Here is a 285,849-nt window from a genome sequence, read left to right as displayed (position 1 = left end):
GTGTGAGGAATTAGCTGTGGGGACTGATGCCGTGACAGGAACCGGCACAAAAGAAGGGGACAGAGTATAATGTTTATTATGTTTGAAGCAAAGCAAACACACGGCCTATTTATGTATCTATAGAGAATTAATTGGCGAGCGGCAGCAAGAAGCAGATTATAAATTAGAATCATTTTCTCCAACTGAAACCCATTCATCTTGCTTCAGAATGGGCCTGTCACCTCCTCCTGACTCATTCCTTTTAAAGTCGTTGCTTTTTCTCACCGGTCCCCTACAGCTCTCACCTTGAGATCCCCCCCAAACCCTGAGGGGGGGAACTCCCTGTTGAAGCTCCATGCTTCTGGGAGGCCTCCTGGAGGCGTCTCACTCCAGCCTCCTGGAGCCCACCCACGCCCTGCCTGTCCTGGGTCTGAGCCCCTGATGCCCTGACCTTACATTGTTTTCCCTTCTCCCCTGTGGCCCAGAGCCTCTCTCAGCCCATCTCCTGCTCTGGCTGGTCCCCAAGAATATGGCAGAAGGGGAGCCCTGGCAGCGGCCCAGGCCGAGCAGGTGGAAGGGAGCAGCCCACGGCTGCCATCCTGGGGACCCTGAGGCACTGGCCACTGCTGCCTGCTTTTGATTCTGGGCTTGGAGCAGGCGGCCTCCAGGGGAGTCAAAGGGAAACCACGCTGCTGGGTCCCTGGCGGACCTGGCTCCAGCTTCTCTAACCTGGAGCCCGTGAAGGTGAAAGACTCTGGGTAGGTGCCAGCGGCTGCCAGGCCTGAGGGTGATGCCATGACTGCCCCGGGGGTGTGGCCTAGTTAACCCTTCCCTTCCTCCCGCCTAAGCTGCCGCCCTTTGAGCTGGAGGCTGCAGCCCGGAGGCCTATGTCAAGGCTTTTTGGGCAAAGAGAAAGCAGCCAGGATGCTAAACCTAGGAGCCTCACGATAAAAGCTATGAGCCAGATCTACGTCTGAATCCAGGTAGCACCTCCTGACTAAAGCGGCAAGTCACTGCCTCTCCCCAAACCTGTTTTCTTGACTGTAAAGCGGAGATGATAATAATAGTACCCATAACCTGAAGTGATACTCAGCTCAGCGTGTTAAAATATTGCAGTACTTCCACACTGGTCTGTAAATAGCCAATGGACTCAGTGCTCATCCCTGCTACTACCCCAGTCCCACCTAGGATGCCTCTTCTGCCCACAATCCAAAAACTAAAAGTCAGCTCCTCTGGGCACCTCAAGGACTTGCTCCAGCGTCAGTGATGAATGTTCTGCTGGACCCACACATGCTGCACTGGGTAGGAAATATTTTGCCCTGCCTGCATCCCACAGATATCATGAAGGTTAAATAAAATGATGGGAGTACAGTACCTGGCCCCCGGAAGGTGTCCAATAGATACTGGTTGACACTATTATTAATCTGGACCTGGGATCCCAGGCCCCCACTCTTCCCTCTTCCTCGCTACCTTAAAAAAAGCCTGCTGAGGGCTTCCCTGGTGGCGCAGTGGTTGAGAGTCCGCCTGCCGATGAAGGGGACACAGGTTCGTGCCCCGGTCCGGGAAGATCCCACATGCTGCGGAGCGGCTGGGCCCATGAGCCATGGCCGCTGAGCCTGCGCGTCCAGAGCCTGTGCTCCACAACGGGAGAGGCCACAACAGTGAGAGGCCCACGTACCGCAAAAAAAAAAAGCCTGCCGATAACTTCCATTCTGCACCAGGAATCCCTCACCCTTGCCCCAACTGCTAGCTTCAGAGAATCACTGTGCTGACTCCCTACGGCCAGCCTGAGCACACACCTCCTGGGAATAGAGAGCCTTTGCCTTTGGGAACCTTGAGTTTCCGAGGCAGAACAGAGACCCCTTGAGGGCAGGACCCCAGGTTGACTGACCTCTGTGTCCCCCACCCGCCAGATCAGCTGAAGCCTGGATATCTACCAAGGGCCCATCACTGAGATGGAGGGACAGACTTGGGTCCAGTTGCTAGCAGGACTCAGTACCACATGTGATCATTCAGGCATTCAGAAGGGCCTTTGATCTTCTTGTCAAGGGCCTACAGAAAACTTAGAGATGTGAAAGGAAAAAAGGAGAAAAAAAGATTAGCTCCAAAATACAAAATGAAAACTGCAAAATCGAAATTAATGAGTGTTCAGTTAAATGTCTACAAAACCTAGCATTTTGGCAGCTCGTCAATAGCAATTCAGCTCACCTCTCCCATACTCGTGCATAAAAGATGCATGAGGTGGGTGTGGGTGCGTTTTACCGCGTGTGGTGTGGAGTAGAGACCCCTCAAAGCAGGAGTGCACTGGGTCTGTCTCCATCTTCAAACACTCTTGGGTCCCTGCTCTGCTCCTTACTCACTGTGTGACCTTGGGCAAGTCATTCCCACTTTCTGGGCCTCAGTTTCTTCATCTGTCAAATGGGGAGAACCACGCTCTAGCTCTCAGGGTGGCTGTGGGATTATGCAAGCATGTTTCTGGAGGGCATGGCAATCCCTAAAGTGCTGGTCTTGTGCTGTGGGAATCCAGTAAGGGGAGGCTGTGACCAGAAACTGGCTGGGGAGGACTTATCTTCAACCCCTGGGGCCCTTGTTAGGCTCTTTCTCCTACACAAGGTTATGTACAAGGATAATATTCAAAATATGTAATAGTGGGGAATGGACATTGGGAACCGGAGCAGGACCCTGGAGGCCCTTTCTGGGTGAGGTATAACCCATTACTTGCTAGATCCTGGGAAAAGCCAGGGGCTCCAAGAGGAGCTGGAAGTCAAGGAGGGGGGCTGAGCCCTTGGGAGACTCAGAAGACAGGGAAGTAGCTATTTAGCCACCAGAGCGGAAGGGTGTCAATATTTTAACACCTGTAATAGCCTTATTGGTGCATCCTGGCTCTACATGGCCTGTCGTCTCCCAAGATGGGATGGGACACCCTTGTGAGTGACGTGGGATTTAGAGATCGTTATTTATACGATGACCCTAGGACCCAGGGGTTCTGCTCCTGGATGTGTATCCCAGGGAAATTCTCAGCATGTCCACAAGGGACAAGTCTGGGGGTGCTCATGCCAACATTGTCTGTGGTGTGGGGAGCTGGAGGCAGCCCCAGTGCCATCCCCGGGGGAGTGGGCAGGAGGGCGCAGGGGCACACAGCATGGAGGTCTGGGCAGCTGTCAGTGCTAGAGACATGTACACAGTGACAGACATGGATGGGTCTTTAAAACACAAAATGAAAGGAGTAAGAAACCAATGGGGGGAATTCCCTGGCAGTCCAGTGGTTAGGACTCGGTGCTTTCACTGCTGGGGCCTGGGTTCGATCCCTGGTCACCAGGGAACTAAGATCCCGCTAGCCGCAAGGCTTGGCCAAAAAAAAAAAGAAAAAAGAAACCAGTGGGGGATCTGTGGCATAATACCATTTATGTGAATTCAAAGTGCATTCAGACAGTGGTTACATGAATCTACAAGTGTTGAAACGTATAAAGCTGAACACCAAAAAAGAGTCAATGTTACTGCAAGATAAATATAATAAGACAAGAGATCCCCTTCAGAGGGTTAGTTCTAGAAGGGGAGACACACTTAAAAAATTGCATTCATGCAAAATTGTCCTTATTTGCAAAAACACAAACAAAAAGATCCCTTGTCACCTCGCCCCTCCAGGAACTCCCAGGCTAATGCAGCGAACAGAGGCGGAAAAAAAAGCAACTCACTCTGACATCATCAGGGCTGTGCAAGCATACAAGGCACTCCGGCACCTCAGATGAGGGAAGAATTTATTCTGCCTGGGGGAACCCCAGAAAGCGGCCCCTGAAAACAGATGATATGTAATTTATCTACCACGCTGCGTAAGACGAGTTCAAGGCATAATACGATCTCCCCATCAGAGAGCAGGCAATGCTTTACCCAAGAGAGTCAAGCTGGAAAGGTGGGATTTAAGGCGCCAGAGGAGGAGATATAGTTGGCTGGGGGGTCTTTCAGGCTTGGGCACTTCTTGCCTTATCAGCTGCTGGTGGCTGGGCCCCCTACCAGCCAAGCTGGGCTTGAAGCGGCCTGCTGTGCCCCCCTCCCCAAGAGGCCTGGCAGGGCTCCCCTGTGCCTGGGGAGAAAGGCGGTCTCCTTCTGCCTGCCTGGAGCCTGCTGCTTCCGCCTCCTGGACTCTCCCTCTCTTTTATCCTCCCTCCGCTTGCAATCCATCACTCATTCTGCCCTCTTTTACCTCCAAATCGTTTATTGAATTTGCCTCCTCCTCTCCAATCCCTGGCCAGCCCTCTCCTGGCCCATCACCAGTCTCCCAGGTGTCTCTCCCTACAACGCCCCCCTTCATCCTAAAGTCAGCTCTTCTCCGCTGCTCTCCCTGCTCTGCATAGCATCCAGCACCTCCAGGGTCCACAGCTTGGCTTCTCACGGCTCCCCACCTCACTCCTTATCCTCAGACGTCACTAGACCACTTGAATTCTGCCCTTTCTTTTCTCCTTGCTTTCCTCACGATGCCCTCTCCTTTTGGAATTCCTTTCCACCTCCAGTTCCCCTAGTGAACTCCTATGTACCCCTCAAGGCTCTCTCAGACCTCACCTCCTCATGGAAGCCTTCGCTGATCACCCCAGACTGCATGGCGTGCCTCCTCTGTGCTCCTGCAGCCCCCAATGTACCCTATGGTTCCCCATGAACCAAAACTGTCTTTTTACTTCCCCGTTAGACGTTTTATGGTAAAAACAGGTGAGCTTTGGACCCAGGCTCCGAGTCCACTACTGGTTCTGCCTTATTGTGACAGTGGACAAATTACTTGATCGTTCTGTACCTCAGGTTTCTCATCTGTAAAATGGGGATAAAAAAGAGTACCTATCAAAAAATTTAAAAAATCAAACCCCAACCCAAAAAAGTACCTACTTCATGGGAATGTTGAGAGGAATCAATGGATCTGTGTAAGTTCTGAGCACATAGTAAGGTCTCCGTAAATGTTTGCTGTTATCCTCCATCTCCGCACGCCAAGCTAAGAGTTCCTGGAGATCATATGCCTCGCACCTCCCTGGGGTCTGCTTCTTGAGTGGTCATCTGCTGGAGACCCAGCTGCTTGTGTGTTAAGAGATGCCACACGGGTGCCCACCATCGGCCGATTCTGAGCCCCAGGTCTCAGAATTGATTCTTAAATGGATTCTTTTTAAAAAAATTTTAATTTAGTTTGGAGTACAATTGATTAACAACGTTGTGTTGGCTTCAGGGGTACAGCAAGGTGACTCAGTTATACATATACATGTATCTACTCTTTTTCAAGTTCTTTCCCCATTTAGGTTATCACAGAATATTGAGCAGAGTTCCCTGTGCTATACCGTAGGTCCTTGTTGGTTATCTATTTTAAATACAGCAGTGTGTACATGTCAATCCCAAACTCCCAATCTATCCGTTCCCCATCACCCATGCCGCCTGGTAATTAAATTCATTCTTAAATGCTTTTGACTCAGGGCCGTGAAGTGCCTATAGCTGTGGTGAAGGGGCCATCACTAGCCAGACCTCTTTTCCTGCCTCCTGGCCCGGTCCCAGGCCCCCCTCAAGCCATCTGACAGGAGCAGAGGAAGGAGTCCTTCATGGTAGGAGCTGTCTCTGGCCAGACCACCCTCGGTCCAGCAAGCTGACCCTCCTTGGTGCCCTACTCCATGCCCGGCTCCCCGGCATAGCTCCAGCGTTCCCCATGGCTACCCCAACGAGGCTCTCCTGCCTGGGTGGTCCTCAGCCTCTGTCACAAAGAAGCTTTTCTTGCCAGTGTTACTAATTAACAGAGAATGATGATGAGTGTCATTAACAGCCTCAAAACATTTGTATTATGAGCTCCTTGCTGGCTGCAAGGAGCTCATAATACAAATGAGCTCCTGTCCAGGGTTGCCCTGGATAGAGGTGGGGTGGGAGCCTTGGAGAAATCAAGCCTGAGAGGGAGCTGGCGGGAGAGGCAGGGAGGGGAGACACTGGTAAGAAGAAACGAAGTTTAAAGTGGATGAATTATTTACTGCAGGAAACAATCCCGAACTCACTTACTCTCACTAGGAACATCCCAAACTGTAATCCGTGGCATTTTTCACATCTCCCTAGCGTGCTGAGTGATTTTCTTTACGACTGGATATCAGAGGCCAGGATAATCTTGTAGTAGATTGGCTTAGTATTGATCATGTGTGTCTTCCTGCGCTCCACATTCTCATCCAGGCTTGACGCTGGCGTGCCCGGCTTGGATCACACCCCAACGCTGGACAGGGCTGGCGTCAGCCCCAGGTGGGAGCTGAGGAGGTGGTCATCTCCCTGGCGAGCATTCGGGGCCACCCTGATGGAGCCCCTTGTCCACGAGCTGAGCATCTCTGCCTGAGTCACCGCCGCCAGTTTTGGTCTCGCCCCAGGATGGTCCTAAATGAGCCCCTGATATTTTCCCATATGCTTTAGATCCATCGTGTCATTACCTCCTCTCAAGAACCCTCAGGTAGATGTTATTAATCCCATCTTTCAGATAACAATAGCAGCAACTTTTCATTGACCTCCCCCCATGTCCTAGGTACTGTGCTAATACCTTTCATTTATTCTCTACATGTTTCCTTATGACAGCTCCGTTTACTGAAGAACACAGAGAGGTTACGTGGCTTGCCCAGAGTCACACAGGAAGTGGCAGAATCTGGCCCCAAGTCCTGATCTCCTCACCGCCAGCACCGGGCGCACACTGACTCCTTTTGAGAGTGATGGAAGAGGAGTCATCAAGATGAAGGATATCAAGCCCACGACGAAACGGAGCAGGTGTTCGGTAGGACTTAGGTGCCGCTCCGGAGACTTCCTGAAGCTGGCAATGCTTAAGCTGAAGGGCCATGTGGCTAATAGCCACGGGCAGTGTAGGGCGCATCACTCCCTCAGGGCCAGGGCTTGTCTTCAGAGCAGAGAAAAGGGAGCCCGGCTGGCTGGGGGGACACTGCTGGCCTGACACCTGACAAGACTCTCCTGCTGCAAGGATGCTTATGGTCCTGGGGGAAGGATTTCCATGGAATCAGGGAGGAGGGGAAGGAGGCTGGGAGACGAGGTCAGGGAGGCAGGGAACTCCCGGTAGCCGCAGAACTCTACAGCTGTCTGTGGCCTCTGCTTCCCTTTCAGGCAGAAAGAGGAGGAATCCAGGGACTGGGGCTCTATTCCTGACTGGGGACCTGGGGAACTTTACGTGAGTCCCTGCTCTTCTCTGGGCCTCTGACTTTCCACCTGTAAAGTGGGATCTCTGTCCTAAGTCACGTAAAAGGACTCCTTGAGTTCCAGTTGATTAGGTCAGCATCTGCCCTTCTGCATAGAGGTGGGGGCAGGGAAGATGGTTGGTGCCAAATCTCCCTCGGCCACTCCCCCCTCCCCCCAAATGTTGGCTCTTCAGCGTTGGAGTGACCTCTGATATCATTGGTGCCAACCCACCCATTTTACAGACAGGAAAACTGACGTCCAGATCACACAGACAGGAGCAGGAGCAGGCGTCCTGACTCCCCAGCCATGTTCCTCCTGGGTGTGCCCCATCCAGGCTGCAGAGGCAACTTGACTCGAAGGTCACCTTGCTTGGGACTGAGGGACCACAGGCACAGGGCTGGGAGTGGGGGGGCAGGGAGTGGGTCCCAACACTGGGGCCATGGCTCTGGCATTTGGCCACCTTCTTCTGCGATTGTAACTGTAAATAAGGCAGCTGGGAGGACTCCCAGCATGTTAACAGGTTTAACAAGCAGTAATGTGCGACCCACACTACAAATGGATCTTTTAATAATGAATAAGCATTTATTTGACGAGTTATAACAGCTTTACCACTCTTGGGATCCTCAGAAGTCCAAAGCTCTGACATCGACTCCTTAGACTCGTGTCCCCTCCTCATATCTTTTGTCCATTATTTTTTCCGATTGCCTGTTTTTCCCCTATTGATTGGTAAAAGTTCTGTGTATATTAAGGTTATTAACCCTTAACCTGCTATATGCAAATATTTTCTCCTACATCTGTATATTTTTTTTCCTTAGGTTGTACAGAAATTTAAACATTTTATGTAGTAACACCTGTTGTTTTTTTTTTTTTAACGTTGAGACTTCTGAGTTTTGCGAATTGTTTATGATGGATCTTCTGTTGGGGAATTGCAGGGTAAGACCAAGACACAGGCTGGGCTGGGGGTCGGGGCTAGGGGGTGAGGCTCAGCAGAATTCAAATACAAGAGCCCTGGTCCTGGATGACAGCCTTGGGCGAGTCCCCATCTCTCTTGGGCTTCAGTTGCCCCGTCCATAAAATGAAAGTGCTGAAATACACAATCTCTCAGCTGCCTGCTACCACAAATATCCCAAGATTCTATAGGAAGAAGACCTTGTAGGGAAGATGTTGCAGTGCATTCTGTGAGGGGTCCCAGCCATATTGTCTTTCATGCGTCTATCTCCCCCACCAGATCTCCAGCCCCTGTGAGAGCAGGAACTGTGTCTTTTTATTGTGGTGTCCTTAGCGCCTTGCAGAAGGCTGCCTGCCCTGCCCTTGGGAGAAATTCTCCCAACTGAACTGTTGGTCATACCTGGAAGTGGATCCTGGCTTCATTTCACACCTCTGTCTAGTGGGTAAGAGAGTGGGCTGCCTGAGTTTAGACATTGACTCTCGTTTGCTGGCTGTGTGACCTTAGGCAAGTGACTTCACCTCTCTGAGCATCTGTTTCCTCATCTGTAAAACTGGGACAAAACGTTCCAGAGGCGTCATTCAGCTTGCATGAATAATTGATCCAGGAGAAAGAAACACACATGTGTTTCTTGTGTCCCTGAACGTAGTAGGCATTCAATAAATGTCAGACCTCTCCCGTATCTCCGTTGCTGACTACAGTGCATTACCTCTTGAGCTGCTAAAAAATGTTTGGTGAGTGTCTAAGTTTGGGTTCTTGCAGAAAGAGACCCAAAGGAAAGCATTCAAGGTCAAGTAGTTGATTGGGGAGGTCATCTCAGAAAACACGAGCAGGAGGGTGGGCAAGTGAGGGGGGAAGGGAGACAGCCAATGAGGTGGGATGGTCAAGCCCATTACCACTGCGGAGTGGAGCCTAACCCCACTGGGGAATTCTGGGAGCCAGCATAGAGCTCATACTTCAGAGTATCTAACCCCCAAAGAGTCAGTAGTTAAGAGCTACTCCGTGGACATTGTCCCATGGCTCTTCCAGTCTGCCATCTGGGCAGCAAACTGGCTCCGAAGGCCAGAGCAAATCTCAGGTAAAGAGGTTCAGGTGTTGGCAGTTGGAAGTCAGGCAGGTGTGCACGGAAATGCTGAGAGCCAGGGAATAGAAGTGGGGTCCCGGCACTTGTTCTGGAAGGGCAGGTGACCATGTCTCAAGTAGGCTGGCCCCACGGTGTTTAAGGGAAGGATGGAGGGCAGAAGAGTGTTTACCAGGACCTGGTTCTTCATCGCTCTCCCCTCCGGGTGCCACCTGCAATCGATAGCTGGTACCAAAGGGCAGAAGTGTCACCTCTCAATAAGATGAAATCTATGTCTCAGGCCGGGTGGAGGCCACAAGAAGATTTATCAAGGCCCTGGCAAAATTACATTTGGACGGGGACACAGCAAGAGCACCTCCAGAGGGCGGTCTCTTTGCATTTATTCGGGTAGGTTCCTGCCAGCGTGGCTGGACTAAAAAGGGCTCCCAGGGTCAGCCATCCAGCTGGCCTCCTGCAGGAGGGACGCCTGGATGGACAGATGCGGGCACACAGGGCAAAAGGAGAATGGAGAAAGAACCGTCCCCCTGGCTGGAGCAGGGAAGCCACCAGCAGCCCTAGGGTTGAGTCCTGGCCCTGCCACTCACTTGTTGCAACCCTGGGCCTTAGTTTCCCTATCTGACACATAGGGCCTAGAACTTGACGCTTCCAGCACTGACAATCTCTGAGACTGTGGAGCAGGCAAAGCTCTTTCCCACGTGCTTCTCAGTCTCGGGAGGCTGGTGTGAATTCATGATGGAAACGAATTCATGATGGAAGTGATGGCTAGCTTTGATCCTGCACCTACTACGGGTCAGGCACTGTGATAAGTGCTTTGTTTTTTTAACAGTCCCTGTGATACAAACACCCCATAAGGTAGGCACTATTATTATCTCCATTTTTGTCATTGAACTGAGAAGTAAAGTATCACACAGTGAGTCTGGGGCCAAGTAGAGATGTCAACCCAGGTCCCCTGGTTCCCAGCCCAGGGCTCCTTCCACTGGAGTCCTGTTCTCCGGCCCTGGTTGCTGGGCCTCCGTCGCTGGAATTTCCGAGTCCTGACTCCCCCTGCGTGGGGAAGCGTGCTGTGAAGAGCTCAGCTTCTGGATTCAGACAAACTTGGTCTGAATCCCAGCTCAACCAGGTCCTCACCATGAGACCTTGCACAGAGTACTTCACAAGAGCCTCTGGTTTTTTGTCTGTAAAATGGGTGAGTGAGTGGCATGGCTTATGGGACTGGCTTAAAGACGAGATGAGGTAACTCGTGTAAAGGACCTCATTCTAGGGTCACTAGGGACCAGGATCCAGTGGAGTTTGGCGCTCTCACCTCTTCATCCTTCCACTCTGGACCTGCAGAGGGGTGTGATTTGCCTCTGGGTTTCATCTGGGAATGAATTTGTGCTCAGGAGGTGAGGCCCTCCCTCCAACTCAGCTCTTGTGTGGGACAAGGGGCCTGAGCAGGCCTAGAGAATACTAGGATTGAGACCTGAGTCCAGGGAAGGAGAGAGGTAGGATGGATGGAGGGAGAGCAGGTGCTGGGCACATGGACCCCTGCCCTACCTCTGACACTGGCACTGAATATACCATGTGAAAACCCAGCCTTCTACCCTGGAAATGCCAGCCCTGAACCCTGGGAGGGAATGAAAGGGAGCCTTCATGAGAGTGACATAATCCTAAAGCTAAAAGCAGCTGTGGACCAGACCTCCATTTCCCCATCTGCAAAATGGGCACAGGGAGCACCCCCCCTCCCCAACCCCGGTTTATTTAGGTGTAACTGGGCTTTTAAACTTGGGACTCCAGGCATGTGACAAACATGAAATGTTCATTGTGGGTACTATCCAGATTCTGGGGAGGTTACTGAATGCCTCTGTTTATTCATCTGTACAATGGAACATACTTAGCGCACCGGGCTATTGTTGAGACTGGAGGCGTGCTGTCATACAGAGCACTTTGAACAGGGCCTGGTACCTAGGAAATGCTGTGTAAGTGATGGTTGTTGTTGCTGCGGTTGTTATTATTGTCATCATCATCATCATCATCTCAGATGAGGGGCAGAGGCTTGCTCAAGGCCACACAGCAGTCGGGATATAACCAGGGGTCTGGACTCCAGGATCGCAGCCACCCACGTTGAGTCCAGCTCCAGCAACCCTCCCCAAGTTGGAGCTGCCCCGTCCCCCTCCCACACCTTCCCTCGCCCAGGAGTGAGAGGAAGTCCAAATCCAATTAGTCTGGGAGCCTCCTGCAGAGCGTCACCCCTTTAATATAGCTGGAGAAGCTGCAGAGATAAATGGGAAATTAGAATTCTGTCGGGGTCTGTGAGACCGCCCAGCGGCCTGCCCTGAGCTGGGGCTGCAGCAATTCTCCTGGGGATGGAGGAGCTGCCTGAGCCTTAAAGGAGGGGCTGCCCCTGAGAGGTGCTGGTGTGGGCCCAGTTCACACTGGCCTCTCAGCTGGCCTGCCAGCATCTCCCACTCCCTCCCCTCCCCCACTGACAGAACTAACTGCTCCCCTCATGATTCCCCCTCCCCTCCTCCTTCTCGAGCCCCCTCCCTTCCCAGGGCCTAAGGGCAGTGTTTGGGGGGAGTGGGGCAGGGCATCAGGCCAGGGTCTGACCCTCAGTTCCTGGTGCACCCTTCCCCTTCTCCCACCTCCTCAGCCCTAAGGAAACCCCATCCTTCCCTGCTTTCCATGGTGTGGACCCTGGGAGGGAGAAGCTGGCGCCTGGGCCACAACTGCCTCTGGGGCTGAGGCCTCCGCTGGGCTGGGGGCTCAGCCATCTTTGGGGCTGGACCAGGCCTGGGGGGACCGCTCTAGTCACCCTCAAGAAAGGGTGGTCTGTAACAGGGGCTCCTCCCGAGGGTCCCACAATGCGGCATCTGCAGCCTCCTCTCTAGAGGGATGTGGGTTGTCACAGGAAGTCCCTGATCACCACCACTGTCTCCCCGTGGGCTTCTACAGCTCCCTGCCTCGTGCAGGCCTCAGTTTCCCCTTCTGTACAGTGGGGAAGGGGTTGACCTCCAGTGGAGACCTCAGATCGGGGCCTGGACACCTGAGGCCCAGATCCTGGGCAGCAATCAGGGGGGCCCCCCACCATCAACCCAGCTCCACCCCTGCCTCCCCAACTCCCTCCCTCGGGGGAGACACGTTTGCTGCTGGGAAAGTTAATCCATTACAATTTAAAGGCTCCGTTCCTCCCTGGCAGTAAATTACCTACTTTGCATTTTGTAGCAACAACTTAACGGTATTAATTTATTGTGCTCTGTCTTTAACAAACATCATTATCATATTGCCAGCCAGGATCATGTAAATGGGAGGGACAAGGGAGAAAGAGGCCGATTCTTGTCCCCAAAGTCACCTTGACTTATTAACTTTGGGGCCCTGCAATTGGCCAGGCCTGGGAGGCCCAGGTGAGCAGGGAAGCTAGGAGGACCGGGAAAGTCTGGGAAGCGAGTCTTGAGGCCTGTGGGGGCTTCTACGGGGGGACCTCCTGGGACAGAAGGACTGGCTGAGCACAGAGGGATTTCCTTGTCGTGTGACTTTGGACAAGTCCACTCCATCCCCGGGCCTTGGTTTCCCCACCTGTAAAATGGGGCTTGGATTAAGAGGTGTCTGGAGTTGATAAGGCATGAACTTGAGATTCAACAACACATTCTGAAAAAAAGATGTGTGTGTGTGGGGGGGGGGTGTGGGTGTGGGTGTGGGTGTTTGTGTGGAGGGGGAGTGGGCTGAGTGGGGGAAGGTCTGGGACCACATGATCCTGGGATGCAGTCCTCCCCCTGCTGGGTTCCCTGGCCCCTGTGACTGCCTACCGGCAGGCAGTCTGCACCAGACCAGTGATGGGTGGATACATGGGGGAGGGGGAGATGGGAGGGGGTGAGCAGGGGCTGAGGAGAGAGGGATGGATGTGAGAGAGGGGACCACAACCTGGCTGAAGGCCAAGGTGCCAGTGAAGGAGAGAGTCCTATACTTTCAGGCTCTAGATGGAGATGCTATCTTGGGAAGGGGGAGCCAGACCAGCTCAGCTGGGAGGCGGCAACATTTAGCTTCCGGCTTGCCATCAGGCCTGGGGGCTGGGCTGGTAGGTACCATGGGGGCTATAGAGGGTTATATACTGGGTCCCAGCCCCCTGCCCAGGCAGCACCTGGAGCCAGGCCCGCCCTCCGCTCGGCCCTACCCTGCTTACCTCGTGCCTGGGGCTGGCTGTGGTGAGCGCCAGCCTGATTGCACAGCTGACGGCCCCTGGCCACCCGCGGCCCGTTCCCCACCACCTGCAGCCGGGGATCTGCCAGGAACTCACTGGGGCTGCTTCCAAGCACCCATGGGCTCCAGCCCAGGGTTCTGCCCCGGTCACCAGAGCCCTGCCCCGGGCCAGCAGGAAGGAGAGGGCCCCGGCCCTCCAGCTGGGTGCAGGGGCAGGTGGAGAAGTGAGAAGGGAGGGGCGCACCCTCCTCTGTGCTGACGTCCCACGCTACCCTCTCTTCTCCCATCTCTTCCTTGTTTCGACCTCTGGCGCGTGGCCCCCCAGGGGCGTGGGGTCCCTGCCCACCCCACTTTCCCCTCTACCTTTGCTTCTCTCTCGTATCTCTGTCTCTGGGTCTCTACCGGCAGGGCCTCCAGAGGTGCGGGCTGGAGTGTGGAAAGAACCAGGAGCCCAGGGAAGGGGCGGGGACGGGCGGCGGGGGAGGGGGGAGGCAATTTCATTTCCAGAGTTGGTCCTGTCAATTCAGGTCGTGGCGTGATAAGAAAGTCATTTCTGTGATGGGTTTCTAATCCACACCCTCCTGCCTCTGCATCGCTGCATCCCGAGGCTCCCGGCTCCCTCTGCCCAGGACCAGAGGCTGGAAAGGACCCCTGTTCCCCAACACAGAGGGGCCGTGCTCACTGAACCAGGCTGAGGAGCATCCGCATGGCTGGGGCGAGGGCCTAGAGAGACTTTTGTGGGCAAAAGGAGCAAACCCAGAAGGCACGGGGATTCCCAGTCACCTAGGATGAAAAATCCCTCAGATGCCTCCACGATTCACATGGGCGTGCGCAGTTGTGATCTAACTTGGGCCCCACAGCAGCCCTTGAGATAGTAGGGGTCACCCCCATTCTGCAGATGGGGAGACTGAGGCTCGGAGAGGTTTGATGATTTGCACAGTGAGATGGGTAGAAATAAGTGCAAGTTGAAGTGTGCAGGGTGTGAGCTGGCTGCCCGATCTGCTGAGGGGGTGGGAAAAGTTGGGAAATGAGAGGGAGGGGGAGGGGCAGGGAGTCGGGGTGGGCGGGGGAGAGGTGTGTGCTGGGAACTGGATCCACCTGGGCCGGCTAGGTAGATGGGGGAGGCGGTAGGGACTTGCCATCCTCTGCAATCTCAGGTGCCAGTCTCAGACCTTAAGGGGAGCAGCGCAATGGGCCCCCAGCCAGGCAGGAAGCCCCAGGGTAGCTCAGGACCACCGGAGTGGACTCAGGAGCGGAGTGGACTCAGGAGCGGACCCAGGAGTGGGTTACTCCTGGCCGGGCAAGTAGCCTGTGAGATGGAGAACAGGGAGAGATGGGAAGAGGGAGGAAGATGGTTGCAGAGAGCCAGGTGAGCCTGGGCCATGGCCGGAGGCAGAGCAGGAGCCCTGGGCGGGGCCACCCCTGCCACGCCCTCAACCCTTCAAGAGACACCTCCACCCTGACATCACCCTGACATCAAGTCCTGACATCAAAGGCATCTCTCACCTCTCCCAGGGGGCCTGGTTGGGAACCCAGGCTTCCCCCAGTTTCCTTCACAGACCCCTGGAAGCTTCCTGGGGCCCAGGGGGCAGGGACTCCAGCTAGACTAGGGCTGAGTGGCTGAGCTGGGTCCTTCTTCCTTCCCTGGCCAGGAGAACGGTCAGGGAGGCCCAGGGCTGGGCCAGACTTTCACGCTTGATTCCCAGTGGCCCAGGGGAGCAGAGGTAGAGGGAGTGCAGCTGGAATGGACCCCTGCTCTGCTCGCTCCCCACTCCCGGCCGCTCCCACCCCCACTCGGGGCTTTAATGGGAGGAGATGTGGCTGGGATCTCCTATCCACTCCCCCCAGGAGGTCTGATGGAGAATTGGCCAGGGATACAAAGCAAGGAAGCATCCTTAATCCTGTTTGTCTCCCTCTGCCTGCCCCCCTCCCCCAGCTGACTCCAGAAGGGCTATTGAGAGAGAGGAAGCAGGGCTATAAAGTCGGGCAGGATCCTTCAGCCCCTTAGACCTGCCCCCGGCTGGCCCGAATTCCATGGGGCATGGGGTGGGGTGGGGGGCGAGGTGCCAGAGGCCAGGCTGGGCCCGCCAGGCCGTGGGAGGCTCAGCAGAACAGCTGGGGGTCGCGCAGGGCCGTGGGTGGCGCAAGAGGGGACTTGCTTTAGCTGGCAAGCTAATCTCATTTGGTCGCTGCAGCCTGCACGAGCCGGCCTGCATGCTAAGTGGCCGGCGGAGACAGCAGCCTCCGGCGTCAGGACAGGCCCGGGAGAGGGGGCCGGACACCGTGCGCAGCCAGGCGAACCCAGAGGCCAGCCCTGCCTTGGACGAGGAGCGACGCTGGCTCCCTAGGACAATGTGTCCTGTGCTGTCAGAAGTTCCTCCCTGTGGGGGGACCTGCCCGAAGCTTGGGAGCACCAGGGTCAGCCAGCTCCTCTCTCAATTCTCCGTCCTCACTCCACGTAGCCCTCCTCCTTTGGGGTCCCAGGCGTGGGGTTCCTGCAGATCCGTGAGCGTGTGCCCCTGGGCAGGAGACATCTGGAGAGCGAGCTGGTCCTGCTTTCCAGGGAATTGTGAGGGAGAGAGGAGTGGGGAGGGCTGGGGAGGCCCTGGAAGGGAGGAGGAGTGGGAGGGAGATTTGAGCCTCAGGGCCCTGCTCCGTCACCCCACTGATCTGCACCTCCAGCGGCTTATTTGGAGGGAGGACCAGTGAGTTTCAGAAAGGACACGGGCTGCTAAAAGATGACTGTGGCCAGAGCTCTTGTGAAATGCTCCGCATCCATCTTTAGCTCAGATGAAGAGGGAAAGAAGCCGCAGGGATGTGGGGCTTGGGTTGGCGTCAGACTGGGATTCAGGGTCTCCTGACTGCAACCCACACTCCTGGCCCTGGCTGCCACCCCTTAGGCTACCTGAGAGAATCCCGGAATTGCACAGGTAGCTCCAGCCTTTGGGCAAAGATCTGTGGCTCCTACACGGTGTACCGACTGCATCTCAGCAAGAGGTGGAGGGCTGTTGATGAACACAAACCCCAATGCTCACAGTCTTGGCATCAGGGGGCCCTTTATGGAGTGCTCTGTGACTCAGTTTCCCCATGTGCACCCAAGGGGCTGCTGATGAAACAAGATGATGCATGTCTTGTGTCCAGTGTAAAGGAAACCCTGTTATGACTTTTCAGCATCACACCCCGCACCCAGGAGACACCCCGCAAAATACTCAAAGCACCACAATGCTCCATCATTGGAGTTTGATGGACCTTAAGCAAATGGCTCTGCCCTTCCCTTGCTGTGTGGCTGTGGGCAAATATCTTTACCTCTCTGAACCTCAGATTCTGCATCTGTAAAGAGGGACAAGATTGCTTACTTGACAGGAATGTTGCAAGGAGCTAAATAAGAATATAAAGATAAACATGAATCAGCAATAAATATAAATACAGACAGTGTCCGGTATGCCATAGGTGCTCAAAATATCTGTTCCCTCCTGTAGAAGCTCTGTGTCCAACACTAACTCTCACGGGGTACACGGATTGGGGTAAAGGCTTACCCAGGACCCAGGGCTGGAACAAAGGTCTCTGACACTGTGGGGAGAACACGGGAGATGAAATCTCTGGCCCTCACATTTGCCACCTGTAAAAAGAGAGGGCTGGATTGATCTCTGGTTTCCAGCTTGGCTCTGTGCTCTCAGGGCCCACAGTTGGGGTCAATGTCAAGCCCATAGGTCTCCAGGCCCATCTTTTCTAATTCACCCAGACCACCTTCCTTTCAGTCATTGGGGGTCCACAGAAGACTCTCTTTGAAAGAGTTTCAGGGACTGCTAAGTCTCCGGTATGTGAAAGCCCCTGACTTGTTCATGTTCAAATGTCCTGGCAGCTCAGGACATCCGGGACGGAGATGCCTCGTCACACCCCTGCCCATGAAGACCCTCCTCATCCCTGCCTGGGTCACGGTTGGCTCACCTGCCCGGCAGGGGGTGACTGGACAGGAGAAGTGACCCCACCCCATCCCCAGCCAGCTGGAGCCCGAGGCCTTGGATGCCGGCTCCGTTGGCAGTTAAAGTCCCCTTGGTTGTCTAATTTAATCACAGCTGTGTGCACAGTGACTCTATAAATAATTTTTAGTGCGACGTAACCATTATTTCACTAATTGCTTCACGCGCACCCCTGGCCTGTGCAATAAATTAAAGTTTGCTGAGTCAGCATCTTTGGCCGACGCTACTTTGGAGCTTGGGAAGTGCAGCCCAACAACTGGGCTTTCCCACCCAGCCTCAACCCAGCACCCTAAGGGGAGGGTGCAGTTCCCACGAAGGGGACCAGGGTGGAAGGAGTGAAGAGGAATGAGGAGAAAGAGGCTAGTAAGCGTTGCCATGTACAGTTGCACAGGTTGTAACCTACACAAGGATAGTTGGCCAAGGAAGCAAGTTGCGGCTAAAATTCAGTCCATGCAATGCTTTATCCATCCATGTGCCCTCATGTGGAATTCTGTGGATCCAGGAGAAGGAGGCACCTTTCTGTAATCTGTACAAAGGCACTGCATGGACAAGTAGACCTAAATAACACCCACCCAGCAGGCTGTCAGGGCCGCCCCTGTCAGAGGGGAAGCAAAGTGGCACATGCCCTAAGGACGCCTCTCATATGCGTGGAGACCTGGATTGTAGGTCTGATGCTGAGTGACCTTGGGCAAGTCACGTCCCCTCTCCTGGGTTATAATGTTTCCACAGTTTACCAAGTGCTAATCGCATCTAAGGCTTGGCTTCAAACCCAAGTAACTGGCTCTAGACACTGTGCTCTTTCCGCTGCTCTGTTCCTAATTCCCAAGTTAGTAGGCGTGGCTTGAAAAAAAACTGTTCACGTGGTTAAGCACGTTTGGGAAGCATCGTGTTAAACAGGGTTCTTTTCTGCAGGACTTTCCAGGGTGTGCCAAAGCAGTGTGACTCTCAGAGAGGGTGGGAGATGTGTAGCTTTTCTGAACGCATCTGGCTATGGAAACCTTTATTTTAGGACTCTTGTTCAGGCTGGGATCCTGGTGCAAATCTCTGGACTTTTATTTATGTATTTATTTTTGGCTGTGCTGCACAGCTTGCAGGAGCTTAGTTCCCCGACCAAGGATCGAACCTGCCCTGGAAGCAGGACCACCAGGGAATTCCCAGTATCTGGGCTTATTAACGAGTGGATTTCATCCCTGAGGGCAGAGAAGTCTTCTATTCCTGGCCTGCTCACTGCCCAAGGTGGGCACACAAAGCCATGACTCTGAACCCAGGGTGCATCCCGATCTGCGTCTCTGAGCAGAACTGGGTCTTCCCTGTGATTGGTGCAGCCTCGGAAAAGGTCTCTGTGTCCTGAGCCACCAGGCTCCAAGTTCCTCGAGGGCGGAAGTCGTGTCTGCCCATTTACTGCCTTATTGCTGGAGCTTAGCTCAGGGACTGTCTGTTGAGTGGATGAATACCTAAGCGGCTGATCTGAAAAGAGACGGGAGTTGAGATGCCTGGCTTCGTGTCCATCCCGGAATCTCACCGGCTGTGTGACATTTGAGCAGATTGCTCCCCTGAGTGCAACGCCGCTTGAGCTCTTATGTCCCCGTTTGTCAAATGTGGATCAAACTCTCAGTCCTGTTCATCCTGAGGTGCTGAAGCGAGGCTCCAATGAAATGATGGATGGGAAAGAGTGCTTTCGAAAGTGTAGACCTCTTGACAAAAAAGCAGGGGACTATTACCATTGTCTGTCTCATCCTCACCCGGCACAGGGCTGGGGCTGTGATCACGTATTCCGCGGCCCTGCTGATTGAGCGCTTACCTCCACACAGCATCCGCGTCCGGTAATCCTCACCGCACCATGAGAGGAAGGTACCATCCTTGTTTTCTGAATGAGAAAACTGAGGTTCAGAGAGGTGATGCGCCTTACCCAAAGTCACACAGCTGGATTTGAACCCAGATCTGTTTGACTCCAGAACTTGCTTTTTCTCTCCACTACTGACTTGTTTCCTCTGGTAACCTTCCGCCATCCTCCCCCTCCCTTTATGGGCAGGGTGATAAAGTGGATTGTTAAGGAATACTAGCAGTAGAGGGGTTAACAGTGACAAAGGCAACCGTTGTGCACCTGGCATTGAGCTGGCTGCTTTAGATCCCTCACTTTCCCCATTGAATCCTCACCCCACCCCATTCCGAGATGTGGAGAGGGAGGTGTGGGGCATATATGAGACCTGTTCAACTGTGTGCAATTAAGGAACAAGTGGCCGAAGGCCGGCTGATTCCAGAAGTTTGGTCTTTCCCTGGATTTTCAGGTTGCTGTAAAATCCCTGGTTCTGAATAGCCAGCCACGGTCTGGGAGGGGTGACCCTTCAACAGCTTGACCCCAGGGTCTGACACACCAGGACCCGCGCCCCGCAGTGGCTGCCTTGGGACCTCTTCTCACCCGCCCACCCCTATGCCTGCCTCCTCAGCCCCGTGGGCCCTGTCCCGTTGTCTAGCACATCTTTATTGCCCGGGAAACACTGAGAAACCATGGCTTCTCCAGGGTTCCTGTTTAACATCCGGGGTGGGGGTGGGGGACGGCAGGAGGAGGCAGGAAGGCAGGGGGTGAAGTGGCTGCCGACATTCACGAATGATGCTAAGTGGTTGATGCCCAAGCCTCCCTCAGAAAGCTGCCTCTGGAAGGCGGCCTCGGCCATCTCTCACCTCCCCAGTCATCCCAACTGTCAGCCCAGCTGCCACGGGACAGTGATCTCTCCGAGGCCCAGCCTCCCTCCCAGGGTGAGTCCATCACTGCCGGTCACAGCCATGCTCCTGAGTGTGGCATTCAAGGCCCCCCAGATCTGCCTCCAGCCTCCCTGTCTCTCCAGCCTCATCCCTTGCTTGTTCATTTATTTAAAAATATATACTTATTGATTACTTACGTGCCTGGCAGTGTTCTAGGTTCTGAAGATACAGTAGAGAACAGAAGAGATAAAATCCCTGCTCTCCTGGGCGGGACTGACAGTAAGCAAGTTAACAGATAAATGTGTAATGTCAGGCAGAGAAAGGGGCTTTCAAGAAAACCAAAACCAAAACCAACCAGACTCCTCCGAGGGAGCTACAGACAGAATACGGCGGGGGGGGGGGGGGGGGGGGGGCGGGGGGGGCCGTCAGTGAAATCAAAGGGCGAAAATTTACATTTTTATTTCACTAAATTCACTGAAATATAGCATTTCTCCTCACTTGAAAGTGTTGGCAACACACTGTGTAGTATTGGCAATGCCTGTGACTGTCACCAGCAGAAATCAGATCTTTCCTATTACATTACAGTGGTTGCAGACGTTTCAAAATATCATTGACACTCATCACTGCCTCAAATTTGTGGGAGTTAATAGAGGTGCTGCTAGATCTTGTTATCTAATGCGTTAATACAGATGCACCTATAGTGCTGTATCACACATTTGTTTTGTAAATATTTTGAAAACAGCATTTCAATATAATCGGCTTCCTTTGTAATTCTACATATTTTCTATGTATTTAAAAACATTATTCTGGGAAGGGGTCCATAGGCTTCTCCAGAGGCCTAGGGGTCTGTGGCCCCAAATGGGTTAAGTCCTGGAGTAGAGAGTGATGGCGAGGAGAGGGGGGTAGGTAGAAGAGGGGTGGGGCTGGGGGGACGGTCTCTGGGGTAGTGATATATGAGTGGCAACCTGAAGGAGGCAGAGAAACTGCCACGGGAAGGTTCGGAGTGAAATTCACTCCGGGCCTCGGGGGCAAGAGAAGGGCTCCGCAGTGGGAGGGGGTGCGGATGGAGCAAAGTGACTGATGGTGGGAGAGGACGGGGAGGGCAGAGGCCATGTCAAGGAAGGCCGTGAGGGCCTGGGTGAGGACCTGGGGTTTCATTCCAAGTCAGGCTGCTGCTGGGAGTTAAGCAGGGAGCCATGCATTCTGATTTATGGATGCAGGGGTCACTGTGGATGCTGGGCAGGCAACGGAGCGCTGAGCATGGGGTCAGAGAGGGAGTGGGGAGACCAGGGGCCAGGCTGCTGCAGTCTCCCAGGTGATGACGGTGGCCAGGACCAGGGGCAGGAGAAGTGGGACTATTCGGAGATATTGGAGGCGAGAGTCCACAGGATGTAGGTCGAATGTGCCGTGAGCTTTCATGCCTCTGTGCTTTAGTTTATGCTCCTTTCTGGGATGCGCCTTCCTGCTGTGTCCATTCCCGGGGCCCAGAGTCTCCACCCTGGGCAGGGGTGGCAGGGGCTGTGAGTCGCCTACTCTATCCAGCTCCCTCTTCTTCCTTGCTAATAGATCCCCAGTATTATCTGGGGGAGTAACATGCCCATCTTAAAAGCCACACATCCCAGCCTCCTTTGCTGCTAAGGGTTGCTGTGGACATATGATTAGAAGTCATTTGGTGGGGCCTCCAGGAACAGGCTTCCTATAGGAGGTGGAAGCATCCTTTTGCCCCTCTTCTTCCTCCCTGTAACTTGGATATGATGGTTGGACCCCCTCCCCCAACAGTTTTGAGACCACGAGAGAAAGGTCAAGGACATCACAGTGACCTCAACTCTGGTATCCTTGAGGGCTGAACCCCTATAAACTGTTCATCACGAGGAAAAGAAAACCTTTATGGACTCAAACCATTGTAGTTGGCTCCCTGTTACTAGCAGTCGAATAAGACTCCTCCCTGATACAAGCACAATCCAACTGCCTATTAAATGTCTCCATCTGAAGAACACGGACCCTCAGACCGAACGTGTCTGATGCTGGGCCTCCATCTTTCTCTCAAGGAACTCCCTGTTGGGGAACCCAGACATCTGGGTGAAAAGGGAACTAACAGTACAAGAGCGGCACCCATCCATCCACGTAACCATCCATCTACCCACCCAACCATCCATGCATCACCTGTTTGTGTGTTCATCTATCAAACTTTTATCAAGCATCTACCATATACTGGGCCCTGTGCTAGACACAGGAGCTAGAGATGTGACTAATATATTTTATTTGATGCCCATCTGCTTCTATATGAGTGGAATATCTCTGGAAGGATACATCGGAAGCTGGAAACCATGGCTGACCCCATACAAGGAGACTGCGCAGCAGGAGACATGGGTATTCATTCCTTTTAAACTTTGAATTTTGCATCATGTGTATGTGTTCACTATGTAAACATGTTTTAATTAAAAATATATGTACATCTCATCTGGATTTTCAGAATTTGCCTTGCTCCTGAAAGGATTTGCGGCAGCTTACAAGAATACACAGAGATGAATAGATGCGGCTCTGCTGTCAGGGAGCTGACAGTCTCGTGGGGAAGAGAAGCGAGTAAACAATTCTGAAACAGTGTCGCGAGAGGGGTAGAGGGGCACGGGGTGCCACTTACACTGTCTCCAAGGATCCCGGCGGCTGCACTCAGCCATGGCCCCCCAGCAATGACCTGGCACAAGGTCACCTTTGTCTCGCCCCTGGTTGGGCTTGAGGACCAAGATGCCCACCTCTGGATTACATGGCCAGGACTCCCCCCACCCCCACCCCGATCAAGTTTAGGCACTTCTGTGAGCTGACCCCTAAGTCACGGAGCCACACTTGTGTCCATATCCCAGGTCGGGTGCTGGAAAGGCAGCCCATGGTGGGGCAGCAGGGATTCTCCTTGCCGGCCTGTTGCTTGTGCATTTATTCCACGAGCCCCCTGGGCCTGGGGGTGAACGCACAGAGTATGGAGGGAACTTGCCTCCAGGATCCTGATGTCCAGCATGGCCAGGACCCCTCCCACAGCCCCGGACCTGGAAGTGGGGCTGGGGGCTGAGGGAGGACAGGAGCTGGGATTGCACGGCCAGCCGGGCCAGGGGAGAGATTGAGAGACCAGTCTGGACGCTTGGAGAACTCGGGTCTTTTCAGAGCAACCCTCTGACATAGAGCAAGAATAACTTTCAACAATAAGATGCTTCTCTCTCCCCCCTCGGCTGTTGCCCAGGCAACGCCAGAGTGCTCAACAAGTGTTTAGTTTTTTAAGAAACCAAATCTCCCTCCCTTTGGTCAGCTACCGCCAGGAAGATGAAGAGGTGGCGAAGGCGCCCCTCGCGGCCCATTGTGTGGGAACCCGGGTCAGCCGCCTGCAGCAGTGACATTTAAATCTGATGCAACATATTATAGATGAACGTGGAGCCGTACTCCTCAATCCCCACCCCAGACTTTTTGCCCATGTGTGGCTCTAGCAGTTTGGGGGAGGGGGAGGTCACAGCAGAGAAGCCGACCTTCACCTGCAAGGCAGTTCAGAGCTGGCATGGGTTTTGGGAAGGCCATCTGTCCCCAACCCTCTGCATCACCTGTCCCAGGAAAACCCCCGTCAGGCCAGAGACCATCACATCCACGGGGGCAGTGTTTCACCCCCAGAGGCTCTCTGAAAATCCCTGCCTTTGAGTGGCCTTGGCGGAGCACCAGAAGCTCACCTGTTTCATATCTTCCTGCTTGACGGCAGATGGACGCCCATCATCTCCAGGGTTCCTCCAACAACCCGGGGCGGGGGACGTTTTTTGTTATCCCAGCTGCAGAGAGTTCTCAAAGAAGGCTACGAGGTGTCAGGCACTTTCAAACAGAAATCCTTACGACCATGCAAGGAGGTAGGTGCTACCAGGAGCCCATTTTGCCCGAAGTGGAAACTGAGGCTGCAGGGGCCGATGTGACAGCTAGCAGGTATGGCAGGGTTTGGACCCAGTGCTCCAGTGTCTCAGCCCAGACTGCCTTGGTGAGGCTCTGTATTGCACGCAGGGACAGAAGGGCACATCTTTCCTGGCTCCTGGGACTTGGCCATGTGCTTTTCTGCAGAAGAGATCGGCTCCCCATTTTGCCTCCATGGAAGGAAAGTGATGAGCTTTGGCAACGTGAAGTTCTGGGTCAAGAGTTGAACAAGCCAAAGCGTGGATTGAAAACCTCACTTTGCTCATCTGTGTAATGGCAGCGCAGTTGTGAAGAAGACAGTAATAGCAGCGACCCCTAGAGAGAACTTACTATGTGTTCAGCAGGGTTCTAAGTACTTCACATCTATTACTTCATTTAACCATCACAGTTACTCCAGACATAGGGAGTATTATATCTCCATTTTCACATGAAGAAATGGAGACCCAGGGAGGCGGAGTCACTGTCCCAAAGACAGAGCTGAACGTTAGAATGAGTCAACATAAACCAGGGGGACAGGCCCTGGCACACAGTAGGTTCAAAGCAGGTGCTGGCTTTCATTTCCCAGGAAGATAAAGAGGGGTTTCTGTCGCCAGGGAAACAAAACATGGGAGAAAGTTAAATTTAGAAAAGCCAAACCAGGTTAGAACAAGCCCCTTATGCAGCTCAGCTGCAAATTCAGGACGGGAAATTGGCTTCAGCCACAACAAAAACCTCGCCCAGGAAGCCTGACACTGGTGAAATGAGAAAGGCTGCGTGGGGGAGGGAGGCCTGCGGCTCAGAGACGGGAGTGTCTGAGACGGGCTCCTCTCCGCCTGGGAGTCCCACACCTGGGACAGGTGGCCCTGCCCTGGACGCGAGTCCCTGGGGGCCGCGCTGAGTCCCCAGCAGCGACAAGGAACGCAGGCCGATGACAACTGCCACGGTGCGGGATCACATCTCCCAGCTGGTCCTTCGCCACACCCTCCTTGAGCCCTTTCTCTCGGAGGAAACCAGAGGATGTTCATCTGCCCCTTCTCACCTCCACCGGAGAAGGTCCCTGTCCCCTACTCGCCCCCCCAGCCCCCCCATTATTTAGCATTGCTAAATGGAGAGCCAGGAGATGCAGCGACGGGAGTGGGTAACGAACTCCCGCTGGCTTCCTTCACGAGATCACTGCCTTAATTTACAAGGCCTGAGTGAGGCTCATTTCCCCAGTGTGCACTGAATAATTAACTATTAATCAAAGCATTACTGAGTTAACCACGGGGGCATGTTGATTCATGGAGTAGCCCTAGAACGGGATGGAGGCTCTGGCTCAGTGGGGATTCCTCCCAGAGCAAAACACGGCCAGGGGGATGCTGCACCCCCCTCCACCCCGCCATCCCCCGCCAGACCCTTGGTCCCCTGCCCCCACTAACCAGAGGGGCTGAATCCCAGGAGGCAGGTGAGACTGTGCGCATTCCAACGGAGGGCTGCAGAGCAGAGAAGTGGAAAACAGGGCACTGGGAGGCGTGAGTCTGCAGAGAGGGCTCCTGGCTGCGCTTGGGAGCCGGGGAGGTGAGTGACCTTGGGCAAGTCACCTGGCCCCTGGAGCCCATTTCTCCTCTGGAAAGTGGGGCGGCTGGCAACACTGACCTCTCAGGAATGGACTGCAGGAGCAAAGAAGGATGGGAAAGGAGGTGGTAGATAGCCAGATGCTTTTCACTTGTGTGGGATTATCTTTAGGACCTCCCCCTCCCCCCACCTGGAGACTGGGGCAATTGTTAAGTGTTAGTGGGGGGAGGGGAGATACCTGCTTGTTCAAGAAGCGATTCCCATCAGGATACCTCCTTGGAACCTGTGGGCTTTTCAAAGGAGAAAACGTCCACTACCCCTCCTCTTACCCAAGTGCACCTGTGGCCAGCCACGGTGAACTAATCCCTACGGTGCTGAAACACACCATCCCCATGTTCGCTCATACCTGGGTCTTTGCGTCTGCTCTTGCCCCTGTCTGGTATGCTTATCTCCTTTTGTCTGTCTGGCCAGTCCTATTCAGTCTTCAAGTCTCACTTCAAACGGGTCAGCTGCCCCTGGGAATCTTTGCTCTCCTGCCCCAGGCAGAACTGGTTGCTCCCTTCTCTCTGCCTCCCATGCATTCTTCTATGTGGCAACCATCCATCCACCCATCCATCCACCCACTCATATTCACTGAGCACCAATAGTGTGCATCTCTGATCATGTTTTGAAGTTTTGGACAAGTCTGGCTTTCCCTAGACTAGTGGTTCTTAATCTTTTGGGGGTCAAGGAACCCTCCCCCAGTAAAATGATATATTTTTGCAAGTGCCAGATGTGCCAGATGCTGCTTCCCTCTTCAGGGATCCCTGGTCGTCGCTGAAGCCAGACTGTGGACCCTATGTGTGCTGGATGCTGTGATGGGCTGTTCAGATCGCCCCATTGGGTATGAAAGACTTACTACCCCAGCGTGGCTGGAAGGCAGCCCTCAGCTGTCAGCCCTCTTTGGAGATTGTCTTGATTGGAAGAAAACATGCCTCCTTCCAGGGTAGGCCCAATTCCAAGACAGATCAATGTGGAAGTGCAAAGGCCTGAATTTCTCACCCCAACTTGGGACAACTCTGAAGGGTCATCCCAGCTCCAAAGTTCCCCACGGGGTTGACTGAGGCCTTTGTCGGAACTGCCTCGAAGCTCGACTTCTCCCTCTGCCGAGACCTGCCTCCTTTGCCTCCCTTCCACAGGTGTTTTTCCCAAGACCATATTCTAAACATCTTACACTTTAATCTTTACCTCTGAGTATGTTTCCCAGGGGACCCATTAGACTTAAAAGCCCTGCAGAAGTTCCTTGAGGACAGCAACAGCGTCTTCAGGCCTGCTGTACCTCCAGCAGCTCTCACCGGGCAGGGCGTGTTGTAGATGCTTCAGAAACGTTTACTGAATGCATTTGAATGCATTTGCTCCTGCTTCTCTGTTCTGTCCCTCTGTTGTCCCAGCAGGAGAGTTCTCATCAGACATCCAGGAGAAAAAGATGAACCCTTTGGCAGGAGGCCAGCAGGACCAGGGCTGTGGGCCCGCTTCTGGGTACCTAACCATGGGAACAGAGGTCAAGCTAACTGGTTACTACAGAGCAAGGTCAAAGGGGCCTGGCTGATGTCGGTGCTGTGTGGTTAGGGTGGAGGCTCAAGGGGATGGCTGGGAGGCTGGAGGTGGCAGGGATGGGTGGTGGTGAGGGACAGGCTTTTCTTGTAGAGCAAATCATTTAGAAGTTCGACTGGTCCCCAGAACCCAGGAAAACCCTCACTTTAGTTTCCACTATTGGAAACTCCTTCATGAAACAAAGATGTATGAAGTGTCCACCGTCCCAGGCATTGCAGCAGGGATGGTGACCTCAAAAGGCCAGGACCCCAATGCTTGCTCCTCTCACTTGCTTTGTCTCCCAGGCAAGTTACCTCACCTCCCCATTGCTGGCTGACATTTGCTGAATGGTTATTACTATGTGCCCGGTATGTGCTAACTGCTTTATAGACACGATTCCACTTCACCTTCTCAACGGCTTCGTTAGGAGATATATATATATATATATATATATATATATAGTCATTCCATCTTTATAAAAAAGGACACAGGTTCAGGCGGGTCAGCGACATGCCCAAGACGCACAGCTCACCTCCGGGCCAAGGGGAGATGTGAACCCAGGTCCAGTGGAGTGCTGAGGCTGTGTTCTTAGGCACTATTGTGCTTAACGTCTACAAGCTTCGTTTCCACAGCTATGAAATAGGTACAAGCAATTCCTACGGCACTGGGTTGTTAGCGATTACATAACCAATGTGAGAGGCCCAGGAGGTGCCCAGTGAACGTCCACTCTGTTCTCCTCCCCATTTCCTTCGTCCCCTGCGCCTCAACGCTTCCCTGGGCTGGAAGGAATGATGGCCCCATTTGCCGTCTCTCCAAGGACAAATGTCTCTATCCCAGGGCCGGTGGTGTCTGGCACACAGCCAGCGCTCACTGAATGCTGTCGACCCAAAAGGATGATCTGGGCTCTCTGGACTGCAAGGTGGGGATCCCACTCGGTCCGTCACTAGTGCCTGATGCAGCGGGCTGTGGCCGGTACCACGAAGGCAATTCTCTCGGTGCCACGTAACTGCTCTCAAGCCACTGGAATGCTGAGGTTTTTCTCAGCAGAACGGAGCAGAAACAGATGGAGGTGGTCCCCTGAGCCCTCCTGACAGAGGAGGTACCAGAATTAGGATGAAGGTATTCTAGGTCCAGCGTGATGTCTCAACTTTCTCCCACGGGCAAACCCCAGCTTGTTCTCACCCCCACCACGCCCCCCGACTGCAGACATGCTCATATACTGGGGGCATTAACCTTCCTTCCACTGGAGGCCCCTGGGAGAGGCGGTGGGCATGTAAGCACTTAAAACTCAAACCTGGAGGTCAGCACCTCCTCCCTGCCCCCCTCCTCAGCAGAAGCCCTGGAGCTGGAGGCTTCGTGGGGACAGATGCCACAGCCTTGGAGAGACAAGTCACATCCTCAGCTTCCTTCAACCTGTGCAAGCACTGAGTTGCCATGGCGACACTGCAGCCCTGAGACGCAATGGCTGCAGACAGCATGGGTGCTTCCAGGGCTCAAAGCTGGGGGTGACTCTGTCTGGCCCTGGAGGCCAGGCGATTGGGCAGGCTGGGTGGGGGAGGAGGAGAGGGAGCCCTCCTCCAGGCTTGACTGGTAATTGCTGCTAAGTGAGGGGCTGTCATTGAACCCAACATGCAGGTAGTGGGGCCCCTCCGCTCTGCACCCTATAATTACTGCACCAGACAACACCTTGCTCCCTGTGCGAGGAGAGGGAGATGGGGGGGAGAGCAGGCAGGAAGCTCTCATCCACCTGAGCCAGCGGGGCTCTGGCAGCCTCTCCCCACTGCCGGAGCATCCTGCACCCCAAGCAGCCTCTGGCAGGGGCAGGGAGGACCCCGGCTCCTTCCGCCTGCTGGCTCTCCCCAGGTCATCCGGTGTAGAACGCAAGCTTCCTTTAATCCTAGCCTCTGAGCTTGCAGCATCCAAGGGGGGCAGAGGTGCAGGAACCAGGTAAGACACCGCCTCAGGAGAGCCCTGGGTGTCACACCTCCATTTGCAGAAGTCTGCATTGTGAAGCTGAATTGGTAGCAGGAGACCTTGGTTCTAATTCCTCCTGAGCCAGAGGCTCTGGAGACCTCAGGCTAGTCACTGCGCCCTCCTGGGCCTCAGTTTCCCTAGCCGTAAGACGGAGAGTGGGACTCAGTCATTCTTAAGGACTCCTCCACAGCAGGGGCTGGCAAACTCCAGCCGACAAGCTGATCCCTGGTTTTATAAGCAGCTTCCACTGGAACGCAGCCATGCCCTTTCGCTTCTGTATCTCTGTCTGTGGCTGCTTTCCTGCTACAACAGCAGACCTGAACAGCTGCGACAGGGACCATATGGCCCCCAGATGGAAAATATTTACTATCTGGCCCTTTACAGAGAAAGTTTGCTGACCCACTTCTAAAGTATGAACGCTCTCCTAGGCTTGATGGACTGGGCTGGTGTGGCTCTGATCTGATTAGAACAATTCACAACAAGTCCCGTCCTAGTCTCTCTACCGGAAGACACCAGGGTGGGTCCTCCTCCCACGACCCCTGCCTGAGTTTGGATAGTGGCGGCAGGTCGGGCAGTTTCAGGAGCCGAAGCATGGTGCAATGGCGCCACCTGCTGTGAGTGCCTAAAAGCACTTGTGCCCGGAAGGACCACTGGCCAGCAGCTCTCACAAGGCAGGGGAACAGCTCACAGGAGCAGACCAGGCCTCAGAACCATCGCACATCAGAGCTGGCATCTCACCTCCTCCCTCTCCATTTTATAAAGAGGACTTCAGTCTAGAGGGGTGGTGCGACTTGCCCAAGGTAGGTGAGCAGAAGGCCCAGGTCCCAGAGGCCCATAACCCTTCTGTGTATGGTCCATGGACAAGCACGTAGGCATACAGTCCTGGCCATGAATCCTAGCACGGCCGCTCGTTTAGGGTCTCGGTCCTGTGGCTGTTAAAGAAATTTCAAAATACATACTTAAATGACATTTAATCTGTTACCAATATTGACTTGACCCTCAGAACAACTCTGAGATAATTATTATCCCCACTTCACAGATGAAAAAACCGTGGTACAGAGAGGTTAATAATTTGCTTAAGGTCACACAGCTAGTAAGTCACAGAGTCAACATTCAAATCAGGCTGTGAAAGCATTAAAGTCCCCAGGATATGAAACTCGGTACCTATTTTTTCCTGCCTGCAGGTGTGGTGGGGCCCTAAGAGAGGGCACTGGGGCTCAAACAGGAGCACGAGAGACATGGGAGGCCTGGAGTATGACCAGTCTCCCCAGGAAGGCCCAGGCAGGGAAAGGAGGGGAGAGGTCAGGCCCACGCCTCCCTGCCTGCCCCCATACCTCCAGGCAACACAAGGTGGCCGGAGGACCGTAAACCCTTTATTTCCAAACTATAAATAGATCTGCTCTCTGAGAAAAGACGCTCTCCAGGCGATGAGGCCCCATCTTCTCCATCTCCCGTTCCTAACTGGCCCACAGTCCAAACCCGTTATACCTCTGAAATCACCACCTTGGCTCTCAGAGCCTGGCAAGTGGCTGTGACGCCAGCACCGCTTGGGCCCCGCTCCGGCCAGGTCTGAGGCTGGCCTGGTGCTCACCCCTTTGACCAACTCCCTGCCCTGGCCCACCACGTGGTCACGTGCTCTCGAGGCCAGCCTGGGAGAGCCCGGCCTGCTGCTCCCCAGCAGCTGGGAGGGGCCGCCCGGGTCCCCGAGCTGCTGACAGGTGTGAAGGCTGGGGAGCGGCCTGCTTCCAACCTGTCCCACGGCTGATCACTGCTGCCCCTGGGCCACAAAGCGCCCCTCCTCCTCCTCGTTGTCCTCTTCCTCCGGCTGGCTGGTCCGGAGCAGCAGCTCCAGGTCGGGGCTGGAGCCCAGCCCCTTCACGGGCTTAGGGCCGCTGTCACCTGAGGACAGAGGCAGCCCAGTTACAGACCCAGTACCGTTTTTCTTGGTGTGGCCTGACATGAGCATGTGCAGAGGCCCCCAGGCCCCCCCCCCACCCCCTGGAGACGGTCCCTGTGACTTCTCGGAGGAGTGGCGGTGGCGAATCACCAGGCAAACTTCCTCAATGAGAGGGACAGCCGGTGCAGAGGCAGCTGAACTGTGCAGACCACACCGCAACTGCTTTGGGGAGTCAAGAGCCACCTGCCTCTTTCTGGCAGGGCTGGTGGAGGGGAGCCTGTGGGGCTAAGAGTCGCGGGGAGAACGTCATCAGGAGACGGGCTCTGGTTACCTCTGGAATGCAGGGCTTTGAGGGCGATGTGCAGGGATATTCCCGAGAGGCAGAGGGCGAAGCCCAGCCAGTTCAAGAGACTGATCTGATCGCCCAGCAGATGAGCTGCCAACAGCAAAGTGCAGACTTCCTGCAGGAAGGGGACGTGCTCAGGGGGAGGAGGTGGAGGGCAGGGGCCCCGGGCACACCCACAGGGTAGAGCCAGACCTGCCAAAACTCCCGGGGCCTGGGCAGGCTGGCCTGCAAGGCAAAGGCAGAAGCCTCCCCAAGCTCAGCGAACCAGCCTGTGACGCTTTTTCCCCCTTTGTGTTACTGAGATGCAGCAGGAGGAGGTGCTTTTCACAGGGCTGTCAGGACTAGCAAACAAATGCAGGCTGGGAGCACAGGGTAGCAAGCCCACAGCCATGCCCACAGGAGTGGAGGAAGCTGCCCTTCCAGAAGGCACCTGCGGATGGAGAGCCTCTGCTGCCACAGGGGAATGAAGTCACACTGGGCTCTATAGGACACACACTGGTCACGGGGTTTTTCGTACACACTGACTGCAAATGGGACCTGTCAGACGATGCATTCTGAGAAGCACAGCTTATGCCTCATCATTTGGTTGGCAAGACCCTCGGGGAACCCTATGCTTCTGGCTTTAGGCAACACTGCTCCAGTATCAGTGTCTGCCTGGTCCATGGCCCTGAGCAGGAAGGAGTGAGAGAGGGTGGGGGAAGGAAGGGGAGAAGTGATGAGAGGAGAGGGTAGGGGTGCTGCTGGACAGCAGTAAAGGCAGGATTGGCGAATGCAAGGCATGCGTGATAAAACCATCCCTTACTGTGCCCATGGCAGACATTACCAATCAATCACAGAACTCTACGCTAATGAGTCTGACTGGGGGCTTCTCAATCCTGGCTCCAGGTCACTGCCAAATGACCAGAGCTGGCATTCTTGGTAAACCGTAAATGCATCCCAGGACTAGTGGAGTCAGACCTGACTTTGAATCCCACTCGGCTACCTCCTAGCTGTATATCCTTGGGTACGAGCAGCTCTTCATGTCTGTTTCCCCATCTGTGAAGCAGGGATGTGCATCCCCACCTCACAGGGCCATGGTGATGGAAGGAGTGCAGGTGACAGCAGAGTGCGCAGCACCCTAACTAGGCACTTCCATCTCTTCTCTGCAGGGCTCTGGGATGTAGGAGCTGGGACAGCTCAGGGGTCTCCCCTCTAAGACAGGGCTTAAGACTGTACTCCCCTCCAAGACTGTACCTTAAAAATGCCAGCAATGGAAAGAGTGAGGCTGGAGGTTCTGGAGACCAGGAGGAACTCAGAGAAGCCCAAACCAAAGGCGAGAATCCCGCCAAGGAAGAGGCTCCCAAGTACCCGCAGGAGCAGCCCTGTGTCCTGGAAACGGAAGATTTTCTCAGATGTGGACAAATGGAGACCTGCAAGCAATGGGAGGAGAGAGCGGGAGGCCATGTCCTGGGTGTGCCTGCCTGGGCGGCCTCACCCTACCCAGCAGCCGGGTGAGCTTTGCCTCTGCTGCACTGCACACTCACTGCACCTGCTGCCTGTCTGAGGCCCTGAGCACAAGGACGGAAGGTGTCAGAGAATCCACGGAGGTGGCCTGAGACTTGGGGAAACCAGGGAAGCCCCGGGGCAACACAAGCCAGAGATCCTTATAGGGAGTGATGGGGAGGCTTCTGAGCCTCTGGGCTAGAGTAGAGGGGGCTGGCACTGCAGAGGAAATCGGGCAGAAGCGCCTTGCTCCTTCATACGTCATGTACCTACCCGTCTTTGGGGGAGGAGGGGTGGGGGAGGGTGACTTCATGTGGCCTTGGCAGCTGTGATACCCCGTGGGCCAAAGAGAGATGGGACAGCCCATCACATGAGGACTGTCAATGTCCTGGGCCACTGGAGGAGTACCTTAACTTCAGGTGGGTCACCTCTAAACAGGGATGAAACTCTATCTGTACAAACCTTCTCCATTTAGTTACAAAGCTGTGGGGTTTAGCCAAGACATGCCCCCTTTCTGGACCACAGTTCCCCCACTGATTAAATGAAAGGGTTGGGACTAGACCGGAGAATATAATTTGATGAACAGTTCTCAAAAAGTAAACACACACACGTACAAAGACCTGACAAAACCACGGCCCCTTGTTCCAGAGACACCCACACAGGCCTCCACGCACCAAGTTGCGCTTAGACTTTCAGAGGACCCTTGGCCCTCCGACACTGCCCATCTGAGAGAATGGTTCCTTTCCCTGCAGGAAAGGCCCCTGGTATAGAAGCAGGCGTGAAGCTGAACCCCCGACTCAGCAAATGGACGCCTGTGGGAGCAGGAGACTGGCCGAGTCCTGTGAGATTTGGGGGGCGGAAGCACCAAAGAAATGCAGAGTGACAGTCCCCCTGGGCAAACAGCCTCCCGAGGTAGGACATCTTGTCTGGTGCTGGGCTCAGCAGTACGGCAAAGGCGCTGGCAAATTGAAGGGAATTCGGGGAAGAGCAACATAAGTAATGAAGGCGCTTGGGGGATTAATTTACCAGAAAAGATTAAAGGAGCTAAATCCCTGCAGCTCTGCTAAGTGATGACCAGCAGGGGCTCTCGGGTGGGGGTTTGCAGAGACGGGGAATGGTGTGAACACCCAGGAAGGGAGGGAGAGTGTGGCGTTTGGTGAAGGGGGCATAAGGAAGGAATGGAGAGAGATTTTAAAAGGGAAGAGAAAAGGAGGCTGCAGAACAGAAGTTTCCTGGACGGCGGAGCTGCAGAATAATCTTCTCCGAGGGGTCTGAGACACTTCACTGCTTGGAACTTGAATGGACGTGGGACGGAATTCTCTGTAATGACCCCGAGGACAGAAGGCACTCAGAGAGGAAGGATAAACAGATAGGGGACGAAGACTCGTTCCAAAACACTGGGGAAAGGAAGGCGGTGGGCCCCCTGCCTCCCCTTCCCCCAGCCCCCCAGCCTAGACACATCATCCTGCCTCTGCCCTGGGAGACGCTGCTCACCTGCCTGGGCTCCTGTGTGCCGCCCTCTCCCCTCCCCCTCTCCCTTGCCCCAGAACTGTGCACTCGGCCAAGGCCAATCCCCGACACGTCTCCCCACGTCTGAACCTACTGTTCCCCCTTCCTGGGACGCCCGCCCCCATCAGGCTGTCAAAATCCCATTCATTCTCCAAAATGCACTGTCTGGGAAGCCTTGACCTGCCTTTCCACCCCACCATCCTGGAGCAATTCATGACCCTGTGCTCCTTCTAAAAGAAAGAACGCATCATGGTTAAGAGGAAGGACGCCGGAGCCAGCTGCTGGATCCAAATTCAGGTGTGGGTATGAGCCACGGGACCTTGGGCAAGGCCATCTCTACTTCTCTCCGCCTCAGCTTCTTTCATCTGCACGATGGGGCAGTAACAGCACTGGCACACAGGCTTCGGGGGAGTATTAAAGGAGTTCATACGCTTAACTGGATCAGAACAGCCCTGGCATACCTTTAGGGCTGTCTGCATTCACCGTCATCACCGCCTGGTGTATTTATTCTACACGCGCTTTCTACGTAGCATTTATGTGCTGGATTCCAGCCATTTGGTTTAAGTGTCTGTCCAGCCCCCAAACCGGGCACTGCTAGGGAAGGGACCACCATCTCTGATCTCCGTAACCTCTGCAGCTACCACAGTGACAGGCTTGAGGTGGGGATGGGAGCTTTGCTGCACTGAGGTGCCCCCGAGGTGGACGACCCCACGTACCTTCAAATACGGCAAAGAGAGGGAAGAGCCCCAGAAACATGAGCGGCTGCAGGTGGAACATGGTGTCGATGGGGTTCTGGAGCCCTGCAGAAAGGGACACGGGCGAGCCATCAGGCCTGGCCCGCCTCCACCCCGCCTGGTGCCTAGGCCCCGCACTCACCAAGTTCCGCCTTCTGCAGGAGCATCTGCGTGAGTGTCCAGCGAATACCCCCGATGAACGAGGCACCCAGCACCAAGGCAAAGCCCTCAGCGTTGAACTGTGTGGACTTGTAGGTGAACATGAAGAGGCCCCCGGCGATGAGAAGAACCACCAGGACCAGCGCCGCACGCTGAAAGGATGGGGAGCAGTTGCAACCACCTTGGGGGTCTCAAGTTCACACCCAGAGTTTGGGGGCCAGCAGCCACCTTGGCTGCCCCTGGGGCGAGACACCCTTCTACCTGCCCCACCCTGGGGTCCTGGCCAGCCCCTGCCCGTCGGTGTAGCAGGGCTGACATCCAGCCAGCATGTACCGAGATCCTGAAATACGGTAGTGCTTCCCTACAGCTGTCCTAGGTCCCCACGTGGCCCCAGTGGCCCCCCCGGACCCAGGAAGCAAAGGGCTCTTGCTGTACAGCGGGAAGCCCGCAGGACCCGCTGCCCCCTGAACCCTGTCTCCTTTGGTCACTGCTCCTGCCATACCGGTTTCTAAATATTCTCAGTAGCGCCCTGTGTCCAGGTCTTTCCTCAGCGAGTTAGCGCCACCTGGGCTGGGCTTATCTCCTCGGTCACACGCAGTGACAAGCCACTGCTCAGGTTCCCCTTGCTATTCTTAGCATCTGTGGGGGTAGGAGGAACACAAGAAAAGCTGGGGCCTCACCAGCTCCTCCAGCTTGAAGATCAGAGAGAAGATCAGGATGAAGAGGACAGCCGAGGATTTGGTCATCGTGTACCTGCGAGGGGAAGTCACCCATGACACACCGCTGCAGCTGGGGGCGCGGACCCACAGCACAATCAGTGGGCTGCAAAGGGTCGGGGGGAGACCCCTGACTTCCCTGAGGGCAGCAGGGCAATCTGGATACAAAGACCAAAGTAAGGCGGCCTGAGTCATCTGGGCTGATACCTGACCTTCAATCGGAAGAAATCTATGCCTAAGAGGCCTCTGCTTATCACCAGGGAGAAACTGAGCTTCCTGAGTCCTGTTATTTACCGACCCCTCAGTGCAGACCAGGATGAGGCGGGAAGAAGGAGAGAAGGGGAGAAAGAGAGAAGGCAGAGGCTGTGCTCGCTGAAGCGCAAAATCTGAGATAAGAAAATAACTGTTCCGCCTGCCCCTCTGTGCCCCCTTCTCCGCTGCCCTGTCACCATTCCGTCTGAACCCCCGGCTTCCCCAGGCCACCTGGCAGGGAGGCACGACACCCCCTCCATGCCTGGCTCACTGCAGAGGCTGGCGACTTCCAGGTGAGCTGCTGGGTGCCAGGGAGGCACGGAGAGAGCGAGGGGGTTGGGTCCCAGAGGGCAGTGTGATGGCTGGCCCGTCGGCCGGGCACACAGACACGGTGCTGGACAGAGAGCCCCCAGGGCGGTGCTGGGCGTGGCCGGTACTCACAGTGAGACGGTGATGTAGAGGAAGCTCCAGTTGGACAAGCCCACGTCAAGCGCCGTTGCCAGTGCTGCAGAGACACGGGCCCCACCGGACACGCAGCCAGGGCAGGCCCGTACGGGTGTGCCCGCAGTGAGCACACTTCTCCGTGAGGCGCCCGAATGCCCCCTGCCTTGGCCTGTAGGCCTGCCTTTCTCTGGGGTCCTCCCCGCCTTCCCTTCTACCCAGCAATTGAAGGGTTAACTCCTGGCCCCCCCCAAAAGAGGAGGGGGCGGCAATCCTCCACCTGACTGGCTGCGGCCACTGCGGCTCCCACTTGTTGAACACTTGGAACATCCCCCTGAGGAGGGAGGGGTGTTAGTCGGACCCTGACGCTCCCCGACTGGAAACTCTGCAGAGTGGCTCCCACCTCCCTCAGGATGAAACACACACTCCTCTCGGAGGACCTGGCCCTCCAGCATCTGGCCCGGCCACCTTCTCGGTTCGCCTTTCTCCCCCTTCCTCTTACCAACGCTGAGTCCTCAGCCTCTCGAGACACTTTCAGTTCCCTCTCAGACCTACCCACACAGCAACCCCACCCAGGCACACGAGTGCCTCCCGTCAACTCCCCCTCCGGGTCTCAGCCCACTCAGCCCCTGCTCCGGAAATCCTCCCCTGTGCCCCGTGGCCCCCAGGCGCCCCCCTCTGCCGCCCGAGGGCAGGCACCCTGTGCCCTGCTCACTACTGTGTCCAGGCCTTGGGACCTGCTCGGTGTGTGTGTTCAAGGGCGCAGTGCGGCCGGGAGAGCCTAAGCTTCAAGCCACAGAGGCTTCCTTCCTTCTGGTCCGGGCCTCTGGCTTCCCGAGCTCCCTCCTGCCTCCAGGGCCCTCCCGGACCAGCCCGCGGGCACGTACCTGTGGGAGCCACTCTTCTGAGGTAGTCGGTCCAGCTCAGCACCACGCGGGCCCTGTGGCTGGAGCACTGAACCAGGGCCCTGGACAGGGCAGAGAACAGGAAGATCACAGCCAGGTGCAGCATGGTCATGAAGAGGGGGAAGTGGAAGCTCTGTATGGAGCCCAAGCACAGAGCACAGACGGCGGTGCTGTTACTGCCTGCTGCCAGCCCCTGGCTCCCGCCTCCCGCCTCCCTCCTCGCCTCTACCTGGTGGCGGGGTGCTGCTTCAGCAGCTCACGAGGGCGCCGCAGTGTACAAGGGGCCTTAGGAACCCCACGGCTCCCCAGCTCATCCTGCGTGTCTCCCCCTCTCCTGATTTCCCCTCCATCCCAATATTTAAGGGGAATCCCTGGTATGGCCCTGTCGCGTCACTGGTGTGAGTGGCTTCCAGTGTGACTAGGTGAAGCCCGTGCCTCCCTGCTGTTAATACTGGGGGGCGCTGTAGCCCTGGCCACAGCCATCTCCCACCCGGCCGGGCGGGCGAGGCCCCCGCGTTACCTTGGTCAGCCACTTGTTGTAGAAGGTGATGCCGATGGAGAAGCAGTAGTAGAGAAGGACCAGCCCCAGAGTCAACACCGCCCTCCACACAAAGGCCACGTCGAGGGCCCACCTCCCCATCCGTGGAAGCTGCAGCTCCCCGGCTCTGGTCAGTGGGGGCGGACCTCTCCTGAAGATGCCCGCAGGGCCCGCAGGAAGGGCCAGTCGAGCTGGACCCACGACTTTCAACAAGCGTGTCTCCTGGCTGGCGCTCTCGCTGCCTCCATGATCGGGAAGCGTCCCCTGAGCCCTAGACTCTGTTCTCACCTAAGGGGCTGGTGGCCCGAGCCGACCCTCTCCATGATCAACTGCGTACACGACTCGCCGGACCCCAGGGCTGAGGCTAGAAAGAGGAAAAGGCCGTTCCGGTGGCTCTGGCAGGGGGAGGGCTACCCCACGTGTCCTCCCCAGCCCTGGCCTGCGGGGAGTGGCGCGAAGTGGACAGGACTGCAGGACGCACAGCTCCCTGTCACGTCCACTCTCCTGTCACTTCAAGTGGTTCTCCATGGATTTCCACCAAAGTGACCTTTTAAAAATGTAAATCTGATCATGTCAGAGAAGACTGCATCCCTTCAGTAGCTCCCAGCCTCCTACGATAAAGACCAAAACCCTTCCCTGGCTACGAAGGCCTGCTCCGCCCTGCCGGACTCTTGGTGTCCTCGTCCTGCCACAGGGCTTTCCTTTTCCCAAACCCATCGGGCTCTTTCCTGCTGCCCCAGGGAGCTGAACGCTCTGCCCACCCTTCATTCCTTCCTCAGCAGATCCTACTTATCTTCAGCTCAAATGGCATTTCCTCAGGGAGCACCGCCCCCCCCCCGCCATGGGCCCCCCTGAGATACAGGCTGCTCCCACAGCTCCCCTACTTTTCCTTCATCGTGTTTGTGTGAGGCTGTGTCCCCCAAGGGGCTGTGCACTCCGAGCACACCGGAGCCACAGTGCCCATGTCAGCTTACACCCACCTGGCACACTGTGCGTTCCCTGTATGGTTTGATGGCTCGATGCAAGAAAGGGCTTGTGATTTTCAGAAGATGGATCTGGGCTTTAAGGCGTTGAAAACGAACTGGTCAGTACTAGGGCGTGGACTACCAGTCAGTCAGAATTTGAGCTAAGTCTATATGCCATAGTTTACATCCTTTACCAGAAAAATAAATTCATGACAAAAAAAAAAAAAAAACCAAACCAAAACAAAAACCAAACCGGAAAAGCCACATCTCCCATGCCCTAGCCTCTAACAACCACTCCCATGGAGGCAGTGCCTGCCTGAGGGTCTTGCCAGAGGGAACCACTCCCTGCCTCCCTAGCAATCCAGCCAAGCCTAATGAGTGTCCAGAGCACGCAGGCTCGTGGGCTCAGGGAGACCAGGCGTGCCCGGGACCAGTGTGACCCACCTGCTGCCTCATCTCCTCCTCTGAGACACTCGCCCCCTGCTGAAATGCCACCTCCTTCTGGAAGCCTTCCTAGAACCATCCGATCAGACATACCTTACCTCCCCCACCCCTGGTCCTTTCTAAAAGGAGAAATCACATTCAGTTCTATACTCTGGAACCTGGCTTACCGTGTCTCCTCCCCCAAGGCAAACTGGGAGCTGGCACAAGGTTTTGCCCAGAGGACACCCTAGGCTGTGGCTCTCTTCAGGAAACTCTGGAAACCTGTGCTGTTTTGGGGAGACTCTCCTAGCTTTTAGTGAGTCGGGAATATGGGAGGACAGTCCACATAACTAAGAACTGTTAGGCACCCTGCATGACTTCAACATCCACAGAGGTGAAAGATCTATTTATAATTCCCTGAACTTACAACCCAACTCTGTTTCACATGTAACACAAAGTAAATTTTCCATGGGTCTCCTAGGCACTAAAATGTCCAATAATACCTATGCCATGTACACCGAGGGGAGACTGAACTGTTTTTGATAAAACGGTACCACGAGTTCCCAGTTTGGAAAAACGACCTCATCTGCAGACACAGCAGGCATGGTTTTCAAGCTGCCAACGCGACATGGCTGCAGCCACCTGCACTGTGGCTTTCATACCCCCAGAGGCTCTACCAGAGGTGAAAGCGCCCACTGCTTCTTCGTGGTTTCTAGTACCGCAGGGCCCAGGAACTCACATATTGAAACATTTTATCATCAATTATTTTCCTTTTATTTATTTCCCTTTTATATTATGGTTAGGGGATCGTCAATTTTTTTAAAAAAAATTATGTGTAGGCCATTTTCATTAACCATAAATTTCCTTTGCGGATAATAAGGGGGGTTGTTACCAAAATATCTGTCGTTCAAAAGAAGGTGTTGTATCCAGTGGGTTGAGAACCGCTGTGCTAGGTGATCTCCTGTGGTCCCATTCCTTGACATGTGAGCTTACATCTCCCCAGTGTGGATCCCTCTCTCCAACCTCCTCAACTCCACAAGAACATCCCACTGCCTCCTTGTCCTTTTCGGTTGAATATCTAACATCAGGTGTCTCACACATAGCCTGTCCAGGGCTGCCTCCTGTTTTCCAGGAGTAATCCACCCTCCGTCCAAACCTCCTCTTCCCACCTCAGCCAGGGGCACCATCACCTGGTAACTCAGGCCAGAAATCTTGTTCTCACCCTTGACTCCTCTCTTTCCCTCGGTCCACATTCAATCAGCAAATACTGTCTCCTCTATCTTGAAAAAATATCCCCAATAAGGTCCCATCTCCTGACTTCCACCACTACATCCGAGTCACCATGCTCCCTGCCCTACACAATGCACTGGCCTCCTATACGGTCCTCTCTGCTTCTGCCTGCAGCCCTCACAGACTCCTCTCCCCCAGCCAGAGAGTGCAGCACGGGGGCACCAAACCTACATCTAACAGAACTTCAGGCCTATGCTCTTTCCTCTATACCAATGTTTCCCAACTTTGGCATTATTGATATCTGGGGCCAGAAAATTCTTTGTTGGGAGAAGGTCTGTCCTGTGCACTGGATCCCTGGTCTCTGCGCACTAGGTGCCTGTAGCATCCCTTCCCCCTCATCCCAAGCTGTGACAACCAAAAATGTCTCCAGGTGTCGCCAACTGTTACCTGGGGGCAAAACTGCTCCCTGTTGAGATCGACTGCTGATGTCCCACAGGCAACCACGGGGCGTGTTGGCACTAAGGGAGCTTTCTCCTGGCACTCCCTCCCTGTGGTTCCCCCAGGGCTCCCATGCCAGGGCAGTCTGCACCCTCCTGTGAATCGACTTCTTGAACCTTCTGGCTTCCAGTGGGGTTCCTGCTCCAACACTGCCATGCCTTCCCTCCACCGTTCAAATCCTACCCTTCCTTCAACGAGCCAGTCCAGGTCCCCCACCTGCAGAAAGTCCCCATGCCCACCCCAGCCCACGCGGAGCACCTTCTCAAAGTCAAGGAGGCTCCTAACTGGCGTCCCTGCTTCCTCTCCCCCGCTACAGCCTGGAGTCCACCAATCAGCCCCAGAGGTGGTCTGAGCACAGAAAGCAGACCAGGCCCTCTGGGGCTAACCCTGACTCCTCAGCAGGCCCAAGAGGAAGGCCTTCCACCCTCTGGCCTCTGCCCATATCTGCAACCTCATCTTCCCTCCCGCCCACCCGCCACGCTGGCCCCTCGTTTGTCCAACACATCAAGCCTGTGTCTTTCTCTGCATTTGCTGTTCCTTCTGCCCGGTACACTCCTCCACAGACCTGTGCCTGGCTGAACATCCTGGGCGAGGGGGAGCCCTCCTAAGCCTCCTGGCACCTCCCACTACCTGACGTTTCCTTGTTTGTCCACGTGCTCACTGCCCATCCCCGACTCCCACCCCACCGCGGGACGCGGCCTCTCCAAGGGCAGGGCCGGGGCCGCGTGATGCCAGCCTGGACCACGTCGCGGGCGCTCGGAGGCCCGGACCCCTCTACGACCGGTACACTGAGGCCCGGGATAACGAGCTCCCCGGGGGGCCCCGAGCCGCGGCGCGCGTTGCCAAGCCGGGATCCCGCTCCCAGTCCCGCCCGGGTCCACCTCCCGACCCCGGGAGGGCGCAGAAGGGCCGCCGCGCGGCCACTCACCTCGGCCGCGGAAGCTCCAGGCCCGGATCCTCCTGCCGGAAGTGCGAGGCCAAGCGTCGCCACGGGGGGGCAGTTCTGCCGGAAGCCGCTGAGGGCCGAGAGGGGCGGTGTCGGGGGCGGGGAGGCGGTCGGGGGCCGGTCCTCCTGTGCCGTCTGCGGGGCCCATCGCTGTGCGCTTCCGCTGCTCGGGAGACCCTTGGGGCCCGACGCCGAGACTCCCCTCGTTCGGTGTTGTGTCTCCTGCGCTCAACCAGGGTCTCGGTCTGGAGCCTCGGTGCCTGTTGCGGAGCCCTGCGCATCGCGGGCAGCCAGAAAACAATCACCTACTCACAAATTAAGTATTTACCGTATTCCAACACAGGGCTGGGCAACCATGGAAACACCGAGCTGGATCTCTCCTGGGCTTTTTCTTCTGGGAGCTCAAGCCAGCTGGGGAGTGATGTCAGAGGCATTAAGTTTTAGGACTTACAAGATCCGTGGGAGGGAATAAATAATAAACATTTGTGAAACATCTTCCGTTGGCCTGAAAACTTTATGAGAATGATCTCAATTTCATTAAGTTGAGTAAGGGGAGAGCATCCCACACAAGAGGAAATAAGGAGGCGAGGAGAAGGCTGGAGCCCGGCTTGGAGTCCACTTGTTTATAAGGAGAGTTAACAAAAACCATGGTTGGAAAAGTAGCCAAGGGCCAAGTTGCAGTAGTCCCCAAAATGCCAGCTAGGGAGTTGAGGTCTTACTCATCTTTCTGAATGGATTAAAAGGGTCAGAGCAGGTCGAGAGAGAGAGAACCATTTAGGCCAGGGCAGGCTAGGGTTGCAGAGTGAAGCCCAGTTTGGGACTTTTTGCCCCTCCTGGACTGTGGCTCTAAGGCTGGCTGCAAACAGGAGTCCTTGCAAGTGACTCAGCTGGGCTCCCTGGCCTCTCTGAACAGAAGGCCCAAGGCCAGAGTGTAAGTAGTTCTTTATGTAAACCGCTGCTGCCCTGCCCCCACCAGCTGGCATCACCAGGCCTTCGTTCATTCAGCACTTACCAACACCTACAATGGCACCCAAGCTCTTGGCTTTATTGAGTCCTCAAGGCTGCACGTACTTTCTATGCCTTTTGAAAGCGCTTGTCCTCGCCCCCTTCTCCTTCAGAGGCAAGATAAAGTATCTACTTCAACACCGCCCTCATTCAAGCTTCCCAGCTACCAAAGCTGAGGTTTGAGCGACAGAGACAGTGTAGAGCACCAGCGACACACAGGGTGAAGAACATGTCTTCTTTGTCAGGCACTAGTACTCGAGCTGTTCCCTGGCTGTGTCCCTGGCAGGGAGGAGAGGGAGGCCATGTCCTCGGGGGTGTACAGTATGCCTTTCCCTGCTATACCTGGCGGGCCTGAGTGGAAAGCACTTTGTCCTGGTGTGACAATCTGTGAGCATCCTTAACCAGCAGGGGTGTGTGTGTGTGTACATGTGTGTGCAGGCATGTGCGTGGTGGGGCAGAGTCGCTGAAGAGGAGGAAGGGGCTCTGGGAAGGCGGCTGAGGGCTCTAGCTGGAGCTCTCCAACGTCTCCCAGACACAGTGAAATGAACGCTTGTCAAGGTGAAAGCTCCCTTGGGCAGGGAGCAAGTACAGAGAAACAGCTGTTAATGGGAACCAGTTTGTACATGAAAGAGTATTTATTGAAAACATGGTTACTGACAGGAAGCTCCTGGCCACTCTCAGGTTACAATCTTGGCTCACAACTGGAAGTGTTTACCTTTTATTTTTTTTGGCCTCCCATTTTATTTTCCCTCAAATGTTCCATACTAGGATAGGTAGATCTTATATAAATATATATACATGTCTGTATAAGTATGGCCTATAGTAAAGAAAATATATAGTACACTCTTCATTGGGCAGTACCCACCATGCTAGGCTACCAATACTGAATGCCACCGTGTCCATGCGTGTCCAAGGAGACGGGCTGTGCGTGTGGTTTACAAGTGCTGCAGCACCAGGGAAGCCTCACTGGCACAGCTGTGGCCTCCGCTGGCCCCAGCCGGCTGAAATCATGGCCAATGGCAGAAATCACAGCGCTGGGGGAGGGAGGGAGGGAGGCTAACCTCCCGAGGGCTGGAAGGCCAAAGGAAAGCAGACCGGAGGGGCCGCAATTAGGTGAGGTGGGAGCTGTCTCCCCGAGGAAGGAGAAGATATAAATGTGGCGGGAGGGGAGTGGAATCTAGTGACCTCACCACAGTCTAGACCCAGGCTTCATCTGGGCTCTTCCTTGAGACTAAGAGGGTGAGACTTGGCCTGCATGTCTCTGACTTGCCAGGATGAGAGACAGAGCTTGTAGGGAGACACGTCCATCTGCCCAGACAACTGTGTGGGCAAGAGGATCCGGTGGCTCCAGAGACCAGAGATGTCAGAGATGAACCTCAGCAGCACGTCGGCCCTGGACGAGGCCAGGTGAGCCCTCACGAAGACGGCAAAAGCAAGGGCAAGGCTGCTACTGAGCAAAGGCCAAGGCTTCCACTTAGATCTGAGACACAGGCCCGGGTCACCCGAAGGCAGCCTCTCCAAGGCTCTCAATATGCCCAGCACGTCTGTCCTCTGGGGCGGCCTTTCCTGGGCCAGCTCTCGCCCGCTTGGGGATCCAGGCAACTGGCGAGCAGGGTCAGGAAGAAAAGGTGAGTGGCCGTTGTTAACTCCGGCTCAAGAAGCAGTTTCTTGGCCTGGAAGGCAAGGGCGTCTGCTGTTTATTCCTCACGGCCCGACCCCAGGCTCCCCGGTGATGGGGACGGCAGAGCACCCTGCCTTCACGGCTCAGAGTGCACAGGGACCAAGAGGAAGCTCTGGGTGGCCCGAGGTGGGTCTGAGGAGTGACTGGCATTGACTGGCCACCACGGTCACTATAGATTCTGTACAAGCAAAAGACAAGGCACCAGACTGTGAGTGTTCCTCCTGGGCCGCAAGTCCCTTGCTGGGTACCGTTGGCTCCGGCTCTGGGCTCAGCCGTAGTGATAGACAAAGTCGTAGCTGCTGGGCTCCTTGGGCACTGGCGGCGGGGCCTCAGGGATCTGGATGTTCTCTAGGTCCAGCAGCCGCAGCTTCATCTCCATGCTCAACAGGGTGTCCAGGTCACTCTTGGTCAGCTCGCTGGACATGTCCTTCCCCAGAAGGGCACTGAGGCCGTCGATCCAGATGCAGTACTGTGAGAAGTTGCAAAATGTCACTGGTGGACCCTGGTCAGCGGGAGGTCCTGCCAAAGTCCCTTTGCTGACAGGGCTCACACAGCCTCTTTGGGCCCTATTCAGTACAGGCAGGACTTATCTGGGATAAGAGCAAAGGTAAACTGGGAAGTGATTGTTCACTTTCCCAAAAGACCTTTTGATTTTTATAAGGGATTTACATTTAAACTCCCTAAAATAATATGAAGTGTGATTTTTAAAAATGCAATTAATAAATACAGCAAAAAAAGAACTAAGAACAGGGACACCAACTAGTTTCTCTTTAGAGAAACCTGAAATTGCCCCGGAAATTTGTAATGGTGGGGGGGAGCACATATTAGGTGAAAAGGCAGGAAACAAAAGGAATATCTGTAGAATCTCAATTTTGTTTCAAAAAAAAGTTAAAAAAAAAAAACAACCGTCAATAAATGTTAAGAATAAGTACTAGAAAAACTGAACTAGAGGGTCTCATGACAAGAGGGAATAACAAAGAATTCTCAGCCCATCCCTCCCTAACTCCTGTTCCATCTTTTTCCTGCCTTTGCTCACCTGTCTCCCACCTGCTAGTTCTTCACTTCTTCCCAATCAAACTCCACTGGCAGCTCAGGCCCTGCCTAAGGGTCTCCTCTTTCAGAAGCCCCACCTCCAGTTCCCTCCACTGGCTCTCAGAGCTCACGAGACATGTATGCTCTCAACCACAGCTGCTTTTCAATATCTAGCATCTTCTAGTGCTATAGCTGAAACTGTAGTCCCCGTGTAAAGAGGACCAGATCCACCCGGCTTCAAAGCCCAGGTCAGATCCACTACAACATATGCCCAGGGCCCTGGAGAGGGAGGATCTGTCAGGCTCACTTGGGTGGGTGGCCACGCGGAAACTGAAAAGAGGAGATTTTCCTAGTTCCAGGCAAATAAGTTATCCCTAGTTGATCCTGTCTTTCTAACGACAACCTACCACTGCTGCTAAGAGTGACCTGGAGAGCCCAGCTCAGGGGGAAGGACCCCCAGCATGGCAGATCCTTGGTGTCGGCAGCCTTCGTCACACTCTGGGGCCCCTGCCTTTAGGGGGATGTTTCTGTTCTGCCCACCCCTCCCCTCCAGCTGCAGGCACAGAGAAGGCCTGGCTGCCCAAGGCAGCGCCACGCTGCTCACCTCATACTTATTAGGTGCAATGAAGTTTAAGGTTTCGTCGGGGTCATACAGGATGGAGAAAGCCAATTCCAGCACCTCCTAAAGGAGAAAGGGCTTCAGTTATTTGGAGCAAGGGAATGGCCTGAGCCCTACATACCAAGAGCTTGGTCAAAGTCCTAGTGACTTGGCACCACCACTAAATATGCTGATTCAGATGTGATGTCATCAAGGTCCCAGGGCTCATGCACAAATGTGGCTGGAGATGAGAGCACCGGTAATCAACCCTCACTAACCCACCTAAGTCATGCCTAGGATGTGGTGATACTTTCTAAGATTGGAGAAAAATCATTTCTCAACACTCGGAACCTTTGAATGTCAGAGTCCACGACTGTATATTACCTTACATATATATCTGGGTAATTAAACTGAAAGTCTTAACAGTTTAAAAAAAACACCACAACAGAAACAAACTGTGGCCAAAAATGGGACGACCTGAGCATCAACAACATAACTGTAATGACTGAAACAAATATAATAGGCTTAAATCCATGAGTTCACAATACCACTAAAAAACCAAAGCAAAACACATGCACAAAATAGGTCACTGCTGGATGATACCAGGGAACTAAGTCCTTGTTTTAAAAGTAGGTACATAAGAGAAAAGAATCAAGCGTTTATCCTCCCTTCTTATAAACTGCACCACTGGGAAACCACCATAGATGATGGCAAGTTTCTCTTTAGAGAAGCAGTTCGACTAATAAACGAAAAGGGATGAGCGCACTAGAATATCACTAGTTTGCAAACCTTAATTTACTAATGAAACGAGGCACTGAGCATCCAGAGTCTGCTAACATCACAAAAAAGACAGACAACCAGACATTATGTGCCTCTTGATAGAACAGAATACCATCTAGGAAGGAGTCTGGCCAAAATAAAAAGGTCAAGCCTGAACTGGATCAAGCCTCTAGATCTCTCTACCAATTTACAGATCTGGGACAGAGGAATGCGCTCAACTACACCACAGGGACACAATCAGCAGATTTCAGACTCTGGGAAACTACCAAACAAGCAACCTGGTTTCTTCAACTAATAAACTGCAAAGAGAAGGGAAAAAAAAAAGAGCTGCAAAAGATGGAGGGGGGCTTCCCTGGTGGCGCAGTGGTTGAGAGTCCGCCTGCCGATGCAGGGGACACGGGTTTGTGCCCCGGTCCGGGAGGATCCCACATGCCGCGGAGTGGCTAGGCCCGTGAGCCATGGCTGCTGAGCCTGCGCGTCCGGAGCCTGTGCTCCGCAACGGGAGAGGCCACAGCGGTGAGAGGCCCGCATACCGCAAAAAAAAAAAAAAAAAAAAAAAAAAGATGGAGGGGGAACTTACGAATTAAGAAACTTAAAAGACTTATCACAGTGCAGAGACCCTATTTGGATTCTGATTTAGCAAACTAAGTGGGTATGAGTGTGTGTATGTGTGCATGCGAATACACATACACATATTTTTATAGAGAGAAACGATGACATTTTTAAGACAATTAGTGGAAAATCAAACATCAATGGCATACTTGATACTAAATAACAACTTTTTATTTCCTTTTAGGTGTGCAAATAGTACTGTGATTATGTTAAGAGAGTCCTTATAATTTAGAGATTCATTCTAAATATTTACAGAAGAAACGATATAATACTTGAGATTTTCTTCAAAGTAATAAGGGAAGAGGGACAAGTGGATGGGTAGACTTTGCCCTGGTTGATGAGGCTGGGTGAGGTGTCTATGGGGGTTCTATCTATCTTGGTGTCTGTTCAAACTGTTCTTAACAAAACATTCAGGATGAACTTAATGTGAGACAGCATGGGGGCAAGAGGTCACGCACCTAGAAAGCAACCACCACCGACTACGCTCCACGTATCACTGTGACAGCAGCTCAGACTCTGGGCTGCCTCTCCACTCACCTTGTTCTGTTTCAGAGCACTTTTCTCTTTCATGTGGGGACAATCTTTCCCAGTGACAATGGCCTTAATGTCTGCAACAGGAACTGATAAATGAGGGGAATTAGTTTCTGGAAGCTTTATGTTGCAAGTTGGTCCTTGCATCAGTGCTGGAAGGGACGGCCCAGCCCCCAGACCCACAGGGCTGTATGAGTTCAGGGAGGGTTCCCCGCTCCGTGGTCGCTTCGCCTGGACTCTCTGGCCTGCTGCGCTGTGTCAAGTCTAACTGGGGGTGGGTTCAGGGCTTCTGCACTGTCTGCCTAGGGAAGGGGGCCTTAGACACTCACCTCACTTCCACTTCGTGGCGATAAAGATGACAACGGCCACGAGAGCCAAGGCAGCTAATAATTACTCTTACCCCCTGCCAGCCATTGTTCTAAGTGCTTTACATATAGGACTCATTCAATCCTCTGATGAGGGAAATGTGGCTATTATTCCCATTTTACAGAAGAATCCAAGGCAGAGGGGAGAATTAACTTGTAATTAATTAGAATTAACAGCAAAGCCAGGATGTGAATCCAGGCAGTCAGGCTTCAGAGCTTCTGCTCTTAACCACCGCCTTTCAATTTAGTCTCGTATCACCCTTTACAATCCGCAAAACCCATACCTGTGATCTCACTGAATTCTCCAAACAGCCCCTTGACCCCTAGGCCAGGTGGAGATGACCTCTGACCAATGCGGAAATGGGTTCAGAGAAATAACTGGCCCAAGGCCAGATTACCAGTTTGAAGCAGCCAGGACTAGAACTCAGGTCTCCTGACAGCAAGTCCAGCTACCATGACACCCCAACAGAGAAATGAACTTACTTTTCTCCTGCAGGGATTCGAATGTCACCTCCCCTTGAGGGTTGTCGTCCAAGTCACCGTAGTGCAGGACCTTGTGGTTCAGGGCCAAGCGGCAGTACCAGAAACGCTCTGGAACACAAGGGAAGACAGGCAGGTGAGCAAGGACATTTCCGGGAGAGGCCTGGGCACACGAGGGGCAAAAAGACGACTCATTCCCTGCCTGCTCCCCGCAGGGACTGCCTGGGCAGGTGCCCCCCGCAGTGCGGCGGCTCCGGGCAGTAGGGACAGACGGCCCAGCGCCCAGGCCCTCAACTCACCTTGCCTCCGGCGATTCCCAATCTTTCGGAAGCTGCTCCCCTCACAGAGCCGGTTCAGGCGTTGCTGCTTGATCAGCTCAAGGATCTCGGGCTGGATCTTCTCCCTCAGCTCCCTGCGGTGGACATGCACCGGAGTAAGGAGAAGGTCACGGGGACAGCAGGCCTTCTGAAGGGAGGCAGAGCTGGCACACGCACCCCCACCCTCCCCCATCACGGCACTTACACAATCGGCGGGGACTGGAAGTCATCCTGACTCATCCTCTCGGACTGGCGTAGTCGCAGAATCTCAGAGTAGCTCAGGCTCCGCAGTTTGCTCTTGAACTGATCCAAAGAGTTGGGTTTGGAGGGCAAAGCCCGAGTGATCTGCTCCCGGACTACCTGCATAACCTGAGAGAGAGGAAGGCGGCCACCTCAGCCCTGGTCTGATAAACGGATGCCAGGCTCTGCCCTCTGCGGTCCTGAGCACGGTGGGTACCACAGGCATCCACTGGGCGAGTAAGAGCACTGATTCTCTACTATTATCTCTTCTCAGTTACGTAGGACAAATGATGGATGGTGACAAATGGATTTTTTTTTTTGGCTGCACCATGGGGCATACAGGATCTTAGTTCCCTGACCAGGGATCGAACCTGTGTCCCCTACAGTGGAAGCGTAGAGTCTTAACCACTGGACCGCCAGGGACATCCAGACAAGTGCTTTATTTCTCATACATTCTGGAGTCAGAGAGGAGTAGGTTCAGATCTCAACTCTGTGCTTCAATCTTCTCCTTGAGCAAGTCACTCAACATCCTCAGGGCCTCACCTACTCATCCTTAAAGCTAGAGAAAGGAAGACACATTTTCGATAGAGGTTGCCACAAGCATATGAGTGAGACGCCATCTGGATGCACAGTGCCTGGCACACTGTAGTGTGTTCAAAACATGTGATAGTTCCCTTAAAACAACAACAGCTAAGTAAAAAGCAGGACACCATCTGCACATCCAGTCGGCTCCCCACCAACGAAGGAAAAATCTACAGCAAAAAAAAGACCAGAGGGGCTTCTCTGGTGGTGCAGTGGATAAGACTCCGTGTTCCCAATGCAGGGGGCCCAGGTTCGATCCCTGGTCAGGGAGCTAGATCCCACATGCCTGCTGCAACCAAGAGTTCGCATGCCACAACTAAGGAGCCCTCCTGCTGCAACTAAGACCCGGCACAACCAAATAAATTTAAAAAAAAAAAAAAAAAGACTAGAGGGAAACATAAAAATGGTCATTGTCGCTGGATAGGGGAATTATAGATAACTTTTTCTTCTTTATATTTCACAAATTTTTTACAATGAGATGAGCAGCTTCAAAAGAGCCAACTCCTAGATAGTCAGCTTTTGAGGGTCTAGCAGTGCTGTCAGAGGGTGGACTCAAAACGCATCCAGAAATGGCTACTGGTAAGTACCCCTGACATGCACTTCACTGCGGATCCACCCCGATGTCTCCATAACATCTGCAGTTCACAAAACTGCCACAGTGCCTGCACAGAGTAAGTGCTCAGTAACCCACGCTATCACTGTTATGTTTATCCTCCTGCCCCCGAAGGAAGGCCGGAGGGGCCAGTACTGGTCCACCGGGCAAATGAGGGGCCCGGCAGGGAGACACCTGCTCAGGGTTACAGAGGGGACTGACGCTCTCAATGCCTCCGTCTTATGACTCAGTGCTGCAGACCACACTGTCCTCCGGCTCAGGTATTCCCCAGGCTCTGGCCAGCTGTCACAGACTGTCCTGGGATGGTCTCAGCCCACAGGCCTCAGAGCTCTGTGACACCGACCTTGTTGAAGTCCTCAGCTGTTGCCCTCATCTCCTTCCAGGTCTTGTTCAACAGCTGGATGCAGATTCCAAAGAGCTCTTCGAACGCTCGGTCATGGGTGAAGAACATCGGGTGGTAGTCGTTGCGCCCTTCATTTGCTGTGGAAGAGGAGAAACGGGGAAAGGGTGAAGCTGGGAGCCCATGTCCAGAAACCTGGGATCCTCCACACCAAAGTCTGGAGGAACAGAACCAGACTGAGGACCGAGAAGGGTAGTGGATGGGGGCGTAGCTACTGAACATGCCAAATCACCAGCTCAAACAAGCCACAGCCACGACTCCCATAGACAACAGTAGACGGATTGTAGCTCTCTTGGTAATTTTTAAAAAGTACAGTAAGGCTGTCCAGTCCCATGGACACCTAACTCTATACCGTCGAGTCTCACCAGGCTCCTGAGTACAAGCAATGGCTGAAGGAAGGGGGCAGCCACCCAGACTTACGCAGTTCCCCGACCTGTAGGATCTCACAGAGCATTCTGGTGAGCTCAATGGCACTGCGGCCAAAGGGGCACTCGTGCTTGTCTTCTCGGCTGCTGTTCTCCAGGACAATCTGTGGGCAGAAGAGGAACGGGAGGGTGAGGGAGGCAGGGAGGCAAGCGATGCGGCATCAACACAGAGAAAGCTGTTCCCCAGCCTTTACCCGGATGTAGGTGTCCTGATGGACTTTCGCCAAGTACAGCATGTTGTCCAAGGCCAGCATTCCAGGAGGAGTCTGGGTAAAGTCCATTGCTGGGTTGATATGGTTCTGTAGAGATAAACACACCTGATTTGAGACTCGGTAGACACTGCGTGCGAGCTCACCTGAGGGGGATCCCGATCACCCCTCCACCATATGCCGCCCGCACGTCACACCTGCCTCTGTTGTAGCTCTTGTCACGTGCCCATCTCTACTACGAGGCCGTGAGCTCAAGGCCACTGGACGGTGCCTGACTCGTCTTACATCCCCCCTGCCTAAATACTGCTGGGTGCCGAGCAGATGCCCAGTAGGTATTTAAATGAATTAGCTCCATTCTCAAGTTGTAGCCTATCACAACATATCCACTCCAGATTTTCAAAGAACCTAGCTGCTTTGATAAGAGGTCCCCTCTCCACTCATTCGGCTGACCTCCTGGGCCCTCCTACAGATGGGTTTGTTTCAAGGGGCCAAATGTGGCACACAAACTTGTGAACCTGCCACGGCCAAAGCAAAGCAAGTGTCAAGGCCCCTCCAGCTCCTTAGTGTCTTCTGTGCCAGGGCCACCATCATGTTATGAGAGAGGGTTGTCAGGGTTCTGTCTGGGTGGCCCTCTGACTCCCTGTCAGGGGAGAAGGTCTACCGGTGTCCATGCTCTGCGAAACTCACAGTAAATCCCAGCATCTTGTAGTCCTTGGTATACATGGCTTTGCGTTTTTCAGTCCCACTCCCGGGGACGTTGCTAGGGTCAGACTCTGCATCAAATGCAATCCTCCTCAGTTCAAATATAATGTCTCTTTGAGCCTGGGAGGTGAAATAGACAGTCAGCAGGTGAGTCGGCTAGTCAAGGGAAACAAGGAAAGGAAAGAGTGGGTAGAGCTTTTCCGGGCAGAACTCTGGCCCCGATCGATCTTTGAGGAGGCATCACCTCTAGCATCGCAGGACAGAGGTGGGCTTGGCCCAGTCACCCAGCAGAAAGGGATCATGGTGAGGCACAAAGCTGACACAACTAAGCACAGTTCCTGACACACAGCAGGTGCTCGATACACAGGGCGGAATGCACCACATCAAACAGCACACGATGCCAGCCAGGAAAGCTCTGTCCCACTTAGAACCGACCTGGTCATTGGGGTCCATCTTGGTCATCATCCTTTCTTCCAGAAGGTTAAAGGTCAGGACTTGCAGGACATACAGCTGATGGGCCATCTCAGTTTTGATGGGGCGGTTCCCTCGGATCACATGCTGGAGAGAGCAAAGGCAGGGAGCAGAGGGTTGGACTGATTTTTACTGAAGAGTCACATCCATGCTGGTGAAAAGACAGTATGCTGGGCAGGGGACAGGGCTTCCTCCCCCACACAGGGAGTTCCAGAAGGGGATGGAATATGAATGGGTCTGATTCAGGCAGAGATGATTCACTGCAGGCCTCAAGGGCACCATCTTTTTTTGTGCACGCCCCTGGCCGGGGAATTAACATTACGATGCGGGAGATCAGCCGCTGGACCTCATTCCAATCGATCCAGACAACAGAGTGTGCGTGAAGAGTCGCTTGCAGAACTGGACAGTACAATTCTTTTGTTTTCCCTTAGAAAAATAAAATGTTTTGGATGGCCTCACCGGGTAGAGAGGTTCCGAAAAGATCATTTTCTTTCAATCATCTCGAGACACCTACACAAAGAGGGGCATCTAACGCTCCTTGTCCGGCCCCCTTCTCTCCTACTGGTGTCCCTCCCCTTCCCTCTGCTCATTCTGGGTATGTCCCCCTCCCCATGTCCCCACACCACATCCCTCTCCTCTCCTCTAATTCTATCCTCCCCACCCACTCAGCTCACCACCTCCTCCCTGATGCCCACCAACCTTAGGTCCTTCTCCACCTCTCACGCTCCATCTCTGTCTTGTTCTACATGCCACAGCCCCCCTCTGTCCTCCGGGCTGACCAATGCTGGTTCCCGTCCTGTCCCTTGGTGTCCTGTTCCCTCGCCCGCAGTAGCCTCCTGCTCTTTCCTGCCTGCTCCCTTGCATTCCTCACTCCCTCTGTCTCACTCACCATCTAGAATCCTGTCGTTCTTGGTCTTTTCTTGCCCAAAGGAGACTCTTGCCCAGTTTCCCACACGTAACCGCCCTCTGTGCCCTTCGTGTTCTCTTACTCGGTCTAGCTCGCCTCTAGAGCCATGTTGTCCAGGATGGTAGCCACTAGCCATATGTGGCCACGTGCATCTAAGTCAGTTAAAATTGATTCAAGTTAAAAGTTCAGGTCCTCAGTCGCACTAGCCACATTTTAAGCTCAGGAGGCACAAGTGGCTAGTGGCTACATCCAATGACAGAGTAGAAGTGGAACGTATCAGAAAGTTCTGCTGTACTCTAAAATACTTAGCTTTCTAACTCTAGGTCAGCTCTCTCTAGAGCTTGCTCTGGTTCGGGATCAATCTCTTTAGATCTGTGCAGTCCAGTCTGGTAGCCACTAGCCACCTGTGGCTGGTGAACACTTGAAATGTGGCCAGTCCAAATTGAGATGTGCTGTAAATGTAAAATGTACACTGGATATCAGAGCCTTAGTATGAAAACAGAAAATGTAAAATATCTCATTAACAATTTTCCTATTGATTACATGTTGATATCATAGTATTTTAGATATGCCGGGATAAATGAATTATATCACTGAAATTCATTTCCCCTATTCCTTTTTTAGTCAACGCTGCTACTAGAACACTTAAATGAAACAAGTGGCTCGCATCATATTTCCACTGGACGGCGCTGCTCTAGACTTCCTCTCCCCACCGGTGCAACTCCATGAGAGCTCTTCCTTTCTGTCTTTCTTTCCCTAGATCTGCAAGGCCCAATACAGTAGCCACAAGCCACACGTGGGCATTTAAACTGAAACTTTAAAGAACTACAAATTCAGTTCCCCAGCCACGCTAGACACATTTCAAGTGTTCAACAGCCATACGTGGCTTGGGCCACCCTTTCTGCACACACCTCCCCAACTACAGCAGGTTCTAGGGGACAGCGCCGCTCTGCTCACCTCCTCCCTGAGCCCTCTCTGCGGCCTGACCTCTCTCATCAAGCCTCCTCGCCCCTCCCAAGCTTCCTTCTCAAGGTCTGCTCTGCCCCTCCTCCGCCTCCCGTCTCTTCCAGCCCAGGGTCTTCTCTCCGCTTCAGCTGCTTCTGCCCCTCCACCTCACTCTGAGCCTCTTCCCTTCTCTGCGTCCCTCCCTCTGTCACTCTGATTTCTCCCTACCCATCTACCCCTATTCCTCTCTCCTCACCTCTCTCCAGAATTCATAAAACCACTCTGAAGAGAGGTTAAAGTTAATGTGATACTGGTTTCCATTCACTTTAATCCCCGTTTCTCAATCTCAGAGATGTCAGAGTGGGAGGGTAATTCCTCGAGTCATCAATGGCTTAAAGAAGAACAGTGCCAGTCTGATGAAGTCTTATTTGACTGGCAAGTACCTTGAGGCCTCAGCTCCCTGGCTCAACTCCGTTCAATCCCGGGACTTAAGTGAACACGCGTTAACCTTCTCCTAGCAGACCGGTTCAGTCTGAGTCCTGACACCAAACTGTCTTCTATAGTGGATGGAATCTTTGCTTGTTCACCAGGTTTGTCCAGAAATGAGATGAACGTCTAATCTCGTTCTGGTAAATGATAAGCCTCGAAATTCATTAAAGTTCTCTGAGAAGGGCACCCACTCCCACACATGCAGAGGATGGCACCCAACACAACTGCTCGGACACGGGAGACAAGAATGTGGGGACCTGTGTGGCAGGCAGAGGGCGGAAGCGTCTGGCCAGGTCCTTCCTGCCGGGCTGGCAGCGGGGCTGTGTGACCAGGGAGGTGGCCCGCAGGCAGGAGCTCACTCTGCGAGATGAAGTCCGGTGGGCTCTGCCTGTTTAGAGCAGCTGATCGCTCCACCTCACAGGTGCCCACGGTTACTTCTTGAATTCTGTCACCTCTGTATCTTGTTTACGGTGAAGGAACTGCCCATGTGAGCAGAGCGCTCACCAAGTGCCAGGCCCCCTGCTAAGCCCTGTGTATATGTATCAGCTCATGTGGGCCTCACATCCGGATAAGCAAACTGAAGCCCACAGGAGTTAAGTGAACCGCTCAAGATGAGACTGGTTAAAGGCAGAGCGGGGGCTGCCGACTCCAAAGTTCATGCTCAGAATTAGGAAGCCTTTCACACCTGACTCTCGATTTCTCATTTTGTTCCCTACACTGTGGTCTCCCAGGTGCACCTGGTTTTGGACGACTGATAAAATGGCCTTTTAACCCAGCTCCTTGACTCTCCTTCCCGGCCCTCACCTCCCACCTCAGCTCTCTCCCCGCCCACATCCCCACTGCAGAACAGGGACTGAGACCTCCCTCCAGATGCCTCCCTCCCCCGCCAACTCCCGCTCTACCCTCCTCCCTCACACACCCCTCAGGAAACACGGATCCTGGAGTGTGACCTTTCTAAAACGCCAGCCTGGTTATTTCACGATCCTGATTAAAGCCTCTCAATTGCTTCTGGGAGAAAGACCTAGGCCCTACCTGATCTGGTCTTTGCTACCTCTCCAGCCTGTCACAAATTCTCACCCCAAGCTCCACCGGACCACACACCCGTCCTAGGTGCCCCCCTTCCCCATGCAGGAACTCCTTTTCTGACTGGTCATCTGGCTTACCCTCAGCCTTCCCTGAAGACCCGCCTCTAAGGGCTCCTGACAACTCTCCTTTGCGGCAGGACTGACAGCTCCTCCTCTGCAATCTCCCAGGCTGGGCATCCCTCCCAGTGCCCCGCACAACTCAGGGTTATGACTGGTGTTAGTTGAGTGAATTCCTCTTCTGTGCCTATTTGAACACATTCCCTCTGGATAAAAGTCTGTGGAGTTGTGAGGCAACAAACAGTATATCTGGCTAAGTACCTCCTTAGAGGCTCTGCAGTTCCTGGTGGGACAGCCTCCTAGAGACAACCCTGCTTACAGTGGGTCAGAAACCATAAGCTTTCCAGCTTAGGAAGTGTTTAGTACCTATCGGTAAGGTCCCTCAGAGTGCCCATCCCACTCCATAGTGATTTCAATAATAATAATACAGCTATAATAATAGTGATAGTTGTAGTTAATAGTAACAAAACAATAACAGTAACAAAATATAGCTTGTCTGGGAACTTACATTGAGGATTATGGACCGAAGGTGCTTCTGTGCGAATGCGTTGGCCATATCCTGTTAGGAAGAAGAGAACATAAGGTAAGGTGGCAGGCATGCAGCTGTGACAACTATCAAGAGGAAGGTGATGTCATAGCTCTGGGGCTTTTTCCCTTAATTTTTTTCCTTTAAAATGAAAAGTGGGCAAATGAAAAAAAATTCACAGACCTTCAAATACGTATTTTATACTCTGAAAAATTCCCATACATTTTCTTTCATGAGTACACATTAATGCAAACAGGGTTTCCTTTCCCAATGGTACAATCAACCGTGTCATCTTCAAAGAGGGACAAAGGCTGCTTCAGGACGAGACACTTGTGTTACAAGGATGCCAGGAGATGGACAACAAGCACAGGCCACAGAGCAGCACGATGGTTCCCAAGCCACATGCACCACCCCAGGCCAGAACCACTGCCAAGGCTGGGAGGGACTCTAATGGAACACTGACTCCAAACCGAGCAAGAGGGCTTGGGCTCCAGCATCCCCCTCCACTGCGCCCCCCTGGCCCCAGCACCACGCCAGCAGACGGAGCTGGGGTGGGATGCTCTGAACCAGCAGGTGGTCTATGATTCACTTCTGATCAGTTTAGAGAACAAGGTGTTGGGTGCTTTGGAGTGATTTTTCACAACAGGGTCACCTTTTTTATTTATTTGGTTCAGATTTTGCCAGTAACACTTTATTTATTTAGCTCACTCAGGAAATAAAGTATCCTACGTTAAGTCAATCTTCCAGGGAATGAAGCTTTAAGGGTCCTCTCAGAACTGTTATTTTGACCATTCTTATGCTAATCTTCTAAAAATATATACACTTCCTGTATTTCTGAAGAGACTACGATGATTATAATAATTTAATCACTGCCAAGGACTTGACTTCATCAGGAACAAAAAAACACATCAGTTACTATTCTGTGTTGTGACACTGTAATACCCTATGGGGCTTCTGAAATGTGGAGCTATTTTCCCCTAAACAAAATGGTCCCAGATTACTATGCTTTTAATTTTTCTGACAGCTTTTCATAATTCTTCTGTCTCTTCCTTCCAATGTCAGCCACCACTTCTTACAATGTTAATTAGTATGACTTCACTTCCTGAACTGCTGCCTTAATTTAATTTCATAGATAATTCTAAATCAACGGGCCTGAGGGAGCTGTCACACCTCTCCTAGGGGGCAATATCCGTGAGTGTTGTCATTTTTCTCAGAGCTGGAAGGCCTTTGTCTCTCGCTTCTAGATTTCTAGCCAAATTCCAATGGCTGACGCTGTCAGGAATATTAAGTTTTACTCTGCGTCCCCTGAGCGCACACTAACTGGCAAAGGAGGAAGGTGGACTAGAAACTTCTCTGGTAGCTATGGGGGGCCAACTCACGATTAAATCTTGCTGTCCACAACTCACAAAGTTGGTAACTGACAGTGGTCTGCTGCTGGAATATAAAGGCCTGCAACCAAAGGCTTCTCTGCGGTGCCGGGGGAAGCACTCATCCTTTTTCATATCCTCATAGAGCTGACCTCTTTGAGCTCCCTCTAATCCTCTAAGAAACCCTCCCTCTAAGAAACGAGTATCCAAATTCCCTTCTGTCAACTGTCTAAAGCTTTTCCAATTCCTAGGCTCTAGAAAGCGTCCAAAAGGGTGTGGATTTACCTTTACTCCTGGCTACAGCAAGCTGGAATGTGATGCATCTGGCATCGTCTAGATGAAAGCCACAGGCTATTTCTGAATCTGATCTTCCTGGCTGAACCACAGACCCATGTGAAGGCAGGTTACAAAGGAGAGACTGGGCCACATTCCCCAGGGCAGGCGTCCCCTTAATCCTTTATGCGACTCTGATCCGTGGTACTTCGCTAAGTGTCCTGACAAATGAGATTTACAGCACACAACCTTTTCCTGTGTCTTGCAGCTCCCTGAACAACTAGATCAGATCACGAGATTCTCACCCAGCTTCAACCTCCCCACCTGGAAAAGAGCGGGGGCCCTTTCCATATGGCAGCGCTACTTACAGTGACAGGGAGGTCTAGAGGATTAAGATGCTTGTCCTGCCGGCAGAAAGCAAAAAGCACAGAGAGAAGCAGATGGAAGAATGAGCTTTCAGCTTACGTTCAAAACAGGACTAGGGAGGAAGAGATGAACAGAGCCAGCCATCCAAGAAAGACAAGGACAGACAGAACCACAGACGCTCCTGGTCCTCCCACCAGAATCTTCCAGGAACTTGGTACATAATCCCACAGGATTTACAACTTACTGAGCCCACGGTATTGACCGAGAATTACAAAGTCTTGCTTTTGTACATCACTTGGGATTTGACCAGAGAAATCTAGAACGGTTGTGTTGGAAGGGCTCAGAGCGATCTTTAATCTGGCCCTTGCATTTTACAGAAAGGGAAACGGAGACCCAGGGGGGTTAGAGCACTTGCCCAGCAGTGGCAGGAAAAGTACTCAGCCTCGGACCCTGGCCTCCTAGGTCAGTCCTTGCTCCACTGCCCAGCTGATCCCTGGTTTCCTCACTTGTAAAATATGGCTTTTTCTCATGACATCCTTATGAAGTGAATGGGGCAGATGTTGTTACTCCCACGTTATAGGTGAGGAAACTGGGGTTTAGAGAAGCAGAGCGATTTGCATCATGTCACACAGCTGATTGATAGGGAAGAAAAAAGTTTAGAACCTGGATCAGAGGCTCTTTATACGTGAAACTTCAAGCTAAGTCCCTCCACTCTTGCTTCCTTAAGCAAGGATTGCGTTTGTTTCTGTCTCCTGGGACCCGGCAGGGAGGCCCAGCGGGTCTCCTCTCCCTGCTCCCTGCTCCTCTAACCCAGGGGTAGTCGCAGTAAGGCCAAATGAGGCCTGTTGCCTGTTTGTGTCTAGAAGGTCTTATGGAAAGACAGCCACACCCACCTGTCTGCCTACTGTTTGAGGCTGCTTTGGCTACAGCGGCAAGGTTGAATAGTTGCCACGTAGACCACAAGGGCCACCAGGCAAAAAAATATTTACTCGTCCTTGAGGGGAAAAAGTTTGCAGGCCCCTGCCCTGACCTAGGACCCAGCTGGTTTCCCTCCTAGTTCTTCCCCGGGTCTTCCTTAGCAAAGCTACTCAGACGGGCTCTGGCTGCAGAGGGGCAGGAGGAGGGACTCTTGGGAAAATGACTGGGTGGATAAGTCTTCTCTTGGGAGAGCCCAGATGAAAAGCTTGAAAAGGCCACCACAGACCTGTCGCTTGTCCTCAGGAGCCTTCAGAAAAAGTGCGTTAATCAGTGCAATGGCGTAGGTCTGAATCTCCTGGTTGGAGCTGTGTCAACGGAGAAAGAAGGCAGAGAGAGGTTAGGAGACTGACCAGCAAGACGATCCTTAGAGATGGTTTAAAACAATCACTTGCACACTGTAATCAAATAATAATCAGAGGCTTAGCCTCAAAAGCTTAAAAGTGGGCAGACTCCCTGACCCAGCAATTCCACTAACAGGAATTTACCCAAAGATAGTCATCAGAGAGCTGTGCATGAGTTACTGGCAAGGTGTTTCATCCAAGTACTATAAAAAAAATCAAGAACAGTAAATAATGCAAATGTCCACAGTAGCGACTCTGTTCATATATATTCAAATCCTAAGCGGTCATTAAAAATGCTGTTTTAGCATAAAGGTTCTTCGCCTGGGGTTAGGGATGGGCTTAGAGTGTCTGGGAACCCTAGAAATGGTGTAGCCATTATTCCTTGTAGCTGGCTGACTATGTGATACTTTTTTCCAGGGAGGTGAGAGTCTATAACTGTTACTGGATTTTCAAAGGCATATGGGGTGGAAAAAAAAAAAAAAAATATATATATATATATATATATATACATTTTTTTTTTTTTTTAATGTTTGGCCAGGCCTCACTGCTTGCGGGATCTTAATTCCCCGACCAGGGATCGAACCCGCACCCTCGGCAGTGGGAGCATTGGAGTCCTAACCACTAGACCGGCAAGGAATTCCTGCACAAGATTTAGAACTACCCTTTCAGAAGGTTCTTTGACATGGGAAATGTTCAGTAACTATTAGTCCATAAAAAAAGTCAAGGCACGCATAGCATGTACAGTAAGATTCCAACTTTCTTAAAAATATGCATAGAAAAAAAACCCAGCGGCACAGTCAATTTACTGTTAACAGTGGTTATGTCTGCAGGGGGGATAATGGGCAAATGATTTCCTTTTTGTGCTTTTCTGTATTTTCAAAATCTCTGACTATGAACTTATTTTATTTTAAACAAATAAAATAACTACAACGCTTCTCTGGAATCTTGTAATCCTGGCACTTGACAAGAGCTCTCCACCTGCCACGTCATAAGTGCATTCTGTGGCTCTCTCCAGAGGGGCTGCTGGTTGGTTGGCCGGGGGCATCTTGGAGGTCTGGTGGAGGCTACTAATTGTCCCTCAGCCCAGCAGCAGAGGACATGACTTCTGGGGACAGCAATGGGCTGAAAGTGTTCATAGACTGACCCCTAAGAAATGCCACGCTCCTCTATCATCTCTAAGGAGGTAACTGGTTCATTCCCAATTCAGAAACAAAGAAATAGAGGTAACTCTGAGGTCAGGAAAATCAGAACTCTCCACCTGGAGTTTACAATGTCCCCCTGACTTCAATCAACCTTTTTGGCTTTTGGGCATGAAAACAGAGGCTGAAGAATTCCTTAGAGAAGTGACAAGGAGAAGTCAGAGCTGTAAATCTCCTTGTGCTTCCTTTTTACTTGGACTAGTGGGAAGGTACAGGCTGAGAGCATAGCTGAGTGAAGACAAGGCTGCTATAATCAACCAAGTCTGGGAGCTCTGGCTTCCCCTGGAACTGGCAGGGCGTTCTGTCAATGTCCCATATGCTGGAAGGGAGCAAGGGTTAGGAAGGAATCAGCAGTGTCCCCATCCTTGTTTTGGGAAGTCCAGTCCCCTTAAATTGTGTGGAATGGTTGAAAGGGAAGTATAAAGAATGGGGAGGAGACAAACAGTGCTCCAAAGGCTTTATCTGTCTTTGGCTTTTGTTTACTATCTGTTAAATGTTTTAGGATGTGATAAGCTTCTTAAAAAACAAACAAAAGCAAAAAACAAAAAAACAAAAAAACCTCCTCAATTTATTGAATACCTATCCTGTGCTAGCCCCTATGCTGGACCTTTTATCTTCTTTGATCCTCACAAGTCTGAGAGGTGGGGATGATTAACCTCAGTCTAGAGGTGAGGAAACTTAGGCCAGAAGAGATTAGGTAATTTGCTGAGGGCAGAGACCTAGTTTGCAGTAGATCCTGGATTGGAATTCACATCCTATACAATACTTCTTGCTACCCCCAACAGCATACTGTTAGTTCGGCAAGAGTTCATTCAACAAATGCTAATTGATCTTCTACTTAAATCAAAACAAGGGATACAAAAATGATTGGCCCCTTTTCCCAGAGAGCTCAAAGTTTAAAATGGGAGGCAGATAATAAAAATACAGTATTTTATATAAATATGATTATCATAGGTACAAACAGAAACTATTTGGCCCACAGAGGAGAAAGCATCTAATTCTTTCTGGTACCATGGTGGTACAGGAAGATTGGGAAAAACTTCACATTATCCTGAGAGGCAAGGAGACTTACAGAGGATTTCAAGCGGGAGCATGACATGACCAGGTCTGAATTACGGGAGGAATTCTGGCAGTAGTGTGGAAGAGGTGATGAGTGAATGAACAAGCAGATCAGCATCTCAGAGTACAAGCAAAGCAGTAGGACTGGAAGATTTAAACAGAGTAAGAGGGGAGAAGATAACAGGCAGGGAAGGGAGGCTGGGGCAGGGTCTCTACTTACACCTGGAGGTGAGAGATGAGCTGTCCCACAGTGATTTCCTCTGCGATCTTCTGGTACAGACTCTGGCTGTTCAAGACCATGCTCTCCAGGATGGCCAGGGACCTCTGCAGGATTGACACGTCCACCATGGGCTGGCTCACGTACCCTGCGATCTAAAGCCAGAGAGGGCAAGTCAGTTAGGAAGCTCAGGGCCCGAGAGAGCTGAAGGCTTAGGTTTCGGACGGCCGCCGCCCCCAGACTCTCCTCTTAGGTGTGCTGCCCACGTTTGTACAGCTGTCCGCAGGTGGATGATGGTATCTGCTATGTTGGCCAATGTGCCAGGGAGTTTCTAGGCACGGATAACTCAATTTCAAATTACAGCATCCACTCAACTATGTTTCGTTAAACCTAAGGGCTTAATCTTTTGTTTTCAAAATAAGGGTTCAGGCATGAAAAAGCCGAGGGTAAAAAGCAGAGGGTTTTACTGATGCTGGGATCTCATTTGCTCTCCATGTACTGTACTCCGGACATACATTTTGTCCCTATACACACGCAGAACAGCAGACTCGGGGACATAGAAAGGACCTCAAAGTCTTATAATCTAATCCCTTTTCTCAATCCCCATTATAACATCTTTGACACATGGTCATTTCACTTGTGCCTAAGTATGTCCAGCATTGGGAAGTTCTCAATGTCCCAAGCCAATGACAGGTGTAATTCTAGGTCAGCAGATATAGCATTCATTGGTTTTAGTTCAGTTTTCTGAGGTGATACTGCCCCTTCTTCTAGAAGAAAGGATAAAACTAGAAGTAACTTCTCCCCCCTCACTGAGTTCATCTGACAATCAAACAGTCCACCTTGCAGATTTGTAAACAGAAGGCAGATTAATAAATAGAAGGCAAATGAAATGAACAGTTTTTTGTTTTTTTTAATCCAAAGAGGAGGCAGGGCTCAGGAAGCAGGTCAGAAGACTTAGGGATGGTATTGGCTGGCTGGCTGGCTGGCTGCACGCTATCCCGAGTCTCACTGACAATCCAATTCCACTTTGGCCATAATCAGTTCCGGGAGTCCAGTTCCATCTTCTCAGTGCAGGCCCTGCGAGTGTAACAAAGTACACCTTCCAGGAGCCACAGGAAGGCCGGAGCCTGAGGGTGAAACACCTGGCCTCGGGGATAGAACGCCGACCCTCGCTGGAGCAGCTGTGTTGCCCGCACCTCCCCTCAAGCCTAGAGAACTGGCGACGGAGGGAGGAAAGACGGAATGTTGGAGGCCTCACCTGCTTAATGAAGGTGATTGAAACCATGTCCCAGGAGACAATGCCATGGTCCATGAGCTCTAAGAAGGCAGTCAGGGTGAATGCCAGCATCTCACTGTAGCTGAGACATGTGCAAAACACACACAAAACAATACAAAGATTCAGAACTGGGGAGCACAGGTGTGAAGGCAGGCACAATAGGGACGGATTTCAACGTAAGCACCACCTGAGAAATCAGCAAACGCCACTGTGAGCCAGCGCCTGGCACACACCTAAGCTAGGTGTGGAGCAGATTCTTCCCTGGAATCACCAAAGGAAAGGCTTCTGGGTTTGGCCTTGTCAAATCCCAGCACTTGGTGGGGTACCCGAGGGAGCTTACGTCCCAGGTTCACTTTTAGGCTGGGAGGCGGCAGAGCACAGGAGAAAGAGGATGAACTCTGGCCATGGGTTCAACTACTTACTAACTGTGCAAATTTTATCTGTTCAAACTTCTATTTCTTTCTCTGTGAAACTGAGTTCCTCTCACAGCGTTAACCTCACGGCGTTGTGGTGAGGGCAGGGTGACAGTGCATGCGAAACCGTACCACAGAGCTGACAGAGAATGAGGGCTGAGATGTTTTCTCCCCTCTGTCTCTGCTTTGTATACACATCAACCTTTATACATCTGTACAGTGCTCTATAATTTACAAACTATATTTCCATTTGCAAAGCATGTTCTGACCCATTCTCATCCACAGTACTCCTCATGACAATATGGCAAGGGAGGTATCACCTCCACTTCAAAGAGGAGACGAAGGCCAGTCCAACCCCGCACTCCCGGGAGACTGCGGAACGTCTGGGTCAGTGCTGATGGCAGCCAAAGGCTTCGAGATTTCCGTGCAGCCGGAGAATCCAAGACTTAAAACAAATACCCAAAGACTAGCTGCTCGGTCTGGCTAAAAATTTCAGTAGCTGATCCATCAACTCAAAGGTTTCTGACTCCCTCTCTGCCAGCTTAGGTTCTGTGGGCTTAGAAGACAAACTAAACATCTGTTTGCTCACTGCTGATAATGGCATGGCAGTTTCCCGCCACGTTCACCTTGGCACTGGAGTACCACAAAGCCACTTGCAGTGCGTCGCAAAGTTCCGGACGCCCCCCCTGCCCCCGTGAAAATGGGTGACAGGGAGACAGCGGATGGGTGGGGATACGCCCCCGTAAACACAGAGGAGGGCCCATGCGCATCTCTGTATAAGGAGCCTGTGTGTGGAGTGGGGAGGTGACTGGAGAGGGAGGGACGCAGGGGTGTGGTTAAGAACAGACACACAGACACCTGTTCTACTTGCTAATTGGACAGCCTGCTAACTTCCATCAGGCCGGTCATTTTCCGGAAATGATTTCAGCCGTGAGCTGACCTCTCTCTTCTTGACTTCTAGAGCCCCGACTTTCACGTCACTCAGCATAGTACTGTTTTGTACCGTCACTGAATTTGTGAGAGCCCAACTAGACTACAAGATTCAGGACCACAATAGTGAATTATACCCCTCTGTGTGGACCCTGGTGCTGGGCACGCTGCTCTGTATGCAGAAGGAGCTCAATAAGCTCATTTGACTCAACGGAAATGAGCATAGGATGCCCTGCGCAGTGTCGTAAATCTCTCGAGAGCTCCCAAACGAGACCTCAGCAACACTCACTGGGATAAGAGCTTGGTTCCGCTTTCCACAAGCCGCGTCAGCACAACAATGCCATCCATGTTGATGAACTCGGTGGCGAAGGTCACATCCGCAGAGAGCTTGGCCAGCTCCTTCATGGCGTCCAGCCGGGTCTCCATGTTGGATGACTGGGTCCTCTCCATCAGCTGGCGTGCGGCCCGGGACTGCGGGACCAGGGACAAGACACATGCCATCTGCTCCCTGTGGCAGGTTACTGCTCTGTGAATAGCTCACAGGGGCCCTTCGGTGGACTCCCAAGCCCGAGACAGAAGTAGCTCTTCACACTGCTTCAGATTTGCTAAATAAATGTTTATTGGATCAATCAGGGAATCACCAGTACGATGAGACCGGTCTGCAGTTATGTGTATCCTTTCTGTACCACTCTGGTCTATGGAATAAAAAAATTCCCACCGAGGGAATACAAGAGAGATCTGGGAGATGACAACCCGCTAACTATGGCAAGTCACAAAGAAACAGATATTAGTTCAATATCAGAGTTTTTCTTTTTTTTTTTAATTGAAGTATAGTTGATTTACAATGTTTTGTTAGTTTCTGGTGTACAGCAGTGTTATACACATATATGCGTGTCTGTGTGTGTGTATGTATATTTTCTTCTTCATATTCTTTTCCATCACTGTTTATTACAGGATTATTGAATATAGTTCCCTGTGCTATACAGCAGGACCTTGTTGTTTGCCTATTTTATATATGGTAGTGTGTATCTGCTAATCTCACACTCCTAATTTATCCCTCCCCCACCCCCTTTTCCCTTTGGTAACCATAAGAGTTTTCTATTGATATTAACTAAAGCCGTCAGACAGTGGAAGAGGCTGTCTCTTGAATGCTGGGCTCTCGGTCACTGGAAGCAATCGAGGAAGACTGGACGGGCACCTGTGCAAAGTGCTGTGGAAGGGGCTCCTATGGTGGGTGGAGGATGAAATCTGATGACCTCTAAGGACCCTTGCAATCTGAAACTGTGATCAGCCTGACGCGTTTTTTTCACTTTCCCTCAGAGTCCGTATCATTGTTCCTCAAAGTGCTAGCCCTGGGAAAACTAAGAATACCAAGGGGCTAGAAGCAGCTAATTTCAAAACGGCTTTTTGAAAATGACGGCTGGTGACAGAGCCTCCCCCGAGCACGTGAACCTTTCCCATGGGAGCACCTGCATCCTTCCTGCAACTGCGGCTGACGCCCCTCCTCTCACGTTCACCGGTCTTTCCTGTTGCTGAACTTACTCACTCTATAGTCTGTGCCTCACAGCTTACCGTTCCATCATTCTCTATCTCTCGTGTGTTACTTTAATATTCTCGGCTGGAATGGAAGAATCTGGAGAGCACAAGCGCCCCGGGGGTTCTTCGTTTTTCTTCCAGTGCTAAGCAAGCGACGGAGCCCAGGTACTGCTGCTGCAGAGGAGTCGGGCCTACCCACGTCTCTCCCCTTTAACGGCACGCTGCTCGCGAGGACACAGAAACCCTCCCTCACCTCCACGGTGAGGGACGCGTGCGCTGCGAGAAAAGGTCACAGGACGGAACGATTTGAAGAGCGCTGGTCTGCATCACACTGAGAGCCTTCCAACTCCAAACGTCAGTTCTCCTCCCGGGACAGCATTTCCGGGCCACCTCCTGCGCCTCCTGCTTCTGGGGAAGTCAGCTACGCTGCGCGCGAGGCCCGTAAAATGCTTCGGCACTTCTGTAAGAGCGCGCAGCTCCCAGGCCATCTCGTTAAATTAGCCGAGCTTGGGGAGGAGAAATGAAGTCCTTAGGACGAGAAGAGCTGAGGAGGAGGGCAGGAGCAGGCAGTGCCAAGAACACTGGCCTGGGGTCGCCCAGACCTGGGTTTGAGAGGCAGCTGCGCCGCGTTCTGAGCTGTCGACAACTGGCAGGTTATTTAGTCTCTCTGAGTCTCGGTTTCCTGGTCTGAAAAATGGGGCTATCAAGAGTACTCATCTCATGGGATTTGTCGAGATTAAGTGATACCATATATGGAAAGTATTCTGCAAAATCCAGGCGCTCAGCCAATGTAGCTGCTATTACTCCACACCTCCCTTCCTTTCAGATGGACCAGCCTGTCACCTCACCAAGAGAACAGGGGCCAGCATGCCCTCCGTTTTCCGGCAGCCCTTCTACAAATCTACCTACGCTACCCCCGTATCACTGGTCCTGCTCCAGGCCGAGCCGTCAGGGCAAATCCCTCCCCTGGGCTGTGGGCTCCCCCTGTCCTGTGGGCAGCAAGGTCCTGCCCCCATCACTCACCCCCCCTTTCCCGCACTGGCAACCTTCCTCTCTTGCATCTTAACGTATTTTCAAGGACACATAAAAAATTGCAACAGAAGTTAACAATCGTGAAGGGTCAGAGGAGGTGGACAGCTGGGTAGGTGAGGGACAGGAGTGGGAGAAGACCTTTCACTGTATCTTTGTCAAACTCTTTTGATTTTAACACACGTGAATGTTCCACCTCTTTTTTTTTTTTTGCGGTACGCGGTCCTCTCACTGCCGTGGCCTCTCCCGTTGCAGAGCACAGGCTCTGGACGCGCAGGCTCAGCGGCCATGGCTCACGGGCCCAGCCGCTCCGCGGCATGTGGGATCTTCCCGGACCGGGGCACGAACCCGTGTCCCCTGCATCAGCAGGCGGACTCTCAACCACTGCGCCACCAGGGAACCCCTCCACCTCTTTTTAAAAGGCGTATCTTTTCAACTCCGTATCCCCGAGCTAGTACCTTCTCTATCCACTTCCTTTTAAACCAAGCTTCCTGATAACATGGCAAACACAAGGTCCTCGCTCTGTCACCTCTTAAACTCAACCCACTGCGATCTGGCTGCCACCCAGCTGCCCCAGCAACCGGCTGACCTCCCAGATCAACGGACCGCTCTTCTGTCCTCAGTTTACCTTCTCTCTGCTCACTGCAGACCAACCCGTCCTCCATCCGGACACTCTCCCTGCCCTCAGCTCCTAAGCCATTTCTAGCGCCTGTTTTCTTTCTACCCTTGTGGGTGCCTCCTTAGTCACCCGGAAGGGCTGCTCTTGCAGGAATCAGGGGGCCAGCTTGCATTCTCGCACTGCTTCCACAGCCAGTGTATTGCCTTCTTCGCCAAGTTCACCTGCAAATACTTTTCCTGCCCATCGTTTCATCGCCACGGCCACTGCCTTCACAGGCTGTTGACACTGCTCATCAGCTTCTTGAAGATTCCTCCTACCATCAACCTTCCTTTTTCAAGCCCATCTTCCACACTGTCACTAAAGTGATCTTCATAAAACATAAACCTAAGCATAATATAGCTTCCTACTTAAAATCTTTCAACGTCCCCACTATGATCTTTCCCTTCTGGATAAAGTCCGACCCATAAGCAGGCCGCCAAGGAACCCTTCACTGGCTTCTGGTTGATGGCTACAGGCCTTCGGCCACCCATCACTCCTGCCTCCCCTAAACAAAGCACATCTCTCTGCTTGGAATACATTTCCTTTTCTTCTTTCTTCAGCTGCTTCTTGCTTATCCTTCAACATCTGAGCCAAGTGTCCCCCTTCTCTGGAAGGGCTTTCTGGGAATTCTCAGTCTGAGTTAGGTGGACCCTTTTCTGAGTTCCCTAAGCAACCTTCTTTCAGGACCCTTGAGAGAGGCCTTATATTTGTTTGTTTATTCCCAACCAGGCTGTGAGAGCAAAGATTGACTTTTTAACCTCCAAGCCTTACTTTCTAGAACAGAGTCTGGCCCATGGTAGGTGCTCACAGACGCTTGTCAAATAGAGGAATTCCTAAGGAAAGCCGAATACCTACCGGGGAGATAGCCAGCTGTAAGATTGTCCCGTTCTTAATGTCACTGCGAGTCTGGGTAGCAAAGAGAAAAAAAAGAGTAGCTAAGATAAAATATTAAAATTGTGCAAGCAAGCTGAATCAACAAGAACTTTCTGTCATTTTTAAAGTAGCTGTAACTGAGACTCTTCAGTCAGGGCCTCCTCTCCTGCTTGTTTCTTGGCAAAGAATTTCTAAGATGCTTTTCAAGTGCCTCTCAGGAAGCAGAAGCCACATTTTTCCAGCCACCAGAGGAGGACAAGGGCTGATGCTCCCTGATCTGCCCAGGAAGCAGCTCTTGACCCAGGAAGTGGAAGCTCCCTGGATGTAGGGAGGGCAAACAGCGCTGGCCCCCGGGATGGCTCACTCCAGAGCGAGCCCTGTGTTGGTCTGGCTTCTCCCTGTACTAACCTGTTCGGTGATGTAGAGCTGGGGACCGTCTGCATAACGGAGGGTGTAATACTCCGGGTTTGGCAGTGACCACCTATGTAAGAGAAAAACAGTACAGCCTGTGTGGCCATGCCGGGGGGCCTGTCTAGAAGCTGCAAATAAATAATTTTCAACAGAGTTGACTGAGGGATTGGGCGGTCTGTTTGATGTACAGGGGAAGAAAACCCAAAGCTTTGGGTTGAGATGTTGAACAGGAAGCTCCTCAGCCCCTGTAAAGATTGGTACCACAAAAGGCGGCGCATATAATTCAGCGCAGGTCTCAGACCCCACCAGGACCTCAGGTGGGGCATTCCTGGGCTTAAAGGAAAAACTGAAGATTGACAGGTCTCAGGGACATCCCCACCGGCTACACTTTCTTTGTAAGACAACGATCCACAAAACCCCCGGACTGGGGACCCGACTAACTGCAGATCCTCGGGCAGAATTCCTTTCAAGGTCTGGCAATGCTCCTCTGTTTTTAGCCTGTCACCGTCCAAAACAGGGGCAGTTTCAACTTACCCATCACAAACTTCCTTGATGATGGACGCCAGGGGCCGTTTCTGAGAGAGAGAGAGAGAGAGAGAGAGAGAGAGAGAGAGAGATCCTTCACCAGGAGCCACAGCCTGCTAGTACCAAGGTCCTGATGAGAGGGTCGGCCAGGCAGGGTCGTCCTGGGGCCTGAGCACGGACTTCTTCTCTGAGAGCTTTTCTCGAAGAGGAAGTCTCTCCCAGGCCATGGTGACTAGCCTTCCACAGGGTGGGACAGGGCTTGGCTTTCCTGTTGCTGGTCTTACTCCTAATGCCAGTGGTCCCCGCCCCTAAAGACATCCCCACCACGCACTCCCTGGATCCTTCCCCTTGCATCGCCGCTGCTCCCTTCCAGAGCTTACCTGGTCGATTTCGAGGAGCTGAGCGTTAGCACCTGGCCACTCGATGGCCACTTTGACGATGTCTGATGGTGGTGGCATCGTTCCCAATGGGCCCTGCTTCTCCAAGACACACAGACACAGCTGCCTGGGGAAAAGAATCAGAAAAAAGGAAAAAGTCAGAGTTTGCCTTCATTTTTCACTCTTGTTATACATCTTGGAAAATCAGAAGACAGAGAGTGCCCAAAGAAACATGTAGAACTCCTCGGTTTGAATTCTTCTAGATCATGCCACAACCTTTCCTTGGACATTTTGTCTCTTTAGATTAAATCAGCAAGTAGAAAAGGGACAAACCTATCTACCAACTGCAGATAAGCCAGCCGCAAGATCTGCCAATGTGACACTTCAGGTGAAGGGCCAGGAGGACCCCGGAGTAGAGGAGAATATTTACTGCAAAGTCCTGTCCTGGGACCTTGAGAGGGAGAAGCTTATGCCCTGAGACTGATAAGGACAGACACAGCCTTTCCTTGGCGGAGCAGTTAGCTGAAGCAGCCAGCCTGCTCTGCTCTGCAGTCATCCCGGGAAGATTCCAGAGTCAGCAGGGCCTGGCCACATGCTCTGTTGCTTCCTCCCTACTTATTGCTGCCACTCCTCCCCCCGCAAAGGGACACAACACGGAGCCTCCACCGTGTGGGATGACACAGACTTCAGAAAATGGAGAAGAGAAGCGGGACAGGAAATGCTATTTTAGTCCCAATTGCCAAAGGCAAGGGCTGCTGAGAGCACAAGTATAGGGAGGTAAGGACCCTCATACAAAGGCCCAACTATCGGAGGACAAGGCTTCAGAAGTACTTCTGACCCACTGCTCTCCAAAATAAAGGAAAATAAATCATTTTGAACAAGTCTGGAAGATGGGCCCACGTGACTGGTATCCTAGGCAACTCTGTGAGCTTAGTGGTGTTCCAGGCAGTAGCTAAAGCATTCTCTCTCCAAGGTCTGATGAGGGGAAGCCACCCCACTGATGGATTATTTCAATGTGTGTTTACACTCCATGCCTGCAGCTTCAGGAGAGGCCTCTCTCTTCACGAAAGAGGCCTTTCTCCTGCACCCCCAGGTTTAGCCACTTGCCCACAATCCACGCCTCACTAATGGAGACCGCCCGCCTCTCCTGGAACATGCGGCATAGCTGTGCTGAGCTGGTATTTGTGGAGGCCATCAATTTTTCAGCCCAAACACAGCTGTTATTTCTCACAGCCTTGGAAGTACTAACCTCTTTGGTGACAGGGGTACAAGTCCCTTCCCCTACAAACCCACAGGTCTCAGAAAGAGGGAAGCTTTCCCGGCCATTTCCTGACCAGGATGGGGTGCTTCAGAAGTCGACTGTCAAAAATACCAGCACTTCCAGAACACGGCAGCACAGAAGAGATGGTTTTCAGTGTGCCATCACTTACTCTGTTGAGTCCCCTCAGCAGCCTTGTGAAGTAGGCAGCACAGGATTACCTCCATTTGAAGACAACAAAACTGAAACTCAGTGTGGTTAAGGTGCCCCATTCACCCAGCGTACAAGCAGTGAAGGTGACAGAACATGGAGTCGACTTTGGCCAGTGCTACCCACCCCCAACCCACCCCCACCTCCGGCTGAGCTAGCCTGAATTTCTGCTCCCTGCAACTAAATCAAGCCTAAAGGTGAAGTGGACCGGTCTCACGGCCCTGAGAGCTTCCACAGCTTCTGCAGCTCCAGGTAGAATTTCTCACATGTAATTTTTATGTGCCTAGACACACAACAAACCTCTGAAAAGAAACGGGCCCATCAGAAGAAGTCCTGGTTGAGATGCTCTGCTCCAGTGACACAGCAAAGCAGGGGTGGTACCGTGAATCTCAGGATGCCTAGGGCAGGAGTCCCTATCCTTATCTAAATCTGCCATAATTAGGAGGCATGACTGTACAGTTGTGAGATCGTTATTTTTGACTGAGATACAATCTACAAATAATAAAATGCAGAGCTTATGTGTATATATGTATGTGTATATATAAATATATATACAAAATAGAAATACACATACAAAATAGAAATACACATACCGTCCTGTAACCACCACCCAAAACAAGACACTGAATATTTTCACACCCCCAGAATTCCCTCCTACCTCCTTCCAGTCAACCCCGCACCTGCCAGCCCTCCCAGAGGCAACTTGTTTCTGATTTCCAACACCATGGATTTGTTCTGCCTGCTTTTGTACTTCATATATGTGGAAATGCACAATATGGCCTTTAAGACCATTTGTTATTTAGTTTAGTTTCTTCTTCTTCTTAAAATAAGTAGGCAGTGTAGGTGCGAGAGGAAGAGCGCTGGGCTGAGATGATTTTCCCTGCTGAAGCATCTGGACTCAGAGCCAGAGGACTCAGGACCTAGTCACAGCTCCAACACTGAGTGTCTGGGTGATGTACACATGTCCCTCTCCAAAAGAAGTTACACCCTTATTTCAGTGGTGCTGCTAAGAAACAAATCAGATTTTTTGGAACTCTTTTCTGTTTGTTTTTGTTTGTTTGTTTCTTTCTGCGCGTGGCATGTGGGATCTTAGTTCCCTGACCAGGGATTGAACCCGCGTCCCCTGCATTGGAAGAGCAGAGTGTTAACCACAGGACTGCCAGGGAAGTCCCTAGAACTCCTTTCTGGATACTGTCTTTGGAGATAAACAAAGCTAAAGTTCATTATTTTACAGTTCCACTTTACTGTGACACCACATGGCATTTCCTAGGTTGATTATCTCTCTTTTTTAAAATATTTATTTTCCTTATTTTTTTTTTTGGCTGTATCGGGTCTTAGTTGCAGCACACAGATCTTTTCGTTAGGGTGCGCAGTCTGCTCGGGTTTCTCTCCAGTTGTGACACACGGGCTCCAGGGCGTGTGGGCTCTGTAGTTTGCGGCATGCGGGCTCTCTCGTTGAGGCACATGAGCTCAGTAGTTGTGGCGCGCAGGCTTAGTTGCCCCACAGCATGTGGGATCTTAGTTCCCCAACCAGGGATGGAACCCACGTCCCCTGCATTGGAAGGCAGATTCTTTACCACTGGATCACCAGGGAAGTCCCTATCTCTTTCTTTATAAAAGTCAGCCCTGAGTGATTCTTGTATGTTCCAAAAATTCATATCCATTTTAAAGCACGGGGATTTGCAACCACCAGGACTATTCCAGAGATACTATAAGCCCCGATTCTCAGTGACTTTGCCCTTTCCCAATATGCCCAGGCAGCCCATGTGTCCTGGCACTCTCGCCACCCATGCCACAGCCAACAGGACCGAGGTGAACACTCAACCTTAGCTGGACTAATCCAATTCTCTCTCTTGAGCTTAAAGACACAGACTAAAGAAGATGGATGACAACGGGCCCTGGAGCAGAAAGGTCACAGTCAGCCTCAGAGCAGGTACCGCGGCAAGCCAAAGATACCAAGAAGCAGAAACCAAGAGCCTTGCAGAGGAAGCTATTCAGCAAGAAGAATCCAGAAATGTGTGGATGAGTGGAGGCCAGAAACCAGAAACCACAAAGTCCCAGAAAGAGGTGGAAAAAGCCTGTGTCTGAAGACTTTCCAGACTCCATGGCTACACCTCCTACAGTTGGGGTACCTGAAGTTCCCCTGTTTCCTGCCAATAAAACTCCTTTCAATTAAACTAGCCTGCGTTTCTACTCATTGCAACTAAAAAGCCTAAGCATAAGGGTGACCCCCCAGCTTTGAAGGAGCTCTACATGGAGGGCTGAAGAGACAGCAGCCTAACAGGCACAAGATGATAGCACTGAGCAGGCCCTTGCTTAACACTGGCTGAAATAATGAAGAGCAAAACCCACTTAGATAAGTGGTTTGTTTAAAACAGTTCAGTTTTGTGGTGACTTTATGGCAAGTCATCCTGTATGTAACAGCAATGTGCAGACAGCCTATTTACATTTGATCACACGTCTGTAGCATTATTACCGCTGATGCTCACCCGAACCCTGGAAGTCATCCCATTGTAGATGAGGCAACTGAAGTTCACATGGGATGAGAAACGTATCTTCCACATGTCTCCTTCCCACCTCTTCCCCACAAAAAAAGAAAGAAAGAAATCACATCAGAACTGGGTCTCAGGACTGTGCGTTAGGACTTCAAAGTGGGCTCTCTTCCCTCTACATAATACTTCCTTTGCTGAGGATGATGACATTAGCTAACATTTACACAGTGCTGGGACACTGTTCTAAGGGCTTTACACAGATTAATTCATTTAATCCACGCAGCAGCCCTGTGTGATGCATCATCCTGGTTTTATAGACAAGAAATAGAGGGACTTCCCTGGTGGCACAGTGGTTAAGAATCTGCCTGCCAATGCAGGGTACGTGGGTTCGATCCCTGGCCCAGGAAGATCCCACATGCTGCGGAGCAACTAAGCCCGTGCACCACAACTACTGAGCCTGTGCCCTAGAGCCCACGTGCCGCAACTACTAAGCCCGCGTGCCTAGAGCCTGTGCTCCGCAACAAGAGAAGCCACTGCAATAAGCCCGCGCACCGCAACGAAGAGTAGCCCCCGCTCGTCGCAACTAGAGAAAGCCCGCGCACAGCAACAAAGACCCAACACAGCCATAAATAAATAAATAAATAAAATTTTAAAAAGAAATAGAGGCGCAGAAAAATTAAGTACTGTGCTCAGTGTCACACAGCTAGTAAGCGGCACGGCCAGAATCTGACCCCAGCCAGTCTGGCTGTTTGAAAGCCACGTGAAAGCAGGTGGCACGGTTCCCACAGCAGGCGCTCAGTGGAGGATCTGGGTTCCCTGGACCTGAAGATGAAGCACACCGGGGCTCAGAGACCAACGACAAGAGCTCACCATTGTGACAGACAACGGAGCCCACTGTCTAAAGAAGGTGACCCCCACTCCCCTGTGTGGTGCTCAGCCCTTCACAGTCTAGCCAGACCTTCCTGGACTACTTGCTGTTTCTATAAGGCAGCCCATGTTCCTCCTCCTCCTCTGTATCTTTGCATGTTTTTCCTTCCTTCGACTGTCAGGAGAGCTCATATTCAAGCTTCAGAGCCCCACTCAGATGTCACTTCCTCTTTGTACCAGTCTTAGTTCCTCACGCCACCCCCGTTTCTCTAGCAAAGTGAAACAGGACGGGCCCGTGTTCTTGTGGCATTCTGTCCACAGCTCTGTGACGGCTCCTGTCCCACCCCATTATAGTTTTATATTCCCACAGCTCTCTCCTCCCCCGGGGCAAGGCCAACCCTGCAGCTTCATCGGCTGGCACAGCGCCTGGCACACGGATACGGTTCCATAAGCATCTGCTCAAATCCAACAGCTCTGACTTCCTCAACTCCTACAAACCAGGGCCGGCTCCACACGGCAGTGGACAGGCAGGAAGCACTCTGGTTGTGTGTTCCCTCCTCGACCCACCACCTTCCAACTCCACAGCATTTTCACTGTTTTCACATCTAACATTAGGACGTGTCTCACTGGAAAATCAGATTTAGCACCTCTGACTCTAGTTAAAAGATGGCGGAAAACATCCCTCCGCTTTTCTCCCTATGGAAACGTCGGGAGATAGGAGACTAGAAGAATACTATTCTCCAGGTAACGGTCCCCAGATAAAGGATCTCCTTGTGGGGAGCCCTTTCAGCTCTCATTTGCTCACTCTTTTCATTTTCACTTTAGAAAGGAAGTGGGAATTAGGTCGAAGCAATTCAGTAACATTGCAAAATTCTCAGGGTTATAAATAGCCTCTCGCTCTACCATTCAGCGTCACTATAGAGTTCAAGAGCAAACAGCCAAGATGAGGGAGCGGTGGTTCCACATCCAGGCCCAGGAGGCGAAGAAGTCATCAACCCCTTCTGATTAAACGACTCTGCATCCCACCCTCCCACCCCCTTCCAAGTATTACAGATATAAAGATGATTGGGAAAGCTCTAAATGCCACCAAACAGGAGAGAGGCACACACTGATCTGGCGAAGATAATCCTATACTCTAAGGCAGGAAGATGAAAGCCCAGGTTTTCAAAGGCAAAGTCAGGGAAACAAGAGAAAAACAGGACCTTCCGTGTCTCCAATGAGTGTTCTTTAAGTGGCTTCTGGAAGGTGTGCTTATAAAATCAGCACAGTTACAAAAGGCCCCACAGAGCTCCATCAATCAATCGCCCCTGCAGGGACGGCTCCAGGGAGATGGATTCTGAGCCCAGCGGAAAGGAAGTGGAAGACAATCCCTCCCCATTAGTAAGGAATTCAGATGGAGGAAGGCCAGAAGGCTCCAGCTCCGCACTCTTCCCCCCTCATTCCTTTAAGGATAAGGATTGACGGATGCTTTTGTTCGGCTCTTTTGCTTCTGATTCGGTGGGGGAGGCATGGGTGAGTTTGGTTTATGTTTCCTGCAAGAGAAAGCACCGTTCCAGGAAGGCAACCAGAGGTCAAACCCTCTTTCTAATCGAGAGCACAATCTCAACAGAGGCTTCTCCCTCTGAAATCTTCTGCAGTGAGAAGTGACTTAACTTCCCTTAGTTCGGACCCCTGAATGCGGGTTAGACTCTAAGGTACAGGGAGGGAAGCTGGGTTCGAAGATTCAGGTCCTGACGTTTACTGCTAGAAACACCGAGAAGGACCATCATACCAATGGCAGCTGAGATTTCTCCCTTCTGTTGAAATTTTTGGACACAAGACTCACCCGAACACGTAGTTAAAAGCTACTAACTTAGAGCCACAAGGGCAGTGAGGAAGGGCGTGGGAACAGGGTAACTGTTTGGGCTTCTTCTCACGTAACACCTACCCTAAGAAGCACTCAGCTCTCCTCTTCGGTTTAGAAACCTTCTGCAAGGTCCCTATCCTTGCACAACTGAGCTTAGACTCCGCAGGAGAGCACCAGCTCCTTCCAGGCCCACCATGGCCTTCAGACCGCCCTCGCAGATACTCCGAATGTCACTGCAGACCACCTTGTTCCCCCAAACATCAGGCTCTTCTAAGTCTTACTGGGGCCTCTGCCATTACTCCCTCCACCTGGTCCAGCTGCCAAACTTCTACTCGAGCTTCAAGGCCCAGCTCAGTCACTCTTCTGTGTGGCCTTCCTGGTCCTCTCCCCTCAGACAAAATGAACTGCGCCCTCATCTGCCCTCCCGTCTTTTACACACACTGTCACAATCCCACTGATTCATAACTGTCTATGTGCAGCCTTTCCTCGTGCTATTCAGAGTGTGATCCGCACTCCAGCACCACCGATGTTGCCTGGGAGCCTGTAACACAGAATCACCCACTCCAGCCCAGACCCCCTGAATCAGAACCTGCCTTCAAACAAGATCCCCAGGTGCAGACTCTACACCAGTGTGTCTCAGCTCTGGCTGTGCCTCATCCGTGCCCAACCCAGGTCACTGCAAACCACCCCCCTAGCCCCCCCACCCAGGTGAATCTAATGGGAAGCCAGGGCTGGGAGCCACAGCTCAGGGGCTGCTAGCTGAGGGCAGGGACTCATCAAGTCCGCATCTACTTCCCTGCCCACAGTGCCTGGCACACAGCTGTGCCCACAGAGTTCCACACCAAAAATACCCTCCAGGATGCCCCTAGACCTGACCGCCTCTAAAAGAGAACAGAAACTCTAATGACAGAGGACGAGCCATTGCCTAGAACTCCACACGGCCCTACAGTCATCGAGATGGACGTAGAAGGGGGTCTGTGTTTCCAGTCCACTTGCCTCAGTTTCTGGAACTGAAACAGAAACTGAAGTGGAAAACACAGATGAACCAGAAGTACTGTCTGCCTTCACGGGACCGCGGCTGCCGCGGGAAGGCAGAGCCTGTGTGGGGACGGGGTGCGCGGGGCTGAGAAGCCCTGGGTTATGACTGAAACCCCGGGCTGGGGGCCCGACTCCTTCAATACTGACCCCAACCACACAGCATTGTTCTCACTGCAAAACCAGGCCAAGCCTCTCATTTTACAAATAAGGGAACTGAGGTCCAGAGAAGCTGGCAAGGCCACACCAGCAGTCAGGAACCAAAGAAGGCCTCGGCGCTCCCTTCTGGGTTAGTCCTGCCCCTGCAGCACAGGAGACCTGACTGCCCAGCTCTGCCATGAGGACAAGCCTCTTTGGACTTCAGGTCCTGATATGCATGAGGAGGTCTCGTCCAACCTTGACCTTCTAGCGAGGCAGAGTAACTTAACGAGGTAAGGAGCTTGTGTTCTGGAGTGGAACAGACCTAGGTTTGGATCCCAGTTCTAAGAATTTCCTTATCTGTTAAATGGGGATTCGAATCAACCCTACTCCATAAAGTTGCTGTGAACATTGGGTGGGATAATATACGTAAATCATTTAAGCATAATACCTGACACAGAGTAAGCAGAATTCCAACAGTGTGAACTTGAAGAAGTTGCAAAAGAAGTTGCAAAAGCACCATGTTTCCCTGGCATAAAAGAGCCCTACCTGCCAGGCTTTAGTATACTGATGACAGAATGAGAGAACATATGTGAAGGCAATCGGGGAGGAAAATCAATATAAAATTCTTCTTCTTCTTATTATTATTTTTCTCCCAGCAGAAGAACCTTGGAGAGCTTCATAGTCAGTTCCAGAGCAGTGGCCTATACAATGCCTGGCACATAACAGGTGCTCAACAAATCTTTTCTAGTGACTCAATTAAAACCATTATGTCTAATGGGTTTACAAACTCTGGCTGCTTAAGCAGCCAGACAGGTAAGTAAATATGCCAAGCAGCATCTATGTGGGAACTGTAGCAAACTACGCAGTACCCCCCTACCCCTGCAGAGGAATCCAAATCCGCACTTGGAAACACATTACCCAGCGTGGCCTAGACAGCCACTGCAGCCTCTGCACACCACTGTTTCCGGTTCTTCATTACAGCGCCCGGTGTCCTGCACCTCATCTAATCATTCTGTGGTCTGGTCTGGTCTTTCCAAGTACCCAGTAGGCGTCCTGAAGATGAGGGCTGTGATCTATACTCCCCAGCCACCCTAAATGGCCTAGAACAGTGCTGGCCCCACGGGAGTGGGGACCTCAACTCAGTGAGCAACTGTTGAACTGAACAGCCAGACTGTTAACTCAGGCCCTGTACAAGATGCTGCGGCCTGGGTACATTTTTCTACCCAGGTCCTGGGACCAGGCTGAGTTGGTGCTGAATGTGCTGAGCTCCGGTGACTGGATCAAGAAGCACTGGCCTTGCAGGATTTTTCTTCAACTGCATCAAATCCACTTGTTCCTGAGCCACCTAGGCAGGTGGTACTGATGCACCCAGACACACTGTCTCTTCGTGGATGAAACCGAATATGCATATACCCACAGGTGCCATTGTTTTCTAGAAGTTTAGCCCCCACTTCCTGCACCCCCAGACTCCCCTGGCACCTCCTCGAGGGAGCATAGGGTACAGAAGGACCAAACTCCACATGAACAGATGGAGGGCCTGGTCCTCACCTTGCCTCCTCCCCTCACAAAGTTTAGGATGGTTGCTGGCAGGCAGCATAACTTCTAGGAGCTTCATCATGTTTACTAGTAAAATGCAGACAACAATAATTATCTCAAAAGGTTAAAGGCAATTAAATGCCACAGGTATGTAAAGCTTCTAGCACTGCTCGCCCTTACGTGTGGCTATCGAGCACCTGTAATGTGTTTACCATGAGCTGAGATGGGCTCTAAGTGTAGAACACAGGCCAGATTTCAAGGGCTTAGTACACACACAGAAATGTGAAATATTAATAATGTTTTTAACACTGAGTATATGTCAAAAGAATATCATTCTGGAATCTATTAGGTTAAGTAAAATATATTACAAAACGTAATGTCGCTTGTTTCTTTTTGCTTTTTTAATGTGGCTACTAAAAATTTTGTAACTACAGATATTGCATTATCTTTCCATCGGACAGCATTATTCTAGCACAGAGCCTGGCACAGTTTTTGTGTAGGACATCAGAGACGACTCACACCTTGTTCCTCCTACCAGAGCCAAGTCCTCCATTCATTTAGTACATATTTACAGTGCCTGGCTCTGGGCAAGATGCTGGAGATACAAGGAGCAAAAGCAGACACTATCTTTTTCCTTGTGGACCTTATTATCTGGTGGGAACAGACAGACATGAATATTTTCATAAATAAATGTAAAACTGCAGCTCTTCAAGTGTTGTGAAGGAGAAGTACAGAGGGTGATGAAAGTGGGGAATTCACTGGGTGGGGGAATCCAGGACCAGGGACTCCTCCTGGGGAAGTGATACTTGAGTGGAGATTTCAAAGATAAAGGGGAGTTGACAGGAATAAGCCAGGCGAGGAAGCCCAGGGAGCAGGAAGGCTGAGGGTGAAGACCCTGAGTTGGTCCAGGGCTTGGTATGTAGAAGGAACACGAAAAGACCAGTGTGACAAGAGAATTGGGCAAGAGGGGTTAGTAGACTGAGACTAGGGAGGAGAGGTCGGTGGGATTCCATCTCCAGGGCTTGGGTGAGGATCTGGGGCTGGCCCCTCAGGAGGTGGAAGCCAGCCAGTTACAAGCAACCGAGCGTCCGGATCTGATCTGTATTTTGAAAAGATCCCTCTGACCACGGTGCGAAGCCCGCTGGGGAGCGGCGCAAGTGCCTGTGTGCAGATCGGTTATGGACACTGCATCAATCCAGGGAAGAGGCGAGAGATGCCTTAACTGAGGGGGAAGCGGCGGAGATGCAAGTAGACGGTCTGGGGGGTCACTGAGCCGGCCGGATCGACGGGGCGGGGTGATGAGCAGTGTCTGTGTGTGTAGGAGGGGGTGGCGATGTCAAGGGAGACTCCGAGGCTTCGGATGGGTGCCACCCAGCCCCAAACACTCTTTGGGCTCCTATCGAGCCCTCTCCCATCTGGTCCCTCTCCCGTACCCTCCCTCCCCGCACCGTCTCGTCTCGCCCCCGGGTTTCATCCTCCCACCCTCCTTCTCCCCTACCCCGCGACCCCTACCCGGCCCAGCCCCCGCTCCTCTAGGCCTGGTCCGCCCTCTTCCCCACCCGTCGTCGACCCTTCTGGGTCGGGGACCCAGTGACCCTCTGGCCCGGCGGACCCACTTGGGCCGCAACCCCTCAGGGGCTTGTCGAACCTGCGCGGTGCATCCCAGGCCGGCCCTCTCCAGCCCCCCAGGCCCCTGGGCAGAAGCAGGCCGCAGCCCTCCGCCTACTTCCTGGCCCGGCCTCTCCGCCCCGCATCCCTCGGGCCAGGGCCATCCCTGCGGCCTGTCGCGCCCCGACCCGCGGTGCGTCCCACACTCACCAGGGAGCCGATTTAGGCCCAGCTCCCGCGCCCAGGTCTCCCAGCCGCCGCTCCACTAGCCTCCGCCGGCCCCGCCTTCTCGGGGCCCCGCCCCACGCAGGCCGACCCGGGCTCCTATTGCTCCATTTCACCGTCTCGCTGAACTCTCCTTCTTCAATTGGATTGGTTGCCTATCACTCAAAAGAGGGCGGGACCAGCTGCCGGGGCTGGGAGTGCGGAGCCGCCGGTCCCCGCCCTGCTAGCGGAGGCCTCTTAAAGACACAGGCTGTCTCCCCCGCCGCGGGCTATGGGTTTTGGAAGAATGGGATTTCTCAGCAAACGCAAGAGGCTGCATTTCTTTCCCCCCATCCCCCCATCGCTCCCCGAAACTTTTCTTTTGGCACAGCCCGTGTTCCTTGTGATAAATCAGAGGTTTTGAGGGCTCAGATGTCCTCTGGTGGCACTCAGCCCGGTGCCCAGCACGCATGTAACGCACTCAACAGTGGGATAACTGTGGTTTGGAGAACTGAGTGGGAGGTGACAGTCGTGTCAGAGGCTTTGAGCAGCCGCGGCTGCTCACCACAGAGCCGGAGCTAATTATACCGGCACCCAGGGCTGACCGTGGGCGCGGAGCAGAGGCAGAGGGGTACAGCTCAGCTGTACTGTTGGTAGGGACCCGTGGGAGGTGGTATTCGTCACTGCACCTGCAGATCGGAACAAGGCTGGGCACGGCGCCAGCGCCTCACTCGTGCCACGTCCCTTTACACTCACAGCCACTCTGATGTAGGTGTTATGTGGGTCCCCTGATCGTACAACTAGTGATGGGCAGAGCAAGAGGCCAGCCCGTGCTTGTTTGATTCTAAAGTCTATGTTCTAACCATTTTGTCTCACAGATCCTTACAACCACCCCGAGGGGTGGGTATTTTGTTGTCCGTTTTATAGATGCTCAACGGAGAGACTCAGTAATGAAACTGATACTCAGCAAAGACACTAAATAACGACTGCCATTTATATAGCACTTCACAGTATGCAAAGCATCTGAAAAGCAGTTTTACATATATTGTTTCATTTGATCCTCAAAACATCTTGGAACTGAGGATGGTATTTATTAGTCCTCTTTTACTGGTGAATACAACGATGCTCACGGAGGTTGAGGCTTAGTAATAGCTAACATCACTACAGCCCTTGCAGAAGTCACCAGCAAACTTTCCATAAATATCCAGATAGTGAATGCTTTTCGCTATACAGTCTCTGTCAAAACTGTTCAGCTGTGCTGTTGTAGTGTGAAAGCAGCCACAGACAATGTAAACCCATGAGGGTGACTGTGTTCCAATGCAGCTTTACTTACAAAATAAATAGGCGTTGGCCTGTGGCTGTAAGTTGCCCACCCCCAGTCTACAGTGCTTTGGTTACCAAAGCCTTTTACAGACCATTGCTTTGTGGAATCCTCACAGCAACATTGTTATTATTCATACTCTTCTTTTTAATTATTAATGAATTATTGTTGTTTTTTTAAAATAAATAAATTTATTTATTTATTTATTGGCTGCGATGGGTCTTTGTTGCTGCGTGCAGGCTTTCTCTAGTTGCGGCGAGCAGGGGCTACTCTTCGTTGTGGTGCACGGGCTTCTCATTGTGGTGGCTTCTCTTGCTGCGGAGCATGGGCTTCAGTAGTTGTGGCGCGCAGGCTTAGCTGCTCCATGGAATGTGGGATCTTCCTGGACCGGGGCTCGAACCTGTGTCCCCTGCATTAGCAGGCGGATTCTCCACTGTGCCACCAGGGAAGCCCGAATTATCATTGTTGATGATGTTATCATCCTCATCATTTTACAAAGGAAAACCAAAGGCTTCGCAAGGTTAAGGAGTATACCTGAGGTCAACTCAGGAACTAGAACTCAGGTCCAGCTTTCCTCATTCCCAATTTCATCTTCTGACTACAAAACTGGGTTGTGAGAAGGCATGAGAGTTCCACCTTCGTCTAGCAGATCTTTTTCCTGCCCCATTGCAAGATGACAGGCCAAGTTCATTTTACCTTTCCCAGGCTCCAGGGGTAACTCCTGTAATTCCTCTCTTCGGGAACATTCTCCCACTTCTTCATGCCTTCCCCATTTACTGCAGCCCATAAACACCTCTCCCTCCCTGAACCCCCAAGGGCTTATACCAAGCAACCTTTTATATTTTTATCACTTTTTAAAAACTTTTTATTTTACACTGGAGTATAGTTCATTAACAATGTTGTGTTAGTTTCAGGTGTACAGCAAAGTGATTCAGTTATACATATGCATGTGTCTATTCTTTTTCAAATTCTTTTCCCATTTAGGTTGTTACATAATATTGAGCAGAATTCCCTGTGCTATACAATAGGTCCTTGCTGGTTATCTATTTTAAATATAGCAGTGTGTACATGTCAATCCCAAACTCTCTAACTCTCCCCCCCACCTCCCCTGGTAACCATAAGTTCGTTCTCTAGTCTGTGAGTATGTTTCCCCAGCAGCCTTTTATTACTAAGAATAGAATCTGCTGGAAAATAGGCTCCACGTGGGCAATGACTTCCGTGGAGTCTGCTAGCTGTCCGCCAAAACCCCTTCTCCCAGCCTTGTGATGATGATAATGTGCTAGGGGATGATAGGATCACCAAATAGAAAGTACCAGTGTCCCTGAATGGAGCAGAATTGCTACCTGCTGACCTGGAACATTCTAGATCTCTTCATACTCTCATGTGAAAGAGAAGTAATCCTTGTTCTTTAAGCCACTGATATTTTGCGGGGAGAGGGGGTTGAGTGAAAGCTTCCTTAAATTTTGTGCCCTGGGTATCTCACTTGCTTCACCCTAGTCCTGGCCCTGCTCAGTACACATTTATCCAAGGAATAAATCATTCACTTTAGCTTTACAGTACTTTGTCTCTTCCCCCCCCTGATTTGCCAGTGCAGGTTCTTTAATTGCAAGTTTCAGGAACCAACTCTGGCTAATTTTAGCAGAAAAGGAGTATATTGGCAGGCTAGTAGCTAATTCACAGAGGTGACAGGAAGCTGGAGGACAAGGCTTAGAAAAGGCTGGAGATGCTTTGGGTGTTTAGGTAGGCAAAATGCATTAGTTCCATCCTTTTCTCCCCTTTCTTTTTTATTTTATTTTATTTTATTTTATTTTTTAACATCTTTATTGGAGTATAATTGCTTTACAATGGTGTGTTAGTTTCTGCTTTATAACAAAGTGAATCAGTTATACATATACATATGTCCCCATATCTCTTCCCTCTTGCGTCTCCCTCCCTCCCACCCTCCCTATCCCACCCCTCCAGGCGGTCACAAAGCACCGAGCTGATGTCCCTGTGCTATGCGGCTGCTTCCCACTAGCTATCTACCTTACGTTTGGTAGTGTATATATGTCCATGCCTCTCTCTTGCTTTGTCCCAGCTTACCCTTCCCCCTCCCCATATCCTCAAGTCCATTCTCTAGTAGGTCTGTGTCTTTATTCCTGTCTTACCCCTAGGTTCTTCATGACTTTTTTTTCCCTTAAATTCCATATATATGTGTTAGCATACGGTATTTGTCTTTCTCTTTCTGACTTACTTCACTCTGTATGACAGACTCTAGGTCCATCCACCTCATCACAAATAGCTCAATTTCATTTCTTTTTAAAGCTGAGTAATATTCCATTGTATATACGTGCCACACCATCTTTATCCATTCATCCGATGATGGACACTTAGGTTGTTTCCATCTCCGGGCTATTGTAAATAGAGCTGCAATGAACATTTTGGTACATGACTCTTTTTGAATAATGGTTTTCTCAGGGTATATGCCCAGTAGTGGGATTGCTGGGTCATATGGTAGTTCTATTTGTAGTTTTTTAAGGAACCTCCATACTGTTCCCCACAGTGGCTGTATCAATTTACATTCCCACCAACAGTGCAAGAGGGTTCCCTTTTCTCCACACCCTCTCCAGCATTTATTGTTTCTAGATTTTTTGTTGATGGCCATTCTGACTGGTGTGAGATGATATCTCATTGTAGTTTTGATTTGCATTTCTCTAATGATTAATGATGTTGAGCATTCTTTCATGTGTTTGTTGGCAGTCTGTATATCTTCTTTGGAGAAATGTCTATTTAGGTCTTCTGCCCATTTTTGGATTGGGTTTTTTCTCCCCTTTCTTGATCAGACCTTTTTTTTTTTTTTTTGCAGTACGCGGGCCTTTCACTGCTGTGGCCTCTCCCGTTGTGGAGCACAGGCTCCGGACACGCAGGCTCAGCAGCCATGACTCACGGGCACAGCCGCTCTGCGGCACGTGGGATCCTCCCGGACCGGGGCACGAACCCGTGTCCCCTGCATCGGCAGGCGGACTCTCAACCACTGCGCCACCAGGGAAGCCCATCAGATCAGACCTTTCTTTGATCAGAGTCAGGGTCCCTGGAGCAAGAGTCCAGTGGCTGAGCTCAGGTAACATGCCCTCCCCTTAGCTAAGGAAGGCAGGCGCCCAGACTGACAGCTCCACCAAGACTACTACACAAGACAAGAATTCCAGATCCCTCCACCTCCACTCCCAGCTGCCACCCCTGGGCAACTGAGGCCAGATGCCCTGTTTTCAGGCTGAGATCAGCTAAGAGATGTACCTGAAGCTGAATGTTATCATTATACGAATCCAGCACAGTGTATGGCAGCTGGAATGGCAAAATAGTTATGATCCCTCGGCCTTGTAAGTATACAGAGCCCTTTGTAACTGTTGGACTGCTCTTCCCAGGCCCCTAAGACCGAAGAAAGAGTCCGGAGACAGAGACAGAGACATCAGTGGCTTATTGGGCAGGGGTCTCTTACACAAAGGGTTCCAGAGTGACACCCCACTGTGTGTGGTAGATGGTGGGCAAGACATGGCAGCAGTCTCCCTTTGCAACCTGGGGGAGAAGGAGGGTACTGTTTATAGGGGGAATTGGCACATCAGTTACCAGGGACAAATTAAGCCCTATAATTAAGAGAATTGGATAGTCATGTGAGTGAAGCAGGACCTGGTTGAGCAGGGGATGTAGAGAGAGCAAGAAAACAGCCACCTTGAATGGCCTAACCATACAGTTACTTACCAGCTGTGCATTCTTGGGTAAGTTACTAGATCTCTCTGAGGCTCAGTCTCCTCATCTGTACAATGGGGATAATAACAGTACCAACCTTGATGGATTGTCATGAGAATTAAATGAGATACAGTAAATGTCCAATACTCAGCAGGGTGCCAGGCACATAATAAGTGCTCAATAAATTGTATGTCGTTTTAATGATTATAGCAGGCCTTCAATAACTATTCATTGTATTTTTTTAGTTCCTCTAAAACCACATCTGAAACTGGAGCATATCAAAATACTTCTCCCAGTTCTCCAATCCTTTGACTTCCACATTTGTGTAGTCTGCCCTTTGTGGCCTTACTTCCCCCCTTACCCAGCTCACCGCCTTACCCTGTTCTTCACTATCATCATGCCCTTGTGTTCACCCTCAACTCCCGTGCCCCCTTCTCTCTCCATCTACTCACCTGCAGAATCCCAACTCTGCTTAAACCTAAATCACCACATGTCACACCTGTGCCCAGCAATTAACTGGGGCCAGAGGAAAATACAGACCCTCAAATGGGTCCTCCCCATCATGGGGAAATCCCTGGCCAATTCACTCTCACTCACCCAGAGGCTATCTCGAATCTTCTCTCTTCTGCCCTCAACTCCTTACTCTTAACTGATGACCTTCTTATCTCGCTGACAAAAAAAAAAAAGAAAAAAGAAAAGAAGGAAAGAATAAAGAAGGGAAAAGAAACAATAAGAAGAAAACAATCTCATCTTCTCATTGCAAATCCACCAATCTACCTGCATCAGAGCCTGAGTGTTCTGCGTCTCCTCCTGTTACAAATGCACCTTCTCTGATCCTCCGTAAGGGCAATCCTATAGGTGCAGGTGTATTTCATCCCCTCTCCCCTACAAATCGATGCCTTGGTTATTCCTATCAGCATCCACCTATGCCGTACTGTGGTCCATCTTTAGAGTGCTGGGGGGCTTAGACAATATTGTCGCCATCATCTAAAAGACTTCAGATGGTCTGGCACTTGACTACTTTCCACGCTCCCGTAGCTCACTCTGCTTGAGTCTTACAGCTCTAATTTCCCATAGCTCACTCTGCTTGAGTCTTACAGCTCTAATTTCCCATAGCTCACTCTGCTTGAGTCTTACAGCTCTAATTTCCCATTCCCTGAACACAGTTTCTTCCCACCTCTGTGCCTTTGCACTTGCTGTTCCCTCTCCTGGAATGCTCTTTCCCCAATCATCACATGGCTTACTCTTCACTTTATTCAATAGGTCATGGTCTAATACCTCTTTAGGCAAGTCTTCCCTGACCACCCTATCTTCTCTGATCCAGCCCCTCCAACCCCACTCTGTTTCCTTATCCTGCTCCAGTCTCCTTTATTGCACTTGATGTCATATGACTACTTTGTTTTCTGACTTCCACGTTACTTATAGACTCCATGACAGCAGGGATGCTGATAGTCGTGTCCCTGGCTATATTCCCAGCACCTAGAGCGTATCTAGTACATAGTACATGGTCAATATCTTATGTATTGCACCATCAAATAAACAAAAAGACACCATGGATAACTGGTCTCTATGAACTTGACTCATGCTATGGTTGAATCTTCCTAAACACTCATAAGTTAAGCATGTCCCTTCTCACAAACAATTATTGTTGAAATACAATTCCTGCCACCATATCAGAAGGATTTCTGATATGGTGGCTCATAAAAATCAAAACCTACATTTATCTGCTAAAAGAAATAGAACCCATATTTATTGTGGGTCTACTATGTGCCAAGACTTATGTTGGGGACTGTTACATACATGATCTCATTTAAAACTGCGAAATTTAGGGACTTCCCTGGTGGCACAGTGGTTAAGAATCTGCCTGCCAATGCAGGGGACACAGGTTTGAGCCCTGGTGCAGGAAGATCCCACATGCCGCGGAGCAACTAAGCCCGTGAGCCACAACTACTGAAGCCCGTGTGCCTGGAGGCCGTGCTCCGCAACAAGAGAAGCCACCGCAATGAGAAGCCCATGCACCACAATGAAGAGTAGTCCACTTGCTGCAACTAGAGAAAGCCCGTGTGCAGCAGCAAAGACCCAATGCAGCCAAAAATAAATACATAAATAAATTTATTAAAAAAATACAAACTGCCAATTTTCAATGGAGCTCTAGGGTGTCCTTTTATTTATTATGATTTTTATTTCATTTTTGGCTGCATTGGGTCTTCGTTGCAGTGTGCAGGCTTTTCTCTTGTTGCGGCAAGCAGGGCCTACTCTTCGTTGCAGTGCACAGGCTTCTCATTGTGGTGGCTTCTCTTGTTGCGGAGCACGGGTTCCAGGCACACGGGCTTCCGTAGTTGTGGCACACAGCCTCAGTAGTTGTGGCTCGCAGGCTCTAGAGTGCAGGCTCAGTAGTTGTGGTACACGGGCTTAGTTGCTCCACAGCATGTGGGATCTTCCCGGACCAGGGATCGAACCTGTGTCCCCTATATTGGCAGGTGGATTCTTAGCTACTGCACCACCAAGGAAGCCCCAGGGTGCCCATTTTACAGATGAGGAAGACTGAGGTTTAGAGATGCAAAGAAACTTGGCACACAGCCTGTTTTGTACCCAAGTCAGTCTTACCTCACAGTACATGACCTTCTCTTTATACTCATCACTGAAAACAATACACCTGGGCGTTTCACTCTTTTCGTCAAACACTTGTTAGGCCGGGATTACATATGAGACTTTGCGCTAAGGTCTTTACATGATTTATCTCCTTCGATCCTCACATTCCTATGAGGTACATACTCTTATTACCTTTATTATACAAATGAAGAAACTGAGGCACCGAGAGTTAGCCATTTGCCCAGGGTTATTTGGTGGAGTGGTGAAGCCAATATTAAAATCCAATTCTAATTTCAAGACCTGGGTCTCTCCTGCAACATTGCGCTGTCTCCCTTAAGACATCTCTCTGCCTCAGAAAGAGAAGAAAAAAGACTAAACCAGGCGACTAAAGCGTCATTAAGAGAAGTCATGGTGACTTGGTTCTTTCAGTGGGAAGCAAAGGGCAGGAGGCAGACAGCAAGTCTAGCTTCAGCTCTTGCAGGTTGGGGGTTCACATAACGGACTTAATTTGCGAAGATCGTTCCTCCAGGAACTGGGGGCTTACCTTATATGTGTGTGAGCGGAAGCGGAGCAGGGCGTGGGAGGTGGAGACCTTGGTGAGCTGTCAGCTGTCAGCCCCGGCAGGGACCTGCTCCAGCCACTTGTGTGAGCCCGGAGCCCTCTGCTGGCGTAGGAAATCATCTACCAGCATCCGTATCTCCGTGTGTGTGCGCGCGCGCGGGCGCGTGTTGCGGCAGGGCATCAGGGGACCGTATTCAGTGTATTCAGTGAGATTTGCAAAATGGCTAGCACACCTAGTAAACAGAACTAATAGCTACCACTTACCAGTATAGCATTAGGGTAGGGACAGGCACTGTTTCAAGGATTTTACATTAATTTTATTTACTCTTAGGGACTTTTACATACTGCATTTAATTGAACCTTCACCCCAACCCGCTGGAGTCAGAATTATTATTATTATTACTCCCATTTTTCACAAAAGGAAACTGAAGCACAGACAGGTTAAGTCATTTGCTCTATGGCTCTTAAGTGGCAGATCTGGGGCTTGAACAAGTGGACTCTAACCTTGGCGTCCATGCCCTGGAAACCACCAAATGGCCATTCTTTAGATCCGGAGCGCCCTGCCCACCCCCCGCCCCGGCAAGTACCCTGTAAATGGCTTCACTGAGAGAGGACACACAGCAATGGCTCAATAATTTCTTAGAAAATGGCAAGCATACTAGGATTTGGTGGTGAATCTGCTGCTTTCTGGACTCAAGCGGGGGCGGGGAAGGGGGCGGGGGACTGCTCTTACAGCCCACTGCATCCCTCCAAACCGGAGATGAGCCCCTGGCCAACGCGAAGCTGGGCTCCCTGGATCTAATTCTCCAGCGGGAAGATCTTAGTTACAACAGAAGCAGAGCATCCTAAATAATAATGTGAAATACTTAGCAGCCAGTGAGGCATGACTACTGACGGATCAGAACAGACAGCTGCTGGAGAAGATTCCTAGAGGGTTTCTCTGCCCCTTCCAGGGCCGCTTTGCTTTAACCCTTTAGTTACTGGAATGTGGGGCGGTGAAGGGGTTAGAGGTGGCAGGAGAGGTCAGGGCTGCTGGGGGAGTGGAGAAAACGCTCAGGGGTTTGAGGCATCTACTATTTACCAGCTAATAATGCGTGGGAATTTCACTACTTTGACGATTGCTGTGGCTATGCAGGCTGAGTATTGCCATGTTTACCGTGGGTCCTCAGGCAGTTTGCTTGACCTCTCTGAAATGTATTATCCTCATCTGTAAAATAGGGATAATACTAGAAATTGATTCGTGGGGCTGGTGAGGGAGTTACATGAGGTAAAACCAAGTAAAGTTTCTGCTTGTAGCTCTGAGTAGGCGTTCAGTCATTGGGGGTTGTTATTAATGGCCAAACAGATGTGGTGTGTGTGTGTGTGTGTGTGTGTGTGTTGGGTGTGGGGGGAGAGTGAGGTAGCCTTGCTGACCCAGGGCCCCTTTGACTCATCATCCCTTGTCTTCATCCCTCTAATTGTAAGCCCAGCCCTAGAGATCAGAGCCTGGGTGTGGGGTGAGGGTTCCTGTATTGGCCGATGCTTCCTTTGCTCCCTAAACTCCTCCATGAGTGTTATTGAACTGGCCTGGTTTGTCTGGAGCAGGTGCCTGTTTCTTGAGAAGCTGAGGTGGCCATGGTAGAAGAAATGAAGACCCACTCTCGGGACTTCCCTAGAGGTCCAGTGGTTAAGACTCCATGCTTCCACTACAGAGGTCGCAGGTTTGATCCCTGGTCGGGGAGCTAAGATCCCACATGCCATGGCCAGAAAATTAATCTTGCTAGAGGGCCTGGCCGTGGAGGTCTGGCTGGGGGAGGAGACCATGTGGAGGGGCTCCTGTTTATTGTAGGAAGACTCCCCTACTTGAGAGTTTATCTGTTCTTTCCACAATTATTTGCTGAGTGCTTGGTGTACGCCAGCCACTGGTTGTATAGTGGTGAGCAAAACAAACGCAGTCTCTGCCCTCAGAGCATTCATAGCCCTGCAGGGGAGATAGACAGCAAACAAGCAAGCAAATAACTAACTAAATTAATTAATTAATTTAAAATGTGTTATTATAAACAGGGATAAATGCTATAGGAGAATGATTAGGTTCATTTCCCCACATTTCAGCAACTAAAGCAGAAGGACTGCACAGTCATGGAGGTCCTCTCTGAGGAGGTGATGATTACATTGAGACTTGATGGATGAATAGGAGTTTTCCAGGTGAAGGGTGAAGGGGAGAGTGTTCCAGGAAGAAGGGCCAGCAATGTGGGAAGACCTGGAGGTAGGAGAGATCCTGACTTGAACTGGGTCGTTAGATCAAACAAAGGAAAGAGAAGGGCAGGGAGAAGCCAGTTAACGCAGGTCTTGTCAGCTCTGCTGTGGAGAGTTTCAGTTTTGTTCTACGTGCAACAGGAATCCATGAGAAGGTTGGAAGCAGGGGAATGACACGATCCAATTTGAGTTTTGCAAAAAGATCTCTTGGGTGCTGTGATCAGATTGTATTGAGAATGGCTGGTAGGATTCAAAGATGGAAGCAGGAGGACCAAATGGGATGTGAATATTAAAAAGCCTGTGCACTCCCAGGAAAAGACTGATTTTTCTATAGTCCTAGTAATAAATAAACAAGAGAACTGGTCTTAAACCTGTCTAACAGGTCAAGGGCAACTCATGTCACTGATCCTGCCTCTGAAACCAACCAATCAGTGACAGTCTGTGCTTTGAAAACCAGCTAATCTGCAGTGGATTCACTGAAAGGAACATGCTTCTGAGGCTGGCATCACCCCACTCCCGCTTTTGGAACCAATGTAATCCCGAAGCAAACTCTTCCCCAAACCTATGTAAGATTCACCGTTTGCTTTGCTCATGAGGCTATGCTGAGCAGCCATGTGCTCCTGTACATAAGGAAGCACTAAATCTAGCTGGTTGCCATCCTGAGTCGTGGTCTCACCCTCCAACAGAGCTCCTTACAGTCATCCAGGCTGCGGATGACGATGGTGTGTCCTCTTGTCACTGCTGAGGATGTCCTGCTGGGGTCTGTGCTGCTGGCTCTCGCTGGTCCAGTCTTCAATGGCTGACCAATCCTCTTCTGAAGTTCACCCACTTCCATTGGAGATTTTATGTCTTCATTTAGATGTACGGTCACATCTTGGCCTAGGGGATGGTCTACCCCTTCCAGGCTATGTATGAGTCAGGGTCGATCTAGTCAGGAGTTAGAAACCACACCAGTTATTTAAAAGAGATCAATCAATATAAAGCATTATTAACTAGGTATAAAGTTGTTAAGTAGAAAACTAAAAAAGGATCAAAAGAACTCGATGTTGTCACAGAGGCAGTGACTGCAGGAAGCATCTACCACCTCTAAGGCTCAAGGAACAAAGGAAACACATTGGCGTTATTAAAACTTAGACGTGGTTTCAGAAACCTCTGAGGAGGGGTTCCTGGCCAGCTTGTGCTGGTGTCTGAGCTCAGAGGAGGGGCTATGAGTGTGGGATGCAGACCTTTGACGACGGGGTGCTGCACAGCAGGTGCTGGTGTCTGCAGGGGCATAAGAAGCCTTCTGATAGTGTTTAAAAACCTGCAAACTGGATTCAGCTGGTGTCACAGGAAGAAATGGCCACTGCCAAGGTCAATGAGTGATGCTGGGGTGATGCTCACAGGAATCCCACGAAAGAAGATGGGAGGGCTTCCCTGGTGGCGCAGTGGTTAAGAATCTGCCTGCCAATGCAGGGGACACAGGTTCAAGCCCTGGTCCGGGAAGATCCCACGTGCCACGGAGCAACTAAGCCCGTGCACCGCAACTACTGAGCCTGCGTTCTAGAGCCTGCGAGCCACAACTACTGAAGCCCGCGTGCCCAGAGCCCGTGCTCTGCAACTAGAGTAGCCACCACCATCCACAACTAGAGCCCGCGCGCAGCAACGAAGACCCAACGCGGCCAAAAATAAATAAATAAAATAAATTTTTTTTAAAATGGGGAAGGGCTTCCCTGGTGGCGCAGTGGTTGAGAGTCTGCCTGCCGATGCAGGGGACGCGGGTTCGTGCCCCGGTCCGGGAATATCCCACCTGCCGCGGAGCATAGAATGTCACCTATTCAGTTATCAAGCTATTGTCTCTCAGCTGAAACCCACCTTTCCACACGCTGCTTTGTGGTGCTGGCACTGGGATTCTGAGAACTGCACTGCGGCTTTGCCAGCAGCCCCCTTCTAGTCTCTGCTAAGGGGAAGGGGGAGTACTCACAGGAGCTGCAAGCCTGGAAGAGGAAAAGGACCTGGTCTTCCCTTTTTTTTTTTTTTTTTTTTTTGCTGTACGCGGGCCTCTCACTGTTGTGGCCTCTCCCGTTGCGGAGCACAGGCTCCAGACGCGCAGGCTCAGCGGCCATGGCTCACGGGCCCAGCCGCTCCGCGGCATGTGGGATCTTCCCGGACCGGGGCACGAACCCGTGTCCCCTGCATCGGCAGGCGGACTCTCAACCACTGCGCCACCAGGGAAGCCCCAGAGCATCCATTTCTTGAGTCAGAAAGAACCCCATCTGTCTGACTGCTGAGCGCAGAAGCCTAAACCACTGCCTTGTGAATTTCTTCAGGTTTATCATCCTATAAAACGGGGATAATGACATCTGCCTTTCAGGGTGGTGGTGAGGGTTAACTGGCTTCACATATTAAATAAAAACATAAGAAGCCATTTTGGGAGACAGATGCTGGGCAGATTCCCACTCCCACTCACCAGCCTGCCAATTTGTAGTTCAAGTTCGTGCCTCGGCAAAGTTACAAAGCAGTCCGTGTCGTGGATCTGGGCGTGTGAGAGGTGGCGGTGTTCTCACCTGGTTGAAACCAAGAATGTAAAATCCTCGAATGCCACTGTCTCAGCAAATACTAACAGGGATAATAATAATAATGGTAACATGCTTCCATTTAATGAGGGCCTACTATATATGTGCCAGGTTTTTTACATTTATTATTCTGCTTTGTATATTCATCCAGCAAGTATTTAGCTCACTACATACCAGGCATCGTGTTATGTTAACTCTAATCATCACAATGAAATGGAGTGGTAGGTATTATTATTCCTGGTTAACAGGTGATGAAACAGAGTTAAGAAAGCAAATAGAACCAGACTATAGTAAAAGTATCATGAAAAGCTTGGTCACATGAGAGAGCTTATCACATCAATGTTTTTCAAAAGCACCCCAAAGTTTTGTAAATGAAAAAGTTTTTTCTTTTTAAAATAAAACTAATAATTCTTTTAAAAATAAAAATTTCAATAGATGGGTTGAAGGGCAAAATAGTTTGAAGAGTTAGTTAGTAAACCAGAAGATCAAGCTAAGGAAGTCTCCCAAAATGCAGTGCAAAAGAAGAAATACATGGGAAGTATGAACAAAGTGTTAAGAAAGAGATGCACAAGTTCACTGTCTGCTTAACGTGAGTTACAGAATGAGAGAAGAAAGTGAAGGAAGGAGAGAATCCCTGAAGCAAGGCAATAATTCAAGCCATTTTCTTAAAACTTAAATACATGAGCTCTTATATTGAAAGGACCTAGTTTAGGTCCTCTACAGTTCACAGGAATTGTGTCCTGTAATTTATAAGAAGACTGTCAAAGGCCTACAACTAATTACATCATGATGAAATTTCAGGACACCAAGGATAAAAAGGAAGTGAAATAAAATTATCTAGGGTGGAATGAGAATACAATAATCAGCCTTCTCATTTGCAACTTTGTAAGCAAGAAAACAACAGAATGATATCTCCAAATTTCTCTGGCCAAATACTTGTGAATTTAGGAATCTTTACCCAACCAAGCTATCAAGCAAACGTAAGAGCATCATAAAGACATTTTAAGACACAAGCAGACTAAAAAAGTTTGCAACTCACAGTCCATACAGAATGGCATTTCTCAACAGGGTCCTGCTGGCATTTTGGGTGGAACAATTGTTCATCGTGTAAGACGGATCCCCACGCTGCAGGTTGCTTAGTGTCTTTCACTGCCGTCTACTAAATGCCAGTAGCGTTCCTCCTCAATCACTATGACAATACAAAACACCCCTACATTGGGAAGGGGTGCAGGATAGCCTCTGGTTGAGAGCCCACTGGTGTAGAAGATATACTCCAACAAAGAGAAAATAAATTTAGGAAGAAAATGTGTGATATAAGAAGCACAAGTAAGCAAGGAAACCAGAAAGGTTTATTTATTTATTTATTTAATTAAACAAAATCATTTGTTTCAATAGCTCCAAGTGCAAATACAGCAAGTCAGTACACAAAGTTTCAAGATACAGCTTTAAGTATAATGAAAACTTGATGTGCAAAAATGAAAGGGTACGTAGCAGAAATAAAGCCCAGTGTTTAAAAAATTCAAGTAACCTGAAAACTTTTAGACTAAAATAGTCTTTCATCAATTCAGAAATGCCTTAATTTATAGATAAGAGTAGTACATTGTAATCAAAAAGGACTTCTCAAAGAAAGAGAATCACCCCAAACTGGCCAGCTCCAGATAAGAGTAGAAATTCCCAGTGCTGGCTGTTTCAGTGTTAGCACTCCCTCACACTGTACAGATTGGTGTGGTTCAACCCATGGCATTTGATCTTTAAGCAAATTCCAAAGAAGTGTTTAAAGTTCAATGCTACTAAGAGTTCTTGAAATGGCCACTATATATTTAAAAGATTTGAAGAGGGCTTCCCTGGTGGCACAGTGGTTAAGAATCCGCCTGCCAGTGCAGGGGACACGGGTTCGAGCCCTGGTCTGGGAAGATCCCACATGCCATGGAGCAACTAAGCCTGTGCACCACAACTACTGAGCCTGCGCTCTAGAGCCCGCGAGCCACAACTACTGAGCCCATCTGTTACAACTATTGAAACCCGCACGCCTAGAGCCCATGCTCCAAAACAAAGAGAAGTCACCACAATGAGAAACCCGCGCACCACAATGAAGAGTAGACCCCGCTCACTGCAACTAGAGAAAGCCCGCTCGCTCAGCAACAAAGACCCAATGCAGCCAAAAATAAATAAATAAAAGTAAATTTAAAAAATAAAATAAAATAAAATAAAATAAAAGGTTTGAAGACCAATTTCAGCTTCAGGCCTATAGTACAACTTGGGCAAAAGACCTACATTAATACTCCTTCCATTACTTAAATCCTTTTTGTGAGGTTAGCAACATGGCCTTTAAAGCTTCCTCAGAGAAACTGTACTTAAACATATAAAAGTTCCCACTAGGAAGATAATTAAAAGTTGTTAATGTATTTTTTATCACTTAGCAACCAAGACATGTTTATTTCCACTCCCCAGAAGCAATGTTAGCTACTAACTTCAATTCAGGAAATGTGTATCTTCAGGAAGGTTTATGTGAGATGTTTATTCAGTCTTTTTCTCAACCTTCATCTTCTCATTGTAGGCAGTAAATTGAGAGTCTGTTCCAAAAAGTCTATCCCACCATGTAAATGTCGAAACATAGTTTCCAATGAAGTTCATGTGGTGGAAATCCTGACTGCTGAGAACCAGCATAGAAAGGAATGAGACTTAAAGGGTTGAGAGGAATGTCATAACCACTATGGACATCAACAGTTTCTATCAAACTAATGGTCACCCAGGCCCAAGGAAGAAGAACATGATCACATAAAAGCATGATTCCAATGAAAAAATCCAGTTCCAAGAATTAGGGTTTCCAGAGGATGTACGTATACAGCTTCCATTCCAAATGGAGCCTGAAACTCATGATGAATTTTTTTATGAATTTTTATGAATTTTATGAATATGATTATATAGTGTTTTGTGGTGTAAGAGCCTATGCAGGAAGTAGTGCCACGTATCCTCAATCACTGCACAGCCAAACCATCTTGCCAAAAGCATGTACCATCTTGGCATTGTTTGCCAATCATAAGGAGTATTGAAATACTCTGTAGAATAATAGGTTCCACAAATCAAAGGAAGCTGGATACAAAAGTGATTAAAGAGAAGTACTTTAAAACATTTCCATTGATTTCCCCACGTTTCTGGTTCATCCTTTTGAATTTTGTACTTTTTCATGTAAGGTATAAATTGAAACAAAAATGCAGGTAAACAGAACAAGAAACAAAGGACCTCATGAACTATGAGGCATCCCCATGTTGCCATCTGGAACTTTGTATAATTATTCAACATATAGTTCCAAGCATGTTAAAATGGTTCCTGCAGAGGATTCTCAGGTAAAAGTGACTCCACAGCCAAGGATGCTGAACTAAAGATGCTGATACTTTCATTTGTTGCCATTTATCAAATCTCTGCAGACATCCTTATAATTCTGCGCACCGCTGGGAAAGGTTTATTTTTAAGTTTAAATAAGTATCTTTACTTATAATAATTAACTAAAAGCTAAGATGATAACATGGGGTTGAGAGGTATGAAATCTGGGAAGGAGGTAGGAGAGAAAAGTAAAAGCATGCTAAGATTCTCATTTTATTTAGTGGGAAGATACAGATGTTAATTAACTCTAGATATTGATTAAGAATATGCTTAACTATGTGCGTCAAAGATATAAAGATAATAGGAACAGAATATACATTTTCCAAGTCATCAGAAGAAAAATTAGTTGAGGACAAATAAAACGCTATCAACTAACCAAAAAGCAGGGGTGAAAGAGAAGCATGAAAACAGCATATGCAATAGAAAATCCATGGTAAATTGGTAGAACATGTGCAAATATATCAATAACCATAATAAATGTAAATCTATTACATTCACTGTTAAAAGACAAAGACTCTTGAGTTTAAAAAGTCAAACTGTGTGATGTTTTATAAGAGACAGCAAAAACAGGGCAATATAGAAAAACTGAAAATACTGAGATGGAAAAAGGTATTCCAGGCAAATGCCAGCAAAGGGAAAGCACCAATTTTAGCATTAGGCAAAATGGATTTCAAGGCAAAAATAATCAGTGTGATTTGAAAAGACAAAAATAGATATTGATGAAATATTTAATCTACCAATAAGTTTAGTCTTTGTGCTTATATGTGCCTAGTAACATAGAATTGAGATATATAATACTAAACCTGATAGAATTACAAGAAAAAACAACAAATCCACAGTTTTGTGAGAAACTTTAACTTACCTGTTAGAAATCCACAGAACGAGTAGTCAAAAAATCAAGTAAGGTGTTACCGTGATTAACAAGATGTATAGAATAGATTTATACGGAGATACGTTTTCCCTGTTCACACACACGTGATAACTTTCACAAAAATTGTCCTTATTTGAAATAATAGTTTTTTCCTTTTAACCCCCCTTCTCACTTTTCTCCTATTCTCATATTTTCTTTCCTCCCTTCCTGTTTGTCTCTCCATCTGTACCATCTGCTTTTCCTCCTCCCAGGTAGCCTTGCTAGCAGATGTATTATATTCTTCTATATTTTTTCATGCTCATAAATTCAGATGCAAATGTATATACCTATGTAGATTTCTGTCCGTATCTCTTACAGAAATCGAACCGCAGTTTATAGTACATTTCTCTGCATCTTGCAGAGATGAAAGATAAAAGTTCCCTCAAGTCACTAGATAGAGGTTTAAGAAATTCTTTTTTAATGGCTGTGCGACATGTCATGATATAAATGTACCACAAAGTATTCAACTATTCTTCTGAGTATACACTTTGTTTTTAGGGTTTTATTGCAATCATGTTGATTGTTGATGTGAATAACCACAGCTACATATATTCTGGTGCTTTGATTTCAATGGGATGGATTCCCAGGCATGAGATTGCTGGGTCAAAGAGTATGTGGAGTTGTTTTACATTGATATACATTTTGCCAGATTGCTCTCCAACAAGGTCATCGCTACTGGAATGTGGTGAAGAGAATCCCTTCCCAGCTTGTAGTAGATGTTATCATGCTCCCGATTGATTTGCTAGTGTGATGTGAGTAAAGTGATATCTCATTGTTATGTAATTTGCATTTCCCTGACTCCTAGGGAAGTTGAACATCTTTTTAGGTTTATTCACCATTTGGATTTGTTCTTCTATGAATAGTCTAGTGATAGTGTCTAGCCAGTTTAATGCTGATACTAATCTGCAGATGCTCTTTGTATATATAGATATTAACCCTTTATCTGTCATCTGCATTGCAGATGGGTCACAAGATCTGATTGAGGGCTAAGTAGGTATAGTGTTACAGGTGTTCTAAGATTTTAATGGTTTGTTTTTTAGATTTGTCTTTAACTCATTTGGAATTTATTTTTGTTTAAACGATGAAATAGGGTTCTGATTTTATTTCTTCAATCTCTACACTATCCGCTATACTATCCACTAGCTGCGTGTGACAATTACATTATTTGAAATGTGACTGGTCTGAATTGAAATGGGCTGTAAGTTTAAAATATACACCGGATTTCCAAGACTTGATATAAGAAAAAAGAATGAAAAATGTCTCTTTAATAACTTTTATATTGATTACATGTTGAAATCATAATATTTTGGATATATTGGATTACATAAAGTATTAAAATTAACTTCATATATTTCTTTTTTACTTTTTAATGTGTCCCAGAGAAAAATTTTAATTACATACACAGCTTACATTATATTCCCATTGCACAGCACTATTCCAGATCATCGGTCATGCCAGAACTATTTTTAAAATATTTTTGTTCTCTTTCACTTATCTTTTATCTGCCTCCTGAGAGGTGTATCTATTTTATTGCTTATCGTAGACATCTGATTCATCACTTCCCATCATCTTTTGAATAGCTCTTTTATATTTGGAGAAATTATTCATCAGAACTCAAATTCCCAGCCTCCCTCACCATTAGGATGTGTGTATTTGACTTTCATGGAATGAATGGTAAGTGAGCTACACGGGGAATCAGGTTCTACATGGAGTTTCCATTTCCATGGGTCCAGATGGCACAGGCAATGAGCTTTGACAGTGCAGCCCCAACAGTAGTTTCAAGGTCAAGGTCCTGGCTTTGGGAGGGTGGTGACAGCAGCAGCAGTTTCCTCATCGGGCAGAACTGGGTACGGTTTGGGGCATTGCTTAACCTTCAGTCTGGCTTTTCAGCCCTCACAATGACATAGTGAGCTACTCGATATTTATTTAAACAACTTGCTCCTGAATCATCAGGATCAGCTTCTTTTGCAATATAGAACTCACTATAGAACCCTGACTGGTATACTGGGATGGTTTTCCTCCAAGAAGAGATTTGGGATTTATTTTTTCTTACTATTTAAAAAATATCTTCCATCTTAATGATTTCTTTCTTCTTACTTTTTTTCAGCTTATTTTCTTGTTCTTTTTCTATTTCTCAAGGAGACTATTGTCTTATCCTGGGTTCCCCAGAAAATAGAGCCTGTGTCAAAAGTTTACATGCTAACACTTCACTGGGTTTGTGGAACAACAGAAACCAGGTTGAAGGAAAAAGTGAGGCAGGGAGGGAGGAGAGCAAAGGTAAGAGGCTGCATTCCTGAGAGGTTCACAGTTTTGTAACCAGTGTGGCTAATTCCTTGGGCTCACAGTACATCCTCAGAGAGGTTGTATGAACTCCTCTGTCTTAGAGCATCCCTCAGGAGGAGAAGGTGAGAAGAATTTATCCATTGGGTCCTTCCTGTCCCCCATCTCCTATGGTTCAAAGTCTGCCCCACAGGGCATTAACCTGATGCATCCAGGCAGTATTACCTGGCCTCTGGGGAAGCCAGAGCCTCCTGGACCAATCTGGCCACTGCATATAGTGGTCTGTCTCTCCCTTTCTGTCTGTGCTACTGTGGGGCTCCTCAGTCTGTAGTGCAGTCGATGGCAGAGGCCATGACCTGGCTTAGTGACCAGGGAATAGCTTGCTGTTCCCTGTAGAGCCTCTCCATCTAGGAGTCAAGGCAAATGATTTAGGGGTGAGGTTGGTGAGTAGTGGGGTTGAGGGGGGAATGCCACAGAGATCTGCGGTGGCGCATAACCTAAGGCTTGCAATTCTACCCGTTGCACCGTTCAGATCTGCTTTCACCCTCTTGTAACCTATGGAGCACATACAAGAAAAAGATGCCCTCATTTCTTCTCTAAGAGGGAAGATATAAGTCAGTCTTTCAAGGTGGTAGCTGTTCATTGAAGCAGGGCAGTGCCTGGGGACAGAGAGAGTAAGGGGGTGACAGGTGTGGAAGAAGAGTATGGTGTAGGGTGTGGCTATGGATCTGAGCAATGCTTAAATCGAATCATATAAAGTATCAAGTTCTTTCCATTTATTGATGAAGTTACTTAAGGCTAAAACATTTCCTTTGAATTTTTTTCTATCTCCCGTAAGTTTTCCAATGAAGAATTCTCCATTTCTTTGTTTTCTAGATAATTTGTAATTTCATTTTTCTTTCCTTTGATTCAAGTGTTCCCAAACAGTGTGTTTCTTAGATTTAATTTCCATGTAGTTAGCATATTTTGGTGACTTTAAAAACTATTTACTTCATTTTTATTGAATGATGAGCAGAGATGATAGCCTATGAAATATCTAATTTATTGAATTTTTCAAGATTTTCCTTATAGCCAACTGGATGATAAATTTTAGTAAATGCTCATGTATGTATAAAATTTTAGTAAATGCTCATGTATGTATAAAAATGTACATTCTGTATTTGAAGAAACATTTATTTATTTGAGTTTGTAGATTGCCCTTATTCTTAAGTGATACATGCTTATGAGTGAAGGGTCATAATATTGGTAACTTATTTTCAAATGATTCAGAAAAAAATGTGTATATATGTATAAAAAGAGAGAGAGAAATAAAGCAAATACAGCAAAATCATAACAATTGGTGAATCTAAATGGTTCATATAGAGATGTTTATTGTAGCATTCTTCTGCCTTTTCTGGGGATTTGAAATTTTACAAAATATAAAGGTGAAAATAAAATCCCTTTACTCTATTTTTAATAGGTGTCTCAGTGGGACCAAAATTAGACTTGAATATTCCATCTGCTATCTTTCCCTGGGACCTCTTCATTATTTTAAATCTTTTATTTGTTTTTCTAATAAAGTTATTTAAATCTGTAATTCTTCCTTTGAATTTTTGTTTGGTCACACTTCAAAGATTTTTATATTTTGTGTTCTCATTGTTATTCATTAAAATAATTTATAATTTCTATTCTGATTTTCTCTCTAACCTGATGGTAGCTAAAAGAGTGAATTTTGGATATTCATGTCTATAGGGATCTTGGTGGTGGTGAGGTTTTTGTTTTTTCTTTGGCTATTCTTGTTGATGTGTTCTGGTTTCATTGCATTATAGTCTGTGAAATGGCTTATAGTATTTCTGCCTTTTGACTACAGTAAGTTCCCTACATATGAATGAGTTCCATTCTGAGAGCAAGTTCATAAGTCTAATTTGTTCGTAAGTCCAGCAAAGTTAGCTTACATACCCAGCTAACACAACTGGCTATACAGCACTGTAATGTAATAGGTTTATAATACTTTTCACACAAATAGTACATAAAAAACAAACAAAAAATAAAACATTTTTAATCTTACAGTACAGTACCTTGAAAAGTACAGTAGTACAGCACAACAGCTGGCATACAGGGGCTGGCTTCAAGTGAACAGGCAAGAAGAATTACTGAGGAAGGTGAGCTGCAATTTCACTCATGCCTGATGCTGATGGAACGCATGTTCACATCTTTGAAAGTTCTCAACTTGAAGGTTCGTATGTAGGGGACTTACTGTATACGGAAGTGTCCTATGAATTCTGGGTAAACGGTTGCTTGAATACATCCTTGCTGCCCTCATCTTTCAATTTAAAACCAGCTACTGAACATTTTTTGAGGCCAGCAGCTTTTTTGTTTTTGAGGCCAGCATTTTTTGAGGTTTTAGGGTAGAAGCAAGATCTAGTGATCTCTGGGGGCTAGTCTGAGTTCAGTGAGAGCCGGGCCACCAGAGGCCCAGGACCCAGTAGGGACGGTCAGAAGGAAAGAGGTAACATCTGGGAACACTTGACTTATGCAAATCCAAGAACTTCCTGAGGGAGCTGTGTGCCTGCCCCTGTGAGTATTCTTCAGCCTTACTGCTCCAGTGCTCAGAAAGCCGAGGGGGAGTAAATCGGTGTGCTCAATCCTTTCTACCCTGGGAAAATGCCAGATGAGGAGACGAAGGAGCAGAGGGAGTCCTTCTGGGACCAGCGACCCACCAGCCGGAGCACTGCTGACCCAGAAGAGCAAAGACTGCTGGGCGGTCCATGACTCAAGAGCCTGACCTGCCGCAGATCCCCAGCAGCTGAACACGCACCCCGGGGAGTCAGCGAAGGCAAATACCAACGTACCTGCGGGGTCTTCGAAATGAGAAAGAGAGAGAACTGGTGTATCACAGAGAACAGCCAGTACAAACCTACAGGAGAAGAGAGAAGGTAATCTGAACAGAAACTGACGATGAAAATGACACCCGAAGGATCCACAGATACAGTGTGACGTGCATGCGTGCACACACACACACACAAACACACACACACTCATGTTCTGGATTGAAGGAAAATCTCATATTCAGACTAAACATTTCAGGAGATGAATCAAAGGAGAGGAAGGTTACTGGTGCAACTGGATGTGGAATACCAAATGGAGAAATAAAACACATATCAAAAATTTAAAGAGATGGAAATGATGAGGTGAAATCAGAGAGGTTGGGGGGATGATGGAGGCAACCAAATACCTGTCTATTTGAATTATTCAATATTGGAATTATTATTGGAAAAACGGAAATTCATCAAATGGAGGAAGTGGAAGGCAGGCAATAACGAAACAAAACAATGGAGGAAATTTTCCCTGAAATTTTTCCAACAAAGACCTGATCAGAAGATTTTAAGGGGTCACTGAATTCCAAACAGAGCTTCTCCCCACCCCCCCCAAAAAAACGAACACCAAGTATACATATAAAGCTTACCAACCTCCAGAGAGGGAAAATAAGTAACTTACAATGAAAATCAGTGAGGCTGGCATTGGACTTCTCATCTGCAATACTGGAAGTAAATGATGATGTAATAATATCTACAGACTTTTGAGGGGAAAAGGGAATCCTAAAGGAAGACTAATAATAATACGGGACTCTAAATACTGAAGGATCTCAGCCTGGTACTTGGGGAGGGGCAGGTGGAGAGGAAAAAATTGAAGCATTTAAATCTCTTTGGGGCTTGGGGAGCATGATGTAAAAGAATTACAATCTGTCATCTTTTTTTTTTTTTTGCGTTACGCGTGCCTCTCACTGTTGTGGCCTCTCCCATTGCGGAGCACAGGCTCCAGACACGCAGGCTCAGCGGCCATGGCTCACGGGCCCAGCCGCTCCGTGGCATGTGGGGTTTTCCCGGACTGGGGCACGAACCCGTGTCCCCTGCCTCGGCAGGCGGACTCTCAACCACTGCGCCACCAGGGAAGCCCAATCGGTCATCTTAATGTGAAGAAATAGATGGTGTTTTTCATATAATGGAAGATTATATAATTGTGATTATGTATTTTTTTTCTGAATATGAAAAAGAAAAGGTAATTGCTAGCTCTATAGAACACCAAAATCTGAAAGAAAAACAGAGGGAATTCCCTGGCTGTCCAGTGGTTAGGACTCCATGTTCTCACTGCCAAGGGCCCGCATTCAATCCCTGGTTGGGGAATTAAGATTCCACAAGCTGTGAGGCCCAGCCAAAGAAACCCCAAACAACAACTACAAAAAACCCTCATTAAACTGTATACTTAATATGTGTGTAATTTGTTGTATGTAAATTATACTTTAAAAAAAATAAAAGAAAAACAGATAATAAATGGCCATATTATCAAGCCAGAAAAACAAGAAAAAGGAAGAGAAATAACAAAGTAAATAAATAGTAAGCTCGAATAAAATGGAAGATTACAGTAATCTCAAAGGGACTGAATTGTCCTGTTAAAACGCAAGGTGTGCTAAATAGGATTAGAGAACAAAACCCAGGCATATGCTATTGTTAGGAATCCTGTATCAGCCAGAAATGCGTGCAACAGAAACCTGAATCACAGTGGCTTAAACATATGAGAAATTTGTTTTTCCTTGTGTAACAAGAGGTAGGCGCAGAGCTAGGGCAGCTGCTCAGAAAAGCTCTAATCTCTACTGTCAATTCTAGATTCCCCTCACCCTTGGCACCTCTGCTGGATATGGTGGCTTACCTGGTGGTGTGACCTTCAACCCTCATTCCTAAGGGATCTGAGCCCTTCCTGGTAACTATGCTGTTCTCAGTTTGAGGCCATGATGGATGGATATGTCCATCTACCATCAAAATTGGGCACCTCCTCCATATACCAAGCTCAGGCTTCTTCCTCCTCTGTCAACTGGTCATAAGGGACCCACTTCCCACTGCATACAGCCATAAGTTTTTTTTTTTTCTTTTGGCAGTGCCAAGTGGCTTGCAGGACCTTAGTTCCCTCACCAGGGATTGAACCCGGGCCCCCAGCACTGGAAGCGTGGAGTCCTAGCCACTGGACAGCCAGGGAATTCCCTCAGCCATAGGTTTAAGCCAAGGAGCAGGCAACAGGTGGATGAAATGGGGGTCAGGGTTGCTTACTCACTCAGCTTGCTTGTGCCATCTGGCCCTCCTCTGCTCAATCTTGGCAACTCCGGTGGGAGGGTGAGGGCATGCGGCATCTCTGAAGAAGTCCTCCCAGGAGAGACTCCTTTTGAATCACTGAAAGTGGTGTCTCTCAGAGGAGTCAGAAAGGGGCAGAGGGACATTCTGAACAATGACAAGACCTCCAGTTAGGAATTGTTGAGGTTGGACACTGCCATGGCAGTCCCCAAATTATAGGAGAAAGAATTATGCTACGTGTCCCTAACTTCAGGTGTGGTACAATGATGGCATCTTTTCTTCATTCATCTCCCTTTATTCCAGTGTTTCCCAACCTTTATTTTTTTAAGTTATAGCTCCTCCAAGGGGACTTTTTAGATATTATTTTTTCTAATTGTCCTCCCCATAAAAATTTAATACCACAGATATACTGCATATCTATTTATGTAATATGGTCCTTTGAGGGCCACAAACCATTGTAATAGCTAAGAATTTTTTCAGGCTTCAAGAACAAACTTTCACCCCCTTGGGAGCAATATTGCCCCTGTTGAGAATGCATGTCTATTCCGTTAAGAAAAAAACTAAAGCAGGCAGGAAAAAAGCAGTATTATAATTTAAATTATCTGGTATGTTTCTTTGACAGAAACGCAGTGACACACGTAACTGTGAAAAATGTCTCCCCAGCACTGTGCATTAATGTGGGTTAATGAAAATGGGTGGCTGAAATGAGAGTGGGGATTGGAAGGCAGACCGCTTTCAGCCGGAGCAGAGACGTGGTGGAGTCTTTCATGTGCGACTAGAGCCCTCTGCTGGCCATTTTGGGAACATACCCTAGTAAATTTAATGTAGCCCATTCATTTACCTTTTATTTCCCCAGCATCCCTAACGTGTCATTGATGAGCTCTAGGCTTGGGTTTGAGGCTCAGCAAGGTTTAATAACCTTATGAGAAAAGGTTACTAAAGCCAGAACCACACAGTGGTAAGTGGTAAAGCTGGCATTCAAAGTCAGGTTTGTCTGAATCCAAAGCCCATACTTTCCTCCTCAGGAGGTTGAGTTTCATTTATTTATTCACCTATAGCTGTCCAACTGCTCCAGCACCATTTGTTGAAGTCTATTCTCCTCCACTGAATTCCTTCTGCACCTTTGTAAAAAACCAGTTGGGCATATTTGTGTGGGTCTATTTCCCATATAAAGCTTCCTCCCTAATTGTAAGCCCCTCCTTCCTCCATAGATGTAACTGCTATCCTAGATTTTCTGTTAACCAGCCACTGGCTTTCCTTTGTAGTTTTACTGCTTATATATGTATCCCTCAACAGTGTACTGTTGAATTCTTTGTTTTTGAACTTTATATAAATGCAATAATATGGTATTTATATTTTCCTTTTTTATTAAACATTATTGTTTTAAGATAACAATCATGATGTGTATAACTGAGCTTCATTTTCATTGGTGTATGTTATTCCCATTGTATAAACATACCAATATTCATCTAGTCTATTGTTAATGGACATTTGCTACTTTCTCTTTTTTTCAATTGTCATTACAAAACCCTGAAAGGTTGCAATGAACCTTCTTGTACATGTTTGTTGGTACAGATGTGCAAGAGTTTCTTTAGGGCAAGGTTTTCCTGTGATGGAGTTGCTGGCATCCTGGATGAGCCCCTTCTCCTGTCCTTTCTCTGACATGGTGCAGGGTATTGCGTATCTTTGGTCCTCCCACACACTAAATGCCTGAAGCACCCTCAGTCATAGTGACAACGAATCACCCCAGTATTTCCAAACACCCTTTAGAACGTCCAGTTGTTTTAGGGTATGTATCTAGAAGTACAATTGTTGAGGCACACATTATGTCACTGTTCAATTTTCACTTACATACTGTATTGTTGAGATTCAGAGAGAGATGGGTTCCCTATGTAAATCCAACATACACGTAATTCATGTTATATAACACACTCATGCACTATATACCTATCCATATACTTCAGAAGGTCTTCACATATATATTTAACACTGCTGTGCCAATGACCTTAACTTATTCCCGACAAAAGCTCCACTTTCACATTCTATTAAGAACTGAATATTTTATTATCTTTTTTTGTAACAAGTTTGGTATCACATCTGAAATACGACTTCTATTTCCACAAGAACATTTTCCCACAAGAACATTTTTATCCATATCCCTTAAAATAATACATTTGCCCTCCATATTTTTGAATACTTCTTGAGAGCTTTCACACAATCAAAGCATACATAGAGAGCTCCTATTTCGCTCCTATGTTACTTCTGTAATTCCAATTAGCTCTAACCTGTTGATAAAGACTTTCCTACATGTGTTGACATCTAAGCGGTTCTGTCCTATGATTTTGCTGATGTTCAATGGCTATGAACTGCAGAGGATGGCTTCTGCACGTGGAGAGTGTTGGCGGGAGTTTTCTTCTTATGTTTTTTTCTTTGATGTTTGGTGAGGGCTGACCTCTGGCTGAAGGTTTTTCTACATTCATTACATTCATAGGGTTTTTCCCCTGTGTGAATTCTCTGATGTTTTGTGAGGGCTGACTTTTCATAGAAGGTTTTCCCACATTCGGGACATCTGTAGGGTTTCTCTCCTGTATGAGTTCTCTGATGTACAATGAGGTTGGATTTCACGCAGAAAGATTTCCAGCATTCATTACATTTATAGGGTTTCTCTCCTGTGTGGGTCCTTTGATGTTGAGTAAGGTTTGACTTAACACAGAAGGTTTTCCCACATTCATTACATTTATAGGGTTTCTCTCCCGTGTGAGTTCTCTGATGTACGGTGAGGGCTGACTTCTGACAGAAGGATTTTCCACATTCACGACATTTGTAGGGTTTTTCTCCTGTGTGAGTTCTCTGATGCTCAGTGAGGTTGGACTTTACAAAAAAGGACTTCCCACATTCACTACATTCATAGGGCTTTTTTCCTGTGTGCACACTCTGATGTTGAGAAAGGTCTGTTTTCTTAGGGAAGCTGTCCCCACATTTATTACAGTCATAGGTTTTCTTCCCTTTGTGAGCCCTCTGATTTTGAGTGAGGTGTGATTTCTTATTTAAGACCCTCCCACTTTCACTACACTCATTATTTGGTTCCCCCAAGCACATTCTCTGATGTTGACTGAGTTTCAACATCTTGTGGGAGGATTTCTCACACTTACTACCTTTAAAGCTTTTCTTGCTCGTGTTAATTCTCTGCTTTAGAGCGAGGCAGGACTCCTTTTTCACAGCTTTCTCACTATCATTACACTTACTGGGTTTTTCCGTTGTGTGAGTTCTCAGATGTTGAGTCAGGTGTGGCTTTTTGTGGAAGGATTTCCCACACTGGTTACAGTCATAGATTTTCTCTTCTGTATCAGTTCGTTCATTTTGAGTGTGGGATGACTTCTGCAAGGCTTCCTCACTTCTGTTATACTCATCAGGTTTTCCTCCTGTGTGCATTCTCTGATGTTGAGTAAGGTTCGACTTCTCGCTAAAAGATTTCCCCAATTTGTTACATTCACAGTGAGCTCTCTGATGTTCACGTTTTGACTTCAAGCATGAGGATTTCCTATTTTTACTGGATTTGTGTGGTTTCCTTTCCTTAAGAGTTCTTGGACAAGCACCAAGCTTTAACTTTTGGAGGAAGGCTTGTCCATATTTGTTACCTTCAGAGGGTTTCTCTCTTGTATGAGCTCTCTTACATGCAACAAAGGCTGTTTTTCTGTGAAAAGCTTTCTCACAATGATTATATTCAAGACATTGCTCCAAAGCTGAATTCTTCTGACACTGAATAAAGTCCTCAATTTGTCTGTGGGATTTCCTCTTTTGATCATTTTCACTGGGCTTGTTCCCTGTATGGGTTTTCTCATTCACAGTAGTAAGGAATCCACATCCATTGAAATCATTAGATATTTTTCTCACACTGCTTCTATTACTAATAACTAATTCAAAAACACTTTTCAAGTTTGTTACAAATGGGTCACATTGATGGGATATTTTTTTTGAGGGCACTGGATTTGTGGTCATATTAAGTGTTTCTCTGAAGGTCTTATTTCTATCCTCAGTCAATGTTTTGTTGTTGATGAATAAACCTTGCCTCAAATACTTGTCTTCATTTTCTTGGCTTATCTCTTCCATGTTATTGGTTCTTTGGACTTATAGAAATATAAAAAATTAACATACATTATAAATCTTAACACATTTCTTAAGGAATAGGCTTGTATACAAATGCCCTAAGTTAATTCTTAGGTTTCAGACACAGTCTCCTGGGATGAAAGAACTTCTAAGCACATATTTATCCTACTCTTTTAGTTGGTACATGAAAACAAAAACAAAAATACATATTGCAGTAGAAAAAGGGAGAGAAAGCTGAAAATTAATACTAGAAGCTTCGGCTTGTTACAAAAATTACCTCAAAATGGATGGAGAGTTTGAAATAAAACACAAGGAGTGGTGAAGTGAGTCTAAAGGATGTCAGGAAAACAAGTGATCCAAGGATGGAGGGTATTAAAAGAATGGGGCAAAGATAAGGGACATTGAATAGGGAGACAAGGAAGACTAAAGGGTGATCAAGGGAAGGGTCAGGGCAAAGATAGAGGATAAGCCATGTTTGCATATCATTTGATTCTATCAGAGCTAATCAATAGTTATTTGTCTTGACTGACAACTCTACTTTTCCCTCTTTCAATCTGCTGACGTACTGTACCAAATGACTGTGCCCTGTCACAATACTAATTTTTAATTTCACTTTTAAAATACTGAAGTATAATTGATTTACAATATTGTGTTAATTTTAGGTGTACAGCAAAGTGATTCGGTTATGCATGTACATATGTATATACCTATATTCTTTTTTCGATTCTTTTCCATTATAGTTTAATACAAGATATTGAATATAGTTCCCTGTGCGATACAGTAAAACCTTGTTGTTTAATTCTACTTTCACATCATTTTTTATTCCTCTCTGATTTCTCTTTTTTTGTGAGAACTCAAGCACCTGGCTATTCGACTTGGTCTTAGGACCTTTATTAATCTTTGTCTTAAAATTTTTTGGCTATGAGTGATTATTATTATCTTCTACTATTTTCATTTTATGCAATAACATTGGTTATATGCTTAAAAACTTAAGACTTCTCTGTAGCAGATAAAACAAATAGAGGCCGATATGCTAGCAAGAAAAATCTGATATTGGATTTTCATACTTAGACTTTATACTAGATTTTTATACCTAAATTCACAACACATGTTCAACTGATCATCCCACAAGCCTACAGTATTGTCAGCTCCTATCAGACCAGGGTATTTAATTCCATCAATTGTGTGTTTCCAACAACAAATACACTCTCATGGTCTTCACTTAGCACATATTATGTCCTTAGCTCTACTCAGAACCTAGATATCCTTCAGAGTAATGCTACTATTCCACTGTTAAAAAAAAATCTCAACACTTTAAGTTCCATTTGTGGTAAAATCGCCAAGTAAATACTGTCTGCATAATATGTTCTAACTCTATTTCCACAGCTACGTTACTTTCTCTCTATTTCTGTGAACAAGCCTGACTTTAATTGCTTTTGGCAGTTTTTCCACTTTTTTTTAAAGTTTGGGATTTCAGCTGCCTCGAACCTATAAGAAAAATGGAATTGACATTAAATTTTTTTTCCTTGTGGCCTTTGGATAATTTGCAGGGGGAAAAAAAGGGCGATGCTGACTACATTTGCATCTGCATATTGGGAATTCACTCTTTCCTTCTAAAAAACACTTTTTTCACGTGGCTCCTGGGAAACCCCTGACTCCTGATTCTCCCTCTACCATAGTGGGTGCTCCTTCTTGGTCTCTTTTGCTAGAGCCCTATGTCTCCGTGACCTCCAAATGTAATGCTCAAGGGTGCAGTCCCTGACCTCTTCTCTTACCTACTATCTTACTCAGAGTAGAATTCAGTCTTACCAGGCTTATAAAGCTTTGCCTCTAGCTAACTCTCTGACATCATCTGCTGTTTTCTCCTCACTGAACCCTCTCCGGTCCCACCAACTTCCCTGCTGTTCTCTGACTACACCAGGCATGCTCCTGTCTCACAGTCTTGGCATCTGCTGTTCCTTGATCTGGAATCTCTCAGATAACCCGTCGCTCACTCCATCCCTTCATTCAAGACTCCATTCTACTCTCCTGTTCAACTGTCCACCTCCTCAAAGGGGCCTTCCCTGACTTCCTTTTGAAAAAGGACTCCCTGTCGGTCTCCATCCCCTTCATCTGACTTTAATTTATCAGAGTACCAATTACTACCAGACATGTTACATATGGATCTGCTATTTGGATCTACTGACAGGAGCAGAGACTTTGCTTTGTATCTCCTGTGACTTAGAACATGACTGGTGCATAGCTGGTGCTTCGTAAATATTTATTGAATCAAATGATCCATCAACAAATGCATATTTACAGAACATTTGGCACAGGAGGGAACGTAAAGGATAGCCATTATTGCACAGAGAGAAAAACAGAGAAATAAAGGTCTAGGATGAGGAAGGCAGCAACTGGATTCTACAAAAACCAAGCGAATCTCTCTCTATAAAAGTCAAACAGAAAACAAAGAGCATTTATATATGAGAGTGATATATGGAGGCTTAATATCTAAGGTATGGTAGTCATCTGCCTTTAGTCACTCCTAAAAGTCTGGAGCCTCTAAAAGAGATTCCTAAAACCCATTTCAAAGATATTACCCCCTGAACTGGCCACTTTGGATCCAGTTTCCCCTGGCTGCCTTCCAGGTGACCGCATTAACTCACCTGGGTGGCTCTCACTTGGGAGTTGTCCCTTTAATATCCACGGTTCTTCTTCCTGTTCCAACTTGAGTATCAGCTCAGGTTTGGAAACACAGTGACCTGTTGTGGGAAACGACATGGGACTTGGCAAAGTTGCTTAGGAGTCAAGCCCTTTGAAGAATCAGAAGGGAGAAGCTTTAGGAGCTGTAGAATGATGGGGACCCTTTCACTAGGGAGGTGAGAATACAATATCCTTTCAAGTTCCCTAAAAGGTTTTTGAATCCAAAACCTCATGTGCATGATGCGCCACAGTGACTTGGTTCCTAAGACAGGAAATGCATGCTGTTGGGAGCTGCACGGGAAGCTGGGCTTACCCAGGGACACCAGGTGCCCGTAGTTCTCCAGCATCACATCCCTGTACAGGAGCCTCTGAGCACGGTCCAGCAACTGCCACTCCTTCTGGGTGAAGTCCAATGATACATCCTCGAACAACACCGATCCCTGTAATAGCCCAAGGCTGCTCAGTCTGCAGTGCTCAAGACCAGATGGCACGGGAAATATGTAGGGGGTACTGATCCTACCGTATTCACTGTAAAGAGTTGCCCAGAAAATGTTATAAAGGTCGTCTACCACATACCTTCCATCATGTTATACAGGCAGACCCCAGAGATATTGCAGGTTTGGTTCCAGACTACTGCAATTGAGTCACACGAATTTTGGGGGGTTTCTCAGTGCATATAAACATTATATTTATGCTATTTACTAAGCGTGCAATAGCATTATATCTAAAAAAGCAATGTACATGCCTTAATTTAAAAACACTTTATTGCTTAAAAAATGCTAACAATCGAGCCTTCAGCAAGTTGTAATCTTTTTGCTGGTGGAGGGTCTAGCCGTGATGTTGGTGGCTGATCAGGGTGGTGGCTGCTGAGAGCTGAGGTGACCATGGCAATTTCTTAAAATAAGACAACAATGAATTTTGCCACATTGATTGATTCTTCCTTTCATGAACGATTTCTCTTTAGCATGCAATGTTGTTTGATAGCATTTTACCCACAGTAGGACTTGTTTCAAAATTGGAGTCAATCCTCTTAAACCCTGCCACTGCTTTATCAACTAAGTATGTGTAATATTCTAAATCCTTTGTTGTCATTTCAACAATCTTTGCAGCATCTTTCCCAGGAGTAGATTCCATCTCAAGGAACCACTTTCTTTGCTCATCCAAAAGATGCAACTCCTCATCTGCTAAAGTTTTATCATGAGATGGCAGCGATTCAATCACATCTTCAGGCACCACTTCTAATTTTAATCCTATTGCTATTTCCACCACCTCTGAAGTTACTTCCTCCACTGAAGTCTTGAACTCCTCAAAGTCATCCTTGGGGGTTAGAATCAACTTCTTCCAAACTCTTGTTAATGTTGATATGCTGACTTCTTCCCATGAATCACAAATGTTCTTCATGGCATCTAGAATGGTAAATGCTTTCCAAAACGTTTTCAATTTATTTTGCCCAGATCCATCAGAGGAATACCCATCTACAGCAGCTATCACCTTATTTTTTTAATTAATTAATTAATTTATTTTTGGCTGCTTTGGGTCTTTGTTGCTGTGCGTGGGCTTTCTCTGGTTGCAGCGAGCAGGGAGTACTCTTTCATTGTGGTGACAGACTTCTCATTGTGGTGGCTTCTCTTGTTGCAGAGCACGGGCTGTAGGCATGCAGGCTTCACTAGTTGTGGCACGCGGGCTCAGCAGTTGTGGCTCACGGGCTCTAGAGCGCAGGCTCAGTAGTTGTGGCACACGGGATTAGTTGCTCTGCGGCATGTGGGATCTTTCTGGACCAGGGCTTGAACCTGTGTCCCCTGCATTGGCAGGCGGATTCTTAACCACTGCACCACCAGGGAAGCCCAGTTATCACCTTATGAAGTGTACTTCTTAAAGAAATTACTCCTTGCTCCATGAGCTGCACAATGCATGTTGTGTTAGCAGGCATGAGAACCACATTAATGTCATCGTCCATCTCCATCATAGCTACTGAGTGACCAGGTGCATTGTCAATGAGCAGTAATATTTTGAAAGGAATCTTTTTTTGGGGGGGCAGTGGGTCTCAACAGTGGGATTAAAATATTCAGAAAACCATGTTATAAACAGATGTGCTGGCATCCAGGCTTTGTTGTTCCATTTATAGAGCCCAGGCAGAGTAGATTTAGCATAATTCTTAAGGGTCCTAGGATTTTCAGAATGGTAAATGGGCATTGGCTTCAACTTCAAGTCACCAGCTGCATTAGCCACTAACAAGAGAGTCAGCCTGTCCTTTGAAGCCAGGCATTGACTTCTCCTCTCTAGCTATGAAAGTCCTAGATAGCAGCTTCCTGACCTCTCTCAGCCTTCATAATACTGAAGAGAGTTACGGTCTTTCTCTAGATTAGTCTTTGGCTTAAGGAAATGTGGCTGCTTTGATCTTCTATCCAGACCACTAAAACTTTCTCCGTATCAGCAATAAGGCTGTTTCGCTTTCTTATCATTTGCGTGTTCACTGAAGTAGCACTTTTAATTTCCTTCGAGAACTTTTCCTTTGCATTCACAACTTGGCTAACTGTTTCGCACAAAAGGCCTAGCTTTCAGCCTGTCTCAACTTTCAACATGCCTCCCTCGCTAAGCTTAATCATTTCTAGCTTTTGATTTTTAATGAGAAACATTCAACTGTTCCTTTCACTTGAACACTTAGAAGCCATCATAGGGCTATTAAGTGGCCTAATTTCAATAGTGTTGTATCTCAGGGGATAGGGGGGTCTAAGGAGAGGGAGAGAGATGGGGGAAGAGTTGGTCAGTGAAGCAGTCAGAACACACAGAACATTTATAGATTAAGTTTGCCGTCTTATATGGGCAAAGTTCGTGGTGCCCCAAAACAATTATAATAGTAACATCAAAGATCACTGATCACAGATCACCCTAACAAATACAATAATAATGAAAAAGTTTGAAATATTACAAGAATTGCCAAAATGTGACACAGAGACACGAAGTGAGCAAATGCTGTTGTAAAAATGGCACCAATAGGCGCAGTGGTTGAGAGTCCGCCTGCCGATGCAGGGGACACGGGTTCGTGCCCTGGTCCAGGAAGATCCCACATGCCGCGGAGCGGCTAGGCCCGTGAGCCATGGCCGCTAAGCCTGAGCATCCGGAGCCTGTGCTCCGCAACGGGAGAGGCCACAACAGTGAGAGAACCGCGTACCGCAAAAAAAAAAAAAAAAAAAAAAAAAAAAAAAAAAAAGGCACCAATAGACTTGCCTGATGCAGGGTTGCCACAAACCTTCAATTTGTAAAAAAAAATGCAGTATCTGCAAAACTCAATAAAGCAAAGTACAATAAAATGAAGTCTGCCTGTATTTTGTTGGAGAAAGAGAAATCATACCAGAAATACTCTGCCTCTATCTTTAGTTGGTGATTCATAAAACAATTTGAGTTCCTCTACAGGCCTACAATTGTCCTAGCCATAGAGGATGCTAAGGTAAGACACTTGTCCTGTTTTTTGTTTTTTTAATTTATTTTATTGAAGTATAGTTGATTTACAATGTTTTGCTAATTTCTACTGTACAGCACAGTGATTCAGTTATACATATATATACATACTTTTTCATTCTTTTCTATTATGGTTTATCACAGGATATTGAATATACTTCCCTGTTCTATACAGTAGGACCTTGTTGTTTATCCATCCTATATATTAATAGTTTGCATCTGCTAACCCCGAACTCCCAATCCGTCCCTCCCCCCTCCCCCTCCCCCTTGGCAACCACAAGTCTGTTCTCTATGTCTGTGGGTCTGTTTCTGTTTTGCAGATAAGTTCATTTGTGTCATATTTTAGATTCCACATATAAGTGATATCACATGGTATTTGTCTTTCTCTTTCTGACTTAGTTCATTTAGTATGATAATCTCTAGGTCCATCCATGTTGATGCAAATGGCATGATTTCATTCTTTTTTACGGCTGAGTAGGATTCCATTGTGTATGTGTGACACTGGTTCTGTCTTTAAGGAGTTTACAGAATGATGGGACTTTCTACATGAACATAGACATGCAGTAATAACTTACAGGAACCATGAAAAAATGTGTGTACGAGGTAGAGTGAGGTCACAAAGGGAGAGGGGGGTTAAATCTCAGTTTTTTCAGGGTATGCTTCACGGAGGAGAAAAAGATTTGATTGCACAACCTAACGTCCTCTGCCTCCAAAAGTAGAGCAGGGAGAGTCATAAAAACACCAATATACTTCTCAGAGCAGAGGAAGTTTCTGGAAGATACAGAGTAGGAGGCAGATACTGGAGGCATTGTGCTCGCCCCTTAATGCAAACATAGAACGTGCAAAAGTCTCAAGTTCTGTTCAGAGCCTGGAGAGACCTCCCAGCTCAGCAGCAGCTGCAGCTGGAAGCCGAGATGGGCTCTGGGCTGAAGAACAGTGAACGTGAGTCACGGAAGGGCTGCCACACTCCTGACCCCCAGAAGGAGTGGGCTGAGGGTTAACACTCAGGAGAACGTTCCCTGTAAAAAGCAAGGAACTTCAACAAGGACTTGATGTATAGCACAGGGAACTCTACTCAACACTGTAATAACCTATATGGGACAAGAATCTGAAAAAGAATAGATGTATGTACATGTATAACTAAGTCATTTTGCTGTACACCTGAAACTAACACAACATTGTTAGTCAACTCTACTCCAGTATAAAGTAAAATTAAAAAAAAAAAAAAAAAGCAAGGAACTGCCTCTAGGTGTCTGCGTGAACTTTGCATCCAAAGAGAGGAGCAGGGTACTGTGCTTAGTCCCCTGATTCGGTCACAGCTTTTGTTTTAAGGCAACTCTGGGGAGACAGACTATCATGCTCTGTTATCAGGTAAGGCACTACCCCCTTTGGCGGGTGGAAGGGGGTCCCCTCAAGCTTTGTCCCTCTCTGGAGAGCCTAAGTGAAGCCTGTTCTGTACACAGAACCCAATAATCCGTATAAGAGGCCCCAAGTCAGTCCTTTCGTTCAGAGGAAAATCTTGCCAAGGAAACAGACTTGTCGCGCATCACACATCGGCTGCCCACATTGATCTAATGAGGTCTTTACCTTTCTCTTCATACAGAAAACAGCAAAGGGTCCAGATGCTGGAGGGAAAACAACGATCTGAGAAAGCAGCAGCAGGAATAACAGATTTGAAGGCTGCTAAACAAATTTAATGCCAGTAAAAAGCAACAGCCTGAAAGATAAGTACCAAGACCAAAGGACTGAAGACTATGAAAACAAATGTAAGTAAAGATACTGAAGAGAATAATTTTTAAGTATTCCCATTGGTGTCTGCAAATCATATACGAGAGTCTTATTTCCCTAAAAGGAGAAAAGTTGGCTATGAACACAGAAAAAGGATACAGATATTAAATATTCTTTTGCTGACTTAGGACAACAACAAAAACCCCAAAAACTCTTAAGACTTGAAAACAAAATGACCCAAATGACAAAAATGAGCAAATCTCTCAACGCACAGAATAAAAACACGGAAAAATGGAAATGATGAAAGTAAAGGAGCACAGAGGGCCGACTGGGGAGAGGCACTGACCGTCTCATAGGATTTCTGGGTGGCAGGAACAAAGAGAGTGGAGGGAAGGAAATAATCACAGAAAGAACCGAAAATGTCCCAGAGCAAGTCAGTCTTCATCTCCATAGGATCCATCCAATTACCAAGCAGCCACTCTGAAAAAAGACAGGCAGCCAGACACACTGCCTGCGGAAATACCTGAAGCCCAAGGATAATGAAAAACTCGCAAGAAGAAAAAATAAAACCGGTTACTACAAAGGAATGAGAATCGAGCTGCCACATGACTTCTCAGTCTCCCCAAATACTAGGAGATAACACAGATCATCCATAATCTTCTGAAGGAAAGGGATTTCACCCCCAAATTCTATAACCAGTCGATCATTCATGGAGTGGGGCAGAATAAAGGCTCTTTCGGATACCCAGACTCAGAAGGCGTATAACCACATAGTGATTCTGTAGACCGCTCCAGAGGCCTCTATCAAAACTCAGCAGAATCTGGGAAAGAATGCATGCCATATGGAAATCGTGGTGGACAGACAGAGCTACAGGAACTGGTTCTTGGTACAGTCAGAGAGGGTGGGTGACTTGCAGACTATGAAAGGGAAGCGTGCGTGGAGCTAAGATTTACTTTATTTTATACGTCCTATGTCTTATTTGGCAACCCTAGGCCTAAAAGATCTCCCATTCCGAGATCTTGGGCTGGTTGGAACACAAGCAGATGATGACTTACCCCCAACAAAGGGTGGAAAGTTTGCAGTGGACTTGGACTCCAGGTCTCCATCTGGCCAAATTTCTAATGATGTATCCTTAGAATGACTGCAGTTACAAGCTCTTGAGAAGTTATTTACTTTTACTTCAGTGAAAAGGGGATAATAAAAGTGCCTACCTCCTGATGCTGTTGTCAGAATTACATGAGCTAATCCAGGTAAGGAATTTAAGAGTGACTGGAGCATAATAAGCAGCCCTAAATTGTACGTAATATTATAACTGACTATTATAATTCTGTCACTTTATCTTCAAACTTGGGACAGCAAAAATAAGCGGGAAATGTATATTAGAATTGAAATAATTATTGTTTAAGTAGCTAGAAGATGTGATACGATTGTTAACAAAGAATTATAAGAATACATAATTATTATGTAAAGAGAAAATGAAATAAAGAATATTTAGTGCATTTCCACAAAGCCCAAGGTAAGGGAGGAGTATATCTCATTTGGATGAAACTACAGATGAAAATGTTCCTGCTGTTGGTAGAAAAATGTGTTCACATATGTGTTAAACACATCAAAGGTAATAATGGAATAAAAATAAAATGTAGACCTTCAAAACCAGTAGAAGAAGAGAGAAGGAAAATAAAATAAAACAGGAAAACGTTGGGAAATGAAAAGATGAGGAAGGACAATTGACAAGAAAGTTATTAAAAACGCAAAGCAACTCTTAGATGTCACTGAAAAATACTGAGTAATAAGTAAACAGCTCACCTGGGCTGTGTTCATTTTCTCCTGCTCCTGGAAAAGTTCAGAGAACTGTGAAGGCAGAGCTGAAGGAAAGGGAGGGAGCAAAGAAATTGTGAGAAATATGATCAACCTTGAAGGTCCTTATAGCAACTTGCCTAGAAATCCCCACGTATTAGCTGACAGTCACATGGTGGGAGATTGTCTCTGACCCTTCAGAAGGGGCAGGCATGCTGAGGGGACTCTTGCAACCCTGGTATAACCAGGGGGAGCTAAAAGAAGCAGGCTTTTCATGGTGGAGAGTAAATATTTTTTCCTTATTGGTTTCTTACAATTTATAGCCTTCTTGGATTTAATAGCAGACAAATATAAAATAAGGTAAAATCCAACTAAGAAAGACCTGGTTAAACCCAGATAGCATAGCAAGGATGCCATGCTGTGCTTTTGGTTATTATTAAACCTGTTACATTTCTGAAGTTTTTGATGTCTGGGATTTACATTAAAATAATCCAGTAGAGGGCTTCCCTGGTAGTATACTGGTTAAGAATCCACCTGCCAAGACAGGGGACATGGGTTCGCGCCCTGGTCCGGGAAGATGCCACCTGCCGCAGAGCAGCTAAGCCTGTGCACCACAACTACCGAGCCTGCACTCTAGAGCCTGCGTGCCACAACTACTGAGCCCGCGCGCCTAGAGCCTGTGCTCCGCAACGAGAGAAGCCACCGCAATGAGAAGCCCACACACTGCAACGAAGAGTAGCCCCCACTCACCGCAACTAGAGAAAGCCAGTGCGCAGGGATGAAGACCCAACGCAGCTAAAAAAATTAAATTAATTAATTAATTAAATAATAATAATAATCCAGTAGAAGAAGGTGGAGGGGGAAAGTGTATGCACGTGTGCGTACGTGCGTGCATGTTGGTGGCAGGGAGGATATATATGTTGATAATTGCTGAAGCTGTGACAAGTATATACAGTCATATTATTTTCTTTACTGTTGTATGTTTTGAATATTTCCATTTGAAAAAGTGTATAAAATGATGCAACAACCAAAACCTGATAGAAATTCTACTGATATTTTTAACTCCGTGAAGTTAAAGAATTAATAGGAACTTCTGACAACAGGGATAGGGGTGCTTTAACAAGTCTATTTTTTTAAAAAGGGATTTATTCTCCTTTGGTTCCAGTGTCTTCTAAGGATGTTTTACAAAGACACTTGTTTTGACTTAACTGAGATGCGGTGGGCAGAACAGTGGCTGGGGAGGCAGGGGCCCTGGATGCGCCTTTTGGTTCCACCGCTTAGGAATAATACAAAGCTAGATTATAAGAATGTGGGTATAATAATATTAGTGATACCAACAATACTTGCATAGTGCTTACTATGTAACAGACATTGTTCTAAGTCCTTTACATATATTAACCTCATTTATTCCTTAAATGGAGCAAGATGAGGAATCTGGGAATAACATCTACACACCAGTGTATATAAAACAGATAAACAACAAGGACTTACTGTATAGCACAGGGAACTATACTCAATATTTTATAATAATCTATAATGGGAAAAGAATTTGAAAAAGAATATATATATGTATAACTGAATCACTCTGTTGTACACCTGAAACTAACACAACACTGTAAATCAACTATACTTCGATAAAAAAATATATATAATAGAAAAAAACAAAGCAGAAATTAAAAATTTAACACACACCTACAAAATTCCAAGTCCATTTGTGTAAGCAATTTTCCCCAAACCTTCAAGAAAAACAATAATCTACAGAATACATGCCAGAAACAGAAAAATAAACTTCCCCAATTCAATCTGTATGGCTCCTGTACTCTTGAGGCCAATGTCAGTTTAGGATAAGTGGAGAAAAAATTAGCCACTTGTTTCCCCGTATAAACTTAGATACAAAAATCCTAACAAGGATTAACAAACTAAATAAAGCAATTCAATTAAAAAAATTTTTTAAAGAGCAAGCTGTAGGTACTATTATTATCCCATTTTATAGATGAGGAAATGGAGAAGTTAAAGTAATGCTGTAGAGCTGGGCTTTGACCCCTGGCGGTGTGGCTCCAGAAACCCTGTATTTAACCCCACGCTAATTACTTCCTCAGGCCCCCAACTGAACTCCTGAAAACTCTTCCTGTACCTGGATAAAGTCAGGGGTGGGGGGCGGGGCATATCTCTAAATTCATGTGATGGTGGGCGTGGCTTGAGGGCTGTGCAAAATCCCGGAAGAGGGGCTGGAGAATTAAGGGCATCTGGGAGGAGTGGAGAGAGTGCCTCCCTAGCCCTCCTCCCAGACATGTCCTCATCAACCGTCCTCAGAATTTCCTCTTCCTGAGAAGCCTGCCTCCTGCCCATCACCCTCAGCCCAATTCCCCCTCCCTTTGAAAAGTTGGCCCACACCTCACGGACCGATGGTTCTCCACAACCTCTGGTGTGGTAGTGTTACTCAGGGCAGAAGGATCAGGAATTGCTTCCAAGCAAGCAAATAGAGAACCTGCTTGTTTCTGGGATCTCTGCCCTGCAGCTGTGGTGAGCGTGTCCGGGTAGCATGAGGATCTCCCAGGTAAGAGTCCTACTCCTGGTACCCCCTCCTTCTTTCCTCTCAAGAGCTGTGTGATCCAGGGAAAACTTGTACCTGGCTGGGGCGGGGGGAGGGTAAATTCAAACAACTGGAATCTTCAGCCCCAGTCCCAACTCTCTCTTGCAATGAATTCACCATCCTCTACAACAGAAGTTCTCACAGAGTGGTCCCCAACCAGCTGCATCAGTGTCACCTGGGAACTTGATAGAAATGCAAATTCTTGGGCCCCTCCCCAAACCTCCTGAACCAGAAACTCTGGGGGTGAGGCCCAACAGAGCTATTGGGTTTTAACAAGCCCTTCAGCTGTTTCTGATACATACTTTTTTGAGAACCACTCCCAGAAAATCTCCAGAGCTTCTGGAAAAGACTCAGTCCCTGTACACTCCAGGTCCTTCCCTGTGGCTCTTAGGGACGGGCCACTCTGCTTAGTCCTGTGAAGGATGTGCTGCTAGACAAAACCCAGCATGGGATTTGGAAATAAAACTGTTTGAGGTTTGTAATCCCAGCTCCTTCAATTACTGTCCTGGAGACTTTCCCTCCAGAGTCTTGGTTTTCTTGTCAGTTAAAATGGGATGGGTAATACTGACTTTCCAGGGGGTCTTTGAGAACCAATAACGATCTTAATGAAAACAACAGTGATAAAGGCAATTAACATTTCCCGGGTGCTTAGTAAATGCCAGGACCGCTGCTGAGTGTTTACAGGTTATCTTAATTCAATCCTCAAAACGACTGTGAGACAGGTTTTTGGAATAACTTCCTTTGGCAGATGGGGAAACTGAGACTTAGAGGCTCATCATTTTGTCCATGGAGACTCAGTGGCCAGGCTAGAATTTGAACTTGTCTTAGTTCAAATTCAGGCTCTTAAATCAGCCTGCACATAATAAATGTTATCAGAATTTATTCTCACCCCCGCCGGTGTCCTGGATTTGACTCGATAATGAATGGTTGGCCAGGGCACATGCAAATTCGAGGAGCTTCTGGAAACAGCTCGTTACCATTTGGAGGCTTCTTCTCAGCGCACTTCGTTCTGACCTAGTAACCCGCGCTTCTCCCTTAGCCTCTTCGTGGAACCTGTAGGTCCGTAGCCAAGCTGCTCTGTCACTTGGCTTTCTTTAGCGCCAAATGCAGACCAGACTCAGGAACCAGTGGTATATAGGGTCTCAGCCTGCGTGGGATTCGCGCAAGTTTTTGCTTCCACCAGGTGTGGGCATAAAACCTACCCCAAGCTCAGCAAAAAAACCCCTCCAAACTAGGTTCTCACCTGTAGCGCACATCCTTCGTGCAGGACCCCTCACTGAGCAATGCGTAGACCCGAAGGCTCCGGAATTATCTGCCCCGCGAAGCTGGAGACCAGGGAGCGGGCGAACAATGAGGAGAACTGCACATGCGCAGAAGGAGCCGTGAGGGGCCAGTTCCCTGCGCTCTCCTCCCGGTAATCCATCAAATTCGGGACTCCGTTTCCCATAAGTCTCAGCGTTCCCTTCCTTAGAGAATGTCAGAAGAGTTCCTGCTTTACTTGGTGAGTTGGATAATTTGTCCACCTCCACTCAAAACTGGATTTCAAAAGTAATACACCGAAACTGTGGCTAAAACGGCAGATACACATAAATCTAACGAAGATTTGATCAAAGGAGAGTACTCATAATCTCCTCTCCCAGAAATGACCATGTTAGGTGATACCTTTATTAAAATAGGACCCTAAAAGTGGTGTGTTATTTTGACCTTGTCATTAAACAAGTGGTTAATAATTTTCTTATTCTTTTTGCATTTTTATTTTGAAAAATTTCAAACTTAACAGAAAAGTTGCAGGAATGATTCATTACGAATGAACACCTGTAAAATGTTTACTTAGCACCAATTGTTATTATTTTGCCACATTTGCATTCTCTCAATTCCTCTCTCTCATCTTCCTCACCATTTGAGAGTAAGTTCAAACATGAACTGTCACCCCTAAAATTAGCATATATTTTCTAAGAGTAGAACATCCTTTTACATAACCACCACAAATCAAATTCAAGAAAGTGAACACTGATATACTATTATTATCAAATATGTAGACCATATTCAAATTTCACCCGTTGTACCAATAATGTCCTTTATAACTATTTTTTTTTTCTGATCTAGCAACTGATTCAGAGTCCTTACATCCAGTTGTCATGTCATTTAGACCTCTTTCATCTAGTTCCTCAGCCTTTTTTGTCTTTTATGACATTGGTAACTTTGAAGAGGACAGACTTGTTTTGAAGTGTTCCTTCATTTGGATTTGTCTGACTGTTTCCCCACAATTAAATTCAGGTTATACATTTCTTGGCATAACATAATGGATGTTATGTTCTTCTCAGTAAATTACACCAGATGAGTTTCACACACATGATGTCAGTTTGTCCCACTTTTGGTAATATTAACTTTGATTCCGTGATTAAGATGATGTGCAGGTCAACGTACTTTTATATCAATTGTTTCTCTTATGCCAATAGTAGTAATAGGAAATAAGTTCCAGTCACAGTAGCAGTCAGTATCTAGGACTAGGTTAACAAGAATTGGGCAGAACTTACACAAAAGAAACTATTACACTCTAACTGTGTGACATTAAAATGTGAACGGAGATATGTACTGTCTTCCTAGATAGGGAGACAACATTCTTTAACAAAATTCCAATCAAAATCTCAATAAGTTGAGTGATGTGGTTTCTTCCTTTAATTTTAATTTTATTTTACTTTACAGAACACATCTAAATTTCATCTGGAAGAACAGAAAAAAAAAACCCTAGGAAAAAAGCCAGGACTTTAAAAAAAATCAGAATACCTGTATTTCCTATTAGATATGAATATGAATAATATTAACATAATACTCAAAAAGCTGCCTCTGGGCTTCCCTGGTGGCGCAGTGGTTGAGAGTCCGCCTGCCAATGCAGGGGACACGGGTTTGTGCCCCGGTCCGGGAAGATCCCACATGCCGCGGAGCGGCTGGGCCCGTGAGCCATGGCCGCTGAGCCTGCGCATCCGGAGCCTGTGCTCCGCAACAGGAGAGGCCACAGCAGTGAGAGGCCCGCGTACCGCCAAAAAAAAAAAAAAAAAAAAGATTTTAAGGTGGAAGCTGATTGATAGTTGTGTTCAACTATATTTGATATTGTGCTTACCTCTTGAATCAATTATTGAGAGTGGGGTATTGAAATTTCCAACTATAATTGTGAATTTATTTCTCTTTGACGTTCTTTTTGCATCATGTATTTTGAAGCTCTGTAGGTGCATAAACAATGCTCCTGATTAATTGACCTCTTTATCATTATTAAACAAACTTACATATTTAGCATGTAGTTATGATTGTGTTTTTTATTCCTTTGGTTAAATCCAAATTTTGTATGTCTGATTTTTTTCGCTTTCATTTAAAAAAATTATTTCTTTAAATTTATTTTTATTATTAATTAATTAATTTATTTATTTTTGGCTGCATTGGGTCTTCGTTGCTGTGCACGGGCTTCTCATGGTGGTGGCTTCTCTTGTTGTGGAACATGGGCTCTAGGCTCACGGGTTTCAGTAGCTGTGGCACATGGGCTCAGTAGTTGTGGCTTGTGGACTCTATAGCACAGGCTCAGTAGTTGTGGCACATGGGCTTAGTTGCTCCGTGGCATGTGGGATCTTCCTGGACCAGGGATCAAACCCATGTCCCCTGCATTGGCAGGCAGATTCTTTTTTTTTTTTTTTTTTTTTTTGCGGTACGCGGGCCTCTCACTGTTCTGGCCTCTCCCGTTGCGGAGTACAGGCTCTGGATGCGCAGGCTCAGCGGCCATGGCTCACGGGCCCAGCCGCTCTGCGGCATGTGGGATCTTCCCGGACTGGGGCACGAATCCATGTCCCCTGCATCGGCAGGCGGACTCTCAACCACTGCGCCACCAGGGAAGCCCGGCAGGCAGATTCTTAACCACTGTGCCACCAGAGAAGCTCCTTTGCTTTCATTTTTGAAAGGGTTTAGCTGGGCATAGAATTCTGGTTGATAGGTTTTTGTTTTCTTTTTCTTTTAAACATTAAAGATCTTCCTTTTTTTTTTTTTTTTTTTTTTTTTGCTTGCAGTATTCCAGTGAGAAATCTAATGTCATCCTTATCTTCATGCACAGCATTTTTTCCCCCTCTGGTTGATTTTACAGTTTTCTCTTTATTACTGACTTTGAGCAATTTGATTATGATATGCCTTGCTGTGATTCTCTTCAAGTTTCCTAGGCTTGACTTTGCTGGGCCTCTTAGATCTGTGAGTTTATAGTGTTCATTGTGTTTGGAAATTTTGGGGCCATTATTTCTTTAAATAGTTTTCTTTCTGGTCCTTCCATCTCCCTTTCTCATCTCTTTCAGAGATTCCAGTTGCCCATATATTAAGCCATTTGAAGTTGGCAAATCTTCTCACATTTTTTTCCCTTATGGGACTTATATTAATGGATGGTGATACTTCTCTTTTAATCCTGACTGTTCTTACTTTTGAGTTACATATTCCATTTCTTCAGTCCTTTTTCCTCTGGGTTCTCCAACCAGGTTTCCCAGGTTACTGTGTTGTCTCTGTATAACTTGGTATTTGGCCATACGATTTTTCTATACATGTGAACTATTAGGTTTATCTAAATATTATATCTTCAAATCAATTTTCACTTTGTTCTTTTTTATTACCACCTGATTTCATCTTATGTTGCAATGTGTTTTAGACAGTATTAGTCATGTATATCTTTTTTTTTTTAGTCATGTATATCTTTAAACTATTCCTCTGTAGCCATACATTTTCTAATTACTTCCGTAGCATTTTAAGATCTAGAATGATGAGGGTAAAAGAAACACATGCTAGTTTTCCATTGTTAATTAACCTTTTTAATTAGAAAATTTTCCTAGCAATTAACCCATTTTCATTTAGATTTCTTTATTACCCAAAAAAATAAATGCTAGAAATTATCTTTTTGTCAAACTGTGGGGTCATAAGTTTGATAGAGTCTAGGGTTATCAAGATACTAGAAAGTAAAGATGTGCTCATGCAATATAAGAATTTACTTGAGTGTGGTGTGTGTATACACAAAAAAATAGGACTCCTTTTCATTTCTAAGAATCTATGCCTAGAATACATTTCAACAAATTAAAAAAGATGTGTATATATGATTGTTCTTAGTGTTCTCAGCAACAACAAAAATAAACAGAACTCAAATATCCAAGTAGAGCACTGGCCCAATCAATAATAACCCTGTCATAAAGTAAAATATTAAATATTAGTAAAACTGATAAACCAGGTTAATATTTACTCATAGAGAAATCCCCACTTTTGTTCAAAGTATTTAAAGTATAATCACTTTCACAAATTGCTGTATCTATAGAGAGAGATTTTAAAGGACCTTAGTGAAAATAAAACTTTAATCCTTGCTTAGAATTTCATGTGGCTCTTTTTAGAGTCTTTAAATTGTTCTGTTTTGGTGATTACAATTTCAACGAGTCATTTTTCAGTTACAAATATTAAGTATTTCAAGTTGAAAGAAATTTTTCACTGGATACACGTTGCTCACTTAAATTATCCTTGTACTTGGAGAACACTCCTCTCTCATTCTTCCCCTGACAAACTCCAACTTCTCCTCCTACCCCTCCAAAGTCCTCAGTCACTGAACCCTTCTCTCCCTGCTACCCCACTAACTAGTGATCTCATTTGTTGTGATGCCTGGATTTAATTTTCTTTTTCTCATACTGTCTTCCCATTAGCATGTCAACCATCACTGGTGAATTATCATGCCCTTTATGAATCTATGAATACCTTCAGGCAAAGCTCTCACCATGCAAAGTATCAAAAACCTTCCACTTTTGTTCAGCGTTATGAATGTGGTGACTGCAGCATGGCTTTTAGCTATAGGTCACAACTTACTGAACACCAGCGAATTCACAAGGTAGAGAAAGCCCACAGATACGATGAAAATGCAAAGGACTTTAGGCATCCCGCATCATTTACAGTGGTCCAAAGAATTTACATTCTGGATAAACACCTTGAATGTAACCAATGTGGCAAAACCTTTAACAGGGCTTCAATGTTTATTCAACAACAGAGCACACACGGCGGACTGAAACCACACAAGTGTGATGTGTGTCCGAGGGCCTTCAGGTTTCTTTCATCCCTTATTACACATCAGAGATTTCATGCTGGCAAGAGATCACATCTGACTCAGCATCAAAGAATTCCTCCACAAAAGAAACTCTTTGTCCGTACATTTTGTGGAAGGACCTTTCACAGTTTCTCAGAAAAAATTCAACACCAAAAAACTCATACTAGAAAGAAATATTACACATGTAATCACTGCAGAAAGGACTTCAATCCATATTCAGTTTCTCTTACATCAAAGAGTTCATACTGGAGAGAGACCCTACAAATGTAATGATTGTGAAAAATCCTTTAAAAGCCAATCGAATCTTAACAAACATCAGAAAATTCATACTGGAGAGAAGCCCTTTTCATGTAATGAATGTGAGAAGATCTTTACCCAGCTCATAGATCTTAATCGTCATCAACAAATCCACACTGGGGAGAAACTTTACATCTGTGATAACTGTAAAAAGACCTTTGTCCGTTTCTCAGATCTAACGCGACACCGAAGAACTCATACTGGAGAGAGACCCTACAAATGTAATGTTTGTGAAAAAACCTTTAAACATCAGTCAAATGTTATTAAACACCAGAAAATTCATTCTGAAGACAGGCCCTTTACATGCGACAGATGTGAAAATACCTTTCGCTATTACTCTGATCTTAACCGACATAAAAAAATTCATACTAAAGAGAAACCCTATAAATGTAGTGAGTGTCAAAAGCTTTTTAACCACAGTTCAAACCTTAGTAAGCATATGAAAATCCATACTGGAGAGAAACCCTTCATATGTAATCAATGTGGAAAAGCTTTCCGTCTAAACTCTGTATCTTGACATCTGAAAACTCATAATAAAAAGAAACCCTAAGACTATAGAAGATGCAGGAAGGCACTTAGAAATCACTTACCTTTTACTAGAAATCAAAAATCTAAACCAAAGAGATCAATGTGGAAAGGGTTTTAACCAAAGCCCATTCTTCTGCATGAATTCATCCTGTATGGAATATTTTAGAAATTTAAATACATGTTGAAGAAACGGGAAGATGTGATCAGAGATGTACTTTCTATATTATAATTGACTCAAATCTTTGAGCAAAAATAGTTAAACATGCTCAAGCATAACGTGAAGCTGAATAAGGCAGTTCCTATGATGGGAAGTAGGCTAAGAGGCAGCTCCAAGGGTGTAGTAAAAAGAACAGATTCGTTTTGCTGTTTGTTCATAATCTATTTTCACTGGGTGAATAAAGTCATATTTTTAATAGAGGTAGCTCTCTAAAAGTGTAAACTTTTGCATGGAGAGGATGCAACCCTAACCTAAGTGTAAGTAAGGGAAAAAAAAGCCATCTCTTTGGAATTAAAACTTCAGAGAAGAAGAAACTTTGCCAGTGAACAATGAAAAACAAAAAGTGGGTCACTATTTAAAAAACTAAAGGATAAAGAGTTAAGAGGGTAGACATGAGAAATCCAAAGTTTGTGGGTCAGTGGTGAGAAGACAGTTTCTGCTCCTGTTCTAAATGAAAACAACTCAGAGACACCCAGCCTCCCCAAATTCTTGGATGTATCTGGAGAACGAAGAGGAGATGGAGAGACTGCAACAATTCTAGGACTTAGATTCAGGACTTGGAGAATTTATGACTCATAGTGTTATCTGTAATAAGTTGATTTCCTGTATTCCCTGATGACTAACTCATAAGTTTTCTAGTGCATGCTAATACTGGTGTGTAATGCTGGATACAATCAGGTCTTGTGTCAGAAATCTACACTTTCCTGAATTGGTTCCCATAATCATTGGTGGCAGCTTAACCCTGTTCGGCCAAGTGGGATGGGCGTAGTCTAACAAGTCTCTTTAGGACTGGCCTCAATCCACAGAAAGTGATGGAAAGACAACACTGTTTCTTCGAGGGTCATCTTCTCATCTTTCTGACCTCTGCTTTCCCAGATATTAGAGTATAATAATGGCTACCACAGAGCTAAATTGTTGTAATCCCCAGATGTGACCCCTCGTCTCAAGATCGTTCCTTGTGTGCTTTTTATCTCTAAGAAAAGGTGTGTACATAAGTTCACTTTTTGCAAATAACCTATAAAACTACAATGTGTCTGTTAAGTTACATATGAGCTGAAAATGCAACTGAAATAAGTTTTAAAATGAGTGCAAAATAAATGTTATAAATACAATTATAAAAATGTAAAATGGTTATTGGAATAAGGAGGGGAAAATTTGGCAATTACTCCTAATTTTGGTCCTTAAAATTCTGGTTTAGAGTCAAATTTAACAGGAATTATTTTATGTGCTTAAAAACATTAAGAATTTCCAACATGGCCCCTAACTGTAAAGTCTGTATTATAAGGAGAAAAGAAAGAAGCTTAATAGAACAGAACAGCTTGTACTGAAAAGTCTAGTATTCCAAATTTGCTAACACCAGACTCAATAGAAGCCTAGATTCCAATAAGCAATGTCTAACATATTCTTTTTATATCTGTTGCTATGTTTCCTGGGAACTATCACTAATTATAAGCCAAAAGTCTCTAATTATATGAAAATAAAAAGGATAAAAGGATAGTCATTATGCAAAAGTTAGGCCATTCAAGACATTCTCATTGGCAAGTTTCAGCTGAAAAATCTTAATTTCCTATCGGATTTTAATATTAAAACACATAAGATATTTCTACTGTTTAAGCAAATAATAGAGTTGTCGGTATGATAAGTGGAGAGAGAAGATAGAAATGCTTATATAGAGGCTTAAAATGTCATCTAAACACTAACATAGTGTGCACAACTTCCTTTTTTTGCTTTTAATAATTAATTCCTTATTTAAATCCACTGTCACATGTTTGAGGACAGAATCCAACAGGGTGTTGTAGGTTGATGTGAGTCGCTCCAAAAGATACACTGAAGTCTTAACCCCTGTGTGCAGGAAAAACTCAGTTCTCCTGTGTTTCTCCTTTATCCCACACTACCACCACATTCACACTTGTGACACCAGATGTGTGGGTTTTCTCCCACACCAAGCAATTCTGTGATACTGGTTGAGTGTCTTATAATTTAACTCATTTCTGACTACACCCACCTGGGGATAGTGTCAGATCCCACAGGGTAAGGGTACAAGTCCCGCAAGACTGCCCCTCAACCCCAACTTCAAATCCCAAGTCCAGGTTGTCACCTGTGCTTCTGACAGGTTGGCTATAAATCAGAGGTTCCCGTGACCCTCTCCTAGAGTTTGATTAACTTGCTAGAGCAACTCACAGAACTCAGGTGAACAGTTTACTTGCTGTTTACCAGTTTATTATAAAAGGATATGATAAAGGATACAGGTGAACATTTAGATGGAAGACATGCGTAGGGCAAGGTATGTGGGAAGGGGCATGCAGCTCCTGGGGAAGCCACTCTCCCAGCACCTCCATGTGGAAGCTCCAAACCCCATACTGTTGGGGTTTTTATGGAGGTTCCATCATGCAGGCAGGATGTGGAACCAGGAGGATGGAATACCACGGTTAGTCCCCTTATTACCACCTCTGCAGATGAAGGGATTTGGGTCCATTACTAGAAGGCTATGGAGACAGAGTTAGAAGACAAAACCCAACCTGTTCAATCTGAGAATTTAAAGCACCATAAATTAGGAAATTATAAGCTACTAAATTATCATAGGAACAGTTGGTTTTGATGTAGAATGAAATAAGGTTAGCTCCTCAAACATACTGTCACACAACAATGTGGAAAGGAACAGATTAACTTAAACATCATCTCTTTCATTATTTTAAAAGGGAGGCACATGTGGCATAATGTTTGAATTGTTGAACATTTTCATGGTGCCTAGTGAATGTTACAACACACTTATTAAACACACTCTATTTTATTCTCCTGTGTGAGTTTTCTGATGTGATAATGAGGTTTGATTTATGGCTGAAAGTTTTCTCACATTAATTGTGTTTATACAATTCACTCCTCTATGCCTATCCACAGAGTTTTAGCATTGTGTAAATTACTTGATTTGTTCCTTTGTTGATCACCGCCTTCTCGGAGCTCATTCCTTTTGAGTTTTCTGATGTAGCAGGAAGTTTGATTTGTGGCAAAATGTTTTCTCACATCCGTGACACTCATAGGGTTTCTCCCTGTGTGTATTTTCTGATGTTCAGTGAGAGTCCACAGCCGATGGTAGGCTTCCCCACACTTGTTACATTCCTAGGGTTTCTCTCCCATATGAATTTTCCAATGTACTCTGAAGGCTGACTTATGGCAGGATTTCCCACGTTCAGCACATTCATACGGCTTCTACCCAGTGTGAGTTCGCTGGTGTTGAACAAGGGAGAACTTCTGGTGGAAGGTTTTCCCACATTCATTACACTCATAGGGTCTCTCTCCTGTGTGTGTCCTCTGATGGCGAGTGAGGGCCGACTCCCGGCAGTAGCTTCTCCCATACTCGCTACATTCATATGGTCTCTCCCACATAGTTCTCTGATGCTTGATGTGTGAGTTTTTGTTGATGGCGTGTCCATGTCCATTGCACTCATAAAGATTCCCCTTTGTGTGCACTCTCTTATATTCACTGTGGTTTGACGTCACAGCGAATGTTCTACCATATTTATTAAACACACTGCGTTTCTCTCTAGTGTGAGTTCTGTGATGTGTAGTGAGTGTTGACTTATGGCAGAAAATTTTCCCACATTTGTTACATAGGTAAGATTTCTCTCCTCTATGAGTTATCTAATGTGCCGTGAGGGCTGCTTTAGTACATAAATTTTTTCCACACTGACTGCATTCGTAGGGTTTCTCTCCTGTGTGAGATCTCTGATGCACATTGAGGGCTGAATGACAGAAGGTTTTCCCACATTCGTCACATTCATTTGGTTTCTCTCCTCTGTGAGTTTGCTGATGAACAGCGAGGTAAGATTCTTGTTGAAGGTGTTCCCACATTCTTTGCATTCGTAAGGTTTCTCCCGCCTGTGACCTGAAATGTTCAGTGAGGGCTGACTTCCCAAAAAAGGTCTTCCCACATTCATGACACTCATAGGATTTCTCCCCTCTGAATTTTCTGATGCACGACGAGGGCCAATTTGTCAGTGAAGGTTTTTCCACATTCGCTTCATTCATAGGGTCGATCTCCAGTATGAATTCTTTGGTGTCGAGTAAGGTTCGTCTTTACATGGAAAGTTTTCCTACAGTCATTACAAACATAGGGTTTCTCCCCTGTATGAAATCTCTGTGTACAATGAGGGTGGACTTCTTAGAAAAGGTTTTCCTACATTCATTACATTAACTTGGTTTCCTTTCAGAATGTATCCTCTTCTATGTGAAGAGGACTGCCCTCTTGAAGCGGTTTTCCCACATTTTCCATAGCCAAAAGGTCGCTTCAAAGCCTGAATGTTCTGGTGCAGAATCAAATCTTCATTTTGACTTCTGGCTTTCCTAACTGGATTATATTTGTATTGTTTCATTCCAGAACGACTTTTCTCTTGCTTAGAAACAAGTTGCGTTTTCCCACATCTACTGTATTCATCAGGAACCTTTTTAAAGTAGCTTTTCTTTGCAACGATTACTTCTGAATTAGTTTTTAAATTGTTTCCACGTGGATATCTGTAGGGTGTTTTTCTTGAGGGAACAATATTCATGCCCAGATTAAATGTTTTCCCAAATACAGTAGCTCTCTCTGTAATCAGTGTTTTATTGCAGAAGAATACAATTTGCCTCAAATGTTTGCCTTGGATTTCCTTGTCCTCCTTTAAGGCATCATCAGCTTCTAGGAGGGAGTACCATTAATAATAACTTGTGATCCATGACACACTTGCTATGAAATGAGAGTTCCTTACAAATGCCTGTTGGACTGGCCCAGCTCTTCAGGATTAAGGAAATGTCAAATACAAACATCTCCGACTGATTTGGGGGAAAGAAAAAAACAAACAATAGAAAAGAAGCCAGCCCACCCACACCAGCCTGTTTAACAGGATGAAAGGAAGAGGAAAGTAGCAAAGAATACGAGTACCTCTGCCATGGAAAAAGGAAAACAGTCACAAGGAACAGTAAGCACAAAGTATACTGCAAGTGTGTCTGACACAGTATTGAATAAGACAGATGAGACTCAAAGAAGCACTCAGAGACAGTGAGACCAGCACAACAGACTTCAGAGAGATGGTCAGAGCTACAAAGAGACACAGAGGAAGGGGTGAGTCTCAAATTTTGCCAGCGACATGGGAACTTCAGAATTTGCACAAATACAAAGAATAGAAAGAAAGATTGTGGGCTGAGCAGGGCTGGAAGTAGGGTGAGGTAGGTGTGACCTCTAGGGCACCTGCACCACCCCAAGAGTGAGTGTCTTCTTAAGTTTTGTATCTGAGGCACCTTGGTTGTCTCACCCTAGTCCCCCCGCAGTGGGGCTGAGCGTGGAGAGTGAAACTGATCTCTCAGTTAAAGGATGGAGAGAAACGTGGAATGCAACTAGATTTGCAAATAGATTGTGTAAATCAAGCAAGATTTATTTTTTTAAGACTGACCTATGAATGTGTGAATATACAGCAAGTTAAAGGAAGGTGGGGTCAGGTAGGCAAAAGAGAATGCCACAGAACTAAAGTTACGAGTACGCTAAAAGAAGGTCTGTATACCAGGGATGGATAACTTAGCAGCAACAATCTTTATAAATTTCAATTAAAGAAGTACATTTAGGACTTCCCTTGGTGGTGCAGTGGTTAAGAATCCGTCTGCCAATGCAGGGGACATGGGTTCGAGCCCTGCTCCGGGAAGATCCCACATGCCATGGAGCAACTAAGCCCGTGTGCCACAGCTACTGAGCCTGTGCTCTAGAGCCTGCGAGCCACAACTACTGAGCCCGTGCGCCATAACTACTGAAGCCCACGTGCCTAGAGCCTGTGCTCCACAACAAGAGAAGCCACCGCAATGAGAAGCCCGCTCGTGGTAACCAAGAGTAGCCCCCGCTCGCCGCAACTAGAGAAAGCCCGCACGCAGCAACAAAGACCCAACACAGCCAACAATAAATAAACAAGCAAACAAATAAATAAAAATTAAAAAAAAAAGAAGTACATTTATTTGGGGACAATGTTTTTAAGTATCTATAGCATGACAGTCATTTGCCCTCAGTTACTTCCCAAGGTCTGGGGCCTATAAAAAGAGATTCCTGAGGAACATTGCAAAGATGCCAACTACACTCACTAACCACCATAGAACTCTCATTTCCACTGGTTTCCACTTGCTTAGTTATCACTCATCTGAGTAGTTCTGACTTGAGAATTCCTCTACTGTCCATGGTTCTTCTCCTTGCTCCAGTCTGAAGATCACATCTGGTTTGCTAACGTTGATACTCTGTTAAAATGATATAGAACTTGGACCAAGCCCTTTGGACTTTGGGGACTTGAAGGATGAAGACAGACAGCTTCAAAAGCTGTGTGATGAAGATGTCCAGCAACAGGTCATTAGAGTTAGAACATTCAGGGGAAGGGTGGAGGGAGGGCAGTGAGCCCAAGCACAAGGCTAACATTGCCTCAAAGGGTTTAATCATCTCTCTCCCCTGACACTCAAGGCTAAATAATGAAATTCAACATGTTTTTGCAACACAGAGCAAACACATCTCTTGGTAGTTACACAGGGAAGCTGTACTTACCCACTGAGATGCGGTTGTTCTCCAGCATCACATCCCTCTACAGGAGCCTCTGAGCACGGTCCAGGTGCCGCCACTCCTCCTGGGTGAAGTCCGCAGTCAGGTCCTTGAATGAAACCAATCTCTGAAAGAATACGTTTAATCTGAGGTGAACAGAAGCCCAGTGGATCCCTGGGGTGCCCCCATCCTCCACTTTGGAGACCACTGTTGTGATCATGGAAATCCATAGAGATATTTGTCAGCAAGGACTATTAAGACTTGTGATCAAATTTGCATTTTGGAAGCAATGCTCCAGAGCATAGGGGTCTGCACACGACAGCCTGTGAGCCTAATCCAACCCACTAAGACCCAAATCCGGCCATGCCCATTTGTTTGCACGTTATCTATACTGCTGTCACACTACAGCAGCTATGCTGAGTTGATCTGACAGAGACCATAGGGCTGGCAAAGCCAAAAGTAGTTATTATCTGGTCCTTTACAGAAAATGTCTGCTGTCCCCAACTCTAGAAAAATGGGAAATGGATTAAAGATCAGATTAGAGGGGAAGAAAACTAGGACGCCATGGTGAGATATGACCACAGGCAGCTCTGGTAGGGGTGGGAAGGAGGGAATCAATCCTCCATGATGAGGAGCCAGAGGAGTTGGCCACTAATCGGTTGTGCATGGGAGATATAACGTGCAGATTATTTTGTTCCAGATCATTTTGTTAGCATCATATGCTGAGATTAGGAATACAAGACAAAACCAAAACAAAAGAATTGAGCATAGGAAACTGATGCATTGCTGTTTCAGATGCCATGCTCGAGTCTGTGAAGGATACAAGTAGAGATGTCCAGTGGGCAGCTGGATATTTGGTTCTGAAGCTCAGAAGAGAGAGTGGTGACCAAAAGCAATATCAGAAGGCATAAATAACGGGGAAGATCTCTATGGACCAATATGGAGTGATTCCCAGGCTATATTGGTAAGTGAGAAGGAGTATCTATAGTATGCTACCTTTTATGTAAGAAAGGGGATGTAAGAAAATACACATGTATCTGCTTATGTGTACAAAAGGAAATACAGAAAGGGTAGACCAGAAACCAAAGAAACTGGTTACCTTCAGGGGACAGGTGGGAATAGTTGGAAAGAATGGGGGTGACAGGAATGGGGTAGAATGGGATGGGGGGAAAGTGACAACTCTCTAAGTGTATCTTTATCTGTGGCTTCACAGACATTCTCACTGATGCATTTCAAGGAAGGTGTGGTCAAACTGTCAAATGCAACAAAGAGTTTAGTAAAGGATGAACTGGAAAATACCTACTAGATTTGAAAATATTTACTAGAACAGATTCATGAGTGTGGTGGCGGCAGACACAAGACTGCATCAAGTGAGTTGAAATGACATGAGCAGGTGAGAACCGTGGTTCCAGCAACTCTGAATCAGAGAGTGGAGGGCACTTCCCTGGTGGGCCAGTGGGTAAGACTCCACGCTCCCAATGCAGGGGGGCCCAGGTTCAATCCCTAGCCGGGGAACTAGATCCTGCATGCATGCCGTAACTAAGACCTGGTGCAGCCAAAAATAAATAAATAAATGAAAATAAAATCTTAAAAAAAAAAAAAAAGAGTGGAGATTGCAGGGAATGACAAGTATGTGTTTAGGAAGTAATCTCCTTAGCTATACCTGGTACCCCTTGCCTCCAACTCACAGCCTCACCAATCCTCCAATGAAGTGTCTTTTCCTGACAAATCTGTACCCTGCCCTTCCCCTTCCATTGCAACTCACATCTTTCTTCTGAAAGTTGAACTGAGGCTTTGCTGAGTCACAATAATCAATGGTCTTTGAATATAGTATGATCACCCAGATTCTGCTCACCCTGGAGAGGAAAATTCTGGTCCAGTAACTTTTTTTTTTTTTTGCGGTACGCGGGCCTCTCACCGCTGCAGCCTCTCCCGTTGCGGAGCACAGGCTCCGGACGCGCAGGCTCAGCGGCCATGGCTCACGGGCCCAGCTGCTCCGCGGCATGTGGGATCCTCCCGGACCGGGGCACAAACCCGCGTCCCCTGCATCGGCAGGCGGACTCCCAACCACTGCGCCAGCAGGGAAGCCCCTGGTCCAGTAACTCTTGAATATGCTCCTTTCAGGAATTCTGTCTTGGCCTTAAAATCCTAGGGAGAGATTTCACTTCAGAAACATGTTCTTCCAGGTGTGATTTCTGTCCTTGGCGCCTTCTGCTTTTTCCTTCACTGGGATGGTTTTGTTTCCACCTGGGCGTAGCGGCCACTTTTCCATTAGTTGGAATCTGCACTTGGGGTCCCAAGGTTCAAGTGCCTGGTGAGCTGGACCTTTCCTAAAATCCAATCAAGGCTGCTGAGAAGTGAGACAATACCGCAGGAGGCAGAAAGAGCCTAGAAGCCTCGATTACGCCTTATGACCTAAGAAAAATAGGTCCAATGGTTTGATTATCAAAATACATAGTATAACTGCTTTCTAGGGCACACAGAAGGCAAGTCGTCATGCCAGAAAAAACCCAATGTGTAGGCAGAGGGGAATGCATATTGCAAAGATCATGAGACTGGGAGTAAAATAGACTTCATTTTAAAATCAACTCAGTCACCAGAGAATAAATCACTTTAGCTCTCTGTAAATGAGGTTTTAAAATGTGCTCCAACAGGGGGCAGTAATGCCGACTTCACAGCCTGGTTGGGAGGACTGAGGGAGATATCTAAAAATCTTTGTAACACTGATTGCAAGGGATACGTGTCGAGGGTGTATTATATTCTGGGCTTACTTTTTACTTCAGAACAACCCTATGGGGCAAATATTATTCCTAGGCTCATTTTACAGATGAGAAAACAGGATGAAATAACATGCCCTGGGATGCAGTGCTGTTCTGTGGCAGCACCTGGTTTGAACACAAACATCATGCTCTTAAAACCTCATGCAGCGCTGCAGACAACACCCCCCAGCGCCAGCCCCCTGAAAGCTTTTCCAGTCATATCTACACCCTGGCCATTCTCTTCAACTGAAGCTCACATCTTTCTTTTAATAAATGCTTAGTATAAAATAACTAATATAATGATCACCATATTTGTTTCTATAAATATTCCTTCCCTTCCCTAACGTCCTCCAGTATTCTTCAACCCAGCCCAGCAGGCTGCAGATCCAAGCGCCTCAGCGGAACTTTGGGGATCAGATTTTAGCCATTTGGATGTACAAACCTTGCACCTCCACAGAGCACCTTCTTCATGCAATGAAGGGCTGCAGGGAGCGCCCGCCATGAGGCCTGCAGGTCAGGAGCCCGGCCCTCGCTCCCCTTCTCCGGGACCATGGGAAACCCGGCTCCGGGCCTCCCTGGAGAGGGATGCGGGGAGAGCGCGCATCCACTCTCCGAGGACCGAGGCCAGCTCCGCCCAGCCACTTCCCCTCCAGCCCCCGAGGGCTCGGAGCTCCCCGCCAGTCATTTAACTTGTGGGTGCACCCGCTTCGCTCCCAGTTCACCAGGCCCAGGTGACCACGGAACGCCGCGCCCCGTAGGCTGCAGGACCCGCCGCGGGAAAAGCCTAGAGAACAAGCAGACGCGCCCACGTAGAAAGCCGAGGCCCCACATGCGCAGAAGAGTCCGCCGGGCCGTCCTTCCCAGGTTTTCCAAAGGGCGGTCGAAGCTTTTCCGGACTACATTCCCCATAAGACACCGCGGCCACCGCCCACAACGGAGGGCTCCTTAGAGGAGCCTCTGTCGTCCTTACTCAGCTTGGTTGATTGCTAGGAACCATTAATACAAAAAGAAAAGGTGCATATGAATTTCACCGAAGACTATAGATGAGAAGCGAAGATTACAGACTATGAGGTGTCCACCAAAATGCTAATGATTCCCAAATCCTTATCTTTCTCCTAAACTTCTCTTAGGAACACCAGAGGTGTATAGTCCCTTATTCTTCCTACTGTTTTTCCTGCTCAGCATCAGAACACACACTGGGGAGTATACCCAATGAGCATTTTAAATGTGAGAAAGCCTTCTATAGTATATATCCAGGAAGGCTGGGGGTGGAAGGCTGAAGATAAAGGCCAGTTGGGCCCAGAGAGCGCTCCTCCCACCTGCATTCTTAGAAAACCCTTGGGAGGCTGCACTGCTGGAATGGGGGTGGGGGGGAACGAGGAGCCTGGACACATGCGTTCCTGCACGCAGTTCCCTTACAGTGTCGCCTCTGTCGCTCCCTTGTCCCCTCTAAGCCCGTATACTTGTCCATAAAAATAGGTATGAAACCTCCCAAATAGGGATACTATCAGGAACCATCAGAGAATCAGAAACACAGTAAGTGCTTAATAAATGCTGAATTTCTCTCCATCTCCCCAGAACCCATCCTCTTGGGCTTTCAGACTGTCCCGGTTCATTGGGGCAGTTTTAGCGCCAGATGGCGTAGTATAGTCTTGGGAAAGTCACTTCACCTCTCTGAGCCTCACTTTCCCCATCAGTAGAAGAAAGAGAATAACAGCTACGGTGTAGGGACTCACTGAGGAAGTTTAATAACAAACCAAGATGAATTTAGCGTTTAGTTTGTGACATTGACTCTAAATGAATCATGCCATTTCTGTGCCGTTACCTCATACAACAGGAGAGGCAATGGAGGCTCAGAAACGCTCAGAAGTGATGTCGCCAAAAACAAGCCGAGTAAGTGGCACCACCTGGACTTGAACTTGAGCTTGACTCTAGGAGGGCCCAAGGTTCCATCCACCAATCTGCTGCTGGCTCAGTACAGGGGTCCGAATGAGGAGGGACGTCCCTACCTGCTTTCGGGAGTTGAGGTCACCCCTCCTGCCGCGGGAGGAGAAGCGCCCTTGGCCAGCAGGGCCGCCCTGGTGCACAGAGCCCGATCGTCCCCAGTCACCAGGAGGCAGCGGCCCCACGAAGAGGACGCGTGCTATGAGTGCATAGGACACGGTGGCCAGGCCCAGGGACAGCGCGTAGAAGAGCGCAAAGTCCAGGAAGTAGACGGGCGACTACAGTGCGTGACACGCGGTAGCCGCACTGCTCCTGTACGCCGTCGGCTTACGCGGTCTCGCGCGTGCCCACCAGGAAGAGCCAAAGCGCGTAGGCGCCGGTGCCCAGCCACACCAGCGCTGCAGTGCGCTTGGTTCATGCCGCGGTGGACAGAACCTGGGCGCTCAGAGGACGGCAGATGGCGAGGTAGCGCTCCACCTTGGACGCGTTGATGCCCACGTACTGCACGTAGGTGATGCCCAGGCAGCCTGCGTGGTCGAAGACCCAAACCCGCGCGGATGCCGCCTCGGCCACGGTGGGCACTTCAGCAGCCAGGAGCACCAGCAGGTCCGCGGTGGCCAGACTCACCAGGTAACAGTTGGTGGTTGTGACCATGTGGCGGCTCCGGACCACCACCAGGACCACCGTGGCGTTGCCCACCACACGCACGGCGCACACGAGGGGCACCAGGGTCAAGGTACAGGGCCCGTACAGCCAATGGAGGGTGGTGAATGGGGCCCAGGCCTCGCGCGCTCAGGGTGCTTGGTGGGTTTCTCCATGCGCCCCTGTCCGTGCTGTACCCCTAAGGCAGCAGCGAGTTAGGGAATTACTCCCGGGTGCGAAGGTGTCCTCGGCGAATCTCCGTGCAGGAAGCTGCAGGTCCCGCAGCTGGTCTCCAGCTGAACTGGTTTCTTCAGCTCCCTGCAGGGTCTCAATTTCACTACGCGGACGCTGGGGACTCCGAGGAATCAGGAATTAGGCTCGTGCTGCTCCGTTTCCAAGACGACTTGTAGCCGGCGTTGGCGCGATCATTGCCGGGGTGGGGTTTACTGTAGGGCCTCGTTCTGGATTGTGGGGTCGCGCTCTAGCAGTGGACCGGGCACCCGACTGCCGCCTCCTACAGGAGCGACTGCTGGAGCGCTCTCAGCTCTTACCTCCCCTCCCCAGGTTCGCGAAGCTCAGGACTCTAAATCCGGGTATCCAATGAAGCGCGGTGCGTACTGACCGATCTTCGCCTCCCTAGCGTTTTTCTTCTCTCTGCTTTTCACGACCACCCCAGGCAGGCTCCTCTGCCGGACTTGGCTTGTCCTCTCCATTGATGCCACTTGTCTGATTCTGCTTGCACACGGGGTCAGGTAGAGGATGCAGGGTGCGCTGGGGAACGGATGCCTAAAAGGGGCAGTGGGATCTGGCGCCCTGCCTGCGCGCCTTTGCCCTGGGCTTTCGTTCCCTCCCTTCCTTCTCTACAGGAGCGGCTCCACTGGGCAAGGGCGGAGGAGTCCGCGACTCGCTGGCTTCCCAACACAATCCTGGGATCCTGTCGTGTTTTCCCTGGCAGAGACTTCAGCCCTACTGTTGACAAATGGGGAACCAAGGCCCAGAGCTGTGGGGAAGGAAAAGTATTTGCCCATCTAGACCTGAGTTGGTCCTGTGTCCTCCTTGTCACCTTTTCACTTTCTCCTGCTTACTTTTCCCAGTTGTTTTTTTTTTTTTCCTCCTGAAGAAAACCTGTAAATTCTTGGAGGGTGTGCCCCACCTTCCCACAAGAGTTTCTCCCATCTCTAAGACTGTGCCACTCACAGGGCACAAACCTGTTAGGAATCTTTAGCTCTGTTCCTGCTACAGAAAAGGTGCTTAATGGTAGTCGAAAGAAGGAAAAAACTTGTTTCTTCACTAGAGGAAGCGTCCTGAAGGTGGGACCGCACTAAGCCTCATAAAAGGCATAAAGGCTGCTTTCCAGGGAGCCTAGCTTCCTGCCTGCACATAGCAGATGCTGAGGAATTATTCACTGCTGACGAGCCATCAATTATGCTCTCTAAAAATTATTTCTTCATCTGTGAAATGGAATAATAATGATAGAACCCACCTCAGAGTGTCCTCGGGAGGCTCACATGATTGATGTGGGGAAAATCCATGTAATGCTTAGCTGTGCTTGGCTGTAGTAAGGGGTGAATATATTGGTAATTACAGTTATACACACTTCTCTGTGTGTCTGAGCAGTTTGCTCTGCCTACAGATCTGATAAATGGACAAAAAAATTAATGAGAGGGAACTTGGCAGGGGAGTATTTGGGGGGCACCAGCCAAGGTCCTATTGCCCCCCATTGTCAGTCTTTGTAACAAATCATTACTAATGTATATGAAACACCTAGTATTGCCTGGTGATACTCTGTGTGCTTCACAAGTATTATTTAATTCTATACTTACAACATCCTATAGGGAAACTATTATTAGATGCCCATTTTACAGACAAAGAAACTGAGTCCCAGAGCAGTTAAATAACATGCTCAAGGTTACATAGGTTAGTAAGGGGGCGGAGTACTAGAATTTGAGCCCAGTAGCTTGACTGTGGAGTCCATGCTCTTACCCACCATGCTATACTACCTCTCAGCAATGTTCTCTGCGATCTTCATCAGTAGCAATAGCAAAGCATCCTACTTGGAGCCGAACACCACGGCAGGTGCCTTACATTCATTATGTCTATTTCTCACAGCCCTATCTAGGCAGGTATTATTATTCCCATTTTATAGATGAGGAAATTAGGTCCAGAGAGGAATAATTTCCAATGTCATGCAGACAGTAGGGACCAAACAGAAGCAGAACCCCAACACTCCCAACTTTATGCTCCCTGCCCCCACTCCAATCCCAGCTGTCCCTTGCTCAGCTCTTTCTAAGGTAGCAAAGGCCAGTTAAGTCCAGGATGCCTCCTCCCCGCTCCAGGTGTGGCAGTCCTCCCTGAATGTGGTCCAGAGCAATCCTTTAGCCATATTAATTGCAAGTGGCTCCCGGACTTCTCTAAGCCTGCCAGCTCTCTCTCTCCTGCCTAATCGAGCTGTTCAGTTGCCAGCAGCAAGGCGTAGTACTTGGCAATGAACTAAATATGTCTAAAGTGGAATTCTTTGATTTCCCATATCCTACCTCATCCATTTCTAGTCTTCCTTATCTTAGCAAAGCCACCAGTTGCTAAAACATCCACCCAGTTGCTAAAACCAAATATTTGGGAGTTATTATCTCTCTCTCTCCCTCACCACTGACATCCAATACTTTGGCAAGTTCTTCAATTCTACCCCCAAAATGTACCTCAAATTAATCCAAATTTCACCACCATGTTCTCTACCAACACTTTCATTTATCCATAATCTTTTGTTTGGGCAACTGTAATTTTTTCCTAGGGGGTCTCTCAGCTACATTCTTGCTCCTCTCTCTACAGACAGCATCAAGGGATCCCTTAAAAAATAGAAACCATTCCCCTGCTTATACCCTTCAACAGCATCCTTTTTCACTTAAAACAAATCCAAACACTTTATACAAGCCCTAGAATTCCCTCTGTGATGTGACCCTTTTCTACCTCTCCCTCTTACTCATGATGCTTCAACCATAGCTTCCATCTTTCTGTTTGGCTTATGTGGTATACTAGGTTGAATAGTATCCTCCCCAAATTCATGTCCACCAGAACCTCAGAATGTCACCTTATTTGGAAATTGGGTCTTTGCAGATGTAATTAAGATGAGGTCATAATGGATTAGGGTGGCCCGAAATCCAATGGATGACATTTTTATAAGAAAAAAGGAGAGGGAGATTCAGACACGGAGACACAGAGGAGACATTCACAGGGAAGAAGGGCATGTAAAGACGGAGGCAGAGATTGAAGTGATACAACTACAAGCCAAGGAAGAAGCTAAGAAGAGGCAAGGAAAGATTCTTCCCGTGAGCCTTCAGAGGGAGCGGGCTCTGCTGACACCTTGATTTCAGACGTATAGCCTCCCAAAATGAAGACAATAAACTTTTGTTTTAGGCCACTCAGTGTGTGGGAATTTGTTACAGCAGTCCTGGAAAGCTAATAGATGTGGCAAGCTCCTTCCTGCCTCGGAAACTTTGTACCTGCTGTTCCCTTTACGTGGAAACCTCTTCTACTGGGTCATCACATGGCTGGTTTCATATCATCCTTTCTGGTCTCCACTGGGATCTGTCTCCTCAGAGATGCCTTCCTCAACCACCTAAAGTCACTTCCCTTGAATTACTGTGAACCACAACTCCTTTACTTTTCTTCATAGCACTTACCACTCTGAAATTACTTTATAGATTTCTTTGAATATTTATTTGTTATCTTTCTTATCCTAACAGATGCAGGCTACATAAGAATCACAGCTACATACCCAACACCCAGACAAGTACCTTGTATATGAGAGGAACTCAATAAATATTTGTTAAATGAACTTATTAAATAAAGGCTCAGAACAGCCAAAGAAGAAAACTTTCCCAGTGTCACACCACCAGGAAGTGGCAAAGCTGTGACTTAAACGCAGGTGCTCTGATGCTAGAGCCCAAGCTTATAACCATTATGCAATAACATTATAGTTAACTTTGATGCAGAGGAGGAATAAATAAAATTTGGGATGGGGTCCTATAAGAAAATAAGACACAAAAGAGATTAATTTTACTCTAGTTATTGGAGTTAGAGCATGGCAGCATCAGCTGGAAAAATAAGACTGGGTTTGCAGTGCAAATCTGACCTAGAAGATTAATTTAAGGCCAGGAAGAAACCTTCTCTTAACATAAGGTTAGGGAGCTGTCCAAGGCCCCTGGTGCTGAATTCCAGGTTTGAGTTGGATGGTGTCACAGAGGCATCTTTCTCATCCATGGACACAGCTAAGACAGTGCATCCTGAGAGCCAGCTATCTGAATGGTGCTTCCGGTTTCTCACCTTCCTGATTATCCCAGAGCTGAGCTCCCCGGTTAAGGCAGTTCTGGGCTCTCATTCCTGGAGGTCCCCTCCTCCAGCGCTTCCAAACGTTTGTAGGGACTCATTCCCTGTATTAAATATCTCCTGGCTTAAAATATCTAAAGAAATTTCTTTTATCTGTAATAAAACCCTGACTGATAGGACACCCAATTCAGCCCACATTAATTCTTTCTAAATTAGATCAACTTAGAGTTTCATATTTCTTTTTGCTTCCTTATCTACCCCTTACTCAGATTGCACGTGAAGAAAGCCCTAGAAGCTGACCCAGTGAGCAAGAAAGCTTACTTTTTGAGAAGTATAGGGGCAACGATGAAAAGATTGTGAACTCCTATTTTGTTTTTTACATCCCTATTGTTGAAAGCAACAACAAAAAAAACAACTCAGGGTTTTACAATAATTAATCAGGATTCATGGTCCCCCAGATCCACTCTAGCCAGAATTTGGAGGGGAGCAGAGGAGGGAGGTGAGTTTGGCCCCGGGGAATCCACAGACCCTCTTTCTGCTACATTGCCAGCTCAGGACAGGCTGCCCACATTCCTTGGTTCAGGGCCCCTTCCTCACAATGACGTCACTCCAACCTCTGTTCTGGTCATCACATTCTCTCCTTTTGACTCTGACCTTCCTTCCTCCCTCTTATAAAGACCATTGTGATTATATTGCCTCCCCACACGCCCCAGAAAATCCAGGATAATCTCCCCATCTCAAGACCCTGGACTTAATCACATCCACAAAACCCCTTTGGTCATGTCAGGTGGCATATTCACAGGTTCTGGGGATTAGGGTATGGACAGCTTTTGGGGGCATTATTCTGTCTACCACATGTGTGGTACGAGGGAGCTGGCCTTAGGAGGCAAAGCTGATGCACTTCCTGGGGCCTGATGTGATTCTCTCAAATGTACTGGCTGTTTAAGTTGAAACTCTTGTCTGGGGATGTATTTCTTTTCTTTCCTTTTTTTTTTTTTTTTCAACATCTTTACTGGAGTATGATTGCTCTACAATGGTGCGTTAGCTTCTGCTGTATAATAAAGTGAATGAACCATATGTATACACATATCTCCATATCCCCTCCCTCTTGCATCTCCCTCCCACCCTCCCTAGGGGATGTATTGCTTAGTGCTTTGTATCTTTCCCTTTGTCCACAAACTTGGCCTGATGCAGGCTGCTTCCAGTGTCTGACTATTCCCTTCTGCAAGCCCAGAATCTTCAGGAAGGAGCCCAGACCAGACAAAGCGCAATTCTACCTCCAGATATCTGGCCATTCAACTAATTGTTCCTGAGCCCTTGCTCAGGTTCTGCTTTAGATGCTAGGAAAACTGTGGAGGACCAGACAGATAGCATGGGATTTACATGTTTGTGGGGATGACATGAAACACACCAGCAAATAAACAAAAAAAAAAAGGCAGCTAAACATACAAATGCATAGGGAATGAAGGATATTGATAAGGGTACGTATAAAGATGGTAAAACAACTTAATATGATAGATCAGCGGTCAGCAAACATTTTATTTAAAGAGCCAGATAGTAAATATTTCAGATTTTCTAGGCCACGTCTCAACTACTCAAATTTCCCATCAGAGCAAAAGAAGTCAGAGACAATACTTAAACTAATGGGTGTGGCAATGGTCCAATAAAACTCTATTCATGGAAACAGGCCCGATTTGGCCCACAGATTGGAGCTTGCTGACTCCTGTAATAGAGCAGAACTAGGTGGGATGGGACAGTTTTAGGTAGAATAGTCAGGGAAGGCTTCTCTGAGGAGGTGACATTTGAGCTAATGCCCAAGTGACGCAAAGAAGTCAGCCATGCCGAGACTTGAAGGAAGAGTGTTCCGGGATGTGGGAATAGCAAAGGCATTGCCCCGAGGTGCAAACCAGCCTCTGAGGAGCTTAAGTCCATGTGGCCAGGGCATAGGGAGGGAGGAAGAAGCTGGCTCAGTCAAGGTTTTGTGACCCAGGAAAGAGCTCTCAAAGGGATAACTACAGAGAGGTTTTTTTTTTTTTCCTTTTGGTCTCACAGCATGCAGGATCTTAGTTCCCTGACCAGGGATTGAACCTGTGACCCCTGCAGTGCAAGCACGGAGTCGTAACCACTGGACAGCCAGGGAATTCCCTAAAGAGAATTTAATGAAGGCATAGAGGCGGGGACTTGGTTAAGGGAATGATAACGACACCCCCAGAGACCTGTACCTGGTAGATGGAAGCTGTGCCTCTCTGGAACGCAGGGGGAACCGTAGCAGTGGGAGCGAGGTCACCCAGAGCGTGGAACGTGGCCTTTGCCAAATAAATGCCCAGAAGGCCGCAGGGCTAAACAGCCTGACCTCGTTCTCTCTTCCCACTTTAAATCACCTGCCGGTGCCTCCCATTGGCTGAGCCCAACCAGGAGTCAGAGGTCAAGGGAACCAGGGTGATAGAACCACAAATGTCAGACTCCTGGGAAAGAGAGCAGGTGAGAGAAAGGCAGAGAACGACCTGGAGGGAAAAACAGGGAATACCAAGCCCACAGGGTATGGAGTTGCGATTTTATTGTAACTTCGATAGGGATGGAGTTGCCATAAAATACGGATTACCCAACAATTTGAATTTCAGATAAACAACAAATGCGGGTTTCATATAAGTAGCCTCGGGACATACTTATACCAAACCCGTATTCATTGTTTATCTGAAATTCAAGTTGAACCAGGTGTCCTGTATTTTTATTTGCTAAACCTGGCAACCCTAGATGGGGAAACCCTGAAGGAATTTGAAGCAAAGGAATAACAATCTAATTTAGAATTTAATAAATACATTTATTTATAAAATCAAGAAAATTTTAATGACTATAAATAAGTTCAGAAGATTCAGAGACATAGAAATAAGTTCCAGGGGCGTTTAGACACAGTCAGAGTGCAAAGTCTCCATGTACCAGGTACAGCAGCCTGTGCAGACGGAAGCCTAGACAGACACCTGGCACCGGCCGGAGGAAGCCTGTCTTCACTTTGCATCGTCCTTTTCTGTTTATCCAGGCCTTTCCTGCCCAGTATCTCATTCCGCCCTTAACACATTCCCGTGTGCAAAGTAGGTCACACTAATTGTTGTTACGCAGTCCTTATGCAGCTATAGAAACCAAGGCTCAGAGAGGTGAAGCGACCTACCCAAGGTCACACAGGGGAGGCAGCAGAAGGGCCAAGGTCACCACTCAGGTCTGGGCAACTCCAAAGTGCTTTCCTCTCGGCGCCATTGCTCTCTGTCCTTCCAGGTATCCAGCAGGTCTGTCTAGCCGTTCTAGGTGCTTGCTGCCCCGCCCGGGTTTCAGGAGCGGTATGGAGTGCCCGGGGCCAGCTGCTGGCCTCGGTGCCTGTCATATCTTCGCTGGAGCCGGGCATGAAGGTGGTGGACCCTCCTTGCCTCCTGGGTCTTGAAGAAGGAGGCAGCGATGCTGTGCCTCAGGCGCCGGGCGTAGGTCTCCAGGAGGACCGTGGAGCAAGCGACGAGCTGCAGGGCGCCTGCAGCCAGGTGGGCAGCTGTGTGCGGGCGCCGGGGGGGCAGCAGCGGGCAGCCAGGGGCGATGAAGCGCAGCTCCCACTGGAAGGAGTTGTGGGCAGAGAGGAAGGGGCTCTCCAGAGGCGGCTGGTTGAAGAGGAAAGGGATGAAGCCCAGGATGGTGTACGCAGCCTTCAAAAAGGAGAAAAAGGCAAAGTCAGCAGAGAGACACCCCAGCCGTTCCCTGCCCCCCACCACATCTGGATGCTCGTGGGTCTGGACGGGTCCAGCTTTCCCTGTCCTCATCTGCAAAATGGGCGCAAAATCTGACCGTTTTGAGGAGGGTCAACTGAGATCAGGAATCTGAAACAGGCTTTTTACGGAATGAAAAGCACCATACAAATGCTATTTATGTTGTTATTACTCTTTGCAGGGAACACTTTAGAGAAAACCAATTCATGCTTAAGGGCATTTACTCTTTTCTGAGCCCTTAGCGAAACTTCAGACGTTCTAGTCCATCAAGTAAGCACAATTTTATGAGGATGAGTCCATGAGCAGCCTCATTTAAAAGACAGGAACCTGGGCTTCCCTGGTGGCACAGTGGTTGAGAGTCCACCTGCCGATGCAGGGGACATGGGTTCGTGCCCCGGTCCGGGAGGATCCCACATGCCGCGGAGCGGCTGGGCCCGTGAGCCATGGCCGCTGAGCCTGTGCGTCCGGAGCCTGTGCTCCGCAACGGGAGAGGCCACAGCAGTGAGAGGCCCGCGTACCGCAAAAAAAATACAAAACAGGAAGCTGGCAGGATTGGCCCGTGGGCTGTTCCTAAGTCTTCCTCCAGTCTGTTATCTACAGATGTGAGCTATTAATAATAGTCACTATTTATTAAACATCTCCCATGTGGTATGGGGCCGCCTAGGTACTTCTAGAGACGACCACATGTTAAGACTCACAATAACCTTGTAGGCTAAGGAGGATTGATCCAGTTTGTACAAGTGAGAAAAATGAGGCTGGGATATGCTGCGACGTGTGAAGAGTGGCCTTGGGGGGCCAATTATTTTAATATCTCTGGGTATCAGTATCTTCACCTGCGATAAGGGGTGAAAACAGAACCCACTGCCTCAGGCTGTCGTGAGAATTACATGGTTCGTCTGCCAAAGCCCCTGGATCCCACAGCGTATCCAAGCACCACGACTCGAAGGCAAGTAAAATTCAATTTTGAGTCAAGGGTTTAACAAACCCTATCCTCTCCCTCAAGGAAATGACTCTGTGCCCACCTTCCTGTCACGGCACTTACATCATATTTGATGGTGAGCGTGACGGGCACAGCGGGAAGCTGCTGAGCCCAGCCCACGGCTGCCTGCGCCAGGAGAAAGGCCACATGGTCCACGGCCACTGTCACAGCTGTGGCCATCAGGAGCAGGGTAAGCAGCCCCAGCCTTAGGAGACAACTCAGCAGCTCCCCCTGGGACAGCCTTGGCCGGGCCGCCCACAGCAGCCAGGCTGGTGGGGAGGCCACCAGGTGCGTGGCCCCGACCTCTGCCAGCTGCTGAGCCAGCTGCCAGGTAGCATAGATGTTATCAAACTGCAGGTCAGTCAGGTATCGATGGAGGTACCAGGCTGAATCCACCAGGAGGCCCAGCATAAAGAGCCCTGTGACTGCCCGCTGGGTCCTCAGGGCCACCACCTGGGCCAAGGACTCCAGGCCGGAGAAGTCCTCCAGGACCTGCTGAGTGACCCTGAACACGTGGAGCCGGAAGGCGGAGCCATCGCCCTGGGCCTGGAGCGTCAGGCCCTGGCTGCCTGCTTGGCCGTCAGGGCCCAGAGCCCGGGAGGCTCTGTGCAGCTGGTGAGTGGTGTTGAGCAGACTCTCCAGGGAGCCCTCCGTGACACACCTCAGCACCTGCCCAGCTGCGTGCAGGTTGGCCAAGATGTTGGGCACCACGACAATGGCCAGGGTGGCGGTACTCCAGGATAGGAGCAGGCGGCGGCCCTGCTCCGTGCCCAGGGTGGGCACGCTGAGTGCAAACAGACAGCGGGCGGGGGGCACCAGTCCCAGGCCCAGGAAGGCCAGGAGGCCACAGACAGTGGCCACCATGGCCGAGGGCCCTAGAGGATAAAGCAGCAGGGACACCAGCCCATAGTAGGTCAGACCCGCGGCAGCAATGGCCAGGGAACCGCACAGGAGGAGCTGGGTCAGCAGCTGGCCACAGCTGGCTGGGACAGGCTGGGAGAAGACAACCCAGGCGGCCTGCAGCAGGGCAAGGGCCTTGTGGAGCCCCAGGTACCAGAATCTCCACCTGCACACAAGGAAATAGGGGGAGCCTCTATCAGGAGGGTTGGGGCATTGTGTGTCTGCCCAATGCCCCTGCCCTACAAACTCATCAACTGCCAACAGGCTCCACCCCTTTAGCCACAGTGGCGGGCACTCCTCCCAGGTGGGCCAATCAGAGTAACCCACCCCAAACCCACATGACCTAAGCTGAGCCAATCAGAGCCTTCCCCAGGATTATTCTCACTGAGTTGTCGGGGAAGAACTAGTTTCCATGCAGTTCCTGAGGATGAGAGGATGAATACCTGGGCTGCTTGTGTCTTGTGAGGGCAACTGGTGCAAGGGAATGAAAGAGTCATGGAGAGAGAAGCACAAATGAAAGAGAGAGGATGAGAGAGAGAGAAATGGGGAGAGATGCTTTTTCACTTGAATTCATAGTCTTGGTCAGCTCAGTATGACCCTGGACACTCCTTCTTTATGGATCTCAGTATCTCCTCTATAATTTAGAGGATGGGAAGAGTGGACCAGTTGATCTCTGAGGAACTTTTCTCCTCTATTGTACTCTTATTTATTCATTCAACAAATATTTATTAAGCAACTACTCTGTGCTAGCCATTGGAGAAATAGGAATGGATAAAACAGAGGAGAATTCCTGGCCTCATAGAGCTTCCATGGAAGAGTGATAGCAGAGGAATAGTAAGAAGAGGTTGGGCTCTGGATACGTTTTGCTGGAAGAGCCAACACGATTGGCAGACTGATTGGTTGTGAGTGTGAGAGAAAGAGGGGGCTTCAGGATGACAATGAGGTTTTGTGTCTGAGCAGCTGAAAGCACTGAGGTGTTGTTTCCTGAGATGGGAAATCTGTGGTTGAAACAGGTTTGGGTGGAGGGGGGAGAGGAAGAATTCAGCTGGCAGTCAGAAATTTGAGCTGCGAGTTGCTGAATGTGTGATTGGAAACAATCTGGAACTCAGAGGAGAGAGCAGGCTGGAGATATAAAGCTGGGAGTTGTGGATTGATAGACGGTATTTAAAGTCATGGGGGTAGATGAGATTCCTTAAGACCGTGTGCTGACGGAAAGGAAAGAGCTCCGAAGACAGAGCTTAGTGGCACTCCAGGGTTCATGGGTTGGGAGATGAGGAGGAACCAGCCCAGGAGACCAAGAATACAGGCACTGTGGAGCTTGGGAAGCCAAGTCAATGAAATGTTTCAAGAAGGGAGTGAGCAAACGTGTCAAGTGCTGCTGGTGGGTCAAGAAGGATGAGAGCTGAGCAATGACCATTGGATTTAGCCACGTGGAAGTCACTGGTGACCTGGACCAGGGCAGATGGGTGGCTTGTTCACTAGAGTGGACCCAAGGGAGGCTGGATGGAGAAGAAATTGAGGCACGAGCGCAGACAACGGTTTCAGGTCATTTTTGCAGTAAAGGTGCAGAGAAATGTTGTAGTAGTTGACATGGGAAATGGAACCAAGTTCCTTTAGGATGGAGGAACTTGAGCATGTTTGCAGATGGGGGATCCAATCAAGAGGGGAGACATTGATGAAAGGGAGGCTTGCTGGTGTGACATTCTTCAGTGAGTGGCATGGGTGAGATTGAGAGCATGGAAACTGGGGCTGGTCTTAGAAAGGAGCAGGGGCTGTTCATCCTTAGTAGCAGGTGGGAAGGCACAGGAAATGGTTACAGGTGATGGTGAATGGACAGGTAAGGTGTGCGTACTTATGTATCAGTATCAACCAGTATACACAGAACAGAGCAATAGTTAAGGGCGTGACCTCCAGACTGCTTGGGTTCAAATCCCTGCTTCATCACTCACCATCTGTGTGACCTTGGTCAAGTTTCTTAACCTCTTCGTGCCTCAGTTTTCTCATCTGTAAAATGGTGCATAAAAGTGATACCTCATAGGGTCATGGCATATAGGAAGTACCATGTCAGCTATTACCTGTCACTAGAGCCTCAATTCCACCAGGGCAGGGACTTGGTCTCTTTTGATCACTGATAAATACCAAGGACCTAGAATAGTGTCTGATGTATAGTGGGTGCTCCATAAATATTTGTGGACTGTAGCATGTTTACTTCTGTTTGTTCAGGGTAGCAGGAAGGCAGATCAGCACTGATGGGGAGGATGCTAGAGGAGATGATGGAAATTTGAAGGCGAAGAAGAAGGTATAACATAGGTGGCCAGGAAAGTGGGAGAGTAAATGAACTCGGGAAGTTAGATACATGCTGGGCGGCATTGAGGACCCACTTGAGGTTAGAGGTGATGAATTAGGGTCTTCCCAGTCCCGCTGACAATTTGGGACTAAACTCCCTTCTACTGTATAATTCATATTTGAAACATGGTAGCTGTTAAAATGATAGCTAATAATTTGAATGACATTGGAATGGAAAAGCAATTCTAAGTCATATTGGGTGCCAAGGTCTGTGCTGAATGTGGTAAATGCTAAGGAACCTGCTGCCATTCGTTGGGAGCTTACTCTGAGCCGAGCACGACGGCAAGCCCTGAGCATGCGTTTTCTCATTCAATTCTCACAACAGTCTCGTAGACATTATTATTACTCCCATTTCGCAGATGGGGAAACTGAGGCTCAAAGAGGTGAGGATTTACCCAAGGTCACACAGCCAGGGAATGGCAGAGACTGAGACCTAGCTCATACCCATCAGGCCTGACCACTGACTGTTTTCTTGCCTGTGGCCCCCAGTGTCCAGGTCCCCAGACCTACCCGGTCCTGACGAGATGCTCAGCTATCTCCTGGGGGGCCCTCATGCTCCCTGAACAGCAGTGGATCTGGGCAGGCGGGCTCAGGCAGCGAAGGTAAGTGGAGAGGAAGTGGGGGGAATTCCGTCCTCCAAAAGTGACCAGAACTGTCACTTCTGCTTTTCTGCCCTGATTTAAGTGCCTCTGCTGGCTTTGTCCCGCCCTGCCTGGGCCCACCTCCCAGGGGGGTGGGCAAGCTGACTCATCCTCTTCCGGCAGGCAGGAGCCAGTGGAAGGTGTGGGAGGAGAGAAGAGGCCTTTTCCAAGCAAAGTCTCTAATCCTGATAGCAGGAAGGTAGAATTAGTCCCATTTTACAGAGGAGGAAACTGAGGCTCAGAGAAGCCATACAGCTCATTAGCGGTAGTGCTGGGGCTAGAACTCAGCTCGGCTTCATGTTCCTTCCCCCTGCGTAGTTATGTGCCCCCAGAAGAGTGTGATCTCTAACTCTTAGGGGGTGGAAACCCACAGGAGACAATTGGACCGCTGCTATGACTTTCCAATCGTCAGGGACTCTGGTCTCCCTCTCAGCTCCCTTCCTGTCTTTATCCCAACATGGACCTGGCTTCCAATCACAGTTCCGTCCCTCCCTAGTTGTGTGACCTTGGGCAGGTGACCTTGCCTCTCTGTCTCAGTTTTCTCCTCTTAAAAGAGCGTAAGGATAAGGACAGTTAACATGTATCGAGCACTCGTTAAGTATCAGGCACGCTGCTACATAGCTTCTCTTGGCGTTCACTGAATCTTTTTTTTCCAACAACCCTTTGTGGCAGGGACTGTTATTTCCATTCTTTAGTTCAGAAAACTGAGATCCAGAGACTTAAGTCCCTTAACCCAGCCGCTCAGGTAGTAACAGGTAGAGCCACGATTTATAGTCAGCATCCTTGCTCCAGAGTTTACTGGTCAGCCACTGGGCCCTACTGGTGGGGAGGGAAGTATTCACAAGATTCACATTGACCTTGGGATGTGTCTGGCACTGCCAAGAGCAGGCACTCAGTGAACGTGAATTCTCTGTTTGTGGGCTCTGCCGCAGTCACTGCCCTGCAGGTACGCTTCTGGGCTGTTCTGAAAGCCAATCCCTTCCTGGAAAGCAGACCCTCCTCCCCCCTACACCCCAGTGTCTCTGTGCCCCATCACTGCCAGCAGGACCACCTCCGCCAGGAGGCCTCTCCTGAGCCCCCAGCCCCCCACCCTACAGGATGAACTGGGGCAGGGGGCACAGTTAGGCAGTATTCCAGACTCCCTGTCGTTTCCTTTCTAAGGACATTGCCTGGGTCACTTGCTCAGGCCTGAAGGAGCGTGTTCCATGGCCCAGATAAGGGAAGTGGCATTCTCATAGTCACACCATTGGATGAGACACCTGTAGTCCTCAGAGGGCTTAACACCCTCCCTGGATCACAAGCCGCTCTAGGAAGCCAGGCCACTGTCAAGTCTGCAAAGAACTGGGCACACAGAGTAGACGAAGAGCAGGAAATGCAGGCACCTGCAGGGGCCACCTAAGGTAAGGAGCAGAGGGCCAGGTGGAAACAGCGGTGAACTGCCATGTGGAGGCCCTTCGAAAAGGGTGGCTTCCACTCTGCTCCAGCTAGGGGTTGAAGCCCCTCAAAAATGAGGCCCAACATTACCAGGGTGGCCAGTTTTTCCAAAGATGCCAGTCATTCCCAATTTTATGTAGAAGCCTCCAAGTTTCAAAAGCTAGTATTTTTAAAAAGTGAAAGACCCTCGTGCAGGCCAGTCTTGGTAGGTCTGTGGGGCAAAGCCAGCATAAAGGCCACCAGTTTACAAGTTCTGACAGAAGCCTCAGTAGGACTGATGCAGGGAGCAGTCTAGCTGTTCCTCTGATCTGCAGGGTCCCTGGGGTGGAGGTGGCAGACTTCACTCAAAGGCCAGCTATGCCACTTGCTGTGCTGTGTGACCTTGGGAAAGACACTGTCCCTCTCTGAACTTGGATGTACTCTGCTATAATGAGGAGAATACTAGTACGTGCTTCTTAGGGTTGAGAATTCAATGTGATAATGTATGTTCAATGCCCAGTAAACAATATATAAATGCTCCAGGCCAGCTCTTTCCAACCTGGACTGATAGTTTGGCCTGAGTGAGCCCCAGGCTTCTCAGACCAGATCTTACAGGCCTCTATGATGTCCACTGGACCAGATCCCGTGGCCTGGGTCCCATCACACGGGAAACTTCAGGGCATTGTGCTAGTCGGAGGGAAAAGTCCTGGAAAACACCGGCATTTGCTTAGTTACTGCACTGGCACAAGGGAGCTGATTGGTTAAGGAACATGTTGGTCATTTCCCCAGGGCCTCTAGTGGATGCATAAGATCTGGGAGGATGTGAGCATAGGGAGGGAAAGGACAGAAGATATTTTTGGCTTTTCTCAGCACATACAGGCAGTCACTTCTGCCTATATAAGGCTGGCCTGAGCCTAAGCCCACAACATCCGGAAGGAGTGTCTGAATCATCAAAAATAGAATGAGCTTTGCTGAGCGGAATTCTGGGTGGAGGATTCAGAGCCATAAGACAGAACATGAAGAGGAAGTGGTAAGTCTTCAGTTCTAGAATCACAATCAGAGGTCCATAGAATATTAGAGTCATTGAAGTTTACAGCTTGTGGGGGTAGAATGTTGCCACCGTCCAGTTGGCTTCAGAATGTGGAGAGGTGGCTAGAGTCTTATCGGATAGGCAGTGCTCTCTTAGAGAAATGATGTGAGTCACATAGAAAGTTTTTAAATTTCTAGTGGTCACATTAAAAAAGTGAAAATAATTTTAATAAAATATTTTATTCAACCTAATGCATCCAAAATATTATCCTTTTAACATGTAATTAATACAAAAAAATGATAAAGGAGGACCTGGATTGGCTGCATCAAAGGACTCCCTTACATTCTGGCTTCTGTTGGTATGACGGTTAATTTCATGTGTCAACTTGGTTGGGCCATGGTATCCAGATATTTGATCAAACATTATTCTGGATCTTTCTGTGAGGGTGTTTCCACATGAGATTTACATTTAAATCAATGGAGTTTTAATAAAGCAGATTGCTCTCCATAATGTGGTGGGCCTCGTTTAATCAGTTGACGGCCTGAAAAGAACAAAAGGCCAACTTCACCTGAGCAAGAGGGAATTCTGCTAGCAGGCTGCCTTTGGGCTCGAACCGCAACTCTTTCCACACGTACACATCTTGTTGGTTCGGTTTCTCTGGAGAACCCTCATCAATACAGCTGTGTTTGCCCATTGGGGAGCCCCAGCAGGAGAGCTGAGAGAGAGAGAGGGGAGGAAGACCCAGGGCAGCTACTTCCCTGTGAAGTCATCAAGGGCTGGATGTGTCCCTGGACTAAAGTTGCCAGCTCCAGGTTAGCAGCTGTCCTGCAGACCCCGGGCTGAGAGGTGCTTCTCCATGACTAAGCCCTTCCTCTCACCACCAGGGTCTACGCTTTCTCTTGTGGTTTCCATAAGTGACCACCTGCCCACACCTTGTAACTAGACCCTCATCTCTCAGATGGGGAAACCAAAGTCCAAACAGTAAAGGGCCTGCTTAAGGTCATACAGATGTTATGGGTGGAGCCGGCTGTCCAATGCAGCTTACTGAACTCCTCGCTCAACGAGGAGTGAGTTTTATTCACCTTTTTCCCCCATTTACCCTCACAGCTTCCATTCCTCTGCCCACATGATCCTGCACTTCTCTTTGACGTTCGTGCCGGAGTCTGTCCGTGTCCATGCTATCACTCCACATTTCATCGCGTCTGCTTGTGGCCATGTTTCCACGGTGTGCTTCCTCCATGTTTTATTTAAATGCCCCTCTTCCCCAGTGATGGTCACCTTGGTGGCCTCCAGCTCCTTGGTACCTCAGACAACTGTGGCATGAATATCCTCCTACATTGTCTCCTTAGGGACCCATGGGATAGTTTTGCTGGGATATAAGCCCAAGAACAGGATGGGCCATAGGAACGCAGACAATGAATCCCCAATTACTACCAAGTTGCTTGCCAGGCTGACGGTAATAGTTGTCTCGCCAACAGAAAACAAGGGTTTCTGTGTCCTCGCATTTCACCATCACTCACTGTCCACTTTTCTAGTTTTCGTCAGTCTGATTGGCATGTTGTCGAACCGTGGCCTAACTTGCACCTACCTGATTACAAGTGGTCTGAGCATCTCTTTATAAACCCGCTGGCCACTCACATATCTCTTTTCAGGACGGCATATTCGTAACTTTCACCCCATTTTCTCTTGGGTGTTATGGTGGAAGGCTTCCAAAGTTGGTGGCTAGCCATCTTCTGCCCTGTATGTGGATGGCACTCCTCCCATTAAGGAGTGGAGTTATTTCCCTCCCCTTGAACCAGGCTAACCCTGTGACCTGATGTGACCAATACAATGTGGCAGAATTGACGTTCGTTCTTGGACTCCCAAGCCCACGCCTTAAGGGGACTTGTAGCTTCTGCTTTTGCCTTCTGAGAAGCCCACTGCCACGTACAGAGGTCCAAGCTGGACTCCTGGAGAAGCCACGTGACCCTGGAGGGTCCACAGCCACCATGGACTTTCCAGCGCCAGCTAAACCCCCAGCTGAGTGGCCCCAGCCACACCATGTACAGCAGAGACAAAACCAGGCCTGCAGAACTCTGACCAAGTACAGAAATGTGTTGTGTTTTAAGGCCCTGAACTTTGGGGTGATTTGTTATGCAGCCTCAGGTAAGTGTTTTGTTTTTGTCTCTTCTGGCTTCTGGGTATTCCTTGTGTATTCCAGATGAGTCCTTGGTAAACTTCTAATGACTCTGTACCACCCCTGCCATCTCCTTTCCTCCCACACCACCTTGAGCACATGGCTGACTCCTACTGGTCTCAGCCCAGGGCCGCCTCCTCAGAGAAGTCCTCCCTGACCACCCTGGCTAACACAGCCTTTATAGCTAACATAGCCATAGGTTTCTCACATTGGCCAGTTTCATTTTCTTCTTAGCCCACGTTATGACCCAGAGTCACTTTACCTATTTGTTTACCTGCCTACTGCCTGTCTCCAGGGCTAATTTCCATGTGGCTGGGGACAGTGGACTAGCACGTAACAGATTCTAAATAAATACTGTTGAATGAATAAATGGAAGAATGAGTGAATAAAGAAATGAGCCAAACAGACCCCAGATTGAAGAGTGAGTTTGCTTTCTCATAAATTCTAGTATAGATTTACTTATCAAATGTTTACTAAGCATCTACTATGTGCCAGAAACTGTTCTAGGAACTGGAGTTACAACACTGAACAAAATAAAGTTTGTATTCTCATAGGTTTATTTTCTAGAGGGAGAGAAAGTTAATAAACAAGAAAGTAAATAATACAGTGTCCTGACTAAATATTAAGGAGAAAAATATAGCAGGATAAGGGGATAAAAAGTAATGAGGGTGATATTTTAGACTTGATGGTCAGGAAAGCTTCTCTGGGGAGGTGACATTTGAGCAGAGACCTGAATAAAGTGAGAAACAAGCATATATTTGGGAGCAAAGTGTTCTAGGTAACAGAAACAGCATGTGCAAAGGCCCAGAGGCAGGAGAGTTTGAGTATGTGGCTGGAGTAGAGTGGAGAGGGGAGAGCAGTAAGGAAGTGAGGTCAGGGAGGTCAATTCTGTGAAACCCCCAGTTCCAGAACTTAGGGCTTTGAAGCTCTTTTATGGCCACAAAGGCAAATAATCTCCAGGCCCAGGGTTGATTAACATTCTTTATTTTATAGAATTTTCAATCAGAAGTATTTGAAATCACCATTCATCCGGTTATAAGCCCCTTGGGTTTCTCTGTGAATGAATTTCTCCACTGCCCCATCCAATAGGGCTGTAACTGTGACTAAATGTTGAAGTAACCCCACGGGAAGGACAGGGAGCCCATTCTCCCTCCTCCCCACTGCTCCCAGGGGAACATCCATGACTCACTTGTGCTGTTTCAAGAACAAGTTCAGTCCCTGGGTGCTGCTTCCCAGCCCGAGCTGCTTGGGGAACCTCATCCCTCAGAGGCATAGGAAGTCGGGGAGGTGAGCTTTCTGGGCCCCTCAGCCGGTGCCTTTTCGAGATGTTCCTACTTGAAGCAAGGAGGGATCAGATCCTCTAGGACAGGCCCCACCAGCCACTGGCTCAGGGGAAGTCTTAAGTTGTCCTCGTCTGTAGAAGAGGATTATGGTGTTTCCCTGCCTGAGACATTTGACCTCTTACAAGGCCCCAATTTATCTTTTGACTTTTCTCTCACCCCTGAAAATGTGGCCTTTGCTAATCAAACATGCTTACCGCTTCAGGTCGGGGCAGGGAGGTAAAGACCAGCTCCTGGAAGAGGAAGAAGCCTGCAGTCACGAAGGCCCCTGTGGGCCACGTGCGGAAGGGGCCTGGCTGGAGGGGCCATGGGTCACCTGTGAGAGGGCATGGCCCAGACTTGGCCTGACCCTGGAACTGTGGCCACACTGAATCAGACTGAACAGGAAAATCCTAATAAGCTTGGGTAGAAAGGTCTAGAACTCCTCTTGTGCGCTCGGGAGCCCGGAGAAGCAGCAAGGAGGCTTTGCACGATCTCCATGTCCTCAGGATGTCATCTGTCCCTCCCCCTGTATCCAGGGATTGAAAATACCCCTGGCTGCTGGGTATCAGCAGGGGTGATATTTGAATAACTGGCAGAGAATTGGCCCCCACCAAGCAGAGCGCACACCAGCTGTGAACAGCTGGAACAGCTGGACTGGGACACAGCAGCCCCAGAGTCTCTTGAAGGAAGGTGATCTCTAAAGGCAAGATGGTCTCTCCAGATGGTAACTCATGTAGTCAGTGAGGGATGCTAGCTGTGCTTCCCACCCTACCTATTCAAGACAAACGCCATTCCAGATTTGCTTCTTGTTGCTGAAATTGGGCTTTCTTGCATCCTAACCACAGAACAGCTCAGAGATAAAGGAGCTTGTTGCTCAGGCAGCAGATCTGGGAGGTAGCTGCACCCTGAACTGCATGACAGAGGAGAAGGTATCCTAGAAAACGAGACTGTGGACCCAAGTGGACCACTGGAACGCACCCTCGCTTGCTGCGTACTGGATCACAGAGAAGAATTGCTTGATCATCCTGTAGGGTCCTGGCAGCAGATGAGAGCCCAGCCCGAAGAGAGTACCTGAGGGGGACTCAGAGGGTCTGAAATGTGTCATTGGCCAAGGTGGATGGCAGTGCTGTGACATTGCTTATGTGGATGTTGGCCCAGTCCGGGAAGGTGCCCAGCTGGAAGATGGTCTGTGCCCAAGTATTCATGGCCAAGCTGAGCAGCAGGACGCCCATCACGTTCATCAGGAGTCCCGTCCGCGCCTGCAATGGAGCCCAGGGTGAGGGGGGGTCTGCTCGAGGCCCATTATACAGCTGGAAAAGCCCAGGCTCAGAGTCAGAAAGCCCTTCACCCAAGACTGCACAGCTGGGAAGTGATGGGGCCAGACACAAACCCAGGTTGGCCGATACCCAAGACCCTTCCGTCTTTACACGCCTTAGGCTGACCCTCAAGGAGCTGAAAATGTCCCCATTCACTGAGCGGTTTCTAGGTGCCAGGCACTGTGCCATGCAGTTGTCACAGAGCTATGTAATTTACCCTGAAAGCAACCCTGTGAGGGCTGTTATCATCATCATCATTATTCCCATTTTACAGAAGAGGAAAATGAGGCTCAGAGAATTGGGCTCACCCAGGATCACACAACCTAAAAATAATCTGCTTTGATCAGTAAACATACCCTCTGCTTTTCATTTACTGTCTCCCTCATAGAAGGCAACCTCCTTAGAGGCAGGCCTGTGTCTCCCCTACACTGCTCAACCCCCTGCCCAGAACATGGAATGTGCTCAGCAAATAGCTGTGCAGTGAATGAACCCACAGTGGATGAACGTCTGTCTGCCTGGGTCCCTGCTGTCTCTTTGCTCTGTGATCTCTTTCTGTCTCTCACTGTCTCCATCTGTCCTGGGGGAACTCTGTGTCTGGAGAGCCTGCGTGGGTTGAGGACTGGTTAAGCAGATTCCCCCATCTCAGTTGTACCAGCTTAGGACCCCGAAGCTTAGGTCCCTGAGCACCCATGGTGCAGACACCCCAGGCAGCCAGTGGAGGGGGAAGGGCAGCAGGAAGCAGGCAGAAGAGGGGACAGGAGCCGGTTTAGCAGGGGAGCCTTGGCGGGGGGCCCTGCCGAAAGCTGGAGGTCCCCCGCCACTGCCACGACCCTCGGCCTCTGTCTCCTCTCCAGCAGGCTGGGCACCGAGGCCCGGCCCTAAGTCCCAGGTGTGGTCCGCTGCTCCTCTCCTAGAGACGCTGCCACCGGGCACAGAGCGCTTGGCCAAACAAGTCAGAAGACAGGGCGCTGCCCAGAGAGAGGGGGAAGCCCCTAGTCTCTGAAGCAAACTTTGGAAAGTAGTCACCGAGGCAGTGCTTCCTGAAGTTGCCTAAGCATAAGAATCATCTCAGAGTGTTTGCTAAAAGGTGTATTTCTGGTCCCACTCGGAAGGACCTATTCAGAAATTGCGGGATGTTGGGGGAAGCACAGGTCCTGCCTTGCTGCCTTGCCCACCCCTGGCGTCCACCCACCTCCCTGGACCTCTGCTAGGAAGTGCCCAGACTCACCATGTCTTTGACCAGCAAGTGTCCAGAGGCGAAGGCGATTGAGTTGGGGGGTGTCGAGACTGGAAGCATGAAGGCATAGGAGCAGCCGACTGTGCCGGGGATCATCAGATACAGGGGGTGCACCCTCAGACGGATGGCCTGGGCCAGCAGGGGCGGGACAGACCGAGACCGAGAAACACAGAGAAGCCACACGGGAGATGGAGACAGGTGGAGACACAGAGATGCATGGAGAGAGATTGGCGAGTGAGAGAGAACGAGAGAAACAAACGGGAAGATGGATTTAAAGACACACAGAGAGAAATGCGGCCAGAACGGACACACAGGCAGAAATAGAGACAGACAGACAAGAAGAGAACCAGATGGAGGGAGATATGGAGAGAACATTCCTAGGTTAGCGACATTCCAAGCACATGCAGGTTCGTCAGGGAGGATGGGCTGGGGAGATTATTCTAGAACACTCCCTCTGCCAACTTGAGTGCGTATCAGAATCACCTGGAGGGCTTGTTAAACCCCCAGAGCGCTCGCGCCACCTCTTGCAGAGTTGCTGAGTCAGTAGGTCTAGGGCAGGGGGGGCCCCAAGAATTTGCATTTCTAACAAGCCCCCAGGTGATGTTGATGCTTCTGGTCCAGAGACCACATCTGGAGAATCACGGCTCTAAAAAATCTCAAGTCCCCTGCCTGGTCCTTCTCTCAGCCTAACGATCCAAACAGCTGGCCTCTGGGTACCTTTTGTTGGGGCCTCACTGGATTTCAGAGATAAAGAGAGCTCACGGTAGCACCGTCAGCACTCATTTCCAGATTTCTAAGACCGTGTGGATCAAAGGTGTCTGGGGGTTGGCCTCAGTTAGCAGACCACCGGTTCATCACCTCCCCCGAATGACACGTCCACCTGTAACTCATGGTGATCACTTCGCCAGCATTTTATTTTAAGGTAAGGATTTTTTGGCCCCTCTAGGGAATTTTTGTGAACCAAAGCATATACATTTTCTCAAAAAGCACTAAGATCACCCCCTTGCATGTAAAATGTTTTGATTTTGATGATAAGCAACGTTTAGAAGAATAAATCATTTACTAGTATCTTCTTCAGCAAAAGCTGCCCCTGCAGACCTGACTGGGTCTGCTCTCCCTCCTCCCTCCCAGAGCACCCCCATCTCTCTCAATTGCCCAATCCATCAGATCCTGGGGAAGGGTGTGATTAAATCCAATCACACTTAGCAGGGCTACGGGGACCCCTACCCCACACTGCTGGTGGGGGTGGAAATGGCACTCCCACACTTGGGAGGGCAATTTGTCCATCTCTTACAAAATTGTAAATGCACATGCTCTTTCACCCAGGGATCTCAGTTCTGGAGATCTAGATGTATCTACGTATAAAAAGGTGCTCAGACAAGGAGAGGCCAAGGCAGCATTGCTGGGAAATAGCAGAGGCTGGAAACAACCTCTGTGTTCATCAGTAGAAGATTGCTTAAATAAAATCAGCAACTATGGATTCATAATGGAATATTCTCTAGTCATTGAGAAAGAGTAAAGTGTATCTGTGTGTGCTAATACAGTGTGATATCCATTATAAATTGATGCATAAATAAATAAAAAGCAAAAAGTGATTCAGATAGTGTGCCTGGCATATCACTGTTTGCATACAAAGCATATACTTGCAACATCGATTTAATCTGATCACTTTGGTGTATATTGAGATAATCATAGGGTTTGGTCTTCTTTAGTCTACTTAAATATAAAACTATGCTGATAGTGTCTGTTAATCAGTTTTGAAATTTCTAGTAGAATTCATATGACCTTGGATCCATTTTGTTACTCGCATCCTTGTTTACATGCGACATTGAGTTATAACTTTCTTTTCCTTTGCTCTCCTTCTGTTTTTGGTGTCAGGGTTTTGCTAACCTTGTACCTTGATTGCACAGCTTTCTCGATCTTTCTGTGCTCTGGAACACTGGGGGTAAGTGGGGACTATCTGTTCCTTGAAGGTTTGCTAGCTCTCACCTCAGACATCCCTCTGGGGCTAGTGATCTGTAGAGCAGTGATTCTCAACTGGGGATAATTTTGCCTCCCCAGGAGACATTTGGCAATGTCTAGAGACATTCTGGATTGTCACAATTTAGGGGGGATGCCTTTGGTATCCAGTACGTAGAGAACAGGGATGCTGCTAAACGTCCTACAACTCACAGGACAGCTTCACACAACAGAATTCTCTGGCCCAAAATGTCAATAGTGCTGAGAAACCCTGCTTTAGAGGGAGGCTAGAGCTTTGCCTACCGTTAGAATTTCTCCTAAGGTTATCTGTCCACTCAGATTTTCTACTTCTTCTTAATCCATATTTGGCAATTCCTATTTTCCTAGAAAACTCTCCACGTCACCATGGGTTACTTTTCCCAAAGGAGGGAATTTGGTGCATTTGGAAAATATTTACTCTGTTTATGCAGTTCTTAAAGAAAAAAACAGTATTCTTTTAAAAAATATATATCATGGTTCTGACGCTATCATGCATTTTGGACGAGAGCAATGACCAGCTGTGGCTCCTGGTGGAGTTCCCAGGAGCGAGAAAGAGATTTCTGAGCTTGTGTTGGGGAGAGGTGTTTCCCTCCCGCCCCAGGACCCTATATGGACCCTCACCAGCTCCGCCAGGACAGGCAGAAAGATGATGATAGTGGCCGTGTTGCTGGCAAACTCCGTGAAGAAGGCGACAACCACAGTGATGAGCAGCACGGCCAGCGCCGGTGGCACCTTCTCCAGGGGGTGCAGCTGCCCACCAATCCACGCGGATAGCCCCGACTCCTGCAGAGGGGAGGAAGCAAGGACACCTCTTCACCCCTCCGCCCTCCAACAGCTGCCCCCCCACCTCCACCGCCGAGCCTGGGCCAAGGCGGGAGGGTTAGGGTTGGCCACAGCGATGGCAACTACACTCTTTCACATACGGGTTGACTGAGGTTCAGAGAGGGTAAGTCACCTGCTCAAGGTCACATATTCCAGCCTGGACTTCAGCCAGCTTCTCTGCTTCCTGAGCTGCTCTGTACTCCATACTCTACAGGCCCAGGGCCCAAACCCCTGGATCCTCAAATAATCCATCTGGTTCTCCAAATAATCCATTTGGTTGTGAGACCCCCTAAACTTGAGTGGGAGAGGGGAACTGGACCCTGCATGCTAAATCTTCTCATTCCTCCAGTGATGGTTGCTAATTACAAAAATATTAACACATTTATACAAAATATTCAATATTAATTTTATAATTATTATGTATTAATACATACCAAATATATAATATATACAAGATATTATATATATCATATATAATAGGAAACGTGTCAGATATATATCAAATACAACACAATGAATAGGATTATCAATAATAAGGATATTTATAATGAGTATTACAATGGTGGTACCATAAACACTAACATTATTAACATACTATTCCTTATCATAAGAATCACCATCATTGAGGCTTTACAGGGTACCAGGCACCTGCCTGCATTACCTCCCTGACTCTTCCCAACCATCCAGCAAGGTAAGCATTCCTCCCTGTGTTACAGAGAAGGAACCCTAACTTGGCAAAGTTTTTGTGATTTGCTCAAGGTCCCCAAAATAGTGACTAAGATGTATTTTGCACTCAGGGCCACGTACGTCAGTAAACTAACATTCTCCTGCAGAGTTCCTTGTCACTGGGCACCCTCCACTGGATACACCAGACTGTCACTGCACCTCTTAATGAAGGGCAGTGCCCAGAGCGGACCACTGCCCTCCAGGACAGAAAAAAGACAAGGTCGATTGTCTCCTCCCTGGCTCCGGACTACACCTGCCACCAACGCTGCAGAATTATCTCCGAGCTCTCTCTCTGCTGAGTTCTCCAGGAATTACTGTACTTACGAGTATTTAATAATGATACTCTCCCCCACCTCTGTCCTCACCACTTCAAATGTATCCTTAACAACCCGGAATCCAATGCACCTTCATTAAAACCCCAAAGAGGAAAAACTGATGTAAAATTGTGCTCGATGCTGCCCCCTGGTGGTGCCATGCAGCAATATCTCATTAAAGCTGCAAGGGCGCTGCCTGTAGGTCGTTTTCTTAACAAAGATAACAAAGCTGTAGGCTTAGGAGCTGATCAAGGGCAGAGTTGGATTAGACCCCTAACATTTAGAATCAAGTGTATGTCTACCATAGCCCTTTTATGGTAGACATACACTTGTATGTCTACGCAGTATCTTTTGGTACCAACAAACTCCGGTTTATCAGAGACAATTTATGCTCTTCTGTATTTAATAGAAAATTTGCTGCTTATTCCAGAAATTAAGCTTTCATAGTGGATTCTAGAATGCAGTATTCTGTTTTTACATAAATAAAATAATACATCTGTCGCTACGATATGACTTAAAAGTTACCTTCAAGGAATGAATAATACATGCTGGTTTTCCCTAGAAGAGACCTTATAAAATTAAGGTGCTTCTTTCATATCTGCACTGTTTGATAGCTTAGAAATTATAGTATACGGCAGAGTCGAGCCCCAGCCCCTCCTCTGGCCCAGGGAACACTGCAGGGAAAAATGGGTCCACTAGTTTTTCCCAGAGGCCACAGCTCTGGCAAAGAGACCGACAGCGTGTGTGCAATTAAATGGAGAGTGGCTGGAGAGAGGGAATATTAATGAATTGGATGAATGAGAAGCCAAGAGCTTCCCTGTAGCCGGGCCTCTGGGTGCCAGGCTTCCAGCCAGCGTCCCAGCAGCCACTCAGGGCCCTGGCTCAGCTTCCGTAGCCGGAGGGAGGCCTGGCAGCTTCCAGAGAGAGGAGACCCCCCAGCTGCTCTCAAGGGGACTCAAACGGGCTTCACCTGCCCTTTCCCATTCCCTTCGAATCAGAAGCTCTGTTTCCTTGGAAACACACAGCCACATGGTTTTCCCAGGGACTCCAGGACCAACAACAGGCAAGGTCAGAGGCAGCATGCCCAGGGGGTGAGGACAAGGGCTCTGGAATCAGATTAAGTTTGTCCCCCAACCTTAATCCATTCTAGCTGTGTCATCCTGGGCAAGTAACTTAACCTCTCTGTGCCTCACTTCCTTTTCTGTAAACTGAGATGTACCAGTCCCTGTCCCAGAGGCTTATTGTTGGGATAAAAGGAGCTAATCTGTAAAGCACTTAGAAAAGTGCTTGGGCACCGGGCAAGTGCCCAAAACATGCCAGCTGCCATTGGTGGCATCAAGTCACGAGATGTCAGAGGTGGCGGAACACTCAGAAATTGCCCCAGGCTGTGGTTGTCAAACTGTGCTCCTTATAGCCCCCACAGCTGCCAAGAGGTACCTGAGGCCACATCGCAGGATGGGAGGGAGAGGCTGAGCTGCCCCCTCTTCCTCCTCCTTTCCCATTTCCAGGAGGTCCTCTCTCCCTGATCTCTCTGACATATAGTAGGGTCAGATCTTAAAGGAGGGTGTTATGGTACAAGTGGAATGTTTAAAGTTAAAATCTCTGGGATTTCCCTGGTGGCGCAGTGGATAAGAATCCGCCCGCCAATGCAGGGGCCACGGGTTCGATCACTGGTCCGGGAAGATCCCACATGCCGCGGAGCAACTTAAGTCCGTGTGCCACAGCTACTGAGCATGCGCTCTAGAGCCGCCAGCCACAACTACTGAGCCTGCGATCTAGAGCCTGTAAGCCGCGACTACTGAGCCCGTGCGCCTAGAGCCCGGCTCCGCAACAAGGGAAGCCACCGCAATGAGAAGCCCGCGCACCGCAACGAAGAGTAGTAGCCCCCGCTCGCCACGACTAGAGAAAGCCCGCACGCAGCAATGAAGACCCAACGCAGCCATGAAGACCCAACGCAGCCATAAATAAATAATAAATAATTCTTTTTTAAAAAGTTGAAATCTCAATAGAAAACCCTTGAAAATCTCTTTAAAATCCTCATAAAACACAATAGGCTCAGCTGTGTGTGTACAACTCTGTATAAGAATTCTTAGGTAGAGAGACCCAGTCAATTTGATTAAAGGAAAGGAGGAAGACTTTATGCACATGTGTGAACATTCAAACCACTGTAATACTTACAAGCTGTGTGGCATTAGGCAAATTAATGAACGTCTCTGTTCCTTGATTTCTTCAAGGGATTGTGGTGAGGCTTAAATGAGTACAGGTAGAAATGATTCCTCTATACAGTAAGTACTGAATAGGGCTTATTATTATTTATTTAACTTAACAAACACTTAATATAGTGCTCACTCTGTGCTGGGCACTCTTCTAAGTATTTTGTTAATGTTAACTTATTAATCTTCGAAACAACTCCATGAAGTAAGTAGTATAATTATCTGTATTTTATGGTTGAAGAAACTGAGGCACAAAGAGGTTGTGATTTGCCCAGATAAGTCAATTAAGTTTGGAATTTTGAGCCCAGGATCTGGCTCTTACTTCATCAGTCTACCTTGTCAATAAAATAACAACAACAGCAACAACAATAATAATAAGATAACTCTCCAGCAGGAAATGAGGGATTCAGGAGAATACACACGTTTCTACTTGCCTATAGGGTCTGTTCCACCCTGATTTAATACCAAGCTTGTATCACTGAATATATTTGTAGATAAGTTTATTGTGGGTAGAGATTAAAAGAGATATAAGTGAAGGTGTCAGAATAAGACCTTTTTTTATGAGACAGTAAAATTATAATAACAAGGAAAGTGGTGAGGTTGACATAGGCTGCTGGTTTTAACACCTGGTCTGTATCAGCCCTCTGCTAGGTACTTGCCATCCATCATGTCATCAGTCCTCAAAACAGCCCATATTGTAGGTCTTGTCCAACAAATATTTATTACACGATCATGTTATGTACTAGGACTTTTCTAGATGCTTAGAACAGCAAGGGATAAGACAGGTATGGTCCCTGCCCTTGTGGAGCTTACATTCTAGTAACAGAGATACCAATAAACAAACAAATGAACAGGATAACTTGGGGGTAGGTATGGTGTAAAGGAAATAAGTGGGGTGATAAGAGGGAGAGTGACTGTGAAGGGCAGATGCTACTTTAGACAGGGTGGTCAGGGATGGTCTCTCTGAGGATGTGACCTTGGAGCCGAGACCTGAGGGTCAGGACACAGAGATCTCAAGCAAGAGCATTTGGCAGAGAGAAAGCAGATGCAAAGGTCCTGGGGTGCAAATGAGTCGTGTGGTTGAGGAACTTTAAGGGGCCAATGGGACTGGAGGGGAGCCCACGAGGGGATAGAGGTAAGAGCTGACATCAGGAAGGTAGGCAGGGGCTGTCGTGTGTAGGCCAAGTCAAGCCATCAGACTAGAGTCTAATTATATGGGCAGTTTTGCAGCAGGAGAAACCTGCAGTGAGGACATCAAGTGGTCAAGCTCAGAGCAAGCACTGGGATCTGCTTCCAGCCCTTCAGAACCAGCAGGTGGGAGTCCAGTCCCAGTGCAAAGGCCTCTAAGCCCCAGGAGGCCTGGCTGTGACCTGGCGAGGGCACTGGGCAGGGCTAGGAAGCAGGACATGCCCTGAGCACTCTGGTCCCTCCTGCAGCAGGCCGCCTGTGGGGGGATGGTACGAGCAGGGGTTGGGGGAGGGAGCAGCTGTCACACAAAGTCCTTTTTGAACAGAAACCGCGGCCAGCTGCCCAAGGCTGGGCCAGGAGCCAGACTGGCCTCCCGGCATGCTCAGCGGTCCTGCAGCCAGGCCCACTGAGAGCCAGTCTTTGTCCACCACTCCCTGAGCTTGGAGAAGCCTTTGGGGTGCAGGTCAGGCTCAGCATGAGGCGAGGTTCATATCATCTCGATAAATGGCATCATTTCCACCGAGTTGCTCAGGGCAAGAACCTCCCCTTTTCCGTAATATCTAATCATAATAAACAACTATGTCTGGCTATGTTCTAAGTTCTCCACATGTATTAATTCACTTAATAAGTGTAACAACTCTATGAGATGGGCACCATTATTATGCCCATTTTACAGATTAGGAAATGGAGGCACACAGCTCAGAGGTGAAAGATTGACTCCAACCCAGATGGTCTGGGTCCACCACCCATGCTTTCTACCATTGCATTGCATGGCCTCCTCAAGGCCATGGCTAACATGCCACTTCCTCCCAGAAGCCTTCCCTGATACATCCCCAGTAGGAGGCAATAGTGAGAATAGTGAGAAGAGTCAGACAGATGCAAGTTCAAAGCCCAGCTCTGTTACCTATGAGCTGTGTTCCCTAGCATGAGTCACTTAACCTCTCTGGTCCTCAGGATTCCTAAAATGGAGACAAAAACAGTACTTTTGTTCATCCACCTTTTTGTTCCTTTTGAAGTCTGTACCTTTGTATGTGTCATTTATTGAAAAAAATGAACAAAATAAAAACACATTTCACATAAAAAGAGTAGCTATGTAGAGAAGCTGGATGTGCCCCCCGGTCCCCCTTCAGTGTGGCCTTGGTGTGGGGTCCATAGCGTGATGGTTCCGCTCTCGGGGCTCTGAAGGCCTTTTGCCCCAGCGCAGGGAGTGCGGGCAGCAGACGGCCTTCACTGTCAGCCCCTGAGGGACCGGCTCAGACCGGAAGTTGTCCTGCCCGAGGTTATACCACTCCTGGGGCGGAGTCTCCCCACCTCTCCTGCTTCCTTCCCTCCCTTTCACAGGGCACAGCCTAATGCCTGCTCACTAATCCCCGCCTCAGAGTCAGCCTCCTGGAAGCTGAACCCGCAATCACCATGGAGTGAATGTTTCAAGAGAACACACAGGGAGCTCTTGGCTCCTATTAGCGGTGTATCCCTTCATTTACTCTCTTCTTTAATTACTCCCAACAACCCCATAGAGTAAGAACTTCAAGCCCATTCATAGCTGAGAAAACTGGTGCCCAGAGGAGTTAAGGAACTTGCCTAAAGGGCCCCAGCAAGGAGTAGGATAGCTCGGATTTGAATCCAGGTACTCAGATCCCAAGCCTGGGTTTCCGTAACACTATTTGAAACTGATAATTAAAACTGAATTTTATAATGCCATTTGCAGCAACATGGATGGACCTAGAGATTATCATGCTAAGTGAAGGAAGTCAGAAAGAGAAAGACAAATATCATATGATATCACTTATATTTGGAATCTAAAATATGACACACAAGGAACTTATTTACAAAACAGAAACAGACTCACAGACATAGAGAACAGACTTGTTGCCAAGGGGGAGAGGGGTGGTGGAAGGATGGATTGGGAGGTTAGGATTAGAAGATGCAAATTATTATATAGAGAATGGATAAACAACAAGGTCCTACTGTATAGCATAGGGAACTATATTCAATATCCAGTAATAAACCATAATGGAAAGAATTTGAAAATGAATGTGTATATATATATAAAACAATCAATTTGCTGTACAGCAGAAACTAACACAGCATTGTAAATCAACTTTATTTCAATAAAATAAATTTTTTAAAAAACTGAATTTTCCTTTCTTTTTTTTTGAACTTTATTTATTTTTATACAGCAGGTTCTTATTAGTTATCTATTTTATACATATTAGTGTATATATGCCAATCCCAATCTCCCAGTTCATCCCACCACTCCCACCCTCCCACCCCACTTTACCCCCTTGGTGTCCATACGTTTGTTCTCTACATCTGTGTCTCTATTTCTGCCGTGCAAACACAAAACCGAATTTTAAAAAGTAAGCAATTTGAGAAGTAATTTCAGGTTTCCTTTACCTTAATTTCCCATTTGACCCTTAACTGGCTGTGGCCTCTCATACCTCGGCTTACATGGAGAAATTTAGGGGGGTGGGGTGGGGCCCAGCTTCATAAGCTGTGGGTTCAAATCCCAGCTCTGCCTTCTAGCTGCACAAAAGTAGGCAACTTGTTTAGCCTCGAGTTGCCTCCATTTCCTCATCTTGGAAATGAGGACAGCAACAGTATCTACTTCAACTGTGTCTTTGAAGATTAACAGAGTCAGTATTTGCAAAGTGCTTCCTGAGGTGCCTGGCACTTGGGAAGTTCTCAAGATTGAGCCGTTAGGAGGCTGGACTCTGAAATCAGACGGACTGGAGTTCGAACCCCACCCCTTAAGCAGAGGGCAACTGTATGACCTTAAGAGAATTGCTTCATTTTTCCAGGCCTCGGTTTTTCTACCTGGAAAATGGGTATAAAAATATTCCCGGGACTTCCCTGGTGGTGCAGTGGTTAAGAATCCGCCTGCCAGTGCAGGGGACATGGGTTCGAGCCCTGGTCCGGGAAGATCCCACATGCTGCAGAGCAACTAAGCCTGTGCGCCACAACTACTGAGCCTGCGCTCTAGAACCCATGAGCCACAACTACTGAGCCCACGCACCTAGATCCCGTGCTCCGCAACAAGAGAAGCTACCGCGATGAGAAGCCTGCGCACCGCAACAAAGAGTAGCCCCCGCTCGCTGCAACTAGAGAAAGCCTGCGTGCAGCAACGAAGACCCAACACGGCCAAAAATAAAAAAAAATAAAAAAATAAATATTCCCCAACCCTGAGAGCCAGTGTGAGGATTCAATGAGATAATATGACACATGTTGGACACTGAAGCTGCACTTCCTCTGAGCAGGGCTGGCTGTGTTGAGACTGCGTGCCTCCGGAAATTCTGCTCTGTCAGTGCCTCACTCGCCTCAGTCTAGTCCCGGCTCTGCCCCTGTGCTCACAGAGCCCTCTAGAATAACATTAATAGTAACACCAAGTAATTAATATTCACAACACCTAACATAGCGGTCAAGAGCATAGGCTCTAGAGCCAAACTACCTGGATTCTTATCCTGAGTACATAGTTGTGTGGCTTCAGGCAAGTTACTTTACCTCCCTGTGCCTCAGTTTCCTAATCTATAGAATGGGGATAACGATGGCATCTATCTCATAGGCTTGCTGGGAAGTTTAAATGAGATATGTGTAAAGCACGTTGAACAGTGCCTGGTACAGGGTGAGCCTGCTAGGGTGTGACTCCTCTGTGCCCACAGGACCCTCTAGTCATATTAGTAGTAGTACTAGTGTAATGCTCACTGCAAGCTCCTTGAGATTCTACATCGTACCTTTCTTCTCTCTTTCTGGGCAGCGCCAGGCACAGCAGGGAGCTGTGAGGTGTCAACTACGATGACCCTCATGTGGCAGATGGGGAATCTGTGGTGCCCGCGGGGCCCGTGTAGTCTGCTGCCTCTGCTCTTGCACCTGCGGCTGCCCCGGGACCGGCACTCACCTCCCCAGCCTGCAGCCTGCCTGCTGCTCTTACCTCACAGCCTTTGGCCATGGCGAAGCCCCCTCCCAGGAGAAGGATGATGTTCCAGGGCACCGTGTCCTGAGCCTTCTTCCATGTCAACAAGGGCTCTGTCTCTGTGTTGGGAGCTGGGCAGAGAGAAGACACTTAGCCTGGGAGGGGACACCCTTCCCCTCCGGGCAGGGAGGGGGCCCAACACACATTCAGGACAGTCAGCCGGAGGAGGAGATACCGGCCCCAGCAGCCCCATCTTGGTGGGGACACTCAGGGGTCTCCAGGAAGCCACAATCTGGCTCCAGCGTCTGATTTGGGGCGTCTGCTCTACTCAGAATGCAGCTTGAGAATCTTCTGGAACTGGGCAGTCCACACGCAGAACGTCCTTTAAATCTCGTGACAAGCCCCTCTGGGTAAGTACTATTTTCACTCTCATTTACAAGAGAAAAGGCCCTCTTTGTAACTGAAGGTGTACAGAGAGGGAGAAAAGAGGAAGGAAATGCAGGAGAATAGAAACCAAGGGAATGTTTGGTCCACGGGAGTACAGGATGATTTGTATTTCTTCAGAAGCAGCCACGTCTGCAGTAGTTAGAACAAGGGGTCGGCAAATGTCTTCTGTAGCGAGTTGGAGGGTGACTAATTTAGGCTTTGCAGGCCTCTGTTGCAGCAAGGCTGCCACAGTAGCATGAAAGCGCCACAGACAAAACGGACACACGTGGGTGTGGCAGTGTTTCCATGAAATTCTATTGACAGAGTGGGTGGCAGCCCGATTTGGCCCACGGGCTATAGTTTGTCATCCCTGCATTGAGAGCATCCTCCTGGACCCTGGCTCCCTGTGTGCCCTTGAAACGTGACCTTGCCTCTAAGCCCCCATATCCTCAGCCAATACCCGACACAATAATCGTACCTGGGGGTTCTCGTGGGCACTGATGAAGCAACGAGGGAGCTTTGAGTGGAGGGACGTTTCTGGTGAGTTTGCAGCCGTATCCCAGTGTCCCTGACTGACACCTGGAAGTCACTCCATAAGTACTTGTCTAATAATATATTCAACTCACACAGCCCAGTGCCTGGTGCCGAATAAGCACTCCTGAACTGGCACTCTTCACCGCGGGCTGCCAGCGGCCTCTCTGGAGGAGGATGGGTCTGGCCCATTCACAGCAGTTCGCCCTCTGTCAGGACAGTTCCTGGTTTAGTACCCATTGATATTTTGTTTCCCCTTTTCAGTGTTTTTCAAAATTGTACACCGTGGTTTTCTAAAACAAAAGTTAATAATTGGATAATAAAGACAATCAAAGCTACTTAATAAAGGCCCTCCCCTAGATAATTTGCAGCCCTTGGGTGTACCCAGGCGGTTCTGACGTCACACACCGCCAGGGGATTCTTGGGCCAAACACAATGTATGATTTAAGCCCAGAACTCGAAGAGGCAGCTGGAGATGTCAGGAGGCCCAGCCCTCTGCCTTCAGGCAATAAAATAGCATTTCATTAAAGAGACAGCCAAGGTCTGAAAAAGTAAAGTGACTCACTTTTCAGGGCCGGACAGGGGAGGCAGAAGGCCCTGAGATGAGTTTAATATAATGCAGGTGAAGTGAGTTAAGTGGTGAGTGCTTATAAGACTGCTCACCATATGGTAATGGCAATTAACGTTAGCTGTTATTGCCTTTATTATTTTCCCATCCAACCATGCCCTTGCCACTATTTCTCATACGAGCAGCCTCTAACTGTCTAAATTTCTCACTTCCACGTTATGCCAGCTGCCTTCTAGAGCAGGAGCTGAAAGCACAGGCTTTGAGGTTGAACTAGAAAGAATTCAATCCTGGCTCTGCCGTTCGGCTATGTGACTTGGGCTAGTGGCTCTGCCTCTCTGAGGCTCAGTGTCCTTATCTGCGAAAGGGAGCAGCAGTACCTTCTCAGAGACCAGCTGGGAAGATGACACGGGCCCATGTATGCAAAGGGCTCAGCCCAGGATGTGGCCCAGAGCACGTCCTCGGTCATTTATTTAACAAGTGTATATTGGGGACCTACCATGTGTCAAGCACTCTTCTAGACACTGCGGATATGGGAGTGGTGAAAACAGAGAAAACCCCGCCCACTGGAAAACTTATATTCCAATAAGTGAGGCAGGTGATAAATCAATAAATGTATAATGTTGGGACACTGTATGTGCTATGAAGAAAAAGAAAATACAGGAAAGGGACAGAGTGACAAAGGAGGGGTGCTTTTAATAGATGGTGTAGTCAGAGAAGGCTTCTCTGGAGATATCTGGAGGAAGAGCTTTTTGGGCAAAGAGGAAATGGAAGCTGTCATCATCCACATGGTAGCCATCTTCCTCCTCCTCCTCAACGACACCCTCCACCTCCTCTTCCTCCTCCTCACCGTCCACATCACCATCCACATCATTGTCATCACCATCCACATCATTGTCATCATCATCATCAACAACATCGTCATCATCATCAACATTGTCGTCATCATCAACAACATCGTCATCATCATCAACATCGTCATCATCAACATCGTCATCATCATCATCAACAACATCGTCATCATCATCAACATCGTTGTCATCATCAACAACATCGTCATCATCATCAACATCATCATCATCATCAACATCGTCATCATCATCATCAACATCGTCGTCATCATCATCATCGTCAACCACAAGCACAGTGCCTGGCACATAGTAGGCAGGGCATCAATACTTGCTGAGTGACCATAAAGGGAGTTGCAAGTGCAACTCAGATCCATAGAAGAATGGAAGACAGTGGGTAAGATAAGAAAATCAAGGTTGGCTTGGATGTCTGGGTTCCACCTCCTGTCTCTTTTTAACTAGCTGTGTGACCTTGATCAAGTCACTTTCTCTCCACGGAAACTGACTGACCACTCTCTAAGGCTGCCTGTAAGACATGGGTGTTGAGTACTAGAAAGCATCATTTCGGCCAAGTCTGCACGGGCCCACTGGTTGCCGAAGGATGGGCAGTGTGGGTGGAATTCCCTCTCCCCACCCACTGGGCAACACTGAAAACTCCAGTTTAAAGAACCCTCAGCTGAGGCAGGATGCTACACTCCATGGGCCGGATCCAACCTAGAGATGTGTTTTAACACTACTGGATGGGCCCACATAGTATTCGTTTTCCAGCGTTAGCTGCCAAAGTTTAAAATCAGGGAGATTTCATAAATTCCAGATTCTTTGCTTCTCTTAAAAAATCAGCAAATCTGGCAAAACTAGTCGTGCTTTCCTACACGGGGACAGTCAGGGAGACTGAGTAACAGCTGCTCCCTTTATTTGGACGTTGGCTTGGCTGTTTTCCACAGATCCCACCAGGCTCTGACACTGAAGGTCTTGCCAATTACCATCATCCTCTGCTGCTGTTTTCCTTGTAATACAGAAACTGTCCTCTGTTTCAAAAATGTGAAAGGAGAGATGGACAGGGAGGGCCAAGTTTCACCAAACACATTCTCCTGCATCCAATCAGCGGCACACAAAAATGTTATGTGGCGTTTGCGTTTGGACATGTCCTAGAGAACTGCTAAAGCCAGGGGTGAAAAGTGACTAAGGGCCCCACTCACTTCCTAACTGGGAAAGCAAGGCCCAGAGGGTACAGGAACTTTCTCAAGGTCACCCAGCAAATTCGTAACAGAGCTGGGATTCCGCACATGTATGCCATAGTGCCCTCCCCACAGTCCCAGCTGAGAGGAAGCTCTGGGCCTTATGAGCCCACCTGCAGGTGACAGAACCATGGCTGGGCACCTGATCTAGAGCAGCCAGGCCACAGGCTGGCCAGGAAACTATGAGGCCACGAGGTGACACAGTAGGAAGCGATCTGCTTTTATAAGAACAAGCTGGACCAAGCAGTTTCTGACTCAGAAGCATCAGTAGGAAGTAGAGAGACAACTCGGTGAAGAGAAGTGATAACTGAAGATGCGAGAGCGGACAGAGAGAGAGGGCCGGGTGATATGGAGGCCGTGAGCGGGCTGAGTTCCGAGGAAGCAGAACGTGTGAGGAAAAAGGTACTGTGAGGGGGCAGTGGCTGGAGGGAGCAGACACACCCGGAGACGGAGCAAAGCCTTTAAGAGAGTAGCTGCTACGAGGAAGCAGAAGGTGTGTGGGACTCCATGCTTCGAGAGACAGAAACAGGAGGCAGGAAGTAGCCGGAGCAGTGGGATTAGGTACTGTGAGGGAAAGGGCACTACCCCACAAGGGAACAGAAGTTACAATGAAGCGGGAACTCGGATGAAGCAGAAGCCACCGAGATGCCACAACTCAGAAGCAGTAGAAACTCTGAACAGACCAAGAAATGATACCGAGAGTGGATGGTGAGGAAAGCTGGCTGGCCACAGACAGAGAAGCAGAGAGGAAGAGAAAAACTGAATCCCGTTCAGTGGCAGAGCCTCAGGGGCCACAGCCTAAGCCTCCTCGAGGTCCAGCTCTGCTACAGTCTGTGCGCCCCTGGGAAATCGGCTCCCTACTGGTCTGTACGCCGCACTGCACACACACAAAACCCCACTCCTCCTGGAAACCGGAGCTGTCCTGTGTAATACGCTATTTTTTTCCAACAGTAGAAGATAGTTGGATTATGACCTCCTAGTTCCTGACTCCTGGTCCAGAGCTCATCCCACTGCCCCAGATGGAGATGGGCCAGTCACAGCCTCTGTCACAGGTGGCAGGCGTTGGCACCTTCTTCTGCAGACACCGGCTGGAATTCCGGTGGGGTCACAGATTGGTGATCTGAAGGCCAGCCTACAGGCAGGTTGGCGTGGAGGGCTCAGTGATTCCCTGAGGCTGAATTTGAATGCCTAGAGCCAGTTTTGCCTCAGTTCCCCCACCACTTGCTATCCATTTAAACCCAGCTTGAGGTTTTCATCTCCGGGCCCTTAGGCAACTGACTTGCAACTCCTGCTTTGGGCCCAGAGTTTTTCTGGGCAAAGTCGAGGCTACTGTATAGGTACTTATATGACTAAAGAAAATATTAATAGATGTCCGCAAACCTCTTATTGAAGAAATTAAAAACACTTTGTGGACACAAATTTGAATTTCATGCCACGTTCACGAGTCATGAAATATTTTTCTTTTGATTCTTTTCAACCATTTTAAGAATGTGAAAGCCATTATTCTTAGCTCACAGGCGGTATAAGCACAGCCAGCCAGCTGGATTTGGCCCATGGACTATAATTGCTAATCCCTGCCCTGGACTGTCACCTCTGGCAGCACTGAGTACCCAGACGTGGTAAATGCTCAGACAGGGCAAGGGAAGAAGCAGCACCGCGTGATTCGTACAATAGGGCTGTCAGTCCACCTTCAGGCCACTGATTACCACGCTCCAGGCCACCGACACCCCAGCCTTGCCCACCTTACCTTTAAAGTCAAACCACCACTTGAGAGATGGCTTTTGGGACGGGAAGAAGAACAAGATGGTGACAATGGACACGCCAGTGACAGCATCAGAAATAAACCTACAATGACAAGGCCCCAGAGCATGTGACCCTGGGCATCTCAGCAGGCCAAGGTTTGGCAGATTTGCAAATGAGGATTTGTCGACGGGAATTAGGCCCACCGTGAAGGGAACACTGTCGGAGGCCACCGGATTCTGTTCTGCACTGCAATCAGCAGGGATGCAACCACCCATGGATGCAGAAGCTCTTTATCCACTGCTCCCTGGGGCATTTAGACTCTGCTTGAGCCAAACAAATGTTTATCCTCCCATTTCAAGGATCCTAGGAAGAGGGACTTGATCAAAGAGGGGAGAATCTGAGAGCCACAGAAGGTTGGGGTCTATGGTACCCCCATGCGTCACCATAACCGGGGCTCCTGTAACAGTCCTGTATGTATTTGTTCAGCTCCTGCTTGCATTCCTCCTGGGATGGGCAGCTTAGTACATGGTGAGGCAGCCCATTCACACCAGCAGAGCTCAGATGGAGCCCACCTCATAGCCCCTCAAAACCTCACTACCACCTTCCAAGGATCCACAACATGTCCTATGGAGACGTTAAGCCCACAGAAGTCTCAGAAACAGCCCTTGAGGGCAGGCATCTTCCATTTCAGATGAGGAATCTGAGGCTCAAAGAGCAATAGCAACTTGCTCAGGGCCAGACCATAGTCTGTAGAGGAGATGGCCTTGAACTCAGATATATCTGGCTCCAAGTTCAATGAGGCACAGAGCCAAGTGCCAACAAAAGGGCCTTCAGCCCACATATTTGGGACTAAGAGTATTCAAACAGCCAAGAAACTGGAAAAGATGGTCAATATCACTGTAATAGAGAAATACAGATCAAAACACATGCTAACAGACAGGCAAAACGTGAAGAGGGTGATAATATCTAATGAGGATGTTGAGAAACACATGCTGGCAATACATTTCAAAACTTTACATGTGAATACCCCTTAATCCAGCTGTTGTACCTCTAGGAATTTATCCTCAGGAAATAATTGGGCTCTTGTACACAGATTATGTACCGGGATGTTCATTATTGATAAGATTAGAAAAAAATGGAGGATTTTTAGTAGGGACATGTTTAAATACATTGTGTATTACGATATATATAATGAAATACCCCTCAGCTGTTCAAAAAAAGGATAAAAGATATTATCAATTGTTACATTTGACATGGAAATACAACCAAGTTACCTTGTAAATTAAAAAAAAAAGCAAGTTTTTATCTGCAGTATTGGACACGATCCAAAAAGGATTTAATTGGTTAAATTAAGATGCGCCCATTCTATAGACTACAATGCACTGTTTAAAAAGAATGAAGTGGGTCAGAAATAGCAGGTTGTCTATGATCGTATTATTGTATTTTCCAATTTTTTGTTATATGTAAACATATATGTATGTGTGTATATATTAATACGGGTTGTGTGTGTGTATCTGAAATGTTATACACCAAACTGTTAATTGTGATAATCTCTGGGGAATGAAGGAAAACTAACTTTTACTTTTTCAATTTAGCATTGTTTGAGTTTTTTATAAATGAGCATAATTTTGTAGCTAAACAACAAAGAAAAAAGCGGATCACAAATACTATGTTTCATGTATATGTATAACTGAATCACTTTGCTGTACACCTGAAACTATCACAACATTGTTAATCAACTCTACTCCAAAATACAATAAAAAGTTAAAAAAAACAACAAATACTATGTTTACTGTAATCACATTTCTGTTTAAAAAATTCTTGTGTTTGCTAGGCTTCTTTTTAGTGAGTTTGCATGTGTTTTAAAATTAGTTGTATTGAGGTATAATTAACATGCCATAAAATGCACCCATTTTAAGGATATAGTTCAATGAGTTTTGACTAATGTATACGGTCCTATAACCACCAATGCGATCAAGATGTAGAACAGTTCCCAGACAGGCATTTTTTAAGTCAGAAAAAAGACATACATCAGAACTGCAGACTGAGGTTCTAAGTGACTTTCACTATTGTTGGAATGTTTATAACACCAGATTTCATTTGAAAAAAAACCCAAAGTACCTACATTTTGGAAAAATAAAAGAATGGTAATAAGAGCCACTTCTTTTGGCTCCATGATATTATATTGTTTCTTCCTCTTAAGAACCCTCATGAAATTGGAACGTGTATCCCCCATTTTACCAGGGGTGGGGGGAGTGTGAGGCTCAGAGGGTGAAGTGTGTAGGGCTGCTCTATCCAGTATGGTCACCATGAGCCACATGTGTCTATTGGACACTTGAAATGTGACAAGACTAAATGTGGCAAGTGTAAAACACACATCAGATTTTGAAGATTTAGTGTGGAAAAAATGACGTAAACTAGCTCAACAATAATTTATTATATGGATTACATATTGAAATGATATAGTGTTAAATAAAATACATTATTCAAATTAATTTCATGTTTGGTTTTTTTTTACTTTTTTATGTGACTGCTAAAAAACTTAAAATCACATTTGTGGTTCACATAACGTCTCTATTGGATGGTGCCGATCAAAATCATCAGAGCTCACCAAATCCAGAGGACGTATCTTCCATCTAATCGTGTTCTAACTCACACCAGAATTTGACACATTTGCCCACTCACTCTTTCCTTAAACACTCCCCTCTCTTGACCTGCGCTAGTCCGTTGCTCCAGTGTTTTCCCCCTACCTCGCGGACTGCTTCTTCTCCATTTTCTCTAATGGGATCATTCTCTACCCAGCTCCTAAACGTTGGGGTTCCTCAGAGTCTTCTCTACGCTCCTATATGCTTTCCCTGGCTGAGCCCATCATTCCTAGGGATTTAAATTGGAAATTTATATGGTGACCCCCGGATTTATATCTTCAACCTGACTCCTCTGAGCTTCAGGCTTGCGCATCCAACTACCCTTTGCAGTATTTGAAAGGCATTCTAGACTTGACACGTCTAAAGCAACTGCAAAATGGAATTGTTGATAAGCCACCCCCAACCCCCTAAAGAAATGTTATTCTCCAACTACCCACCTATGCAGGTACTCCTTTCCCTCATGCCCCCAAATCCCACCCAGTAGCAAGTCCTATCATTTCCAACTTTGAAATATATCTTGTCTGCTCCATCTCCATTGCCTCCACTTTCATTCAAGCCATCGAAGCTTTCATCCTCAACCAGGGTTCAGTAAACATCTCCTATAAAGGGCACACAATACGAAAACAGCCACAGACAATACGTAAATGAATAGGTGTGGCTGTGTTCCAATAAAACTTTATTTGTAGATACTGAAATTTGAATTTCATATAATGTTCATGTGCCACAAAATGTTTCCCCTAGCCACTTAAAAACATTAAAAAAAATTCAAAAACAAGCGGTGGACCAGATTTGGTCCATGAGCCTTGGTTTGACGACCGCTGGGGTCATCTAGGTGGTGCTATAGCTCCTAACTGTTCTCCCCACCTATATTTTGCCCCCACTATCCATTCCCTAATAAATACAGCTAACATGTGATTGAGCTCTTTCTAGGTGCCAGTCTAATCACTTGACATGTATTAGCTCACTGCTCCTTAGAACAATTCAATGAGAATTGGACTATTTACAATACCATTTTACAGATGAGAACGCTGAGGCACAGAGAGATTAAGTACCTTAAAACCCTCCAATAGCTTGCTACTGATCTCCCATTAAAAAAAAAAAAAAAAAAAAAAACAAGACCAAAACTCTTAGCATATCCAACAAGACCCTTCATGGTCTGGTCCTCACCTGCCCTTCCAGTCACATGTCTGCCAATTTGCCTCCCTCCCACCAGGCTCTGGTTACACTGGGCTTCTTTCAGTTCTTCAAATGTTGATTTCCACCTCAGGCTTTTAGTAGATATTCCCAGTGTGTCTCTAATTTTTACTCTTCCTAAACTTTGGTTCTTTCCAGAACCTATCCAAAGTCAATGCCCCCCAGTCCATTCTTTGAGAGTATAACCCTCTCACTCCTTCTTTCACAGCACTCATTACAATTTGCAGTTATTTTGTTGTCTATTTGTTTTTATCTCTGTCCCCAGCTGCTGGCATAATGTTTAACAAAAAATAGGTGCTCGATAAAAGTTGTTTGAGTGAATGAATGAATGAATGACGTGTTCAGGGTTGCACAGTTTGTAAGTGGCGGAGCTGGCATTCGAACCCAGTTCTGTCTGATTCCAAAGGCAAAGCTCTTAACACAGGAGACGCTAAATGTTTTATCATCCAAACCTAAACACTTTTGAGGGCAAAAGAAGGAACTGTTAATAATTACATGGGATGAGAGGTGGAAACCTAGCCCAGTTCTCCCCAGCTACACTGCCTCCTCAGCTCCGGCGGCCCAGCCCCGAGTCTTCCCTGTTGGACTCCATCCCATGGGTCCCCAGAGTCTCACCCAGGGGTGAAGAGGCTGGCCCAGCCAGGGATGAACTTCGGGTCCCGGGAGAAGAGGAGGATGGCGAATATGCAGAAAAGGATGAACACGGCCTGTTCGGCAAACCTGTGGCACAGAGATGCAGACACCATTGTGACCGTGGGCTGTGGCTGGACCACAGCACAGGAAGCCCTCAGGCAGGGGCCCACTTGGTGTGACTGGGCCAGGCCCTACCTCTGAAAGCTGGAAGTAGTTCACTCCCCAGGTGGTCCCGAGAGTGAGGGGAGTGGTGTCCCAGGTGTAAGTGATTCCTTTCCTGGGGCTCCCATGCTGCCCTAGGATCCTTCCTGAGCATCAGGCACCCCTCCCCACAAACCATTCATATCACTCCCGCTGGGAATTTCCCATAGTCCTAGGGACAATCCAGAGAGAGAAAGAAGTGAAACAGAGACAGAGTCAGAAAAGCAGAGAGAAAGGAAACTGACAGAAACAGAGAGGTAGGCAAAGAGAGAGGAACAGTCATACATACAGAGGGGGACAGACACAGAGAGGGACAGACATGGAGAGAGCGGTAGACAGAGGCAGAAAGAGAGAATCCCTAAATGTTGCAGCAAATATCTACCCAATGTGCCCATTTCACACATCAGGGAGCAGGGCCCAGAGAGGGTTAGTGCCTTGCCCAAGGCTACACAAAAAATTAGTGGCAGAGTCAGACCTTGTGTGAAGGCCTGCTAACTCTTAGTTATTTTCACTACATGAGAAATATGCACGAAACAAGCTTCTGGAAGCCACGCAAGGCAGCATCCGGTATTCCATGAACCAGGAAGGAAAGTGTGCATTAGGCAGGAAGGTGACAGGTTCCCCCTCCAAGTTCAACCTGAGAGGCTTACTGGTCCTCAGGGTATCTACCCCAGCGACAGGGCAAGAGCTCACTGTGTAAGTCATCTCCCTACCCTCCATCTCTAGGCTCCCAGGCCGTTGGTCCTGAAATCCCCTTGGGACTCAGTCTCCAAGGGGGTCAGGGATTAAGTCAAGAGGTAGCTGTCTTGAAAGTCTAGTACCTGGCTCTCTCCCCACCCTGAGAACCCCTGTGCCACGTACTTGATGGGCCCCAGGTTCTGGAATTCCTCCTGAATCATGGCTCGAGCCCTACTTTCTGCATCACTTCTGATCTCAGATTTCTTCTTCCTCCAGCCCCTGAAACAGAAAGTGGGGAGGTTAGGAGTGGCCACTGCAGTCTAACTGGCGTCTCATCTACCCCACCACCATCTGGCCAGGTCTCACTATCTCTGTTTTGGAGACTCTGCAACAGCCTGCTGAGTGGTCGGCCTGCCTCTATGTTCCCTTTCTAAAATCTGTTCTGCCCACCTATAGCCTGGATAGTCTTCTAAAAATGTGAATCTGATCATATGGCTTCCAGGCTTAAAATCCTTTAGGGGGTCAAACAGACTCATGAATAAACAGATAAACCAAGGAAATAAAATAGAAAGTCCAGAAATAGACAAAACCATAAATGGGGATTCAATCTATGATAAAGTTGGTATCCCAGCTTGGTGTAGAAAAGATGATCTGTTCAGTCATTGATGTTAGACATACAGATCAATGGAATCAAACTGAGAGTCCAGAAATAAACCCACATTTCTATGGTCAATTGATTTTTGATAAGGGTACCAACACCATTCAATGGGGAAAGAATAGTCTTTCATCAAATGGTGTTAAGACAACTGGATAGCCACATGCAAAAAGATGAGCATGGACCCCTACCTCATACCACATACAAAATTTAACTCAAAATGGATCAAAGACCTAAATAGGAGAAGAGCTAGACCTGTAACATTTTTTCGAAGAAAACATAAGGGTAAATTTTCATGGCTTCAGATTAGGCAAATATTTCTTAGACGTGATACGAAAAGCACAAGCAACCAAAAATAGATAAATTGACTTCACTAAAATTAAAAACGTTTGTGTGTCAGTAAATGGTATCAGGACAACTGGATGGCCATCTGGAACAACAAAAAAAAGTTGGATCCAAACCTGTACCCCAAGGTTGGATCCTTACACTGCACCCTAAGGATAAGCTCCAAATAGATAAAAAATTTAAACATAAAAAATATTAAAATACTAGAAGAAAACATGGGATTATTCTTTTATAACTCCTATAATGGAAAGACCTTTCTAACTGTAATTGAAAATTCAGAAGACACATAAGAAAAGATTGATAAATTCATCTACATAAAATGTTTCTAAAAAATTCTGCATGGAAGAAAGCACTATAATCAAAGTAAAAAATCAGGAAAAAATATTTGCAACTCATACTCAAAATAAGCACTAATCTTTCAATATAGAAAGAGTACTCGAAATCAATAAAACCAAGACCAACAATCAATTTTTTAAATGTACAAAAGATATAAACACACAGTTTAACAATTCACAGGAAAGGAAATACCAGGGTCTCCCATGAATATATGAAAAGTTTTCATATTGCTCCTCAATATGAAAAGTTTCTCAAAATTGCTTCTAAAATAAACGCAAATTATTTTTCTCTTATCAGATTGGCAAAAATCCACTTTGCTGCATGGAAACAGACACTCTCATACATTGTAAATGGGGGAACAAATTAGTGCAATTCCTATGGAGAACGACTGGACAATATCTATTAAAATAAAGTGTTTATTCTCTGAGCCAGAAATCCCTCCTATGGGGCTTCCCTGGTGGCACAGTGGTTGAGAATCCGCCTGCCAATGCAGGGGACATGGGTTTGAGCCCTGGTCTGGGAAGATCCCACAAGTCGCGGAGCAGCTAAGCCTGTGCGCCACAACTACTGAGCCTGCGCTCTAGAGCCCGTGAGCCACAACTACTGAACCCGCGTGCCACACTACTGAAGCTCACACACCTAGAGCCCGTGCTCCGCAACAAGAGAAGCCACCCCAATGAGAAGCCCACGCACCGCAACGAAGAGTAGCCCCTGGTCGATGCAACTAGGGGAAAGCCCGCGCTCAGCAACAAAGACCCAATGCAGCCAAAAATAAATTAATTAATTAATTAAAAAAAAAAAAAGAAATCCCTCCTATGGAAATCTACCTTACAAAAATACCTGTTACTATACAAAATGGTATCTGTCAGGGAGACCAGTCACCAGAAAATATATAGTATCTGCTTGTATTTGCTTATGGAAACTCTGGAAGATTACCCGAGAAACCAATAAAAGTGGATGCCTGTTTGGGAGGGATGTATTGGGTGACTGGGTAATGAAGGCATGGCTGGAGGAACTCTCACTGCATGCCTCTTTGTATTGTTTTTGATTTTTGAACTGTGTGTATGTGTTGCTTATCCAAATTAAAAAAATAAATGCTTTTTAAAAAACTCACAATGGTTCTTTCTTGTGAAGATCCATGTCCCACAAGGCCCTCAGTGATCGAACCCAGGGTTTCTCAGTCTTGGAGCTCTTGACGATATTGGGGCAGGATCATTCTTTGTTGTGAGGTGGGATAATTCTTTGGTGTAGGGGGTTGACTTGTATGTTGTAGAATGTTTCGCAGCACCTCCGGCCTCTACCCCATGGACCCCAGGAGTACTTCCTTGGCTGTGACAAGCAAAATGTCTCCAGACGTTGCCAAAAGTCCCTGGGTCGGGGTGAGGTGGGGGGAGGTAAAATCATGCCCAGTTGATCATTTTGCCTCATGGCCCACAAATCTCCCTCACACCCTGAACTCAGTCCCTTTAACCTTTTTTCATTTGCAGAAGACCCCTTGCTACCTCTGGCCTGGGGGCCTTTGCACTCATTGCTCTATCTGCCCGGAATGCTCTTCATCACCCCTATCTCCTTCTCCCCTTTACTGAGTTAATCTATTCACTCTTCCTATTCCTGCTCCAAACGCACTTTCCCAAGGAAGCTCTCCTGCCCTCCCAGTAAGGTGAGAGCCCTCTAGCGTGCACCATCAGATCTCACCATCCATTTCCCTCCCAGCACTAATCATGACTGGTATTTCTGCTTTGATTAGTTGTTCACTGTCTGTCTCCCCCGACCTAGACTGCAAGCTCCCCAAGGGCAGGAGTGCCTCAGCCTTGCCCAGGGGCTGCATCCTCAGCACCTGTGTGACAGCATCAGGCACGTAGCAGATGCTCGGTGGATACTTGCTGAAGGAAGGTGGTGTCATGGGATTGGCCGGAAGCTTTCCTGCTACCCAGCCAGAAACACCTCTCTCACTGGGCTTCCCTCCACCTGCATTTCCTTCATCACAGCCTCCTCCGAGACCAAGTATTGCAGATGTCCAAGGAACAGGCAGACAGGAGAAAGGGGCTCTGTTTCAGGCTCAGCACTGGGCAGTTTTCGCACTCTCCCTCATTTAGACTTTATTTTAGGTGTAGCTCATTATTATCCCCCATCTACAAGTGAAGAAATTAAAGAACTAAAGGCTCAGGGAGGTGACAGAGTTGCTCAAGGTCATGCAGAACCATGATGTGAACTCTGGTTTATCTGAGTCCAATGTCTGGGCTTCTCTCGGCTAAGCTGGGCTTTGAACCCTGAGTTTCTGCTCTGAGGGATCAAGGAACACCACGATCAGAGCCTTTCTATTCTCAAGGTGTTTTCACATCTCTTTGATCCAGAGTAGCTCTTACTGGTCCCATTTTACAGATGAGAAAAATTAAGGCCCAGAGAGGTGAGGGGACTGAGTCAGAGAATGACTTTATGAAATGCCTGCTACCCCAGCCCTGAGCTGCAGCTCCTATTTTAGTATTCCCCAAACTCCAGGCATTCATAACCTACTTTCACAAACGTTCGTATAGCCACATACCACGGGGCTCGTGTTTCCTTAACATTTTCCTCCAACTAGACTCAGCATTTTAATTAAAGAAATGTATTTAAATGGAAAACTTTCTATCGCTCCCATACGTAGAAAACAAGAATCACTTGTCATACATAGAAAGTACCCACAGGGCTTCCCTGGTGGCGCAGTGGTTGAGAGTCCGCCTGCCAATGCAGGGGACACGGGTTCGTGCCCCGGTCCAGGAAGATCCCTCATGCCGCGGAGCGGCTGGGCCCGTGAGCCATGGCCGCTGAGCCTATGCGTCCAGAGCCTGTGCTCCGCAACAGGAGAGGCCACAACAGTGAGAGGCCCGTGTACCGCAAAAAAAAAAAAAAAAAAAGAGTACTCACAAAAATAAAGACATGAAAGCAAAGCAAAATGGCTAGATACCACTGCTGCCTTTAGTCTCTGGGCCTGAGGCTTGTTCTTTCTTTTTTAAAAGGCTAATTTGGAAAGGTTAGAGAGTTAAAGTTTTTCCTCACCCTACTGAGACTTTCTCTCCAGCATAAGCAGATCGATTCTACATGAGTCGATAAAGGAATATTTTTCTCACTGTCTGAGTCAATGTTATTTGATACCTTGTCCTCATGACCCCCCAGACTCTCTCCTGTACTGAGGTCCTGTGAAATGGGAAACGCTACACACCTGCTCCTCTGATATGAGTGTGTACCTTACTTAAGTAACAACACTGTTAGTAATTATTGATGGTGAGCGACATTCACTGAGGGCCTGGGCTTAGCAGGCGAGTTCCCACAGCACCTGTAATCCCCACATCCCTGGGAGGCGAGGAGGACTACAGGCGCCACATCTGACATGAAACCGTAACAACTTAGGACGGCCACTCGCTACTGAGCACGGTTCATCCCGCCGCAAAGCTCAGGTGAAACACCAGGGTACCTCAGGGTTATCCCTCCATACAGGAAGGAGATCCAGAGCCAGCCCACCAACAGGAACATCAGCATAAGAGGGAAGGCGAAGACGAACCAGGAGCCGAAATTCACCACGTCGCACTGTGGGAAGAAACTGGAGAAAAGAGGGAGGTGAGAGCCCGCCGGGGTCAGCCATGCCGGTGGATGCACATATACTTACAGACGAAAACTAAAGGAAGTATGCTAAATATTAACAGTGGGATTGAACGTCGTTCAAATTTTTTTTTCTGTATTTTCTGAGTGTTCTATAATGTGTCTATATCGTGCATGATCAGAATAAACTCATAAAATGTATTTGGGGAGCAAAGGCCAAGGAGAACATTCAGGGCAGCCATTTCCCTGTCTCCCCAGGTTCCCCGATGGGGATTCAGAACCCCATATTAACCCCATATTCCTTTCAAATACCCTCCTTCCTGACCAGGAGGTCCTAGCTTGTGCAATTAAATGTTGTATATGATTTGCATGTAGTTTGCGTGCACTTTACTCAAAATCCTTCATGTTTGATACTTCTACTTACAGCTCCAGCATTTTCCCCCTAATTTCTTTTCAAGTCGGAACAAAGGCTTGCTCACATCAGAGCAGACAGGCAGCCTAAAAACCCTCTGATAGCAAATGCCCTCCCATTCTCCCCAACCCCCAACTCAGGACCAGCCCCTGAGGCCCCCAGAGTCCACGTCTTTCCTGTCCAGCCCTGGGGATGTGCTCCAGCAAGAACTAATACCCAAGACTCTGCTTTGTCCTCCCAGTCAACTGCCCTTTTGCCAGCACTTCCTGCTAAGGGAGGAGACTAAAGGGTCAGCCCGGATCGTCCCTACATCTGAAGCAGGGCCATCTCGGCTTCTGGTTTTCCAGTCTCACAGCCAAGTCTTGCTCAAAGAATGGAGACGAAAAGACATCGAAGGTTTGCAGTGGGCTGAAATCAATTGGGGAAATACTGCTACCTCCTGAATCAGAATCTCTGCAACTGAGGTCCAAGCATATTTTTTTCACCCATGGCTGAGAATCACTGTTTTTCATCATACTCTTAAAATCAAAGGATTTGAGAACCTGAGAATATGGTGCAGGGTTAAGGTTTTAAAATTGGTTCATGAGGTAAGACATGGGCGTACTTAAGTTTTCTCATGAAAATTACTTTGACTACCCGCAAGTATAGTACTGATTTATGTACACCAAGCCCGCTCTCAGGAGGACCAACCGAACCAGCTTTCCCTCCATCATCCCAGTAAGTCCTTGATTCTTTGGCTGAATACCAGATAAAGAAGCTGGCCAGCACATGTGGCCATGTTGAATATCAAATAGTTTTGTTGCTGTTTGTTTGTCAAATACTTACAATCATAGATTAAATGCATCTCCACTGCAATGAAATCTTAGAAACCCCACCTCTCAGAATCCTGGAATCTGAAAATACTTAGAATCTTGAAGGATTCTAAGGAGTTTTTAAATCTTCAGACTAAGAGGTTTGGAATAATGGAATCAACGACAAGCCACCTTGTCGAATCCTTCTCTGATTCTCATGCCCTGACAGACGGCCACCCAGCCTCTGCTCGAACAGTTTCAGCGATGGGGAGATTTCACTTCTTGGCAGAATCCGCTCCACTGCTGGCCCGTGTGGCTGGTTGCAAAGCTTCTCACGGCACATCACAGCCACACACCAACACCTCCCACTGGGGTTGGTTTTAGAAGGAGATGTCATATCGTGTCACCCCTCGGCTCTCAGCTCTCCTCTGACTCCCCATCTCACTTTTAGGAAGAGCCGCGTCCTTACAGTTGTTGCCTTAGTCTGGCCTCTTCTTACCTTATCCCCTTCTGAACCCCAGCCTGGCTGGGCTTTGTGCTGTTCCCCAGGACAGTCCCACCTTTGTACAAGCTATTGCCTCTGTCTGGGTTGCTCTTCCCTCCTGTGTCCACAGAGTTCATCCCCTCACTTCTAGGTCTCTGCTCAAATGTCACCATATCAGAGAGATCACACAACCATGACCAACCTACATAAAACAGCATCACTCCTGTCACCTCTACTCCATTATCCTGCTTTATTTCATAACTTGTCACACCAACATATTATATATTCCTTCGCTTTTTCCTGTATTGCTTGTCTCTCCCACCAGAATGGAAGTGCCCCAGAGTAAGGACTTTGCTGGGGTTTGTGCATCGCTGGGTCCCCGGAGCCTGGCCAATAGAAGACATTCAACAGACACCCCTGAATGTTGGATGAAGGAGGAGGAGAAGAATAGAAGGAAAAGAAACCCCAGTGCTGGGGAGTGGGTGGGGCGCTGGCTTTTACCTCTTGAGCTGGCCAAGCAGGATGAGGTTGGGGGCCGTGCCCGTGAGGGTGGCGGTGCCCCCGATGCTGGCCGAGTAGGGGATGGAGATGAGGAAGCCCTTCCAGATGTTCCTGCGATATTCCTCCTCCTTCTTAGAGTTAGCCTGGAGATCCGTTGGAGCCTCCGCCTCCTCAGGACAGTCTTTGCTTTAAACAAATCCAAAGAGAAGCCATTCAGAAGACACTCAGAATTCCTGGCCTTATGGGGAAACACACTGCCCAGGACGGGAGAGCTAAGTGAACTTTCCAGAAGGCAATTGGCACAGGCTCCAAAAACCTCTAAAAATGTGCAACCCTTCAGCTTAAGTGTTCTACTCTAAGAAGTTGTCCTAAAGTAATAATTGGTATTAAATATAATTTAAATGGAAAACAACCTAAACATCCATCAAAAAGGGATTGGCTAAAAAAGATGATCCTCTTTCTGGATGGAATACCAACGCAGCTATTAAAAATGGTGATGTAGATGGGTGTTTATTAAAAGGAAGATGTCCATTATATAAAGTGAAAGGTAGGAAACAGCACTACTTAGTTTTTTATTTTAAAAATATGCACATATTTCATGAATATATGAATATTAATAAAAGTCTAGAATGGTATACACAAAGTTGTTTTGGTGCCTTTCTTGGGGACGGAATTATGGATTTTTTCCCTAGTTTAGTTTTTATTTGTACTATCTGGGTTATTTTCCTGGTATAGTTGAGGAGTTTGGGGAAAAAATAAAATTAAGAATTGTTAATTATATGGTTAAAAGATAATGATGTTGACACAAATTTATTGAGGTGAAAAGATGTCCACTACACTCCATTAAGTGAGATGATGCGTTATAAAGTGGCATATGTAGCGTGATCAATTTTTTTAAATACAGAAATGCACTTATGTATATATAGAGAGATCAAGAAACAGTCTAGAATCGTATTTACTTAACTGTTCTAATCTATCTTCGGGAGTGAGATACTGAGCACATTTTTCTTTTTGTTTAAGAGTTTTTTTTCTTTTTACTTGTGCAATTATAAAATGTTTATAAGCGAATAAAACTAAGAATTGTCCCTGCGTAACAAATCAATTTCTTTTAAAGAATGAAAGATAGTTCAAATATCTTCAGGCCTTAATTACTAACATGAGGGGCCCCTTCCCCAGAGGGCAGTGGGGATGTGATCTGGGTCTGAAAGGAAGACAACGGCTGGAAGCAGCTGGAGACAGATGCCTTGGCCTGACTTTTCAGGGTGAGAGGCCTGGTCAGGAATCTGTGGCCTCCCTCAGACCTGGGGCCCCAACCAGACTGAGCCTCACAGGAGAATGAGAGAGGGGAAGGGCCCTCACGCTCGTCTCATTCACTCCCTCCCTCGTTTGGATGGGAAACGGAGGCCCGGAGTGGGGCTGGGGACTGCATCCAGTGGACACGGAGTTCCAGAGAGTGGGGATCAGCTCTTTTCCAAAAGACTCAGTACAAGCTCTGCATGGGCAGGTGGTTCCCAGGTTGCATGGTAGTGAGTAGCTGGGCCAACTATAGAACCCATATCTCAAAGCTGGACTCAAAGCCCCCAAACAAGGTGCCAGGAAGGAGCGCAGGCCATGGGATAAGATAAACTCAGGTAAAATCAGGTCCCTCCTCTGCTAGAACCCTCCACCAGCTCCCATCTCATTCAAAGTCAAAGCTACCTCAATGGCCGATGAGGTCCCACATGCTCTGCCCCCTACCATTATCATCCTGCCACACAAGCAATCTCTCTGACCCCCAGGTCCAGCCACACTGGCTTCCTGGCTGCTTTGAACTCTCAGGACTTTTGCACCTGCTGGTCCTTCTGCTGAGAACCCTGTTCCCACAGATCCTTCACCTCCCACAGCCGTTTGCTCAAGAATGACTTCCTTAGTGAGGCCTTCCCTGACCACACATTTAAAAACTGCCCTTTACCCCAACCCCATCCCTAGCCTGCTTTCCTGCTTTGCTCTCCTGCATAGCACTCACCAACCTTCTGACACACTATGGATTTTACTGTGTATTTGTTTCTCCGCAAGGGCAGGGTTTTTTTTTCTGTTTGTTGCTGTATCCCTGACAGTACCTGGCTCATCGTAAGCTCTCTATAAAATTTGTTGAATGAATGAAACAGACCTGACCGATGCCCAGCAATGCCTTGAGCAAGTCACTTTACTTCCTGCTGTTTGTTTCATCACCATTAAATCGAGATAACAATGCCATTAACAACAAGCATTACCATCCGTACATGGAAGGCCCAGAAACCTGCTTTAGCTACATGTTCTCATTTAATATCAAAACAGCCCTATAAGGTGGGTTCTGATATCATGTCCAGTTGGTAAGTGAAACTAACTGAGGTTCAGAGAGGTTAAGTGACTTGTCCAAATCACAGAGCCGGTAAGCGGCAAAGCCAGGCTTCAAAGCCAGGTCTGCATGGTTCTAAGCACCCAGATCTTATCCACACTGCCATATACAAAAGACACCAAAGACTAAATGTGCTGTCAGTGTCAAGATACTTCTCAAGTCACACAAGTGCGAAGGGTGTCTCAGGATATTTTTGTCTTTGGAGCCGCTTGGCCTGGTACACCCTCTCCTCCACGACTGTCGTGTGGCTTGTGCCTCCTGTTCTTCTGGTCCCTCCTTCTAGACCCTGCACCTCAGCAGACCTTTAGGGATTTAATGTGCTCCCCTGTCCTTCCCACATTTGCTTTTTTCAAGGAGCCTGGAGCCAAAGCTATAAATGGTGGAAACTTGGGCATTAGGTCATTTGGAGAAAAACTGGGGGGTAGGCGGAGGATTGCTTGGAGCGTTGAATTCTTGTTCATCATCTCCTTGGATCAAGCACTGGCTCCTCTGTGAATTTCACCAGGAACTCACTCTTCTGTGCCGGCAATAAATTGCATCTCCGTGGGCACAGTATGCAGGCCGTTTTTCCGCACAGCAGCTAGGAGGAAAGAACACGATGTCTTTAGTGTGATGTAGTAAATGGGACAGGAGTGTCCCATTCTTGTGCAGTCAATCAGAGTGCTTCCTCAGGTCCTGACCTATACTAGTCATTGGATCCAAAAAAAAAAAAAAAAAAAGATACTCAAAATTCCATCCTCCTGTCCCACCCATCCCTTTTTGGAGAGGTCTTCAGGCCCGTGGGCAGGGAGTTCACTGCAAGGCTGCTTGACAACCCATAACTCAAGCCTAGGCTAACCTGAGCTGTCATTGTCAAAGGGATGTTTGGGAAAGACTAGCTCTGAGTGGTAATGGGTCAGCAATGGGATGGGTGACCCCAGTCTGCCATACCTTCAAAAAGCATTTATTGAGCACCTACTGTGTACTATTGACTATGAGCTTGGGGTACACAGTGAATAATACAGGACAGTGTCCTTGCTCCCATGAAAGTTATATTCTAGAAAGGGAGACAGACAATAACCAAATAAAGAAAACTTCCAGTTGTGATGAAAGTGACAGAGGAGATGAAACTGGGCAATGTGATGGAAAGTGACTGCAGCGTGGGGAGGAGGAGCAGGGGGACTATTGTGATCAGGTCAACAGAGCAGACATATGAGCTGATGGCACTTGAGCTGAGACCTCAGGATAAAAAGGAGCCAATCATCTGAAGAGCTGTGGGAGGAGGGGTGGGGGCAACAGGAACAGCAAGTGCAAAGGCCTGAAGTGAGAGTGTGTCTGGTGTGTTGGGAAGCAGGAAGGAGATCAGTGGGGCTGGAGGGGCATGAAGGAGGAGGAGAGGTGGGAGAAGTGGCAGGAGTGAGGCGGCAGGAAGTGGTGTGGATCACACAGAGGTCTTGGGGCTCACAGTAAGGACTTTAGCTTCTCCTCTGAGCCAGATGGGAGTGCAGCCAGGGGAGTGTTTGAGCAGAGGAGAGTCAGGACAGGATCTGACTTCGTTTTTAAAGAAGCCCTTGCTTGATAGGCCAGACTCCCCGCAGGAGCCTTGGAGTGTCGTGGAGACAACTGAAGGGATTAAAAGTTTCGGTAGCTGAAACCATCACCAAGAGCAAAAGAATCCATCCCAGGGCATTGGAAGTGTGACTGGTAGCTGAACACACGGGTTCAGGGTTCAAGTCCTAGCTCCATCACTGGCTCTGCGACCTTAGATCAGTGTGGTTCCCACCTGGGGTCGATTCGGCCTCCAGGGGATATTGGACAATGTCTAGAGACATTTTTGGTTGTTGCAACTGGGATGGGGGGAGTTGGGGTGCTACTGGTATCTAGTGGTCAGAGGTCAGGGATGCTGCTAAACATCTTACAGGACGTACGTCAGCCCCCACAAGAAAGAATTATCCTACCTAAAATGTCAAATAGTGCCAAAGTTAAGAAACTCTGGCTTAGATAAATCCCTTGATCTCCTTGAACATCTTTAATTCATAAAATGGAAGTAATAATTCCCCTAGGGTTATCAAGAGGATTAAAGAGTTGACTTATTTGCTAGAGACAGAATGTTTTCATCACCCCCAAAATTCATATGTTGAAACCTAATCCCTAATGTGATGGTATTAACAGGTGGAGTTTTGGGGAGGTGATTAGGTCATAAGGGAGGAGCCCTCATGAATGGGATTAGTGCCCTTATAAAAGAGACCCCACAGAGCTCCCTTGCCTTTTCCCCATGTGAGGACACAGTGAGAAGATGGCTGTCTACAAACCAGAAAAAGGCCCTCAACAGACACCGGATCTGCTGACGCCTTGATCTTGTACTTTGCAGACTCTAGAACTGGGAGAAATAAATACCAGTCTCTGGTATTTTTGTCATAGCAACCTGAACAACTAAAACGTCATTTAAAGCAGGGATTAGCAAACTTATTCTGTAAAAGGCCAGTAGTAAATATGAAAAGCCATATGATCTCTGTTGTAACCACTCAAATCTGCCATGATATCATGAAAGCAGCCGTAGACAATACAGAAATGACTAGTGTGACTAAACATTTATTTTTGGATACTGAAACCGAATTTCATATAATCTTCACATGTCACAAAATCTTCTTCTTCTTTTGATTTATCCAACCATTTAAAAACATTAAAACTATGCTTAGCTCACAGGCTGCATGAAAAACAGGCAGCAGGCTAGATTTAGTGGGCCCAAGTTTGCCAGCCCCTGATTTTAAAAATTTAACAGGAATCTGAGCACTAGTGGGGATTTAGAAAATGTGGGTTACTACCAAGAAAGAATAAAAGAGTGGTCCCTGAAGTCTGGAACTTGTCTGACCCAGATACGACAGACACATCGTTCTCTTGTTGGACCTAAACAATCTCACACATCACCGACTTCAGACAAAGTCACTCTGAGACTGATAAAATGAGCCAGAGCAAGGACACCTCATAATCTCGTTTAAGTGCAAAGCCACTTGCCACCCACAAAATATCAAGCTTCCAATTCTCTTGCTAAATAAATGGTTACTTCTTGCCTAATCACAGAATCGTCACCAGCACCCAATCTAGAGCAAACCCTACTTTCTTAGCCCCCATCCCCATCCAAAATGACCCAACCAAAGCCCAAATCCTATGAGAGGTGCTTTCTAGCACCCTCTGAGTTGACTGTAGTCGCCCGTGGTGTGTGTTCTCCCTCACTGCAGCAACGATAACAAACTCAACCTGTTTAACTACAGATGTATTCCTGGGGGGCTTTGGCCACGTGGACTGGGTGGAAGGGTCTAGACTCCAGCCTCAGTTCTTTCTCTGTCTCACCAGGGGGCTTGGGGAAGTCCCTTCCCTTCTCCATTCTGGGCTGTTCTTTTCCTGCTGGTCCCACGAGGGAGCAGCATTCCATGGTGGCTGACTGGGCCATTTTTACTGTGCCTGAGGCTGACCCACCAGCAGGGGTCGGAAGGCTAAATTCAGATCAGCTCACCCTGGGCCGTGGGGACAAGGGCTTCAGGGCTCCCGTGATGGGAACACACGTCCACATGCAACGCACGGGGCCGGAGGCCGGGGCACTGAAGCAGGAAGTGAAGGACTGTTAATAGGACACTGATGCTGGTGGGCAAAGTCGCTCCCCAGGGGATGGCCAGACAGGAAGAACCCTAACCCAGTGACTCCCTACCCCCCACCCATCTCTAGCTCTCTCTGTACCCTTCTCACCCGGGTTGGGAATGGCTGTCACGGAGCATCAGATGTCCGCAGAGCTCACCAGCATCTCGGGTATAACAATAGGCCACCTTCCTCAGCCCTGGATGAACATTAGAATTTGCTGAGAATGCCCAGGTCCCACCCTGGAGGTTCTGGTTTAGAGGCTCTGGGGACTCAGTATTTTTAAAAGCTCTGTAGGTCATTCTTTGGGGCAGGCAGGGTTGAGAAGGCTCCCCTGAAGTTAGAGATGGGGAACTGAAGCCTCCAGTGGCTGCCCATGACCTTGGAGGGGGTGAGTGCTCCCCAGTTTGCCACAGTCCTCAGCCATGGAAGCTGGTTGCTGCCAGCATCGGAGTTGGAGAGCCCTGATACAAAACTGTACGTGCTATAGACGAGGCAGAGGAAGCTATTCATACGCACATGGCTATGAACAGTAATTATCTGTAGTAATTAAAATTAGGAAGGAGTTTCACTTTTTCTTTATGCAAATTAGTAATGTGAAAAAATTTAATACCAAGCATTATTTTTTTCTAATGATGATGATAAAACCAATGAAGATGAAGTTGAAAAAAACTTGGAAAACCAAGGTGCTACTCAGCCCCTAGCAGCTCAGCTACTCTTAACCATTTATCCCGGGTCATCCCTGTACCTCCTGTGACCACACTGACCCAAGTGACCACACGAAAACAGGCCAAAGTCTCCAAAGGTTCTGACTTCCGTGGGTCCAGAAATCGCAGGCTGGTTAGGAGCTCGGTGTTTACGTAAGATCTTATTCAAATAATAACAATCCCTGAGTTTATATCGGGTGAGGGAGCTGAGAACTTTCACATTTGTCATCTTACGGCAGCCTCAGAACAGACTGGGAGAGCTGGGCAGGGGTTATTACCTTCCTCTTTACACCTCGGGAAACTGAGGCCCAGAGACACGGGGGAAGCGTGGGATAAAGATGACCCACTGGGTAAATGGCAGAGTCGGCTTGTTCCCAGGACTACTGATTCCCCAACCCTTGAATCTCACCCCACCTCCAAAGGCACCCACCTGGCTCTGACCTGGAACAGCTAACTCTAATTGAACCTCCCTGGTATGACTGAAATGTTCTTGAAGTTTGGCACACAGAAGGCTCTCAGGAAAGAGTTCTTGTATCAGATTAGGTAAATAGCACCCCAGGGGAAGTCAAAGGTCCCCAGGATAGGCAGTTTTACATCCATTAATTTACTTAGTGCCCACAACTACCTGGGTGGTAAGGATTAATATCCCCATTTTATATATGAGGAAACAGGCATAGAACAGTATCACACACTTATTGATTATCTACTACGTGCCAAACAGTGTTCTAGGTGAACAATACTATAGTTCACAGCAATGAGAAAGACCGACACAAGCTCCCATGGAACCTGGAGTCCACGGAGGAGACGGGTAATAAATCCTTCTCAACTAGCAGTCATAGGAAACTTCAACCTGAATCAAGGTGTAGGGTCTTATTACCCACTCTTTCCAATTCCTGGAACTCTTATACTGGTTTTTATATAATAGCAATAGTATCACTGCCACGTATTAACCATGTCTATGTGCCAGGCTCTCATTTCTCATGTAAGCCTGACAACGATATGTACGAAATGGGTGGTTTTGTCCTCATTTTATAGATGAGAGAAGAGCCTCAGGAAGAGGCCCCCTCTCGCAGCCTCATGAATGAAGAGGCAAGAGGAGGACAATGCTTAACTCAGCTGACAAGACTGCTTCTGGAATGAGAGCGTCTTGGGCATTCCTAAAGGAAAGGCACGGGTGGCAGCCTAGCCTTCTCTGGGCAGAAAAAAGGAGGGGGGAGAGTGGAAGAGTTTAGATTCAAAAGCCAAATGGGCCCCTTACTGGCTGAGGGACTTTGGGCAAATACTTCACCACTCTGTGCATCAGTTTCCTCCTCTGTAAAATAGGCATGATGCCAGGGCCACCCTTGAAGGGCTGAAGTGGAGGATCTAATGAGAACATGCATGTAGAAGGAGAAGCCACCACCCATGTGGCCCTGGTCCCCCAGGCAGTGCAAGGAGCAGAGTGTGTAAAAGAACTGAAGAGAAGCAGCAGGGCTGCCCTCCAAGGCTGAGGATCCCTAGGGTGTTGTCCAGCGAGCCCCGTCCTGCCCCAGGCTCTATCTTGTTCTGGCTTGTAAGCACAGATTCCAGATTCAGACAAAGCTCAGCAACTAACTCACCATGTTGCTTTGGGCAAAGCATTTTGCCTCTCTGACCCTCAGTCTCTTCGTCTGTAATATGGGTGTCATCTACTTCATAGTACTGTTATGAAGATTAAATCAGCTAATGGGTATGAAAAGTTTAGCACAGTGTCTGGCATAGGGTGGGTCTTCAGGAAATGGTAGCTCACATCATCCTTATAGTTGTTGCTCTGGGTGTCCCTCAGGGACTTAAAGGCTCCAGGAAAGCCTCCAGGAGCCTCCTCGCCCCTATCCTGGCCCATAAACAGAGTCTCCACTCCCTCCACTCCTGTCCTTACCTCCTGCCACCAGGGCAGAGCACAGAAACTGGATGAAAGAGAACATCTCTCTTTGCACTGGAATTACCCGTTTTAGGTCTTGGGGCTGATCATTAACTAATCCCCGATCTCTGATCCCGCCGCCTATGAAAGCAGAGGTCTGCCCCAGCCTCCCAGGGTCTCCTGCCTCCTGACATCCTGCAGCATAAGGGGAAAGACTCTGGATTTCGCATGACGCTGTGTGTGACCTTGGGCAAGTCCCTTCCCCTTCTCGAGTCTCAGGTTTTTCATCTTATTCATATAATGAGGGAACTGGCTTTCATACCTTTTTTTCTTTTTTTTTTTGCCACTAAACTCTTAGAAAAAACATCTTCAATGGGAGGCAGAACAACAGAGGTTAAGAGTACAGGCGCTAAAGTCAACCAACCTGGATTCAAAATACCAGAGCTGCTGTTTTGGAATTATGTGACCTTGGGGACTACTTTAACCACTTTTTAAATTTCTTCCTCCATTTCCATTGCTCTAAATGAGGTCAAAGCTAGCTCCATGTCATTCAGATGTAAGGCCCTTAGATGAGACCTTGCATAAAAGTAAGTACTCAGTACTAACATCGGTGATTGTTACTTGGAAGCTCAGGGTATAAAGTAGGTAAAGTGGGGGCAGCTGGCAGCCCCAAGACTCAGGATGCGGCAGCCATTTTGCAACCACGAGGGAAAGACCAAGGGAATCACAGAGATACCAGTGAACAGCCCTGACATCCTTGTGCCTCTGAAATGACCCTGGAACTGCCCTTCTCTGACTTTTTGACATTTGAGGAAAATAAACCCTTGTTCTTTAAGTCACTGGCAGACAGGCATCCTTTTACCTGCAGCCAAAAGAATTCTCACTGATGCAGCTGATTTCATGCGGAAGAGAGTGGGCTCTGCAGCCAGACTGCCTGGGTGCAAAGTTGGGCTCTACCATTTGCTCGCTGTGTGACCTGGAGAAGTCAGTTCCCCTCTCTGAGCTCTCATTTAGTCACTTAAAAACATGGCAGCTACTTGTGTTTTGTTTTCTTTAGAACACAGTTTCAGAGATTTAAGTGAATCCAATCCCTCATTTCATGGCACATTCTCACTATCTGTTGCACAAGGCCACTCTTTTTGTTTTATTTATTAATTTGGTCCCTTTTATCCCCATTTCCCAATCCCATCCTTCCCAGAGCAACCACTGGGATGCGTTTAATGTGTAGCTTTTCCTTTGTTTATGTTCTTGCAAACGTTTTGTCTTTTGTGAGTGTTTTTAATTTACATAACGATATTGTGTTCTATATCTCCTTCTGGCTTTTCCAATCACAACTAGGTTTTATGAGATTTATTTCTATAACTATATGTCCCTCTAATTCTTTGTTCCTAAAAGCAGCATAGTGCTCGGTGACGTGCACCCACCACACTCAATCTCCTCCTTTACTGGCGATGGTGGCCATACCACAACCCTAAACCTAACCCGAACCTGAACCCTAACCAGCATACCACAGGGAATGCTGCACTAAACATGGTCACATGTGTCTCCTCATGAACCCGTGTCAGAATGCCTTTAGCACTTGCATTCAGGGCCAAACTTCTGGGTTCCAGGGTATACGCACTCTTAATTTGATCAAATATTTGTAGAATGCCCTTAAGAAAGGCTGACTGTCCACACTGTCTAGCAGCGCACAGAGTTCCAATGGCTCCCATTCCTGCCAACACTGGGCACTATCCAGCTTTCTTATTTTTGCCAATCTCATTGAAATAAATCTCATCATTGTTTCAAGTTGCATAGTACCTACTTCATGAGGCTGTTTTGAGAGGCCAAGGAGTTAATGTATGTAAAGTGTTTAACTCATTGCTTAGTACACAGTAAATGCTCAATAAATGTAAATTTTTAAAAAAGGTACCATGGTTTGACTTAGTGAATTCTCAGTTACTATTATTAAACTTGGCACGTAGTAGGTGCTCAATAAGTGCATTCCCTTGGCCTTCCCCAACACCCTCTGGATGTCCCCACTCCCACTCTTCCACCTTGGTGGAGTTCCTCCCAGTCCCTTCCCACAGACTCACCTGCTTTCTCTTCACTCTCCCAGCTGAGGTCTTTACGAACCTCCTGGCCAAAGAGACTCTTCAGGATGGCGCTGGCGATGGGCAGCATCATGGCAGTGGAGGCCGTGTTGCTCAGCCACATGGACAGAAAGGACGTGGTCACCATCATCCCTAGGATGAGCCTGGGAACAGAGGGAGTCAGAGGCCGATCTAGAACTGGGGCCTCTGCTTTGTATCCCACTTGTTTACACATGGAAAGTTAAGGCCCAGAGAGGACAAGCTAGTGACCAAGTGGGAACCAAATCCATTCACCACGCTTATTCTAGATCTAAGGAAACTGACTCAGTGTATGTAAGTGAACTGACCTCAGGTGCCCAAGGTAAATTAGTTCTAAAGACACACTAACCCTGACATTTTCTCTCCTTTGCCCACAAATCCTGGATAGCTCCCGTTGCAGAATAAAGGTGTCTTGGTTTGGCACCAAGACTCTCCACTGTTTCACCCTAAGTGGCCTTCCCAGCCTCCTCTCTCCCCCTTCCCTTCCCACTCCTCCCAGGCACCCCTGCTCAGGCTCTGCTGAGTTTCTCGCCAGCTCCCAAACATGCCTTGATGTCCTGCCTGCCTGCCATTGCTTGGTCCCTCCCACCAACAGGAATCTAAGTTTAGTGATTTGCTTTTCTTTACATTGAACTCTTAATACACCTGGAATTTATTTAGTTGTATAGAACAAAGTCGGATCTAAGTAGAATTTTTTCCTAAAGAATACACAAATTATTCCAACACCCACCACTTCTTGAATCCTTCCCTTTCCCACGGATTTCAATTTCTTCCAGATTATTTATTCTGTGTTTTAAAAATGTATTTCTGAGCTAGTGTCATACCGTTTTCATTGTTGTAACTTTAAAACATGTTTGACAGCAGCCTCATCCATTCTTCAAGGCCAAATGTAACCTCCTCCAAGAAGTCACCCTATATCTCTCATGTGGGCTCATATTGCACCATGTGTCCCTTAGGTATTAAATTCTGCTCTGTGTTGGGATCAGTTCTATAGATGGAATCTCTCCAATAGGACTGACAGTTCCTCCATGAGGAAACAGCTACAGAGCCTAGCAGAATGCCTGGCCCAGAGCAGACGCTAGAAAACCATGAGTTATTCAGAACCTCCTTCTCCCTCATCGCCACCCCCATCCCCACCACAAAAAAAGCTCTCAAACCTATCCATTCAGCCCATCTCCACTGCCACCACCCTAGTCCAAGGTGGCACCATCTCTCATCTGGATCCCCAGAACAGTCTCTTACCTGGGCTGCATCTGGCTTCTCACCTTCATCTGATCTCCTCATGGCAGCCAAGAGGAATTTTTTTAAAAATGCAAATCTGGTCATGTCACTCTCCAGCTTAGAATTCTTTAAAGCAGAGATTGATAACCAGGGGGGCCATAGATATAATTCAGAATGGACATGCTAGGGGAAAATATACCTCTATTTTACTAACATCTAATAGAAATTAAATATTTCCTTCAGTGATAAACATAGGCAAAAAAGTTCAGTATTATTAGAAGGGGAGGACTTCCTTGGTGGTGCAGTGGTTAAGAATCCACCTGCCAATGCAGGGGACACGGGTTCGAGCCCTGGTCCAGGAAGATCCCACATGTTGAGGAGCAACTAAGCCCGTGAGCCACAACTACTTAGCCTGTACTCTAGAGCCCATGAGCCACAACTACTGAGCCCGCATGCCACAACTACTGAAGCCCGCGCGCCTAGAGCCTGTGCTCCACAACAAGAGAAGCCACCACAGTGAGAAGCCCGCACACCACAACGAAGAGTAGCCCCCGCTCGCCACAACTAGAGAAAGCCCGCGTGCAGCAACGAAGACCCAATGCAGCCAAAAATAAATTAATTAATTAAAAAAATTTTTTCTCTGTTAGAAGGGTTGTTGGTTACCAGTAAAGATCACAGACACTTCCATATCACATTATAATAGTTGAGACATCTTGGAATATCATTGACACTCAGAACTGCCTCAAAACTACAGTTATGGGGCTGTTGCTAGATCTCATCATTTATTGTGTTAATAAAGAAGTACATGTAGTATACTATCACAAATTTGTGTGGTTTTAAAAAATTGTTTGGATAAGTGCATTTTGCTGTAATTGTTGTGGTTGTTGTTTTAAATCCTATGTGTTGTGCTTTATGAATTTAAAAACATTACTGGGAAGGAATCCTTAAGATTCAACAAATTGCAAAAAAAAAAGATTAAAAGAACAACAATGACCTTATTTTAAAGGCCATTCAATCATCTTAAAATAAAAGTTGGAATCCTAGCTAGGGGGCCCAAGGCCCTTAGGAATGGACCCTACCTCCCTGCCTCTCCAAGGCCATCTTTTCATCCACTCCACACCCACCATGTCACCTTGGCTGGTAAATAGAAAACCAGGATGATGACAGCCAGCATTTACTGTGCAGGTCCAAGCTACTGTATCATCATTGTACAGGCAAAGAGAGCCTAAGTCACCTCCCAGAGCAGGAAAGGTGGGATTCAGCCCCAAGTAGTCTGAGTCAAACTGCTAATATGGCCCCCTCTAGAACTACTGGACAGGAATCCCTGGGGGTGAGGTCTGGGAATCAGCATTTCAACTGATTCCCATGTGATTCTTACATACTTTTGAGAACTGCCCAAGGGCCTAGCACTGTGTCTGGCACACAGAGCGGCTCACTAAATATTTGAGAAATGAATAAACAAGTGGATGGTGGGACATGATGAGTTTGTTGCCCTGGATGACCAGAGCAGGAAGAGTGGGTTTAGGTTCCAAGAGATGTGGTCCCTCTGCCTCGCCACCTCTGGGCTGGACCCATTACCTGGCCTTACCTGGCCGGCTGGACCCCAGTGAGCATCAGGACCTTGAGGGCAATTCTCCGGTGCAGGTTCCACTCCTCGATGGCGCTGGCCATGATCAGACCGCTGAGGAAGAGGAAGTTGGTGTCCAGGAAGTACTGGGCGCAGACCTTGTTGGAGGGCAGGATGCCCAAGAAGGGGAAGAGGATGATGGGCAGCAAGGCCGTCACCGAGAGGGGCAGGGCCTCTGTGCACCAGTACACCGCCATGAGCAGGATGACGAACAGGCAGCGACCTTCCTGCAGGGGGGAGATGCAGGCCCAGGAGGGTCAGCAGAGCTTTGGGTGGCAGAGGGAGAAGAGGTCCTGGAGCAGGGCCCATCAGGGCCCATTCCTCGGGGAGGCAGTGGAGAGGGTAAGTGCCCAAGGCTCAGACTTTGAGCCGGTGGTGTCACCTATCTGAGCCTCATTTTGCTCAACTATAAAATGGGGAAGCTATATCTGTCCATTTTATAGGATTGTTTGACGATAAAATGAAATACCCCATTGTCTAAGAAGTAGACCCTGAGATGAGCATGAGAGGGAAAAGTAGTTTGCTCGACAGGGAATCTCAGAAAGTTCTGGAAGGGCAGTGAGGAAGTGAAACAGAGAAGGACGCCAAGACAGTGTATTAACAAGAAGGTTACTACGGAGGGCAGCTGGGGCTCAATCTTGATGGGGACCCTCGAAGACAGTGGAGATCGTGCCTCAGAGCAGTCCCCCTGGGAGGCAAGGAAGCTGCTATTTATCTGCCAGCTCTTGCTCATCACTGGTGGAGGGCTGCTCATGGGAGCGTTAACTCTCCAGCACTTCGACCTGCCCTGTGCAGCAGCCAAATTAACAAGTTCATGCAGAGCATCCAGGGTTCTGCAAGAAGCTATTGGCGTGTGCAGAACGGTAACCGCCAACAGGGATGTGGACAGAGCACCAGTAGCAACTGCCGCATCCATACGTGGCATCTAGCACAACGTCCAACACTTGGTACCCACTCTATAAATAGTAATAATAATTACTGGTATTTATTGGGCTAGTAGGTACCTGCTATTGTTTATTCATCACAGAATCCCAGTGAAGTACGTATAATTATTATGACCATTTGGTGGATTGGGAAACTGAGATTCCAGGAGGTCAGTAGCGAGGCAATGGTTGTGCAAACAAGACAGTCTACCTCCAGAGCCAACTCTCTTAACCAAGTACCCCACAGCTGCTATCAGCTGAATGCTAGAATCTATGCATTCAGGTTGACAATGCAATTCCAAAGATTCAAAACAAAACGGATCTGTGGTTACCGAGGCTGGGGTTAGGATGTTTGTGTTTTGCGGGGGCGGGGGGAGCTGCAAAGAAGCACAAAGGGAACTACTGGGGTGACAGAAATGTTCTAGACCTCAATTGGGGTGGTGGTTGCATGAGTTTGTACATTTGTCAAAACTTGTGAAACTATTCACCTGCTGATGAAACAAGAGCGCAGTAATGGTAACATCTTCTGATACATCAGTGTCCCACAGGATCCATAACAAATAGTGTCTTATTATTCCCATAGTCACTATTTAAATAAAACTGCCCACTGCCCTGACCTTGCTTTCTTATATTCTCTCAAGGCAATGATCTTGCATGGACAGACTATTTCTTGGGTTTGGTGCTGTCTGGTGCCATTTATTCTTCTTACTTCTTACTCATAGTAGGTTTTGTTGACTTTATTCAGTGTCCACAGCACACTGAACTGAACTCCATCCTAACAAGCACCATCCTAATAGAACATATCCTGAGCTACACAGGACAGGCATCAAACTATGTGCAGACACTACAATTAGTTAATCCATCTAAAGGGGCAAGGTCCAATGGTCCAGGGAGACCAATGAGATGGCTTTGGCAATAATCCAAGCAACAGATACTGGCAGCTAGGGTCTGATGGGAGCAGTGGAGGTAATGAGAAGTCGTCAAATTCTGGATCTATTTCTAAGATAGCTTTGCCAAGGATCTGTTATGATGTGTAAGGCAAAGAGAGAAGCCCAGGGTAATTCTAGTTGTTGGCCTCAATGGAAGAATGAGGTTGTCCCTTACTGAGAGAGGGAAGACTGTAAGACACACCTACATCCATTTCCAAACCTTGAAAACACATCCTGAGACTCTGCTTAACACGCCCAACATAGGAGAATTTCCGTTTCCCAAGTGCCTTAGCTTTTGTACCAGTGTTTACATTCTCTCATGCAATTTACAGACCTACAAAGTCTCTTGCAGAGGGAATTTTTGTAAAACAAATCCTCTTTTCCCATTTGTCTATTTTTTCTTTTGTTGCCTGTGCCTTTGGTGTCATATCCAAGAAATCATTGCCAAATCCAATGTCCTGAAGTTTTTGTCTTATGTTTTCTTCTTAGATTTTTTTAATGATTTTTTTTTTTTTTTTTTTTTGGTACGCGGGCCTCTCACTGTTGTGGCCTCTCCCGTTGCGGAGCACAGGCTCCGGACGCGCAGGCTCAGCGGCCATGGCTCACGGGCCCAGCCGCTCCACGGCATGTGGGATCTTCCCGGACCGGGGCACGAACCCGTGTCCCCTGCATCGGCAGGCGGACTCTCAACCACTGCGCCACCAGGGAAGCCCTCTTCTTAGATTTTTATAGTTTTAGGTCTTATGTTTAGATCATGAGCACATTTTGAGTTCATTTTTGTATGCGATGTTAGATAAAGGTCTAACTTCATTCTTTTGCATGTGAATATCCAGTTTTCCCAGCACAATTTGGTGAATAGATTGTCCTTTCCCCATTGAATGGTCTTGGGACCCTCTCCAAAAATCATTTGACCATACATGTGAGGGTTTATTTCTGGGCTTTCTATTCTGTTCCATTGGTTTATATCTGTCTTTTTGCCAGTACCACACTGTTCTGATTACTGCAGCTTTGTAGTAAGTTTTGAAATCAGGAAAACTTCTGAGTCCTCCAGCTTTGTTCTTTTTCAAGATTGTTTTGGCTATTTGGGGTCCCCTGAGATTCCACATGAATTGTAGGATGGGTTTTCTATTTCCACTCAAAAAACCACTGGGGTTTTGATAGGGATTGCACTGACTCTTTAGATCACTTTGGGTAGTATTGATATCTTAACAATATTAAGTTTTCCAACCCATGAACACAAGATATGTTTCCACTTACAGTCAGTCCCCTATTTCTGATGGTTCAACTTAACAATTTTTTAAACTTTATGATGGTGCAAAAGTGATATGCATTCAGTAGAATTTTGAAGTTTGATCTTTTTCCAGGCTAGCAATATGCAGTCTGATCCTCTCTCCTGATGCTGGGCAGTGGCAGTGAGCCTCAGCTCCCAGCCAACCACACCATCATGAGGGTAAACAACCAATATACTTATAAGCATTCTGTACCCAGGCAACCATTCCGCTCTTCATTTTCAGTACAGCATTCAATAAATTACATGAGATATTCAACACTTTATTATAAAATAGGCTTTGTGTTAGATGATTTTTGCCCAACTGTAGGCTAATGTAAGTGAGCACATTTAAGGTAGGCTAGGCTAAACTATGATGTTGAGTAGGTTAGGTGTATCAAATGCATTTTTGACTTATGATTTTTTTTTTTTTTTTTGCGGTCCGCGGGCCTCTCACTGTTGTGGCCTCTCCCGTTGTGGAGCACAGGCTCCGGACGCGCAGGCTCAGCGGCCATGGCTCACGGGCCCAGCCGCTCCGCGGCATGTGGGGTCTTCCCGGATCGGGGCACGAACCCGTGTCCCCTGCATCGGCAGGCGGACTCTCAACCACTGCGCCACCAGGGAAGCCTTGATATTTTTAATTTACAATGTGTTTATTGGGATGTAACCCCATTGCAAGTTGAGGAAGATCTGTATTTATGTCTTTCATTTCTTTCAGCCATGTTTTGTAGTTTTCATTGTACATGTCTTTCACCTCCTTGGTTAATTCCTAAGTATCTTATCCTTTTTGATGCTATTGTAAATGAACTATTTTCTTAATTTCCTTTTTAGATTGTATAGAAATGCAACTGATTTTTGTGTGTTGACTTTGTATCCTGCTACTTTGCTGACTTCATTTATTAGTTCTCACAGTTTTGAGTTGTTGGGGTCAGGGAAGAATAATTGTAAAACAAATCAAAACCGCTTGAAACGAATATTTTAAGAGGTCAGACTATTGGACACACATTTTAAAGATCGAAAGCAAAAGCAATAATATGGAATCAAATACCACGACTAAAAATTGCCTAAGTTTTGATTTCCTAACATCTTTTTGGTTCCTATACCAGGCAGATTCCTACATATCAGGGATGAGAGATCTTAGATAATCACAGATTTATAAGTATTTATAACTTCCAGCCCTTTGTCCAAGCAAAATTGTATATTGAATCACAATATGAAACAGACAAACCTTGAGAGTAAAATTTAGTTAAAAGGAGTTTTTCTGGGAGAAGTGGGATGAGGAGCTCCCTACTGGGCCCCCTGTTCACTCCCTCCCTCCCACCTACCCTGGCAAACCTAATACCTCCCTGATCCAGGAATTCAATGGAGGACAGTCAGACCATCGCCAAGCCCCCTGCTTTATGGATATGAACACTGAGACCAGAGAGGCAACAGATAGGTGTCAGGCATGTTTCTAGAACCTCAAACTGGGGTTTCCCAGGCAGCTGAGATCCTGCGCTGCATCTGTTATAGAAAAGGACCTCTTTGTCTCAATGGGTGCTTGGAGCCAAAAGGCATCGTTCCAGGGTTCCACAGAGGCAAACAAAGGGGCAGACCCAACCCAGGTACTCCTAGTACAGCAAACAAAGATGCAGGAAAGTGGCAGCACAATAAACAGCACCCCATTTACAGAAGCTTCTGGAATGCCCACGTTCTGCCAGGGGAGTTTCAGGGACCACCTTGGAAGCCAATGAATCCAAAGGTTCAGGCCACAAAAAAGCAAATGTGGCCAACAAGGTCTTCTTAGGGCTTGGAACCTGTGAGTCCACAAATGGACCCGAATATCAGCTAGAGACAGTTTTCATAGCTCAGAGAGGTCAAGTGACTACTCTGAAGACACACAGCTTCCTAGAGATGGAGCCAGGTTTTAAGTAGATGGCCATGTCCTGGCTCCTTGTGTGGCAGAAGCGTGATACCACTTGTCTCCATCCCCTTATCCTGCTTCATTTTTCTTCATATAACCAATTGCTGCCACCTGTATTAGTCAGTGTCCCCCAGAGAAAGAGAATGGATAGGACATATCTAGATACATGTAAGCGGAGATTTGTGATAGGATTTGGCTCCCACAGTTATGGAGGCCAGGAAGTCTCACGATTTTCCATCTGCGAGCAGGAGAACCAGGAGAGCTGGTGGTGTAATTCAGTCCAAGGTCAAAGCCCTGAGAAGCAGGGGACTGCTGGTGTAGGTTCCAATCTGAGTCCAAAAGCCCAAGAACCGGAAGCACCGATGTCCGAGGGCAGGAGAAGATGGATGGCTCAGATAGACCAGAAGGGAATTTGCCCTCCCTCCACCCTTCTGTTCTATTCAAGTCCTCAGCTGATTGGATGATGCCCAACACATTGGTGAGGGCAGGTCTCAGTCTACTGATTTAAATGCAATCTCTTCCAGAGACATCCTCACAGATACACTAAGAAATAATGTTTCACCAACTAACTAGGCATCTCTTAGCCTAGTCAAGGTGACATAAAATTAACCTGAAAGCAGAGTTTGTACTTTACTGGCTTTCTCTTCCACTAGAATGTAAGCTCTAGGAGGGCAGGGATTGTGTCCCTGAAGCCAAGAACAGTGCCTGGCACATAGTAGGAACCCAAAATATTTATTGAATAACTAATACGTGCTTCTGCAACTCAGACAGTGCTTACAACATGTTCACTATCATCCGTTCAGCAAACATTATTCCTGACCACGTGCTAAGCACCAGACTGGGAGTTGAGACTACGAAAATGACTGAGACATAGTCATGGCACTTTTACCAGGAAATCTGACAGTGCCAATCATAGGACCATTCTCCACGGCTAGTTCTCCTCAAACTCAAATGACCTGATCAGACTCTACCCACCAAATATCCCTCAAGTGGTGTGCTGGTAAATGTTTAACAACTGGCGCTCTGAAAAAACTGTGGGTGTATATGTTTGTGTGTGTGTGTAAAAGTTCTTGATTATTATTCAGTTCAGCTAAGAAGCCACTCGTGTCATTGACCACTGAGTTTAGTTCCACTATGAATGTCGGTTATGTTTTAATTTACATTAATTAAGACAAAACAGACACAATGAAGGAACATGTCAGGACGTCACTTGCTTACCAATGGTGTGTCTTCTTTACTGAATCAAATGATGGTTTTCAAATACCAGAAGAATAGTTCCCCATTTTTTGTGCTAGTCACAATATAACAGCTATAGACAACACATTTTAAGTGTGATCTTTATTACTAACTTTTCCCATTACCTTCTTAAGTCTAGACAAGCAACCAAACAATGAGCTAAGCCCTGATTTGTAGTGTTTACTGATTTCTATGGTGTAAATATGCCCACATGGCTGATTTCAAGCCACCAAGTTACATCACTGAGCACAGTGTTGGAAAGAGATGGACTGTATCACAACACTCCACAGTATTTCCTCCGCACATATAGATGTAAGTAACAGTATATGTAAATAACCTCAAGACCATAGATAATAGTAAAACAATTAGGAAGTGATGAGTTTTGACTATTACCTTTGTTTTGATATAATTTTTAAACCCCAATTAATAAAATTTCATTTTAAATAGTATCTATGTTTAACAACTAGCTAGCAAAATTCATGAAAATGTAACCATTAGGTCTCGTGAGCCAGTACATGGGCTCCAGTCACTCTGTGGGCCTCCAGGCAGAAGAACATCCATGGAAAGCCCCCAAGGAATCTGGGTCACATTCTGGTGCAAACTCGATATTCTTCAACCCATGTGTGGTATCATGCTCCATAATGCATCCATTGTTTAAACATATACAATTATTTGCTGTCAAAGTTGGAAACTTGCTGCTGGCTTTGGAAGACACAACTATCCTGTTTTATGCACCACCTGACAGTTTGAAGAATATATGTCTGTCTTAATCAGCTCAGGTTGCTACAAGCAAATACCAGAGACTGGGTGGCTTCAACAGCAGACATTTACTTCTCACAGTTCTGGAGACTGGAGAATCTAAGATCCAGGTGTCAGCAGATTTGGGTTGTGCAGAGAGCTCTCTTCCTGGCTTACAGGTGGCTGTCTTTTCCTTATGTCCCCACGTGGTCCTTCCTTGGTGCCAGGCATGCAGAGACAAGCTCTCTTCTTATAAGGGCTATAATTCCATCATGGGCCCCCCCACCCCGCCCTCATGTACCAATCTAATCTTACAGCTTTGAAAGGATACTAAATGGATAGTATGAACTACTTTATACCAATAAATTTGATAACTCAGAGGAAACAGAAAAACTTCTTGAAAAACATAACTTATTCAACTATCAGAAAAAGAAAAACTGAATATTTCATTGTCTATTAAAGAGAATCAATCATTTAAAAACTCCCCTCAAAAAAACAACAACAAAAAAACCCCTCTAAGCCCTGCTGACCTCCATGGTAATTCTACTAAACATTTAAGGACTAAGTAATACTCATCCTACACAAACCCTTCCAGAGAACAGAGAAAAGAGGAGCATTTCCCAATTCATTTTGTGAGGCCACGGTAACCCTGCTACCTGAGTTAGCCTTACAAGGGCATGAAAAGAAAAGAAAAGAAAAGAGAATATTATAATGGTCAAGGTCAGTGGCATGAAAAGCCACCTGGTAAATCCGAACCCTAAGAAGCTCTGTTCAGAGCTGCCTTTTCTATCCTGCCTCACATCACCATGTAGGAGAATAATTATGATAATAATGACAACCAAAACCACCAACGTGTTTTGAGTACTTATTAAGTTCCAGGTATTTTACATGTATTAATTCATTTAATGAGAGGTCCTATTATTTTTCAGAGGAGATTATAAATGACATCGATTTAGTCATGCATGTAAAGCTATGACCCAGGTAATTCGGTCCCAGGGTAGTGTTGCTGCTCATGAACTGCATATCTAAACAGAAATTCTAATCTTTAAACTCTCTTCCCCTAAACATTTAAAGGGCTCCGAGTATACTGAGAGTTAATGAACAAGTGCTTACAACCGGCCAGGTTCTTTTCCTAGTAATTTACATGCATTAACTCATTCCGTTCCACAGCCACGCTTGGAGGCAGATATTATTGTCTCCATTTTAGCGATGGGACAACTGAGGCAAAGAGGGTAAGTCAGGTAACCTGCCCGAGGATGCCGAGGCAGAGCCAGGATTTGAACCCAAGGCGATCTGACTACAGAGTTTGCACTCCGTACCCCTCTGCATCTCTGCGTGATCCATGGGTGCCCTTGCCACATTCCTGCAGCCTCTAACTCTCTAGCATCCCTGGAATCTCTCGCATTCCTAGACCAAAAGAAACCCTCTCAAGCCTGGCCTTGCCATCTACATCCCTCCATCACCTCTCGTCTGGGCCCCCACTGCCTCCAAAGGGCATGCTTTTAATAATCACCATGTCCCCTCCCAATTCTCCCATCCAGGAGCCTCATCCTTCTTTCCATTTTGGCTCCTTTTCTCTAGAAAATAATCTAACTGGAAGCTATAGTCCTCCCTCTCTTCATAGGATAGCAACCACAACCACAATAAGACTACTAAGACCCAACATTTACTGAGAATGTACTATGTGCCGGACATCATTCCAACTACTGTCCCTGCGTTATCTCAGTTTAGTTGTGATTGTCACAACAGCCTTATGAAGTAGGTCCCGTGATTATCTCCATTTAACAGATAAGGAAACTAATACACAGAGTGATTAAGTAACCTGGCCAAGGTCACAAGGGCAGCCTACTGGATAAAACAGGCAGGTTCCCGGGCCTCCACTTAGCATTACGTCAGTACAGAAGTAGGAGGTGGGGAGAAGCTAAGCAGGTTACTTCCAAATGTCCAATCAGCATCTGGATGAATAGCAATGAATGAATTTTTTAGCATAAGAATAACCCATGTAACATTTGGGACATACTTATACTAAAAAAATTATTCACTGTTCATCTGAAACTCAAAGTGAACTGGACACACTGTATTTCATCTGGCAACCCTAGCTGGACAAATACTCCAAAGATGTGAGGAGGAAAATCCCGAGTGTTCCTTGAGGACCAGAGGGGTGTCACCAGGGCCACTTTAAATCCTAAGAAGTCTGCTTCTATCTAGGACCCCCCCAAAAGTTCATACACAGCAAACCAATGGAAAACCAGGCACTGGAAGGGCGCAGCCTATCAGATAAAATGTATCCCACAAGGAAAGTGTTCCTGGAGTGGGGACGCTCTACTCCCCCACCTCCTGCGATGCTCGCAAGACAATGTGTCAGAGGACGTACCAGGCCCCCAGTGGGGGAAGCCAGCCGAACAGAGGAGCCAGCAAGCACTCACTTGCTCCCCAGGCGCCTCCTGCCCTTCTGGCTTCTCTCACACTGGATGTCAGAGACCTCTCTCTAGAACACGAGGAAGAGGAAAAACTTAAGGGGGAGTCCGGGAGAGAAGGATCTCCCTGTCAGTGGCTCCCAGCCCGTGGAGCACCCAGGTAGGGGAGGGAAAAAGACTTCTTCGAACCAAGTTCCACATTTCGATCCTTGCCTGGAACTGAACATTGACTTTCTGAACAGAGATCATGTTTGTATATTCAAGTAACTGGAGGATTTTAATTACTTCTCAAGAGTGATGGGGAAAGTCATGGTCTGCAGGAGTTTTAGTCCAGGTTATAGGGGAAGAACGTCCCCTACTGAATACATTTTAGAGCAATAGCTGGAGAGAAAAATAAACATGACTTTAAAAAAAAATTAGCTTTATGAGCTATAGTTTACGTACAATAAAATGTGTCCATTGTAAGTGTACAGTTTGCATTTCAACAAATGTATGTACCCACACAACCACCATCCCAATCAAGACATAGAACATTTCCAATAAAGAAATATACATACAAAGGAATATTACTCAGCCACAAAAAAAGAATGAAATAATGCCATATGCAGCAACATGAATGGATGTACAGATTATTATACTATATGAAGTAAGTCAGATAGAGAAAGACAAACACATGATACCACTTATATGTGGAATCTAAAAAAATGATACAAATGAACTTAGTTACAAAACAGAAACAGACTCACAGACATAGAAAACAAACTTATCAAAGGGGAAAGGTTGGGGGGATAAATTAGCAGTTTGGGATTAGCAGATACAAACCACCATATATAAAATAGAGGACCTACTGCATAGCCCAGGGAACTATATTCAATATCTTATAATAAACTATAATGGAAAAGAACCTGAGAAAGAATATATATATGTATATACGTATAACTGAATCACTTTGCTGTACACCAGAAACTAACAGAACATTGTAAATCAACTATAGTTTAAAAAAAAGGTATAGAATATTTCCATCCCCCAGAAAGTTCCCCTTAGCCCCTTTCAGGTCAATCCTCACACCTCCTCCAAAACACTGCTGTGCTTTCCATTGCTAGAGATTGGTTTCTCCTGTTCTTGGACTTTACTTAAATGAAATGATGTACTTTTGTATTTTCTGCTCAGTATAATGCCTGTGGATTCATCCATGAAGTTGCATGTATCAGCAGTTAGTTCTTTTTTACTACTGCATAGTATTTCATCCTGTAAATATACCACTCTTTCTTTGTACATCTTCTTGCTGGTGGAAAGTGGAGTGTTTCCATTTTGGCATTATTATGAATAAAGCTGCTGTAAATATTCAAGGACTTCTGCTTCAGGGGTGACATCCTGCCAGTTCTTTAGTGCAATGTATTAATTCTGCACATTATAGAATGGGGGGGAGGGGGAGAAGTGCTGGTAAATTCTGGCTGCAAGTGTTGCCTTTCAAAGGCCTTGAGTCCCAGGCATGCATTCTCCCTTTCCCTCTTTCCCCTCTTTTCTCTCTCTGTTTCTCTCGCTCCCTCCTGTTCCCTCCTCGCTCTCTGGGTGCTCTTGCCGGGATGTCAACATCAATCCTTTGTGGAGGAATGATTCCAGATACAGCATGTGTCAGCCAGGGAGGTGATGTGAAGGAAATGGCAAGAGTTGGGAAGTCGATCCTTGGCCCACACGGGGCTTGGGCAGTGAGTGGGTCAAGAGTGTTTCATTACCTTGCTGGTTAGGGATTGCAGCAGGGCCGAGGTGACACCAAATAGCTTCCCTGCCCCAGCTGAGCTTCCTGTGGGCAAACTGGATTCAGAACTGCCATCTGGATGCCAGACATCTGGTGAGGAATTAATAAGTACTACTGCCCCTCACCCCCACCCCTCCACCCCGGCGGGCCTCAAGGACAAAAACTGGCTTCCGGAGAGCAAAAGTCTCCCAGGAGGCATGGAGGCAGGGACCAGAGAGCTGGCCTGTGGACAGTAAGCGGTGGGCTCTCAGAGATCCAGCGGGCCAAGCCCGTTCCCACCTCCAGGTCTTTGCACCTGCTGTCTCCTCTGCCTGGCCCGCCTGGCCCTCACTCCTTGATCTCTGGCCCCTGATCTCTGCCCAGCTCACTCCTTCTTGTTGTTTGGCCTCATCTCAAAGGTCTCCTCTTCACAGACCACGCTATTGTCTGTGGTCTGATCTCCACCATCCAGCCTTCTTGTCAAGCACTTACCAATGGCCGAAGTATTTCTTGTTTGTTCACTTATCATTGGCTCTCTTCCCACCAGACTGTAAGCTCCACACAAACAGGGCCCTTGTCTGTGTTTGTTCACCTCTATCTTCAGGGCCTTGATGGACGTTTGTTAAATGAATGATTAAGTACTCTAAATCAGGCATCACAAACTCAAATGCAAGGGACAATTTCATGAACGAAGTGGGCTGGCATAAGAAATATCACCTTGTTTTCTCAACTCTGATTTGCAATTCTGACAGTGTTGTGGGTACAGAAAACCATCCTTTTAGCAGGGAAAAAAATGCCCAAGTTTAATGATAAATTACAGCTGGCATTGGGCTTTAGTGTCATGGGTGCAATAGGGAGGAGTGGGGACTGTGGTGAAGTGGGGAACATAGGCCCTTGGAAACAGCAACTGCTGCTCAGCTCCTGACTGTTGCCATGGGGAAACGTGAGGCCCATGATGCCAGAGCTCCTGTTTTTTCAAGAGAAGCTTGAAATTGTGCTCTTATGTGAAATCTCACCATTTTAAATGATTTGCCTATTAAAAGGAAAGTGTGGGCCAAAAAACACATCTGCAAAATGCATCAGACCCATGGTCACCACTTTATGACCTCTCGTCTAAGTGGTTTTAATTAGTGGAAAATCCCAGAAAAGGGCTCACACATACACAACTTGGAATCTAATGTCAAGTTGTTCACAGATTACTAGGAATCAGGATGCTCTGTGAAAAATCCCTGGTCTGTCTTAAAATCCCCATTTTACAGGTACAGAAACTGAAGTCACAGGAGGAGTGATCTCTTCAGGACCACACAGAGCACAAGAGAAGATCTCATGGCTCCCGGTCCAAATAGTGGATCAGGGAGTGGGGTCCAGTGAATCCATGATTTTACTCCAGTGCACAGCACGTCTGACCCACCTCTACCTCTGGGCCCCCTGTTTGGTGAACTCAGAGCAGCCACATGGACACAGGGAGAGTCAGTCTGCGTGTCTGCAGAATGGAATCTTCCTTTGATCCTTCAAGGGCAGATTAGGGTAGAAGGAGGGTAGAAGGCTAGAGTCACATGATCCCGAGACCCTGTTCCTTTGAATTTTAACTTCTGGAGTCCAGAGGTGGGGGAAAGTGTCTGATCTTGCAGGCTCACTTTCTGGGTCATCTCAAGAGTCAGCAGTCTGCCACTTTGTTCTGTCCAGAGGCTCAGCTTCAGGAAGGGGAATCTTGCTGAGGTGGCCCAGGGTAGACGGAGTCGTGGCTCCAGGTGAAATATCTCTCACATCCCCAGCCTGTCCCCTCTGCCAGCAGAAGCTGGAGTGACTCAGCTAAAACCTCCAGGGGTGGACAAGCCCGAAGGAGACTGCAGCCCGAGAAGACAGGGGCCAGAAGCCAGAAGGCTTGTCCTCACTATGAAGGCTGATTGATCCCAGAGGCCAGGATTTGGAAGAACTTGATGTGGATGTGCTTGGGAGATGGCTGAAATGGAAAGTGGTCAGCTTTCCTTTTCAGAAGGGAAAAGAATGCCAAGGAAATCTCTAGAGCTGGGCTGTCCAAATATAGTAGCTTCGGGCCACCTGTGGCTATGTAAGTTTGAATTAATTCAAGTTAAATGATATTTAGAATTCCAGTTTCTCGGTCACATGAGTCACATTTCAAGTGTCCCATAGCTATGTGAGACTAGTGTCTACCTTTCTCAATGGAGCAGATCTAGAACATCCCCATCACCACAGAAAGTTCTGTTGGACAGAGCTACTCTAGAGAATTTGGGACTGAGGGCCAGGATGTCTGGGTGTAGTGGTTTGGCCACTGAATTCTTGTGTCAAGTCACTGAGTTCATTCATCTGCAAATTGGAAATAATAATTTTGCAATGTCTACGTCTCAGAGGATCCCATTAGAATGAATGCACGTGAAAGCATTTTGAAATATGTACTTGAAAGGCAGACTATTTTAGGAGTGAGATTATGAATAAATGTGTTCATTATATGCTCTGCTTTTCCAAATTTCAACAATAAATATGTATTTTTTTAAAGTAGACGTTCCCTGAATACACAGTTAATATATCTGTAAAATTCTGGGGTTTTGCTTTCTTTTTCTGAGAATTAGGAGATATTTCACTGTGCAGAAATTTGAGGCCAGCCTGATTTCTTCCCTCTTACAGCTCATCGTATTTTTTGCCTGGATAGCCATAAGATTTTTTGGTTGAATCCTCAAGTTCATGCATGTTACCATGATATAGCTCAGTGTCGATGAGTATAAGTTTTTTTCTAGGAGACAGAAAATTTGCATATGTTTTAAGTTCGTTTGGTTTCAGAGACGTTTTCTACTATTAAAGATTCCAATATTGTTTTCTGTTTTACTTGTTTGATTTCTTTTTCTTTCTTCTTCAGCAATACCAATTATGCAGAAGTTGGATTTCCTTTGTCCCCACATTGATCATTTTTCTCTCATCCTTTCTTACTCTTTCTTTCCCACTTCATTTTGTTCAATCTTCTTTAGCCTGTGTAACATGTCCTTGATTATGTTTTTAATATTCTCCATTTTGCTGTTTCTAAAAGAGCTTTTATAATAGAGTGGCTTCACTTTTCTCCTCCCTCCACTTCCAGAAGACTGCTTTTTTCATCTCCGTCTACTTTTTATTATCTCTTCTTTGACCCTTTTTTTTTTTTTTTGCGGTATGAGGGCCTCTCACTGTTGTGACCTCTCCCGTTGCGGAGCACAGGCTCCGGACACGCAGGCTCAGCGGCCATGGCTCACGGGCCTAGCCGCTCCGTGGCATGTGGGATCTTCCTGGACCGGGGCACAAACCCGTGTCCCCTGCATCGGCAGGCAGACTCTCAACCACTGTGCCACCGGGGAAGCCCTTCTTTGACCCTTTTATTTCTCATCTTGAGATTTATTTTAGGAAAGCCATCATTTCTTTAATTTTTTGTGTATTTCACAGAGAGATGTCTGTTCAGTAGTTTCTCTTCATTACACAACTCTTCCAGTATTTATTCTTTGTCTACTATTCATTTGATGTTCCCTTTCTTCTTATTTCTCATACAGTCTTTTTGTAGGTCCCATGCTGGCTACTTATCACAGTTCTTTGTTAAAAGAAAGTGTGGGGAGAGGGGCTAGGAGGAAGCTGGGGCAGCAGGTGTCTATGCAGTAGCCCTGTGGATTATCTCAGAACCCTTTCTCACCACCACTGCCCTGAAATATCTCTCTACTCTAAGCAATAGACTTAGTGTGGAGATTAAGTGTAAAGACCCAAGAATGTCACAGTTCTTCAGTATCTCCTTGAGTAAGTCTCTTGGACTTACTGAGAGAGAAAATTAGAACCCTTACAACCATATGGTTGATCGTTATCCATCCTTCTCTCACCTGCCACTTTAACATCCTGCTTCTTACCAATGGTCTTCGAGCCTCTTCATCCAGTTCATCTGAACTCTGAACTGTCACATGCATTTCAGCGACTCTCCCTTCCCGTGTGCATGCTTCAGGCTTTGCTGGGATTAGGAAGGGCTCATAGAGTTGAAAAATACTTCTGGAGAATTCTGCCTCCTGCCCAGGGGCTGCAGAAGCTCTTGGTTCCCTCCTGCAATTTGGTCCAAATCCCACCACCATTGTCAGCTCATCTTCACAAACCAAGGGTGGGATTGTGGTCTGCCCTTCTTTCATCAGAGATGGCATTTTCTTCTCCATTTGTTGCTTTTTGTTGCTGTTTTCAGACTGCTTCAGAAAGGTGAATGGAATAGAAAAGTCTGGACTCCACCAACTTAAACCAGAAGTGCCTTCCACCTAATGATTTTGTCATCAGAAAGTACTATATCTCCTTTTGTTTATCTGTATTTTCTAATCTTCCTTCAATAAACATGCACTGTAGAAACAGTATGGGCTTTGGAATCAGACAATCCTGAGCTATAAACTCAATCCTTCCACACTCTAGCTGTGTGACCTAGTTATTTAACTGCCCTCACCCTCAGTCTCCCTGTGTGCTGTAGGCACATAATAATAGTACCTACCTCGGAGAGTGATTTATTTCATATAAAATAACCACTGACCCAGTGATGGACATGTGGGAATGCTCAACAAATACGACCTATTGTTACATTGTAATAATTATTAAAAATCATATATTAATGTTACTTTATTCTTAATACAAGTTTAATTCCTTAAATGCTGAGCTTCAAATACATTGTTCTTAAATCTTTAAGTAAATCCTAAAATATCAGAGCCAGAATGAACCTGAGATTACTTAATCTAGTGGTTCTCAATAGGGGATGATTTTGACCTCCAGGGGACAAAGGGACATTTTTGGGTGATTGGAGGGGATGATGCTAGTGGCATCTAGTGGGTAGAGGCAAGGGATGCTACTAAACATCCTACAGTGCCCCACAACAGAAAATCATTTGTTCCCAGTATGATCAATGTCACCAGTGCTGAGGCTGAGAAACCCTGGTCTAATTTAACCCCTAATACAATGACTGCCCAGAGAAGGAAAGTGGCTTGCCTGAGGTCACACAGCAAGTCAGAAGTAAGGACTTGTTTTATCTTGTTTCATGGAAAGACCATTGCGCCCTGAGGTTTATCAGACAGCAGGAGTTGGGAGCTGGGCTGGGACCAGGGTGAGGCAGGTGCATGACCCTGACAGTGAGTCCCTCCTTAAACTTTGTTCCCAGGGTGCCTCGCCTGGCCCTCCCTAGTCCTGACCCTGGTTGGGAGCAAGAATTGGGCCAGGGGTCCCCTTAGTCCCTGACCAGCCTGATTCATGCCAACCCAATCCAGACATTTCTTACAGGAAGCTTTATAATCCCCCCACCAAAGAAATCCCAGCTTCTCAGGCTCAGCCAATCCATAACCACGGGGATTAAAGTCTGCAGGCAAAACACGCAGAGGTGGCAGGGGAGAAAGAAGAAAGTGCCGTGTCAGGCGGTTAACTTTTGAGCTGGGGAATGATTTCCAGGCAGACACACGGCAACCTTCCCCCATTGCCCCTAAGTCTGCCCCCCTCACTCAGGAAAAGAAAGAAAGAGAAATGGTGTGTTCTCTGAGCCCAGGGCAGGAGCTGTCCGGAAACTGCATCCACCACCACCTTCCCTCCTGTGCCCCAACTCCCTGCTGGGTTGAGGTTTTGTCAAGGCACTGGGCTGTGACCAGGCTCTCAGCAGGCACTGGAGGCTCCATGCCAGGCCCTTCAGGGAGCAGGACCAGGGCCAGCTGCCCACAGTGGTGCCCTCCTGCTGCCCACTAGAGGCCCATTCCCCAGGAGTGTCCAGGGCCAGGGCTGTGGGAAGCCCTGAACATTGAACTCTAGAAAGGCCAAAGCCATGCCTTAAACCTCTCAGTATCCCCTCATCACCCCCAGCCCAAGGCTGGGCCTACACAGTGGTCAAAACCCCTGGGGCCACTCAGGGCTTGAAACACGGTGGCTCAGGCATCCATGACTGGTGTGAGTGGCCTTGGGCAGGCTCGGAGCTGTTTGCTCACAGATAACCCAGGAACGATGGCATCTCAGAGTCACAGTGGTACAGCACCTGGAAAATGACCAGTTCCCGAGAAGCTGGAGCTGTTGGGATCAGCAGAAAGAGCAGTGGACAGGGAGCTAGGAGACGGGGGCTGAAATCAGGACCTGATGCCAAGAAGCAGAGGCGCCTGAGTCACGAGCTTGGCTTTCAGTGCCAGGGTGCCTGGGCTTGAATCCTGCCTCTACCGCTTCCTAGAAAAGTGACTTAACTCTGTGCCTCAGTTTTCTCATCTGTAAAATGGGGATGATGATAATGATGATAAGAATTTCAACCTCATAGAGTTATTGCTATGGGGATTAAATAAAGTGAATGTAGGTTGAGTGCTGCGAGCAGAGTGCTGGTAGAGTAAGGAATATATATAAAATGTTACCTCCTACTGATGGAATCTGTTACTTTTGCACATTTCTTGCCCTCTTTATATCAGAAGTTTCATCTCAGTGATCCCTAAAGCACTTCCAGTCTGCCATGTGGGGATGAAGGCAATGATGCTAGGTAGATATTGACCCCAAAAGGAAAGGAGTTTGGAGCACACACAGCAGGCCCAGGCAAAGGACCCAGCAAGACGAGACAACCCAGGAGAAACCCTCTCCGCTGAGGCCAAGAGGCACTGAGGCATGAGCCTCCACTTGCAAAAAGGGAGTTAAGTAAGGCCAGCTGAGGCTCTGGGTGCAAGGCCACTAGGAGTCACAGAGTTGCTGGTGCAAATCCTGGTCTACCACCTACAAGCTGCAAGCTTTGGAAGGACCGGTGGCCTTTTTGAGCCTCTGCGTCCTCATCCGTAAATCAGGATGCTTATTACGCCATCCTGAGAGAGCTGGGAAGGCGATCAAAGAGAGCATGGATGGATGTGGCCGTTCTTTGGAAGCCCTGCGACGCTGGCAGCAGCTCTCTCCGTGGTCTCCCGAGCAGCTGTCCCTCATGGGCTCAGACAGCAGCACTGTTATTCAGGACGGCTGCCCACACTGAGCACTTACTATGTGCCAGGCACGGTGCGTGGATTCCCTCATTCAACTCTACCCACAGCCCCACGAGGCAGCTACGACCGCTGTTCCGTTTGGCTCAGAGAGCTTGAGTGACTGGCCCAAGTTCACACTGTCTCAGTGTGAATGACAGGTGAGAATAATAAAGCTACCGCTCATTGAGGGCTTACTATGACCAGGGACCAAGCCTCGCCTGCACTAGCTCACCTGCTCGTCTCACAACCCTGTTTAGAAATGAGAAACTGGAGGCACACAGAGGTCCAGCAACGTCTTCATCCATGTGTGCATCTCTAGCAAAGGATGAAGCCGTGATTTCAGCATAGTGGTCCGAGCTCAGGGCCGTGGTCCTGATCCCCTGGGCCCTGGTCCTGGGCTCAGTGAGGAGAGTAACAGTAGTGATGGTAACAGCCAGCATTTACTGAGACTCACCAGGTACAGGTGCTGAGCTAAGCCTTTTACACTTATTGTGACTTTTGCTCCTCCCACACTCTGGTAGTTTCTGGAAATGGAAGGACAGATATTCAACAGCAAAGCACTTTACAGGCCCTTTCCCATCCTCTCTGGATCTGTTCAGTCTTGAGGATGAGCCCGGCTGATCTTAGTGCCCACCTTCTGGAGGAGGAGACAGGCATGGAGGGTTAAGACTGAAACTAGCCCAGGGTGACCCAGAGGGAAATAGTTGAGACAGCGCAGAGGTCTAGTCTCTGATTTCCAGGCAGGGCTCCCTCCTACCCTCTCTTCTGAGAAAGCAGTTAGGAGCCACCTGTGTCTATCTGGGCTCAAGACTCAACGGGGGAAAGAGGAGAAAGTGGAGGGGGTGACTTGTCCCAGGAGACCTCTGAGGCAGCCACTCTATCCTCCTACCCTTTCCTCTGGAACGGACTGTGTTAGACCCCTGGACTTACTAGCAGGTGTTGTCACAAGGTAAAGTTCTTCGAGCCATTCATTAAAAGCGTTCCTGGAGCAGCTCACACCCCACTGCTGCCCAGGCCTCGCTAATCATTCATGAGCCAGACAGGCAGCTGGGGGCAGGGTGGCAGCTGCATGGGACCCTGGAGTCCCCAGCGGCCTGGCTCTGCCAGAGGAGGACAGAACATGTTCTTCTGAAAAAGAGGCCAACTGACTGTGTGACCTTGGAGGGCAGCTTCTTCTTCTCTGTGGGCCTCAGTCTCCCCATCTGTGCAAAGGGCCCTTCAGTTCCCAACATGGGTGGCGGGTGTGCTTAAAGCCCGCTCAGGGCTTCTCCACCTCTCGCCGCTCCTGACAGCCTGTCCCACACCTTTGGAGGCCTGGTGTGGGAAGGAAGCCTTTCTCTGCTTGAAGTAAAATCCAGCCTGAAGGCATTATGGTGGGATCTGCCTTTAAATCCCATCTAAGATCTTCAACTTAGCTTCCCTATGTTCAGGGGTTCAGGGGTCAGTCTCCTGGAAGGGCTGTCACGAGGACCCAGGAAGACCATTTGATATTTCTTGAACACTCTCCATGCTCCCACCTCAGGACCTTTGACTTGCTGTCCCCTCACCTGGAATGCTCTTCCTCTATATGCGCTCAGGGCTCCTTCCTTCACCTCCTTCAAGTCTTTGCTCCAATGTCATCTCCCTCAGATATTTGTTCAAATGTTCCCTTCTCGAAATCTTCCCGACTCTAAAATTGCACTTAGCCCCATTCCAGGCTCCCTGTCTTCTCTGATTTTATTCTCCACAGCACTTATCGACATCTGACATACTATAGATCTTACTTATCTGCTTGCTTTTGTTTGTTTGTTTTTAATGTTTACCCCTCTAAAATATCAGCTCCTTAAGTATAAGGATTTGCGACTATTTGGTTCATTGCCATGTTCCTCTAGAATAGTAGCTGGCATGTAGTAGGTGCTCAATTAATACTTTTAAACTCAATGTAATAATCACTTATGGACAGTGTCTGGCACACAGGAAACACTAAAGAAATATTGTTTTGATTCCGTATTCATTCTGGACATACTTATTAAGCACCCTGTTTGCCTAGTGCTAGGGGTATATTAGTGAACAAGATGGGCAGGATCCCTAATTGTACTTTACTATTTGCAGGGTACTTCACTGTTTACAAAGTGCTTGGTTTCCCTGGCTCCTCCCCACAGCCCCATGAGGCAAGCGGGAGCATGAGACAGATGAGGAAACTGAGGCTGGCAAGGGAACTGTCTTGCTTCCCCCCACAGAGCAAGTTCTTGGCAGGGATCCAGCCTGGATCATCTGAGGCTGCATCCTGTGTGCCCACCACTTAGCCTAACTTCTCCTGGGCACTGAGGTCTTCCCTGCCCACGACATTTTCAATTCTCTACCGTCTACCATCATCCCACCTCCACTCTGGTCCAGCTGGCCCTGCCCCAGACATCCTGGGAGCTGATGCAGTGGGGGATGGGAAAGCTGACCCCTGCTGTTAAGGCCTGACCTGTGGAGTTTCCAAGCCGTTCTTGACAATGACCCTCCACTGCCCACAATCCCTCACTTCTTAGGCCTTTGGGGCTCTGGGCTTCAGGGCAAGAATAAGAATGGCAAGGGAGGGCTTCCCTGGTGGCGCAGTGGTTGTCCTGGAGTCCAGGAAATCTGGTGCTAGAGTTCATACTCTCATGATCTTGCCCCCTCCCCCTCAGAAAGTGATTCTGGGGGACAAACCAGCCCAGTGATTCTGGGCAGACCCCTTGTCCAGAGGAGGAAAGCCAAGGTCTGAAGGAGGTCCAGATCCCGTAGAAGATCAGGAGCAGGAAAGGAAGCCAGGCCTCCCAGGTAGATGGCCAGTTTAGTGGAGGTAGCAAGAGCCTCTCAGGACAGCCTCAGTTTCCCCAACAAGAGGTGGGAGCTGGGTCGTGGGCAGTGCCCTGCATCAGGCCTCTGCCAGCTCCCCCAGGCCTGGAGACCCCACATTCTAGTCCCAGATGTCAGCACAGCAGACCACGTTCCCAGGACTCATGTCTCAGGAAACTGCCTACACTTCTGTTTTTTGGACTCTGTGCTGTAAAATGCCCTGCTCAGGCACCAGGAGAAGTTTTGCTGAGTCCCAGCCCTTTCCAGAGAAATCCAAGGGGGCTCCAGACAGGGGCAGGAAATGGCTAAAAGGAGCAGGAAGACTTTCCCTTCCTTTTCCCACTCTCCAGGCCTCCCAAGCCAGCCAGCAAAGTGGATTGTCATGAGAGTAAGGTGCAAGCGGCATGTGAAATCGAGGGGACAATCCGGGCTGTGGGTGGCAGCAAACAAGGGCCTCTCTTGTTATTTCTCCCAACCAAGGGAAAGGAGGCTGTTCCCGCCCGCTGACAGCCCAGAGGGCAGAGGGAACGGGTCAGCTCCATGCAGCAGAGCCCGGAACGGGGCTGGAGGGCCAGGGGGTGTTTTGTCTTGCCTGGAACGCCCTCCATTTCCAAATCCCCTCCACCCTGGGAGGCCTTCTGTGGCCAGGCTGTGTGTCCACAGGCAAGCACTTCCCCTCTCTGGGACACAGTGTCCCTGACAGAAAATTGGACTTGACTGTGCCTGCCTCACAGCCTGCTGGGGGATAAAACGAACTAACGCATTGAAGGCAGAGGTTCTCAACCTCAGCACGACTAACATTTGCGGCCCGAGAATTCTTTGTTGTGGGGACCATCCTGTGTACTGTAGGATGTTTAGCAGCATCCCTAGCAGCTCCTTCCAGCTGAGACCATCAAAAATGTCTCCAGGCACTGCCAAATGTCTCCTGGGGAGCAAAATGCTTAAGAACCCTGATTTAAAGGATTTCCCAGAGCCCAGGACACAGGCAGTGATTTATGCATGAAGGCAGGCAACATCTGTTGAGCGCTTTACAAGCATCATTAATTATTATCATACCCATTCACAGATGAGGAAACTGAGCACAGAGAAGTTAAGTAACTGGCCCAAGGTCACACAGCATTATTAAAAAGCCAGGATTTGAACCCAAGCACCCAAATCCAAGCTCCTACCTATCATGTTTGACCAGCCACATTAGTTCCTATCTTCAGGTCCCTTTGAGACCTCCAAACTCCCGCCCCAGTGTCAGAGTGACACGTCTCTCCTCTGGGAAGCCTTTCTTAATGTCCCCCACCGCACCCAGCACAATCACTCCTTTCCCCGTTGCCTCCACTGAACCATGAAGGAGTGTGGGCTTTCAACAAGGCAGGCGTAGGCTCGACTGGCAGCCTCACTATTCATTCAATGGCCGTGAGGTGGCAGGTGACTTCACCTCTCTGAGCCTCAGCCTTCTCATTTGTAAAATTGGTCCATCACCCTTGCGTCACACAGCAACTAAAAGCACAGACTCTGGGGCTTGAATGCCAGAGTCGGAATCCCAGCTCTGCCACATCCAAAACGTGGGAGCTTGGGCAAGTGACTGAACCATTCTGTGACTCGGTTTCCTCATCTATGAATGTGGATAACAGCAGCACCTGCGCCAGAGCCAGGGCGAGCATAAACGGCTAGCAGGCATATCTTGAGTGCTTTGAACCGTGCCTGGCACTTCATAAGTGCTAGAGAGGTGTTGACTATGGCTCTTAGGAGGCCTCTTGGGGGACAGAGGAGAGAGTATGAATAAGGCATGTGGCCCAGGACATCAACAAACTTGAATTCACTTCCTGAGCCTCCCAGGGACCAGCACATTCCTGTAAGAGAGCTTAATACAGCTGAAATCAAATCCCTCTCTCAGCCCAGACTGAGAGAGGACCCCACAGGAGAGTAGAGCAAAAGGAACTGGACAGGGGGACCACTGGGCTGGCCAGGAGGGGCATGCTGGCCTCACCAGACCTTTTCCAATGTCTTCATCGGACTGGGGATCACTGTTCTGTCCTGTGTATCAGTCCTCCTGCCTTCCTCCGGCCCCGACCCAGCACAGGCTCCTTCCCATTGGCTGCCCCTCCCCCTATGAATTTCAGGGACAAGTACATAGAGCTGAGAGCCTGGTACCCCTATTTTGCAGATAATAGAAAGAGCTGCAATTCTTTATCAAGTACCTACTATGTCAGGCACTGTCAAGTCTTCCAAGCAGGTGGGTTTCATTATGCCCATTTTTGAGATGAGGAAATGGAGGCTTGCCAGAGATGGCGTGGCCTTGTGTATCTCTCTCGTCCCTAGTGCATCTCCGCTGGAGAGAGCAGTTTGGGCACACCTGTGTCACTTGTTCCAGGCCCTGGCCAGGTCCAGCCTAGCTAGGATGCTGACTTTGTGTCTTCAAGGTCTGAGGGTGTCTGAAATCCTGCTCATCAGTCCAGAGGGCATTGTCCTGCCGAGTTAGGTCAGGAAACACAATCTTGCTCCCCGCCGCATCACCAGGAATTGCACTGGCCTGTTTACACACCTGGCAGGAGCTCCGGGAAAGTGGAAAGTTGGCTGGACCTCAGAGGAGCGTTTCCGAGGCCAAGGGGTCTGTGTGGGCAACGGGTGAAACCTGGCAGGAGAGCATGGATGGGGAACAGATGAGGGTTCTGGGACCACCTGGCTGGGAGGGGCTGGGAAAGTCCCTCCATGTGCTCTCTGGGCCTCAGTCTTCCCAACTGAAAAACGAAAGGGCTGGAAACACCGATTCCAGCTCAAATCTTCCACAAATGAGTAGCAGTCTGGGGTTTTAGAAAGTGCATGTCTTCTGAAATCAGAGATACCTGAGTTCAAATGCAAATTCATTCATTCACTTGTTTACCGAGTACCCACTATGTGTGAGACACTGTCCTAGGCACCGGGGATGCTGCAGGGAACAAGACAGACACGGGTCTTGCCCTTACATCACTCACAGCCTAGTGGTGGAGGCAGACAGTGAACAGATGATGAACACTTCAGATTGGGATGAATGCCATGAAAGAAAAAAAATAGGAAGCTGTTTAAGAGAGTGCTTTGTACGGTGAGGAGAGTAAGTGTTCTTGAGAAAAGGTACGGTGAGGAGAGTAAGTGTTCTTGAGAAAAGGAGAGTAAGTGTTCTTGAGAAAAGGCACCTCCTTGGAGGAGGTGCCTTTGGAGCTAAGACCCAAATGACCAGACAGATCCAGCTGTGGAAGATCAGGGGCAAGAGCATCCCAGGCAGAGAACAGCAAGTGCAAAGGCCCTGAGGCAGCAACAAGCTTGGCAGGTTTAAAGAACCAAAAGAAGGCCTATGAGGCTGGACCATAGTGAGAGAAGAGGAGTATGGGAGATTGTAACAACCATGTTTGCAAGTTTCTGAATTTGATGCTCTGGCATCTTGGGACCTTGCTATACCTGGAGTGTCTGCCTCTCCCAGGGCTAGCTAATTCCTAGAGATAATAAACAACTCACCTGTGCATCAGTTTTTCAAATGTAAACCAGCCAATCCAGAGCCCACACCCCCAACCACCTCCTTTATTGGGCTCTCTCACTCCAGGCCACGATTCGCCTGCTATAATCATCCACGGCCAGCGACCAAACAACTAGGGACAGTCTCTATGTCCCAGAGCCCACTGAAATTATTTGAACTAGCCAGTCCTAAGTCTGCTTACTCTGACTTGTCCGTTCCTTAAATACATAATATATTGGCAGACAGTGATGAAGACCATGAAGTAAGATAAGGCAGAGAAGAAAGTGTAAAGGATTTTTTGTATTCTATGTTAGATAGGGTGGCCAGGGAAGGCCTTTGAGGAGGTTCATCTTTGAACTAAGATGAATGAAGTGAGGGAGAAAGGCTTGCAGACACCTGGGGGGAAGAGCAGTTCAGACAGAGGGAACAGTAAGTGCAAAGGCCCTGGGGTGAGAGCAATCTTGGGATATTTAAGGAACACCAAGAAGGCCAGTGTGGCTGGTGCAGAGGGAGAGAGGGGGCCTGAGCTTCTAGTAAGTAATCAATAAATATTAGCTGTTCCTATCCTTTCTTGAGGGCTTACTATAATCTGAACGGAAATAAGGGAGCTTGACCTCTGCTTCCCCGCATCCCTAATCTAGAAGTTAGGCTTCAGAGATTAATTGAAATGTCGGTAGAATAAAACAGTGATGACTGGGAGCCTGAGATGGGGGAAATCACTGGACAAGAAGAGGGAGATGGAGGCACTCATCCCCGCCCTGCCACTCACAGCTCACTGTGAGGCTTCAGGCAACTTCCTTCCTTCTCTGGGCCTCACTTTCCTCATCTGTAAAAATGGGGATAATCATTATTCCCACTTCTTAAGGCTGATGTGAAGAGTAAATGAACTAAAATGTGAAAGGCATGTAAAACAGTGTGGGGCAAATAGAAAAAATTTTTATCAATTATTAGTATTATAAACTCCCACCACGTTTGACACGGCACTGGACAATTTCTGTATCTTCTCTTAATTAAGTCCCATAGTAGCCCTATGGGAAGCACGTGAGTTCTCCCCACTTCACAAGTGAGGAAACCGAGGGTCAGAAATGTGAAATCTCCAACCCAAGCTCCCTGACTCACAGTTTCAGAACCAAGACCCAAACCCAGGTCTTCCCAGCTCCAAGGCCCATGCTATTTTGATCATCTTACTTCTGAGTCTCAGTTTCCTCATCTGCAAAATAGGAGAGTTAAAAATATCTTGAGGGCTTCCCTGGTGGCGCAGTGGTTGAGAGTCCGCCTGCCGATGCAGGGGATACGGGTTCGTGCCCCGGTCCGGGAAGATCCCACATGCCACGGAGCGGCTGGGCCCGTGAGCCATGGCCACTGGGCCTGCGCGTCCGGAGCCTGTGCTCCGCAACGGGAGAGGCCACAACAGTGAGAGGCCCGCATAGTGCAAAAAAAAAAAAAAAAAAAAACATATCTTGAGTGTTGAATAAAAGAGTAAGAAGTTATGGTGCAAGTATAATATACGATTTCATTGGGCCCAAATAATAACCAGGGAGGAAGGTGATGTTATGGGCATGGTATCAATGAAGAAACTGAGGCCCAGAGAAGCCAAATGACTTGCCCAAGGTCACAGAGCAATGATGTGGAATGAGAATCCAGTTCTGATTCCAAAGACTCAAAACTGGGAATGAAATAACCATTTTCCTGGTCACCCACCTGAATTTCCCCTACCCAAGAATTAAGCATATGCAAAAAAAAGTGGGCCTCTGACTTCACAGATGTACTATCACCCCAGAACAAGCGTGCTGCTAGCCAGACTTGATGCCTTTGTGCAAACTGGGAAAAGGGGCTCTTCCTCAGGTGGATCCAGCACTGCACCAGAGTACACAGCTCGGTATGTGGCGTGCAGGTTGGTTCAGTCTCATTTTGCCTCCTCAGGTCTCCTTGTGCAGTGCACAGCCTGTAGAACACTCTGCAGCAGTCCTGCCCAGAGCTCCCCCTCCCCCAAACTCCTCCTCCTCAAAGCATCCTGAGAAAGAGTCACCTGTGAGTACCCACTGTAAGAACTCATCTTGGCCAGATGGTCAGTCCAGCTAAATTTGCTTTCAGTGGGTGTAGGAAGAGAAAGGAGGCAAGATTTCTCTGCAAACACAAGGGACTGGTGCAGATTTACAAGCCTGATTTAATAGTCTCATCCATCCCCTCTAGCTGCCAAGGCCAGTCCTCTAATATCCACCTCCCAAGATGCCCATTCCTGGAAAACTTTGAGGTGGTCCCTCCGGCAGTATCCTGACTTCCTTAGTCTCTGGCACTCTTTGTGGCAAGAGCCATGATCCCCAGTGGCCCTGGAATTGCAGCCACTGCATTCCAGAAGGGCATCCCACTCCTTTTCACCCCTGCTGACAGGGTTCCAAGCCAGGAGGACATAATGTAAGAATTGTTCCCATCCCCTGCCATCCCCACCCCTTGGCTCTACCCTTCAGATTAACCCCAGCCTCCCTGCAGCCTCCCTCACCAGTCGCCAGGGGACAGGTGTATGAGAACCAACCCTTTCGATCACACAGACTTCTAGAACATCAGAGCAGCAATGGCCTGTAGACCTTATGAAGCTGGAAAAACAGAACCCAGCAAGGGGCAAATGATCAGTGCCAAGGATCTCAAACTTCTTTCCCGATACCTACAATTTTGCAAAAGTTTTTGGGAACCCAGGTGTACCCTATGACCGGCATTGGTGGCTCCAGTTTCCAGGTGAGAGCGGCTTAGAAGCAGCACTCTGATGTTGGGGGTGGGGTAGACACGGAGGACACTTGCCTTGAAGCTTCATTTGCACAGAAAGCACAATGTTTTTTTAGACTGCCAGCCTTTGTTTGGGGAGGTTATCACGGGATTAAAACTGGTTACGATTACAGGAATTGTCTTGAAACTATGTGTGCAGAGCACACCCACTCTGTTTGCTTTAAATGTATGTCACAGATCAATAAAAACAGCAATTTTCTCTGTTCATTATTCTCTAAGGATGCTTTTATTCACACTGTACATTAAGAGACATGTCAGTTATTAATATCCAAGGACAGAATAATAATATAATATGATAAATACATGCATATCACATGGAGGAGGGGGCTTTGAGTGTGCCGACAGAGATTTTGAGGGAGGCTAATAAGATCTCCCAAGAAGTCAGACCTGCCTCCTGGGAGGAGGCCCTGGCTTATCAGCCACTTTAAAAGGTAGTGACATCTAGGGCCACACCAAGAGTACCCACCAGGGATCTGTAGGGAAACAGGAGAGGTTCTTAGTCAATTATAACGAAAGAAAGAGTATAAAATGCAGCTGTTAGAAGTACAGACACTGCATTCTGGCTTTGTACTGGCTGTGTGGCCTTGGGCAAGTCACCTAACCCTGCTGAGCTTCCATTTCCTCACCTGTACTATAGGGATGCTAACAGCAGCTGCCTCCCCGATTATGTGGACATTATATAGGACAATGCCTGAGAAGCTCTTAGCATGGAGCCTGGCACATAAGAAGAGCGAAGCAGTCAGTGAAACACTTTATGTATTAGGCTCACCACCATCGCAGAGGGTCAGGCATTCGCTGTCACCTGTGCACACTGGGGATCATATGGAAGTGGATTCTCTGTGAAGCTAATGAAGTTTAAGCTTCAGAGCCACTCCCAAACCCTGTACTGAATTTTCTATCTGTAAATCTGTATGCTTTTTCTTAAAGAGAGCCCCTTAAATAGTACATTCTTCAGGCCCCGTAACACTTGGACCTGCCCCTGGGTTCACAAATCTTGCTAGAGGGCAGAGCGGAGAGAAGCTTTCAGAACCCCCTGCTGTGTTTCATCACTTCTTCCCCAGAGCTCCGCCTGGGACCTCCCAGACCCATCCAGCCTTCCACGGGTGATGCTTCACACAGCGAGGCAACTTCCTTACTCAGCCCCTCGCGTCAAATCTCAGAAGCTAGCATGGAGATCGCTCCATTTTATAGACAAAGAAAGGGAGACCCGAAGAAGAAAGGAGATTGGTCCAAGGTCCTGAAGTCAGAGAGTGGTCTGGGGTGGGCTAGTTTTTGAATAAGCAACCTGATCCTTACACCAGGATGTATTGTTTTTCTCTTGCATGTCAAGAAAGTCTAATTGCTTGGATAATTCCACACCAAAGAACTTGCCCTGGATCTCCTGACACCATCTCCTTCGTTATCACTTCCTCACCCCCTGGGCCCAAGGAGGGCTCCTTCCTCCAGGCATCCCTCTCTGAACACCTCTTCCAGCTCCCCTGGTGGTGCTGGGTAATCCGCCACTAAGTTACACACTCTCTTTACTTTTACTTTTATGAATATTTACTATCTCAATGAGGGATAGTGAAACAACTTCCTGGAGGTAGAAGCCTTGTCTAATGAGCCTAGTGCCCTCCCATGATGCTGCAAATGGGCTGAGCAGAGGTGAGGGACCCAACAGGGACCTGCAGTACCATCTCCTTCCAGCTCCCATTGGTGGTGACTTTTATCATGACACTCCTGGCCTCAGTCTGCAGCCTTTGATCTTCTAGGGATTACTTTCTTGGAGAGTCTAGAAACAGGTCATGTTCTGGATTCTGATAAGCCAGGGATTGAATCCCATTCAGCTGTTTGCTGTGTGACTGTAAGCAAGTCACTTCTCTCCGAGCCTCAGTTTTCTCCTCTGGAAAATGGGGCAAATGATCCTCCCCCTCTGAGGGGCACTTTCAGTCTAGATTAAATAAGATGATGCACATAAAGCAAATTTTAGCACTGCACCTTGCTCCCGGCAAGAGTTTATTAAATCTTGGCCGTCCCCATCATATGAGGCGCGTGGAAATAAGACCAGCCTGTGCGTTCTTAGGCACTGACTGTGTATCAGGCTCAGTTCGAAGAGATTTACATAGCTTGCCTCATTTAATATTCACCACAACCCAGTGAATTGGCACTATCGTTTCCGCTATGTTTACAAATGAGTAAACTGAAGTTCAGAGAGGTTAAATGACTTGCCCCAGGTTACACAGCTTGGCATTCATCAAGTGTTCCTTGTGATTATCAAGTGAAATGTGCAACACAGCGCCAAGCACATAGTTAGAGCTCAATAAAAAGAAATCATGCCTGTAGAAGTGAGAAGATCCAGAAGGCTAGGTGGGACCCAGGCTCCAAGGAGCAGCTAGAAAAGGGGAACTGCGGCAAGAGGTGTTCACAGCAGGCCAAGGCAGGGTAAAGGGGGGACGGTCGAGGGGGTCTGGTGAAATCTGTCTAGACTGGGACCTCAGCGGTGTTCCGCCTCAGAGGCTCGGGAGGAGAGGGTCCTGCCTGTTGCACGGCCGCCCAGGGCGCGGAACGGGGGGCCCACAGGCAAAGGAGGCGTTACCTTGGGCGGGAGGGCGAAGACCACCGGCAGCAGCGCGAGCGGCGTGAACAGCAGCACCAGCAGCCGCCGCGCGCTCCACACCTTCTTAGCCACTGTCGCCAGCGCCGCCATCTGCGCGATCGCCCCGCGGAGCGGGCCAGTCCGGGACTGCCCGCGCCTGGCCCCCCGGCTCCGGCTTATAGCCTGGGGGAGGGTTTGGGGAGGGGACAGCGCTTGGGGGCCCGCCCTCTCCCTGCGCCTCCCGGAGGAAAAGGGTGGTGCCTGCTCCCCTGGGACTGGGCGAAAGAGACCCGGGAAAGTTAGGAAAAGTTCGACCCTAGAACTAAGGAACAGGACTCCAGCCCAGAAGGCAGAGTAGCCTCCGGTTTAAACCTCCTGACTTTCCAGCTATGTGGCCGGGGGCAACTGGCTGAACCCTTCCTTACTCTCCCGTGAAAAGGGCCATAACAACTGGAAGATTAAATCACTTACTAGTAATAAGTGGGTTCAGGTACTGGCTCTGCCACATACTAGCTGCGTGGCCTTGACAACGGCCTCTGAGCCTCAGTTTTCTCAACCACACAGTGGGGGCGATGCCAGTGATGGTCTCTGCTAGACAAGAGGTCTGTTAGCAGCTATTGCTGTTGAGATCGTTTTTCTTATTTTCTCCCACGGTGGGTCAGTCATCTGTGGGTTGGAGCCCGGAGGAGTCTTTTTGTTCCTCTTGGATAAATGCACAGGAGTACAATCCTGGATTGTATGGTAGTTGCACTCTTGGTTTTTGAAGAAACCGCCATGCAATTTTCCAGAGTGTTAGCACTGTTTTACATTTCTGTTAGCCACGTATGAGTGAGCCAGTTTCCCCCGTCCTTGCCAGCACTGGGGTGGTATTTTTTATTTTAGCCATTCTGATAGGGGTGTAGAGGTATCTCACTGTGGTTTTTTGTTTTTGGTTTTGGTTTTTTTGCGGTGCTCGGGCCTCTCACTGTTGTGGCCTCTCCCGCTGCGGAGCACAGGCTCTGGACGCGCAGGCCCAGCGGCCATGACCCACGGGCCCAACCGCTCCGCGGCATGCAGGATCCTCCCGGACTGGGGCATGAACCCACGTCCCCTGCATCCGCAGGTGGACTCCCAACCACTGTGCCACCAGGGAAGCCCTCACTGTGGTTTTAATCTGCATTTTCTTAACGGCTAATGATGTTTAACATCTTTTCACGTGCTTCTTTGCCATCTGTATATCCTCTTTGGGGGAAATTATTTCCTCCTGTTGTTTGCCCATTTTCTCAGTGGACCGTTTTTTCTGCTGTTGAGTTTTGAGAGTACTTTATACAGTCTAGATACCAGTCCTTTGACAAATACGTTGTCTGCAAAAATTTTCTCCCAGTCTATAGCTTGGCTTTTCATCCTCTTAACAGACTTTTCAAAGAGCAAACATTTGTAATTCTGGTGGAGTCAAATTTATCAAATTTTCCCTTTTTTGGATCACGCTTTTGGTGTCAAACTCTTTGCACAGCCCTAGATCCTGAAGATTTTTCTCACATTTTTTCTAGAAGTTTGATAGTTTATAGTTTTATGTTTATATTTAAGTCCATGAGTTAATTTTTATATCAGGTATGAGGCTTAGATTGAGGTTCTTTTTTTTTTTTTTTTTTGCCTATCAATTTGCCTACCAATTGCTGCAGCTTTTGCACTTTTGTCAAAAATCAATTGGGCATGTTTGGTGGATCTGTTTCTGGTTTCCCTATTCGGTTCCATTGATCTAATTGTCTATCCCTCTACCAATACCACACTGTCTTAATGACTGTAACTGTATAATAAGTCCTGAAAATAGGGACAGTGATTCCTCCCACTTTATCCTTCTTTTTCAAAATTGATTCAGATATTCTGGTTTCTTTGCATTTCTATGTAAATTCTTAGAATATTATCGATATCTACAAAAATTAAACCTGCATATCGATTTGGAGATAATTGACATCTTTACTCTGTTGGCTCTTCTAATCCATGAACGTGGTATGTCTCTCCATTTATTTAGATCTTCTTTGATTTCTTTGATCAGCATTTTATAATTTTCAGCCTAAAAGTCCTATACATGTTTTGTTAGATTTGCACATAAGTACTGCATTTTTGAGCAATGTAGATGGTATTCTATTTTTTTCAGGATCCATATATTCACTGCTAGTATATAGAAATAAAATTGAATTTTGTATGTTTATCTTATATCCTAAAATCTTGCTCAATTCATCAATTAGTTCTAGGAGGTTTTTTTTTTTTCCTCAAATCCTTCAGACTTCTATATAGACAATCATGTCATCTACAAATAAGAACTGGTTTATTTCTTCCTTTCAGATCTGTATGTCTTGTATTTACTTTTCTTGCCTTACTGCACTGGCTAGAACTTCAGGCACTATGGTTGAATAAGAGTTTGAGAAAGGACATTCTAACATGATTCACAATCTCAGGGAGAAAGCATTCAATCTTTCACTATTAACTATAATGTTAGCTGTAGGTGTTTTGTAAATGCTCCTTTTCAAATTGAGAAAGTTCCCATCTATTTTTATTTTTCTGAGAGTTCTTATCATGGATGAGTGTTGAATTTTATCAAATGCTTTGGGAGGGGGCATCAATTAATATGATCAAATTATTTTTCTTCTTTAGCCTATAGCCTTCTTTAGCCTTAATATGATGGATTACAGTGATTGGTATTCAAGTAGTGAACCAGCTTTGTATCCCTGGGGAATATGCCACTTGATCATGATGTATAATTATTTTTATATTTTGTTGAATTCTATTTGCTAATATTTTATTAAAGATTTTTACATCTATAATCATGAGGGATATTGTCTGTAGTTTTTCTTTTTTTATTGCCTTTGTCTGGTTTTGGTATCTGGATAATACCAGCCTCATAAATGAATTGGGAATTGTTCCCTTCTCTTCTGTTTTCTAGAAGAGACTGCATGGAATTGGTGTTAATTCTTGTTTAAGTGTTTGGTATTATTTCCCAGTGAAACCATCTAGGCCTATAGATTTTTTTATTTTTTGCAAAATTTTATATTTAATTTTCTTAATACTTATAGGGCTATTTGAATTATCTACTTCATATTGAGTACATTGTGGTAGTTTTTATTTTCTGAGGAGTTGGTCTGTTTCATCTAAATTGTTAAATGTTTGCATGTAGAGTTTCTAGTACTCCCTTTTGACGTCTGCAGGTTCTATAGTGATATCCTTGATTCATTCATCCATTCCTGATTCATTCATTTGGTAAGTTGCATCTTTTCTCTCTCTTTTTGTCAGTCTTACTAGAGATTTTTAAATTTAATCCTCTTTTCAAAGAACCAATGCTTGGAGGTTGTTTTTCTGTTTTCAATTTCATTGATTTCTAGGCCTATCTTTCTTTTTTCCATGCTTCTCTTTCTTTTTTCTTTTTTTCTACTCTTCTTTTTCTAGGACATTGAAGTGGGAGCTTAGATTATTGATTTGAGATCTTTTTCACCTTTTCAAATGTATACATTTAATGATAAAAATTCCCCCTCTCTGCACTGGTTTAGCTTTGTTTCACAAATCTTATGTGGTGTATTTTAATTATCATTCAGTTCAATGTATTTTTTATTTCCCCTTGAGATGTCTTCTTTGACCCGTGGATTATTTAGAAGTGAGGTGTTTAGTTTCTAAGTGTTTGGAGATTTTCCTATGATCTTTCTGTTATTGATTTTTAATTTGATTCCACTATGGTCAAAGAACCATAAACCTTGTATAATTTCAATTCTTTTAACTTTCTTGAGGTTTGTATTACGGTCCAGCATAACTATCTTTCTATATGTTCTATAGTCACTTGAAAGAATGTGTATTTTGCTGTTGCTGGGGGGACTGTTCTATAAATGTCAACTAGATTCTGTTGTTTGATGGTATTGTCAAGTTCTTCTATAGCCTTGCTGATTCTCTATTTACTTATTCTATCAATTATTGAGTCAAGGGTGTTGAAGTCTCTATAAATGTAGATTTGTCTATTTCTCTTTTCAGTTCTATCAGTTTTTGCTTCACATATTTTGTAGCTCTGTTGCTTGGCATATACACATTTAAGATTGCTAAATTTTTTAGTGTATTGACTCCTTCATTATTATATAATGTCCCTCTATGTCTCTGGGAACTTTCTTTGTTCTGAAGTCTACCTTCTTTGATATTAATATAGACACTTATGATTTCTTGACTACCCTTTGCCATATATATATATATATATATATTTTTTTTTTGTGGTACGCGGGCCTCTCACTGCTGTGGCCTCTCCCGTTGTGGAGCACAGGCTCCGGACGCGCAGGCTCAGCGGCCATGGCTCACGGGCCCAGCCGCTCCGCGGCATGTGGGATCTTCCCGGACCGGGCCACGAACCCGTGTCCCCTGCATCGGCAGGCGGACTCCCAACCACTGTGCCACCAGGGAAGCCCCATATATATTTTTTTATTCTTTTACTTTCAATATGCATATATCATTTTTTTTTTTTTGCGGTACGCGGGCCTCTCACTGTTGTGGCCTCTCCCGTTACAGAGCACAGGCTCTGGACGCACAGGCTCAGCGGCCATGGCTCACGGGCCCAGCTGCTCCGCGGCATATGGGATCTTCCCGGATCAGGGCATGAACCTGTGTCCCCTGCATCAGCAGGCGGACTCTCAACCACTGCGCCACCAGGGAAGCCCTATATTTGAAGTGAGTTTCTTACAGACAGCACACAGTTGGGTCATGCTTTTAAAAACTCCACTCTTCTAGGCTCTGTCTTTTAATTAGTGTTTTTAGACCATTTACATTTAACATAATTGTTGATATATTAGGGCTTAAATCTGCCATTCTGTTTTCTATATGTTCTCTATCTATTCTCTCTCTCTCTTATTTCTCTGTTTTCTTTTTCCTGCCTTCCTGTGGATTACTTGAACATTTTTTAGAATTCCATTTTGATTTTTACATAGTGATTTTGAGTGCATTTATTAGTATGGATTTTTTTAGTGCTTATTCTAGTTACTACATTGTATGTACATAACTCAGCACAGTCTACTGGTACCAATTTCAGTAAAGTACAGATACCTTATTTCCCTTTATGTCCCTTTACTTTACCTGTTATAGTATTATTATCTTGTATTTCCTCCTCATACATTTAGAACCACATCAGACAATGTCATAATTTTGGCCTCAACCATTAAACATAATTTAGAAAACCCAAGAGGAAAACAGTTTATTGCAGTTACCTATATTTTTGCTTGCTGTGTTCTTTCTTCCTTCCTGATATTCAAATATTCCTTTATCATTTCCTTTTGGTTTAGAGAACTTCCTTTAGTCATTCTTTTAGAGTAGGTCCAATGGCAACAAACTCTCTTAGGTTTTCTTCATCTGAGAAGGTCTTGACTTCCCCTTTGTTCCTAAAGGATATTTTCACTGGATATAGGATTCTAAGTTGACAGTTTCTTCTTTCAGCACTTGACAAACGTTACGCCACTTTTTTCTGGACTTCATGAATTTTGGTGAGAAATTCACTGTCATTTGAATTGCTTTTCCTCTAGAGGTAAGATGTCATTTCTCTCTCACTGCTTGCAAGGTGTTCTTCTTTGTCTTTAGTTTTCAGAAGTTTGACTATATGCCTTGGTGTAGTTTTAGTTATCTTGTTTGGAGTTAACTCAGCCTCTTGAGTCTGTACGTTTATTCTTTTGCCAAATTTGAGAAGTTTTCAGCCATTATTTCTTTGAATACTTTTATGCTACTTCCTCTTTTTCCTCTCTTTTCAGAACTCCAATGACACAAATGTTAGACCATTTGTTATAATCCCACAGATTCTTGAGGCTCTGTTCATTTTTTCAGTCTATTTTCTCTCTGGTGTTCAGATTATGTAATTTCTATAGTTCTATCTATAAATATTTTAAAACTATGATTTTCTAAAAATATGAATAAGAAATAAACTAAATTCCATGGGGTCAGCACTTTTGTAACCTGTCTTGGTGTAAGAGTATGCATGAGTTTCATCCACAATGAATCTGTATATACTTGGTCTACTAGTTTTTATATATATTTATTTATTTATTTAATTTATTTATTTTCCTTATTTTTTTTTTGGCTGTGTCGGGTCTTAGTCGCAGCACACGGGATCTTTGTTGAGGCACGCGGGATCTTTGCGTCATGGCTCACGGTCTGCTCGGGCTTCTCTCTAGTTGCAGCGCGCAGACTTCTCCCTAGTTGTGGCATGTGGGTTTTCTCTCTCTAGTTGTGGCGTGCGGGCTCCAGGGCGCATGAGCTCTGTAGTTTGCAGCACTCGGGCTCTCTCATTGAGGTATGTGAGCTCAATAGTTGAGGCACACGAGCTCAATAGTTGTGGCACGCGGGCTTAGTTGCCCCGCGGCACGTGGGATCTTAGTTCCCCTACCAGGGATCGAACACACGTCCCCTGCATTCCCCTGTACCACCAAGGAAGTCCCTGGTCTACTGTTTAATATGCTTGAACCATTCAAAAGAATCAGATTTACTAAAATGTATAATTGCAGTTTATACTGTTCAAGAGAATTTAATCAAATTAGTGATCTATGTCAAATGCTCAAGGAATGTTGTCTTCATACCTTACTTATTAATGAATAATAACAGCCAACATTCACTGAGTACTTACTCTGTGCCAGGCCCTGTTCTAAGAGCTTTATATGATTTAACTCACTGAACACAAAAATGACCTTATGCAGTAGATGCTAATATATTCCCATTTTGCAGAGGAGGAAACTGAGGTACAGAGAGCTTAAGTAGCTTATCCAAGGACACACAGCTATTAAGGAGGATTCAAATCCCAGTAGTCTAGCTCCAGAGTCCCCATGCCTAACCACGACATAGTAATGACTCAGAGTATATGTTTTATTAGATATGTTTCATTAGATGTGTTTATTAGATACGAGAAATATGACTTTTACGGTGAACATTAAAGTAAAATAACACCTCATCCCCTCAAATATTTGAGAGTTGTCAACAATTTGAGTGTATGCACTCAAGAAGCTGTTTCCTAATACTCAGTACCATCAGATAACAAGGGTCATCAACACTCCTCTAACCATCTAACACAGTGGTTCTCAACCCTGGCTGCACTTGGAATCACCTGGGAAGCTTTAAAAATGCTGACGCCCAGGCACTGCCCTTAGAGAGTCTGATTTAATTGTCTGGGATGTGGTCTGAACATCAGGATTTTTAAGAGCCCCCAGCAGATTCTAATGTGCAGCTGGGGTTGAGAGCCACTTTTGGAACAACTCCACTACTTTCCAACTCCCCACACCCCTAAAAGCTAATCCATCTTTTGTCATATTCTGGTGGAATCATTTCCCTGATGCAAAATCTGAGTTGGCTTCTACAACTTCATATCTAGAGACTTCAATCCCGTTCTCATGGCCCTCCTGAGTTCTACCAAAATTTTGCCACTTAATATCTCCAGGGCCTGGGCATGGTCTGTAATAGGTGCTCTGTCAATGTTTACTAAATGAATATTTAAACACCAGACTTGGTTTTCCTCACCAGTAAACTTGGGGCTAATCATACATACCTTTCATTATTCCTTTTATTCAATAAATATTGACTGCATAGCAACTATATACCAGGCTATGAATACAATCATGAATAAGACCAAAAATTTAAAATCTCTGCCTACCTGGAACTTTCATTTAGTTGGCGGGGGATGGAGTTGGAGGAGACAAATGATAAACAAATGAGTAAAATGTATTATGGCATAAAGATGAGAAGATGACAAGTGCTATGGAGGAAAATGAGGCAGGAGAGGGAGATGGCTTGTGATGGGGGGCGGGGGTACCATTTCAGATAAGGTGGTCAGGGAAGCCCTGGATGACTAGGTGACTAAGGGCCTTAAGCTAAGCAGAGACCCAAGGAAAGTGGGCGAGTGGACCCTCTGAGTATGTAAAGGAAGAATTCCAAGAGGAAGGAAAAGCCAAGTGCAATGGCTCTGAGGCAAGAGCAAGCAAGACCTGGCTTAGAGTCATCAAGGAACTGGGTACAGAGGTGTGATCAGAAGGGCAGCCAGCGACTAGAAGACACAGGATCTTGAAAGGCTGAGTAAGGATTCTGCATTCTACCCTGAATGACAAGGGCAGCCACTGCAGGGATTTGAGCAGAGTGACAGATGCTGCTTTCATTATGTTAGTAACAGATTTACTTAGATATAACTGACATAGCATACAATTCATCCATTTAAAGCCAAGAGGTCCAGAGTTTTTAGTATACTCACAAAGTTGTGCAGCCATTACTATAATCGATTATAGAAATCTTTCATCATCCTAGAAAGAAACCCCACACCCATTAACAGTCTCAACCAACGCCCAATCTCCCCCCAACCTCCAAAGCCCTAGACAACCACCGATCTTCCTGTCTCTCTAGACTTGCGTCTTCTGGACATTTCGTATGAATGGAATCACACAAGATGTGCTCCTTTGTGTCTGGCTTCTTTCACTTAGCGTGATTTTGTTCAAGGTTCACCCACGCTGTAGCATGTGTAAGTACTTCTCTCATTTTTACGGCCAAATAATGTTCCATTGTATAAATATACCACGTTTTATTTATCCATGTGTCACTTGATGGATATTTGAGTTGTTTCCACTTTGGGGCTATTATGGTAACGCTGCTATGAACATTTGTGTGCAGGTTTTTCTGTGGACATGTCTTCAGATCTCTGAGGGAGGGACAGAAAGGAGCTGTCATTGAGACCGAATTAGATGGTGGAATGTTTCTCAACACCTGAGAGGCAGACCCGTAAGGAAACACAGATCATTTTATGTTGTACTAGACGGTATTTAAATAACATTTAATCCCACAGAGTGAAAGTTATTCCCTGTGTCAATTTTCTTTAACTCTTCATTACACCACGGAGAGGGTCTCGGCTGGGTGTTAGTGTCCCTTTAACATCTCATCACCTGGTAACTCTCTTTGTAACAGCCGAAGAAGATTTCAAGGCCAGAGACTTCGACATCTTGCTGTGACTGGACAGCACTGGTTTCTTTTTATTTTATTCATTCTTCTAATTACTTTTGACTTAGGACAAGTGATTTCTTTCTTTCTTTCTTTCTTTTTTTTAAACTAAAGCCCATGATTTTAAAACAATCCTCCTTTTAAGTTAAATCTATTGAAGTTTACCATGTGAAGCAACTCAAAGAAAAACACTAAGTAACTCTTAGTATGGGAAGTGCATGGTTATGGCAAAATTCCAAAAATTGGATGCAAAGATCTGAAATTTGGGAAACCAAGAGATGGCAAGAGAAAGGCCCTGGAAGAGGTGCAGTGCCCACTTCCTATCCAGGTCATGCTGCCATGATTCCCGTAAACCCCTAGGGCAAGTTATTTCCCAATGGACCCTTTGCAGGCTGTGATGAAACCCTCTCCCATGTCCTTTCAAGTTGGAGACCTGACCTTGAGCCAGCCCAATAGTCGGCTTCATCAAAGGTTCTAGCCAGGTTAGTGTCAGACAGCCTGGGATGGTCAGCGAGGCCCTGCAGAGAGCACTTTGGACATGTGAGGCCTGGGTGTGGGAGGATGGGGTGCTCCAAACCGGAAAAACGAGTCCTGGGGATTTGGACCAGCTGACATCATAGAAACGCAAGTCCATTCCCCAAAGCCCGGAGGCAACTGGGACCAGGGTATATCGCACCCAGCGCCCCTGGACTGGCTCCCTGTTTCTGGAACCAGCTGAGAGATTCAGAGTACAAATATCTTCTATTAGAGCAGAGGTTTCAATCTGGTGACTCAAATGTAGCAATAATAATAATGATAGCATTAATAATAGCAAGCACATATACTGCACTTAACTATGTGTGAGGCACTGTTTGCAGCACTTTACATGTATTAATTTATTTAATCCTTATAATAATCCATTTTCATTACCTTATTGAGCCTGTCACACCGCACTGGATGAAGCAACACTCAAATTCTGGCTGTACCACTTGCTTGTTATGCAACCCATTGGGCCTCAGTTTCCTTATCTGAAATGAGAACAAAAATTGTATGTAACTCATAGGGATGTTGGGAGGATTAACAGGCGAGGGTAGAGCACAGCACTTGCATACAGTAAGTGTGCAACAACTGGCCATTGTTATTCTGCTTGTGGCAGATTTTCCAAGGACAGCACCAATATATATCTTCCATCCTATGTGTGCATCCCATATGCTCCTCTTACAATGTGGTTAACACTTCGCACTGAGAGTTGGGGGTCTATGTCCCCACCTCTGGAAAGTGGGTGGGCGCTTGTGATGCACCAACCAATAGAACATGGCAGAATGGATGCGATGTGATTTCCAAGGTTGAGCCATAAAGTGGGTACAGCTTCTGCCTGGTTCCCTCACTCTTTGAGACTCTCGCCCTTGAAACCCAGCTGTCATATCTGGAGTTCAAACTAAACCAGGCAGTAAAACCACATGAAGAGAAACCCAAGAAGCCACTAGCAATAACTAACTGGCATATGAGTGAATGAGCCTTCAGATAATTCCAGCCCTTTGCCTTTCAACTAAGGCCCCAGATGTGGTAGATCAAAGACATTCCTCGGTTAAAAAAAAAAAAAAAAAACGACATCCCTGGGTTGCCCTGTCCAAAGTTCTGACCCACATAATCTGCAAACACAATAAATGGTTGTTTTATGCCATTATGTTTTGGAGCAGTTTGTCACACAGCAATAGGTAAATGTTACCACCACTATTACTTTTCTCACCTGGAGAAGAGCTTCTTATAGGAAGGAGAGTGCAGACATGAGGCCTCTAGCTGGATGACTTAGAACTCTACAGAGGACAAGGGGGCTCCAAGGCTGGACCCACTAATTAGCTCCCTGCCTTTGTTTCTTCCCCCCTTTACACTGAAAAGAAAGTAGAGTGTGGGAGGGAATTCTTTCTTTTCCTTTTTTTGGTGTGTTTTATCTTTTGTGTGTGTCGGGGGAGGGAATTCTTAAAGAACTTCCACAGTCAGAGGATGGTTTGACTACCATTTATTTTCATTCCCATTGGTATGCCCATTGGACAGATGGTACGCGGGCCTCTCACTGTTGTGGCCTCTCCCGTTGCGGAGCACAGGCTCCAGACGCACAGGCTCAGCGGCCATGGCTCACGAGCCCAGCTGCTCTGCGGCATGTGGGATCTTCCCGGACCAGGGCATGAACCCATGTCCCCTGCATCGGCAGGTGGACCCTCAACCACTGCGCCACCAGGGAAGCCCACTACCCCCCTTTTTAATACACAAATTACAACCTCTGTAAAGTGTGTGTGTGTGTGTGTGTGTGTGTGTGTGTGTGTATATATATATATATATATATATACACACGCACACTAATTATACACATCAGCTCAGTTACTAAGGGGCTTGCTATGTGCCAAGCACTGTGCTGGTCACTTACATGAATGACTGAATCCTGCCTAATACTTCAACACCATGTCCCACCTGCCTTCCCCTCAACCATTGGGTGCCACCCTCTTTGTGACCTTCTTCCTGCTCCTTGAACATGCCAAGTTCTTGCACTGACTGCTCCCTCTGCCTGGATCTCTCCTCCCCACTCCTTCCCCACCATCCCTTCATAGTGGCTGGTTCCTTCTCCGCACTCAGGTCTCAATTCAGACGTCACCTCCTCAGAAGGGCCTCCGTGACTACCTAATTTAATGAAACGTAGCCTTCCTCAACTCTACAACACTCCCTCTGTATAAAATCCCCTCAGTTGTTCCTTCACAGCATGACTCACCATTTGAAATTATTCCCTCCTAGATGAAGCCCCATGAGAATAAGGAGTCCAGATTGTACCGTGCTACAGTCCCAGTGCCTGGGACATAGCAGGGGTTCAATCAACTATTGAATAGTTGAAGATGCTTTAAATAAAGTGTATTTTATTACTATGAACATCGACCAGAATCATGCATATCATTCGTTCAACAAATATGAATTGAGCGCATACTATGTACCAGGCATCTTTCTGGGTGCTGGGCTCTGGCAGTGATCGAATGAAGCAAAAGCCTCTGCTCTCATAGAGGTTTTATTTTGGCAGCTCTGTAACGAGATGCATGAGTGATATATATAGCATATCACACGGTGCTTAGTGCTATGAAGAAACATAAAGCAGGGAGAGGGGAGAGAGCCTGAGGGGAGAGTATGGGCACCAGTTTCCACTTCACCTGCACGGAAGGGACTCTCAGTGCCTCCCCCACTCCCTTCACTGAGCCCCGTACCACAGTCAGCATCTTTCAGCGTGACATCTTGGTCAAGGCCTCTACGGCTCCAAGAGCAATACTGGCTTTGAAGCAAGTATCAGCAGGTGGGCTGAGGCTGGGGCGGGGATAAGTCACCCCTTGAGATACCCTGGAGGGAGGGAGTCAAGCAACTTGACCTCTCAGGGCCTTCCCTCTCTACGGGGAAAGGGGCAGGGCCCGGACTCCCCTGGCCTGGAGCTACAACTAACTCTGGATTCTGGGCCATCCCCTAACCCCCTCCATCCCGGGCAGAGAGCAAAGGTTTACAAACATCAGGAGGCCTTTGATCGGCACCAAACCCCCAGGCTTCTGACTGTTTTTTGTTCCAAGCTGCAGGCCAGGACCCTACTCTGCTTTGCCTCCAGCAGGGAAGACTGTGGGTAGGTGTGTGTGTGTGTGTGTGTGTGTGTGTGTGTGTGTGTGTGTGTGTGTGTGTGTGTGTGTGTGTGTGTGTGTGTGTGTGTGTTAGAGAAACAAGGGCTGAGACAGTGCAGCAAACAGGACCCTCTGCCCCCCAGAGCATACAAGAAGCAAATGAGCAAGTGAATATAAATGGTAGCAGGTGCTCGAGAATGGGATGGAGACAAAGCTGGGGAGGTGATGGGGAGGGCTGAGGCTGGGGGTGTTAGCTTCTATACAGGGTGCTCATGGAAGACAAAGTGGTGTTTGACAGAGAATTGAAGGAAGTGAAGGCGGTAGCCATGTGAGGATGTGTGAGGAACAGTGTGACAGGCAAAGGGAACAGCAAGTACAATGGCCCTGAGATGGGAGCATGACTGCCTATTGGAAGAACCGTGTGGCTGACCCAAAGTGAGAAGAGGGGGTCAGAAAGATATCCCATGCTCTTGGATTGGAATTCTCTCACCTTCTGTAAGAAGCAAAATCTTCCCCAAAAGCAAACTTTGCAATTTTCTCTTGTATCTTACTGGCCAGAAAAAGGTCACATGCCCACCCCTATATCAGGGACCAATCTGGGCTTCTCTGAGATAAAGCCATCTGCACCTAATAAATACCTGGACAAATCCAGGCTCTGTCCAAAAGGAATAAGGGGGCTGGCTTTTAGTAGGCAACAGACAATGTCTAGCACAGTCTCTACCATACAGGCTGATGACTCTAGGCAAGGTGCTTAGCATCTGTGAGCCTCAGCTTCCTCTTCTGTAAAAGGGGTAGAGCAAAGAACTATTCTTTCTGCCCTACCAGCATCCATTTCCTGATCTTCCCGTGAAACACCTTGATTTCCCTTAGGGCAGTGGTCTCAGAACAGCAGCCTCAGCATCACCTGGGAACTTGTTAGAAATGAAAATTCTCAGCCCAGCCTGAGACCTTTTGATTCAGATAGATTAGGGTTGGGGCCAGGCAATGTGCACCTGTGTATTCTTGGCTTATAAAGTGAAGCAAATGATGCTGTATTATAATTGCCTGTTTGTTGGTCTCTAAAAATAGTAGCAATATAAATTATATAATAATAACAACAACAGCTAATTGTTACCACGTGCCAAGCACTGCAGTAGTGCTCTACATACATTATTTCATTAATGCTTATGGGGGCGTGGATGTGAGACCCAGTTCCTCTACAAGGAAGGACCGATTGCCCCAGATGCAGATGTAGTCAGCAGGCAGCCTTCATCTGTCTCCCCTTCAGGAATCGAGTCACAAGCAGAGTGGCCTCATCCAAGCCCACACCCTTCCAGGGGTGGCCCGCTCATGTCTGGGTGATGTGAGATTATGAAGGCCTGGCCATCTCTGCCCAACTTGGGACATCTCTGCAGGGCCACTGTAGCTGCAGACACCCCCCTCCACCGGGCGGGGAAGCTGGCTGAGGCTGTTGTTGGGTCTGCCTCTCAGCCCCACTTCTGCCCCCGCTCTCCCTTGCTTCCTTCCCTCCCTTCCCTTCTCTGGAGGCTGACACCTTAATAAACATCCTACATGCTAAACTGCATCGCTGAGTGTGCTTCCTGGGAATTCCGACCCAGCAGAGTGCTCACAGCAGCTCCACGAGGTAGACACCACTGTTAGCCCATTTTACAGATGAGGACACTGTGGCTCAGAGGTACAGTGAGGGGGTCCCAAGCCATGCAGCTGGTGAGCAAGGAGACATGGGATGGAAGCCATCACATTTCTGAAGAGGGAAGTGGCATCCTCTGGCTTTACAAGGGTGTCTCTGGCTGCTGAGGAAGGATGCAGGGGGGTCCAGGGCAGAAGTGGGGCAGGGCGGGGGGGACAGGGAGCAGTGGGGAAACCATTGATTGCAGCGGCACTGGGATGGTGGTAGGGGGACTTCCTCGTCACTGTAGCTTCTTCGGGATCTGACACTGAGCTGGACACAGCCAACATGCTTGCTAAATGCCTAGTGAGTGAGCGAGTGAGTGAGAGAACGCATGACAAAATCAAGGCGGGAGGGAACTAGACGTCCCCATGTGTGGTCTGTCTTGCTCACTAGGATCCTGAGTGATAAGCATGGTGCCCACCACATCTGGACACTCAGCTAAGGTGTTGAGTGAATAAATGAACAAGTTCGAGGGAGAGACGGAGAGAGGGAGAGAGGGAGAGAGGGAGGGAGGGAGGGAGGGAGGGAGGGAGACAGCAAGAGGAGAGGGAAGGAGAGGAAAGAGAACAAGGGAGGCAGAGGGGAGGAGGACAGAGGAGGAAGAGGAGGGGAGGAGAGAAGGAAGTGAAAGAGGATGGAAGGGGAGGGAAGTTTCTTTTTGACTTCTTTGCACGGAGAATGACGGTAACTTGCGACCTCTGGTGGCGAAGGAGAGCCACTCCACTGGGTTCGGGGAAAGGGGAATTCAGTCCTTTGGAGTTGCAGGGCCCTGAATTCAAGACAAAAGAGGAGATACCCAGTTCCAGAAAGAGGGTTGGGGCAGGCCCTTGTAAGGACGTGGGCACTCACTGTCAGGGGCTCTGTCAGTTGGTGATGGCAGGGTCAGGGCTCTGGCGAGGCAAGAGAAGCACCTGCCTAGGGCACAAACTTAAGGGGGCCCCTAAAACTCAGTTAACCGAGACCAATATGCTAACGTAATATTTTAAAACATCAAAGTGTGGCCCACAAACCAGCTGCCTGTTTTTGTAAATAAGATTGTACTGGAACCAGGATCAGGATTCAGGCTAACATCCTCAGTTATGGCAGAGATTACAGCCCGCGTGCCTCATGAGTGCAGGTGGTCCCATCTCCTCTCGGCCAGCTCAGATCATTTAATAAGAGCACGCCTATACGGGGCACTCAGTAGGCCAGGCTTGGGTAACTGCATTCTGTGGCCAGTGGACTGGCCACAATTTCCCAGGAGATGTGGGCCTGTGTCCTTTTCAGTGTTGGACACATCTGTGCCACATCACATTTCCCTGGCTCTGCCATTCATTAGCAGTGTGACCTTGGGCAAGACTGAATTTCTCTGTGCCTCAGTTGTCTCCTCTGTAAGATGGGTTAATGCACACAAAGAACTTAGTGACTGCTCAATAAAGTTAACTGTTGTTAAAAATGTGGGCTTGAATCCCAGCTCTGTCACTTATTGTGACCCTAGGACGTCCTACTTCTCACTGCTAAGAGTGTTTCCTCATCCGTTATAACCCTTTTTATAACCGGTGGGAATTCACATGCTGCTGCTGGTGCCATTGGCTCATGGGTGCAAAGCACAGGCTGTCTGTCCCCTGTGGACTTTGAGGGATCTGGGATCGCAGAGGGTTCCTTAGCCCTCTGTGAGACACTGAACTAGGAGAAGAATCCACTGCTCCCCTAGGAAGTCTTGTTAATCCTTATTTCCCTGCCCTGGCCACGGGCTGAGTATGAAGACAGGAAATACTCCTGCTGGGAACACGTGTGAAGTGTCTCCAGCCTCCGGTGTCTCCCTCTCCCTCTTAATGCCTGCAGAGGTCATTTTTGCTTCCCTGCTGCTGCTGCCGCCACTCCCACAGCCGCTGGCCACCGTGTCACATACCCCGGTGACTGCCACATGGCTTGAGGCATGCTTGCCGACACCTCCACCCTGGTCTACCCTCATCACAGGCTAACCTTCTGTTTTCTTGCCTCCACTCTGGCCCCTTGCAGTTTTTTTTTTTCTACCAATGTCATCCTTTCACAATGTACATCAGATGTTCCTGGTTTAAAACCTCCTGAGCTGCATTAAGAATAAAAACCCAGCCTTGTTACTCGGCCCTGCGTGACCCAGCGCTTACCCACCTCTCCGATCTCACTTCCTGCTCCTCCTCCTTGCTCGGCGGCAAACCAGCCCCACCAGCCTTGCTGTCCCTCAGGGATGCTCCTTCATCAACTCGGTACCTGGCGTCCCACGCCCCATCTCCTGGTTCTCCGTCACGTCTTACTCCCAAGGTCACCTCATCGAGGCTTTCCCTGACCACTCCTCCCTCTCCCTCCACTCGAGGTCACTCAGAATCTCAGCATCCTTTACAGCAGGGGTCCCCGACCCCCGGGCCTCAGATCGGGACCAAGTACCCGTCCGTAGCCTGCTAGGAACCGGGCCGCACAGCAGGAGGTAAGCGGCGGGCGAGCGAGCGAAGCTTCATCTGCTGCCCCCCATTCCTCCCCATCGCTGGCAGGACCGCCTCAACCAGCGCCCCCAGCCCCCGGGTAAAACTGTCTTCCACGAAACCGGTCCCTGGCGGCAGAAAGGTTGGGGGCCGCTGCTTTACAGCCCTCATCACTGTCTGAAATTGTCTTAGGGACTCAGTTTGTTTCCAGAGACATTCGTGTCCCCTCTGTATCTCCAGTGCCTGGCACACAGCGAGCGCTAGGTATCCGCTGACTTAACAGCTGCACGCGTGGCTCAACCATTCTCCCCACGAGGTAGAGATCAGCCATATTAGCTGTACAGTATATGAGGAAACTGGGGAATAAGCCCTCAGTCACGTTGAGGATATTCATTGAAAGAAATTATGGCCAGCTCCTGTGGCCTTGGAATTATTTGAAAATAGTGTAACATAATGCCAACACATATTATAATAATATGTGTCATATACTGAAATGCATCTCATTTCTTAAAGGATCAGTGGAGAGCATACGGGCTTTGGAGCCAGGGAAAAGTACCCCTTGCTACCTGTGACATCTTGGACAAGCTCCCCCCCTTCTGAGCCCGTTTCTCTATCGAATGGTGACAATACCTAATTTAGCGTTGTTTTAGATTCAATGCCTGACGTGTAGTAACCAAACAATGATGTCAGTTCTCTCAACCAGTCACCACTACCCAGAAAGGGAAGTTTTCTTTCATTCCTGGGCATCTGCCGTGTGCAGAGTGATAACTGTGGTGAACAAAACTGACACAGTCCAAGTTGCTGCAGAATGTTCACTCCATGAGAACATGCTTGTCCATCTTGCTCATCATTGCACCTGGTACCCAGTACAGTGCCCACACTCAAAATATTGACTTGCTAGTTAGAGCTTACAGGAGGAAAGTGTTTTATTATACCCACCTCCCTCCCAACACACACACAGATTCTTTGGGGGAAGAAACTGGGCAAGGATAAGTGTGAGCTAATTCGCGGTACTTTGCATCTTAATACAGTTTTCCTGCACCTTCTCTTAAACCAGGTTTTATCAAACTTCAGTCATTTCCAAGCTACTTCACTATCTTTGCTCAATCTACTTACTGTCTTTGATATAAACCGGCTTTTTTACCTATAGAAATTAAAAGGAACTTTATACCAATCACTTCTTAATTAGAAGATAGCCATAAAAACACAGAGCAACAAAAATAAAAAGGCTTGTACAGGGGCTTCCCTGGTGGCGTAGTGGTTGAGAGTCCGCCTGCTGATGCAGGGGACACGGGTTTGAGCCCGGTCTGGGAAGATCCCACATGCCACGGAGTGGCTGGGCCTGTGAGCCATGGCCGCTGAGCCTGCGCATCCGGAGCCTGTGCTCCGCAACGGGAGAGGCCGCAACAGTGAGAGGCCCGTGTACCGCAAAAAAAAAAAAAAAAAGTCTTGTACAGAAATACATAAATTTCAGTTGCCTGAAAGCTATGAGCCTGCTTTTTTTAAAAAGGAGAAATTGGAGTTAAGCGGCATTTTTCATCATTTTTTTTTACCATGACCCTCAAAAAGAACTGTATTTTACATCAAAACCTAGTACATACCATTGTCTATATACACATTTCAAACAAGTTTCATAAAACAATACTTACAATACTACATGTAATGTGCTCTGATATTTTCTAATCTCTGATTCCATTTCTTTCTTAAAATGCTGGTTGTAACCCACTGTACTGGTTTCAAAGAGGAGTCTGTCATGAACACAACAACAAAAAAGGCTGGGTTAGAGGGCTGATAAAGACATACTGTCACCAACTGAGACTCTGTCCTTGCCTCACCAGGACTGAAAACAGAATAAGGTTCTCAGTATGTGGTTCAATGTTTTGTAACGCCATGCCCTTGATCTGAGGTGTACACGGCACAATTGCAGAGAAAGCCTGAGGTTTATTCTGAATGCCCAGTTCTGCCAGACATGTCTTATGTACAGAGTAAGCTCTTGAGAACAGTCAACCGCAGATGATAATGCCTAAGCAGCATGATCACAGACGGCACCTAAAAATATCCCACCACCTTTATTTAGGTCGAATCTCATATTCATAGCATTCCTTCAAAGTTACTGTGAACAGCTTAACCGTCTGTGGTCGTCACAGAATTCTTCTACCCCACCATGGACCTCTTTCTCCCTCTCAGGCGCACCTCATCTAATTTTTTAAGCACTGGCCTGGCCTTTTTGGAGGCAGCGGAGTAGCTCTTCAGAAAGGCTTCAAACACAGTCTCGGTGTTGGGATGGGTACTAAGGAAGGCTTTCTCTAGCACGTACAGGTCAACTCCCTTATCTTCCGGAAGTGCTGAAATGAAACTCAGCCCAAAGTCTATAAGCACGATGTTCAGCTGTTCCAGGGGAGGTTTCAGGAGCATGTTGGACGTGGTGAGATCACCATGAATGACGTCTTCATCATGCATTCGAGCCAAAACCTGTCCGATTGCCTTGGCTAAGCCAAAGAGACTTTGGGGAGATTTTTCAGTCTCCATAGTGGATTCGATATAATCTCGAACAGTCACTGAGCCTTCGATTTCTTCCATGAATAAGCAGTTGGAAGCATGGTCCACAAAAAAGACAACCGGGGCACATATTCCTGCAACCAAGACATAAGGGGTCATTGAATTAGATACTTCTTTTTATTTTTAAATAGTAAGCTTAATTTTCAAAGACTGAGCCAGTTTTTTACAGTGTGTATCTGCATATTTCGGGAAAAAGATTTAGGAATGCTGCAGAATGGTAGAGCTTAACTTCTCTGGAAGTTTCCCCTGCAGGACTGTGCTAAGACCACCCCATAGCTAAGGTGAGCAGAGCCAAAGCTCCCTCCTCCCTTCCACCCTTTATGATTGGACTTCATTTGTCATACTTATTCGCTAAAATACAAAACAAAATAAAGAGCCAGAAGGGTAAGCACAGCCCAGTCAGAGCCGTTTCTACCTGACAAGGACACCAGCAGGAGACCAAGCCATGTGCCGGCTTAGAGATTCATCTTTATAGAGAGGAAGGACAAGTTTAAATCCCTGCTCCCTTCCTTATTAGCCGTATAACTTTAAAGTCACATTAATTTCTCTAAGCTGCCATTTCTGCTTCTATAACATGCGATCAATACTTCCAATAATTCAATGACTTCTCTGAATTTGAAGATTCAATGAATCTTCATTGAATGTCAATCACCCTCAAGACACTTCTAGATACTGGAGACAAATCTGTTGGGATACAGCAGAAAACAAAGCAGGCATGATCCCTGCTTAACAGAACTTAGATCTTGGAGAGGGTGAAAATAGAAAATATGAACACGTGAATAATGTCGTTAAATATGATCAAGGGCAGAGGTGCATCTGCTTGTCCGCTACTGAATTTCCTCCAGATCTCCCTGCACCTAACAGTGTCTTGGAGTACAGCAGACACCTAAAAAAATACCAATGACAGAAACAAAGGTAGGAAGTGTAAAAGTGAAAAGCCAGTGTTTCTGGGTCAGAGGGATATGGGCTGAGAGCCTGGCTGGGTCGCTTGGGCAAGTTACTCCTCTGAGCCTATGTTTTTCATCTGAGGACAAGGTTTACGGTCATGGTGCAATGATGTTTTAATGAAAAAATAAACAGTTGAATGAAATCTAATGTTTACTGAGAGCCACAAGTCAGTCCTATGTTCAAACATAATACATGGCATACACATCTCGTCTAATGGCCACAACATCCCTATGAGATGGATATAGCTACAATGACTTCCCTTTACATGTGAGGAAACTGAGGCTGAGGTTATATAACTTTGCTGAAAGGCTATATATGAAGCAGCGGAGTATTTGAACCCAGAGAGCCTGGCTCCTGGGCAAGTACCTGTAATTACGTCTGCTTCTTAAAAGGAAAAAAAGATAATGATGGAAAATTGAGACGGTACAAATGGGGAAACCGAGGTTCAGGGCAGTTAAATGACATGCGCAACGTTGAGCAAGAGTGGCAGAGCCAGAACTGAACCAGGCGCCAATGGCTCCGGCACAAATGCTAGTCGCTGCAAGGCCAAGCGGCTTCTGAAGAGTTAATGAACGAAAAGAAGGATAAAAGGATCACATTTCTTAACGGAAAGCCATGCAGAAGGTACAAACAGAGAAACTGAGGCAAATCGCGGCCCGCAGCGCAGGGGAGCCCCTTACCCGCGTCCCCCACGCCCCCAAGCCGGGCCGCCTCACCTGCGCGGCGACAGCGGAGCAGCGCCCGGGCCTCCTGCACCGTCCGTCGCCGGCCGAGCCGCGCCTCCAGCGCCGGGTGTCGGTAGCCCTTGGGGAAGCGGTACTTCACCACGGCCGCGCGGCCCTGGAAGCGGCCGCGGAACACGCGCGCCTCAGCGCCCTGCTTCACCAGCTCTAGGCCGCTTAAGAAGCGTCTGCTCCGCTCCCGGGCCGCTACCAGTGCTTCGGCCGCGGGCGCCAGCCCCTCGTTCTGCTCACTCTCAACATGACCTGCCTCCGCCATGTTTGCGCCTCCGCATAGCCGCTTGGAGACCCTCGGCCCTCTCCGGAAACTGTCGGAGCTTCTTCGGCTAGCTCCGGAAATCCTCGGAGTTCTTCGGCCACTCGAACGCCGACACTTCCGCCTTGTGGAACTGGTTCCTCCTCCCAACCTTTCGGCTCTTTTCGAAGCCTAGTGGCCCCGCCTCCCTGCTCTTCGGCTATCTCCGTAAACTCTCGGTAAACCGCTCTTTCCACTCCTCGGCTCTTTCCGGAAGCCCTTGGTGACTCTCGCGGTCGGCTTTGTTGGCCCCTGCATCCCAGCTCTTCGGCTATTTTCGGAAAGCTTCGGTGCTTCTCGAGGAAAAACTTTTTCGGAATCTGCTCTCCTCAGGAGTCTTTATGGATCCCGGGAAGCTGCACCCCCAGGAGTTCTCTTCTTGGAACTCCTCGTCCCTGGGCTCCTGAATTGCCCCCCAATAGGGGCTTACACTAGTGTTTATTGAGTGCATCCAGGAGGAATAAAGTTAAATGATGAAAGCCCATCTTACAGAAAAATAATAATAATAATTGAGAGTCAGAGAGGGTGGTGGGGATAATCAGGCTGCGGAGTTTTTCAAAGGAGACAGAACCCAAGCCGAACTGGGAGTGATTAGCAAATAAACTTTTACTGTTTATTTTATTTGCAAACCTAATACAGGCTATAACAAATTCTTACAATACACAGTTTTGTCAACAAGAAAAATTGAAGAACCCCTATCCCTGTCATCAATCCACGCCCCCCCCCGTCAACTATTGTATAACGTTTCTTCCCAGATTTTTTTTTTTAATGTATATGTGTTCACTCTCACACATAGTGGAGGCAGCCTCAAGTGCCTGTCACACTGTGTGATGCAGCAACAAACATTATTTCTCTGAGTTTCAGATCCATCATCTTCAGAAAGAAGATAATTAGTTTTACTTTAGCAATAGCTTATTAAAATTAAATAAGATATTGCTCATGAGGGTACCTAGTGGATTGCATACACTTCACGTGTGCATTTTCCTTCCCCCATCACTGAGACCCTGTTTGAAATATTGAAGAAAGGCCCTTGGGTCTGAGGGTTGCTACGACTGACACCAACCCTCAGCTCCACAGTCCCTGCGTTCATTCATGCACAGGGTAGGTCACCTTTTCCATCATCAGACCCTTTGTGTTGATATAATGTGGTTTCCAGCACCTTTCATCAGCCAGCATATTTAAAGCTCACCCAGAAACAATTCTATTTATAGTGCCCAGTTTCCCAGGTTTGTAGTTTCATTATCATAATTGTTAGTGTCCACATGATCATCTCCACGGTTACCAAATCTGTCTGAACCCCTCTGTATGGCTGTTAGCATAACTGATGCCATCTTGAGTCCGTACAGTTCCTGCTGTCCTTCCACTGACCCTACCTACGCCCGTTCTGCATAGTAAATCTTTTCTCTGTCATCAAGGGCTTTGTAGTTAATAGATGTTGTTTAATGATCTTTAAGTCCAGGTGGCCTCTATGCTCCGTTAGCCTCCAAACAATGATGAAGACCTTTGCTGACATACTCCTAGTACCTACAGAACTAGTTACCCATTCATAAATCTTGACTTAGGAATACACTTCCTGTTTCCAAGCATGTGCCCCCATACCCTAGGTTAACTATACAGTTGTCCCAATGGCCCCTTGAAGGCTTAGAGTGCAGCTGCAGATGCACTGGGTGGATTGCTGTCCACCAGTTCCTACCCTGTAAGTTACCCTATAATAAACTGATCTATTGATTATATGGAGCTGCCTACCTCGTTTTTTATTCTCCAGAAACCTTCTCAGTTTGGTGGGTACTTTTCGTTCCTTCCGACCTCCAACACCCTCCTTGGAAAATCCACGGTGCAAACATATTTACAAGTCCCAGGCTTGCTATGGTCAGACTGGTTCTGGCTTCTGTGGTAGGAAACCTATTTGAAACCTTTCAGTGGCTCCTTGTTGTGCTTCAGATAAAGATCCATGAGGTCCTGCATGCGGCCCTATGTCCCTCTTTCAGACTCATCTCCCACCAAACTCCCCTCTGCAAGTCCCAGGGCACACGTTTGCTTTCTCTCAGTCTCATTCTTGCCAGGCTCCCTCCTGCCATGGGGTCTTTGCACCTGCTATTTCCCATGTCAGAAGTGCTCTTCCCTCTCTTTGTTGCCTAGACCCATCTAGGCATCCTTCCATTCTCAGCTCAAATGCCACTTCCTCAGGGAAGCCCTCCCTGACTTCTCATAGGAGGGAAAAAAACAACCTTGAAAATTCCTGGTGCCCCTGTGAATCTCTCCTCTCTTGCATTGCCTTTTTGTTTGTTTGTATGACTATTTGATTAGTGGCAGGATTTAGTTCCTCACAGACTGTTAATATGAGGGCCTTAGTTCCTTCCTGGCTATTGCCTGGAGGCCACCCTCAATTCTTGCCACGTGGGACTCTCCACTGGGCAGCTCACAGCACACAGGTGGCTTCATCAGAGTGAGTGAGTAAGAAGAGATCAGGAGAGGGTGAGCAAGATGGAAATCGCTTTTATAACCTGATCTCTAGAATAACAATCATCATTTTTTCTGTATTCTATTTGTTAGAAGTGGGTCACTAGGTCCTGCCTACCCTCAAGGGAAGCCATTTTTGAAGATGCCTACCAAAATGCCCAATTAGAACTTTTCCTTTCTCATTTGGGACAACCAGTGAAGAGGGATTCTCTATTCTCTAGGAGAGATAGAACCTGACAGCAGGCATGCAAACATCTTCCTGACTTAATGCAAGCCATAGAAATCAAAGATCAACGACTTCATGCCCTTTTTCATCATATGATTTCTATAGGTTATCTCAGGAATGGAACAGCCCAGGCTTTTCTGTACCAGGTCTCCTGGTGACAATTCCAGATACTCATATGAAGGAGGAATTGTCACATGGCAATGGCCAAGGGGCCTCCTTGGGCTCTTCTCCATGCCAGAAAGGCAGTAGAGTGTGATGGATAAGAGCCCAGTTTTCTCCATAAGTTTGACTTCCGGATCAGATGTATGCTAGTGTGTGTCCTTAAGCACTATTGATTTTTTTTTAAGATTATTTTTGATGTGGACCATTTTTCAAGTCTTTATTGAATTTGTTACTGTATTGCTTCTGTTTTATGTTTTGGGTTTTTGGCCACAAGGCATGTGGGATCTTAGCTCCCCGACCAGGGATCAAACCCTCACCCTCTGCACTGGAAGGCAAAGTCTTAACCACTGGACCTCCAGGGAAGTCCCAGCCCTATTGCTTTTATTTATTTGTTTATTATGCAAGCAAGTTACTTCACTTCCCTTTGCCTCACTCATAAAATGGGGGTACATTTTAATAATCCCTACTCATTAGGCAGTTGTAAATACACATAAGATGCTTAAATCAATTATCCCTCAATAGTTTAAACTGTTGTTTCTGGTTATCGTTGCTGCATAACAATTTACTCCAAAACTTCAAATTCAAAACGACCATTTTATTATAATCATGGAATCTGTGGGTCAGAAATCCAGACTGGGAACAACAGGGATGGCTTGTCTCTGCTCCACCACGTCTGGGGCTTAGCTGGACAGACTTGAGGGTTGGGAGCCAGAATCATTGAAGGCTGGCTCTGGAGCACATGCTGGGAAGACTCAAAGGCTAGGACCATCACAGGAGGATCCACACGTGGCCTCTCTGTGTGCCTTGGGCTTCTTCACAGCATGGCAGGCTCAGAGTAGTCAGACTTCTCAGAGGCTCAGAGCTCCAGGTCTGTGTCCAGTGTCACAGTGACCCAGCCTCAGAAATCACACGATGCCACTCTGTGCAATCTACCGGCCAAAGCAGTTACAAGCACACCCGGATTTCAAGGGAAGGAACAAAGAATTTTGGAGCCATATTTCCCAACTGCCCCAGCTATTACTATTTTCAGAACTGTACACGGGTCCCTTGGCTCGGAAGGTCATGTCGATGCTGTCTTCTTTGCCGAGATGCTTGTCTGTGTCAGTGGCACCCGATTCCTGCTGGGTGAGGGTGTGGCTACTGACGCATGTGAACAAAAGTGTTTACATGTGAACACACATGTTTACGTGTGAACACGCAGTGAGAGGCCGGAGAAGCCTCTGACCATCTGAGTGCTGAGCCTGCATTTGTGCTTTTGCCTGATGGTGAGAATTAGTGGGCGTGTCCCCAGCCTGGTTCCTTTCCAGAACTCCAGGCTCTTATGTGGAACTGCTCATCTATTTCCACTTGGATGCCTAATGAGCATCTTAAACATCACACAGCCCAAACAGAACTTCACATCTCCTTTCCCACCCCAGACTGCTCCTCTCTCAGTCTGTCAGCCCTTATCAAGTCTATCTGCTATCTGCCAACTTTTCTCCAGCCCCACTGCTATCACCTTAGTCCAAATCAACTTCACCTCTCACCTTGCAATAGCCTCCCAAGTGGTCCCCTGTTTCCACCCTTACTCCCTATAACCTGCTAGAACTCCCCAATTATTTCTGTGTCAGTTAGAATAAAATCCCATCCTAACCCTGGCCTCCCAAGGACTTAAATGGTCTGTGCTTTGCCAACCCCTGCCTCGGGCCCCATCTCCCTCCACTCTCCCTGTCAACCCCTGTGCTCCAGACACTATGGCTTCATTTCTGTTTTTATGCTCCCCAAGCTCCTTCCTGCAGGGCCTTTGCCTTTGGTCTCCCTTCTGTCTGGAGCCTGAGGTCTCAGCTCAGATATCCCCTCCCCAGAGCAGCCTTCCCAGAGATCCCCTCCCAAGCCCACCCCCAGCGAAAGCAGCCACTGCGCTTGCCTAACCCAGCATCCTAGCTTAATTCTCTGCTTGGCCTTTGTCACTACTAGCTGGTATTTCTCTGGTTCCTTTGGTTATTTATCTTTCTTCTTCCTCCACCAGAAAGTAAATTCCAGAGGAACAAAATTAATTATCTGTCTGGTTCTCCCAGCCCATCCTCCAGGCCTAGGACCCTGCCTGAGCGCAGGTGGGACGTGTCCAAACCTAAGTGTCCAGTGAATGGAAGATGAATGTGGGAGAGTGAGTGGCTGAAGTGGGTATGTGTGAGTCAGTGTAGATGCATGAGTGTGTGTGTGTACACATGCTGGCTGAAGAGGCCAGACTAGTGGCCTAGTCTGAGGCCGGACTAGAGGACCACAGTGATTGGGAAGTCTCCTTCCCGCGGGGAGGACGGGGAAAGACAACTTGTGGGGTCCTCCCCACAGTGGGGATGACGGTGGGTGGGGTCCCAGCCAGGCCGGGCCAGACTGGGGACGTCCAGGGCGCACCTCTGTCCCGCCTCCAGGCAGAGGGGCCCAGGGCTGGCCGACGTGGCAGCTGCGCTGCCGGCGGGCAGGCGGGGAGGGAGGGACGGAGGCTGGAGGCGGGCCGGAAAGTTTGGCGGCGGAGGCGGGGACTCGGCCGGGGGATGCGCGCCAGGGTCCCCAGAGCCCCCAGCTCGCCTCGGAGTCCTGCTCAGCATGGGTAAGTCGCGATCGGCGCTGCGGGCAGGGAAGGCCGGCGACCCCATCCCTGCGCGCGCACTCTTTGCCCTGAGCTGCAGCTCCCCGACCAGATACAGCCCACTCGGGTGGCAGCCGGGACAGCAGGCCTTGGCTGGTGGCTGGGAAGGGACGTGGGCCCACTTCCTTCCATGCTCCTTTCTGCCCAGAAAAAAAGTGACCTGAGAGGGCTCCTTACTTGATACTGGGCGCTTACTCGGGGCCAGACCCTTTCCTGACCGCTTTAAGCCTTACAGCGTCCAACAGGCGAGTGAAATTGTTCCTATTCTGCAGATGAAGAAGTGGAGGGTCCGAAGGGAGCAAATTTATTCATCCACTCGCGGAGCGCTTCCCACCAGGCACCGTTCTAGGCCCGGGGATGCTGGCCTACACAAAACAGACAAAACCTCTACTCTCCAGATACTCAGTAGAGGGGAGATGGGGTGGGGGGAGGCAGGGAGGGAATTTCTTTGTTGCTCCAGGGGACTAAGGTTTCTGTTTTTCTCTCTGGATTCGGAAGCATCAAAGGGTCAATATTCATCCACCTACTACGTGGCAGACATTGGTTTAGGGCTCGGGGACTCAGTGGCCCTGTGTATAGATTTTGGGGTCAGAAAGACCAGGGTACCAGCCCTCCTTCCCCCACTTCCCAGGTGCATCGTGACCTGGGACAGTGTAGTTAAGCTCTCTGACCTTCAGTTTCCTCATCTACAAAACGGTCCCCATAAAACACCCTATCACAGGGAAGCCATGTGAATGACATGAGAATATGAACTTAATTACTCCATATACCACTTGCCCACGGTAAATGGTCAGTTAACATGAGCTTTTATTTTTTTATCACACCCAACATTGGGATTCTGGAGTCAGACTGCCCGAGTTCAGAGCCTGCTCTGTCACTCTGTGCTCTGTCACAACCACAGGCAAACATCTTTACCTCTCTGTGACTCAGTTGCCTCATCTGTAAAATGGGAATGGCACCAGTACCTGTGTTACAGGGTTGCTGTAGGAATGAAGGCAGCTGACACAGGTATGGCTTCTGGAAAAGGATGTGAGGTTGGCTATAGTGGCTGCTCTGTAAGTATCACCTGTTGCTGGGACATTTGGAAGCCAGCCTTCTGGGTGAGCATATTTGCACGGTTCAGTTTCAAACCTGGTGTTTCCCTGGAGTTTCAGGGGTAGACATGGCAGGTCTCTGGTGGGGGAGGGACCCAATACATTGTGACTCTGGTTGAAATGCTGCTCTAGTGTCACCAAGTGAGGGTGCCCTGGGACTTGCAGCTGGTGATATGGGCACCCAAAACCTGGATTCTTTCCGCTTCACCTGCCCCTTGATTCTCTCCCTGGGCAGCTCTGCCTGCCACAGTGAGAGGCTTAGAGAACTGAGGGGTTTCCTCCAGTGTGGGACAGCTTCATATACTATATTTAGACAGACAACCCATAGAAAGGAAGAGTGGTTCCGAAATCCAGGCTAGGCCACTCTAATTTGGAGGCCAGGATTTACTTCCCTTCCAGGCTCTGGACCCTACTGCCCCCCCACCCCAGGATGCTCAAAAGCCAAGATCCTTTCTCTCTGGATTCCCTATGTCCTGAGTTCATTCATTCATTCAGTCATCTGTTTACTCAACCAGTACTTACTGAGTGCCTACTGTATGCCAGGAACTGTCCCCAGCATCAGGAGACAACTGAGAACAAACAAACAATTCCTGTTCCTTTGGGGCTGACATTCTGCTTGGGGAGCCCAATAATATGTAAAACATATAGTTATTTCAGATGATGAAAAGTACCATGGAGAAAAACAAGTAGAGAAGGGAATACGAAGTGCTGGGTGCCACGAGAGTTTGCATTTCTAAGTAGAGGGCCGGGGAAGGTCTCATAAGAAGGCGACGTTTGAGCAGAGACCAGAGGGAAGGGGGATTGGGGCCTCTGAGATGGAGGGAAAGGGCTTTCCCGGCAGAGGTGACACCTGATAAAAAGCCTTGAGATGAGACAGGCTTGGAGTGAGGCGGAACGGGAAGGAGGCTGGTGTGGCTGGAGCCCAGTGAAGGGAGGCGGGTCCTACAGGGCCTTGAAGGCCACTCTCAGGACATTGGCTTTTTTTCAGAGTGAAGTGGGAGCCTTGGAGGGCTCTGAGCAGAATGATGTGGTCTGACTTGGGCTATCGTAGGATTCCTCCAGCTGCTCTAGAGCAGTAGATTAAGTTCAAATGTATCTGACACAGTCCTGGAATGGGACGTGGAGATACCGCCCTGGACCCTGACTCAGTCATTTGTTCACTCAGTAGAAGCTTTATTGAGCCCATCTTGGGTGTCAGGGTGGGGCTGGAGCCCTGGAGGCACAGAGACAGTAAGTCTCCGTCCCCATCCTGCTCAGTTCAATAAGGTAAACATCACTTATTCAATTACTTGGTGTGAGCAAATGCAGGAGAGAGCAGAGTTGGTTGGAAGTGAAAAATATGACTTGGAAAGTTGAGGAAGACGTACAGGAATTAGAGATTCCCTCAAAGTAGCTTAACCAAAAAAAAAAAAAAAAAAAGGTGGGGTGTTATTTATTGGTCACTGAAAAGTCCACAGCTTCAGGCATGGTTGGATCTAGGGGCTCAGGCAGGGTTGTCAGGAATCCCTCCCAAGGGGAGATGGCCCCCACCTGCTCTAGGCAGGTAAACTACCAGCTCAGTACCCCAAGTAAGCAAACACCCTGGACTGGACTGGCTCTCACTGGCTCAGGTTCAGCCACGTGACGTTCACCACTGTCCAAGGCCGGGGAACCTGCTGGCTGATCAGATCTGGGTCATGGACACACCTCTGGAGCTGGATGGTGGGGGTGGAGTAGGGAGGTCATCTCTACCCCCGATCCGGAGGCAGAGTTGAAGACGGGACAGGGAAGGGCAGCTCCCCACAGAGCCGGCGAGACTCATGCCAAATAACAGACGTGTATTATCAGAGGCCCCCCGGGATGAGGATGAGTGGGCATTTGGGAAACACGGGTGGAGCAGGAGAGGGAGAGGAGGCACATGCGGAGGCAGAGCGGCATGAAAATCTACGGTGTGTGCAGGGAACCAGTGTTTGCAGGGTGTGTTGGAGAGGTGGGGACAGGGGTGGGGAGGAGAGGTGACCAAGGAGTTGGGCTGGGGCCACCAGCTCGTGAAGGGCCTGGGAGGTCATGCTAAGGAGTTAGGACTTAATGGAGCACGTGGTGGGAGCTTTGGAAAGCTTAAGGAAGAGAATCCTCCTCCCCCATCTTTCTAGCGGCCCTGACTCATCTGAGGCTGTCCTTCACAGCTCCATGGGTCAGTAGCACTTCACCATGCTTTGTGACTTGGGATTTTCCTGAGAACTTTATTTCCCCTCCACATCTGCCCCCTACGCTCCTGCTCTCTCTCACACCCCACCTATCTCTGATCGGCCCTTCTTGCTTGAAGTCAATCCAGCAAAGCTCTTAAGTGCATGGGTTTGGGAATCAGATGGGTCAACGTCTGAGTTCTGATCCTGTTGCTTCCCAGCTGTGAGAACACCCTGAGCCTTCGTTTTCCCATCTGTCAAATGGGGATAATTGTAGCAGTACCACCTAGAGTTGTTACTAAGATAAATTGAGAGAAGGCACCTAAAGTCTTTGCGGGGAGGAAATACTCCATCAATGACACTTGTTATTATTACAGTTTGATCTCACTTTTATTTTTGCTGTTCTGCTCTTACCACTGTGACCTGAACCTGTCCTGCTGCATTTTCCAGCAGAACCCGTGGACAGTCAGCTTTGCCTGTGAGCCCTTTGGCTGGCTTCCCATTCACCTCAAGAAGAGCCCAGGAAATGGCAGGAAAATTCTGTGTTTTCACTTGATTGCCTCACATGGCCTGGAAGAACCTTCCCTTCTGGCAGTAAACTCCAGAAACCGAGGGAGGTGGGGCAGAGGGAGGTGAAGAAGGGGCAGGACCTGGGCAGCATAATCTCCCCAGAGTATTTACTGATGGTCATGAAAAGGAAGGGCAAGGCCAGCCAGGGAATGGTAGGAGGCTATTCCCTGGGGGGCAGAGGTGATGGGGAGAAAGGTGAGCAGAAAGTGGGGAGTGATTCCTCTACCCATGAAACTCCTCCCCCCAGCACAAAAATTGCCTAACATAGATGGAGCGAGGCAGAAGTAAGAGAACAGGGTGAAATCTTATTATGCCAAGGTATAATAATGGAGTGGTTAGGGGCAGGGATTGTGGAGCCAGACCACCTGGCTTTGAATCTAGACACAGCTACTCACTACTCTTGACCTTAGGCAAGTCTCTGATGATCAGTTTACTCATTCATAAATAATACAAAAGCCCACCTCATAAAGTTGTGGTGAGAATTAAATGAGCTATTACACTAAAAGTGCTCAAAGCAGTGCCTGGTCCAGATCAAACACTGCATAAATCTGGCTATAATGTTATGAATGTTCTTGTCAGGTCCAGGTGGGGATGGGTGAGACAGATACATCTGGATTACTCCTGACGCTTCCAGAAATATTTGTTTATGTATGTGAATTAAAAATTAAGAGCAACCCGTTTAACTGCTCTGCCAATATGGTAGCTGCTGGCCACATGTGGCTATTTTCACACTTAATTAAAATTAAATATAAATTAAAAACGCAGTTCCTTAATCACATTGGCCACATTTTATTTTACTTTTTTTAAACGTGGCTTCCATCATTCTTAATATATTTCTTCATTTACTTAATCCAAGAATACACAGAAAGTAGTTTTATTTTTTTAATATTTATTTATTTGGTTGCACGGGTCTTAGTTGTAGCACACGGGCTCCTTAGTTGCGGCAGGTGGGCTCCTTAGTTGCAGCTCAGGGGCTCCTCAGTTGTGGCAGGCGAACTCTTAGTTGCAGCATGTATGGGGGATCTAGTTCCCTGACCAGGGATCGAACCCGGGCCCCTTGCAATGGGAGCGTGGAGTCTTAAACACTGGACTGCCAGGGAATTCCCTTCTCTGCCTTTTTTTTTTTTTAAACGACACCCATCATCACCTGAAATTATATTATATATTAATTCATTTATCATTTGCCTTTTTCTACTAGAATGTCAGATCTTTGAAAACACCATTGTATTGCCAGCCCCAAGAACACTGCCTGGTGTGTTGTAGATGCCAGATAAATTTTGGAATGATTGGACGGATGCATGAATGGATGGGTGTGTGTGTGGGTAAATAAGGGATGGAATACAAAGATGGGTGGATAGATGGATCAAAAAATGGATGGATGTTTGGGTGAATTAAGGGGAAGATAAATGGGCCAATGAATGGATGAAAATGTGGTGGATGGAGTAGATAGATGGATGGAGGAGTGAATGATGAAGGGCTGGGTGGATAGATTGATTAGTAAATAGATGGGTGAATGAATGGAGTGGATGGATGAAGAAAGAAGTGGATGGGTAGATGGATGGATGGATGAATGGGTGAAGTAGATGGACAGAAGGAAGGATGGAGGGAGAAATGGATGAAGGAAGAAGTGGATGAATGGATGGATGGATGCATGCGTGGGTATGTGGATAAATGGATAAATAGATGGATGGATGGAATGAAGGAAGGAGTGAACGCATGGGTGGATGCATGCATGCGTGGGTACGTGGATAAATGGGTGAATGGATGGATTAGACAGTTGGAAGGATGGACGGACAAAGCAAGAAGTGGTTGAAAGGATGATGGATGGATGGATGAATACATGAATAGATGGATGGATGTAGTAGAAGGATACATGAATGGATGAGCGAATAGATGGAGAGATGGAGGGGTGGACAGAGGGAGAGGAGGTTGGGTGGACGCTCTGGCAGGAAACATTCTGGACTCTGTCCCTGTTACTTTTGTTTTCCAGGCCGACCCTCACTCTTCCTGGCACTGTGTGCCTCTGTGTCTTTGCTGGGCGGCCTGACCTTTGGCTATGAACTGGCAGTCATATCGGGTGCCCTACTGCCACTTCAGCTTGACTTTGGGCTAAGCTGCTCGGAACAGGAGCTCCTGGTGGGCAGTCTGCTCCTGGGGGCTCTCCTTGCCTCCCTGGTAGGGGGCTTCCTCATCGACCGCTATGGCAGGAAGCAAGCCATCCTCGGGAGCAACTTGGTGCTGTTGGCGGGCAGCCTGAGCCTGAGCCTGGCCAGCTCCCTGGCCTGGCTGGTCCTGGGCCGCTCAGTGGCTGGCTTTGCCATCTCCCTCTCCTCCATGGCCTGCTGTATCTACGTGTCAGAGCTGGTTGGGCCACGGCAGCGGGGAGTGCTGGTGTCCCTCTACGAGGCAGGCATCACCGTGGGCATCCTGCTCTCCTATGCACTCAACTACGCGCTGGCCGGTGCCCTCTGGGGCTGGAGGCATATGTTCGGCTGGGCCACTGCACCTGCTCTCCTGCAGTCCCTCAGCCTCCTCCTCCTCCCCCCTGGTACAGTTGATGCTGCAGCCCACAGGGACCTCATCCCCCTCCAGGGAGGCGAGGCCACGAAGCTGGGCCTGGGGAGGCCAAGATACTCCTTCCTGGACCTCTTCAGGACCAGGGATAACATGAGAGGCCGGACCATGGTGGGGCTGGGGCTGGTGCTTTGCCAGCAGCTAACAGGGCAGCCCAACGTGCTGTGCTACGCCTCCACCATCTTCCATTCAGTCGGCTTCCGTGGGGCCTCCTCGGCTGTGCTGGCCTCCGTGGGGCTTGGCGCCGTGAAGGTGGCAGCCACCCTGACCGCCATGGGGCTGGTGGACCGAGTGGGCCGCAGGGCCCTGTTAATCGCTGGCTGTGCGCTCATGGCCCTGTCGGTCAGTGGCATAGGCCTTGTCAGCTTTGCTGTGCCCATGGACTCAGGCCCAAGTTGCCTGGCCGTGCCCAATGCCACTCGGCTGTCAGGCTTCCCTGGAGACTCTGGCCTGCCCAGTGGCTTGGCTCCGCCTCTGCGGCCAATGACCAACCAGAGCCCAGGGCGGCCAGTCTTGTCAACCTCTGAGAAAACCAAGCCTCATCCGAGAGCTGGGGACCCCACTGCCCTTCCTCTGCCAGCCTTAAGCATCATGCCCGCTGCACGCCCTTCTCCTGCCCCTGAGCATGCCCTGCTGCACTGGACCGCACTGGTCTGCATGATGCTGTTTGTGAGCGCCTTCTCCTTTAGCTTTGGACCAGGTAAGTGGAAGTTCTCTTGCAGGTAACTCTGAAGCCTTCTACCTCTCCTAGCGGGAAGGCTGGGGACCGAATCCGTCAGGGTCTCAGAGGGACTAGAGGTGGCTTGACCATGAGAACAATGAACTCAGATTTCAGGGCTCCTTGCTTCTCTGAAGGTACTTCTTCCGAGGGCAGAGGCCTAAGTTATGTTTGTAATATTTTCTTTCTTATAAAGGCCCCAAATAAAGGTCCCTAAGCTTCAGGCCTCATAAAACCAGAATGTGCCCCTGGATAGCTCACTCGGAAGGGTTTTAGCTGGAAAGGAATTTAATGAATAGGGTGATCAACCATCCCGGTTTGCCCAGGACACTGAAAGTCTGATGTCCCGGGAAACCCCTCAGTTTTCTGGGCAGACCCAGCTGCAGCCTAAGAGTCCTCCCTGCTCTCCTGTCCTAGTGACCTGGCTTGTCCTCAGCGAGGTTTACCCCGTGGAGATCCGAGGGCGAGCCTTTGCCTTCTGCAACAGCTTCAACTGGGCCGCCAACCTCTTCATCAGCCTCTCCTTCCTCGACCTCATTGGTGAGTCCTCTGACCTAATCCCTTGGCCCGGTTCCTTTGAGATCCAGAAACAACTGCCTCCAGACAGAGCCTGGGCCTCCATATCGTCCAGGTATAAGTCACAGAAAACCCCAGAGCACCAGGGAAGGGTCTCTGAGATGCTGAGGAGGCTCCTGACCCAACGCCAGGGGTCATCGAGGCCAAGGTGGGCGGGGCTCCTTCCCTGCAGGGCCCCAAGGCACAGTTCTTAGGGTTTAGTTGTTTTCCCATTTCCTGCACCCAAGTGTTTCCTCTTCAAAGGAGGAGCCCTGGGGGACTGTGAGAAATACTGGCAGAAGAACCCACCCACCATGCCTGTCTCCCATACACAGTCTCTGGGAATCCAAGCTTCTCCCTGGTGCCTCAGTCTTCAAGCATCCCCTTTATGTGGGATGAATGAGTGAGAAAGAGAGAGGAAGGAGGGAAGGAAGGAAGGGAGGGAAAGAGGGAGGGAGGGAGGGAGAGAGGGGAGGAGGGAGGGAGGGAGGGAGAGAGGGGAGGAGGGAGGGAGGGAGGGAGAGATGGGAGGAGGGAGGGAGGGAGGGAGAGAGGGGAGGAGGGAGGGAGGGAGGGAGAGAGGGGAGGAGGGAGGGAGGGAGGGAGAGAGGGGAGGAGGGAGGGAGGGAGGGAGAGAGGGGAGGAGGGAGGGAGGGAGGGCTTATTAGAACTGTATCATATCCCTATCATCCCCATCTCACAGACTGGGAAATACGTCCTTCCCAAGTCTAGCCAGGCAGTTAGTTAGAAGACTAGAACCCAGTCTTCCTCCTCCCAGCCCAGCACTCTCCCTGCTGGAATAAGGATTAAGTGGAGGTCAAGCTGGTGAAGGGTGGCTGCTCGGAGGCAGTGTGGCCCTGGCTGTTGGAGGTGAGAATGGTGTCTGAAACGTCATTAGTGCTTCCGCCTCCACAACCTTCTGGATGGAGCTAAGGCTTCTGCCTTCTCTCGCAAACCAGTCACACGCCAAATTGGCCAAATGCTTGATTCATTGAAAAACCGATTCATGGAGTTTCTGAGGATGGTTTTTCGGAGCTGAGCTTTGCCAAGGCTGCCCCCGCAGCTGTTGTGCTGCTGAGGTGGATGTCATTTTCCCTCCATGCACATTTTCAGGGGCCAAGTGTGCACCTCTGGTTAGTGTATGGCCAAGATGTTGGTGGATTTGGGCCCCGGCCCTTTGCCTGCCTCTGGGACAACCAGTCCTACTCCTGCTTTAAGATACTTTTATCTCACAGCGTGTTAGGCATACTGCAAATCTACCATCTAGAGGATCTGCTTTGGGTGAACTGATTTTCAGTGTTCGAGGAGTTGGCCCAGGCTGTGCCCTGCCCACACTCCCACCCCGTATTTCCCAGGTGCCATTGGCTTGTCCTGGACCTTCCTGCTCTACGGGCTGACTGCTGTCTTCGGCCTGGGCTTCATCTATTTATTTGTCCCTGAAACAAAAGGCCAGTCGTTGACAGAGATAGACCAGCAATTCCAGAAGAGACGGTAAGGGGGCCAGGGCTAGCCTGGGGGGAAGAGTGGCATCAAACCCTGAGCACTTTGCTTCAGGATTTTAGCCATTACACTTTCCCTTTGCAAAAGAGTGTTTTTCTTCTCTTCCTGGTGTTCTTACTGCCTGGATACAGTGAGTTTTGTCCTGTCTTCAAACATGAACTCTTTTCCCTGAGTTGTTTTGTGTCTTCCTACAGCAGAGTTTTATTTGACTTTGAGCTCAGCTCATAGGAATTTAAAAATCATGCCGTTATGGACTCATAGGAGGTTAGAATAGTTAGATCCTAAAACCACAGAATCTTAGAGTCATGGAAGCTCAGAGAAACAAAATATTATAATCATGGCCTTTTGAATCACACACAAAGAACTCTGAGCATAATCTACTCATTCAGTGGGTGTTAATATGCCACACAGTGTTCGGGGCGTAGGAAATGTGTCTGAAAATAAGATGGAGAAGGTCCTTGTCCTCACGGAACTTCCATTCTAGTAGGGGAGGGGAACAGAAAATAAATAAGCCAGTGAATGCAGAAACAAAAGCATTTCAGTTAGTGATGAGTAGCTGGAAGAAAAGGAAACAGAGCAAAATATATTGAGAGGGTCTGGTTGGTGGAGAGGGAGACAGAGGGGCACAGGGTTGTGGCTAAATCAGAGCGGGATGCCCTGAGTAGGTACCATTTAAGTGAATGAGAAGGAGGCAGCCACGTAAAGATGAGGCAGGGCGAGGCTTCCAGGTAGAGGGAGCAGCAGGTGCAAAGACCCTGAGGTTGGGAGTGTATCTGGCATATGCAAGGAACAACAAGGAAGCCAGGGTAGCTGGATCAGAGAGAGCAAGGAGGGAGGGGAGGAGGAGAGAAGATCAGATTGGCCAAGTGGGTAGGAGCTAGATCACATAAGGTCTGTAGGTCCTAGACAGGGGTTCAAAACCTTAGCATCAGGGACCTCGGGCTGTTGAAATAAAGAGTACTGGGGGGGTGTCAGAGGGACCTGAAGCCACCATAGTCCTAAGCATCCTTGGTAAGTGCCCCAGGTTGCCTGTTGTCGTAAAGGGAGTCACCAGCGTCCGACTGCCCATTCTATTCCTGGGAGGCCCTAACAAATTAAAACGGTAAATCATTCTAATGGTGAGTTGGAACTTGCCTCCCTGCAGCTTCCTGCCAAGCCCCAACCTGGCCCCCAAAGGGATGCAGAACGAGTCCATGTAAAACTTCAAACCTGGTCCACCCCAGCCCAGAGTGTTCTCTGCCAGTCGCACACTCCCAGTTTGTTGCATGACACCTGCGGGGCCCTCAGCAGTCCAGCCATATTAGTTAGGAGACAGATTTGGCTGCTTGGAATAGGCTGAACATAGGGGTCCGGGGCTGGCGTTGAAGCTGTGCATCAGGGGGTCATCCAGGGTCCCAGGCTCCTTCTCTCTTGTTGCTCTGCCTTCTCTTCAGTATAAACTTTTCCACATGGCCCGTGGGAGCCACCACCTCCCTGAAAGAGGGAAGGGGAAGAGAAGGACACACAACCTGAAAGATCAACATGTCACTTCCACCTACAGCCCTTTGGATGGAACTTGGCCACATCCACCTGCAGGGGCAGCTGAAAAACATGGTCTTTAATCTGGGTGCCATGTGCTCACCTAAACATCGAGGGTGCTGTTACTAGACATAAAGGAGGGACAGATACTAGGAGCCACCTGGAATCTCTGCTATACTGGCTTTCTTGGGAGAAGATTCCAGACCCCTCCTCTGGAATAAGAAGCTAAGGAGGCAGAAAGGCAGGCAGAAGCCAGCTTTAGGGTGAGGCAGGAGGGAATTGCAGCTCAGGGGAACACTGAGCTGGACCTGGGGACTCAGGAGCCTGGGCCAGACCTTGGGGAAAGCAGGCTGGATCTTCTCCAGCCTCAGGAAAATACAGGAAGTTGGGGGCTTTGGCTGGGTCCGGAGCCAACTTTGCCTGGGTGAGTCATCACTCCAGTCCTTACCGTTCAGGGGGCCCCTGATATCACAGGCCACAGAGAGAGAAAGAAACTCAACCGTGGGGAGCATGGGGACACGGGAAGCTCCAGAGATCTTGCAAGCAAGCACTAATGGGACCCTCCTTCCAGCACCAACTGTTCTCAGTGCTGTGTTGCTCCCTACAAGAATCACATCCCCAGGAGAAAGTCTGATTGGCTAAGCCTGGTTTATGTGCCCACCCCCGTAACCCCCAAATTGGCCAGGATAGGGCAAGCCGCCTCTATTGACAGTCCTACGAAGATCACATGCAACAGAGGAGACCTAGAGCCCCAAGGAGACGAGAGGATGGAGGCTGGATGGAGCGACCATCCGCTGCTGTGGGCTTTACTTCTATTCGTGTCCTCATGCCGCAGATGTGCTTGTTGGAAATGGGGACCTGCAGCTTAACGGTCTATTTCCTCTGCTCCTTTAGAGAGACATTAGCAACCGAGGGGCTCAGACGCCCTTGCCATCAGTGGCCACTGAGTGCCATAAGCATGTTCCTTTCCCTTTCACATCAGGGTACTTGGGTTCAGAAAAGACCTTTCCATTCCCAGGGTGATATGATCACCAAAAGAGCTTTCAAAAATCTTTTATCCCAATTTCTCAGGAATCTGTTCATTCACTTTCAGCAAATATTTTCCAAGTGCCAGCTAGGAGCCAGGCACTGTACTAGGCTCACGGGACAGACCTGTGACCAAGAGACACCGTGTCTCTGGAATGAGGAGGAAGTTACATTTTAATGCAAAGGGGAGAGATGGATTACAGAACACCCAAATGCAGGAATAAGATAAATGAGAGTGGGGTTTGTATCATGAGGAAAATAAGGCAGGTTAACTGTCAGAGAGCGAACAGTGGATTTGGGGGCAGTGTGGAGCTTTCCATCTCTTCAGCTAGGGTCCAAGTGTACCATGGGTACATTAATGATGCAAGTTGATCGTGAGCTCTTCATGACATTGAAGGACATTTTTGTGTACCTGTTATGTTCACTGCTCTATTCCCAGGGCCTAGAACAGTGCTTGGCCCATGACAGGCCAGCAGTGACTCTAGCTCTAGTGAATGAATGAAAGGATGCTCGGCGAAGGCCTCTGCGAAGAGGTGGCAATTGAGCTGAGACCTGAATAATGAGGAAAAGCTATCTTTTCCAAGAGCTGGAAGAGAGTGTCCTAGGCAGAGGGAACAGCCAGAGCAAAGGCCCCGAGGTGGGAACAAGCTGGGGGTTTTGAAGAGCAAGAAGGAGACCCATGTGGCCGGGGTGGAATGGGAAGATGGGACTGGAGGGCGGTGACACGGGAGAGGCCGGCTGCAGAGAGGGGCTTGGACGTGAGGCTGAGAGTGACGTCACTTCTCAGCAGGAGTGACAGGAGTTGGTCTTCGTGCTTAGAAAGGTCAGTCCTGTGATTAGGAAAACCGGCTGTAGGAGGCGTGGGTGGACACAGGAAGACTGGGGGTGGGGAGCGGCTGGGTGGTCCAGAAGATGGAAATGCGCATTAAGGCAGGAAGCAGGGAGGGTCAGGTAGGAGTTGGGTGGGGATGGGATGGGGATCCCAGGTATGGTCCACTCCCATCACCCCCCGGGGAAGGCCACCAGGCCCCGTCACCCTCTGACGCCACTTACTCTCTGCTCTCCAGGTTCGCCCTGAGCTTTGGCCACAGGCAGAGCTCGGCTGGCATCCATTACAGCCGAATTGAGGTCTCTGCGGCCTGCTGAGGAGTCCATCTGGAAAATGCTGGAACCATGGCTTTAGCAGACAGCCTTCAGCTTCCTGCTTGCCTGGGTGCCAGAGCACAAGTTCCAGGTGGTCCTTCAAGAGGCACCCCTGCTCTGGAAGAGGTCTGTTTTGCTGGGGCAAAAGGGATGAAAATCTGAGAACTCAGAAGTCTTCAGGTGGAGTCTCAGGCTCTGAGGGTTCCTGAGGCTCTGCCTTCCTGCCTCAGTTTCCCCACTGACTCTGCGCATCTCTGCAGTAATGAACTTATGATGAGAACATCTTATGGAGACTTCGTTGCTCTATGGGCTTTCTCAAAGGATCTCGAGGGTACCACCCTGGCAGGAAGTCTCTCCTGGAATCACCCCTAAATCCAGCTGAGGATACCATATTCTCTGCTCTCTTTTTCCATCTGGTTGGGACTTTCTGGGGAGGGGGAAGCCTGCTTTTTGGCTCTCAGATCTCGTTTTGTTCAACCCCTCTAATTCTCTTACCTGGAATATTTGTCATTCACCAGCAACTCAGATGGTTGGTAGGAGCTCTAGTCCTGAGTTCAAGGCCTGAGGCTGCTGGTGTTCTTGCTGTCGGACTGGGGATCTCAGCTTTCCCTGTATGTGCAATGGGAGCTCTGACCCAGGGGGTTCTTAAAATCTCTTCTGATGCCAATGAGCTGGAATTCTAAGTGCCGGCAATACCACAGATATTCAGCATGGGTCCTGCTCTCAAGTTGCTAGTCATCTCTTTCAGGGACATAGGTTTTAATTAGGGGAACGGTGAACAGAATTCCAGAGTTGTGTGCACTAAAATCCAAGGACCGTCCTAGTGCAGGTCACGAGCTCCAGGAGCTGTTTCCAGGATGGCGCTGGCGGACTCTGCAGAAAGGAGGTGGGTCGGAAGCTAACAAACCTGGTTGTCGGTGTGGCCTCCACCTCTCGGCAGCTAGTGTCCCTGGATAAGTAACAACTCCCTGAAGCCTCAGTTTCCACATCTACAGAATGGGGATGACTATGCCCCCAGGGGTGTATTTAACCTCTGTCTCCCATCAGGAGGGTCTTCATTTGGTCCCATTCAGCTGGTCAGGATGGACGGGATTTCTGCTCACCCTCAATACCCAGGTCCCCACCTTTGGGACGTTGTAAAGGGCCACCCACCGCCCCCAAGGGGTGAGTCAGACGGAGACTGAGCAAGTAGCTCCTCTCCCACAGGACTCTGGCCTCCCCCGAGTCCTTGTCTCTCATTTCTAGCTACTTCCCTTAGATCCAGTGGTGTGTTGGAGCTGGCTTGTGCTGGCTTGCGAGAGCTGATTGTTAAATTTTCAGGAGTTTTGCAAGCTCGTTGTTAAACACAGCTGCTAAAAAATTAAATTATTTAAATTTATACTTAAATAAATTATAGTAAAACCGAGGTAATACATACTAAAAACTCATCACTTCCTTATTTTACTCCATTTTGCTCTCGTCTGTGCTCTTAAGGTAATTTACACCGATTGCCTCGCACGAGGAACGTGGGGTAAGGGCACTGCCCATCCCTTGCCGGGTCTGCCTTCAGTGACCCACGGGGAGTGTATTTGCACCGCAGGGACTGGGGAACACCACAGACCAGGGCTTGATTTGTCGTTTTGTTGATTGTCCAGTCTTAAGAATGTGATGGATACAATGTTAATAATGTAAATTAAACTTAACAGTGTGTTCTGCCTGTAGTTGATACATTGTGAACGGCACAAAAATGGAGGGGATTATTATCCAGTGCAGCCAACAGGTGACTCATGTCACTGGTGAAGGAGTTTGGACACAAGTCTTTGTTGTTTTACTTTCGTCTTATTCATTAACAGGAACAAACATTTCAACTAGCATTCATGTCAGAACTGCATTCGTGCTTCAGTGACGTCAGCAACTTCTTTGCTGAGTCATATTGTTGTGAAGCATTTCTTCGTGGTCTAATTTTGTTAAATCGTGGCTAAATTGCAGTGACAGTTGCCTTTGGAATCAAGAGGTTGGCAGAAAAATCAACAAAAACATTTCTGTGAGAATTAATTGGCTAGATGGCATTTACAATAAAGACTATTTACAATAAAGTATTATTATTTGTAAATTTTCAATTTTTTTTTTTTTTTTGCGGTACGCGGGCCTCTCACTGTTGTGGCCTCTCCTGTCGTGGAGCACAGGCTCTGGACGCGCAGGCTCAGTGGCCATGGCTCACGGGCCCAGCCGCTCCACGGCATGTGGGATCTTCCCGGACCGGGACACGAACCCGCATCCTCTGCATCGGCAGGCGGACTCCCAGCCGCTGTGCCACCAGGGAAGCCCAATTTGTCAATTTTGTGCAACAAACACATCCTTTATTCCAGTAAAATTTACACACACACACACACACACACACACACTTTTCCCTGGAGAGCAGTTATTAAACATTTACCAGCCCATCACTGCTTACAGCTGTCCTTTTGGCCCCTTCAGATCTAATTCTCTACCCAGGGATCCCCAAACCTTCTCAGTTCTCCTTTCCTATCAGCCTAGGAGAATGCTCTTCTGGTCTTAGGGTGGTTTCTCCTCTTTTTTGTTCAGGGTCATAAACTCATAGATCAGGTGGGGGATGTAGGTGAGTGAAGTCCACTGTGGTAAGACAATAGGGAGTAGTGAGGTCTGTGGAAACAGGTGAACACAGGCCTCTCTATCAGGGATGACTGACACTCAAGTCCAGCTGGTGCCTGCCATGAAGGAATGTGGGCCCATTGTGGCCTGACCATCTGAATTAAAAAAAAAAAAAAAAATCCAGTAATTCAGACTTTGGTGTAAAATTTCCTGATTTTTTAATAGTGGCAACTGATTCTTAATTGAAAAAATCATTTTTTAAGCTCAACTCAACACACCTGTGGCTAAATCACAGCCTTTAGTTTGTCCCTCCGTCCTTGATGTCCTGTGAGATATTCTTTGCTTCTGGGTTTTTGAGGATCCCAGCTTAAATCAGAGCAAAGCAAGTAGCCAAGGAGCCGAGTAGCCAAGCAGCTTGAATTGAATAGGTGGGAGAGGTGTTACTGAACATGAAGGGAAAGAGACATGAAGGGGAAAATGGTTGAAATCTCAAACATATTACCCTGGGACAACTAGGTGTGTGACTTGAGTAACTGCTCATCTGTATAATGGGGACGATACTACTCACTATACAGAGATGATACCTGTCAATCACTAGTTCAGGGCTGGGCTCATCGCAGGTGCTCAAAAATGGCTGAGTAAGTGCCCCAGCAGCCTCCAGGGGCATCTGGCCCCGGGTGGGGAGAACAGTGAGGGCAGTTCAAAAAGGGGAAGAGCATCAGAGAAATCTACAATTTGAGGGTACCTACTAGGTGGTCAGAAATTGTGAGCACCAACCAGAAAAGTGATGTGATCTGTTCGTTGATCTGCAGGGTGGGGACTGGGTAGCTCTCCTTCTCCCAGATAATCCCAGAATCACTTCAGGGAAGCCTTTCCCAAATCCTACTCTCATGCAGAGCTTTTCATGTGTGTGCCCATCACCTAGCACCTTCCTGTAGTTTCTCACATTGCACTACACAGACTACTTACTGAACGCTCTAAAGTGATTTGCTTTTCAACTTAAATAGACGGATTTTCAAAGGAAATTATTTTAATTTATTTTTTCACTCAAATGCATATTTATTGTGCTTCTACTGTGTGCTGGACACTGTTCTAGACCCTGAGGCCACAGCAGGGAACAAGACGAAGAGCGGTCATGTTAGTGGGGGAGATAGATTGGAAACAAGAGCTAGAAATGGGGTGGGTGGAGAGAGATGGGGAGGAAGGGGAGGGAAGGAGGGAGGGAACGAGGAAAGAAGGAAAGGAGGGAGGGGGAGGGGGGAGGGGGGAAGGAAGGAAGGAGAGAAAAAGAGAGAGAGAGATGCGCGTCAGTTAGTGATGCTTATCAGAGAGAACCCCTTTGAGGTGGTGGCACCTGAGCACAGATCTATATGATCTAGAGGAAGCCATGGAAGGATCTGGGGCAAGAGTATCCCGGGCAGCTGGCCCAACATGTGCAAAGGCCCTGAGGTAAGACTGAGATTCCATCTTGGAGGAATGCCAAGGAGGAGCGAGTGGAGGGTAGAGTGATGGCAGAAGACAAGGGGGAAGTCAGCAGGGGTCAGGTCATGAAAAGCTTCCAGAAAACAGAAGCATTTCAGACTTTCTTCTAAGCATACCAGGAAGCCACCGCAGAACTTTGAACAGTGGACTGACACGATCAGACTTAATGCTGTCAAATACCCTTTGTTGGTGATGTTGGTGAGTACCAAAAAATAAATGAATGTCAATAACAGAAGTAGAAAGAAACCCAGTTTCACTGAATTCTCATGAAATACTGTCATCTACTGAGGGCTCTGAACTTAAGGCCTCCTCTGTGGTGAAAAAGGGGGCTTAGCAAGTGTGAGAGAGGTGTAGCACCGACCTAAGATTGTGTCTGGATTGAAAGAACAGTGGTGTGATTCAGCACATTTATATGATGTTTGTGAACCATCTAAAATCATCTCCAGTGCCATGGGCGATATGCTTCTCAGTCTTTGGTTAATGCAGTGCTACGGTGAGATGATCAAGGAAGTCATAAGCACCAAGAAAGAGACAGGGGGCCTCAGTTACTCTCACATCAGACCCTCCTGGAGAGGAGCGTTGGCAGTGTCAGTCTGGAACCAGTGAGACACCAGCGAGGTCCCCACAACAAGTGTCCTTCAAGGAGGAGTGAAGGGATGGGGGGATGGGTTCCTGCAGGAGAGGAGCAGGCTGTGTACACCCACTTAGCATCCGCCTGCTGCTTCCACGGGGCTGGCCTTTCATAGGACGAGATGTGAAACCAAACACAGCCTGTGCCTGAGGTCATGGGTCATCAGACCTGGAAAGGAAATCTCCACCCCTACTGTGCAGGTTAGGAAACCAAGGCTTACAAGGCTGACGACTGACCCTCTCCTCTCCAGCTCCCGCATCTGCTTGGATGACCCCTCATCAGCACAGCTCTGCCAGGCTCCGTACCTGCCATCCCAGCGGCCTCCTGCTGCACTTTACCTGCTCTGTCCTGAACATGGTCAACCTCAAACACTACTCACCCTTAATATTTTATATCAAACATCCCACTTCCTGGTCACCACGTAATAACTTTTCTCCTAATACGCGAATGCTCCCCAAGGCAATAATTCTCTGACCTCACTGAGATCTTTCACCTCTAAATGCAGATCCCTGACCCCAGGGATTTTGCTTTTCCAAAATCCATCAAGAAGCTCATGGGCTTCATTCTCCTTCTTGTCCAATCTAGATCCCATATCCCAACCTTAGAATCAATCCCTGCAAACACCGTCTTGTAGATTAGTCACGCTAATGCTGGATTAATGTACACACCTGCTTCACGTAGGCAGAAAGGTCAGAGAGCCTGACAAACAGGTTTCACTTGGAACCCAGGAACTCGAACCTCATACTCACCCTCCAAATGCTCCTTCTTTACAGCAAAGGAAATACTCAATAAGTTGAAAAGACAACCTACAGAATGGAAGAAAATATTTGTAAACCATAAATCTGATAAGGGGTTAATCTTCAAAATATATAAAGAACTCAAACAACTCTATAGCAAGAAAGCAAATAATCCAATTAAAAAATGGGTGATGAGCTTCCCTGGTGGTGCAGTGGTTGAGAGTCGGCCTGCCGATGCAGGGGACACGGGTTCGTGCCCCGGTCCGGGAGGATCCCATATGCCGCGGAGCAACTAAGCCTGTGCGCCACAACTACTGAGCCTGCGTGCCACAACTACTGAGCCCACACACTTAGAGCCTGTGTTCCACAACAAGAAAAGCCACCACAGTGAGAAGCCCACGCACCACAACGAAGAGTAGCCCCCGCTCGCCGCAACTAGGAAAAGCCCGCGCGTAACAACGAAGACCCGCACAGCCAAAAGTAAATAAATAAAATAAATTTATTAAAAAGAAAAACCTAAGTCAGTCCACGTCACTCTTCTGATCTGATCTCCCCGTGATTCCCCCTCTTACTCAGCGGAGCACTTACCACCACCTCTCAGGCCCTCTGTGGGGTGCCCACCCTTTCCTCTCAGACCTCATCTTTTCTCAATCACTTCTAACACATGTACACTCGGACTCCCGTCCTCGGCTCTTCCTGTGCCCTGTGGTAGGAATGTGCCCACAACAGATACTTGTACGGCCCAGTTCCTTTCCATGTGTTATTCTAAAGCCGTCTTCTCTGGAAGGCCTTCCCTGGCTACCACAGCTAAAATTCCACTCTTACATGTGCATGCACACATGCACACACGCATATACACACATGCATATGTACAAGTTCACACACACACTGACACTTCGCATTCTCCCTTCCCTGCTTCCTTATTTCCCCTGGGCCCTTGTCACTCCCCAGCAGACTGTGTAGCTCACTTATTTGTTAATTTATTATCCATGTCCCCTGCAAGAATAGAAGTTCCACAAAGGCAAGGCATTTTGCCTGTTTTGTTTACCTCTGCATTTCCTGTGTCTACAACAGCACATAAGTAGACACTCAATATTTACTGAATGAATGAATGGACTGAATGAATGAAGGAGTGAATGGACAAGTGAATGTAAAGTGCCTGGAATGTTGCAGATACAGAATAAAGGATGTTTCTTAGCACCAGAGACTTAAAGAACAATGCCTTTTTCCTTACATTATAGATGCTGTAAAAAGTTGATACAATTTTTTTAATGGAGCATAATATATAAAGTCATAAATGTCACTGATAGAATAATAATATAAGCCATAATATACTAATAAAAACAAGGAAATGAAAGGAAGAAGGTGCAGCGGAGGGAATGCAGATGAACAAAATTCCTCGTCTCTCTCATCACTAGACATTGTTTAGGGGTAATAATTTAAGAAAAGCACTCTATGTTTATTTCTTAAAACAGAGGCCTCAATGCTCTAAAAATTGGTCCTCACATGTACTCTATTTGGCCCAGACATTGCTTTTAAATTTTTTGAGATAGTGCCAACTTTTGAAATTTGCGTTGTTTCACATATAACTCCATACTTCTGCCTGTTCTTGAAAGAGATCTGGCCACAATGGGCCTGCATTCTGAAGTCCAGCCACCAGGTGGCACAGAACAGCAGCCATTCTCTTTAGATGCGGCTTTGAACGCGCAGTTGGCTACACACCCCATCCAGGTTTTCGTTCCTGGTATAAATATTTCATGGTAACAACGTAAAAGAAAAAAAAAAAAAAAGAAAAAAAAATTTAACAGTAGTTATCTCAAGGAAGTGGGGCTTGGGAGTGTTGGGAGAGGAGAGTATCTCCCTGTTTTCAAACTTTTATGCTTTATGTATATTCATGTGAGTTCAGGTACATGTGTCTTGTTTCAATAATGAAGGGACTAGTTAGGTTAAAAAAAATCATTACAAAAATTTTTTTACGTTAGAAAAATCGCAAAGCACTGAAACATCTAGAGATCAAAAATAAAAACTGCCCATGCCCTGCTAGTAACTAACAATATTTTGGCATGTGTTCATCGAATCTTTTGCCTATGATGAGAGCTCAAGCTAGTTAAAAATGGAGACAGACATCTTGATAGGTATTTTCACATCACTGAGATCATACTGTATGTCAATGTGGTGGCATGTACCTTTTTAGATTATCAGGCATTTGACATGGGGCTGAGGTCATGTACATATTGCCTTTGCCAATGTTAAACATTTTATCAGCAATTTCTCCCAATGTCTCGCTTTTTCTTTACTTCTGAACATGTAGAAAATTGAATTATGTGCGTACCAAGTCAGCATTCCAGTTTTCCTGGCAAAGACTGATTTCTGCCAGTGGAAACAGAGTGTTCTCATTTTCTTTCTTTCTCCCCATCATCCTGTGCTTTTCTGGTTTCTCTGTGTGCATATTTTCTCCCTGGATCTGGCACTGTGAAGTTGCTAAGTTCTTCCAGATTCGGGGTCCGATGCCATCCTAAGTCTCTGGGTTTGACAGGCAGGGTCGGTGGTTACCGAGATACAATCCAAAAAGCTCGTTCTGAGGTCATCTCTCAATCAGATGTCAACTCACGAGGTGGGAGAATCTGGCAGTGCCACTGCGTTTGGACGCCAGCTTTCACCGCCTTCTCCCTGAAATGCTTCTGGCACGACGCTGGGCACAAAATAAGTTCTCACTCTATCCTTGACAGTTGGAACCAGATCAGGTAACTCTTGGCAGGAGATTCAAAATTTTTGCTCCAAATCAACACTTCTTTGCCCTTCACTGATATCTTCAGATCTGAAGGGCATTTAAAGCACCAATAGCCATACTAACTTCTCTAATGCCACCGTGGGTTCATTTTTTGAGGACGTTTACAATGTGACCCCCATGGTAGCACCTGAGATTTCCAGGCTTCCGGGGTCACCCTTTCTCACACCGGATCTGAAGCCTCATTCCATATAATGATCCCACCTGCCACCACTGTCTCTTTGAACTTGCTTGTGGGGCGGACACGTTCAGGTACATTGAAAATGGGGAAGTCAGCAGTGCAACCATCAACTGTATTTCCCCTCCCACCGCACACTTAAACCGCGCACTGTTAGTGGGAGGGTTCTTTACCTGGGCAGATCCCACAGCTTTTCTGCTCACTCTTAGATAATGATAAATAACAATATGATGAGAACAATGAAATGTCTTTTAGTCATTTCCAAGTGTAACAACAGTCTAAATTCAGTAATTAAAATGTCCAGGTTTTCCCTGGTGGTGCAGTAGTTAAGAATCCGCCTGCCAATGCAGGGGACGTAGGTTCAAGCCCTGGTCCGGGAAGATCTCACAGGCCGCAGAGTAACTAAGCCCATGCGCCACACCTGCTGAAGCCCGTGCGCCTAGAACCCATGCTCCACCACATGAGAAGCCCGCGCACCGCAACGAAGAGGGGCCCGCTCTGGCCGCAACTAGAGAAAGCCCACGCGCAGCCACGAAGACCCAACACAGACAAAAATAGATAAATTTACTAAAAAAAGTCAAGTCATGTCAAAATACCCAATTTCATTCACATTACATCTCTCCCCTCCCCGACTCTTCCTTCACCTCCCCATCCCCCCTCACCGGACTCCGAAGAGATAAGAGGCAGGAAAGGCCTTACTTGGCTGGCGCTGTCAGGACGTGGCACCATGCTTTCTGGACTCAGTGGGCATTTGCAGCTGATTCCTTCTCTTACTGGGGAGCGTGCATGGGTTCTCGGCCATTCCCCCACTGGGGACCTCTGAATGCACTTCCTCAGGCGCAGATCCTTGGCACCGTGGTCTGTCACCTCCCCTTGGATCCCTCACCTTTCCAGGTGGGCCTGCCACTGAGAATCCCAAGCGATCCCATTGCCAGCTGCTTCTGTGGGGCTCAGAACCAGTCCCCTGGAAGAAATTCACACCTTTGATCCACTCCGGAGCCACTTCCTGTTACAGGTGGCAGTAATCCCTCATCCTGCGGAGGCTGAGCGGCCACCATCTGAAACCTGTAGACTGTTATAGGCCTGGGTCTGGCACTGGTTTGTCCAGGAGACGGGAGCAGACTCCCCAGGTAGTTCCCCCGCATCTCTCCGGCTCGGCTGTGGGTGAGGAGCTGGTACATCCTCTTTTCCACCACAGAGCTGGGGTGCTGGCAGCAAGGACATGCCACAGCATTTTCTCCAGGCAGTTTCTCCAAAGCAGCGTCTCCCTAAAACCAGTCCTCTCTGTCTGTCAGCTTCTCCATCCTCCTCAGGGTAGGGACTGGGCGAAGGGTCTGGAAACCAATCTTGACCACCTCCTCTGCAATTCCTGCAAAGATGGAGGGGAGGACACGTGCTGCCCGTGGGCGCTTGGCTTACTCTTGGCTTCTGTGGCTTCCACCAAACTGGAAGCAGAAAGAGACCCGTTCTCACACCCCGTTCTCACACCCCGTTGCATTCATTTATCCCTTCAACACTTGCCTGGATATCAAGGTTCCACTTCTCACTCTCTGCCTGGAAGCTTTGGTGGCTTTCTCCAGCCTGTCTCAACTCCAATACAGAAAAGAACTACATTTTCTTTTAATTCTCTTGTCCCTTTTTGACGGTATCACTCAAAGAAGGCAGAGAGTCCAGTAGATTTTTTGTGAAGGATACAGCAGCAGAAGCAGACATCTGTTGTTTGGACACTGTCCACTTCTACTCACCCTCAATAGATGGCTCGTGAGGATTACCTCCTTGGGGACCACCCCATCTCCTGCCTGGCCAATGAGAGCATGCCATCCCCTACCTTCCTGGCTACAGTGATTGGTTGAAAAATGGGGACGTGACCAAAGCTTAAACCAATCAGAGCCAACAATACTGCAAACTGGGAATAATTTTTAAATCCTGTAAGAGAGACTTTTTTCTTTTCTTTTTCAACTGGATTT

At 47.9% G+C, this 285,849-nt stretch overlaps 7 protein-coding genes and 1 pseudogene across 19 annotated transcripts; 1 reads left to right on the top strand and 7 right to left on the bottom strand.

Moving 5' to 3' along the window:
• Positions 1 to 30,413: 30,413 nt before the first annotated feature.
• Positions 30,414 to 42,223, bottom strand: SLC35C2 (solute carrier family 35 member C2). Of its 4 annotated transcripts, none has more exons than XM_004272934.4 (10): positions 42,077 to 42,223; positions 38,015 to 38,396; positions 37,477 to 37,627; positions 36,590 to 36,653; positions 35,861 to 35,933; positions 35,164 to 35,332; positions 35,004 to 35,087; positions 32,530 to 32,705; positions 31,282 to 31,411; positions 30,414 to 30,952 (listed from the first exon to the last, which is right to left on the bottom strand). In XM_004272934.4, exons 2-10 carry the CDS (start codon positions 38,132 to 38,134, stop codon positions 30,819 to 30,821), a joined length of 1,101 nt encoding a protein of 366 aa, XP_004272982.1. In that variant the 5' UTR covers positions 38,135 to 38,396; positions 42,077 to 42,223; the 3' UTR covers positions 30,414 to 30,818. The 4 variants fall into 4 exon arrangements, with proteins under 4 accessions (XP_004272982.1, XP_033289739.1, XP_049554813.1 ...); XM_033433848.2 differs by lacking the exon at positions 42,077 to 42,223 and adding an exon at positions 39,013 to 41,581; XM_049698856.1 differs by lacking the exon at positions 42,077 to 42,223 and having other exon boundaries at positions 35,861 to 36,653; positions 37,477 to 37,556; positions 38,015 to 38,154.
• Positions 42,224 to 43,715: 1,492 nt separating this feature from the next.
• Positions 43,716 to 82,255, bottom strand: ELMO2 (engulfment and cell motility 2). Of its 8 annotated transcripts, XM_004272938.4 has the most exons (22): positions 82,178 to 82,195; positions 74,932 to 75,021; positions 70,978 to 71,101; positions 70,607 to 70,647; positions 70,070 to 70,142; positions 69,644 to 69,694; positions 65,855 to 66,036; positions 64,205 to 64,304; positions 62,950 to 63,101; positions 60,357 to 60,435; positions 57,129 to 57,179; positions 53,102 to 53,224; positions 52,652 to 52,786; positions 51,950 to 52,054; positions 51,751 to 51,859; positions 51,274 to 51,410; positions 49,701 to 49,864; positions 49,478 to 49,590; positions 49,182 to 49,289; positions 48,340 to 48,422; positions 46,417 to 46,494; positions 43,716 to 45,249 (listed from the first exon to the last, which is right to left on the bottom strand). In XM_004272938.4, exons 3-22 carry the CDS (start codon positions 71,053 to 71,055, stop codon positions 45,049 to 45,051), a joined length of 2,163 nt encoding a protein of 720 aa, XP_004272986.1. In that variant the 5' UTR covers positions 71,056 to 71,101; positions 74,932 to 75,021; positions 82,178 to 82,195; the 3' UTR covers positions 43,716 to 45,048. The 8 variants fall into 8 exon arrangements, with proteins under 8 accessions (XP_004272986.1, XP_033289733.1, XP_049554811.1 ...); XM_033433842.2 differs by lacking the exon at positions 74,932 to 75,021 and having other exon boundaries at positions 82,178 to 82,255; XM_049698854.1 differs by lacking the exons at positions 70,070 to 70,142; positions 82,178 to 82,195 and adding an exon at positions 67,355 to 67,607.
• A 3,192-nt stretch (positions 82,256 to 85,447) lies between these two features.
• On the bottom strand, positions 85,448 to 98,961 carry LOC125961366 (methylsterol monooxygenase 1-like; annotated as a pseudogene).
• Positions 98,962 to 109,818: 10,857 nt separating this feature from the next.
• ZNF334 (zinc finger protein 334) lies at positions 109,819 to 143,075 on the bottom strand. The gene is given in 11 exon segments (XM_049698850.1): positions 109,819 to 110,008; positions 110,010 to 110,961; positions 113,587 to 113,682; positions 113,937 to 114,063; positions 118,670 to 118,726; positions 120,617 to 120,675; positions 124,444 to 124,662; positions 136,488 to 136,585; positions 136,884 to 137,004; positions 138,643 to 139,292; positions 140,079 to 143,075. Coding segments are annotated over 8 exon segments (1,569 nt in total). The 5' UTR covers positions 136,492 to 136,585; positions 136,884 to 137,004; positions 138,643 to 139,292; positions 140,079 to 143,075; the 3' UTR covers positions 109,819 to 109,953.
• Positions 143,076 to 149,370: 6,295 nt separating this feature from the next.
• OCSTAMP (osteoclast stimulatory transmembrane protein) lies at positions 149,371 to 152,521 on the bottom strand (the record flags this gene model as incomplete). Its single annotated transcript, XM_004272995.3, is given in 4 exon segments — positions 149,371 to 149,727; positions 149,730 to 149,848; positions 149,889 to 150,231; positions 151,334 to 152,521. Coding segments are annotated over 4 exon segments (1,803 nt in total), but the record flags the coding sequence as incomplete, so codon positions are not given.
• An 8,223-nt stretch (positions 152,522 to 160,744) lies between these two features.
• Positions 160,745 to 254,339, bottom strand: SLC13A3 (solute carrier family 13 member 3). 2 transcript variants are annotated; one of them, XM_033433853.2, is made up of 14 exons: positions 254,242 to 254,339; positions 245,769 to 245,866; positions 206,120 to 206,385; positions 203,275 to 203,435; positions 195,515 to 195,581; positions 192,625 to 192,810; positions 190,312 to 190,437; positions 185,708 to 185,803; positions 184,628 to 184,732; positions 180,178 to 180,275; positions 174,841 to 174,953; positions 166,271 to 166,432; positions 163,643 to 163,780; positions 160,745 to 162,357 (listed from the first exon to the last, which is right to left on the bottom strand). In XM_033433853.2, the coding sequence occupies exons 3-14, from the start codon at positions 206,353 to 206,355 to the stop codon at positions 162,181 to 162,183; spliced, it is 1,665 nt and encodes a 554-aa protein (XP_033289744.2). In that variant the 5' UTR covers positions 206,356 to 206,385; positions 245,769 to 245,866; positions 254,242 to 254,339; the 3' UTR covers positions 160,745 to 162,180. The 2 variants fall into 2 exon arrangements, with proteins under 2 accessions (XP_033289744.2, XP_004272990.2); XM_004272942.3 differs by lacking the exons at positions 245,769 to 245,866; positions 254,242 to 254,339 and adding an exon at positions 235,902 to 237,559.
• Positions 253,501 to 257,142, bottom strand: TP53RK (TP53 regulating kinase). Its single transcript, XM_004272945.3, has 2 exons — positions 256,816 to 257,142; positions 253,501 to 255,225 (listed from the first exon to the last, which is right to left on the bottom strand). The coding sequence occupies exons 1-2, from the start codon at positions 257,096 to 257,098 to the stop codon at positions 254,747 to 254,749; spliced, it is 762 nt and encodes a 253-aa protein (XP_004272993.2). The 5' UTR covers positions 257,099 to 257,142; the 3' UTR covers positions 253,501 to 254,746.
• A 5,341-nt stretch (positions 257,143 to 262,483) lies between these two features.
• SLC2A10 (solute carrier family 2 member 10) lies at positions 262,484 to 277,566 on the top strand. 2 transcript variants are annotated; one of them, XM_004272946.3, is made up of 5 exons: positions 262,484 to 262,572; positions 268,431 to 269,714; positions 270,150 to 270,272; positions 271,643 to 271,778; positions 275,399 to 277,566. In XM_004272946.3, the coding sequence occupies exons 1-5, from the start codon at positions 262,569 to 262,571 to the stop codon at positions 275,475 to 275,477; spliced, it is 1,626 nt and encodes a 541-aa protein (XP_004272994.1). In that variant the 5' UTR covers positions 262,484 to 262,568; the 3' UTR covers positions 275,478 to 277,566. The 2 variants fall into 2 exon arrangements, with proteins under 2 accessions (XP_004272994.1, XP_033289745.1); XM_033433854.2 differs by lacking the exon at positions 262,484 to 262,572 and having other exon boundaries at positions 263,093 to 269,714.
• Positions 277,567 to 285,849: the final 8,283 nt, after the last annotated feature.

The sequence above is a fragment of the Orcinus orca genome, chromosome 16 (assembly GCF_937001465.1).
Source record: "Orcinus orca chromosome 16, mOrcOrc1.1, whole genome shotgun sequence".
NCBI lineage: Eukaryota > Metazoa > Chordata > Mammalia > Artiodactyla > Delphinidae > Orcinus > Orcinus orca.
Note: the sequence above shows the minus strand (reverse complement) of the source record. Positions and strands in the feature narration are given on the sequence as shown.

Bases quoted from the DNA above. Each gene is read 5' to 3' on its own strand.
- SLC35C2 (XM_004272934.4), bottom strand. From the start codon at position 38,134: ATGGGGAGGTGGGCCCTCGACGTGGCCTTTGTGTGGAGGGCGGTGTTG. The intron at 35,934-36,589 runs GTGAGTACCGGC...TTCCCCTCGCAG, and splicing joins CTCTACATCACCGTCTCACT to GTACACGATGACCAAATCCT. The intron at 30,953-31,281 runs GTAACCAGAGCC...CTCTGTCCTCAG, and splicing joins CAAAGCCCTGCATTCCAGAG to GTGACAGCGGCCCTAAGCCC.
- ELMO2 (XM_033433842.2), bottom strand. From the start codon at position 71,055: ATGCCACCACCATCAGACATCGTCAAAGTGGCCATCGAGTGGCCAGGT. The intron at 70,143-70,606 runs GTAAGTTGAAAC...TCTCTTACATAG, and splicing joins ATCAAGGAAGTTTGTGATGG to GTGGTCACTGCCAAACCCGG. The intron at 57,180-60,356 runs GTCTGTGGTGGC...TCTTCCTAACAG, and splicing joins CTCCTGAGGACAAGCGACAG to GATATGGCCAACGCATTCGC.
- SLC13A3 (XM_004272942.3), bottom strand. From the start codon at position 236,012: ATGGCGGCGCTGGCGACAGTGGCTAAGAAGGTGTGGAGCGCGCGGCGG. The intron at 192,811-195,514 runs GTGAGTTCCTGG...ATTTGTTTAAAG, and splicing joins TTTATTGCCGGCACAGAAGA to CAAAGACTGTCCTGAGGAGG. The intron at 166,433-174,840 runs GTAAGAGCAGCA...TCCCCTCTGCAG, and splicing joins CCATGGCCAAAGGCTGTGAG to GAGTCGGGGCTATCCGCGTG.
- TP53RK (XM_004272945.3), bottom strand. From the start codon at position 257,098: ATGGCGGAGGCAGGTCATGTTGAGAGTGAGCAGAACGAGGGGCTGGCG. The intron at 255,226-256,815 runs GTGAGGCGGCCC...TCTTGGTTGCAG, and splicing joins GCTCCGCTGTCGCCGCGCAG to GAATATGTGCCCCGGTTGTC.
- SLC2A10 (XM_033433854.2), top strand. From the start codon at position 268,334: ATGGAGAGATGGAGGGGTGGACAGAGGGAGAGGAGGTTGGGTGGACGC. The intron at 270,273-271,642 runs GTGAGTCCTCTG...CGTATTTCCCAG, and splicing joins CTCCTTCCTCGACCTCATTG to GTGCCATTGGCTTGTCCTGG. The intron at 271,779-275,398 runs GTAAGGGGGCCA...TCTGCTCTCCAG, and splicing joins CAGCAATTCCAGAAGAGACG to GTTCGCCCTGAGCTTTGGCC.